The sequence below is a fragment of the Cyprinus carpio genome, chromosome B16 (genome assembly GCF_018340385.1).
Source record: "Cyprinus carpio isolate SPL01 chromosome B16, ASM1834038v1, whole genome shotgun sequence".
Lineage (NCBI taxonomy): Eukaryota > Metazoa > Chordata > Actinopteri > Cypriniformes > Cyprinidae > Cyprinus > Cyprinus carpio.
The window spans coordinates 21581523-21790499 of record NC_056612.1 but is presented as its reverse complement, the minus strand read 5'-3'; the positions used below and the strand labels follow the sequence as shown (position 1 = coordinate 21790499).

The window sequence follows — 208977 nt, the reverse complement described above, 5'->3', positions numbered from 1 at the left end:
GCAGAGCTGGCCAGAGGAAACCGTTGTGCATCCACATTCTTCTGTCGGGAGAGATGGAGTAAACAGTTTAGTCTCTAGTCTCGATTTTCAGAGGTGGCTGTATAGCGTGAGTACGAAAATGTATAAATATAATACGCTACAAGAAAAGATTTATGAGACCTCAAATATGTGCCTGTGGGGAAAAAAAAACAAGAATTCATAACAAGTACATATACGGTAAGTTTGCATTTACACCCACTTCATTGAGCATAGTAGCCTAAATATTAAAATTCATCATTAAAGATTATCATACGCAGTTTAGTTAATCATCAATTTAAAGTAAATAACAAATTAATTCACTAAAACTGTGCCACATTTTACGGAAAACAGACACACCAGACGCAATCCATGCTCTTAAAACATTTTATTATTGCCTATATTGTAATTTTTTTTTATTTATTTATTTTTCTTATAATAGGCTATGTAATATTTTGTAAGAATTACGTCTCAAAACATTGTAAGCTTCATTTATTTGATGAAAAATACAGTGGGCCTAATATTGTAAAATAACATTACAATTTGAAATGGCTGTTTTCTACAGCAGCCTAGTCAACATTTGAAGTGAATCAAAACCTTTCATCAAACATGTCCTATAACATAAAGCCAAAATGCTTTCTTATCTTGGTATAACTTTGATTACCCACCCCCCCCTTTTTATCCACTTCAAATGTTAACAGCTGTATTTTAATGTTTAAATGTAATTTATTGATGTCAAAGCTGAATTTTCAGCAGCTACTCCAGTTTTTAGTGTCATATGATTCTTCAGAAATCATATGCTCATTGTGTGATCAAAAACATTATATTATTAACAAATTACAATTGTGCTGCTTAATATTTCTGTGTAAACTGAGATACATTTTTCTGGATTCTTTCATTATAGAAAGTCAAAAAGTTAAATTTATTTATTTATTTTTACTATCAGGCGCATAGTTTAATGAATTTGATTTATTCATTCTTGATTCCCCCTGTTGTTTGCTTCTTTTATAAACATACAAAGCATCACGTTTTGTTTGAGTGCTACATACACCACCATAACAAAACCATCTTTTTAAATGTTGGGCCAGAGACACTTGTACCAAAGGTAGTGAAGGTCTCAGTGGTTCTTCTCCAGTTCAGTTGAAGTGGAGGGCTCTGGGCCATGTGCAGGTTGATGTCGTGCAGGCCAGGCTGACTGATAACTATCTGTTTGAAGACGTTCACCTTTTTTCAGGCACGTCTGGTAGTGAGCCACCATTGGGCTGCTTTTCATCATGCTCTTTGATGACTGGCGCCACCAGAGGGTACAGAGATCAAACAACAGATAAGAGATAGACACCGCAAGGGGAACACAGTGCACACGGCCCAAACACAACATACGATCACTCTTGCTTCAGAACAAACACATGTGGAAGGAGCAGGGACAATTATGTGCTGGACAGTTGGAGCACCAGTGCACCTCCATTGTATTGTTGATGATCCTTGTGCTGTAAAAGTACAAGTAAAACCCAGAAGCAGACTGTCAGATGGCTTATTTTATGGCCTTTGTGTTGTGACATAATTTTCATGCATTAAGCACATTTAACATAGTTGTTGTAGTCAAACCCATGGGGTAAACAGCATTAGGTCTGGTCCATGTCGCAGTGTATCCTAGCCAAAATTGTCCCTTATTGACATGTATCACTGAATTCAATGATGACCTGCTTTTTTGCATTATTGACACACTATTTTCCCATTTAATTCTATACAGTTGCTTTGACACAATCTGTATTGTTAAAAGCGCTATATAAATAAGGTGACTTGACATGTAAAATGACCTTTTATGTGGCATTTAGGGGTGAATTTACTGTATCTGCATTACCAGTGTGAAAATTAATGTAGGTAATGGTGCAACAGTCTCTAAGTGAAAGTGAAAGTCGTGACATTTGCCAAGTATGGTAACCCATACTCGGAATTGGTGCTCTGCATTTAACCCATCCAAGTGCGCACACACACAGCAGTAAGAAGTAAACACACAGTGAACACACACCCGGAGCAGTGGGCAGCTATATCCAGCGCCCGGGGAGCAACTATGGGTTCAGTGCCTTGCTCAAGGGCACTTCAGCCATGGGTATTGAGGGTGGAAGAGAGCGCTGTTCATTAACTCCCCCCCACCTACAACTCCTGCCAGCACAGAGACTCGAACCTGTGACCTTCGGGTTACAAATCCAACTCTCTAACCATTAGGCCACAGCTGCCCCCTAAGTGGATGCACAGAAAACACCAGAAAATCAGTGTCCTTCAGCATCTGAAATGACTGCTGAAATAATGAATAAAAGTCCTTAACCTGTCATGAAAATAATGTCACAGTGCAAAAGTTGTAAGATTCCAAAAACCAACTTTATATTTTTTCGCACAGAATTTAATATAGAAATTGTAGTAGTAGTAGTGATAAGAATTATTTATTCATTTTTTTTTTATGTGTAGTCAGTAGGATAACTTGTCATTTTAATCATAATTTACATAAATATAAATTTATACAAGCCAGTTTGAAAAGAGAATTAAATACAAATGGGAATTCTCATGTGTTTGTTTGTTTTATTTATTATTGTGAAATCTGTCATGTTTAACAGGATAATTTTAGCTCATAATTTACTTATATATGCATATATACAAGCCAGGTTGAAAGAATCAAACATAAATGACTATTTATTTAATAAAATCTGAATTTAATGTGTTAAATAGAATAACTATAACAATCAGTCCTCTAAAGGGCAATTTTAAAGGGGTCATCGGATGCCCATTTTGCACAAGTTGATATAATTCTATAGGGTCTTAATTAAAAGTCTATAACATACTTTGGTTAAAATCTCTCAATGGTACTGTCATAGTCAAAATGGTACTGTTCTAGTCCATGTTGCTTTAAAATGAGCTCTGCTGACCATACTTTAAAACTGGCTTACTAGTACCAAAGACAAAATCACTTTGCTCTGCGATTTGCACATTCATGTAGGTGGGCTTTTTATAATGCAAAGGATCATGGGGATGTGCATGGGTGGATTTTTATAATTATAGGATGGATGTGTACACACACTTCCAACACACATTTATGTTCAAACAACTTGAAAAGTGAATTTTGCATCTGTGTGCAGCTTTATTAAAAAAGTTGTAGATTTTTTAAAAATTAATCCAAAAAAAAAATGACTTGAACAGACTTGACTTGACTTGAACAGACTTGACTTGACTTGACTTGACTTGACTTCATGTGTTGTTTTATTCTTGAACAGACCTGAATTGATGAGTCTTGACTGACTTGAAGCAGGTTACAACATCAATACTTGATAGGAGAGATGGCAACATGAGGGATATTTATATCAAACAATACAGGTCACATAACAAGAACCAACCAAATGGAAAACAAGGCACATGACTAAAGCAACCAATCACAACATGACACACAGACAAGAGTAGCACATGACATGATCACATGAGGGGCAAGGACCACATGACAGCAACATGAAACAAGGCAAAATATCAAAATAAAAGACCAGAAAACCTAAACAAGAAACCAAACCCAAACCCCACACATTACAATAACTCATTCATTTATCTGATGATTTACATAATCAAGCCAGGTTAAAAGGAGAATCAAATACAAATTTAGATAAACCATCAAAACCAAACCAAAACAAGGCATGAATAGTTGGCACAGTTCAACACAGATCACCTGGTAGACAGGTAACAGGATTTTGTCTTCTTTTTTAATTTCTCACAACTAAATCCCAAATACTAAACTCATATTTCTGCCATCTGCGGCCTGCTCCACAGACATTGCTTTTTTACTAAACTCTTCCGTTACCAGACTAAACCACTAACTCAAACCCTTTGTTGTCAGAGATCTGAGGATTTGACTGTTTTACTCCAGTGAGTGATGTTCATGAGAAAAATCTGTGTATGGGAGCAATAGTTTTTGACGTTGTAGTGAAAACTGCCCTCTAGTGGTCATTGTTAAACAGTGTGGTAAGTGTATATAGGCCTATGTTTAATTCCAACAGTATTATTGCTGTAACACCATGGTGACAATACAGTAGTTTTTTATTTATATATGTGTGGTTAAAATTTTTCTATAATGTATTGTGACTACTTTATTCTGAGTTTTAATTGAGAAAATCCTTCTGTTCTTTGACCTCCTTAGTTGGAAAGAACAAGCTGTCTGTATTGGATTAAAAAGTTACTTAATTTACATCTGATTATGTCCTGTCTAGCTTTGACCACTAGAGAGAGCTGTTCCATAAAAAGAGGGACATGCAAACGTTAAATCTTTAGGAGCTTATATCTTTTAGGACATAATTGTCCTGTTTATTTATCTATTGTATTTACTTTTTTAAGTAGATAAAACAAACTTCTAACATGATATTCCCACAATGCCAAGCTTCTCTCTGATCACTGAAATAAAATATTTCCCACTGCAGTATTTACAGGCTTTACAGTCCTAAAATATGTTACATTTTAAAAACATATGTAACATTTTAAATACATTATCAAGTAATTAGTCACTTTCTGTAGTAGAGTCCAATTCCAGTTTGGTAGAAAGCCAAATTAAAGTGATCATTAGTAATTATGTGCCTGTGTGCTGAGCTCTGGGCCATCACTGTAAGTGTCTCGCTGTCTCTACGGATCTGTCTAACATCTTTTCCAGCACTTCCGTCCTCTAGTCCATTATAGTGTTACTGGAGAAGCCGATGAGAAATTGGAAAGCAGTCTTACAGCAGAAGGCCACCTAATGAAGACAAACAGAGCCTTTCCACACTGTTGGTATGCTATTTTGTGAGACGTGTCTGCAGATACAGAGATAGATCAATGCTTGTGAGTAGTGGCAGATTATGGAATATGTTGTGCCATTTTGTACAGTACAACACAATACTGCAGTCCGGCCACCAACATCTAATAGTGAGACAGGTTAAAAAAAAAAACTAAATAAGTCCATCTGAATGACTTTTTTTTTTATGAAGAATAGGTTTTGGAACAGTTTTTTTGTCCATACAAGGATAGTTAATTGGGTCCAATGTTGTTTGGACCTTAACATTCTTTAAATTACGTTTATGTTTCACAGAAGAAAGTAAGTCATACAGGTTTGGAATGACATGATGGTGAACAAACTAGCCCTCTAACCCCGTGATGCTGCTCATGGCGGTCAAAAATGACTTTATTCGTGACCCAGGTCCACAAAACCAGTCATAAGGGTCAATTTTTAAATTGAGGTTCATACATCTGAAAGTTGAAAAGCTGAAAGCTGAATAAATAAGCTTTCTGTTGATGTATGGTTTGTTAGGATAGGACAATATTTGGCCGAGATACAACTATTTGAAAATCTGGAATCTGAGGGTGCAAAAAAATTAATAAAAAATAAATAGATAGATAATCAAAATATTGAGAAAATTGCCTCTAAAGTTGTCCAGATTAAGTTCTTAGCAATGCATATTACTAATAAAAAAAAATTGATATATTTAAGGTAAAAAATTTACCAAATATCTTCATGGAACATGATCTTTATTTAATATCCTAATGATTTTTGGCATAAAAGAAAAATCGATCATTTTGACACATACAATTTATTGTTCGTTATCTTAGTTTGATAATGTTTTAATTTATACTAACTTATATTTATGGAATAGTTATGATCCATTTATTACCATGTTGACCACTTTTTGAGCATAGACCTGAAAATTAATTTTACAACTATAACTTTTGTAAGTCTTGAATGCACATAATTTGGACTCTTTTTAAAGTTGGAGAATTAGCTTATTATATTATCATTAAAATGGTGAAAGTGAAATTTAGTGAAGGCACTTAGCAGATTCTCAATAACATGAAAAAAGTGAATTGTATGAACATGAAAAATCATATTTTATTCTAAAACAGCATGGAAAATATGAAGTTCTCAGTGTTTTAAAAAAATGAAGTTTTAGTTAATATATATATATATATATATATATATATATATATATATATATATATATATATATATATATATATTATTATTTTTTTTTTTTTTTTTTTTTTTTTTTTTTTGGTGCAAACATTAGTACAAAACATTTCCACATTTCCAATGCAGTACAAGTGTGCCTATGTATTTCAGAACATAATGGCGAGTAAATGATAAATTATCCTAGAATTTAAAAAGAGCCCACAACCTCAGATTCCTCCTTCAGTGTATGTCCTACCTGTTTTATTGACAATTTGCAAGTATGATTTCTTACAGAAACGTCTGTCTTTAACAACCTGCACAATTTGAGATGTCATTTATGTCTGTAGCACAAACAGTGCACTGAATTTGAATACTTATGAATGAACCACTAATAAACAAGCAAATGAATGATTAATCAAAGTGAGTTGCAGGCATCAGTAGTTTATTCTGCCAATAGCTGCAGCTGCCTTCAGAGAAATAAAGGCCCGAAGCGTTGTGATCTTTGTGGGTCATTCACAATTAATGGAACAGCCCACTAAATGAACACACACGAGAATAGCAGTCTTTTTCTTCTGTCGAGCAGATACACACTCAGCCTCATTATCTGCCTCCATCCCAAACAACTGATATGAGTCACCAGAAGGTAAGTCACATCATGGAGGAACCATTTAATCACTTCTAACCTTCTCATACACAGTCTTTTTTTTTTTTTTTTTTTTAATCTTTTTTAATTTTTTTTGCATTAATTTTTGTATTGTTTCTAATAATGTGAAGATGAAACCACAGATGAAAATAAAAGAGAAAGAAACAAATGTTAGAAGTGGATGTTGGTGTCAGACTGCAGCAGGTAATTGCCTTGGCATTTAAATAAGAAGGGATCCTCTGGAATTACTGAAATGTTCCTGGTGCCGTTCATAATGGCACCAAAAGACCAGTTAAACAAGAGCACACCACAAAAATATCATGTTCTTAAACTGTCTTTATATTTTCCTTCCAGGAGAAATATGTAAACATCCCAAAACCAGGGTAAATTAGAAGCAAAAGAGTTCAGTGATAACCTTTAAACTATATTGAAAACAATGTGTCCAAATAAATTAAATGCAACCTAGTCTTATAACAGCAACAACTTCACTTATTCTTTTTTTAATGATATATTACTCCGTATTCAACATTTAGTATATATTTGCAGAGGACTGACAGTAAATGAAAGATTATTCAGATTGTTTGTAGTCAGGTGGTTGCTGTGCACTGGCATCATGGAAACTGTGGGTGTCAGCAGAGGTACATTGAGGCTGTTCCAAAACAGACTTACTTGAAAAACATTTGACACGTTTGAAAAAATGCATTTGGCAAATGTGATTTGTTTAAGCATGCTAAGCATCTATCCAAATAATTTTTCCACTGTAAATTTGCTTATGAAAAGGACATATAACAAGGACTCTATATTCAAATACTACAAGGCACAACTAATTTTTCCTTCCAGAGAGGAAACTTACTAACATCTGTTGGGTGTACAGTATAACCAAAGCCACATGTGCAAGGAAAAAAGAGAATTCCTTTTTTCCAGATGCTTTATGAAAAGACAAATATCAATTGGCTTAAATGCATCAACTGATTTTTCAATGCAGTGAAATTGACACGTGCTTAATGTTGGATGTTGTCATGTTTAAATAAACTAAAGGTTTAACTTTTGGTTTAGTGGTCAACACCACGACTGCAATGTCACATTAATGAATAACTTGAATATGCTTTCAAATCAGAGCAGTCCACTGACCGATGAAGGTTGCTTTTAAAAACCTTGTTATTCTTAAACAGGACCTTCAAGCTTAATGCTGAAGTACACTTGAAGTAAAGCAAAGTGAAGTTTTTTTTAACATTAAATCTGGTCTTGCTACACTGTAAAAGAAGATGTTCTGGAACTGATATATGCTGCTACTGTGCCTGTGATGTCTCATGCAGCAATTTCTGCATGCTGGTCTGCAAAAAACCTTGAAAAAAGCTGTATGATCTATACTGCATGTGGTTTTTGAAAATCTGTGTTTCAAGCAAACATAAACTTGCAGTGGTTGAGTCTAAAACTGGGATCATGTTTTAGGGGGATACAGGAGAATATGAGAGAACCTGATCAAGGCAAAGAATTCACTTTGTGAATTTCAGATCACCATCCTGTACAGTAATGTAGCAGTAAGCTTCCTATATTTCCTATATTTAAAAAAAAATGCATTTTGATTTATCATAGGATTTTTTTTTTTTTTATCTCCAAACCCTTTAAAGCATTAGGTATGCACTTAAATATTTATATGAATTAAACATCCCGTCTTCTCCTTAGGTTATAAAACTGGTTTAAAAGCTTGCAGGTGCTTGAGAATGTAATTATCCCTAAAAAACAATTTATTTAGCCATATTTTTTTTTTAATTATTTGTTTTCAGTGACTTTGGGAAAGATTGTAGCTGATGTGGCTTTTGTAAATTGTTAAGTCATTCAGATTTAATGACAGAGTTCGATTTAATTGTTTTCAGTGCAGCTTAACTCACTAAAATATCTTATGCAGTTTTGCTTATCACGTACAGTACATATGTCTTTGTTTTATGATGATTACATGTTCTTAAATATAAATACAGTTTAAGAAGATTTTTGTGGTGTGCTTAGGGTGTTCTTGTTTAGCTGGTCTTTTTGTGCCATGCTAAATCTTTTCACTGCTGCAGCTTCAGTTTGTTCAAGGATTATTGCGCAATGTTTGTTCATATTGTGTCAAACATGTTAAATATATATGCTTTATTTAGTCATCCTCATATCGTTTCAAACCCTTATAACTTTCATCCGTTAAACAAAAAAGTGGTCATTTTCTCTGATTGCATTGCATCTTTATTCTTATAATGAAAATCTCCGAAGGAACGGTGTGAGGGTGAGTAATTGGCATTTTTGAGTGAAACATGCGCCCTTTTCGACATCAAACGCAATAAATTTCAGGCATAAACATAATGTCCATCATGTCCATTATGTTTTGATTTTTTATTATCGATTCGCTTCACATCCGCATGAAAATTTCGTTTGCGTAGTGGCCTCTGTGAAGGCAGCATTTTTTCGATGCAAAATTCATTTATTTAATTGGTGTATCGCGTACGGCACCGCGACGGTTCTTCATACTGATTGGCTCAAACGAGTGTCGGTTATTGAAATCCAGAGTCACGATTGGCCAACCTCCTGTCAACGTTTTTCCGTTTATGTTTGTCAACGTTCGAGGCTTTGCGTGCTCTCATTGGCTGATCCACGGCTTCTGTCAGTGGTTTCCTTGCAGCGGATTGGCTGAAGTATGACCCGCCCTGTTCTACCTGTCTTGCTATGAGAGGCTGAAAGATTCTTCCTGCTGTATGGAGTAGAACCGCCCTATTCCCCCCCCACCCCTACAGTGGATCTCGTGTGCAAGCCGGTTAGCATGCAACTCAGACGCGGAATCTACTGCAAATAAATCCAGATTGTTCATACACAACGCCAAATACTTGCAGTTGGATCAAAGTCCTGGTTGCGCAGAAATATTGGCGCCGAGGAGGGAGCGGGTTGGTGGCAAGAGGGGTGCGTGGCGGTGGGAAGTGCTCTTCTAACCAAATTCTCCAGAACATGGCGGAGCACCACACCGCCTCCGACTGTAAGCACAAAGCCAGCTCCAACGCCGGAGGTTCGGTCTCGGGCAACGGACGGCACAGCTCCCCGGCTGGATGCGGCGGCAGCGGAGGAGGCCTGTCCGGGGGACTGACGCAGCCGGCGGGATGGCAGTCTTTGCTGTCGTTCACCATTCTCTTTCTGGCCTGGTTGGCAGGGTTCAGCTCGCGACTTTTCGCAGTTATTCGCTTCGAGAGCATCATTCACGAGTTTGACCCTTGGTGAGTATAAAGGCGGGAGGGTTTGTGGCGCATTTTTAATTTGACGTTTGGAGATGTAATGCACGAATGATCTCGCTGTGAATGGAGTGCCAGTGCATGATGCACAAAGCTCCTGCGTTCCTCCATTCATCTCAGTGTAATTGTCTCAGGAAGCGTTTCGTCTTTGTGCGGTACGTCCATGCTTGACAATTTTGACACGTAACCGCATGGCAGCTGCCCTCCTTTTTTTTTTTTTTTTTTAATATAATTTCAGATAAATAAAATAGTACTTGCGCTAGCAACGTGCTATTTTAATTTACCACTACTGTTTATTGTCAATCTGTTGAGGTATAATGAATATTACCGCAAGCTGTCGTAAAACTCCAAATGAGGAAATGAACTCTTTTAAGTTATTTGTTTATTTCAAGTTTTGGTTTATGGCAAGTCGTTTTAGCATTTATCTCTTAAAATGTCCTTCAATGTATTTTGTTACTGTTGCTTGTTGTTAATTACTAGTTGTAGGTTATTCAGTAGCTAACTAGCGTCATTAGTCCTAGTATATATGTATTCAGTTCATTCATTACATACTAGAGCCTACTAGTGCGACAAATAGTCACTGTCATAATTGTGAATTCTTAACTATTAATTGTTATACACAGTAGTACTATTGTCTAGTCAGTTAGTACTGGAAGAACAGGAACAAGTAACCAAGTACATGTTATTATGATAAGTAAGTTAAATGATAAAACTAAAATGGGTAAAGTTACTATTTAGAAATGAAAGGTTTATCTGAACCACACATTACTATAGTATCCACTGACAAATTTGCACTAACTAGCAGCAACTGTTTGGATAATGAATAGAAACAAAGGATTAATTACTGGTATATAACAAATGATATTTAGTTAAACTGAACAAAGATGTTTTCATTGTTTGGTCACATACATTGATATGGATCACTGTTACTGGTTAGTCACTATGTGGTACAATATGGCTCGCTGGTAATTCAGTTTTAGTAACTATTAGTTGAGTTTTAAGTGTTTAAATGGCTCTCCATGCAGTGTTCCCACCTCCTGATACTATTAATGTGTGCATATGTTATGTATTCATAAAATATCCCTATGTTTTATAACAATGCCAGGTTTGCAGATAAGTGTAATTCTCTTGATCCACAGAGCTGTCAAATGCAAGCTCATAACTTCTGCTTTAGAGCTAATGGTTTATTTTTATCACTAAAATGTTTAATTCATTCATGAATCATAGGTATGAATTAAACCCCTTGTGCAGCAATTACAGATTTCAGTTGAGACTCAACAGCATTCACTTCCCTTTTCTTTTATGTATAGCTTACTGTCAGTTATTTCCTCATGCTCTCTGTTAAGAGCTGTGAAGATGTACCTGTTTATGAAAGTCTGATATAAAGTCTCAAAGTGGTATATGAGCCTTTGCGAATTTAGGTCAACTTCTGATTTTATCATAATTGGAAACTTTATGGTCACGCATCTCACCGCAATGGATTCTTTTAAAACAATAATTGTATAGTCAGGCGTGTGTAAGATTTTGTTTCTGCAGTTATGCCGCGTCAAGCATATAGAGAGAATAACAGATAGACCATTCTTTCACGGTATGGCCCAAATTGCAGATTTTCAGTCATAACTGCTTATGTTGAGGGTCATGGTGCTTTGCATTCATTAGTCTGAACGGAAGATCAAAGACTGTTATCTGTGTGCTTAATCAAGCAAACTCTTAACCCACTTCCTAGGCTAAAACAAATGATATTCAACGGAAGAACATCTTCAGGCAAAGAAGGTGAAGATGCTAGAGTATAGATTTTTGGTTGTCTGCCAGTCACGGGTTTCTTTTAGGTTAAGCGGTAGACAAAGGTAAAACTTGGTCATTACTAGTGATGTAACTGAAAGACTGTTTTTGGTTACAGTTTAATTGTTTTCTTGGGCCAAAATCACTAACCGTTTTTTGAGTACTTTATTATTCTAGAGTAGAAATTTGTTTAAAAAAAAAAAATATGCTAAAATACTGAGAGATGGCTCAATGCTGAAGAACTTTACTATTAATTGTTTAATTTGTTTAATTACAGATTATAATGGTTTAAATACAGATACAGGTTCTGGTTAAATGAAAACTTGTGTTTTAGTATTTCTGTAAAAAATGAATTTCGGTGCATCACTACTCATGGAACACGCAAACTCTTATGTGCAATTAGATTTAAGAAATGAAAAAAGGTTGGTATGATTTTGGTTTCTTGATCTAGCAATCTCTGATCTGACTGACTGAATTGATGCAACTGTCTGGCGTTAGGGCACACAGGGCTGTTGTTTTCTTCTGTCGATCTTGAATGAAATGTGTTTTCGGCATTCATGGCTGATGCAACATGCACTTTTGAGCTTGATGTAATCACTTTATTGGCCAAAGTTTGCAAAATTTGTGTCTTTGAGATGTTTGAAAGATATTCAGAAATTGGTTTGAGACACCTAGTAGCACGTTAACTAGATCTCCATTAGCAGAACTGAAATTCCTCTGTGTGGTCTATTATTGTGGTCCCTGAACAGCGCACGAACGCAAAATAAACTATTTGGTTGCTTTGTGTTGCCCAGACAGCTTGTTTGTGTAGGAAGTAGGTTTTACAGTCTGCCTGATAGAGTTAGATACTGCAGTCCAGTAAGAACGCCTACTGGCAAACAACAGCACAGAGACTTGACAACCTCCAGCCATTTAATATCTATATGTGAGAACACCCCTTAAATCTGCACATGGCCATTGATATGCATGTTCAAGAATGCGCTCTCATTGGCTCTATGGAGTGGAGACATAAATGGACTGCACCACCTGCATGAGTAGATTTAATTAGCAAACGGGGCATTTCTGTTTGCTAATGGGCTTTCTGAATTTTATTGGGATGGTTCTTAAACCATTTCCATATAATGGCTCAGCCAACCGTGCTCGTGTCATTAGCCCATTTCCATTCAGAGCATTCATAAAACACACAGCAAACCCTGAAATGGCATGAACATTTATTTAGCATGATGCTACTTTGTTCCTTGTGATGCTGTTGCACACTTGGGCACGTCTGTTGGCATCTGTTAATGCTGAAGTGTTTTGTGTGCTTTTTTTAAACATTAAAATATATTCTCCTGTCCCTGCTTGTTTGAGCTACATAACACAGTAGAATTGGTTAAACCAACTGCATAAATTTGAGAAATCTGTTTGGCCAAACAATTTCCAAAAACGTGTGTGTTACATTTGTCTGTGTGTATTAAATACTTAATCTTTTTTTTGCTTGTCATCGGTCTGATTTTGATTTATAGATCGGTCTGTCTGTTGGTGCTGTTTATTTTGCTGTGAATAAGAGACTGTATTCTTGCGATTCGTAGCGTTTACCTTTTGTTTGCCTGCACGCATGCGACTGTCCTCTCAAGTGTGGCACTGACACCTCTCAGGCTATTGTGTGCTCTCTTTCAGTAATCTACTTTGACATGCAGGAGGAGTTTTTCTTTTTCGCTGGCAGGCGTGCATTGGCTCAGATTGATTTTCCAGCTCTGTTAGTCATATGAATGTTGAGAAGCTTTTAACTGAGTGTGAGTGCTCAAGTCACTTTGTAGAGGTTGGGATGCAGGTCCCTCTGGGTTATTGGTTTCCTGGGCTCAGTCTTGGATCCGAGCCCACTGACATTCAGCGGTCATTCAGCATGCAAAATATTTTGATAATGTATTCTAGGACTTCAACCTTAGAAAACTTGTAACATGCTGAAATAAACACCTACAGGCTTTTGAAATGTAATGTTACCTGCAGTTGCACCAGGTGATGGCGTTTTGTCTGAATGCTGGTTTCAAATACTGAAGGGAAGTTTATTCACCCTGTCCCTGTAAATAAAACCATTTAAAATGGTTTGGAGCCTGACCGAGCATCATAAGTGTTTGGAAATTGCAATAACTCTGAGAGAACCTTATTTTAAAATGCTTTGTTCAAACCTCTTTTTCTTCTCTGTTTCCAGCCAGCAGCTTCATTGATTTGAGAGCTCAAATGAGTAATTGTTTCATGTCCAGATAATTTCAGTGCAACACACACTTTGGTTCTCTGGGTGTCTCATTTAGATCCAGCACACTGCCCCGAGCCTGCTCTGTCCTTTCTCATTTTTGGAAGCTGGAGTGCTGCTTTTCCTGTTCTGCTTTTCTACTCTTAATTCCTCTAGTGTATTCTGTCTATCGTTTTTCTCTCTTACTTTGGCTTGTGCACTTCTTTCAACCTCTTAAGGCAAATAACAAAGCATGCTATTAAGGCTGGAATGAAAGTGGAAATGTGTCAAGCAATATGCTGTATATATCGTGGAAGGTGTACTTTTGCTTTTGTCAGTGGGTGGGAACCATTTACGTTATTTACATATAACAAAAGTTGGGGAGTAAAGTGAAAATACATAGCAAGACCTGAATAAGTCGAAGTGAAAATTAATGTGCTTATGGTGCCACAGACATATATATATTTATTAGTTATTTGAAAGCTTTGGTGTTATCAGCTTTTAAACATACATACTCATCCCTCTACATTGTGAGTAAATCACTCGCATATGAGTCTAAATCGTCACTCTGGGTGACTAAATCATGTACTAGCCAATGGCTAATAAATTCTCAGATTTTACTTGCCAGTGTGTGAGTTTGAGGCTACATGTAAACAATATTCTTTGTTGTATTTTCATGTCAAAATAACGACGTTGCTTTGGAATTCTTCTGCTTTTAAGAACTGCTGGGATTTCCGGTAGTGGGCGGAGCTAATGCACAAACAGCAATCTCATTGGCTGGCGCTCACCTATTATCGTCCCTGTTTTGATTTCAGCAAATCAGTTCAAGCGAACGCACAAAACCTGATTAGTATTAATGAATCCAGCAGCTCATTAATCCTTAGTAATCCTCAGTGCATTTTATTGTTCTTATTACTAGAACTCGTATCATGTTATCAGTATTTTTTAGTCCCCCCCCCCCCCAAATGTTTTTTTTGTTTACAGAAACACTGAATGACCAAAAAGCACCACCACCAGTCCAGTTAAAATGACTAATATGCAGTCAAACATGGTTATCAAGTTTATTTCTAATTAATAAAGTTCTATTATTAAATAATACTTGATTATTTTAATGCTTGACTGACTAATATTAAGAGTGTACTTTCAGATATTTAAAAAACTGCAATTTTACAAATATATATATATATATATATATATATATATATATATATATATATATATATATATATATATATATATGTATATGTATATGTATCAGTCTGGCGAGTAAACTAAAACTAGCCAATGGCGATTCAATTGCCAAGGTGTCCGTAGAGGGTTGCATATACACACACACTAGAGATGCACCGACTGCAATTTTCTTGGCCGATTTTGATTTCCGTTTTTTTTTTTTTTTTTAAGAACTATAATTGACAGCATATACAAACAAAAATTTTATTTTTCATAAAAAACACAAGTAAAAAGTCAGTGATAAAATACGAGCAAATAGAATAAATAGAGCTATGAAACTAAGTTTTTCAGGTTAAGTAAGTTTTTATTCAGGTAAGAAATACTACAGAAATTAATCAGATTAAATACAAATTAATGCTTACCATTAAAGTTATAAAATGTATTCAGTCAAGAGCAGAAAGTGATTTTCTTGGTCTTTTGTTCTTTGATTAACATGACAGACAGCAGCAGGAATATTGGACAGCGGTCCCTTTAAGAGTTTATCCACGGACCCAATATACCGTTACAAAACATGCGTTCTCTTTCTCAACTATTTAACGTTCCAAAACTGACAGTGTTTAACTACATACCTGCCAAGAAGGGCATTTTGACATAATTGTGTATGTATTTTAACGTTTTAGCACAGTTAGCCACTCATTTTGGTATTTGTGGCTCACAAGCTGTTTGAGACTGAGCACGGCTTGTGCGCTCCACTAATATAGATCAGTGGTGGTGTGCACACTTTTGGTGTAAGCACAAAACCTGTGGGAATGACTAAAATAATGAGCAGTACCAGCACTTTTAAACCGGAGCAAATGAGACCTGTTTGAGAGAGAATGGGTCGTCGGAGAGAAGAGAGCGAGAATGTGAGGCTGACGTTATTGCCTGTGCCGCTGGTAACAAAACGGATCGGCTCGAAATCTGAAAGAAGTGAGACTGATCCCGATTCTGATCCCTGGCCGATCGATCGGTGCATCGATGTGTGTGTGTGTATGTATATGTGTATATAAATATATATGTATATAAACATGTATGTATGTATTTGAAATAAAAAAAAATATTAGTTATAATGGTTATAATTTCTACATTTCTCAATTCATGTCTTATCTGCCTAATAAGCTATATTTAATAAATATTTATGAATATATATTTCAGCTGATTAGAAATAATAAATAGTTTGTTGACCTTATATAAATGAGTGGAGAGATTTCAGAGAATATTGCCAGGTAAAATATTGCCACACTGTGAAGCCGTTTTTTTTTTTTTTTTTTTTCTCTCATCTCTTGTGATATGAAATGAATCATACTGTGAAATGAGTTTGATCATATTGCCCACGTCTAACCCCTATGTTCTGTTTGCGCAACAGAAATAAGAGCTGCAACACAAAGCTCATATTTCTGTTTTACCTTTCCCCCATTTTCTTTGAATCCTGCCCTTATCTCCGTCTCCGCTCTCTCTATCCATATGGCATTATCCATCCACCCTTGTGTTAATTGAGCTTTCATCCTGTATCTCCCTGACCGGGGCTGCATTGTCTGGGACGGCCATTCTGATCTGAAGAAGCATTTGAGTGCCACTTATCTCTGAGCCGCCTGTGGAGTTGAGCCGCTCTCTTGTATATCTGAATGAGATTCTACTTTTATTAGAGAATATGAGGAGAATTATAATGTTTCAGGGACCACAGGGACCTTGTTGCCTCTGGCTGGCCTTGAATATAAGTCGACGTATTAATTAGTCTCTGAAAGGAGTAGAAGAGGCCAAGCACCGGTCATCTTTTTTTACTGTGCTTGGCGTAACCTGTTCAAGGCATTGTAAGATAATAGAGGAGGGGCGTCAAACTCATTTTCACTAAGGGCCACTTCAACATTATGGCTGCCATCAAAGGGCCGGTTGTAACTCCAAGACAAATGTTACTACTCCTTAACATTGTTAAATAACTGTCTCTTTATTTTATTATTACTTACTTAACTTACAAATATTGCATATGCATTTGCATAGATGTAAAAATGTATGTTATTGCTCTGTTATTTTAACAAATCCTTTTTAATTTATCATTTTAAGAAATCCAAATTACTCTAAATCAAAGTAAACAATAAAGACAAGTATCATCAAACACAAGTTATTACATAAACTTTGCTAAAAACTTTTGTGTTACATTTATGGCACAACAAATAATTGTGAGCTGCTAAGAACGTGTGACATATATGGCATGAGCACAGTCTCATGCAAATGCGTATCTATAGCACAATTTTCAGTTTACTTTTGACTTGCAATTTATATGCAGAAATTGGCTTTGGCGTGCATATGATAAGCACGTATTTGGTGTGCATATGATACAAAATCAATGCTTGTAGTAGAAAAAACTCCCCCACCCAAAAATAAATAAATACAAACTAAAGTACTAAAAAAGTACTTTTTTTTTTTTTTCATTTTCATAATTTGCAGTGAATATATATATATATATATATATATATATATATATATATATATATATATATATATATATATATATATATATATATATATATATATATATATATATATATATATATATATATATATATATATATATATATATATATATATTAGTGAAACAATAATCCATTTAAAAAAAATTCTAATCTATTAAATATTATATAAAATATTTAATTTCAGCAATTATGTTTTTACTATGTTTACAATGTGGGATTTCATGAATATACATATATGATATGGGTCCACCACTGCTAATAAATAATTCGGAATTTTATTTTTGTAAAGAATTTAATTTTTAATAAAATGCAAATCATCATGACTACCAAAAAAAGGATGCAGAAAAGAATGTTTTTGTTGGAGCTGGGGAAAATTTTGGCAGACCAAATATCAATCCGAACTACTTGGCCTGCAGGAACAAAATCTTTGTTGTTAAGCCCCGGTTTATTCTTAAAACTGGTATGTCTCCCACACTGAAATGGAAGTATGGTTTTAGTTTGTTGTTTGCTCCTGTAGCTTGACCAGTTGTGTCTGTAGCCTTCTCCCACTCAAGTTTTATTTATGCACTGTCATCTCTGCTTGAGGTCAAAGTGGAGCAGTTAACACGGTCCAATTGACTGATATACTGTGAAAACATGATTACAGGGGCAGGTCTTTTTTATTCCTTCATACTGTAGGAGTCTCTCACCTTTGCTTCTCCTGCTTAATGAAAACTGCATTTAGTCCATAAGGTTGCTTGCAATGTAATGTTCCACCCTGCCCATTGATATCTTATGATAACTCACAGCTGTACAAGGGGTAGAAAGCTGTTGGTTATGAAATGAAATTAGATCTATATTAAGGTCTCCTTCCAATTGTGTTGTCGTTTTCAGGTTTGGGGGGTAAAAAGCAACTATATTTCTATATTTTCATATATTTCAGGTCTTCTGAATGAGTATGAGTATGAAACGGACTGAAATGTATGTTATATGCATGCTAGTTTTCATTTGCAAATTCATTCAGTTGTTTTTGAGTCTTTTCTTTCCAAAGAATCAGTAGAATCGGTTCACAAATCTATATGAATCATTCCCGAGTCAGACTGGTTTGGCTTTTGAGTTCACTTTTTAAATTGCAGTCTTTTTTATACAAAGACATATAATATCAGAAGAAAGTAGGTCAGAACAACATGAAAATAAGTATATGATGAAAGATTGTCATTTTTAAACCAACTCTTCCTTTAATTTCTTGTGTATAACAAGGCCTCAGAAAACGTTGGTTGTAAGTAGAGCCCGACCGATATGGATTTTTGGGGGCCGATGCCGATATTAACTCGAAAAGAGCCGATTTATAAGCCGATATTTTGATTTTGAAAATAAACTGGATATTATACCCATTTCCTATAAACTACGCTTACACAACATTCAATAGTAAAATATCTGCCTGTTCTATGTATGTGGGCTGTATAAACCATTTTCCAGAAGGGATTATGTTAAAAAAAAGCCTTAGATTACAGTCTCAATGACTAAACAATTGCACATCAAAAGTATATATTTTTTAATGATCAAAAGAACACTGCATTAGAGGAATCTTTGCAGAAGTAGTCCCACACTTTGCTGCTACAGCGTTCACCTTTTTCAGCCATCTGTAGGGCAGAAAGAGAGACAGAGAAAGAATAAGCATGTGTATTAATAATATCACCATGTATCATTACTCATGTCATTATTAGAATTATAATAATAATAAACAGGGATCTCCTACATAGGCAAAAATGAGAAATATAGAGAAATATATATATATATAATTTTTTTTTTTTTTTTTTTTTTTTTTTTTTTTTGTCAAGCAATAGGTATTACCTATTACCTACTTATATTTAACTATATTATTACAACATATTCCTGTTATGTCTGTAAAGCTGCTTTGAAACAATCTGTAAAAAAAGAAGAAAAAAAAAGCGCTTGTTCAGCTCACATTTATTTACATGTCCCCTCTGGTTTAATCATTTCTGACGCACCTACTGTAGTTACTGTAACTACACAATATTTGCTCTCACAGACACATTCACAACGGACCCGTATATCTTCTCCTCTTCTCTTTGTGCAGTCTGAATCAAAACATCGTCATGCGCTGGCGAACGTAAAGTTAGCCTACTGTTACCGGAAGATTACGGAATCAATTCGAAGTTGAATGGTTAACGTTAGTGTCATGAACACACCGCTGTCAATTTTGAGAAGAACCACCTTCAAACAAGTTAATAGCAAGCATTTAAGGGGCCTGCTAAAAAGGAAGCTATGTTTGCGTTAGAATAACGTAACAGTTGTTGTTTTTTTCGAGGCACGCTGTACATAACTTCTAGTCATTGACTACACGCGCCCCCCTGCCACAGTTACGCGGTCATTATGTGGGAAACACTGCAGATATATTTAGAATAAGTTAAACGCTAACGTTATAGTTTGACCTCTTATTAACGTTCGCGCTCTTCCACTGATAAACATGGTATTAGCTTTGTGGCTAATCTAATATAGCAATGCATTAGCGGCTGTAAGTGATGTTACAGAATATTTAGAAGTGATAATGATAGGACCGTTAGCTAGAACTACCACACTGTTTTTATATACAGTGTATGAACTAAATCTACAATCATTTCACATGACGAACAACAGACTCACCATCAAAAGAGTACATCTCAGTGGCTCGGCTGATAGCTTTCTTCTGTAGTGGATTTCTGGCGCTGTTGTCAACTGGGGAGCTGCAGAGCTCCCTCTGGTGGGCAAACTATGCAACACTCATAACATGAGTGAAGCATGAGACTCTGTTTTTTTATGTTTCATCGGCCGTTATAAACGCCGATGCCGATTTAAATGCAATTAGCTCATATCGGCCGATAATATCGGCCGGCCGATATATCGGTCGGGCTCTAGTTGTAAGCCATTATAAATTTAACTCTGTTCATTGACATAAGAAAGACCTTGTTTATCTGTGCCAGATAATTATCGGTGAAAATTAAGCATAGATAGGGGATCATTAGCAATTTTCAGAGGACTGATACATAGAAATCTAGTTTAGGAAAAACATATCAGTCTCCGTTTCTGGTTAATGAATTGTAAGATTCAAAGTAGCACTGATTAACTAATTATTGCAGATGGAGGTTTTCTAATCTTTCATCACACAGTGATATGCTAAATATGAATCGCTGTGGTTTTTCGGCCCACTTGGGTAAAGTTATTTGCTCTGTGTGTGATACACAATGTGTCGCAGGCGTCTTTGTATGCCGAAACGGAATGGGTTTAATTAGGATGTGCTCACTTCACTGAGCTGCTTTGCATTCACAGCACAAGCTTTTCCCCTTGCAAATTACGGACCCTCAAAGTTATTCCAAGAGCGTTGCTTTGATGTGCTTGTGTCAGGCGGGACGAACTCCTTGTCCTCATCCGGAAAACCATCCGTATCGTTCCTCAAGGTTAATCAGTTCTTTTATGTTGGATTAAATCTCCAGGAAATGAACACAAAGGAAGTGAGATGTGAATTTGAAATTTGCTGTTGGTTTTCCTCCTCCCATCAGCGATTAAATAGATTAGAGGTTTTTCAGTATGAGGCTTCATCGATGCTTAAATCATTCAGACTGATTGCTTTGACCAGACGCGCTTGACGCGTGAATCGGGATTCTTAAATCTAGTCAGGCGTTTCATGGGTTTCTGAAGCCCAATTTCTTCTTTAAAAAGAACAGTCGCCCAGTCACTTACAGCTGACTGATCTGTTGATCCTGCCAGCTCGGTTATGAAATCCTTTTTATCCTTTGTTTTTCTGTCATAGAGTTCGGGTCAGTAGCAGATCCATTGACGCAAAAGGATGTACTTGAATTGCTAAATTTCAAAGTCTACATTCTCATTTGATGTATTCAGACCATTTCATGCGCTCTTTCTTGCAGAATAATATGGTAACACTTTACAGTAAAGTCTCCATAAATATGAGCAAAACAATTATTACAATATTGATCAGTCTTTGATAACAGTAGCTGACAGTAGGCTTAGGTCCGTTAAACAATACTAACAGTTGCAAATTTTGATTTTAATTTTTGATTTTAATAATATATTAGTGAATGTTGAAATTAATATTAATAAATGGTGTTAATTAATGTAGTTATCAAATGGAACCTGAAGTGCAAAGTGTTACCATGAATTCGTATTGGCTCCCTAATACACCAATCATTATTACTAACATTTTAAAACACCAGCAAGTCCAAATAATTAAATCAGATTGATTAACATCCAATCTGTACATTTATAATTCACTTGTAGCATTTACAGCAACTGACTTTAGATTTTAGTGTTCCCTTATTCATTTATTTTGACAAAATAATAGAGAATTTACATTTTAGTAATGAGCCTTGACATAAACACAATTACCAGTTTATTGAATTGGCCAGAGTTTAATGTTGGTGCAAAAAAAATCTCCTTTTGAAATGGAAGAGAATGTACAGTCAGTTTCTACCAAAATGAAAGACATTTGGATTCTCATCCTTGTCTTTTACGGTGTTGAGTATTCTGCAAAGCACCAGCACTCACTTTTACTCCCTGACATATTTAATGCACATGGAGACAGTGCATCTCATTTTATAAACCATAACTCTTTTCCATATATTATTCAGCCATCAGACCTCTTTCTGCTGAGTTGCTCTGCCTGAAGCAGTCTTGCTTAGACAGACCCATTTTAAATGAAGCAGATAAAAAGAGCAAACTTAGCTGAAGCCCCATCACTCCTCTATCAAACCTCCAACCTGGCCTGAACTTGCAATCTTCACTTTTTTACAGAAGGATCCATGGATTCACGGAGCACCTGTGTTGCTGAGGTTTGGTCTTTGCGACTGTCTTACACGGGCTGTATAAGGGTTTAAGTGCTGTACCAAAGTAATGTACTTTCTCCACTGGGGGCTGCTGACATGATTTTGTTGGTATTTTCTTGTTGATGGTATAGCCTTTGTTTTGCGTTTTGAGCTGAACTGGTTTTCTTGTGTTAGTGCTGGTATGGGCCGTGACATAAGCTTGTGGTGCGATTGAACCAGAATCTGATGTTAATGAGAGGTGTGTGTGTTGTTTATGCTGTACTGATTGAGGTCAGATGCATTGGCCTTTCGGCCACCTTTAGAGCACATTAAACATAAAAGCCTCTTTTTAATTCTTTGAAGGGTGGAAGACTGCCTCGTTAGATCACAGTAATTGGTTTTTTGAAGAGAAAAAAAGGTTAGTGAAGGAATAAAATCCCAAGGAACATCCTCAGACTGTTTACCTCTGAGGCTACTTCTATTTTTGTCTAGAAAGTAGGGATGTGCAAAACTGTATTTTAAAAATCCACTTGTCTGTGATTTGTCTGAACGTCTCGTTGACTAATAAGGGAGCCCTGTGTAATACGCTAGTTTCAGGTTCACCTGAACCAACATGTTGCTTGTATTCAAACAACACTAGGTGGTAAACAACAAAATGTAAAAGATCAAGCAGTTTTGCATAAATTGAGGAGGGGGTGTGAAAGGATCTCTACACCTCTGTCCTAATTTTTTTTTTTTCATATAGTTTACCACATTGTGTTATTAAACCAGTATTCAGTTTAGGGCTGTGCGATTAATTGAAATCGAATCACAATCGCGATTTGAGACGTTGCGATTTTGCTAATCACAAAGCCTGTGATGTGGACGCGATATTACTCTGTTCCAGAGCACATGCATTACTGAGTGGCAGTCTTACTAACCAACAGAGTGAGCACACCTCCATTCTCCCCAATCAGCTCTGCTCTAACCAACAGAATAAATGCCCACCATTTAAAAAAAAAAAAAAAAAAAAAAAAAAAAAAAAAGGAAAATGGGAGAGAGAGAGTGTGTGTGTGTGTGTGTGTGATTATGGCGTCTACAGGGTCAGATCTATAGTTAGGCAAATTAATACTAAAAAGAAATTATGTAATATGAGATTACTTCGGCTTCGAAATGACAGACACAAAACAAAAAATGTAACGATAATTTGCAAGAGCTGTGTCATAACACATATCCAGAGCTCCCTTATCGGTTCTGCTTTCAGTACTGGAGAATGTAAAGATATATTCTTTTACTGTGCTACAAACTATTGACGATATTAAGCTGAAGCTTGACTTTGCAAAATTAAAATCGTAAATCATATCGCAATCGCAATCTGTCAAAAAAAAAATACAAATTAGATATTTTCCCCATATTGCACAGCCCTAATTCAGTTAAACAAAATATTCATAAATACAACCTATACAAGTCTAAAAAAGAGAGAGAAACTCATGCTTACTGAAGATTAGTAAAAAGTCTGATCTTTTCAAAGTGATGGAATAAGAATAAGAAACTGATTACAATAGGACAAACTACAAGAAAATAAATAAAAATCGCTAGATACATTGTATTAGGGCTCTGCGAAATGACGATATATATTGGATAAGTCTGTCGTTTCATATTATGCTCTATCGTTTATTTTGTGGTGTCGCAAAATACATTGTTTACAGTAATACTTTTTCATAATTTGGATGACTGTGATCTTTACACGCCACCACGGGGCGTGAAGCGGAGAACGACCAGCCAGGACAAAACGAGGAGCTTGTTCCTAAACGGGGGACTACATCTGTAGCATGGACATGCATTTTTAAGCACTGCAGTTTTAAAACAACCGATTTTAAGCCATTAAACACAAACAACAAAGCTATTTGCATGCGCTGTCTCTGTTTCTGTGTGAGAGGAACGTGATTTTTTTTTTCTACTTTATTGGCTTTGAACGATTACATAAACACACTTGTATGCATCATAATCCCATCTTTGCAAGTATTCTCATAAACACAGTGATTTAGGTCTTAAGAGAGAATAAAAGGCTGAAAAAGAAAACGCATATGTAACAGTGTATTGGATCCGGACTTTGGTCTTAAAGGGGAAGCTGTCCAATATTCGCCCTGTCTACCACTCATATTAATCATAGCACATTGCTAGAAAATCTCTCATTTGCTTTTGACTAAATCACTTTTGTAACTTTTTAATAATAATAATGAAAAAAAAAAATATATATATTTATCTTCAGTGAGCCTGAGTTTTTTTTGTGTGTGTGTGTGTGTGTGTGTGTCTCTTTTTAGGCTTGAATAAGTTTGATATTGACATTAGTGACAAAGATTATGAAAATTCTATGGTATCAAAGATTTTAATATCATAAAAACCTTTTTAAAAGAAAAAACAACTATATTGTTATATATATCGTTATCGTGATATCAAATCACTCACATCGTGATATAAGATTTTGGTCATATTGCCCAGCCCTACTTTGTATATATGAATCAAAAACGCTGCATAGTCTTCACTGTGTAAATGAAATATGTATTTTTCCTATTAAAGTTACAAACGTGATTTAGTCAAGAGCAGTGAGAGATCTTCTGTGCTTTAGCCTGTTATTGTACTGGTTTATTTGGTGTAAATTGAGAATGAGATTTGATTAGAATTGCTTAAGTCTTTCCTCCGAGTTTGTCATCTTCATCTTTGCAACTCTTTCTTTTTTCATCAACCTTAACTTCCTATCGGCCTATCGAGTCCAAACTCCTTGTACACTCCATGCCTGCATCCTGATTAAATTGACAAAGGTGATGCAGGCATAATGTCAGCCATCAAATTTAATATGACAAGCTACACAGCCTGACAACTCACGGTAAATTATTACAATAATTTTCCACATCCTCAATCTCGGGGAAATGTGTTGCTGATATCCTACCTGCAAATCTCGAAGTCTGAAATGTCTGACTTTCGCACTCTGATATACACATGGTGTGATGGAGAGGAGTAATCGGACTTACAAGAAACCAATCCTTGGGTCCAGGCAGTCCTCAGTCTCATTATGATACTCTTAGTCACGGTGAAACATTCCAGATTTAATACGTTTCTCTTCCTTTTTGTCCCGTAATGCCTTATACCGGGTCTTAATGGGCACTTACTTGGAGAGCGATTTGCAGTGACGATGTGACTGGAAGTCATTTGTTTTCAATAATAGTTGGAGGTTTGAAGTTCACTGTTGGAGACAGTGATGCTCACTCAATTTGTTGCCTACTTTGGATACTTCAGTGAAGTAAAATTGCCCTGTCAACCTCCCACGGTATCAGCATCAGTCTGAACACTCCTTTATGATACAAGGTTGAGCTCTTTCAGGCTGTACAGAGTAGACAATTATTAGATTCCTCGGTTCATTCTTACCTATAGTTATTCCATTTTGGTTACATTTGCCCAGCAGCAAGATATTAACCTGACCCTGTCTTTACTGCAGTCTTTAATGAACTCTGAACTACTCCCGATACCTTTTAATTGCCTAAGGTAGTTCAACTTAATCCAAGTGCCTTAGTGCTTCTCAACTCTGGAACAAAGCCTCTCTGTGTACAAGAAACTCCATGGTTTAACAACTTTTATGTCAAGCAATCCCAGCCATGCTTTAAGCAGCAATTTCTCCCTTATCCTCAGCAGTGGCTGTTAATAAATGTTAGGTTGCTCCACGCCATTGAATGGGATCTTTTCAAAGCTCTACGTGTATGTCCACGCAGTGTGAAATTGAGTTTTATGAAGTCCGGGGTTCAGAGTTGGCGGGAACGTCGAGCAGAACACATGTCACGGAGGTTAAACTGCAGAATAAAGAAAGCCAGTTCACTGCGCTCATAAAGACATCTCAATGTATCCAGCTGATAATATTGTCATGAAATCTGATAGTCTTGCACATTGTCTGCTGAGATTACCCCACCTTAAAATGACACAGAATCAGTGTTGCCCCGGGTCATTTCCGGGTGACTTCCCTGTGATTATGTTTCCTGGCGATTGTTGGAGAAGAGTATGCGGTCACGGAAGCGTTAGGGTGTTTCTTCTACTTATGCACCAGGGGTTGATTTTTATTAAAACCTAATGGATTTTCTCTATGCCTTTATTCATAGTTTTTTTTCTGCATTTCAGTACCTTTTGTTTTATCCTTGTTGTATTATTGCATGTATTATATTGGTCATCTAAAAACATTTCTAAATTAAAGTGAAATTTATTTAATTATGGCTGTCCCACACTGTACTTTTTGCCAAGAAGACAACTGGGCCATTGAAGAGCATGCCTGAAATGATATGTGAGCCTTGTGTACATTACCTTTCAAAAGTTTGGGGTCGGTATGTTTTTTTTTTTTTTTTGGAAGAAATTAATACTCTTTTTCTGTAAGGATCCATTAAATTGATCAAAAGTGAAGAAAAAAAAACACACAAAAGATGTTTCTTTTTTCATCCACTTCATTTTCATTTCATTTCATTTTCAAGTTCATCAAAGAATCCTGAAAAATGTACCAGTTTCCACAAAAATATTAAGCAGAAATTGTACATTAAAATAAAAAAAATCTTTATTTTAAATTGTAATTTTCCACAGTATTTTTACATTTTCGATTAAATAAATGCAGTCATGTGAGTATAAGATGTTTCATTCAAAGACACACAAAATCTTAACCTCAAACTTGACACAAATTAAATCGAGTAAAATAACACTTGAGCTGAATATTTTGTGCATCACGTCCAGTCAATTATTTTAATAAATCAAACAAAAATATATACATTGTATTTGTGCAGAATTGACAAAATGCTGGCAATGAAATTAGCCTAAGCAAGATGACAAATTGTATTCCAAATGTGTTTAAAGTATAATTTGTCAGTTTAATTTCCACAACAAAATACCATTAAGCATAATAACATAACTTAGTTTTTGATTTGCTTCTTCTGCAATGGATTTAACTTTTGTTTGATGCACTGGATTTTAACTAGAAAAGTGTTTATTTTCAAAAGGGCCAAAATGCCCATAGTTGAAGAGAAAGCCATCAATTGAGTAAATATTAGACTTTTATCAGCGTATAACCAAAGTCTCTTTAATGCAAGTCTGTTTACTCGATGGGCATCCTCATAACAGCTTCCCCGAGCAGCTATTTGTGTAGGTAACAGGTATTAGAGTACATTTTCTCTCTGCTTGAATGGAAACAAAAATCTCCAGAAGTTTGCATTTCAATAAAATATCTCACATCTGCAATAATACCTGACAACAAGGGAATCATTTGCTTTTGCTGGTGTGTTCATGTTGTTTCCTTGCAGAAAGGACATTGCAGTGCTGAGTGAATGCCAAGGACCCGGTTCAGATATCAGATCATGATGGAGAGTTTGACCATGCTGTAAAGGTTCCCGAATCTTTAGCCTCTCTAGAGAGGGAAGAAAGGTCAGCGAGGCGGGAATGGAAGCTAGCAGGTTGTGGTGTCAGTTAGCAGCCGGGGTCACTGATGGGTGGTTTGTGTGCTTTAAAGGGGTCTTTAAATACGCATGATTCACAGTTCTGCCATTCCTCCTACTCAAGTGTCGGGTTGCCAGATTCTCCTGCGAACACTGAGCGTTTCTTGCCAGTGAGACAACTGTATTACAAAATAGTGAGGACATTAATCTGATGGCAGGCTGTGTGCTGACACCTGCCATGCATACAGAATCTAAATTAAATAAATCCAGAAGTCATGCTTTTCTATCCCACTGGACACAATCTACTTGCATTACAATAGCAGCAATCAGGAATCCACTGGAGCTGTAAACTTCCAATAAGAGAGGAGTATTTGATGGACCCCAGCCCAGGCCGATGCTATATTTTACGTGAATGAAACTGAGGCTGTGAGGGTTAGCCGTTGTTCGTTTTAATGGGTTGTTCTGTCATGAGGTCCTATATCACATCACAGTATATCACAATAGTTTTCTCTGAATAATTTTTTCATTATTTTTGGCTGATTGATTGACTAGCCTTCGATTGTCTCTTCCTCAGAGCCCAATTTTCATTTGCACAAATGAAGTATCCCTGATTATGTTCCATTGAATGTTCTCTCATTGAACATTTATTGCAATGCAGTATGTAGAAATTATATTTAAACATCCACCTGTTTTTTATTATATTATTTGTCATAGTTGTTAAAGTATCACATGATTATTCCGTGAATTATTCTGTTTTCCTTTTAACAAGGCTCTTCCTGCATATATTATTGAACTCATGCATTTTAGTGAGCTAGGCTTTGCTTAGTCCTGGGCTTTTTCTGTGCTTAAAAATAGAATGTTCAATTTCTCAATTTACTTTGTATTTGTGTTGTGTGTTGATTAAAAAAAAAAAAACCTCCCTCTGTGGTTAAGGGATGTTTTAAAAAGCTAGTTGTCTTATATTCTGGTGTTAGTAAAGAAAAGGTTCAGATTGAGTACTCTGGAGTTTGAAGAGATAGCAGGACACAGTTTGCTGAACTTGGGCTGATAAAGGCATTAGAGTGGATTACACAGTTTAATTGCAGCCATGTTTATAGTGCTTTTGTTTGAGGTTTTTGTTAATCGGGTGTACATCAAATTAATGCTTCCAAGTTGATAAAGACTGCCAGGAAATGTATTAGTTTGAGCATTGAAGTTTTAGTGTTTATAAAACACCCAAAGAACAAGTAGTGTTTTTGATAAAGAAATGTGTAGTAGTAATGATGTATGTACACATGTATAATATGTGACCCGTAAGTTTGAGCTACCGACAAAAAAAAGTGAAATGTCGAATTTCAAGTTTTTAAATATCTGCTCATTGTGACTCATTTTGCCAGCACAAGTCACCTATAAAAAAAACTAAAAATAGCAAGTTATTTGTTCTAAGTGTCCAAAATACAACTCTGTATCATTGAGTATTTATTTTATTTATTTATTCTTGTGGCAGAAAACTGGCTTAAAGGAAAATCTGCAGAAATCCTTGTTCAAGTATGCATGACTGATTAAACAGGTGTCTTTCTGTCTGTGTGCACTGAACACAGTGAATCAACAATTCTTGTCCTTGGAAATACTTGTCCTTCAAGATTAAATAACTAAAATTTATTTTTTCTATCTCATTAAATAATCTATATTTCTGTTGGTTGTTAACCGTTTAAGTGCTACCCCAGTGGATGTTCTTGTTGTGGGCTTTGTGCTTTGGCACCGGTGATGATTGGCAGTTAAGAATTTAATCTGTCATTTAGAAAGTGTCTTAACACATGCACCTCTTCTAGCCATCAAACACATTGTGACAGGACAATGTTCATAAAATACAGTTTTCCCCCATTAGAAGTGACAATATGTTCTATTCTGTTCTTTTTTGTCTACAGGTTCAACTACAGATCAACTCATCATCTCTCAACTAATGGCTTTTATGAGTTTCTCAACTGGTTTGATGAAAGGGCCTGGTACCCACTGGGCAGAATAGTGGGAGGGACGGTAAGTCTGCCTGTTGGGTTTTTTTTTGTTTTTGTTTTGTTTTGTAGCCTGGTAACACTTTGCAGTAAGGTCTCATTATGACCCATATTTATTTATTTATTTGTTCAAGTTATAGTTATGGGCTTTTTGTGCCTTTTGTTTTGAAAGTACAGCGGAGAGATGACAGGAAAGTATTGAGGTGGGGGTTGTTGGGGGGCGGGGGGATTGGGATCAGCAAAGGACCTCGAGGTGGGATCCGAACTCGGGTTGTTTTGAGCGCAGGTGCACAATACATTGATGCACTAACCACGAGGCATTCGGCGCCAATACCCATATATTTTCTAACAACATTTATTAATCTTTTTTAAAATAATTTGTTCAGTAGTTTCTTATCTTTTATTGTTTGAAACAAAAATAATATCTCAAACTGTTTGTTCATAGTGCATAAAATTTTATTTAAAGAATTTTTGAATTTAAGATTAATAAGTGCTGCAGGAGTATTTTTCAGTTCATTGTTAGTTAGTTAATGTAAATACCATATGTTATTGTAGTTTTACCATATTTTCTTTATTTCATTTTAAATTCTTGACTAACAAAAATGATTCATTTAAGCATTCATTTAAAATCAAGATAGATGCATGTGAATTGACAGAACTCTTAATTTAAGCGTTAAAAAAAACAAGTGAACTGTTATACCCCTTTCTGCCATCCACAAGTCTATCATTTAAAAACAATTATGCCGTTTCCTTTCACTTCCTAATCTAGAATGACTTCTATACAAATTTGTAGTTAAATGCATGAGGTCCACATTAGTGTTGCTGCATTCCCATGCTGAATGTTTGCATTTTATACCGTCGCTTGTGACTCAGCATCACAAACCGCATGAAATAATTTCAGCTTCTTCCAAACTTTGTGGTTAGCTCGGTTTCTTTGACAGCAGACTTCTCGCATCACAGCACTCTGACCTTGTTCCTCCAACCGTTAATGCTGCAGGATTGTTCACATATAGCATCAATGCAGAACTTTTCCAGTAACATTACATCTCTGTAAATTGCTAAATCTGTTTTGTCTGCATTTTGACAACGGTTCTTGTTAACCTATGACCTATATAAAAAAAAAATCAGTTCATTTCATGCCAAAGGCTGTTTATGTGCAAGCGCCTATGGATAGACAACCTCCAGATGATTTCTGCTTGAAAACAGCATCTTTCGTCCCTAAATAAGGCCACCCCCTTTAACACTCCCTGTCACTGAGAAGTGCAATGCTGCTGAACCTAATGAGCTCTTTCCCTGGCTGGAGAAAGTTTGGCTAGCGTTTGGCATCTGACAGCTCTGGTGTTGGAGCTGTAGGGGGGCTGCAGGAGGCAGAGAACAGCATCTGTTGTTGTGTACAGTTCAAGCAGTCGTTATACGGCCTTCAGAGCAGGCTGGTCTGTTCCCAGCACAGCCTGCAGACACCGCTCATCGCATGAGTGATGAAAGAGAGGGTGGGAATGTGGAGGTAAAGAACGGGGTGTTTCCTTTCTCTTTCTGCGGAACACAAAAAATATATATTTTGGCCATACAAGGAAAGTCAGTTGGGTCCAAAACATTTTTCAAAATATCATCTTTTAGGTTTAGCAAGCCATACAGGTTTAGAATGGAATAAAGATTAATCAAAAATTAAATACATTTGCTATAAATGTACACAAACTCAGATGTAGATCAGTTTGTTTCTTCAGAACAGATTTCGAGAAATTTTGCAAATTTAAATCACTTGATCACCAATGGATCCTCTGCAGTGAGTGGGTGCCATCAGAATGAGTTGATAAAATGAGCTGATTGACATCGCAGTAAACTGTAATCCACACAACTCCAGTCCATCATCATTAAAGCGTTTTCATTTTAAATCATTACCAAAATACAGCGAAAAAGCCCGTTCCCTGTTGTCCACTCACGTCAAAATCCACCAACGTATTTGTTTATAAATGTTGTGGATTTGTAAACGTTGCTTGATCAGTGCATATTTCTCTCCTGGTTCAGACAACTTTTTCCACTGGCAAAAGCAATATCATTGATAGAGGACACCAACAGTTTGAAGTTAAATCTTGATGGATTTGTCAGTGATGGATTTGTTGGAAAAACAAGCAGCTTTTCACTTCACAAGATGTTATTAATTAATGGACTGGAGTCGTGTGGATTATGATGTTTTCATCAGCTTCTTAGCTTGTTTTGATGGCACCCATTCACTGCAGAGGATCCATTGGTGATGTAATGCTAAATTTCTTCAAATCTATTCCGAAAAAAAAAAAAAAAAGAAACACATCTACTCCTTGGATAGCCTGATGGTGGGTTTTTTTTTGGGGTGAACTATTCCTTTAATACGATTGGTTACCAGGCGCCTAAGGGTGTGCCTGGGCTAAACTTCTCATTATCTCTATGTCTTGGGGCCAATCAAATATTTAGGAATGATTACACACTTTCTTACAGATCCTGATTTTATTAGTTCTTTCTTTTTCTCAAATTGCTGCAGGCAGACTTCCAGTTGATCAATTTTGCATTTGATTGCAACTAATAGCATCTCCCTTATCTCGTCTTTTGCAGGTGTATCCTGGTCTGATGGTGACGGCGGGCCTGATCCACTACATACTGAATCTGCTTCATGTGACGGTACACATACGTGATGTCTGCGTGTTTCTGGCCCCAGTTTTCAGTGGCCTGACTGCCGTTTCTACTTTCCTATTGACGAGGGAGCTGTGGAACCAGGGTGCCGGTCTGCTAGCGGCGTGTTTCATCGCCATCGTACCAGGCTATATATCACGCTCTGTGGCCGGCTCGTTTGACAACGAGGGCATCGCTATTTTTGCCTTGCAGTTCACCTACTACTTATGGGTGAGTTAATGTTTATTCATCTTCGTTCATCAAAACTAACAAATTTAATATGAAATGAATAATTATACAACTGTACAACTTTTGTCTTGTATACCAAGTCTTCTGAAGCCATCCGATGGCCATTTATTGTTATTTACTGTTAATCATGACATCTGTAGTGGCTGTAAAAATAAAGATCCAATTTAGTTATTGAATTATTTTGAGTCAGAAACATCTGAATCATTTGTTCATGAATCTGAGTACTATTCTATTATTTTGAGTAAGATCAATTAATCAGTTTATTTGAATTCGTCTGAATTATTAGTTAATCTAAGTGATCCGGTTCTCTGGTTCTGTTGGGTCTCATTCTTTCAGTTAATCACTTGATTCATATTACAAATTTGATCTGAATCATTTGTTCATGAATCTGTATATTCCAAGTTCTCTAGCTCAATTCTTTCTTACAGTGGTTCTCAAGGGAACAGCTTAGTGGAAGAGAAGATTATCAGTGAATAACTTGCCTGTTCATAACAGTTATCATTTGACTTCAAAGGACTTCGAATATAGCGCATGAGTCATGAGGACTAGTTTTATGATGCCCATTGAGAACTGTTCTAAAATGACTAAAAACCCATTTCAGCAAGTGTTGCGCTGTCCCACACTGTTGAAAAGATGAATTAACCTTGATAGGCATTTGTCACGTTTTTTCAGCTGAACGACAAGACAGCTGGAACGGATGCAGTGGCAGCATACTTTGTCTCTTTTGGCGCTGTGATTTTTAACCCATCTCTTCTCTCTGGAGCTCGCTGTCAGCTGAAACGCCAAGGACTTTGGTGTCAAGCCTGACTTAAAGATTGAATTTCCTTGGTCTCTTTCTTATCTCTGAGTGTTCATCGTCTTGGCTTTGTTTGAGGTGATGGTATCAGAGCCTTTGTTTGGGATTAGCGGAATTAACCTAAGTGCATCCTCTCCACACAGGTGAAATCAGTGAAAACTGGCTCGGTCTTCTGGACCATCGGCTGCTGCCTCTCGTACTTTTACATGGTGAGTTTTCATTGGATTTTTTTATGTTCGGGTTATGGCATTTCATTTCTACTAATGGTACCTGGTAATACCATAGTAAATAACCTGGACAGCTTTTCCTGCCACTGCCTATAGGGAATTACACAACTTTTCAAAAGTTTGTGTTTGGTAAGATATTTATTTTTTTGTAATAGAAGTCTCTTATGCTCACCAAGGCTATATTTAATGAGCAAAAATACAGTGAAATGTTTTACAATTTCAAATAGCTGTTTCCTATTTTGGTGTATTTTAAAATGTAGTTTATTCCTTTGATAGCATCACTAGGCCATTTTTAGGGGGGCTAAATGGCTACTCAGCCCCCTTAAATTTGGCGATTAACTCCATAATCTGTACACAAATTCGTGATCACCTCAGTCCCCTTTAAATTTCGTATGAAAACAGCGGCAGACTTCGATCGGCTCCTCCCCATCTTTCTTTTTCAATTTGCAGACCGCGGCGGCGCAGAGCAAGAAACAGAGCACATTGTTTGAGGTGTTTATCGATAGGTTGTTATAATATCTGCATCAAATATCTGCAGTTCTTTGTCATATATACAGTTTACAAAATATTATGGGGGAGCAATCAGTTCCCCATCTACTGTAGCCTAAGTTTTCGCGGCGTTCACCCCTCATCACACCACAACCATTTCCTCCAATGAAAATGAAGCACATATGAACACATGCTTTAAAACAACCACGTTGCCATTTTTATTTGAACAGTTATCATTCAATGTAATACAAATTCCAGTGCATGTGGAAAAGAGGTTTGCATGCTTGAGCTAAGAAAAGAGGGTTGTACTAATGCAAACAGTCAAATTTTGTTTGTACAGTAAACAGGTGTGTGTGTGTGAGAGAGAGATCATGAAGACTTGTATTTGGCGTATTTAGTTATGTGATACCTATCTATGCAGTACAGTGGAATACTGCAATTAGTTTAGTATACCACCCCTATTAGTCAAATATTTTTTTTATTATAATATGTAATATATTATACCCTCATTGGGGGCTGAGCCCCCTAAAATGAAAATCCGAGAATCGCCCCTGATTTTCATCAGCCATTACTCCAGTCTTTAGTGTCACATGATCCTTCACAAATCATTCTAATATGCTAATTTGGTTCTCAGAAGCATATCTCTTATAATAAATGTTGAAAACTGCTTACTATTTTTGTACACGCTTACTACTTTTCTCATGATTCTTTAGAGTTGAAAGTTGAAAAATAACATTTATTTGAAATGGCAATCTTTTGTAACTTTAGAAATATCTTTAAAGTATTAAGAAAATGTGCTTACCACAGACTTTTGAACAGCAATGCGTAATGTGACCAATGTAGTCTAATTTGGTATTAAGTGAGTTGTGAAATGATTATTTTTGCTGAATCTGTCAAAACGACTATCAAATGAGTTACAAACAAACTCATCCATCTGAAACGGCCCATTTACCTACTGAACCAATTGCACACTTTCAGAATTAACATTTGATTCACTCAATAAACCGTAAGTCATTACTTGGTCTTATCAAATGATTCATGAACTTTGTTTTAAGTAAGGTTCATGAGACGTAAAAAAGTGTAATTGCAATGAAATATTGTTGCGTAATATAAAGTTAAGGACCCGGAATCGTAAGCTGAACCAGAATCATTAAATTCTTATGATTTCCATCCATAGTGTTGGATGTTCTGGGGCTGGTTGCATGTCTCTCTTGCTCTTTTTCAACCCATTAATGTGATATGTAAAATAAATGAAAAAGCAAACAGCACCATGCATCCATCATGCCACCCTGGTGGGGGCCATGTGCCAGTCGGTTATGAATATCAGCTATTTCTGAAACTTGAGCTTCTTCCCCTGGAGGAAGGCAGCGCTCATTAATAATGGAAGCCTACAGCCCTCCCCAGCCCCCCATAGTCTCTGGCTTTCCAAATGTGTTTATAAACATAAATGACACCAGTGCAATCTGAGCCATCTGCTCCATTGAGACCTTGGGGTCCAGTACAGTCCGATGTGACGCTACCGAGGGCATGAGTTGAGAGATGCTCTCTTGAACGGGACGTCCTAAGTGACCTAGAAAAGTGCAGAGGTTCCAAAGGCTGAGTGTGCTAATGGAGTTTTCTGGTAAATGTGGTGTATCATAGGGCTGAGAGCCAGCAGAGACCTGGGCGATGTGATATAACTTGGTCACGACACACTGCGTTTCTTTACCTTTAGTGTGTGGTTCTTCAAAACAGTGGTATATTGTGTATATTGCATATGGGTTTTAAAGAAAGAAAGAAAGAAAGAAAGAGAGAGAGAGTTCCCAGCCATGCAACAGTGAGTTGGGCTGTTTACACACTGCCGTTTTACGATGTGTCAGATAACTATGCAAATCCATTAATATAAATGGGAATAGTGTGCTGTCAAGATGAGAGGGAAACATCCACAACTGTCCTACAGAACTGTTTGCTGTATTTCTGCTTTATTTACATTTAGAACGGCTCTTTCCATGGCATTAATGAGCTTATACAATCAGTCTTTCCTGTCAAATGCTCTGTCAAAGTGTCGTAGTGTGTAGGCGAACTAAAGCGGTTATAAGGACACAACACAGTCAAAATATATTATTTAAATATATAAACAGGCGAGCTAACAATTTATTAACCAGTGGCTAATGACAGATATTTAGTTACCTAGTGCAAAATTTAGTTGGTGCTGTTTTCTAAACTTGTGGTCATTTTGGGTTTTTCAGTTGAGTAGATACAGTTTCTGTCTTTTGACAGTTGTCCTGTTAAATATAGTTTTCATTTTATTAATTTTATAGTTTTGTTTAATATTGTCAATGTCACTCATTAATTTTAGTCAGTTATACACTGACCCTTTAATCTTGATGTAAAACTGACTAAAATTAATGGCATTGGCAATTTTACATTTTTGATCTGTTAATGTAATATGTATAATGTGTCATTTAATTCATTTTTAATCAATTTTACTCTGACTGAAATAACAAATTGTATTTAATGAAAGAAACATTTTAGTTGACAGTGTCACTTCGTAACAAACCAAGCTTAAACCAATGTATGTTTGCAAGGATTTTCTCTCCCACGTTTTATTATATCCTTCACAATATGGATAACTTCATATGCTAATGATGATTAATATACACAACAAACACGCAATACACCATGAACAACATTGTCTTTTTTGTAACCCGAATCCCTGAAATATAATAACCTTATAATTAATATATTGAAGTATTAGCTACTTCCCTAAAAATACTGATTCCTAATCTAAGAATCCTGATACAGTGTCATGTGGCAAAATATTTCACTATTTAGCTGTTTTTTTTTGTGTGTGTAACGTAACACGTGTCTTGTGTTGCAGGTGTCTGCGTGGGGAGGATATGTCTTCATCATCAACCTGATACCTCTCCATGTTTTCGTCCTGCTTCTTATGCAGCGCTTCAGCAGGAGGCTGTACATCGGTGAGTCACCTGTGTTGTGTGTATGTTTGTGTGAGCGTCTCTGCTTTTTGTATGAAGTACACACATCACCTCCCACACAATCACGCCACGTAGTGCTTGTTCTCCCGTACAATAATGAAGCGTGAGCCTGCTTTTTCCCACTTGCTTTTTGATTTGGACATACAGAGATGCTTGCGCAGCTGTGGTCGCTAAGTGCTCGACAGCACGAGTCTCTCTCTCTGCATTGACAGCAGCATTTAAAGTTGACGTTGAGGTTTAATGACACATTTTTCCCACCCACTTCACTCTTGCCTTTCACAACCAACCACATATGCAATGCTGATCTGAGGATGCATGTATCTTTATGACACAGAAAAAGCCTTTGAATCCAGATATGATGTTCTTAAATGCCAAAACAACATGCTAACTGTCAATTAGGACTTCTGATAGTACGAATAAGCTTTCTGCAAAGCGAAAAAAGACAACAGTTCTTTTCCTTCAAGAGCAAAGAGTAATTTTGTTCACTTTGATGGGTTACGCCATTTTTTTTTTTTAGGCGGATGAATAATTAAAGGTGCAGTGCTTTTGTGAGGCTTCTGAGTGAGCGCTTTGATAAAAGAATGGGGCCTTGTGCCACTGGGCTTATTTTGTTTAAATCTTTATTAGCCCCTCCCACTCTGCAGCAGCTGCCCTGTGCAAAATGCACTACTGATGAATGCTGGGTATTAGCTCAGTTCTGGAAAGTTCTTGCACTTGCCGCAGGTCCCACTACACATTTGCCATGGCCCGACTCCACATGGAGGATCACTGCCACCTCTCCTAATAGATCATAGTGATTAGATTAAGTAGCACTGCTCTCGGTTTATGGGGCCGGGGCTTGGACAGAGAACAGCAGTCATGTTCAGAGATGGATGGAGAATGGTGTAAAACCAGTGGGATCTGGTTATTGCGTTTCTGTTTCACCTTGCTGTCTCCTTCTAGAGTGACGTCTGCTTTGGTAGCCTCAGACATCATGCTAACAGTCTATTTAATGAATGTTTAATGTATGTCTTGACCACAAAATGGCAAGATCTATCTGGAAATCATCATGTCCGAGCTAATTGGCTAGTTAATACTTGCCTAAGTTGGTTTGCCAGCAGCCAATTTACTCCTAGTGTCGCCAGACCTTCAGACTGACGGCAGAATGTCTGGGAACCTTGGCCGCTTTGTATGGCTAAAGCCCGCCCAAAAGGCCATAGACTGATGGGTAAAGCAACAATCATGTTTTGTTTTGTGCCTCATCATGTTTGGGGACATGGAAATGTTGCCACAATAACAGACTGGTGTGTAAAACTCTTGGAAGTGTGTTAAAGATTCTATGCAGTGAACTTCATAGAATATTTCACATATTTTTGAAAATCCAACGTTTAGTTGATCCTGATAAGCACTCATCATCATAGTTGTAAACACGAATGCTTTTTTCTTTGATGAGGGTGTTTGGCATCACGGCATCTTTGTTTCCAGGCGGAACGTTAAAAAACGCAACACACACGTCTCCCGGAAATCGTGTATAGTTCAACCAATCTGATGACGACTTCAAAACTCCTGAAGTGTTTCCAATTTTGTGTGCCGTGTGCATCAGACAATCAGCCAGTGGTCCGTGGGCGTGACGTCTGAGGCTGAGACTATTTTTACTCCAGTCTTCAGTGCCACATGATCCTTCAGAAGTGATTCTGTTATGCTAAGTTGGTGCTCAAGAAACATTTCTTTAATATCTGTGTATAAAACAGTTATGCAGCTTTATATTTTCGTGGAATATTTTTCAGGATTCTTTAAATGGAAAGTTCAAAGCACGCAGTATCATTGCAATGGACATGTTTTATAACCATGTAAATGTCTGTACTCTCAGTTTAATGCATCTTTGCTTGAATCAAAGTGTTTCTTTTTGAAAAAGATTCTTTCTGACCCCCAGCTTTTGAAGGGTAGTGTAGTGTATTAGTAAGTTCTAAATTCTAGTTTATTTTTCTGAGGTAGTCTGTGCTCATTACATCAAAATAAAACCGTTTTGTCTACTGTTTTCTCATATATTTACTGTACAAACATTAATAGAGACCCAGACGTTAAGCTAATATAGCACGGTGGGCTTTCATTTAAAGGGATAGTTCACCCAAAAATTCTCTCATTAATTACTCCCCCTCATGTTGTTCCAAACCTGTAAGAACTTCGTTCATCTTTGGAACACAAATTATTATTTGTGATGGATGAATTTGTGATATTTTTGATGAATTCTGAGAGCTCTCTGACCCTCCAATAGACAGCAATGTAATAACCCCGATCAAGGTCCAGAAACGTAGTAAGAATATCGTTAATATACTCCATGTGACATCAGGGGTTCAACTTTAATTTTACGAAGCTACAAGATTACTTTTTGTGTGCAAAGAAAATAAAAACAAGGACTTTATTCAACAATTTGTCTCCTCTGCGTCACCCTGGTAGATTTTGGTGAATAAAGTCATTGTTTTTATTTTCCTTTGCGTAGAACCAAGAACCGTTGATTCTTGGCCAGAATAAGCTGTGATGTAGATTTTAGTCAGATACTATGGATATATTAGCTGCCTTCACACTGCAGGAATTAATGCACGTTTCAGAAACTTCAGAGGTAGTCCAACTTGTCAGAATAGTTCTGAAGTTTCTGAAACTCGCATAGTCGACATCCAGAGAGATTTGGAGTTGTCAAAATATTCTTTGTTCTTTCTATTGTCTCAGATTTGCATGCCTCCTTTCCATCCCTCATGTTGACAACATAAAACCAACAGTATCCAAAGAGTAACAAAAGCGCAGCTCCAATCCTGGCGTCTTCCATCGTTGTCCTTTGTTGTTGCTGCTATTGTGTGGTGCACAGAAATGACACAACTAGATTGCGTCACCACAGGGTTCCCATTGTAGGTGCCAATGCAAAAGGAAAAGTGTGTAGTTCCACTTCCAGGTAGTCAGTACCAGAACTGGATGTTCAGAAAGCCATTTTTGTGACTCCAGACCTTTCATATTTCGTCACTAGTTAAATCAACCCCTTTTAACTCTCTTAATTGCTGTTCTTTTTCCAATTCCTTTTGAGAGTTTCTTTTACAAAACTGTCCGGCAGCTGTCCACGGATGAGGAAATGCTATGTTTTTTTTGTATGTGTGTGTCTGGAGTCTTAGGTGTGTATTGTCTTATTAGAGCATCCCATTCTAGAGTGAAGATGGTCCGGTTTGACCCTTAATTGATGCTTTTCAAAGGCTGACAGCTCATACAGTTGCTCTCTCACAAGCGGCCTCGGTTTCCTCTGTTGCGCAGCTGTATCGCCATCTCTTATGTACAGGCACTCGCACCAGTGTGTTTTGGACCCCTCTTCTGACAGGCTGTCAGCACCTGTCTCTCAGGTAGGGGTCCACTTCATGGATCTGTCAGTCAAGTGTTGCACAGGTGACAGACTGTTACGGTTGTCATTCTTCTAGGCATGACTGCTCTCCGTCACTGGTGTGTCAGTGTTTTCTCTCCATTTTGTTTTATTGTTTAGTATTCGTCATTTTTGGCTAATAAGAAAAGACAGGTAAGAAACTCTGATATATGGTTTAGAAAAAGAGGAAAATACTGTATGTATATTGTGCACTAAAATAGCTTATTTATTGTGATATACAACCTTTTCCTTTTAAAGTAGGTATTTCTTGATCCAAAATAAGAGTGTGCATCTTCAAATACAATTTTTGTCGTGTTGTTTGACTCTTTTACTCAGCTGCTCTTGTATTGCTGGGACGGGAGCCCAGATTAGACAGCATTAGGGGACATCCGAGGCCCCTTGTCTCCCTACACAACCCCATTCTGCTTCAGGCAGACCCACATTCCACTGCTGCCATTGGACAAATATAAATCCAGAACAAGACTGGAGTAAACTCAATAGCTTCTTCTCAGATAGTACTCAAATTGTGGTGGTGCTTTAAAGAGACTTTTTTTTTTTTAATTCATTTACTTAGCAGACTCTTTTATCCACAGCAATTTGCAAATGGGGAGAAATGCACAGGCAATTAATCATAGGGAACTAACAATATTAAATGTGCCTCAATGCAGATTTTGAGAGAGTGCAAAGTGGTACAGAACAGTGGAAATATTGTTTTTTTTTTTATGATCATTTTATGAATAGTAAGTTTTAAAACACTGAATTTATGTAAATAGAACTCTGTTGAACCATTGTACATCTTTTACTGTTTCTTTGGACCAATTTAATGTACCCTTGGTTAAAATATACATTTTTTTGTGTACTTTTTTGATGTGTGACAGTCTGTCACCATTCACTGTAATTCCATGGAGGAAATTTTTCTTAAGAATTACTACTTTTGTGTTCCACTGAAGTCATACGGTGTTGAACGTAATTGTGGTGAGACAATATTGACAATTCTTTATTTTGGGTGAACCTTCCCTTTAAGTGCTCACAATGACAATCTAGGGACATTAAGTTTGATAGTTTTGGTAAGCATCTTTGCTTCAGATAAATCTTGATTTCTTTTTCTGTTTCCCTTTATCTCAGCCTACAGCACTTTTTATATAGTGGGGTTGGTGCTGTCCATGCAGATCCCGTTCGTTGGCTTCCAGCCCATCAGGACGAGTGAGCACATGGCTGCTGCAGGTAAGACTGGTTTGCCTCTGGTCTTCTTCAACTGTTGCTCTTTTACACTGATATCAGATCATCTCGCTCAACTCAAATCCATAAATTCATCCCACGAGAGCGATGATTTACATGTCATTAGATTAGCGCCAGGAATTCATGACCGTTGGGAAAGTGTCTGACAAAGTTGAGTATGTGGATTAATGGTGCATGTGTGTGTTTGCAGGTGTATTTGCACTGCTTCAGGCTTACGCCTTTCTGCAGTATCTGAAGGATAGACTGACCAGGCAGGAGTTCCAGACATTGTTCTTTCTGGGCGTTTCTCTGGCAGCGGGGGTGGTTTTTCTTACTGTCATTTACCTGACTTACACAGGTGAGTGCAAAAACACAACAATTAAATACATTTACAGTTTGATGAACATTTTTCTGGTTTTCTTGACCAGATTTTAACCAAACTATGACCACAAATGTGAAATGTTTTTTTTGTTTTTTTTTTGGTTTAAATAAGCCTTTGATTGAACTTTAGTAAGTCATAGTGGGATAAACTGTTCCACTTTTTACTAAAGTTGTCCTCTAGACAAGAACAAGTGAGAGAGGTAAAAATAAATATTATATGTCATGTTTGCTATTGTCTGAAATTAGAAGGCATCTATAACATGCAAACATTAAATTATGACTTAAAAAAAAAGTAAAGATGCATTTGCTGGGTCATTATTACAGTTTTTAAAAAAAGTGTTTTCTATTTTAATGTATGCTAAATGTAATGTATTCCTGTAATGACAAAGCTACATTTTTAGCAGACGTTATTCTAGTCTTCAGTGTCATATGATGCTTCAGAAATCATAATATGTTGATTTGGTGCTCAAGAAACATTTCTTATCAATGTTAAAAACGTTTATGTGCCTTAATATTTTTGTAGCAACTATAATTTTTTTTGAAAGGAAATATTGATGAATGCAAAATTAAAAAGGAAAATTTATTTGAAATAGAATATTATTGTAACATTGTCTTTACAGTTACTTTTGATCAAGTGTTGAATAAAAGTAACATTTAAATACAAAAAAAAAAAAAAAATTGCTTCGACAATGTCATTTACCTGCCATGTAGAAATCTTACTTTAACATGCATAAACGTTAGTAGCTTAACAAAATCACTTGTTTCATGTTCATCATTTGTATCAAATATGTGGTTACATGCTAAAAATGATGCATTGTTTGCTGGTTTAAGGGTTTGTCACAGCTTTAACCATTGACATTTTTACCCCACGCTGTATTGAAAGGTCACTGGAAGATGTATTATTTTTTTTTATATTGCATTATTTTACAAGATTGTCAGTAAATAGATTGCACCATAATAAATTGTCACACTGCGTGACTGATTTGCAGAATAAAAAGCTGTTTTTTTTCTCAACGTAATTTAAAAAAGCTTCATTGCTGTTTACTTGTCACGTAGAGGACACAACACTGATGAACTATAAAACGCTTTTTTATTTTTTATTTTGACATTCGAATAACAAATTCTTAAATTATATTTTGACCTTGAATAAATCAGCCAAACCAAACATCTTTCAGTAAGAAAGGAGAAAAAAGAAAAAACCCATCCACACCATCACATCCAATTCTCTGCCTTCTCACCTGAATACAGCGTGACTCCATGACCTCAGCCTCTTAACACCGCACCTCTGCCGGTATATATGGAGTCAGGGTGATTTGCTTGTATTCCCGTCGCACCCAGGGCTTTCATTAATCTTTCTGCTGCAGGGCCTCGTCTGCAGCAGGCCTCTGAGATCTCATTAAGCACTTCCCTCTGCTCGCCACACTGCTTTTCAAACCGAGCGCAGTCTCGCGGTGTAGATTAATTGAAAACGTTGCCGGCTATGTGTGTGGTATTAAGGTTCACTAGACGTAGTCCAAGCTCGTCAGCTCCTCAGAAGCTGCTTGAAAGTGCTCTTGAGTCAGTAATGGTCGGGTGGTTTGTGTGTGTGCGTTTGTGTTTAATCACTCTGTTGTGTTAATGTGCTTTCAGGGTACATTGCTCCTTGGAGTGGGCGTTTTTACTCTCTCTGGGACACAGGGTAAGTATGCTGTACAGTTTACATTGCATATACTTTTTTTTTGTTTTGTTTTGGTGTTCCATCGTATGAGTAAGTTGCTAATAGCTCATTAGCACACCCTTTTAAGCGGCTTAACAACAAAAGACCTGATTTTGTCGAGTGCTCTAGCATGTAGCATGATTTATGTCTGTAAGCAGCCTCTTGGATTGCTTGGATTATGTCTGAGAAGCTGCCTCCAGTTGATATTCATTCACACCGCCATTAAAACCCCACTTCTAGTTCATACACAAGTAGTGCCTGATATTATGACAAATTGTAATTGTTATTTGAAGTAATTTTATTGCTGTTTTATACAGAAGTAAAGCAAGACCTAAACAGCTGGCTTCACACTGGCTCTCTGAGCAGCATGAAAAACTACTAATTTTAAGAATAATATACACAGGAAGCTAACAATGCTCAAGGCATTCCAGTTTTGTCGCATCACTCATTTGCAGAGTATATTGTGTGTTACACCAAGTATGGTGAAAGCAACTGGTGCAACATTTAGCGCAAACTTTTCAGGACTTAGTTTTGTGCACTGTGAAACAAATAATACAGCTGTGGATCAAATACACTCAATAGGAGAGGTTGTTGTCACTGATGGGCCTTGTAACGTAATTTCGATTAATTATAAAAAATTTTGGCAGCCCTGCAGGTACTGGAGTGATTTTATGCTTCTACCTCTCAGCCGTTAACCCATTACTTTTTTGCCAGCTTCTTGTTCTTTGCCCTCAGTAAAACGTCACCCATCATAAATTCATAAATGTGTAACTCCTTCAATGCAGCAGCTCTGCAGGGAGACCCACAGTCCTGTCGAGCTCTCGCTGTGCACAGTCAGCCATCTGCACCACAGTCCGCAAAGATTCAGAAGGTCAGGTCGCCAGATAATGATCACAACACTGATAGTCGCCAAAATTGAGCACAGTAATGCAGCAAAATTGAGAGGGTGAACAGCAGAGCAACTTCACAACAAACGACCCCTTGTTCTGCACCCGTTTTAACACACCGAGCAGTTTACGCCTGTCCAGAGTCTTGACATTGTTTCACTTATTGGGTTCTGTTTTCTTTTTATAAAGCAAACTTTAGCCCTTAGGGAGTGAAACTTTATTATTTTTTTGCCATTGGAGATGCACTTTGCTGATATATAGTAGGCTTTATTCTTCAAAGTGTTGTTTTGATGTGGATTTTGTGGACGCTTTGCACTCTAAACTGACACAGTCTAACTGAACCCTTCTAAAAAATTTTAGACTGGTTTTTAAGTCAGTATGAAATCGAAATATACGATGGTTGACCGTCTTCATACTCTTTCATCAAAAGTGCATTCTTCCTCTGAAATGATTCATCTTTTTGTCTGACGTCACCTAGGCTGTGTCAGTTTAGTTCATGTCAACTGCTAGCCAAATAGCAAGAGGCATCGTATTAGCCAGTAGTTGTTGTTAGTGCAGCTTTCCGATATTTAATGCTGTAATTTAATGGAATAGTTCACCCAAAAATGAAAATTCTGTCATTAATTACTCAACCTCATGTCGTTCCAAATCCGTTTGTCTTCAGAACACAAATTAAGATATTTTTGATGAAATCCTAGAGCTTTCTGACCCTGCATAGACAGCAAAGCAACTGAAAAGTTTAAGACCCAGAAAGGTAGTAATGACATCATTAAAATAGTCCATGTGACATCAGTGGTTCAACCTTAATTTTATGATGCTACAAGAATGCTTTTTGTACGCAAAGATAACAAAAATAACTTTATTCAACAATTCGCTTCTGTGTCATTATTCGATGTCACATGGACTATTTTAATGATGTCCTTACTACCTTTCTGGGCCTTAAATGTGGTAGTTGCATTGCTCTCTGTGCAGGTTCAGAAAGCTCTCGGATTTCATCAAAAATATCTTAATTTGTCTTATGGGTTTGAAACGACATGAGGGTGAGTTTAATTTTTGGGTGAACTATCCCTTCAATGCTGGTTAGTTTTATTTGCAACATTTAACACAGTAAGTTAGTTAACAAAGCCCTCCCTGCCTCCTCTGCTCAGATACGCAAAGATCCACATCCCCATAATCGCCTCTGTGTCAGAGCACCAGCCCACCACCTGGGTCTCCTTCTTCTTTGACCTGCACATCCTCGTCTGCACCTTCCCAGCAGGCCTCTGGTTCTGCATCAAGAACATCAACGATGAGCGAGTCTTTGGTGAGCATGTCTAACGTCCTTGAAATTACCAGACGATGTGTCTGCATTCAGTTCAGTTCACTGTTTAAAGTTTTTGCAAAAATGGCTCAGAAATGTGAAGTCCTGAGAGAAATTCTAGCATCATTTGATTCCAAATGACACTTTATTTTATGATTTCATCTGTAATGCAATGCAATGACTTACATGTCCAAATATTTTTTTTTTTTTATGAATGGTAAATAGAATTACTTAACCAAGCTAATGTCTTTTTCATTTTCTTGTAATCATTTTAAGCCTTCGTTTATAAAAAATAATAAAAAATATATATCCATAGAATTGAAAATATATGAAGTGTTGTTGGGGTTTATTGTTGAAATGTCTCTTGCTTTTCTGTAAAAACTTAATTTTGTTCTTCCAGAAGTGCCACTAAACATCCTTGATCTTATTTCTGCCAGCAGGTTGTTTATTCTGAACAATTTCAATTTGTAGTGATTGTATCCTGTTTATGCCTGAGAACACTCACTGATGTTTTGATGTCTGTTATGAGTATTTTCATTTGTGGAGAACAGAATGCATTGAATTAGTCTCAGTCCCCAGAAGAGTTTGTTTTATTTTTAATTGCTGTCATGGCATTCCTGAGGTTTTTCACTAGAATAAACAAGGGAAACGTGAGCAGGCGACATGTTTCGACATGTTTAAAGGCCCAGTTCTGTGTTTTCCTTTTCTCTCTGGAGTCATTATCCAGTACAGAGCTATAAACACTACACTGCAGTTCATTAACATTCATTCTACACTGCAGTTCCACATTGTCTGCTGGAATCATAAATGTCTTCTCTGTTGCCCTCTAGTGGCTCTGTACGCCATCAGCGCGGTGTACTTTGCCGGTGTGATGGTGCGTCTGATGCTGACGCTCACCCCAGTGGTGTGCATGCTCTCAGCCATTGCCTTCTCCAGTGTGTTTGAGCACTACCTGGGTGATGACATGAAGCGTGAGAACCCGCCGGCTGAGGACAGCAGTGATGAAGACGACAAGAGGAATCAGGGGAACCTCTATGATAAGGTCAGTGAAGGGGCAAAGGTTAGTACACCTTGGTGGATAAATTTTGCATTTTAAGCCTGCCATATAGTAACACGTGCATGGTACCATTTAAATGCATTTTAATAATAATAATAATAATAATAAAGTTATTATTATTATTATTATTATTATTATTATTATTATTATTATTAAAAAGCAGAATTAGATATATTTAATGTTTAACTTGCAACATTTTTTTTTAGTTTTGGTTATCATCATTATTAAAGGGGTCATTGGATGCCCATTTTCCACAAGTTGATATGATTCTGTAGGATCTTAATGAAAAGTCTATAACATACTTTAGTTAAAATTGCTCAATGGTAGTATAAAACAACACCCTTTTTACCCTGTCAAAAACAGCTCTGTTTACAGCAAGCTGCTCTCTGAGAGACTCTTAACTTAAGATACATTCATTATGAAACTTGCTAATTAGCACATTATTAGGAAAGGTGATGTGCAAAGATTCATAAACAAAAACCTTCAGTTCTTCTGTAGGTGAAGCTGGATCATGAATGATTCGCGCGAACATAGATGCATTTAGGTAGATCAGATGTCGGGAGTAAATGACGACTGCTATGTTCATCATTACATCTAACAACAAAACACCTCAATCGCTTAGGAGACATTCTTGTCTGCTCCTGCTCTTGCGACGGCTCACTCAGGACGGGTCTGTGTCGAAAACCAAAGACTGATGCCACTGTCAGTCAACATTCATGGATGGGGCCTGTGCAAAACTATGTCATTCTGCCAAGAATCTGTGACGGCTTTTTTTTTTAACAGTTTGATCAGTAATTGACAGACCCTCTTTGAAGACCCTGTGTTGGTTTATAGGCAATATGTTGTTGTTACAGAAAACATGGGTAGCTTGTTTGTAGCTCATCTATATTCAGTCTGGTCTAATTGGTGTGTCCATGTTCATTTGCAGGCCGGCAAAGTCCGAAAGCATGTTTCGGAGCAGGACCGTCCAGAGGAGGGTTTGGGCCCCAACATCAAAAGCATTGTTACCATGTTAATGCTGATGCTCTTGATGATGTTTGCTGTGCACTGCACGTGGGTCACCAGCAACGCTTACTCCAGTCCTAGTGTAGTGCTGGCGTCATACAACCATGATGGGTGAGAGCACTTTCATGTCATGTATTTCTTGTTTAGAATAATTTTCATTTTAAAGAAGTTTTTCTTCATTCATATCTAATTACCTCCAGATCGCGCAACATTCTGGATGATTTCCGTGAAGCATATTACTGGCTCAGGCAGAATACAGATGAACATGCTCGAGTCATGTCCTGGTGGGACTATGGGTATCAGATCGCAGGCATGGCCAACCGCACCACGCTGGTGGACAACAACACGTGGAATAACAGCCACATAGCACTGGTGAGGACAGACAACTCCCTCGAATTTGCTGTTATGTAGAAATTGTGACTTTTTCTAAATCGTCAAGAATTGAACTGATTTGTTTTGGTGTCTTTAGCTCAGGAGTGCCATCTTGAGGACAATGAAAGATCATGTTCAGTGTTCTGTTTCCTCTGCAGGTTGGTAAAGCCATGTCCTCCAATGAGAGTGCAGCCTATGAGATTATGAAGTCCTTGGACGTGGATTACGTCCTGATCATTTTTGGGGGAGTGATTGGATATTCAGGCGACGACATTAACAAATTCCTGTGGATGGTGCGCATTGCCGAGGGAGAGCACCCTAAAGATATACGGGTCAGTGTCAAGTTATTGTGTTGCTGAATTTGTAATATGTTTTTTCAATGAAAATAACCATAGAAGTTGGCATCTTTTTTTGTGGCAGTCCTATAGAGGTAATGATGTTCTCTGACAGGATTTTAGCATTCTGATGGGGCTCTGTGCTTCAGTGTGCTGTTAGACTGTCACATTAACGCTGAGACATTGTGTGTCTTAATGAATCTTTCCTAATGCACCACCGCTACAGCAGTTAATGAAGCGCTTTGTGTAACATTCACCGTCTTGGACAGTTACTGTTGTTTGGCTTCAGGTCGCCAACAACGAGAAATATTCCTGTTATTATACATAATTTACATGCTTTTATTTTTGTGATGTCTTTTTTTTCCCCCCAAACTTTGCTTTTAATGAACAGAGATCATTTGATTGTGCCGATGTGTTCTGCTATTACATATGGCAGAGATGAGTCCTCAAACGGCCATCTTTTTGTTCTTCTGTAGGAAAGTGATTACTTCACACCGCAGGGGGAGTTTAGGGTGGATAAGGCCGGCTCTCCAACCCTGCTCAACTGCCTGATGTACAAGATGTCTTACTACCGCTTTGGGGAAATGCAAGTGAGTGTTGCTACCCTCTAAATCATTAGGTCTATACACAAGAGTGTTGTAATTGTGTTATGACAATGGTGGAAACGAGGGCTGATCTTTGAGCTATCGCTATCTCTGATAGTGTTGTAATGCAAATATAGACGAAACCTTGCTGCTTGCTTAATGCCAAAACACCGTCCCCAGCTGGATTTCCGCACACCTCCTGGATTTGACCGGACACGAAACGCAGAGATCGGCAACAAGGACATCCGTCTGAAGCACCTGGAGGAGGCGTTCACCTCCGAGCACTGGCTGGTGCGCATCTACAGGGTGAAGAAGCAGGAGAACCGACAGGCTCTGGACCACAAGCTCCGCAACATCGCAGCCAAGCAGAAGTACACCTCAAAAAAGGTTCTTCCCTCTAGATTCCATTAAAGCAGCTTTCTGAACATCTATGATGTGTCAGTCTAAACGTCAATCATTTTAAATGTGCTCTTGTTATGGTTCATTTAAAGAGATGTAGCTTAATTGGGGTATTTGTATTAAGACCATAGTAACCACCAGAGTGACCTGAAAATGTCAATTTTAAGGACTGTTGATAATTTTTTAATGTTACAAGAACAAAATGCATGTTTGAGGGCTACGATGTCCATGTAGCCTTTTTAATGATATAATAATACATATTTATATGATAATAAATATTGTTTAAAAATATGAATTTTATAATATTTATTATAATATATGAATATTCTATATTATAAATATGCAATTAGCGAATGTAAATTCATTTTTTAAATATTTTTGCTACAGTATTATTTTTTTACAAATATTACTTTGTATAGTGTGTGTGTATATATAGTGATAAATATATAAATATGAAGAGCGGGTAAAATGAGTATTGAACACGTCACCGTTTTTCTCGGTGAATATATTTCTAAAGGCACTGTTGACATGAAATTTTCACCAGATGTCGGTAACAACCCAATCCTTACAAAGAAAGCTAAACAAAATAAGTTCAGGAATTAACAGAACATTTTTATTGTTTTTATGAAAATATTCTTTATGAATGATAATAGCCAAATGACAACTAAAAACTAAATACTACAAGTATTTGAACAAAAGTTCCCTTTGTTTACTTGGATTAGTTAACATAAATCTCGATTTTCACCATAGTCTGTTTGAGATATAGTACTAAATTTTCTTTATGAATGTTGACTCCTCCGATATGTTGTTTCTAATATACTTGTTTCCTCTGGTTCACAGACAGCCAAGAGGAAGAGGGGATACATCAAAAACAAATTGGTTCTGAAAAAAGGCAAGAAACTGAGCAAGAAGTCTGTTTAGCTATTGAATGAAAACGTTAAGAATGGAAAAAGAGGAAAACAAAAGACAAGGACAAATGCAACTAGTAAGTAATCCACCAATCAAAAAGAAGAACAAACATGTTGTCTGGCGACGCCCACCTGAGAACGTTTGATTGGAGGCTTTTGGCGATTGCCATGATGACACGGAGGTTCCATGATGGGTTCGAGGATGAGGCGAGGACGGGGTTTTAATCTGACGACTCTGGACTTAGTTTTGTTCTTGCGTTCTCTTCTTTTGTTTTGTTTTGTTTTTTGTTTTCTTTTGTACTTGAATGTGCTGGTGAAGCGAGAGCGCTGCCTGTGTCTCAAACGGCACGCACTATTTTTGTGGTACAGTTTAATATAATCCAACCGAATGCTAAAACAACCAACAAATATGAATTTCATCAAGCTCAGTGAACCTTGGAGCACCAAAGAGATTTTTTTGTTTTGTCAGAGCCTGTAATAAATGGTTAACTTTTGATTAAAAAAAAAAAATGATTTAAAAATAAAAGATATGGAAAAATCTGTGGAATAGCCCCTAAAATGCTCTCTTGGTTTCAACGGTTATCTGACAAACCCGGTTTCCTACGTGACAGAATGCAGTGGCTTCTTTGTGGCTCTTTTTCTAAGATAGTCATCACAAAGGACCTGATTATTAATAATGTTTAACTATTGTGGTGATTTTGAATATAAATTCGGTTTTGTTTATCACATCATTTTGAATGTTTTTTTTTTCTCCGTTTTTCTATTGGTTGTAAGATTTTATGCAATAATTCTGAATTCAAATGAAGAAAATCCGCTTTTATTTCCTCTGTTGTTCATGTGTTTTGTCCAGAGGGGGTGTTGTGGTTTGGCATTTCCTGCGCACACATTTGCGAAAAACAGATGCTTATGGATGTTTTTCTTGGGCCAATTATAAATGGAATTTTTCTCCCCTTCCTAAACGACTGTCTGCCAGGACAAAGAGTGAATTGAATTAGTTGTAGGTTTATAAAATGCTGCATTACTAGCCTGAATGCACTTTGTCTTAGTTCACCTTAATGTGGATCCACTACTGAGTAGCATGCAGGTGGAGAGTGCGTATTTTTAGTGTGAATATTCCAATCTTTTTTTTTTAAGTTGAAAAGGGCACTTCCTGCAACATCCAGTGTTTTTTTTTCCTCGGTTCTTCTGGGATGCCATTTAAACGTCCTTCTTTGTTTGTTTTCTGCCTTTCTGGTTTTCATCCTTGCATATTGCTTTTGCTTCATCTGTTTTTGTAAAATATTTAGAAGGAAAATTTGATTGATTTTCCCCCTCTTCTCCATTACATATCCATATTATTCTACTCAGAGGGCTCTGCAGCTTAGGGGAAGGTATTTATTAAGAATGCGTTTGAAGCTGAGAAGAGGAAGCCTTTCATCCTGAAATGCAAAAACTGTATTTTTTTTTTTTCTTTTTTTTTTTTTTTTTTTTTTTATAGTTTGTATTTATTTAATTAATTGTAAAATATTAAAAAAGAGCGAGAAAGGCAAAGATGCTGTTTGTAAGAATGAGTTGATGCCGTTTGTGATTAAAAGACTCGATGAAAGAATCTGCCTTATCCATGCTTGCACTCTCATCCTTTTTTTTTTTTTTTTTTTTTTTTTTTTTTTTCCATTTTGTCCTGGAACATCTTTCTACTGTTTATAGAATGAGTAAAAACATCTCCGGCTGTAAGTCACCGGTGTTGCTCTACAGGTGTCCTCCAGGCGGCAGCCAGAGCACATTACATCGAGGAGCAGCTCAAGAATGTGACGTCTTTCAGAACGGCTCTGTTTCAGAAGTTTTTAAACAAATAAGTTTAGCTCTAAATGTCACGTGTCTAATCATTCTGGGAAAGTACATCACGACAACACTTTTGGAGCATACAGTCACAATTCCTTCACTATTCTGAAAAATGTATTTCTCCTCAAAAATAGTACTGGTTAAAGTATAGTCTAACAAAATGTGATTTTCATGTTTAGAATTTATTTAGTCAGAATACAATTACATTTTAATACGTTTTAATGCAGAAATATGGTTTTTACAACCACACAGTATAATTGCGGTCAAAAGGAGCAAATGATGGCATGTAAAAATGTTAAATTGGCTTTCATATACCTGAAATCTACTTTAATAATCTATTATGTGTGTGTGCTGATGGCCAGTGTTTTGATCAAAGCTCTGTGTTCACTGGTACGGAGACCAGTGCAGCTGTAATACACCATTTTCCGTCTCCATCAGACGCTCCAAGGCACTCATCTTCATTCAGTCGAGACACTTTGTGCCTATTACGGAAGTTACAAAAGGAGCAAGTTATGTAACTGGTTGTGGTTCAGCTGGTTTTAAAAATATTACTCACATTTGTCCTAGTTATGAAAATACTGAGGGGGAAGCTGATTAGTGATATCAGAATTTGTGGCTTTACTCTTACACTAACTGATTTAGATTTGCAAAATCAAGCCAGTTTAACTGACAACTGCTTTTTCCTACTTTAGATACATTGTAAATGGAATGCATTTCACTTTCTACTAAAGCTGTATACATTAAGCATTTTTCTTTAAGTCATAAATTATTTGTATTGTTAAGATGAATGATTATCTAACATAAAATGAACCATAGCTAGTTTTAAACATCGAATGTCTGTATACAACACTGGCCTCATTTAGTATATTTAACCACATGGTTACGTTCAACTATTGCTCAAGATTCAAATATGTTTCTTTATGGGAAATGTATGTTCCAGTAACCAACATTTGGTCTCAAACGAACTTGTCTTTTGAAAAAGCTCAATGTTGTCTACATGTGTGACCCTGTTAATTACTATATGATGTTTACGTGTATATTTGGACAAATGTATTTGAAAAATTACAAATAATTGAAACTAATTAGACAAAACCCAAAAATAGTCTAATCTCCTGATTTATTTCAAAACAGCTAGGATTAAATACAATGTGCATTTTTATTTTTATCGTGTATATGTGTGACCACGTGAGCCGAGTAACACCAACAGCATTTGATTCTGCAGAAATAGTTTTGGTTTCTCGGTTTAAAAAAAAAAAACATGGTGTTGTGTGGTTAAAAAATAAACCGTGTGAAAAGGTCAAACTCCTGAAGATCTACTTTTTAGAAACCAACTTGGATTTAATGAAAAGTGAAGTGTCTACACTGCATGCATATCACTGACCTTACTAAATCATCATGAGGGAAAAAAAACATTTGCACATGATTTTAAAATCTATTCCTTCCTTATATCCATTCTTTCTTCAGGAGGTTTAACTGAAGCACATTACTGTCCTCGTATGGTAAGATTGAGTCAGTCATTCAAACAAAATGGTAAGAACATGAGAGGTGAGCTCTATTGAACATGAATACATCACTGCTCACGAATACCCAGAATGCTGTTTGCATCAATATCTGCCTTTACGGTGTTCTAAAATAACAGTTCTATAACATTTATACTCTGATACAGATGCTACATCTCTCCTGCGTGAAAAAACACTTTACTCAGTATTGATTACCAGAATTAATATACAAATATAAAGATATTGCACAAGGTCACACAATTCAGGCCTCCACATCCAAATCTTCATTATCCAGAGGGGCTTTTGAGTTTTTTGTTTGTTTGTTTTTTTTTTTGCCACCCTCAAGTTCATTTTTTGTTTTTGGCACCTTGCATTCTCCATGAGAGGAGTTGAAATGGATCAATGTCTTTTCCTGCTGCTCGAGTCCCATTGGTCGGCCAGCCCCTTGCTCACATGGACGCTCCCATCCGCAGGGCTGACAGTCTGTGACAGACCCAAATCATGTGGCTCCAGCTTGACTTCATCACTTCGTCTTCCATAGAGGATTGTGGTACACCCATCCATCCCCCTGCAGCCAATTTAAGGACAGAAACAAATAATAGACATGCTAGATCTGATTCGAAAACCAATATCCTGCATGACGTTGAAGCTAATCATGAAAGACAGGACAGTGAAGGGAAATTAATAATATTTGGCCCTATTGTAAATACATTGACATGACGCATAATGTTACATAAAATGCTAAATTGAATATATATATATATATATATATATACACACACACACACACACACACACACAAACATACATATTAGTGCTGTCAAAATGATTAATCACATCCAAAATAAGTTTGTGTATAGATATTATATGTATATTATATATATTATATAAGTACACACACCTACATGTATATATTTAAGAAATATTTACATGTACTGTATATGACGTACTTTTCCAGAGCGATTAGTCACATGACATGTTGAAATATGTTACATATATTTCTTAAATATATACATGTGTATTTACTGTATATATACATATAAATATATGTATATATTATATATTTTATATACATATATTTTTAAAATAATATATTTACAATATAAAAATATTTCTTAATATTACTTTTTTTACTGTATTTATGATCATGTAGCCTTGATGAGTTTTAGACTTTAAACACGGAAATGTCTCGCAGCTCTAAATTTCTGAATGGTTGAACTTTTATTTTTATTAGGTTTGGTCCAATTTTAAGGCATCTCGTTAAAAACACACTTGACTGAGGTCTGGTGAACTGAAACCAGTCTAAATATAAAGGGGTTTTATTAGTAAATGTAGTTTTGTTCATCCCTAGGAAAATTAAAAATGGTATGATTATGCACAAATGAAGGTTTTGATACTGCAAGTCCTCATGAAGTATGCTATTTAGTGTAGGATTAGAAAGCCTCACCTCTTTAATGAAGTACTTGGGTTTCCAGGTGGTGCTGCTGGCCGTTCTCTGCTTCCCTTCTCTTCTCTGCTTCTCTTCCAACTGGTGTTTGTGTTCAGAGGCTGCATCGATGTCGCCGGCCTTCAGTGCCGCTGTCACACGCTGCCACAGCCTCCTGTCAATCAGTGTCACAAGACAGAGAAACGCTTGATTCACTGACCGTCACATAAATACTGCACACAGTCTGGAAAGAATCATGTTTAAAAGATGTCTGGCTGATATGATTTTTTCATGCTTGTACATGGTTGTGGAATAACACACCTCAGATAAAACTGACCCTAAATTGCACCTGAAAACTACTGCCATCATGGCAATAAATTCTAAATTACTTTTAGAAACACAAAATGTATTTTAAACATATTCTAAATGTTGCTTAGGATTTTTTTTTTTTTACATAAAACAATTATTTTAATAATTGTGTATGTTATAAAATGTACTTCAAAGAGCAAAAAATGTAATTTTTCAATTGTAATAATAATTTTGCCATTTGAAATTTTGGACAATATAAATATTTTGATGGAAAATGGCCAAGGGTGGACAAAAAAAAAAATAAAAGTATGATGAAATATATATATATATATATATATATATATATATATATATATATATATATATATATATATTATATATATATATATATATAATTTTTTTTTTTTTGCTAAATATTTTAAAATATATACAAGCAATATATATTTGCCGTTATGGGATATTTTGAAATATGTTTAAAACATATTGAAAATGTATTTTTTTGCAATATGGGCAATAACTTTACAAGTCATTCAAACGGTTGTTTCTTGAGCAGAATAAGCTGCAAAACTTTGCTGTTTAGTCAAGGGTGTTATGTCTAGCCGTATTGATCAGGATAAGAAAAGCAACCTCAGATGATGAATCAGCCAAATCTTTTATTAAATTAGACCCCCAAACCTTTTCGAGGATCAATAGATCCACACTTTTGGCATGCATACCACTGCTTGCTTGCACCTCTCTGCCGCTCTGTATCATCTTTTGATTGCATTACGCGTGTGAGGTAACACCAGGCTGAGAGCTACTCTGATGGCCTCGGTCCTGTCCAGCTGGATCTCTCCTCCACAAAAAGCCAATAAGCAGCATTAGAGATTATTAAGTGAAGCCTGCAGCTCGCTCAGGGCCAGAGCGGTGGATGAGGGTCATGAGTATTTTAGAAGAGCTCTAGAAGGGAAGAATGGTATTATCTGGGTCACTGAGCTCTGATCTTCTACCCTCATTATTTATTTCTATTGTCTGAGTGCCTCTTTTCCCTAAAAGGAAGGTTTCACTATGCTCCCATTTGAAGCATGATGAAAATAGACAGTAATGGACTTGTGTACAAGATGGATAAAACAGAGTAACTAAATAAATACACATTATTTATAGAAATGTATTTAGTCCATTTTATTGGGGAAGTCCCAATAAAGCACCGAACCCAACTGCTCCCCGGGCGCCAGAGCATAAATGGCTGCCCACTGCTCCGGGTGTGTGTTCACGGTGTGTGTGTGTTCACTGCTGTGTGTGCACTTTGGATGGGTTAAATGCAGAGCACGAATTCTGAGTATGGGTCACCATACTTGGCTTTATTCCACGTCACTTTGTATTCTTGGTCCATTTTGTACTTTGGCAAGTCTGACAATCAGACCATTTTGGCCTTTTTTGACACTACACCCGAATGGCCGCAACAAATTAATTATATATGTACAAATATATGTACAAATATATATATATATATATTATATATATATATATATATATATATATATATATATATATATATATATATATATATATATATATATTTGTACATTAAAACCCTACTAAATTAAATTCATGAAATACATTTTTCAGTTTATTAGTTCAGCTTATACGGTAAAATGGTAAATTGCCAAATTAAGGTATTTTCAATGGTTATGAACTTTACGTTTTTTTTGTTTGTTTGTTTTGTTTTTCACCTTTTAATAAATACAGCAAGAATTATGAAAATGAAAAGAAATTTGAAAATGCATAAAAAGGATTAAATATGTGGGTTGTCTTTGTCACACAGACATGACAACTCTTAAAATAAAATAAAATAAAATAAAATAAAATAAAATAAAATAAAATAAAATAAATTAAAATAAAATAAAGTAAAATAAAATAAAAGGCATAAAAATGATTAAATTTGTGAGTTGTCACACAGACCTGACTACTCTGATCTTATGGGATCACAAACAAAACAAAACAAAATTGAGTTGTTTAGCAAGTTTATAAATTGAGGAAATTTTAACAATATTTAGCAATATTTAAAATGAATTTAAACAATATTTAATGGTTATACACTTTTAAACAAAGGTTTAACGCTGCTACTCACATAATTGAAAAGTCTACTACTAATGAAAAGAAATATGAATATAAAATTGTAAAACAATGCTTATAGCAACTTCAAAGAAAAGATCCTTCATGTTAATTCTGGTTATCAGTTCTCTCATATTGTCATTACTGAAGCTAAATTCATGAACGGATCTCCTCACCTCGATTCATACTGGCCCTGTTTCTCCAGCGGCCGGATCTTCTTCTTAATGACTGGCAGTTTGGAGGTGTCAATCACTTTGGTCTCTCCGCTGCTGTAGGTGAACTCCAGCGTCCCGTTCCACTCCCCCTGAGCCTTGCAGACGATGGTGCCGGTGGGGTTGTGCTTCACCTCAGCCGTGACTCTGTTGGAGAATGACAAAAGAAAAACGGTTTGACCTGATCTCAAATAAAACAGGCTCTCAAAGACAAGTCTCTGCACTCTCACCTGTGGACCTTCCCTCCGTAGAAGGGTTTGGTGTGGAATGTGACGGTGGAAGAGTATCCGCTTTTGGCGCAGCAGATGGAAACTTTTCCGCCCAGCTCCACCCAGGGCACTGTGAGGATGGAGCGAGCGTAAGCAGACGGCAGCGTGAACACGTACTCCTCATCATGCTCCAAGAGATGTAACACTCCTAACATAAAACACAGGGCACAGGTCACACACTCACCAGGAACCGTAGATACAGTGCAGAACGGTTTCAGCTCATCTTCATATAAAAGATTGGCAGCAATACTGATCCACGTTGAAGGAGTTTACAAAGCTTTTGCGTGTTTGATGCAGAGGAGAAATAAAAAAATCATGCAAAGTATTATGCTAGATGTTTAGGTTATGATCAAGTTAAAACATGAACAGTGATTTTGCATTAATACAAAAACTGTGCTCTTAAATGTCAAAATCTATCACATTGTGTCCAAAATCTGTTTCAATTCTAAATCAGTCCCAACCAATCCTAAAGGAATCAAATGTCCTGTAAGAATTCTCAAAGAAATAATGAAATAAGATCCTAATAGATAAACTGAAATCACATATTTCAATGTATTAGTTCAGTTGATCCAGGATCTTTAGTTATTTTGTCAAAATTAACAAATAATTCAATATTCACTGCTTGGCAACTTGATGTTTTATGAACTTTGCAAAGGCTTAATTCTGCTACTTAATCCATATTATGAATAGGAAAACAACTGAAAAAGAAATATTAAAAGCTTGAAAAGTTGGATTCTTAGAGCAGTGGGATTATGGACAGTGATGTTATTGTTAACTAAGACTAAAAATATATATAACAAACATTTTGTTCATTTGAAATACAGCTGACATAAAAATATTAGATTAAAAAACATTTTTTTGCCTTGGCAACCAGCTAAATTAAAATGTTTAAGTTTAAGCACTTAAATTACTAAAACTAAAATTTAATAAACAAATGAATAAATAAATACATAGTATTTAAAAATAAAAATAGAAATGTAATAAAAAGAACATAAAATTACAAAAAAGTAAATAAATAATATAAAAGCTAATATAAATTATTAATAAATACTATAATAGTATACAAATAATGCTAAAAGCAATAAAAAAAATAAAAGCAAATGTAAACAAAAAAAATAATAATAATTGGAAATACAGAACTTTGAAATGAGCAAAATGGAAGCCACAACAAACTATAAAAAATACATAAAAAGTTAATTAGGAAAAACTGAAAAGTTGAAAATGTAAGCTGAAAATATGAAAGGTTCACAGTAATATTAAGAGCAATATATATATATATATATATATATATATATATATATATATATATATATATATATATATATATATATATATATACACATTGTTTACCTTTGAATGATGAAACAATTATGTTAATGCCAACACATTACGACCAATATAAAATCTGGATCCTAAAGCAAAACTACTTTTTTGAGCATATTAGAATTGGTTCCAAATTATATTAACAATTCATTAGCATGCATTTAGGACTGTTAGTTTTTTTTTTTTTTTTTTTTTAATGAAGTTCAAGTGTAATTACCACTATAATCCTTCTGTACAGCCCAGTGTCATGTGTTTTGACCTGTTCTGATTCATCAGTCAACAGGATGACAGATTTTTTTCTCAGTAATTTAACTATATCAGTTTCCTGGTGTACTTTGATTTTAATATACTATATTATGATGCAAGTCTCGAACTACAGTTGGAAGTTATTAATTAAAATGATGAATCGCGTCTAGCTGTGTAACTCGGGTAACATCTGAACAGCACGAGCATGTCCACAGCAGCTCTCTCAGTGGGCCTGGCCTCTTTTTATTCTGGTTACATAATGGACAGCTGTCTAGTGGCAAAATCTCTGTGGGCTTTCAGCCAGGTCTGACAACAGCACATCTGTTTCCAAGAGACAAGAGAGCTGAAGGGGGCGGGTGCAGTTCGGCTCCCTGTCTCTGGATCTCTGCTCCAGAAGGGTCAAGCGTGCTGCGGCCTGAAGCAGTGCTGCTGGAGCAGTTCCCCGTAAGAATGCTGATAGCAGAGCTTCTCTGAAGATCCCAGTAGAGGACAGTTGAATTCATCTGTGCTGACACATGAGGAAACTACATTTGATGGAGCCGACATGGCTGATTAGCATGTGGGACATTCACAGTGTTAAGGCTGTTCAAGCACTCTTAATACAGTCATGAAGCCTGGAATCCTTCTTGACTATGGGTTCCATCAGGAAATTCAAATGGGTTTTTAGAATAGTGAGCATTTTACTGTTTCATAAAAGAAAATTGTCATGCCAGAGTTATTATAGTTTAACCATTAAAAAAAAAAAAACGCTACTTATAAAAAAAATAAATTAATAACAGTTAAAAAAAATAAATAGATAGATAGATTCAGGAAGCAGAGATTCTGGAACAGCCTTTGCATCAGGGAGTGCGATGACAATGCCTTAAAATACTCCCTTTGTTGGCACCTCACCAGTTTTAGAATCAGAATGAAACATCAAGCAACTGAGTGAAGTGAAACATCAAGGGGAGAGTTTTTCAAACAGCAGTACGTTTCTGTTGTTATTCTCTGAGACAGATGGAGTTGTGATATAAGCACCAGTAAATATCACATGCCCTGAGGCCGACACTCATATAACGGTATGCTCTTTGGACACACATCTGAGAGGATGGAGGAAAAACAGTTCTGCCTGAATGAGCAAACCCTCAGGCTTTAATCAAACAGTAATGAACGAAACTCAACGATCCCAACAGACAAATGATTGCCATAAACACAACACAACTTTATGAATAAATAAATGCTTCTAAGAAACTATATTACTATATTAGCAGTTTTCCAGAAATGTTTTGTTTAGTATGCAAACCTGACTCATAGTAAGATCTTATGGATGAATCGCTACCACTTTGTTTATTTAAATGGGGAGTCATCTCATTTATCACCAGTAAAATATGGAGTGCCACAAGGATCTTTCCTAGGTCCTCTGCTATTTTCAATATACTTGTTGCCCCTTGGTAATATTATTAGAAAATACGGGATTAGTTTCCACTGTTATGCTGATGATACTCAACTATATATCTCAACGAAACCAGGTGAAATTTCTAAATTATCTAAGCTAACAGAGTGTGTTAAAAATGTAAAAGATTGGATGACCGATAATTTTCTCCTATTAAATTCAGATAAGACAGAGATGTTACTTATTGGACCAAAAAACAGTACACAGAATTTACAATTTGCAACTAGACGGATGTAATGTTACTTCCTCTATAGTCAAAAATCTGGGTGTTATTTAAGACAACAACTTGTCTTTTAAAATCATATTTCCCATGTTACAAAAACAGCATTCTTCCATCTTAGAAACATTGCCAAGCTACAAAACATGTTACCTGTTTCTGATGCAGAAAAGCTAATTCATGCATTCATGACCTCTAGACTGGACTATTGTAATGCACTGCTAGGTGGTTGTGCTGCATCTTCAATAAACAAGCTACAGGTAGTCCAAAATGCAGCGGCTAGAGTCCTTACCAGGTCAAGAAAATATGATCATATTACCCCAATTTTACAGTCTCTGCACTGGCTATCTTTTAAGTTCCATATCAGTTAAAAAATATTATAACTTACTTATAAGGCCCTTAAAGGGATACTGCACCCCAAAATGAACATTTTTGTCATTAATCACTTACCCCCATGTCGTTCCAAACCTGTAAAAGCTCAGTTCGTCTTCAGAACATAATTTAAGATATTTTGGATGAAAAGACTTGAGACTGTCCCATAGACTGCCATGTAAATAACATTGTCAAGGTCCATAAAAGGTATGAAAGTCGTTGTCAAAATACTCCATCTGCCATCAGACGTGCAATCTGGGTTATATGAAGCGACGGGAACACTTTTTGTAAGCAAAGAAAACAAAAGGATGCGCTGTTTCTAGTGTATTTAGCTTTGATTTGAAATAAAACAGCACATCCTTGTGGCACGGATGATACAGAAGAGCATACACAGCATACGGTGATATGGAGAGACACAGAGGAGACTGCTGACAAAGGAATTATTGAATTCAAAACTTGAATGATACAGACTAAAATGATCTAATCACATCATAAAGCGCAGTAGCATGAAACATATATATTAATTTGTATATTCATTCTTATAGTTTAAAGATTAATTTTATGTAAGCATTTGATAACAAAAATACACCTAACATAAAAATGTCAAATGAGCACAAATAATTAAATACGTAATATCCACTGATACCAATAAATCAAAAATTTATTGCTATCAGTCGATATGGTACCAGTGTACTGTGCATCCTTATGTAAAATATTTGTCACACCAATAGAGCATACTAAAATTGAAACTGGTGTTAAGAGAGATGCATCAAACTCACCTTCTCCAACCATTGACACTCCTATGGACATGCCCATGAATTTGCTTTTAGTCCAAACATGGGTGTTGACGCATATCTGCCGATCTTTGCACTCGCAGTAGAATCCAGAGACCGGGGGGTGGTGGGACACCTGCTCAGCCACAAAACGTAGCCGGTAAGATCCTAACCCTTCATTGGAGGCGGTCTGGGTGGAATGAGCAGCCGCAGGGGCTGGACTTGAGCTGGTAGTCCTGAGGGGCCGCACCTTATCTTGCGGTACGTCCCATGAGCATTGGAAGCTCTCTCCCAGAATGGGGTTGTAAGGCTTCTTGGCCACAGCACCTTTACGACCCTCGTGGAAAGCAGTCAAGTAGTATTCCACAAACCGGATCATGCGTTCCTCTGCTGTCGCTCCAGATGTGATGGCCAAAAACACATCTGGATGGGCCATGAAGTTGGCATACATCTCCAAAAGAGAGCGCTTCTCTAGGATGAACGTGGGCAACACCACCTGAGAACAAATAATATTGGCATACATTATCTGACCAATATATATAGCTGCTGATTTGAGGAAACTTGAGCAGCAAAGAACATATTATATTATATTTGTATCACACAACTTCTCTGTGTTTGCACATTCCAGACAGAATGTCACCATTTCTGTAGTTTAAACCCTCAAAAATCTTAAAAATCTCACTGATTAATTAGCATGAATGGGTGAATCACTGAATAATTCACTCAACCAATTTGTTTAAAAACACTGACTAGTTCACTACTATACTGAGCAATGACTCTGCTGAGGCTTTGTTCAGAGCTGTTTTTATTGTCGAAGCAAAACAGAAAGTAACTGGCAATATTGTACCTAATAATGTACCTAACTTCTTGTTTCTTCAATTTCTGTATTAAAGCAATATCACACTTGCAATCTGTTTTTCAATCAGCTGATTGGCCATGTGCCACTCAAATCCACATAGATAAAAAAAAAAACAAAACAACAGCAATCTTAGCTGTGTGATATTGCTTATATTATGGGTGGGCAATATACCAGTTGACAAAATTAACCGGTAGAAATTTGTCAACTGGTAGAGATTCCGAACTATCGTCTCTATCACAGTTACACATTCATGTAACATTGCTGTGCTACATGGTCAAGAAAACTTATCGTTTGCACATGTTTTTAAGCATTGTGATCTAAAAACAAATGATTTTAGGCCATTGAAACGCAATCATCAGTGAAAGAGAACTCATTTCGCTATATGTGCGTGCTGTCTGAGTCTATTTCTGAGCACTATCATTGATGTGCATACATGTTTTTTTCCACTTTATAGGCCTTGAATAGTTGAAAGTTGATATTGACACTGATGACTAGGATTATGACATTTCTATGGTATCAAAAATTTTGATATCATAAATACCTTATTTAAAGCAAAAATAACTATTTTGTGATATATATCGTTATCATGAAATAAAATTACTCGGATAGTGATAAGATTTTGGTCATATCGCCCACGCCTAGCTTATTTTACTTTATATTATTCAACTTTATGCAACGTGATCTGCTGTCAGTGTAAACACACATTAATATGTAATAACATAATAACTGTATGCTAGTCTCTGTATCACAGATTCTGACTCCATGGATCAATGCTCTGTCCATTCCCCCTGTGGCCTACAGTACACATCCACACACATCACTGAACTTCATCATCTGAGCTATCCAAATGACTGCTCAAATCCTGCTGAACTATAAACACAAGCCCAGAAGGAAATGTTCCTCTCAGAGAGACTAAACAAAGACGAGGTAGGTAGTAGAGAGAGAAACATATATCACAACACTGAAATATTCCTCAGGCTGATGAAGCGTAATTAGGACAATAATATCACGACACCTCTCGACACGCTTGAATTAGTCCATTCGATTCCTAATCACGAGGACGAATAGGAACATCGAATCAGATAACGTTTCTTGTTAACTGATTATGTAAGGTATAATTATGAAACTGAATTTGCCCTGAGCTATGATTATGTTAATAATATTCTTCTTCACGTAGCATGGCACATCCTCAATCTGTGTCCAAAGCTAGACAATGTCCATGCAAAACTTTAATACATAGAAAAAAGCATGAGATTGTCCGGTTGTTAACTAAATTCTAAATAAGGACATAACATACACCTCTATTTTGGTATATTGAGTTACAGATAAACATTAATCCACCCCTAAAACAAGGTTGTTGTTGTTTTTTACTTTTGTTTATGGCACACAATGTGGGTGTATGCCACAATGTTCTAATAATAAAAATCTAATAATAAAGATTTCAAAATTGTAAAAAGCTAGAAACCCATCCTTTGTTCCCTGAGATCAAGAGGATATAAATAGCCTTGAGTGGTTCCTGTTTGTATATGAAAAGGAAGAGCAAATGTAAACAAGTTGGGAATGGCCAAATTGTTTCACAACCATTTCAACATCATGATTAGTTTGGGTGGGACAGCAAGTGTGTGTGTGTGTGTGTGTGTGTGTGTGTGTGTGTGTGTGTGTGTGTGTGTGTGTGTGTGTGTGTGTGTGTGTGTGTGTGTGTGTGTGTGTGTGTGTGTGTGTGTGTGTGCGTGCGTGCATATACCCGTGTGAGGTCCATGCCCAGTTTGAGTTGAGACAGCAGATGGAGGATGATGCTCCTCTGGTCATCCAGGACTCCGAGGTCTTCCTCCTCATTATCTTCTGTGTCTGTGATCTCCTCGCTGGAGTCCACCGATTCTGAGCTGGAGTTCTGCAAACACAGACACAGGACAATTTCCAAATGTTACTGAACACAGATCATTTGTTATTTACTATTAAATATATTTTAAACCTAATTTCTATACACTACATACATGGCATGCTGTGAAAGCCCATATCCACCGCATAAGAAAAACAATCAAATAATGGTAAATCATAATTATTACATAGACAGTCTAAATGATAAGATCTTGAGTTCTAATTAACATAAAAAGTCTATGTATTCATTACGACTTTTTAAATCTAAACTATGTTATAAAAAGTCAAATTTATGAGATTAAAAAAACAAATATAAATAAATGACAAAAACGCAAGTCATAATCATTACTTTTTAGTCTCATAATTTTGACTTTTTTTATCTCATAATTGACTTATTATAATTGATTATTTTTTATGAAATTATTGAAATTTACCAAGACAATATTTTTTTATGGTAGAAATTAGGGCTGGACCAGAATATTCGATTATTCAAATATTTGTTCAGGTGGGTTGGCATTCGATTTTCAATTTTGAGATTCGAATATTCTTTGTTTTGTTTTTTTCTCGAACACCTGGCATCCCCCGCTAAACTGTTCTCATTTTGCCCCTGAATATGAATTGCCCATGAGTGAATGTCATGATTCAGTTCATCTGGAAGAGAAGACAAAAATGCCAAGACCTCAGCTGTGTGGGAGCACTTTAAATTGAGTGAGGATTTGAAACTGGCCTACCACAACAGCACATCAAGTTTGAAAAATCACCTGAGTTCTGTAAGTAGTACACCTATAGTATATTGTTGGTGTAAAAAAACGAACTGCTTTTATCTGCCATGTTAATCAGAAATTTTATAGACCAAACTAATTTTTTTAACCAGGCTGTAAAGTTGGGCATTTTAACATGGGGAGTCTATGGGACTGACTCCCTTTTGCAGCCAGCCTCAAGCGGCCAGTGGATGAATTGCAGTTTTAGTCACTTCCTTATTGGCTTCACGAGAGAGAGCGGGAGGTTGCCGCTTCTGGCTCGTGCTGTTCTGTAGTTTATTAAAAGTTCATTCATTCTGAACGTGCCGCGTGTCCATATTGCATCAAAATTAGACACAGCTCTCCAAGTTGTCGTGTTATGCCACACCGCAACAGCTAAAGTCTACACTGGATGGGACTGTTTTAAATCATTTGAAATTTGTGTCAGTATGTCATAAATAGAAGCAGCAGCAGTATACTGTTGGGAATTTCTCAGTCGTGCACGCCACATCCAGTGTAGACAGCATAATAGGTTCTATTGTATGCTGCACCGCTCGCATCAGGTGTAGACACTGTGTTAGAGAGAAGAATATGTTCAGTCCCCTCCCTCCGAAGCTTAGAATATTCGGTGTTGATTACTACCGAAGCTTCGAAGTTCAAAAAATGGTATTCGAACAAGCCCTAGTAGAAATTAGGGCTACACGATTATGACAACAATCATAATTGTCGATTATTCCCTTGAAATTGTAATTGCGATTATTAATTACGGTTATCACAATTTACATTGAATGATGTTTATACCATTGTTTGATGCAGCTGCATGCTGCATAAAGAAGCTGAAAACACTCTAAATGAAAAACTTTTAGTGCTTTTCTATAGTATTAAGTCTCAAACATCAACTATACATCGGATTGGTGTCGTCTTTTAATTATAAAAAAGTAAAAATATGAATGGTATTATAATATTATATTAAAACTAAAATTAAAATAATGGGAAAAACCCTTAAGATAACGTAGAAACAAACAAAAAAAAAAAACAGCATCTTAAGCATGCAGAATAACATAAGTGGACTTGTGGCATCCATAATTGTAATCGCGATTAGAAATTCTATTAATTGTGCAGCCCTATTAGAAATGTGCTTTCATACCATGCTGTCAGTCACCACTTGACATTTGTTTTTTGTATTGTTTAGTTGTTGTTTCAACACTCATTTAACCATAGAAATTCTATAGAAATTGCAACTAAAAAAAAGAGAGAACATGGTGGAGAATTTATTTATTTATTTATTATTTTAATTATTTAATTTATAATGTAAATGTGTTTGTTGCAAACTGTAAAAGTTGTCACTGTACTATAAGTTTTCAATATATTTAATGTCATTATATTTAATTTAAATAATTTTTGTATGTTAAAAAAATATATACATGTATAATATGTATGTGTATGTGTATATTATATCAAACTTTTTTTTTCTCTTAAAATGACAAATGGTCATTGGTTTCAAGGCAACTGTGTGTCCAGTCTTGGGTGGCTAATGTAGGTGGTACCTCCTGCAATCGCTCATGCAAAAACATTACATTGTTTCTAATGCATAATGTAAAGAAGTGGTCCAGAAGCGCCTGCCCCAAAGCATCATGGGAAGTGTATAAAAAGCCCCTTCCTCTAAGGGCTCTACATAGATAATGTTGACAGATGAGCAAAGCAGATCACATGATCCTCTCTCGTTGGATCACTCATTTTTCCTTTCCAAGGCACACGAATGTGAGTAAGTGAGGGGCAGCAGATGGGATCTAAATAGGTTACAATATGATTAGACTGTAAAGTAAAACAGTAGGGTTTTGTGAACAAGCCATAATCCCCGAGGTAACGCTTACAACTGGGCACAAACCATTGCCTGTGGCGTTATGACTCAATTTTATTAGATTCTCTTGCAAACCATTCATCATATTTCCCTTTCCTTCAGCGTTCTCTCTTAGCGGTAAAAAGGGAATATTGTGTTCCTGTAAAAAGTACAGGAGCTCATCGAGCCAGATGGGAAGTCCTCATTTCGAGCTTCAGCGATCCACCTGAATATTTCATAGAACAAGAGCAGAGCACTTTCTCTCTCCCTTTACGTCATCACAGATATGATTAAATAAACACATGCGAATGAGGTCACATGCAAGGTCACACATCCAGCGTGACCAAAAATCTATAACACAAATGCATCACCAATACTAAATACAATGTTCCATGCTGCCATCTTGTTCAATTAACTCTGGATACGGTACTCAGTAGTGTCCTTGTATGATTCACAAAGGACCATGTCAAGGACACTCGAAACAATTCATTTCTGTCCTACTTTCTCTGTGGACGCTAAGTTGGGTGGTTTTGTTTTGTTGGAGTGTTTGGTAGCTACAGTAACTACTAGCCAAAAGTTGCATGTTGAGATCGTTTATGCAAATTAAATCAGAGCTAATTAAATACACAGCGATTTTAGAAAAGCAGCGGAAAGAAGAGAGTAGAATATGAAAAAAGCAAGAAAAAGTACCTAGATTTTTCACCTAGAAAACAATGAGATTGACTAGAGAGAAAATAAAGACTTCTGTCAGAGAAAAACACTCTAGTAACCTCACTTTTCTCCTTTAAAGTTTCAGAAGAGATCTTAATGTGTCAAACTGTGTCTGCAATCAAAAGTCAGAGATTTCTCATCAAATTCTACCATAACCAAAGCTTTGTGATCCATATTAATTTTTCAGCTCTATACTGAGTTAAAATGGTCTCATTTTTGTTCCTTTTATTCCTCCTAAGGCAATTTTGAGGAACATCTGAGATGAAGTTGATACGTACATATCTATGAACACAACTTTGTCACCTAAGCTTCTAAAGAGCAACCTCTAAGCAATGGTGTTTTCCACTGCTAGTCTTGATATGCAAAAATACTGGCACGAAAACATGACCAACATGAGCCAATAAAAACATTACAACAATGAATGAAGTTTCCAACTTCCCTCAGTCCCAGCATTCCAGAGAGTCACCCCTGCCTCTCACCAACAGGATAAACATGCATCAAACTTACATTCATTTCAGGGCTGGTTCAGAAATATGCTCTTGGGTGTTCATCTCATAGTTTGACTGTGGTGGTATCCACAAAACTCTTTCTTTGACGATCTCTCACTAACTCTGACACTCTTATCTGGCTGCCCAGCTGTCCCTGAGCCGAGGAAGCGCTGCTCCCTCCCACTCTGCCAGCCTGTACACACACTCTCTCTCTCTCTTTCTCTCTCTCACTCGAATGCTGCCTCGACTCACCACAGTCTGCTTGCTTAAAGTACAGCTGAACTTCATGAGGTTTGTTTGCTCTGGTTCATGGAGGATGGTGTTGACATTATAGTAGACAGAAAGAGAGAGAGAGAGAGAGAGAGAGAGAGAGAGATCATGACCGGTGAAGAGATTAAATTGAGATCCTCCATATGACCTTCAATCTGTCAAACCACTCCCACTTTAAGTCACTTTTATAGTGCATTTACACCAATTCCACATCTGCCTCGTCCATATTATAATGCACTCAGAGCAAGCACACGATGCTGAAGAAAAGTGTAGTTAGCTGATCATGTTGGACAAATTTGGTTTCAGTCAGATTAAAGGCAAATTATTAAAATCAAAGGGCATGTAAATTTACTTGTCCAGTCACTCCCAGCTGACCAAGCATCCACTTTAGTTACTGCTCCAACACTAGTTAACACACCGGCACTAGTTAACACAAGTATAAAAACAAACCCTTGGTGCATTAGAGAAGTAATGCTTTCCATTTTAGGATTTCTCAAAGACACTTTTTTTTGGTTTTACATTTTTCAACGTTTTAAAGTAATAAAAGCACAAATATACAGCATTGTTCAAAATGTTTGGGGTCTGTGAGAATTTCATCATTTTAAAGCTGCATTTATTTTATTAAAAAAAAAATGCAGTAAAAACAGTAAAAATTTTGAAATATTTTTACAATTTAAATAAATATATATTTTTTTTTTTTAAATTTGAAAATGCTTTTTTTTCTTTTTTTTTAAAGATGTGTTTTTATAGGTGTTTTTTCTAGTGTTTTGTGTGTCACATGATCATTCAGAAATCATTCTAATAAGCTGATTTGCTGCTCAAGGAACATTTATTATTATTATTATTATTATTATTATTATTATTATTATTATTATTAATGTTAAAAACATATGTTATGCTGATTAATATTTCTGTTGAAACTGTTAATACACTTTTTTTTAGGATTCTTTGATGAAAACAAGGCTCAAAAGAACAGCATTTATTTGAAATAGAAATCTATTGTAGCATTATAAATATCTCTACTTTCACTTTTGAGCAATTTAATGCATCCTAGCAAAATAAAAATATTAATTTCTTTCAAATAGAAAAAAATTTTTTTTTTACTGAGCCCAAACTTTTGAACAGTAATGTATAAATGCAGTAAAGCAAGAAAAAAACTATCTGCCATGATGTTAGTACAGTTTGAGTTTGTGATGTGTTCAGGGGGAAGTTGTGGCCTAATGGTTAGAGAGTCGGACTCATAACCTAAATGTCGCGGGCTCGAGTCTCGTACCGGCAGAGATTGTAGGTGGGGGAGTGAACGTACAGCGCTCTCTCCCACCTTCAATACCACGACTGAGGTGCCCTTGAGCAAGGCACCGATCCCCCAACTGCTCCCCGGGCGCCGCAGCATAAATGGCTGCCCACTGCTCCGGGTGTGTGTTCACGGTGTGTGTTCACTGCTGTGTGTGTGCACTTTGGATGGGAAAAATGCAGAGCATTAATTCAGAGTATGGGTCACGTCACACCACTTTTTCACTTTTTTTTTCACTTTTTCCACTGTCACTGTTCAGTATCATTTCAGATGATGTGTTAATTCCTTGTGTGGTTCCATGACACGACCTGATCCACACATGACTCCACGGGAACCTCCTGAACCTAGTGTGTGCATGCATATGTGTGTGTGTGGTATTTCATTATGGAACACGAATGCTGCATATTGCACAGTATACAAAGTATGGTATACAGTAGTATGCTGTAGTCACCTGACCTCATTATACAAACTTAGAAAATGAAAAAAGGTCCACTGCATTTTTAATTAAATTTTCTTTTGAGAAAGAAAAAAAAAATATTGACTGACATCCCATCATCAATTTTCATTGGTTTTAACAGAAAAAAACTCATACTACTCATACAAAAAACTAAAACTACATAGGCTACTGCAGAAATAGTAAGAGTATAGTATGCTATTCAGAACACAGCCTCAGTGTGTGATGAGCAACAGAGGAGAGAAAATGAGAAAATCCCCTAGTCAGAGGATTAAGTGTGTACTATACACTTCACATTAGTCATTGGTATGATCTCAGATTATACTAGGAGGGATGAATGTATTCATTATTTATTTGATGTGTTATGTGAATTGTGTTTATATGTGAATTGTACTGTCATTGTTTTTTGTAAGCAAGACATAAGACTAAATTTCAGTCAAGGCTGAACAATAAAGTAACTAACTAACTCTGCTGTGTCTTGTGGTCACAAATACAGCTCAAAGTACAGCTCTGGCTCCAGGCTTTAGCTTAGCATACAGATGCTTTTTGTACACAACCCAATTAGCTCTATTATTCACTCTAGATGAAATACAGTGGGGTTCAAAGGAGTTGTGAGATATTTGTGAAAAGGCTTAGACTGCAGCTGGTAAAAGGCTGTAGTAGGAGACACTGTTAAACCTTCCTTTTTAGGACCGATCATACAAAAAATCAGCTGACTTTGGTCAGGTGACGACATCATGTTAGAGCTCCTGGGAAAACAGCATGAGCTGGTGGGAATACAGTGTTTAAAACAGCACAACCATCATGAATTAATAATCAGCGGCAGCACGTTGTCTTCAGGGACGTGGTTAACGGAAGTGCCCACGCACTGAGAACATAATGAAACCACGTTCCTGAGACAAAGAGCCTTTAATGAACTCTACCATATCAAACTATAATAGTCTGCAGAAACAAACAGATCGTAGGGGAGAATACAATGATAATGAATAACACAACCATTTGGATTCACCACTCCAATCTTATTAAAAAACAAAATAATAACAATAATAATAATAACAAGAACAATAAAAACTTAAGTAAAATGTACTCTTTTTTTGTAAGTAGGTTTCATAGGTTTGTAGTTTTTTTTTATCATTGTAATGTAAAATAATATAATAATTTAATTATAATATTATTTAATTATAATATAATAGAATAAATATTTTACATTACATAAATAAATTATTAAATTATTAATTATTTAAATAATATTTTAAAAAATATTAAATATAATAAAATATAAAATATTACAATATTATTTTACATTATATCAATAAAATATTATTAGTAGAAGTAATAGTAGAATCTTAAAAACTTACAGTAGAAACTACATTTACGTCATACAATTTAAGATATTATTATAAAATTATTTTATATTACATTGATATAATAATAACAACAACAACATTTTGCTTATTTACTGCCATAGTATAAGTAAACTTAATAATTAATAGTGATACATTACTGGCAAATAAAAGAAAAAATATTTTAAAAAAATGTACTCAGTTGAACTAATAAAGTCACATTTAGATGTTTTTTTTTTAAGAAACTGAACAATTCAATTTTAACTGCAGATTTTTTTTCTTCTATGTCTGTTTTCTCTTTTAGTTCAATGCTCGTCTATACAACAACACACAATGAATTAGTGAATCATAATCACTGGAATCAAAATCTGAACCAGAAATCAATAAATTCCTCATGATTCCCATGCAACCCCTGCCTTAGCTGTGGCCCAATATGACTGGTCAACTGACCGCTGTAAAATCTTTTCCATTTCAAAGCACACAAATCCAAACCCTCAGTGTTGTGCCTTTCGTCCCCAGCAGAGACGAGGACAGATGTTTGCCTTCTAGCCACACTAACACACACCAACACCCATCCACATACCGAATTGAATCTCGACAAGGATTTGCACCGATGCCTCTCCTGTCAAACATCTGGGATATGTATGCTTGATGGGCCATGTCTCATAGCTCAGGTTTGTTTTTCTGCTCCCTGCAGTTTTACTGCCTTATTTTCCTCTGACAGTGCAGAAGAGCGAGCTGTCAGACCATGAACAGACAGGAAAGAAACACTGAGATCTCTCTCTCTCCTTGAGACTGCTGACAGCCTCATTTCAATCCCAGTTGTCCAAAAATCCAATAAAAACATTGTTTTAAAAAAAGAACCATTAAATGCTTTGTGTACATTACACAAACTCCTTCCCGGACAGCTTTATACAGTCGTGACTGCTAGTCGTGACTGCTTTTCTCTGCAGTTCACTTGTAATCTTCAATCACTGCAATCCTTTCTGCTCTCTGCTTTCCTCTACTGGTGATTGTGATGAAGTACAACCATTCTAATGATGAAAACAATAGGCAATCTGCCACATCTTATTAAGTTTAATTTACATGAGAGCAAACACAATCTGCAGGTGCAAAGGTATGTGTTTGTCAATTAAGAGATTCAGTATCACATTCAGACAAATGCTTTGGCGTTTGGCCAGCGGTGATAAAGGAGAAGCCCTTTCGCTCCGAGATTTATAACCTCTCGAGCAGCACTGTTGTTTTACAGCATGTCTCACTGTTTCTGCATTCAGACAAGAAGAATCACTGGGACGGCTGCTGAATAAATCACTTGGCTAATCATTTGTTGTTTTCCCCCTATCCTTGAGCAATCCCCGTGAATTTTAAACTGTTACGGCTGAACCACCGGCCAGGCGTTTCTCATCGGGTGAGTAGCTACGCCATCGACCCTTGGCCCTGTCTGTCAAAATTACTTACAATATCCCAAACTCATGCAGAATAAGTAATGATGCATTCTGATGAGTCTGCTTCAATAACAAGATTGGAATTCTAAAATATTCATTTAAATAAATATTCCACTTGTTAGGTCAAGGTCAATGTATTATAAATGTTATACAGCAGTTAGTTCCGGGCAACTGCTCATAAAACAGAACTATAAAATATCAGAACATGTTTTATCTAAAATGAGTATTATGTCATAATTTGCTCTCATTTCAAATACAATGGGGAAATTTCATATAAGGGGAAGCTTCATATAAATCAGGAATGACCTAAAATAATTGCTTGAAACGAACCATAATGACAAATTTTCATTTTCTTCTTTTTCTAAATGTTGGCTAATGGTTATGCACATAACCTAATCTTCTTATTTGATTATTTAGTGTATACTTTCATTTTTTAAAATGATTTATAAGCTTTTATAATTATAAACTCACAAACCCCAGCTTGGGAAACCCTGATATACTGTGAGTAATCCATAAGAGGTGCATACTATAACACGTTCCATAAAAAAACTAAAATTTAATTTGCTATTCATTGATAACTTTCCCCTCCATTGGGTTGTTAACTATTACAGAGAGCTGAACCCAAGAATCGGATCAGTCTGATTTGTTAACAAATCATTCAGAACTGTTTTGTAAACTATATCAAACAATTCACTCAAAAGAGACTCAAATGAATGGTTCATTTGTAAATCACCACTTCTTACAGTGTCATTTTTTTTCAGTGAATAATGACTTAAAGAGACAGTTCACCCAAAAATAAAACTTTGGCAGCAGCTAATTGATGCTATTTACACTACATGCAAATAGCGATAGATTCTATTAATACTATGCAAAAACAGCAGTATTTTCTTTGCAATAAGTGTAAACAGTAGTTAGATGCTCTTTATACTTCTTAGTGCAAAGTGGCAGATATCAGATTAGTGTATAATATGGTTGAACCACTAATGTCACATTGACTATTTTATTGATGCCCTTACTGCCTTTTTGGGCTTTGAACATAGTAGTTGCACTGCTGTCTGCAGGGACAGAAAGCTCTTGGATTTCATCAAAAATATCTTAATTTGCATTCCGAATATGAACGAAGGTCTTATGGGTTTGAAGGGTGAGTAATTAATAAAATAATTTTTATTTAATGTATATTATTTACAATTAATATAGACTACTTCAATGCTACTTTAAGTATTTTCAAGCTCTTTCACATATTGAAAACAGCAACCAGGATTTTCTTCAAAAAGTCGCCTTTTGCGGATATAAGAAAGTCATACAGGTTTGGAACGACATGAGGGTGAGTAAATGATGACAAGGTTTTCATTTGTGGATGAACTATTCCTTTAATTCCCACAGCAGCTGAAGTGGCTTTTTGCAGCTGGCAATCAGATTACACAGCGCAAAACCTTCAGATAATTATGCATCTCCAGGGCTACAATACACACAGTGTGATAAAAAATCACCAGAGCACTCCTGCGTGATGCAACCACAATCTACTGTGCCACACAGAATCCATACAGCAACACACTGCACTCCCGAAAAAGGAGGAGCCTGGAGCCAGATCTCATATGCAGTATGATGGGATTGATTGATGGAGCTCATACAAACTCATTTCAGACCTCAGATTCATCAGCATATTCCTACGCTGGCACAGCTTCATGCCCAGATAATCCATGAGCCATGCAGTTGATGCTGATGTTGCGTCTGTTAAAAATTGCATTCGGTGCTGGAAGCTGAAGTACACATGTGCCATGCATTTGCTTTACACTTCAGCATCATGCCATCATCATCTTCTTAATTTTCAACAGTGCAAACGGAGCCATTTAAAGGTTTAATGGTATGAGTCACAAAGTTAAATTAATTAGATAGATTGATTATCGCGAGTATATAAGATTAAAAACATACAGTAGCACAAATTCTGTTGCATTCTGGGAGCATGTTCATCCTCATAGGGAGCCGATTTAATGACAAGCACACACAAAGCAACCGCAAAATGAATTAGCTCCCTTCAGGCATACGCACACACACAAATTAACGTGTATTTATACATACGCCACCGCGTGCGCGCAAACAAACAGTTGCACACGCTTACGTCCAAGAAACAGCAGCCCTGGCCTTTCTCCAGAGAAGCGCAGGCGGATAAAATGTTTCCAAGCGGGACGGCTGACTCACTCAGGGCTCCAGAGGGATTGTGGGTATCCTCAGTCACCTGCCACAGACGCTAAAACTAGAACACGTCCAATTAGTGCTCCTCTTCCACTCCTTCACTGCAGAAGCCTGGCAGGCGCACGCACAATAGTGCAGACGTGTATTTGAAACTTTTCAAAGATGTGTCTACTCTACGGGAGACTTTAAATGAGTCAGAGACCATTCTGATTTTTTTGCCTATTATCAGAAAAGCTGAACGGATCCCGGTGACAGATTTCACCCCTGAAAGATCATCTCCCTTTTAAAGTGATAAGTAGCGTGTCACAGAGCTGCCAGTTTCAAAATGATAATGATGGGTGTAATGATGACTATATTGCAGGGGTGTTTTCTTTGAGGAGGCGAGGGAGAAAGTGCCGCCTCAGAAATTTGGATGAGAAGTCGATTGAAAAAACAAAGTAAAATGAAATACAAGACCACATAGTGTCTAAAGTACCAGTTTTTCTAAAGTAATGCTGTCCAACAGTGACAGTAATAGATATATTTTCAGAATGTGTCATAGATATAAAACATAATATATCTGCATTTCTGAGTACCTCTGTGACCAAATAAAATGAAATGCAAGATCATATACGAGGACAAATAGTATATAAACTATGCAGTAACATTGTCCAACAGATCAAATTTCAGGCAGGGCATAGAATAGAATAGAATAGAATAGAATAGAATAGAATAGAATAGAATAGAATAGAATAGAATAGAATAGAATAGAATAGAACAATTAAATAAAAATACATTCAATTAAAAATTAAATTAAATTTTAAAAAGAACATTAAAATAAATAAAAGAAAATGAAAAGTAAAATAAATTAAATAAAATGTTATGAAAAAACATAATATATCTGCATTTATATAAACTATGTAGTAACATTGTCCAACAGTGACAGCAATGGATAAAATTTCAGGCAGGGAATAGAATAGAATAGAATAGAATAGAATAGAATAGAATAGAATAGAATAGAATAGAACAGAACAAAACAATTCAATAAAATAAATTCAATAAAAAAATAAATAATAAATAAAATGTCAAGTAAAATAAATTAAAATAAAATGTTATGAAAAAACATAATACATCTCCATTTCTGAATATCTCTGTGACAAAATAAAATGAAACCAGATAAACGAGACCAAATAAACTATGCGGTAACATTTTCCAACAGTGACAGCATTGGATCAAATTTCAGGCGAGGAATAGAATAGAATAGAATAGAATAGAATAGAATAGAATAGAATAGAATAGAATAACAAAAATACATTAAAAATAAAAGAAATAAAAATTTAATTAAATTAAACAAAATAAAAAAATAAATACATAAAACATTAAATAAAATGTAAAGTAAAATAAATTAAAATAAAATAAGATAGTACTGCTATCTACAGTGGCAACTGCTATATAAAATGTAAAAGATGTTAGGAAAAACATAATATGTGTGTTTGTGAGTACCTCCGTGTCTTTGAGCCGTTCTTTGTTCCTGTGAAGCGGAGAGTGGGGCTGATGTGTAGTTGCGGTGTTGTTACATGTTAATTCTCCAATCTTCACATGGCCTTCTGAGGTGGTTTTGGGCCTTGACCAATTAGAGACGTTATCTGCACACAGGATGACATCTGTTGTCATAAACCGCAATTAAAATGAATTCCAAAATTCACCATTAGAAAACTTCTGGAAATTGAGCTTCAAATTATGTTTGCTATAAATAAAACAATAATATTATATGTGATGTAACAAGAGGACACAGTTTGGCACACCGCACTAACACACATCACACATTTCAGAAGAGACAGACAGTGCCATATTCTTGCCTGTATTCGATCCCTGCATGTGGCTGTGGGTGATGTGTTGGGCCGCCTGGCACACGTTGTGCTGAAGGATACTCAGGCATTCTCCCAGACAGCTGAGTGTGGCTGCAGATGTGGCTTTGAGCAGGAGCAGGTCCTGGTCCAAGGAGGACAGCGGCCCGCGGCTCGGCAACGACTCGATGGAATTCACCAGGTTCTTTTGTTGGCCTTCTGCCTGGGACATGACCTAAAAAACCAGATCAACAGAAAGCCTTATCATCAATTCCATTTGGACTTCTAAAACATCTTAATTAAATAAATTTGAACAGCATGCATTTGTATTTAGAGCTACTTGAGTTGGGCTTTCTATTATCCACAGAACAGCCCTCCAGTAAATGAATCCTTGATTAGAATGCACTTAAAAACTGTACAGAGGTACAGAGACTTGCTACTGCTAATACATCCACAACATGCTGCTGTGACCATATAAGACATATTGCTGCTGCACATATAACATATATGAAAACCCCCATAGTTAGCATATATGGATCACCCCATAGCAGATCTATACAGGTGGAGCTGGGGAAGATGGAGGGTTTCTGAAGCGCGCTGCAACTGCTACAGCAAGGACTAGCCAAGTATTTAAATGTTAAGCAGCAAGCTCATTGGCTGCTGATACAAAAAGAACCAATCAGCTTTGCCATGTGAATAATGATGTCATTATGTCAGATTGAGTTATACCTATCGGACTGCACCATCTAGAGTTTCATGTTAGAACTTTGGATTTATGTAATATCTACACAGGCAGAACACACTGCCAGCTTGTACACAGCATTAAAGTAATGTAAAATCTAACATTATTATAAAAATGGACGGACGAAACTTTAATACTTTCATACGTCCATATACACATATATACTTACACATATATTATACAAGACTATTATGCAGCACAACTGTTCAGCATTGATAATAATAACAAAGTTGATGGTTTTAACCATCAAATCAACATATTAGAATAACTTCTGAAGGATCATGTGACACTGAATACTGGAGTAATGGACTGGAATAACTGAGCTTTGCCAACACAGGAAAAAAAAATTAATTTGTAAATATATTAACATAGCATGTATTGTTAACAATATAATAAATGGTTAATGTTGTAATATTATTTATTATGCACATATACACACACACAGAATTGTTTTTATCCATTGTCATGTGATGTGCTTAAAATGACAATAAAGTTGTCTTTGATTAAGTCACAAAGAAATAAAATAAAATAATACATATTGAGGTAAAGAAGAAATGAGAAGTGTAGTACAACAATCTAATCCAGGGGATTGTATTCCAGGTGTCTGATTTAAAGCAGACTGAGACACCTGTAATCCCCGTGGGGTTAGCTCAATCCTATCTTCCTCTCTGCACAAGTGTTCAAACAAACCACATGCTGTCAACTGCAAATCCCAGAGACATATGACATATTTGGGTGTATGTTGCCGAGTTTACCCTTATTAGGTGTTTATGAAACTCTAATGTGCATTAAATACAGGATGTTTTGTGATAGTGAAGCGAGTCGTGAGGGAAAGTTTGTAGCGTTTGCCACCTCCGTTTGAGTCTGTCATGAAGGTAAGGACCATGGGCTTTCGTGGTGGTGTGGATATTGAGCAGCTCTAATGAAAAGCAGACAGATAGCCGAAGACGAGCAGAAAGTTGCAGGATGTGACTCATCACTGTAGGTCGCTCAGTACGCACATATTTCTCTCTCTCTCCTCCCTCCATTCCAACACTTCAGTGATTGCAACACTATTACAGCACAGCTGTAGTTTTAATGGAGGAAACTTAAACTCTTAAAAGGAACATTAGTGTCTACTCAAGATATCTGCCTCTCTGAAACAGCTAAGATTTTACCTAAATATAATAATAAACACTCAGAAACAAATAAGATTATAGAAAAGATGAAAACTTTTCAAAAGTACGATTTTTTAAGATTTTATGCTCAAAAAGGCTGCATTTATTTGTTTGATATTTTTTTAGGAATATTTATTGTGAAATATTGTTGGTATTTTATGTAATTGTTTTCTGTTTTAATATATTTTTAAAAATAATTTATTCCTGTGAAGCAAAACTGAATTAGCCTTACTCTAACGGTGATTTGAAACATTTATTATTATTATCCATGTTGAAAACAGTTGTGCTGCTTAATATCTACAGTGTAAACCGGGACACACATTTCCTGGGATTCTCTGATAAATTGAAAGTTCAAAGGAACATTATTTATATTAAGATATCATTTGTAACATTGCAAGTCTTTACTGTAATTAAGGAAACTTTTGAACAGTAGTGTATAAAAATGAACCTTTTTAAGGCAATAATTAATTGAAAATATGAAACTTCTGCCATTATTACTCACTCTTGTAGTTGCAAAACCCATAGGTTGATTAAAATGTAACATAAAAAATGGTGAAATTTCAAAATCAAAAGAAAGTCATACAGGCTTAGAACAATCTAAAGGTGAATTAGTGACAATAACAGAATTGTTGTTTTCAGGTAAACTGTCTTTTTAAATGTGGTTTGAAGTGTTTGGTCCCACAGACACTGAGGTCATCTTTAAATAATTCACTGAAACAGGGATATCACTGCCAGCTCTCTCTGCGACAAGCAAACTACTTTTGGGATTTCTATAATAACTGTCCTGTCTGTCTGCTACAGCATGGCAAACTTTGAGTACAGAAGAGATTTTGGGGTTGCTCATAAGCCAGCTCTCATGAAAAATTGATCCGTCTCTTTATACTCTCTCCTTGATCCATTTCTCTTTTTAAGTGAGTATTAAAGGAAAGAGACAGGCATCACAGCTGTCACCTGCTCTCAGCACAGAATTCCCATGGACCCCTGCGCACAGGTTCAGTACCGATCAAGATTCAGGAGCTGAGAGATCACACACACTCAAAACTGTTGTATAATGCTGAGAGAAAAAGACTCAAATAGAATTAAAGTGATAGTTCACCCAAAAATTCCAAACCTGTGTGACTTTCTTTCTAACATGGAACACAAAAGGCGAACATATTAAAAATGTATGCAGTTGTTGTATATTTGCTCTGAGGTATACTTTGATATAGTAGATAATTTGTTTGGCGATACTGTATCGATACTCAAAAACACAATATCGATATATGTATATATATATATATATTTTTTTTTTTTTTTTTAAATCATACAAGATTCATGGCAGTTGTTTCGTTTTGTGTTTATATCCTGACAAAAATCATGCGATGTTTAAAATGTGCAATGCCAGTGTCAAATATTCAAAGAACACACCCATCTGCGGCACATTACGCCTCCACAGCCACCAAAACTGATCGTGGCCACTCTAGTCAATGCTTGTGTTTATAGCAGGTTTCAGAAATGCCTCTCCGCGCTGGATTGCTAAAGTAGGGTGACCATACATCCTCTTTTTCCAGAACATGTCCTCTTTTTGGACCTTGCATCCGGCCGGGATTTCTAAATTGCCCAAAATGTCCAGGATTCAGATTTTGCTTTCTACAATCACCATTCATTGTGTGCATTTTTTTATTTGAGCTCTGAAGAAGACTGTGTCCAGTCCCACCCACTCACACAAACATTCTAATATTGCATATAATTTTCGTGCATCAGGAGGCCGCTATCAATATACGGAGAATATAATGTCAATGAGCTCAGGATCTGTTGAGCAGCAAATCCTCCAGCATGATCTTATCAGCCATCTCTCCTCTCAACCTGTGATCAGTCAAATCTGACTCCTGCAGCTCGTGTTGGATGCAGGGATGTCAAATCCGCGTTTTATTTTCTTTGATGGAATTGGGCTACTTTTAAACTGTTGCCATGGCTTGATTTTCTCCCGTGGGTTAAAGGTTTGAAATGTTGCATAAATTACATTTGACTGAAATGCTTGTATTGAAACATTTTGCATTCTATCTATGATGTTTTGTGAAGGATGGCCACTGGTACGAGTAGCTGTGTTGATGATAAACATGCTTAACAGTGACTGTAAAATATGTATATTAGGTATGGAAATGACATATTTTGAGTTTTGATATTTGAGATTGCGCTACTTTGGGCATTACTTTTACACCCCAACCCTCCGCACCCACTGTCCTCTTTTTGGAAAACTAAAATATGGTCACCCTAGCTAAAGATGGGCGCCTAGTCTATTTTTGACAGACGCTGCGTCCAAGCCGTACATAATTAGATAATTGAGGATGTGTTTTAAATGACTAAAACAGCTACAAATTTTTTATCCTTAATGTTCATAACTAGACTTTGATATGATATAAGTTATGAAGCGCACTTTTACTTTTGGAGTTCCACCGCATTCACACACTGACACTCTCCACGCATGTGTGTGTGTGTGTGTTCACGTGTGCTCATGTTCTTCACATAGTTCTTCATGTTCTTCCTGCAAGCACTTTATTTTTCATTGATATTAAGCAGATGTAATTATTTATTCAGATCAAAATGTTATGACATTTTTAACTTAAATTGTGAACCTTTAAAGCAGGGTCTAAAAATATATGGTCTGTTTATAACAGCTTACATTTTATATATTTAATTTAAAGAATCCTGTAAGCACTTTATTTCCCCCCTTTACTCGTACTGCACAAAAAGTGATTCAGTGACGTTGAATGTTACAAGGACTAAATAATGCAAACGCAGATCCAACTCTGTTCTGGTTAAATAACTTTTTTTTTTAAGGTTTGCATATGTTGAAATGTTCTTAATGATTCCTAAATTCCTAAAATTATCCTATTCCTAACATAAGAAATATCCCAATATATCTCCTTGCTTACAATACCGCAATGTATCGCAACATATCGTATCGCAACCCCTGTACTATGATGCGTATCCTATCGCTAGATTCTTGCCAATACACAGCCCTAGTAACCAGTGTTTAGCACATTAATAATGCTAATGCAGGCCTTACCCATAATTCCATTCAAAGTATATAGTAATCCATTATTTAAGAGTAAGTAAGAGTATAATGGTTTGTCTTCTATACTCTTGAGGTTTTGACTATATTCTATATAAAGAAAGCAGAGATAATTCTAGCACACCTCTCACGGTGTATTACTCATAAAACAATATTGTAGAATGAACAGAAAATCAATTCCTTGTACTCCAGCTCTTTTTTTTCCTCCCCCTCTCTGGACCCTCCTTCATAAAATCTGTCTTTCTTGTCATGTCTTTTTCACTTTTCACCGTCAAAATGTTCATAGTCAGAAAGGTTACAGTTCTCTCAGTCACTATCCATCACTGTCACTTTTACACACATCTATTTTTTTTTTCTTCTCTCTCGCATGTGCTATTAAAGGACATGCAGCGTCACTGGAACTTAACTTAACTTTGGCTACAAAATAAATATATTTGGAAAGCACTAAGTTTGGGGTCTTTTAGTCTCATCAAATGCTCACCAATTCTGCATTTATTTGATCAAACATACATAAAAAGTAATTTGTGAAATATTTTAGAAATAAAATGTTAAATAAATGTATTAAAAAATAAATTGCTATTTCATTATATTCATCATTTTGATATGCTGATTTGGTGCTCAAATAACATTTCTTATTATTACGAATGTTGAAACTGTTGTACTGCTCTTTTTTTTCAGAACTATGATCTTTTTTTTAAAGATTCCTTGATAAATAGAACAGAACAACATTAATCTAGGACAGAAATCTTTTGTTATATTGTTATTTGTCTTTACTGTAACCTCTGATCAATTTTATGTATACTTGCTGAATAAAATTATAGATTTGAAAGGAAAGAAAGAAACTCCTTTTTTTTACCCCTAAATTTGTAGCATAATGTGCAGACAAATATTCAACTTTGTGCCTTAGGTATTCACTCTGGTAGCTTTGCTGAATCAAACCATCAATTAATTTACTTTACAGTATACAAAATGGAAGGTGTTGGCAAAAAAGAGGGTCAAATAAAAGTAAACAAGGCCGTATACGGTTTTCTTTCCATTAGATATACAAATTCTGTTATGCAAAAAAATAAATAAACAAAATGAAATCTGCCACAAATCTATAAAACATTTGATTCTAAATGGTCAATCACACCATTTTGCAGTCAAATCTTTTCAGAATACCTTCAGAATTATACAAGACCAAGTCCTGTCCACCTTCCAACAGACACATCCCTATAAAGATGATCATCTCTAATCTTCACTAATGATTTCTGTGTGAATGCAATTTCCACTCCTCCACACTTGTTGAGGGGAAACAGTGTGACTAATCGCACACCAAGCCTTGGATAAAAATAAACACAGCAGAATAATTAAAATGCCAGCAGTTCCGTGCAACTATAACGACAGTCATGGAGACTTTCAAAACCATCTCTATAGGTAATGTGTGTCATTTCTTTCAATATTACAATACTTTCTGCTATTCCTTCTTACGCTGCAGGCTGCACACTACCATTCAAAAGTTCGGGTCGCTAGATTAAATTTTTTCAGTTTTGAAAGAAATTAATACTTTTATTCAGCAAGGATGCATTAAATGAATCAAAAGTGACAATAAAGACCTCAACATTGTTACAAAAGTTTACCATTTCAAATAAATTCTGTTCTTTTAATCTTTTTTTAATCAAAACAAATACACACACACAAATATATATATATATATATATATATATATATAAGCATTAACATTTTTAGTGATGCTAGCAGCATTAAAAAGAATACTTTGAACATTAGAGACTCCAAGTTAATACTCCTACAGAATATGAAGTGCTGATGGAGGAAAAAAAAAAAAAACCTATAGCAAAACCTCAAAATATACAGAATTCCACCTGCTGAAAAAGGTATTAGAGATGAAAGCAAATGGTGTGAATATGAAAAAAGAGTCTCAGCTATCTCCAGTCGGCAAAGGAGAAGTTGTCTCTCTGTGTCTGGTTGTGTTTTCAAAAGCACAGGCGCTAGCCACATCTTTGACTGACAGCCCGGAGATTACCTTTTTTGAGCTTCATATCAGCAGGTGTAAATGGGCCTGGATGAGTTTAAATAGGTGTATGTGGGTGGGTTGGCTCCACGGCCAAGAAAGATGATTTAGTGGGGCTTGACTGAAGACAGATGAATGAGAGGTTGATTGAATGCCCCACAAAAAGCTACATATAAAGAGAACATCATTAAGTTTTTACACCCACTTTAGATAGTTACCTAAAAATGACAATGCTGTAGTATTTACTCATCCCTAAGAAAGTCATACGGGTTTACAATAACATGAAGGCGAGTAAATAATGACAGAGTTTAGAAGAACTGTCCTTTAAACACGCTTGCCAGCTTTACACCCAGTAAAATATTCTGCCTAACACGCTGGCAAGATATTCAGAGAGATTGCTAATAATAATTTTCACCTCACTGCTTAGATGCACACACATTTTGAAAGCACATTTTATGAATCTCAGCTGGTTTTCAATGACTTGCTGCATGTTTCCTTTGGACTGTCAGCGAAAGTGACAGTGCCGTCTAATTTGAGAACAAAAATATGGCCTAAGACCCAGAAAAAGCAGCTGGTTGTCAGGAAAATATCACACTAGGGTCATACAAACTGACGGTTTGAAACAAAGCAAAAGCAAGTTTCTTAGATAAGATTGAGTTTACGTCTATAGGATTATTTTGATTGTTTGATCATTCTCTGCAAAAACCTTCAGACTGGTTGCTTATAACAGCAGTTTGAGGTGCTGTACATTTTTTGTAGTTCAAGCAGTCAGAGTTGGAGTTTTTGGATTAGGGACTGGGACTTCAATTGTTAATGGAATTGGACATTTTGAACACAGAAATTTTTCAGCGTACAGACAAATCCTATGTTGTATAAAAGATAAAAATAAACAAAAATAAATTAACAACTTAAAATTAATATAAAAAGACAAATAATTGTCTCCCACTCAAACTCAATTGGTTAAAAACTAAAACTCGACTCAGACCCAACACTACAAGCAGTACTAGCCGAGCTACATGCAAAATTTTCAAGGAATCGTCCAACCAAAAATGAAATATTTGCTGAAAATGTACTCCTTCCAAGGTAAGTTTGTTTCTTTTTTGTGGATAGTTAGGATAGGACAATATTTGGCTGGCATACAACTATTTGAAAATCTGGAATCTGATGCAAAAAAATCTAAATCGCCTTTAAAGTTGCCCAATAAAGTTGCCCAAATGAAGATCTTAGCAATGAATATTACTAATCAAAAATTAAGTTTTGATATATTTACAGTAGGAAATGTACAAATTATATTCATGGAACAGGATCTTTACATAACATCCTAATGATTTTTGGCATAAAAGAAAAATTGATAATTTTGACTCATACAATGAATTTTTGGCTATTGCTACAAATATACCTGTGCAACTTATAATACGTTTTATATATATATTATTATTATTATTATTATTATTATTATTATTATTATTATTATTATTATTATTATTATTATATATATATTTAATTTTAATATTTTTCACACACACACACACACACACACACACACACACACACACACACACACACACACACACACACACACACACACACACACACACACACACACACACACACACACACACACACACACACACACAGTGCCCTCCATAAGTATTGAAACAGTAAAGACAACATTGCTTTCTCTGCTGTGGAGTCAATACATTTGCAAATATGATTAAAATATGAATATGCAACAAAACTGCAGAATGTCACATTTTATTATTAGGTCTTTCCACACATACATGTTTTAGCAAATAAAAAGGACAGCACTTTTAGAGTTCATCCCACTATTTGATGTGAGCATAAGTATTGGAACAGTTGAATTTAAGGGCAGATTAAAAAAATTAAAAGCTAATATTTAGTTGCAGATCCCTTGCATGCAATCAGAGCAGTGAGTCTGCAACCCATAGACATCACCTGACTCTTGGTCTTATGCTTTGAAATGCTTTTCCCCAGCCTTTAATGCAGCCAATTCCAACTGTTGCTTGTTTTGGGGAGTTTCTGTCTTTAGTCTCCTCTTCAGCTGGGTGAAATTAATGTTCAATCGGATTTAAATCTGGAGATTGATTTGGGCAATCTAAGACTTTACATTTCTTTTCCCTGATAAAGCCCTTGACTGAACTGGCAGGGTGTTTTGGGTCATTGTCCTGATCCAATATGAAGTGCTTTCTAATGAGTTTGGTGGCATTTTCTTGAATATTGGTAGCCAAGATGATTTTGTACCCTTCCAAATTCATTCTGCTACTGTCATTAACATTAAGTCATCATTAAAATTAAGTGCTCCTGTTCTAGAGACAGCCATGCATGCCCATGCCATGACACCACCTCCAGCAAGCTTTACAGATGAGGTTGTATGCTTAGAATCATTTGCAGTTCCCTTTTTTCTCCACACTTTTGCTTTCCAATCACTTAGATAAAGGTTAATCTTTGTCTCATCGGTCCATCAACTCAGTTCCAAAACTCTACTGGCTCACATTTGTGAAGAATCTTGCCTTTATATTTTTGGTGCTGATCAGAGGTTTGCATCTTGCTGTGTAGCTTCTGTAACTCTGTGTCAAATTCTCCTGCGGACTGTAGATTGACAGCATCACCCCAGCTTTCTGGAGGTTGTTGGTGATTTTACAGACATGTATTTTAGGGTTCATTTTCACAGCTTTTATGATTTGTCTGTCATCAACTACTGTTGTTTTTCTCAGCCGATTAGGTCATCGTTGGTTGCTGATGTCGCCGGTAGTTTCCAAACTCTTGATTTCTCCATGCCCTTTGTTTTTCCTTTAGTTCTAATTGACTTCCTCTTTTGTTTTAGCATCCAAATTGGTTGCTTTTCTTTCAGAGTCTGCTTCCTCATCTTCATCCTGGTTTGTGTGTGTCATCATTGAATGCAAGACTTAGAATAGAGAAGCAATGGATATAACTTATAAGACACATTCCCTGCTTTTAATATCTGAAGAATTAATGCAACAGGACACAGCTGAACACTTAGAAAGACCTGTGAGGCAACTGTTCCAATACTTATGCTCACATCAGATGGGGAGATGAAACTCTAAAAGTGCTGATCTTCTTAGCTGGTAAAACATCTTTGTGTTGAATCACCCAATAATAAAATGTGACATTCTGTAGTTTTGTCTCATATCCATCTTTTAATCATATTTACAGATTTCTTGACTCCACAGCAAACAGAACAATTTTGTCTTTACTGCTCCAATACTTATGGAGGGCACTGTGTATATATAAGTATACAAGCAGTACTAGCCGAGCTACATGCAAAATTTTCAAGGAATCGTCCAACCAAAAATGAAAAATTTGCTGAAAATTTAATCCATCCAAGGTAAGTTTGTTTCTTTATCAGAAAAGAAACAAAATTCCTCTGAAGTGATTGGGTGCCTACAGAATGAGAGTTCAAACATCTGACAAAAACATCACCATAATCACCTAATAATGCAAATGATGGAACTGAGTTGATTACTACTTGTGCATTATTGTGATGTTTTATCAGCTTTTATCAGTTTGAAACAAACACATCTACATCTTAAATGATCTTCGTAAGTAAATATTCATCAAATTTTCATTTTTAAGTGAACTATTCAAACTATTTTGACTATTATACTTTGGCATAAGGATTCATATATGAGCAATAGTAATAGTGATGCTAGGTTTGGCAGTCGTTTCATTCAGTACTTATATGTGAATGAGTGCAATTCGTGTAGTTTTGAGTCAAAACTGACAATTTCTAACATTCTCACTCCACTGTGAGGTAGAATTGCAACAATGTCAAAACAACGTGATGACACAAGCTTCCTGCTGAACAGCCACTTTCTGACGCTGACGCAGCACTCACAGGCCAGCCGAGGTTGAGACGCTCCATAAGGGAGTCAGCTCAACACTAGCAGTGCTGCTGACTACATATTGAACCGCTGTCAACCTTCAAAGCTTAAAACAAAAGACGTGTTCTCTGTGTAATAACTACTAACATGTGGCAATTCATAACTCTTTGGCAGAACAGACGGACAATATTTAATACTTAACCCTTTGATGCTTTTCATCTACTATAGTCGACAGACCTTTAACACAGTATCTAGCAAACTTGAATATAAAATTTTACTTTAATGAATGGAATATGGTTGCAGAAACTGGATTGATTTACTGTAAATATATTACCAAGGTAAAGATACATAGATAGGTTTTGTAGAAATAGCACAACTGATTTCTGACAGACCTGGAAACACAAGTAAAAATGAAATTTACAAACCAATGAGCAATGTTTTACATCATAACTGAAAAAAAATAAAAAATAAATAAATCTAAATATTGAGAAAATTGCCTTTAAAGTTGCCCAAATTAAGTTCTTAACAATGCATATTACTAATCAAAAATTAAGTTTTGATATATTTACGGTAGGAAATGTACAAATTATCTTCATGGAACAGGATCTTTACTTAACATCCTAATGATTTTTGGCATACATTTTTTTTTTTTTAATAATTTTGACTCATACAATGTAATGTTGGCTAATGCTACAAATATACCTGTGCTACTTATGACTGTTTTTGTGGTCCAGGGTCACATATAATATATTAAATCTAATATATAAAGCAAGTTTTATATATTATATATATATATATATATATATATTATATATATATATATATATATATATATATATATATATATATATATATATATATATATATATATAGAGAGAGAGAGAGAGAGAGAGAGAGAGAGAGAGAGAGAGAGAGAGAGAGAGAGAGAGAGAGAGAGAGAGTGTTAAATCAAATAAAAAACCCTGACAGACACTGCGAAACGTCAGTGTGTTTAATAACAGTGGCTAGCTGGCTCTGTCTGGCGCTGTCCGTACCTCTTTGACCTGGTGCAGTTCTGCAGGATGCTGACTGCAGGCCCGTTGGCTGGCGGTGGGAGACTTGTGGTGGGTGATGGTGATGACAGAGGCAGGCATCCCATGCTGGGGGGTCTGTCTTTGGGCGGAGATGGAGGAGCACTGTGGGATGGGGTGCGGGTGCAGGGAGAAGCTGCGGGTCCGGCCGGCGGAGGAGGAAGAGGAGGTGTTGCAGGAGGAGGAGGAGGTGCAGCCCTGAAAGAGATAGCAGCAATGGCAGCAGCAGGAGTAAGAGGGAGAGCAGGTGCCCACGCCTCGCTTCCCCATGGGAGCAGACACCAGCCCTGTGCCGCCCGCACGGTCTGCCTTCACGCAAAAGAGCATCATCAGCCTGACACCACCAAGACAGCAGCCACATACAGGCAGGGAGGGGGAGGGGAAGCAAGGGCAGTGCATGGTGGGAAAAAGTGCAATATGAGATGGCAGAGAGAGGAGGAGAGAGCTTCCTGTGGAGTACTGTTCTCCACAGCAGAGAGATAAAGGTTGTCACTCGTTTGAAATGCTTTCATCTCTAAAAGCTCTTCAGCACAACCTGAGAACTGTAATCTCATTCCATCACAGCTAATCAGAGACATCATTTGTCTGTGATTCACAAAAGCATTTAGTGCACTGCTGATGAAAAATGCACAAAAGCAAGTGTCTAATGCATGCTTTTACAAAAATCACAAGTCTAACTAGATTTATATAAGACTGCAAAACTTTCTTCCATAATTTCTGTGGAGTTTGGGGTGTTTTTCTTACCATGGTGTCTGGGGTGTCATAAAAGACTGGTTACTGGCTGAAGAGCAAAAAAGCTTTCTATATTATTTTCAGATCTGTCAGGTGTTCTAATAATTTTGGCCACAACTGTAGTTCAGGTCTATTCTTTAATGCACACTGAATTTTTTTTTTTTAAAGAAATGTATACTTTTATTCAGCATTAAATTTGAAAGTGACAGAAAAGACATTTATAAACAAACACACACACACAACAACAAAAAAATCCTAAAAAAAATGTATCAGTTTCCACAAAAATATTAAGCAGCACAACTTGTAAATTCTAATAAAATAATTAATAAAAACATAGAAATCAGTCTCAGAACAGCAACATTACCAAAGTCATGCTCTATATAAAAATGATTCAATGGACTCTTAGGCTTGAAGGAAGATCACACTCTTTGATATGACCCAAAATGAGACCACACTTTGAGGTTTTCTGTACATGTGACAATGAGTATTTTATTCAGGTCCGATGGAGCTCCCCCAACCTCACGCGATTGCATTCTCACAGTCTTACGGCAGTCCATTGTTCAGTCATATGAGATTTTAACACTGACTACCAGGTTACATAAGTCATAGATTACACAGACCCTTAGACCTCCTTATAGCAGGGATGTTCATAGAACAGCACATATCGGGGAAATCTGAATTAAAATTGAGATATTTAGAGAGAATATACATAAACATAAATGTATACAAAGCTATAATATATATAATGCTGACCAAGGTGACATTTATTTGATAAATACACTAAAATTGTAAAATAATATTACAATTTAAAGTTAAATGTTTTCTGTTTTAATATATTTTAAAATGTCATTTATTCTTGTGGTGAATTTTCAGCAGCCATTACTCTAGTCTTCAGTGTCATGTGATCCTTCAGAAATTATTCTTATTTACTGATTTGGTGTTTAAAAAATATTATTATTATTATTATTATTATTATTATTATTATTATTATTAATGGTGAAAACAGCTGCGTTGAAACAACTGACACATTTTTGTCTCAGTATTTTTGTTTAAACATGATCTCTTTTTTTCAGGATTCTTTGATGAATAGAAAAGAGGATAAAGAACAGCATTTATTTGAGAAGTAAATCTTTTGTAACATTGTAAATGTCTTTACTGTCACTTTCGTTCAGTTTAGTGCATCCTTGATGAATCAAAGTTTTAATTTCTTTTATTTTATTTTTTTTTAAGTAGAAACACTTTGAAACTGGACAAAATGGCATAATGGACCTTCACAAAAAAAAAAAAAAAAAAAATAATAATAATAATATTCTGCTAACACTGCAGCAGGCAATCAGTGCAGTGAATAAAAAAGAAAAGACAAAATAAGCACGCCAAGTGTAGAGAATACATGAAGCATCTGTTGCATGCATTATGGATTCAGTCTTTAAATGAATAAATATGGTAATGTAATATATTTGGCCTTAGGCCGATGATGAAGACCAGGCCCAGATTTGTGCGGTTTCAAATTACTTTGCTTATAATGGGATTAATCAAAGAGACTGCAAGGTTTTTCCCTTTTTTAAGAATGCATTAGCAGCTAACGCTGGCTTGTGTTATTAGACTGCCATTTGTTGGTCATATACTGAAAATGAATGCTAATAGAAGTCAAACAATGTTTTAGCCTCAAGGCTAAATTCATTTCCATTAAATCCATGCTCTCTAAATTGGTGGATAACGCCAGTCTCTCCCATTTGTAAACACTCATTTTCAGATCTGACTAAAGTTATCATTAGTCTGCCACTCAAGAGCACTGAAAATTACAATAAATAATTGGACACAACACCATCTGCCTAAAACAGTCTGCCAAATGCATATTACTGCATTTAAACATCCATTTGAATCTCTTTCAGGCAGCAAAACAAACATTATGCATCTTGAGGCATGATTTAATGACATGTCTTAATGGAGGTGAATGCTTAAAGTTTGACTCTGTAAAGGTTAAACAAAAAAATCATTGAGTGTTCAGAGTCAGGCGAAAGTGAGAAACAGTGTGTGACACGCAGTGTGTCTTTGACACATGATAAGTGAACTGACACACTGTTTTTCCAATCAGTATCAAACTATTGTTTATATAAACCATGCTATGGTGGATAAAAAAGAAACAAGACCACGCTTATAGTATATGATCATGTCAGGTGAGCTGTCACATGTATAGATCATATGCCTCCATACAGCTACTTATTTTATTGCTCAATGAGTTATAGTAGCCATAACTAAAACTGTGGATAACACTAGCAAGTCTGTACATATGTGCATGATTATAAGGTCAAAATAGGGATGGGCAATGTGAAATTAATGTAAAATCTTATATCATGGTATGAGTGATTTTATTTCGCAGTATAATATATATATATATATATATATATATATATATATATATATATATATATATATATATATATATATATAATATATATATATATATATATATATATATATATCTATACACAATATAGTTGTTTTTGATTTATTTAAATAAAGTATATAGAAAAAAGAAATTTTATAATGCTAGTGACCAGTTTCAAGATCACAAAAATATTACTAGCCTAAATAAAAAAAATAATAAAAAAACAAGCTCACTGAAGACAAGTAAACAGTCAGTGATTAAATAAGACTAAGAAACTAATTACAAGCACACACAAACAAAAACCTACAGTAGAACAAAACAATAAGAAATGCTAAACATTGTATAAAGATGTATAAAAACACTGTATATTCTTCCCAGTGTGAATTAAATATATTTTTTCTTCTTAATAAGTTACAAAAGTGATTTAGTGAAGAGCAGTGAGAGATTTTGTCTCTTTTGTTGTTTGAATGACGGCAGGAATATTAGACTGCTGTCACTTTAAGAGTTGCCCGGATCCAATATACTGTTACATGTGTTTTCTTTCTCAGCTGTTTGCTTTCCTAAAACTACTGTGTTTACAAGGATGATTGCAAAAATGAGCATTTTGACACATACAAGCATGCGTATAATGTGGCAAAAACTCTGACAGCACTCCTATGGTGAAGAATAGCAAAATGTGTTCTCTTTCATTTGCATTTCAATGGCTTAAAATCCCTTGTTTTTAAACCGCAATGCTTAAAAATGCACGTATATAGTAAGTTTTTGTGACCACGTAGCACAGTAATGCCACATGAGCATGTAACCGCGATAGAGACGATAGTAGAAAAACTTAAACTTAAAAACTAATTGAAGTGCTAAAATTACTAAAACTAAAATGAAAAAGTGGTTGCACTGTAAGTCAATAGTTTTTATTTGCCTGTTTTATCATCCAGACATCCACTAAGCTAAACTGTGTAGAAAAGTAATAGCACATCTCTACCAATTAAGCCAAATCAAGACTTACAGGTATAAACTTGCTATTGACCTCATTTGGAATGCCACCCGTTACAATAAGTCTTACATGCAGTGCAATGAACTTTATTCTCTACTGAAAAGAGACAGTAACAGAGAGAGAGTAACAGCATCACAAATCTCAAGATTACAGGGGCAGTTTGTCATCGAAGTAGTGTCTGGAGAGGTCAGAAGGAATGGAGGCCCAGTCAGTCAGTACACAGAATGTGAGAGACAGAGACAAAGACAGGAAGGATGACAAGAGAAGATGCACTTACAGAAAGGACAGTTAGAACATCATCAATGATAGAGTGAACAAAATCAAAAGAGGACAGCCTCAAGAGAAACATTTTACTTTCTAAAGCAAGAGGGAGTGAAAAAAGATTTAAAGGAAGGAAATGAGAGCACAGAGTGTGGAGTTAAATGTAACTGGGTTACCTTGGCACTGCCGTCTGAGTGGCGACGGGCGCAGAGCTGAAGCTGGGTCATCCACATCTGCTGCTCACGTGCATCACAAGCTAAAAGAAGACATGTGAACTATAAATGGCCACATCCATTCATGCTGCATCTACAGCTCATTTAATTCAATAAACACAACATAACATAACATAAAACGTCATCTGACTATGTTCATTCAAAATAATGAAGCTGTTTGTTTGTTTAATCCTTATAAATAGTCCTGCATATTAAAGGGATCACATTATGAGAAATGCATTTTACTTTAACTTTTTTTTTTTTTTGAAATGTTAACATTCTTTTATCCTTATGATCACAGGTTAGATGTCAATGAAACCATTCAATATGAAACCAAATGTTCCATATTTTATGGCTTTTGGTGAATAATGTCACATTCCAGCTCACAAATTTAAATTTGCCGGGATGACGTTTAATGTCCTGACAACCTGTAGTTCCATTTAGCAACCACATTTTCAAGCCCAAACACTTAAAATCATGAGTGGTATCATTGATGTAGACTTATTTCAGGCATTTAACTAAAAATCTATTCAAAACCCCAGACTTCAGCACAATGGAACTGTGAGTTTAAAACTCGTTTATAGGTTTTAGGACTCACTCCTGCAGCCCTCCATATGGATCAGTTTGATGTTGCTTTTATAATGCCTTTTTTTCCTGGAGCTTGACAGCTCATGGTCACCATATGGAAATTGTGGATATTCTTTAGAATTCTCCTTTTGTGTTACATGACAAAAAATACAGCATGTGTTTTGAAAGACATGAGGTTGAGTAAATTTTATTTTAAACATTTAAAACAAATTAATTCCCAGCTGATTAATCACAGTAAAATAAGACATGTTTTCTGAAATGTTATGTTTAAATATGGAAAATAGGTGTTTTCTAATTAAATAAACAGGAGTTTGCTTACATTTCCAGAACAAAAATCTGAACTCTGGATAAAGCCAGGTTTAATGTTCTTGTCATAAGAGACTTGTTTTTACAGCAGGGATTTTATAGAGGGGATCATTCCATAAATTAAATACAGTAAAATACTGTCAACAGCCAGAAAAAATCACCATGTAAGTGCTACTGAAGTGGAGATTTCTGGTGTTGTCCATGAAAAAAAAATAATAATAAATAATAATAAATAATAATTATTTTTTTTATAATAATTACTACAGAAACACACAGAGAAAGCAATAATAAAATAAACACTTTTATGTGTATTGTGTATGTTTTCTTTCCACTAGTCTGAAAGAAGTCACATTATGGAAGCAAAACAGCCCCAAATCTGTTCTGCACGGTCTTGTCTAAACAAGATCCAACAGGGTTTTTATGTATATGACCTATGAAAATCTAGTTTTAAGGTCATTAGGTATGGTATGGTTGCCCAGGTAGAACAAATGCAAGCTTTTTTATCACCACAAGACTGAAAAACTCAATTTGTGGCTTGTCTGTAACCTGGGGTAAGCCTGAGAATGTGTGAAATGAGAAAAATAGCACCTGAAGATTATCGTTTCAGAATCCTGGAACACTGGGAGCGGACGGGGCTTCGCCTGCGGCAATGCTGTCAAACTGCTGGGAATAACGCTGGAGGTGACAGCTCTTTTCCCAGAGAAATCCATCCTCTCACAACCTCTCCGAAATTGCCTTTGTTACAAATGGCCGATTTGGCTGTTGGCATTTTGCTTGTAAACTTCTGACACAGTCAAAATGAGTTCTCAGAGCCGCCTCGGACCAAAAGTGAATTTTGATGTAAAACCATCATAAAAGATTGTGGCATACACTGAATGCCAACCATGAAAAGACTCCTGCCGTACTTGAAACGATACGAGAGAAACAGAGAGAGGGGAAAGTATAGGGATCTAATCTGATGAGGAAGTTGCTGGCGAAAAAGAAAGAGTGAATGTGGACAACTAAATCACAGATAAAGGGGGATGCCTGAGGGAAAAAACATGTATCAAAGAGATGCTTCCTTAAGAGACGTTGCGCCAGAGATTGTGAGGAGACTCAAGTTAAAGGAGAATGGAGATCAAGGGATCAAATGGCCACGTTAAAAGCAAAAGCAAACGATTGAAACCCCGACGAGGGAAAGACGCTCACCCCGCAGTTTGAAGAAATCTCCATTTGCAGCACAGACTGTGAACATATAGGGAAACTCATCACTTGGGGCCACTGAGGAGCCGATGAGGGGCAGGGACCCTCGTGGCTTCTGGTTCTTACTGTGCTCGTTGATGAAATACTGAAGCTGGCCGAGCTCAGGGTCCAACACGAAATACCTGCATGATGAAAAAACAGAGAGGAGAAGAGTGTTACATTACAACAAACCTAGATTTTGACAGCGTGTGATGCCTGACGTGTTCTTATTGTTGTTTTGCATAGCTATGTGGTTGACAGGTGTTTCACCAGGGTGCTGCTATTTAGTTGCTAAAGTGTTCCGAGTGGTTTTATTATGCATTGCTATGTGGCTGCTATCCTGCTCTTGTTGGTTTCTAGTGTGTTGCTAGGCGGTCCCTAAAATGTTCTGATTGGCTGCATTGGATTTAGGGCCGCAACAAAAGATTATATTGATAATTGATTAATCTGATGATTATTAGAACAATTAATCAACTAATTGTATATTATTTAGATGATTAATCAGTAGGTTTTAATCAGTTATTCAGCTTTTGCAGTTAGTTCAAATATTGAGTTATAAATATTCTATTCCAGCTCCACACTGGAGAGCTGCTTTATAGCAGAAAATCAAGTTGTAATTCTAATTGTTTGTGGCAGTGAATATGTTTTTATTTTTAAATGATGTGTTTTTTTTTTTTTTTGTGTAGTTTTTTGTATATGTTTGTTTTTAAATAACGTGATGGACTTTACAGGAGTGCTGAATTGCAGAGATGGTCCAAACATCCACATCTCTATGATCATACGCTTTCTTAACTGCTGCTTTCCCACACTGTTATTTTTGTTGTTTATTTATTTAAAGATTTATTTTAGCTGTTTTTAGCTGTCTTTTTATTTTTGATAGGACAGTGTTTATACAGGAAGCAAAGTGTGGGGGGGGGGGGGGGGGTCAGCGAGCTAGGCCTTGAACTCGGGACGGCTGAAACACATTGGCACTATATGTTGGCACGCTGCTATTGGCGCCAATGTGTTTATTTTGTTATTGTGAAGAAAGCGCGCAGCACATACTGTATTTCTATATTCATCTAAATGCGCTCTCAGCAGTGTGGGGATGTTCGCTAACAGTAAAGAGCTGCTTGTGTATATCGAACTGAGAAATCAAAATTGTGTTCCACCTTGGTAAAAATCACATTTTGGGGCGATGTTTTGCTTTAACCCATGGCAGCAGTATAAAAGCAGCCCAGTTCCATTTAAAAAATGCAGACCTGGCAACACCATCTGCGCTGACAGACTAGTGGTTAGTACAATGACACATAGTGCAACTGCAATTCTGGCAACCCAAGTTCGAGTCCCGACTCATGGTCCTTTGTAAATCCCATTCCCAACTCTCCACTCCATGCTTTATTCTCTACTGTCCACTAAAAGCACAACCCCCACCCCCACCAAAAGAAAATAGTCTTGTGCTACAGTGCCACACTGGTCAAATTGCATTACTGCAGGCCCTTACACTAGGTCATATTAAATAAAGCGACTATTCGGTAACAAAAATATTTGTATTTTTGTTGATAATGTCAACTAATCATTATCTGTGTGGTTTTACTGTGTTGATATGGGGTTCCTACCATGCTCTTGTTGGTTGCCAGAGTGTAGCTATGAGTTCTTTCCATCCATTTTATTATATGCCAGGTGAAAACACAAACTCTTTTAATGTATTCATTTTTATTTATGCCTGTAACAGAAACGTGAGGGTTACAATATACTGTATGCCAAAGTTTACTACTTAAGGGGTTTGTTAAAAAGTATGAGCAATAGTACCAGTGATGCTTGCCTTAGAAAACACGACTACATACAGCTAGTACAACTGGCCAAAATCAAAAAAGCACAGAGTTTTACGGTGGCCATTATTACTGTCTCTCTCCTTTCCTTCCTCATTATTCGTGATGCATTACATGCCACGTCTGGTTCCCCACTGTCAGAGCCAACCAGAGAGATGCTTTATACAGGATCGTAACTCTGCAGGGAATGGATTGTAATCATGCGGTTTGGGTGCTATAACACAACAGTCACCCTCTCTTAGTAAAAAATGGATGTGCTGCCAATTTCACCTCCACAGTCTCTCTGATGGGGTCTCTGAAAGCTAGACGAAGACACATCATTATTTTAAAAAGCAGCTAAAAGTATGAAGATCAAAGAGGCAACAAATGCATTGCTTTTGATGGCGGAGGACAGACGATCACTGTGGACCTTTGGTGACCTTTGCTTACATAACCTCATCCCCCCGTATGATTCAATACAAAAAAAGACATTGTGTATATCCCCTCACCCTTAAAAAAAGAAACAGAATAAAAATGAGCATAATATTATAATAATTCAACATCATATTAAATATACTTTAATATAATAATCCTGACAAAATGATTAAATAAAAAAAAATCAATTGTTTCAATTATTTGTATATTTTATTAACATTTGTATTTTTTTAATAAATTATTTTTTTTTAAAAAGGGGACATAACCTCTTACTTGTGGTCAGATTTCATATATGCTGGTATGACACAATGTATAATACAATAAAACTGTAGTAAAGACTATTTCAATGTTATCTAAAAATGCATGGTATTTCAAAAAATATCCTGGCATATTAACTGTGCTAACATGTAACATATGTTCAGTGGTGAATTAATGAAACCTGTTATAGCCATTCTCTTAGCGGTTCTATTCAGTTAGTTATTCTCTCTGAGGTCCAATTCTCATCAGGTCAAAGTATTGAGTGGTGTGGAAACCTCTCTCTCTCAAACACACACCCACAAATCATTAAGCACTAAACTGTGACTAGTGCTGAGGTTAACGTGAGGGCTATTTCTGAGCCATTGCGGAGGCTGGTAACCCTCCGGTCCTGATGCTTTTTATATGCTTGGCCTGTTCCTCCATCGATCGCTGGACTAAGCAACAGAATGAGCACAACATTATGGATGCAAGGGATTTCCCATCACGGATGAGTCATAGTCTCTCCCAGATGAAAGAGCCTTAACTGTGGGCTGTGCTGCACTCAACACTGCAGCACACACAACCATGAAATCTGACAAAAACAAAAAACCTCCCGCTTTCAATGAAAGCCTCTTGCTTTGGAGTGTTTCTGCATAGCTCAGCTGGTAAAGAGCTCATTTCACATTTAGATTCCTGACTACAAATAGACCCTTTCATTATGGGAAGGTGCTTTAAAACAGAGGACAATATCATGAAATCATGACCTTTCAGATCACTGATGTTGGTTTCTGGATGCAGGAGACCTTCTTGATTATCTCAGACTAGATTTTGAGTTATTATGTAGAGAAATAACCTTCATACTAATGCAATTTTACTATACTATATAAATCTGCAATAAGCTTGTAGGATAAATCAAATCATAAGAGAATCTTACATAACACCAGAACTTAGATAACAGGTAGGCAAACTAAGGGGTGTGATCTCCATCTTCCATCTCAAAAGATTTCATCAGATTATACAAAATGCAACATTACTAATACTGACATGGACAGAGTCAAAAACATATTTTTTTAACTCCACACACACATACATATACATATACATATACATATACATATACATATACATATATACATACATACATATATATATATATATATATATATATATATATATATATATATATATATATATATATATAGTAACCACACACTTTGATTTTTCCATGCATGATGTCATAATGGATCGAAATATACTAATGTCATCATTTTATACTGCTGTCTCTGACAAAAACTTAATCAAACACGATCTGTAGGTGGGTGGATAAAGCTGCCCAGATGTTCAGCATCAACAGAGGGAGAAACCGAACGAATGTAAACATAATGCAACATATGATTTTATTCATGTATAGCGTCATAATGCACTGAAATTACCCGCGTTCTGTTTATTGCTGGAAGATGACGTGTCTTCACTCTTTGATCCAGATACTGAATGTCATGTAAATGATGGAATGATATGATCAGAAATGCCCAGCGTGTGAAAAATCTGGACTAGAAGTCTACCATGAAAAACATTTGTCCTCCCCTATGGGTTTAAAAGTTGTCAAGTGTGAGCAAGCGCCAGAAACTCTTTACCTGTTCTGCCAGCCTTGTAGTAAATTGGTGTATTTGTTCAAAACCCCCTCCAAGTGTCTCTTTTGGGTCTGAGACGGGTGAGTGTCCGAGACAGCTCCTGATCCGGGACTATACGAGCCGCTTCTTGCCTGTCTGTGTGCGGGATTCCCCAGATCCGCGGTCCACTTTCCTTTACTGCTTTCTGAATGCGACACGTTCAATGTTTTTTCCATGATTATTCCAAACTCTGGATCATAAAATGTGACGGTTCAAAATCCAAAGCAGTTTCAAAAGCAAAACAAAGATACTGCTGAAAATGATCATCGTATGGAGAGGATGTGACTGGAGATTACTTTCATTTATCTTTCGCTGGCTTGTCTTGGACTCTTTAATGGGCTTCTCCGGAATCAGTGTGTGGTCACTCCCCTCCCGCGCTCCACCGACAGGAATGCTGCCGCTACATCAGAAAGGCGCTCGTGAATGTGAAAATGATGGTTGAACGTAAATCCACGCCCCCTCATTATCATACGTACGGAAAAACAGCATTAATAATTAAAAAACACAGAAGTATATGAATTGAAGTAATAAATATATTAAATTAAAAATGAATAAAACAAATACAATTTATATACATAAATTAATAAAAATATAAAAAAATATATAAATTTGTCAATTTGCAAATATCAACTTATCATTACCTACATGTTTTTTTATTTATTTTATATTTTCTGTATTATGTTATGTGTTCTTTGAGAAGGAAATTACACTACTGTAATATTATTTTTTTTGTTTTTTACACAAATGTTTTTTAAATAACGTGTTTATATATATGTACATATCTATATATATATATATATATATATATATATATATATATATATATATATATATATATATATAATATATATATAATATATATATTGTCGCAGTTTTAAACTTTCAAAAATTCATGTTTTTATAATAGATTATGATTAAATCTGTGGGTCATTTGTAGAATTAAACCAAGTCTGCACATAAAAGGCATTTGAAAAGTGGCAAAAACAGAGAGAAGACGAGACAAAAAAGAAAGAAAGAACCCCATTATGCTGATTTTGTCCTCGATACGGTATTTCTTTAAAACTACGAGTATGCATTAATATAATTGTATAATGTAATGCGCTATTTTAAGGAATATTGTTCACAATGTATTCAGTTATAAGCTTTAATCTACCATAAGTAGAGTGAATAATTATTTTCACACCCAATGAATTGGGGTATACACATAAACACAAAAGCCTGTCTGTGTCACGGTTTTTCAGCGAAAAGTAAACTGTGGAACCAAAAGAAAAACTACAACTCCCAGAATCCCCAGCTATCGTTGATGACGCAGTCAAAAGTCGACCAACACGTTCCCTCCCACCGAGTAACTGCTTGACTTTATAGTATTATTACCTATATTGTTTACTTGAAACACTTATCCACTTGTGGAAATTAAAGGTGGTTATGGCTGCTCCGCTGAAAGTATGTATTGTTGGTTCAGGAAACTGGTGAGTATGAACGTGTAACGATTATATATGATCAATATGTGATTGGTAATGAGATTATTATACAGAACATATGGCGTGGACCAACTGTTATAGCTCAGACATGACTTGCTTAGACTGGAGCACAAGTCTAATTCCCTGTAAGAAACAGCAGTTACAGCGAGCTGATATTCAGATACATATGTTAAGCATTATTATTCTGGACAAAATCAAGTGATTAATGACTTAACTGCATTGATCTGAAGATCTGCATGCTGTATAACCCTGATTTTACTGCAGCTGGCAGAGCAGATTCTTGGAGTTGTAAACCTTGCTTGGAATGCCTGAGTGAACTGCTGTTTAACAACAGACTGGCATTTTGATTAAAGATACTGTTGTGTTTTTCTGTGTCAAGGGCTCTGCAATTGCAAGAATTATTGGCACCAATGCACAGAAACTCCAGCGCTTTGCCACCACAGTCAAGATGTGGGTTTATGAAGAAATGGTCAACGAGAAAAAGCTCTCTGAGATCATCAACACAGAACACGAGAATGTCAAGTACCTTCCAGGCTACAAACTCCCAGAGAATGTGGTAAGACAGTTCCCTGGTAGTTGTAAATAAATAGTAAATAGTACATAAGTTTCATTTGCATTTTTTTTTTGCTATTTAATAATGATTAAGATAATAATAGATATATCAGATCCATGTGTAAAATTAAATATTACACTTGAAATTGATATTAGTCTTTCTCATTTGCATGCTTGCCATCTGTGGCTATCATTTGAAACCAGATCATCTTTTGCATACCATTCTGCATAAATATAGTCTTGTTCAAACTTGCTAGGGTGTGGATTTAAGAATCAGATTTCTGGTGTTTCTCTTGTAGGTTGCGGTGCCGCAGCTTCAGGAAGCCGCAGAAGATGCTGACCTCCTGGTTTTCGTTGTTCCTCATCAGTTTATCCGGAAACTGTGCGATGAGATGGTGGGCTGTGTTTCGGATAAGGCTCGTGGAATTACATTAATCAAAGTAAGAATGCTCTGCATTGTACAGTATATAATTGTTATGCTTTTTGAAGAGGGTTTACAAAGGTAAGGTTTTGTCATTATTTAACTAAAGCCTGATGCGGATTTGACAGCAGCTTGAAAACAACTCGGTAACCTAGTTTTAAACTATGTGGGTGTCAAATAAGCAGTAACTGGTCTAAAAAATATTACTTTGCCTTATCAAATAAATGTTATTTTTAATGTGTTATGGAAGGGGAAAAAGTGTTTGTCTAAAGTGTAGTCTAGACACTTTTTCCCCTTCAGTAATATTATCAAATTAATTTTAAAGTAATATAAATTAATTTTAAGTTTGAAAACTAAGCCTTAAAGATATTTAGCCTATTTATTTATTTATTTAAAAAAAAAGGTTGCACTCAAATTAAGTTGGCTTAAAAAACTGAAGGGCTATAAATGAGCATGATGATTCTTCTCAAAATGCATTTTCATAATGAACCAATGAGTTACCACACAAACAGACAATAATTTTTTCCCATTGTGCAACGTCAATGAATGCCACAATATATTTTTTTTTTTATGTCAGACAAACAAAATGGAACAAAATGTCCATCAATGAAAAATCAAGTAATTGTCTAAATAATTAAATAATATTGCTGTATACCTTCTGTATTATACTCAGCAGTGTGCCAATAAAATGCTTCCCATGGCTGTTTTTGATTTAATATTCCAAGTTTTGGTCAAACTTTGTGTGTCCTCTTCCATGCAGACAGGATGTTCGGGAATGAACAATGCTGAGAAGTCCCTGACTTGATATCTTTTTAAAAGTGCACCATATGTGAAGTGACTCATGGGTAAAAAAATCCCTTTGGCCTGCTGGCAATCTCCTCATGTGCAATTTATCTCCTGGTGCCAGTTTGTCTCTTCTGTTACCGGCTGTGCCGCACAGCGATGCATCTCTGCAGTTATACCTCTCCAAATTTGATTTATCCTTCCCACTTCACTATTTGAAAAGTAGCCTAGTTTCTTACAGTGTTACCTGTTTAATTTTAAAAGATATGGTTTTTTTGTTCTCTTTTTTGGATTTCTACCCATTTCTTGTTTATGTATTTCACCTCCTTTATTATTTTTGTTCTGCTTTGGTGTTCCTCCTCATTTTTTGACTCATTAGGCAAGAAGGTCCAAACAGCTGTGCTCCAGAGTTATATCTACTGAGGGGGAAATAGTGTGATGCTACATTAAAAAAGCATTGGTGTTGATGGGCTCCTTTTTTATTTCTTTGTAGGGCATTGATGAAGGACCAGAAGGATTGAAGCTCATCTCTGATATCATTCGGGAAAAAATGGGCATTGATGTCAGTGTCCTAATGGGGGCCAACATTGCCAATGAAGTGGCAGCTGAGAAGTTCTGTGAGAGCACCATTGGTGAGTGAAGAGTGTTCTGTAGGTAGCATTGCATTCTAGCAACTAAACCACCAGAGGCAAACGCAACAGACATTTTCTTTGATCCACAGGCAGCAAGGTGTTGGAGAACGGCCTCTTGTTCAAAGAGCTCCTGCAGACGCCTAACTTCAGAATCACTGTGGTGGATGATGCTGACACAGTAGAGCTCTGTGGAGCCCTCAAGGTAAATATCAGTCTTGTCTCGTTGCTCATCCCCGGGGAAATATCTTGAATCTGGCACCTGAGATTCAGGGCTTCGGGGGCACGACTCAGACCTCTGTGTAAAGAAGAGCTTGCATGGCTGAATTTACAATTAGATGCTGTAAGGCTGCTGTCTTCCTCGTAAATACATTGTAAAAATCGTTGCTATATTGACAGGATTTGACAAATATTTAGGGTTATTTACAGCTTAAAGGTTTGGTTCACCTGAAACTAAAAATTCTGTTTTTGTTCACTCACCCTCACGTCGTTCTAAACCTGTGTGACTCTCTTTCTTCTGTGGAACACAAAAGACTTTGAGAAATATTACAGTGGTTTAATTTTTGTCGATACAATAGAAATCAATGGTAGCCCAAATTGCTTGGTTGCCAACATTCTTCGAAACATCTTTCTGCAGAAAAAAAGAAAAGAAAAACATCATACATGTTTGAAACGACATGAAAGTGAGTAAATGGTGAGAGAATTGTCATTGTTCCAAACCTATGTGTGTCACAATAGAAGAAATGCTGAATAAACAATGAACCAATAACTATTTTCATTATCATATAATGAAAGTGAATGTGAATTTGGGCTGTTGACCTCCAAAAAGACAGAAAAGCACCATTACAATATACAAAGTAGTCTATATGAGTCTAAATGACATTTTCAAATTTAGAAAACATTTTTAATTAATTGTAATACTAATACTATTTCACAATATTACTGTTTGTTACTTTTTTAAATAAAATAAATGCAGCCTTGGTGAGCATAAGAGACTTCTTTCAAAAGCACTTGAATGATAGTGTATCTTATACCAGAATGTGGGATTTGTGCTTTTGTCACTTGTATCATGTATATGGAAAGTGCCATATACATTGCACCATTCTGCCATTCTAATAACCCTTACTATCTTATTGCACTCTGTTTTAGAACATTGTTGCAGTGGGTGCAGGCTTCTGTGATGGTCTGCAGTGTGGAGACAACACTAAAGCAGCTGTCATTCGTCTGGGATTGATGGAGATGATCGCTTTTGCCAAACTCTTCAGCAAAGACGGTTCTGTATCCTCCGCCACATTCCTCGAGAGCTGCGGCGTGGCTGACCTCATCACCACCTGCTACGGAGGAAGAAACCGGCGCGTGGCAGAGGCTTTTGCCAGGACAGGGAAGGTAAAAAGAAAACCAATCTATTTTAGCCTTTCATCACTTGCCTGATGGCGTGTAATGTACGTTTTATGGATTGAAGGAAGACGCTGAGCATAAAGGCACATTTGCTGATGCAGAAAAGATCAATACAGATCTCTTTTTCTTTCAGAGCATCGAGGAACTGGAGAAGGAGATGTTAAATGGACAAAAGCTTCAGGGACCATTGACTTCTGCTGAGGTCTATCATATCCTCAAACAGAAGGGCCTGGTGGATAAGTATGTGTAAACGTTTTTTTTTTTTTGTTTGTCAGTGCTTATAACTAACAGCCATAATCATATATTATTATATATGTACAATAGCCTTTGTCAGTTGACATGCTCCTGAAATGATGCTCATGTAGGTGGCACAGGTTTAAGTCCCAATTCCACTCACCTCCAAACAATTATGGCACTTTATCTATTAAATAAAAACTGAAGATCTGAAACTGTAATTGTTTTTTTTTTTTTTTAATAATCTTCTTTTTAATGCATACGTTTATCCCCTGTGGCTGTCATTATGCATTAAAAAGATATCTTTGTATTTGGTCAAATAACTTGGATTTGCTTAAGGAGTGTAAAGATTATTTGTACCATAAATATGGAACAAATTATAGTGTCCAATAAATTTTTTAAGTTATAAAAACACAAATCCAACATTTTAGTATCAGATACACTACCATTCAAAAGTTTGGGGTCGGTAAGACTTTTTAAATGTTTTTTTTTTTTTAAACAGAAATTAAATACATTTTTAAAATGTGCCAGAATTTTTATCAATTAAATAGATTTTCAAAATTATAACATGATTTTAATTATTGGTTAATCCTATGCTTAGTAATGCTAATGTTATGTTAATTGTATAAATGTTTTCTCAGGTAAAAAAAAAAAAAAAAAAAGATCTAGCATTCACTACCATTCAATAGTTTAGGGTTAGTAATTTTTTAAAGGGGAAGAAGAAGATGATGATATTAATACTTTTATTTAGCAAGGACATAGTGAACTGATTAAAAGTGAAAAAGCTATTTAAATGTTACAACAGATTTCTGTGTAAGATAAATGCTGTTTGTTTGAACTTTCTATTCATCAGTGAATCCTAAAAGAAAATGTATCACAGTATCTACAAAATTATTTAGCAGAGCAACTGTTTTCAACATTGATAATTAGAAAGCACCAAATCAACATATTAAAATGATTTCTGAAGTGTCATGTGACACTGAAGACTGGAGTAATGGCTGCTGAAAATTCAGATTTGCCACAGGACCTTGCCTGAAAAATCAATAGGACACTAATTGGTATCCTATTTATGGAAAGTGCTGGATACATTGCACAATTCTTAACATAGCAGACAGTGTCTTGTTCAGAGTGACTTTTCTACTGCGGTGTCAGTCCACCTGGAGCATCCTGGGGGCTAAATGACTTGCTGTAGGGCAGGACATAATTGGTGACATCTCAAATCTACATTATTCTCCAGGTTCCCCCTGTTCACGGCTGTTTATCAGATCTGTTTCGAGGACAAACCAGTTCAGGACATGATCACCTGCCTGCAGAGCCACCCCGAGCACCTGTAAGAGTACCACAGCGTCCCCCTTCTCCACCACCATCCCCTGTGGTCTGTTAGGTGGTCCTACCTCCAACATTTCTCATTTTCTTCAATTTTTTTTTTTTTTTACTTAATATACTAATTCAATGTTCTATTTTAAAGTTCTCTTTTTGTCCCAGGTCCATTTCTACTCTAATGGTTAGGCTTGAACTCAGGGGTTTGTTTCCAACCTAGCAGGTTTGTCGTTATTATACATGACAACGTACTCAAAGAGATTTTTCAGAAAAGCCATGCGTTGTTATCTGTTCTGTTTGAGCCTTTTTTTCTCTCTGTCTGACTGCCCTCATGTGGATGGCCCACAATATCACCTCACTGACAGACGAGATGAAATGCCTCTTTTAAATGACGATCGAGATCTCATTATAGAGGCTCACTACATGTCCATATTGAGAGCAACACGACACGACTAGAACCGTTACAATCTTTAAGATTCTGTAGAACCAGCATAATACCAGTTTTTGACACTTTTATACATCGTTTAACACAAGGACAAAGCTGGGATTAAACCACTTTTATTATTTCAGTTCTTAATTGCTTAGTTTCATACTGATAAGTGTTAAAACTGCCATTTACACTGAACTTTTTAAGGGCATGGTAGATGAAGTAAAACTAGATTTCTGTGAAGATGCCTTTTAACTCCTCACTGGTCAGGAACAGTGCTCACAGATCAACGAATACTTGAATGGAATTTTTTTTGTTTTGTTTTAAAGGACAATATATTCTATAAAGGGGGATCGAATCAGTCCCCTCAGTTTCCCAGCAACCCTCTTTTAAGACTAAGTGCTTTCAAAACATAAAAACTTGTTATAGAATGACATAGTTGTCTTTTTATCATGTTACAGTAAAAATAATAGTGTTGCATATTTAAGCTTCAAGAATGCATTGAAACCCCCAATCATTCAAGCCCTAAATAGTAACCGTTTTAGCATCCTGATCAACTACCATATCTACAGTTCCTGTTGTAATAACTCACATTTCTATGAAGATTAGCGGTAAAATACTAATTAAATCTTTAGTTGTACTATGAAAAAAAATGAAGGAATGGTTTAGTAAGATCTGTGGTTTTCTAATGAGGGAGTGTATTACGGGAGCAGTTAGTGTTTAAATCCATAATGGCCTTCTTTTTAGCACTATTCTGTGCTTGCAGATCTGTTAGGTCATACCTAACTCAAGACTAGCTCTTAGCATGTATCTGTTACAGTGTGTCCTATTATTCCGGTGTTGTTTTTATTCTTTTCAGTTTTTATGTAAGACTTTAATTCATCCAAGTATTCAGCTGTGGAAATGTTGCAGTGTACTGAGTCTAACACTCCAGTGGATTAACTGTATATGTATTCATGTTGATATATGAAACCGTCCTGGTTTTTTTTTCCTTTGAGAATGTGACCGTTTTTGCAAGTTGTGTGTTCTAACAAATCTCAACAAGGCTGAACGTTGAAACAAATGCTGCTTTGGAAAGTAACCAATAAAATAATCTCTGTGCTAAATATTTGTTTGATTAAGTATTTATATTGGTTTAAATGTGAAGCAACATTACATTTTGATAAAGAACCCTATTTACATTTTTAATGACATTCTTTCCTGAACAGACACATGATTTATATTCAAAACACTTTTTCAAAATTTCAGTTGCAGCACAAGATAAATGGTGGTAAAAACATTTTATTCCAGAATGCGTGCTTTTTCTTTCCTCAAAATGTATTTAATAATAAAATACAACCCCAAATGTCCCAGAATCAGGGATTTTGAGTGTCAACAGTTTGCGAAACAAAAACCTAAAACAAAAAAAGGAAACTGAACAGCTCCTTTATAGAAGCCATATCTGTACATCCTGTTGGATCTCATAGGGATTTCTATAAAACATTTAAGAGCATCTTTGAAATCATATCTGCATTTCTAATTGACCCAGATGTTTTTGTTTCTCTTTCGATCCCTCATCACCATTGTCTCTCAAAAGTGTCATTAATGACAATTATGATAATGCGAAATGAATCATATATTGTTACTTCCTACCCTCTGTTGAAGATGCTCCAGACACTCATAATGATTCATGTTTTATAAAATTATATCATAACAAAAAAGCTGCATGGATTTGAACAATCTCACAAACATCTATTTTACACACACGCACAAAGACATATATATTTTTTAAAAGAGCAGATTGGTCTTTGCAAGAAGCAGTCCAAGACAATCTGACTCAAATAGATGCTTGTATCCCTGTCAAACTAGTCTTCCTCATCATCATCACCACTAAAAGACAGCAGGCTGTTGTTCTTCACCTTCACACCAGCTTTTGACTCTTTCTTCTCTCCATCCTCATTTTTCTTCTTCTTGCTAGAGCTAGCAGTAATGCCTTCGAATTTATCAGAGGAGCGTTTGACAGGCTTCTTAAAGATGATCTTCCCATCCGATGGAGGCTGTTCATCTAAAGAAAATGAAGCATTTACTTTAATGAATGACTTTGTACTTGCCGAACACCAGAACATTAGGGATGACTCGAGTGATTTTTTTTTTTACTTTCTCCGTCATAAAATCTACCTGCCATCCTTTGGTACAAGAAAAAATTATATGTGTCAAAACTGATCAGATTTAGAAATAGTATTACATTTAAAAAGTCAGATATAATCATATGTTAAATATTATATATTTATAATATTAAATAGGGATACAAACACTGGTTCAATCTATCAATGTAGTCTTTACTACAGTTAGTCTACAATAGAAAGACTCTTATTTAATAACTTCAGAGAACAGCCACTAAGCAGTTTAAATATTCAAAATGAGTGCATTTCACAGCAAGACCAGAACGTTTGCATGATTATCATCTTTTCATTGCTACGCAAATATTACCAAGTCCCTCACCAACCACATTCAGAGCAACAGTCACCAAATGCGCAGGACCAAAATATTTGATTAACTAAATAAAAATTAAGATTAAATACCAAAATTAAGCTTTTCATTATATATTATTTTTAACATCTTTTAATATGAATACTGTACCAATATTTATAGTATTAGATTTATGAAAGAACTAGTAATAAGTTATGAAATGTTTAAATAATAAACATTGCATTTTTTATTTATGGAATGTTAAATGTGCACCTTTAATTATTCTTTTATGTCATTTCATTGAGATAATTATTGCATTTTGAGTTTTTGGGTCCACCATGGGTCAGTGATGAGAAGCTCAGAACTGCATGAAAGATATGGTTTGATCGCTATTTTTGGAATCTGTGCATTACCTTTGTTTGAATCATTCGTATCATCTTTGATTTTCATAACCTCTTCAGCACTCAGATCTCCCTTTTTCAAGACCACGACCTGCGGCATCTCGTCCTCGCGATCACTGTCACCACTGTCCTCATCCAACTGCGGCATCTGCTGCTTCTGCAACAACAAAAGCAACAACATTTATATGGTATTCCACTTCCTACAACACAAATGAATGCAATAAACGTTTCGTATGAAAACCTAGTGAGCTACCTACATTTGCATACAGACAACATTGTGTAGACATGCGTTCAGGCAGCACTGTTTTCTCGCGGAGGCACGACTAACGTTAATGTAACTAAAACACTTACTTTAGTCTCCACTGTCGGCCCTTCTTTAAAACCAACATCGTTCTTGAATTTCTTCAGAAAAGAAGGCTCGGCTGGCTTCACCCATGATACATTACCCTTTTTACTCATTGTGTTTCAGTTCAAATCAGTCTGATTAATCGTAAATGCGCTTACAAACACTAAACACTCAAGAAGCAGGCGCGTGAAGTTTGCGTTCATCCAACCTCATCAATACGCGTCTGTAAGCGACCAATCAGCGGCGCTTTCTCTGTTTCCTACATTCCTAGAACTATTTGTCATTACAATTTATTTCCTCAAGAGGCGCTCGGTGGCTCAGAATTATTTACAGTTTATGCAGAAAGCCGAAATCTCCTCTGAGCTACGCTGTGTTTTTACATAACACTCATAACGCCTACAAATTCTTCAGCAGCGAAAATAATTTCCGCCCAAAAAACATTAAAACGCAATTAAACTGAAAATACATGATACGCCGCAAGCTAAAGTCCCGCCCATTTAATGACTACGTGTTTTCAACGCTGGCTGCCTCTTTTTACCTGTGTGATTTATTTCTGTGATGCACAGTAGGAAGTTTCATTATCATTTTATGTATTAAAATGCAAACTATGGGGGTAAAATAATACTGTTATCACAGTCGAGTCTGAGTGACTCAGTCGGACCGAGCTGGGATTATGTTGCCTGGCGTGTTTTATGCCTTAATCGCGGGGTTTCTGGCAGCTTTAGCATCATCTTCGGCTAAGTTGTCCCTGGGTGCTGTTTATCTGAAAGATGTGTGTGAAACAGGGCTGAAGATCTGGACAGATGGACAGGAGAACACTGATGGAGTTGATAGCACAGCTTGTGACTGGGTAAGAAGTGTTCTATATATGCATCTATGTTTAAATGAAGGTAATAATGTTATTGTAATGAACATGCTGTCGTTGATTACAGTTACATATCCCCCTTCGGCTGCTTTGTGGTGGTCTTCTGTTCACCTGCAATGCTGTGATGTGGACCTTCTTCGCCAAAGCACTCAGACACTCGTCTTCCTCTGCTCGGGCCACTGTGACCACCACTGCCTCAAATTTTATCTCCTCTGTGAGTTTTCCCTCCTCAAACCTTCAAATTCATTTGAGAAAGCAGTTATTCAATGATTTAATACTGTCTTTTTCCCAGGCTTTTCTTGGACATGTGATCTTTGGTGAAACTCATGCCACGCTGTGGTGGGTTGGTATCATTTTGACCCTGACAGGGCTTTACGTCTTGCATGGATCAACTCCTCAGGCTCCACAGGAAAATGTGGATAAGAAATATGATTGACAGAAGAATACAGGGAGCAACAATTCCTTATCCAATGCTTGAAGTGAAATCAGTCAAGTGAAAGGCTGTAAGAAAACCACTAAGAGCTAATAAGAATTATGCACAGTTGTATGAAAGAATTATCTATGCTAAATTTCTATATTTTTTTCTGTCGTAGGATTGCTTTTGTAGTTAATTTATTTTGATGCATCAGTGAAAATAATGTGGAAAAATTGCACCATGCAAAGCCTTGAAATGTGTATGACTTTGAGCCTATAGTCATGCAGTGGACTTGCTCTATATCTTGCCTCAATCATGTATGGTAACTTACAAGTTTATAATAAATCAGTTTATACTCTTGTTTATCACTATGACCTGAAATATGTTTATGACGTATACTTTGCTGGATATTTGACCAAATGCAGCTGTGGATCTCAAATGAAATTTTGTTTCACCTCTCAACTTTCTCTGAAACATTATTTTTAAATTCCAAGTCTTCCAAAGTAAAACTTGATCAATCACTCCAGTCAGAATAATGTAGTCAAAGGGGTGCACACACTGATATGTGTTTAAATGTTTTCGGTTATTAAATGACTATTGTGTGTCAAACCACTGACCTGGACTCTATTTTAAAGGGAAACTCAACCACAAAAGCAGCATCTATTGAGCACAGCAGGATATTATCATGTATTCTACTCAGAAATCACATGTGAAAGTTGACCTGGCACTACGTGGGGGTATAATAGCCCACCTGCAACCATACATTTCTGTTCAAACAACAATGGACTTGTAAAAACTGCACATTTTATTCAAATTTATTTGAAGAAGCTTAAATCGAAAGTGTGCAGCCATGGGAAACATCAGGTAATGGAAAAAATACAGAACGTAACAAAAAAACAATAATGTAGCCAGTAATGGGAAAATGCACAGGTATAGAATTTTTTTTTTATATATATATATATATATATATATATATATATATATATATATATATATATACAGTATATATATATATATATATAAAGGCCATAAATACAATAAAAAGAAAGAACAATGCCATAGAACAACAAAATTGTAAAATATCAGTAAAATCCTGGGATGATACAGTATGTTTTACATGCATTTTTGCTAATTATGTAAAGGCTCGAAGGGTCTACTAAGCACCATGTTTTTATATCATCAGATTCTGCACCTGAATTTGTATATTCATTGGTTTGCAGCCATTTTATAGTGTTTCAATGCCAGGAGATAAAAAAATATAATCTTGCAATACAGTAAGGCATTTCATACATATACACTATTTACCTGTGATGATGCATCTTTATAGTGTCCTATAGGAAAGAATTAACTTACAGTTACTTAAAACAGTATTATTAATATCCTAGGTCTTATAAAACATATAGATACGCAAAACAAAAAGACGTCACTGCTCCAGGAACAGCTGGCATAATAAAGTATGTTATGTGACACTGTCAGGAACTCAGTCTTTCTATGCACAGTATAAGTTTCTCTTTAGAAGAGCTAGCTGTATTTTTGGCTTAAAATACTGCTTTAAGGCACTTTGGTACAGTATGTAAATGTTTTTTTCCATAGGTTAAAAAAACGAGTCCATATTCAAATGTCCACTAGTCTCTTTGCAAGTCCAAGGCAGAAACTGTGACATTTGAGCCTTTGGGTTTTGGATCTAATGAGGCTCCAAAGGAATCTCAATCACATCTTCCTCAATGATTTCACCCTGTGGGAACATGGGAACAGGATCCAAAGTATCTTTCTGGCATGAGAGATCTGTGAACGGGCTCAACCAGGCCATAGAAAGAGGACCTCCGAACACTGACTTCATAGCTTCCAAGGATGGAGCCTTCTCCCATGTAGGGTCTTCACGCTTCAACTTTTCAATGCCCTGAAAAAAAGAAAACAACAACGCTGTGATTCTCGAAAGAGATATGAAATAATAGACTCCATAAATAGATGGAAAACAATATTCATATTAGCAAAACATAAACAAAAACAAACTTAAGTTCCACTGATTGAACTGAAAAGGAAAGCAAATGGTTACCATGCCTGCATGTTTAATCTTTAATATGAAATAACCAGATTGGAAGAAATGGTTTGACTTTCACTTTATGGCACAAATGAAAAACACATGGAGCATGCAGCATGCCTTCACATTACAAACGAGGTATCTAAAGGAAAAGAAAAACAGATCATCTTAAATAGCATGCATTGTGTCGAATGAACAAATGTGTAGCAATCAAAGCTTACCTCCATCTCACACCATTGAAACAGGGACATCAGTCTAATTTAATACTTACGGAGCCCTGCACATGGCATGCAGGAAAAAAAAAATAGTAGGCTAAATTATAAATTGTGAAAATTGTGTGCACGATTTGATAATTCGTTCCTTCGATTTGCTAAGTTGTCCATACGATTTATAAATCGAGAACAAATTAGTAAATTGTGCACACAATTTAGCAAATCAAGAGAACAAATTAATAAATTGAGTGAACGAAATATTAATCGTGTGCACGTTTCAGTACCTCGAGGGAACGAATTAGTAAAACGTGCGCATGATTTATTTATTTTTTCTTCCATGTCATGTGCGGGGCTCCGTAAATATGAAATAAAATTAGTTGCTTTTTCATTCATTTTATTTCCCCAAAAAACAAAGATTTGATATTTCTGAGCAAGGGAACTACTCATTAAACAACACAAAAGAATAAAAAAGGAGAAAACTGATTAGTGTCAAAGACAGACAGGAAATGGACAGGAAGACAAAGACCAAGCAAATTTGGAAAAATTTGGTCCTCTTGGGAGATTGCAACACAGTGATTTTGCAATGTGACTGGCATTTTAGCTGCTGATTTTCATGTCATTAGACTGGATTCACATACAGGAAATGTACTGTCAGACACTGACACACTGTCCCATAAAGCACTAATGACACACTGTTCAGGTTTTTAATTATGTACCATTTGTCAGAGAAGAACAGAATGATTGTCTGTTTCATACACACCTAAAAGTGCAAGCACATATCATCTGTTCATCATAACAAAAATGTATATTAATAAAATGTAAAATGCAATTAATCAAAACAATGGCAACAACGGTAAATCTAACGTTTTCAAAAACATTAGAAAAAATTTTTTTTTTAGGCCTGTTCCTTTCTTAAACATTTCTGCAAACCAAGTTTATGGAAACATACCAAGTAAATCAGCTCTAAAAAAAAAAAAAGTACAGAGTGTACAGTATATTGAGTATAGGAAGTAAATCTGATAGGACAGCTGAGTAACATCAGTACTGTTATCACTCGAAATCTTATGTGTAACAGCAAATGTATCTCAAAACACATTCTTTACATTTATAAAGTAATTATAATTTAAATGGAATTATTTTCAATGTTAAGAATCAAGGGTGTAGAAATGAGGTGACTATGCAATGATTATGTAATTTAATAATAGATAAACTCTGTTTTACAATACTTGTGAGTGTAAAAAAAAATTGTGTATCACTTTATTGATATTTTTCAATAATGTCTCTTTAGTTACATTTCTGTTTATTATCATTTTCAAAAATAATCAAACCAATTTATGATCAAATGTCAAAACTGCATCATTTAATATAGAATCACTAGAATCCAAGCTTTGTCAGAACATATTTACACCCGTTTATATACTTTTTATATTTTGTACACAGCCAGTGTCAATAATGTTAAGGCCTGTTTACACCAAGAATGATAAATATAAGGATAACTATAACTATATGTCCTTAATAGCAGTGTTTATAACAGCAGGGCTGTCACTATTTTTAATAATTCATGAGCTTGAAAATTTGTTTAAAATTCCAATGATATTGTTCCTCAATGTCATTATTGTTATAAAGAATGATTTATAGTTATCATTACAGTTATAATCCTTGGTAAAAACTGCCCTTAAAAGTTTTTTTTTTTTTTTTTTTTTTTGTCAGCATAATAAACCATTTTATTGAATGGTTGTCAGTGCTCTTATACTGTAGCTAGGTATTTAAAAAAAACAGATTGTTTAAAAGTACCTTCAGAAAGTGGGTTATCATTCTGGTAAGATTACAATAGTGATTATATTAGCATAAATTGGCTTCTATTATCTGGGCAACATTCATCTTCATTTGGGTGTAGCTAGACAGAGATGCTTGAGATTATGACATGATAAAGCATCCACTTTCTGTTCTGAATGAAAATAAATAGAAGCAAGTATAACTGGATATGCAATGATTTGTTCCCTGAAAGATGAAGGTGATTTAGTCTCACTGGTAAATGCTCCGTTTGAGTCGAGATTACAAATTAAAAGATGCTGTTAATAAGGGCAGTCCAAGTGCACTCGAGTCTCTAGCGTAAAGCTTCTTGAGCTCAGACCACATACTGGTAGGGGTCAGCTTTCCCGTGGTCGGGTGTGGAAAATGGGCTAAACCATGCTATCGAGAAGGGGTGTCCGAATACCGCCTTCATGTTCATCCATTTTGTTTTTTTAGCCCATCTTCTCTCTTCCTTTTTCAACTGCTCTATGCCCTAAAAACAAGAGATAACCGAAACTTCAGAGTGTGTGAATATTACAAAACAGCAGAGGAAAAGAACAACTGACCCATTCCATAAAACAAAGAACTTCATCCAAATGTTTATTATGATTTTCACAGTGAACAGTCATGCTCATAATACAATACTAGCATTCTCCTTAGTCCATGCAGTGCAGTATACACTGCATACTGCCCACTTATTTATAAAAAGATTGTGGAGTATAATGTATTATATAATGGTATGTATCTCAAAACAGTAATGTGATAAAATGGTACTGTAACTGTTATTTAACAGATAACTTTTTTAGGATTTTTAATCCAGGTGTATGTAAAAATGTCTTGACTCTCAATATTCCAATCAAATAAGGATTCAAAAAAGAGTTGATAATAATTCAGGTTTATTCCTCATATTGGAAGAATATGTAAAACTGAGAGCATTTTATCTATTTGGATGATGTGTTGCCTCCAATATTCATCTTATTTTCATAAAAAAAAAAAAAAAAAAAAAAAAAAAAAAATATATATATATATATATATATATATATATATATATATATATATATATATATATATATATATATATATATATATATATATATATATATATATATATATATATATATATATATATATATAATATATATATATATATATATATATATATAAATTAAATTAAAACACATTAAAACAATTAATAATAATAATAATAATAATAATATGTATATAACTTTTACATTTAACAAATTTAAATTTGCATACACACAATATACACTACCTTCAAAAGTTTGGGGTCAGTAAGATTTTATTATGTTCTTGAAAGAAGACTCTTATACAGTAAATACAGTAATATAGTGAAATATTACTACAACTTATAAACTGTTTTCTGTTTTAATATATAAAAGTGTACTTTATTCCTGTGACTGTTACTCCAATCTTCAGTGTCACATGATCTTTTAGAAATCATTCTAATATACAGATTCCGTCCTCACAAAGCATTTCTTCTTATTATCTATTGAGCTGCTTAATATTTCTGAGGAAACTTATTTTTCAGGATTCTCTGATGAATAACAAGGCTGTATCTATAGAACAGGAATATGTGTGAATTGTGTTTCCAGGTCAGCTGTTAAATGTTCACAAGACCATGTCTTATGCAATAAGTTGACCAAAGCACTGGATAGTTTGGACTCATGTGTCAAGTGTCACCAATTTACAGCATATTTTAATTATAACTTACGGTAAAGGTAGGGTATGTGGCAAAAAAAAAAAAAAACAGAATAGATGTATGCTACTATTATTTAATACACAGTGACCTAGTTATACTTGTTGCATATGTGTTACATTTCACTACAAGCACGATGGCATTTTTGGTAAACTGTCCACATGCATTAACCTAAAAATAACAATATCAGACCACAAGCACTACCTCCACCACATTCGCCCACTGCTGAAAGGAAGCGATCTCTTACCGTCTCATCTGTGCAGATGGAATGGATTTGGGTGCCAAACATCACAGAGGTGAAGATGAGGAAGAGGAGGCCCTCAAAGCACAGGAGGATGAGGAGGATGACAGTGGCTGGAGGGGAGAAGGTACTGCACTCTGGGGTCAGGAGGGAAGAGGGAACACACACAGCTATACAATAAACCAACACAACTATAAAATCCAAGTTCTTTTTGTCTATGTTTAATTATTTGTAACAAAGAAAAATAAAAAATAGAGTGAATATCTGGCAACAAATCTGTATGTGTATGTGCAAACTGGGACACAATAGGCTTGTAAAGCGTTGAAACACATCATCAAGTGGGTTGAGAGGTTTGATCATTTCACCAAGCTTGGTTAGCAATATACCAGTGACCTGTTTGAAAACGCCATTGGTAGCACTGGTTTTGTTGTTATTTTTGGATTGACATTTATATGCTACTGTTCAAATGTTTGGGGTCAGAAAGATTTGTTTCATATTTATGAAAGAAGACTAATAATCAGCAAGATTGCATTTATTTGATTAAAAATACAATCGAATAGTTGAAGGGAGCTATTGACTTCTATTGTATGGAACAAAATACTATGGAAGTCAATGGCTACCATCAACTGTTTGATTATAAGCATTACTCAAAATATCTTCTTTTGTGTTCAAAAGAAGAAATAAACTCATACAGGTTTGGGACAACTTGGGGGTAAGTAAAAGCATTTTAATTTTGGGGTGACCAAACTATAAACCTGTTTACTAGCCCCTAACTTTTGAATGGTTGTGATTATGAAATTCATTCCAACACAGGCTTTTCTCTTCTAAATAACCTGCACTTTGAGTATATTTGCCAGCAGCAAACACAGGTTGAAAAACGTATGCAAAGCTGAATAAAACTGTTATCACTAGAGCTTTGGTAGGGAGATAAGAATGTCCTCCAATAGCAACAATGTGTGTTTGAATCTGCTTCTCCTTCTTCATTACCTGTCCACTTTTGTACTAATAAAAAGGACATTATATTACATTTACATAATACTGTTTGTCCATCATAAAAAAAGGTGGTCTACTTTTATGACACTTTTATGGTGCTTTGTTAGTTTGTAATCAAATGGAAAAAAACAACCAGTGTATTCAATGTACTGGAAAGAAATACACATTTGAAAGAAGGCTAAAATTACAGTTTACATTTTCGGGTTGCTTTAAGAAGTACTTATCTGTATTTGCAAAGGCTGGAATGCTTTTTCCAGTAGATAACTTTCTAAATTGCATGCCTGCCATCTGACCCTTACATCTATGGTCAGTGGGGTCAAGTTATCAATCTTGCTTTGCTAACAATAAGTTGCTTTTCTTACTTACTTGTCCAGTCATCTTCAAAGCAGTAGAGAAAGTGAAAGACCACCATGACCAAGGCATGCAAAGAGATCAGGGAAATGTACATCTGAAAAACACACCAGCACCAACATTAGATGTTTGTTACTGTTGGTTTCAAATAGCCATAATGAAATAAAACATACAATTAAATCCCTAGTGAAAACATCACAATCAATTTAATATTAATTATACTTTCAAATTCAGAAGGAATTAATTGATTGGACTTTTATTAGCAAGTCCAGAACTAGTTTCATTAAAATGAAATGCTTACAACATGTGGCTAACACAACAGTGTCTGTGGTATTTTTAGAAGTGCGCATGATGAGCCGTTTTAATACTTACTGTGAAAAGCACAAAGTACTTCTGGTTACTTTCCCCGACACAATTGTTTACCCAAGGGCAATGATGATCCATCTTCCGTATACAACGCTTACAAACACTAAAGTGAGTTTGAAAAGAAAGGGTTGAAGTAAAGAAAGAGATGAAAAAGTCTCCTTAACACTTCCAAACAACTGAAAGACTAACTTAAACAATGTGCTTGAAGATAAGGCTTTCATAAATATTCAGCTTCATTTACAGGGGTTGGGGAAAATAATGTGAACACTTATTATTACAGGGGTTAATATCATTTGTGTAGGCTACAATGAAAACATTGCTATTATCTTTTATTTATCCTTTCTGTTGTCATATGCATATCAGTGTTGTACAAATTGTGTTCAGTTCAAGCCGTGGGTGAAATGGTACCCAAATCATAAGAACATGTTTAGCAGGAGCTTCTGTAAGTTTACCAGACCAATTGTTTGGTGTTTTATAGTGTTGTTTGGTTTTCCAGACTTTATGATCAAGACTGCATACATAAAGTATGGGAAGACTTTATAACGAAGAAGAATAATGGGCGGAACCTGAAAGTGAATAATAGAGACTGTCAAACAACACAGAACAACTGCCGCAAAGTGACAGCAAACCTCAATAGACTACAGAGAACTTCACAAAACCAGCATCCATGAAAGAGCTGCAACTGCTAAAACTTTAATCACAGACACAAATGGCAAAATCAGAAAAAAATAATAATAATAAAAAAAAAAAAATAATAATAATAAAAAAAAAATAAAAAAAAATAGCAAAACCTGGACAGCTGGAACACCCTGGCCAGCTTAATCACCCAACTTGAATATTATCAAACCCCTGTGGGAAGTTTTGGAGATGCAGAGTCCCTCCTTCAACATCTCTGAAACAACTGGCAGATGATGACAATCCATTGGAGACTATTTAGAAGTTGAATTAATCTATTCTAAGAAGGTTGGAAGTTGTACTGAAGGCAAATGGTGGTAAAACACCATAATAATGAAATATTGCCTATTTCTAAGGTGTTCACATTATTTTGTGCAAGCCCTGTATATACATACATATTAACTCAGAACATGACTATGTTGTAAGGAATGTGCTGTGCAAATGGTAATAATTAAAAAGAACAGAATAGAAAGCATCTAAAATGATCTCAATGCAGAAAAAACATGGACGGTAATATAACCATGATGAATAGTGCTGCTACAGTTACACATCTACGTCTCCATAAGCTCCTGTCTCACCTGCAGTGGTGAGCTCTGTCCGGCTTAATACTGCAGCACTTGGGACATTTGTAAACCACCTGGCCTGGCTTCAGCTGCAAGCTCTCGATGTACTCCTTTGTGGCGTTGCCCTTTGGCACGGCTCCCTAAGAAAGCATCAGGCAACTTCAGCAACATTTTAATAGCAGTATGGGAAGCATTTATGACACCTTGCTGAAGATTTAGGGAAGAGTGGGGAAAAAAAAAATAACATTACTTTTCTTAAATTGCAAGCATGCTACAGTGATGACACTTATGCCCAATATTTAACTTTTTCTTTTTTGATACCTACTGAATTCAAATTAATGTCTATTTTATATCTATGCTGTTGGATTATAGTTAACATTAATGGTGTTGCTAGTAGCTAAAATACAAGATTTTATTGTATCTTGTGAAGATCTTGGCTGTGATCTCAGGGAGCAATTATAACACTTTAAAATCATTATAATGAATGAATGACTTAATATTGAACTAATATTATTGCTGTTATTAGTAGCAGCAGTAGTAGTAGTAGTATATGTGCATATATACATACACACACATATATATATATATGTGTGTGTGTGTGTGTGTGTGTGTATATATATATATATATATATATATATAGTATAATAAGTAAGCATTACATACATTTCCTCTCATATACTGGTAGAAACCCTTCATAATGTGGGAAATCTTCTCCCCTGCCCAACAGACACCATGAAAGCATTGATTATTGCAGGTAAAAACCCACCGGGTCAGTGCACATGGCTCTGAAATGAGATGCCACGGCAAGGAAGGCCAGGCTGTTGAAGAGTGTGCCATTCACCAGGCTGTAGGTGAGGTTCTTCGATGGAATCAGCATGACGAACAGCACGACGAACACAGCAAAGAAGACGAGAAGCCAGGTGATGATCGCACAAACGATGCCGCAGGCATCTTTGATGAACCACATGCTATTCTGTCGCTCATGACAGGGAGGAAGACACTGTACAGGCTGCAGCCCACTGGCCTGCCTCTCGACGTCCCTGAAACGTGGCACTGAACTTCTCATCCTACCACAGAGATGCCATCCTGTCAGAAATGATGGAAAAGAGACAAGGATGGATAAAACTACCTCATTACATCACAAAAGTTAGTGCAAAGTCTATTTCGAGTTCACATAAAACCATGGCAAGCAGAACAAAGTATAGATTTACTGTAGTATTTAATCAGTGGTTCTCAACCAAGGAGTTTTAAAAATTCCAAAGAGAAAGATTGTCATTTTTATTTAAGAACCAGAATTCTTATGGTCTTTGAAAACCTGGATATACATGGGAATTTTAAAAAGGTTACTTCTAGACCTGGAAAAGTCAGGGAAATTCATAAAATTCTAAAAGGTCATGGTCATTTTTAGTTATGTCAACATATAAATTCATTTGTGAGTACAAAAGATATTGAATTGTATCTAGAAAATAAAATTATACTTAAAACCCTGTAATTAAAAAAAGTAGACTAGACAAAAGTCATTTAAATAAATAGGTGTAAAAGTGTAAACTGTGGGGGACTTGGAGTGAAAAATGTTGAGAACCACTGGTTTAGGAGACGCAGAAGGTCATATTTAGTGAACGCAGCAGTATGGAAGCTGCGGTCTGACAGATACAGACACTTGAGCAGAACCAACAGTGTCACTAGAGGCCACACTGTAGTTTCACTGGAATTTTTTTTTTTTTTTTTTTTTTTTTTTTTTCGCTTTATGGCCCACAAATCAATACTACATCCAACTTTTATGCCTACTGATGGCATTCCTGTCTACTTGGGTCCATAATGAGACAGTCATGCATTGTTCAAGAGTGCCAGACATTATTTAGCAGTAACATTACGCGTTTCAAAATATATAAACAATTATTTACTTCACCAAACAGCCCAAAATCTGGTTTGTAAAGTCAAAGCAGCAGAAATAGGACATAATATCACAATAGCGTGAATTACGCCTTGACTGTGCCAAGATATCATCAATAACACATACAACATCCGAGCGCACCGTTTATCATATTATTACATCTCATGAAATAGTAAGTGTATGGCATAACAGTTCATAATAACATGATTTTGAATGAATAACAATGAATTCAATAAGCCAGATTTGTGACCATGGCGATACTACTCACATATTTGGCGACACTGATGGTGCTCCTCGCGTTTGCTCGCCCACTCAAGGCAGAGAAGATCCACAAATGCATGGATCACGCTAACAGGGGGACATCTTTGAGATTAGTGTTTTAACAAAAATTGTGGTTTACCCGATTATTGCATGGGGGCTGGTGAAATGCTGCATTTTTGTGCGGAGCCAGCTCCTCCCTTCACTGGAGAAACTGATAACCACACCTCCCTCTCACTAGAGGCGCAACCGGATCACGATCCGAATTAGAAACTACTTTTAGAAAACGAATCGTTGGATTGCTAGGCGTTGCTTGGGAGACTTAAACTTGAGGTCTTTTATTTGGGGGAGCTTGGAGGCTCAGACAGCCCAATATCCCATTGAGGCGCATTCAAATCTCAGGTTGTTTTAATACTATTGGTTATACTTTGTAGCATTAAAAGTGTAATCATTTAAATATTTTACTTCAAAAGAATTCGAATCTGGTACAAAAATGAATGTCATTGCGAAAGCGTCTTGCAAAATGCCTTTTAAATATAGCCCTTCTTAGTAATCACAAACGACTGTGATTGGTTCGTCCTCTTAGCGCAGAGAAAAGTAAACAGGTACCTCGTGATATCGTTGTCTACCTGGCACTTGTGAGCGATGAGAAACTTTGAAAAGATAGCTTTAAAATATAAATAAAAAAAAACATTTCAGATTTAATGCATTAATTATTTATAATTGATGGTTATATTTGTGTGTTAGCCTATACATTTTTATGATAGATAGATAGATAGATAGATAGATAGATAGATAGATAGATAGATAGATAGATAGATAGATAGATAGATAGATAGATATTATTAATAATAATATTACAAAAATAGTTAACATATATAGTCTTTACAAACATATATGAACATCATTTTGTTTCTCTTAAACAAAAAAAAATGTACATTTCAAAATTTGTTAATTAAAACCTTGTCATATAATTGTATCTCCTTTCATTTTATGACCTAGTATTGGCTGCACTCTCTGTTACTGAAATCAATGTGTGCAAGATTCATTATATTTAGATTTAGGTATTTTTATAGTACATTTTAGAACGGACTTTTATTGTGTGGTATGGCGGAAAACGTAAAGCGTCCCTTAAAATGTGCGCAAAAGAGCCCAAAATGTGGGTTGCCAAGTTGCAAATGACCATTCAAATTAAAACAAACAAAATATGTTGTTTGACAAAACCGTACGGATTATTTTATTTAATTTATTTCAAATTGGAAATGTATTTTATATTTTTATTTTATTTATCTGAAGGAACAGCTCCTACAAAATAACAATGGTTAATGATTCGTGTTGTATATCACTGGGGCACAAATACAGGACCACTACGAACAGGTTTTTTTTTTTCTTGTCCATAAACACACATTGTGTATTTAGGTCTTTTCCTGACACCAAAAAATATTTACACGTTTTAACCCAGGAAAATTATTTTATGCGGACAACCTGGCAACCCACAGACTCCAGTTCCCTGTTGGTGTGCGGCTGTACAATGAAGGTACGATGGCTGCTTGCATCAGAGTAATATGTAAGAGAATGACCACATTGACAGTCGCTATTCATGATGGCTCTGCTTTCCTGAACGCTTTCTTTGCCAAAACACACTAATCTCCCTGTTTCGTCCCATCTGTAAAGGCCAAGTGTTGTATTTGCCTCAGTCTGCTAGCCCCGTGCTATGATTCTATGCACATCAACTCTCTTTAATTGACCTGACCGGTGAGTTACTAAGATTGATATTTGCCGTTTCATAACGCATATACGCATACAAGCTCTCTGAATGTAAACTAAAGCGAAGTAACCTCATTATGCAACATATATGTTTAGTTAGCTAGCTTTGCTTGTAGCTAACATTAGCAGCTGCTATGGTACTACATTTGCTTCCTTGGTTGTTGCTGGTAACGTTAAAGGTCAATATGGCAAATTGGGTGACGCAAAAAAGCATTATATAAATCTATGGATCATATTAAAACTCAAAACAGAACATTATAGAATTTAGCGAACAGTTAGTGTCCAAGGACTTTGCATGGATTCTTACAGTGCCTAATCTTCATGTCTGAATTGCTGACATTGCTTGTTTTAATTCTTTGAGGTTTGATGTGTTTCTGTTTTGAATGTGTGAATTAATGCACACACTTTTCCCCTGTATTCTTTGTCTCTATTTAGATATCACTCATAACATGGCCATCACACAGTTTCGCCTTTTTAAAATATGCACCTGTTTGGCATCTATTCTCTCATTCTTGAAAAGACTGATTTGTAGGTGAGTATAAATCTCTTGTTCAGTTGCACGCATATTCATCTTGCAGATTGTCAGTCTGAAGCCTGTTGACATTGGAGGATCCAGAGATGAATGCATGTCCCTTGCAGATGTGATGCTGTGGTAATGAGTTTCCTATGCTGCGCTGTGTTTTGACTGTTGTTGTTTGTTAATGTAGGACTGGAAGGTCACGCAAGCTGAGCGGGGATCAGATCACACTCCCGACCACAGTTGATTATTCCTCTGCAGCAAAACAGGTTAAAAAATGCATCATGTTGGAGACTGTGTCATGAATATTTACAATAATTATTGCTTAAGAAATGGGTCATAAGAAAAATATTTTGCAAGGAGAACATAACATTTTTTAGGGCAAATTCATACAATACATTTTCAAAATATATATATATTGTCACAAAACATTATATTTTAAATAAATTCTGTTCTTTTGAACTTACTATTGATCAAAGAACACTGTAAAAAATGTATCACAGTTTCCACCAAAATAATAAAAAAATTATGAAAAAATATATTTTTAAGAGTCCTGGCTGCGGAAAATTCAGCTTTGCCATGGAATAAATTTAAGTACAGTTTAAATTGTATTAAAATATAAAACGGTTAACAATATTTCACTATATATATATATATATATATATATATATATATATATATATATATTACTATATTATTGATCAAATAAATACTTTGGGTAGAAAGTGTAAGACACTTCTTTTAAAAAAAATATTACAAAATTGTCTAGAAAATAATGTCCTGGCCTTAATAGTGGCAAAAAATGTTTATTATGTTATGTTTTTATTTTAGGAGAAAATTATGTTTAAGAATAGATATGAACAAAATACCATTATAGCATCAGAAGCCGCATTTTTCACAATTTCATAGTGTATGTAAATGAAGCATTCCTCTCAGTATAATGAAAGAGCTTTTTGAAACCGACCATGTCCGAATGGTTAAATCGTCATGGAGGTCCTTCACAAAAAGAAGCCACACATTTCTATGCATCAATGAGAATAACAAAAATAAAACACACTTTGACTTAGAAATAAACTGGACAGATGACTATTACTACTATTGGCACTTGATGAAATGAGTGAATGTTTGTTGTATAATTCAATTCAGCCAGAGATTGAGGATTGGAGCTCATGGGACGAGGATGGTCCAACAAGTATTAAAATTGAAGGTGACAACGGGATAGTTCCACCTCCACAGAACGAAGCTGAAGAAGAAGAGCCAGACTACTTCAAAGACATGGCTCCCACCATCAGGAAAACACAAAAAGTAGGTTGGTTATTAGGAGGGGTTACATCTGCTGCTGGTTCATTGTTATTTATTTATTTTCTTCTCTCCTAGTTTTTATTTTATTCTGTCCTATAGTTTTATATTTTATGTTTTTACATCCTAGCAACTCTCCTTCTCTTGCTTTCTCTCTTAAAAACAAGAAAAACACAACATTTTTTAACAATTTATTTCTTTAGTTAGGGCAAGAGGAAATTCAATTCTATTGAAATAAGAGACTTTATAGTTTCATGTGAAAAATTCAAGAAAGTCTTTTGGTTTTGAGAATAACAGCTTTCCCCTTGTGATGAAAAAAGGGCCAAATATTGTTGAAGCACTAGTGCAGACCTTCTCAATCCCATTTTTGTGTTATTTGCAATATCATTCAAGAGTCAGTAAAATCTTTTATTTAGCAAGGCTGCAATAAATTGATATTAAAGACATTTAATTAATCAAAGGAGGCTTAAAAAATGTCTCACAGTTTTCAACATTAATAAAAAAGAAAAAAATCATTGCCATTTGTGCTCTTTTTCCAGATTGTCTTGAAGAAAAGGGAGCCTCTGAATTTCTCTATGCCTGACAGCTCCTCAGGTTTCTCCAGCCGACTAGCCGCCACTCAGGACATGTCCTTCATCCAGCCCTCTGTGAGTTATACAGTGTAACAGTGATAATCACACAGTTGCGATTGTGAGGCCAGTCAACACTTTAGATCATCAACAACAACAACAAAAAAAGATTTATTGGGGGTCCTCCAGTTGATATGATGATCAGTAAACACAATGTCTCTGTGTGCTGCAGGCGGAGCTGGGGGACCTGGACACCTGGCAGGAGGACAACAATGCCTGGGAGGATGAGGCAGATGCAGCCTGGGAGACAGAGGAAGTGCTGAGGTAAGCTTCCTTACCAGCTGACTATGATGTGGTCCAGTGCAACATAAAAATGTTTCTGCAGACCTGCCAACCTGTACACATTTTGTGTAGCGGTTACGCATTTTGACATTTCCCACTCTAAACTATGCCAAAACCTGGTGAAGCCTCTGTCCATGCACAACACTCAAAACAAGCAGAAAAAGATGAAGAGTTCAACCAATCAGCTTTTTTCTGGATTTTGCATTTAAATAATTTCCGTGCGTTTTATTATTTTCTATACTGTAATAAAGGCTATGCCGATTAGCAGTGGATTATAAATATACATAATTATTACGAGGTAGTTTTGAGAACACAGATAAACTATACATTTGTCTTCTCAGTCAAGTGTTTGTTGTCTTAATGTTCTTTTTGTATGTCATTATGCAAAGCATTTCTATCTTCTTTCATTCAGTTACAGCAATAGCTGGATGCTTTTGTCCATACTAGGAATTTCCTGAAGCGTCATCAGTTCTATCCATTTCTGCACGAGGGTGCCTAGGCATTAGTTATGGATGAAGCTGGATGTCTTTGTCCATATTAGGTATTTCCTGGAACATAAGGAGTTCTTTTGTATTCTCTCAATTTTAAGAAGACATATGATAATCCACGTTTTTCTGCAGTGTACAGAAGTGTACTGGATTTTTTTTTTTAAATAGCATTTAAGAATTACAGAAAAGAACTCTGATGTGCCAAACCATCAGAACCTAAGTGAAAACTGTAGTTAAAAAACTGAGGTATTTATTGAACCGTGGGCTAACTGTATTGTTGCATCCCTACTGTTTAGTTTACTCTAAAATACTGTATAACAGGAATATCATAAGCTTTACATTATGATGATGATGTAATGTGTATATGTCAGAGGTTTAAATTCTGTAGAAATCAGCTGAGCAGATTCTGTGATGGTCTGGTAGTAACCGAACTCAAAATATTTTGATATTTTGAAAAAAGTTTACTGATTTTGTCCACTAGGTGTCAGTGTACAAGCACAGCTGTTTTCAACCTCCACTGCAATGTGCCAGATCTTGATTAAAGGGATAGAAATTCTGTCATCATTTACTCACCCTTATGTCAAGCCAAAGCGGTGTGCATTTCTTTCTTCTGTGGTACATAAAAGAAAATATTATGAAGAATCTTATGAACAGTTTCAGTTAATATATATATATAAAAAAATACTATGGAAGTACTGAGCTGTTTGGTTTCTTGTCACTCCAGGTTTGGATAAGAAGTTGAATAATTGATGACAGAATTGTCATTTTTGAGAGTGCTATTTTACTTTGATCTAACGTATATCACATCATATTTGAAAGGGTATGTTTTTTGAGTGTATTTACTGACCGCATACAATAAAGCAGATTATTGATTTTCAAAACAATTATCTCTTTAAACCTATAAATGCAATGAAATTGATCTTTCTTTGTCTATTGTGAATACAGGCAGCAGAAGCTGGTTGAGAGAGAGAGACGTGCAATGGAGCAACAAAGGAAGAAAATGGAAAAAGAGGCACAGAGAATGATGAAAAAAGAGCAGAAGATTGCTGTCAAGCTTTCATAACATTAATACAGAACACCGGACACTTAAAGCAACAGCCAAACAACTGCTCATATTACATTTTACCTGGTTTTGTCCTGCCCGCCACACTACTGTCCATATGTTTTTTTTTTTTAGTCAGTCATCTTTGTTGGGTTTTTTTTTTTTTTTTTGTTTGTTCTTGTTTTTTTTTTTTTTTGTTTTGTTGACAGCACAAAGAATCATCCCTTTTGTTTATTTTTGAGTGTTTGTGACTGTTCTTACCGTGCAGTCGATGAAAGGAAAAACTAAATGTTTTTTTTTTCTTTCAGTATTTACACTTGAATGACTTTGTCAAGAAAAAAATTTAGATAAGGAATTCCATTCATTTTTGGTTTTGCTTTTTTGTCTCCCTTTTTTTGTCTTTTTCTTCATCAAAGTCTTGTGTCTGTGCTTTAAACACTGGACCTCTCCAGAAATAGGTGATATCTCAATATTTCAAAAGAATCAATTTTATGCAACCTTGAGTTTTTGTTCTCCACATTCTATTTAGCCATCTGTCTAATCTATTGCAATTCTGTTTACCTGGTAATCATGGGCTTAATTGTGAATAATCCTTATATTTTGATCTTGATTTTTCTAAAGACAACAATTTTAGTCATCTGGGTAATTGTCAGTGGGAATGGAGAGCAGATTTATTCAGTATGTACTGAGGCTCGAAGAGAGCGCTTTTAAGAGATGTGGGTTGGTCGTCATGGAAACGCTGAAATTTTTAAAATATCCAAATTGGCAACCAAACCATCTTTTATCTTTAGTAAGACTGTGTTACTGAGAAGAGCACTGACTAAGAGAAAAGCTTTCACTGTTTATTTGAAAGCAGTTTGTCCAGGGGAACCTCTTGTATTTAGCTATTAAAGAATTTATTATTTCTTGAAAATGTAGAAATTTATCATGTTTATTGATAGAATGAGGAGGAGGAGGATGGTGGTGCTGAAATTAATTTCTGCATGCTATGATGATTATTAAGGAACATGAAGCCATGAAAGACACAGGTACAGATAACCATTAAAAAAAAATGAATAAAATTACACCTTTTGCTATGATTTATGTTTCCCATTCATGCATGCTCATGCCTTTTTAAGTTGTTTTTACATTTTTTTTTTATTACTTAGCTGTAATAAACATTTTGGTTGTCTGTTCAATTGTTTATCTTTATTCAGAGGCTTTCAGAATCTTCTACTGTCATTTCTTCACCAGAAAACATGCTCATCGTGCCGTGGTAAAGATGACGTCTTTGGGTCTCTGAACATAATCAGCAATACTAGACTTTATTTGATCTGTTTGTACTCAGACTGTTAAAATGTTCAATCAGCATCATAAAGCTGAATACGTGTGCTATCATTTGTGATATTCAAGGTCAGATGCATTGTCCGAACCGGTGGAATATTCCAGCTCTGAGAATGTGATGTCATAATCCCCATCTGCCTCAGCAACGCCCCCCAGGCCGACCAACCCTCCCACAGCCTGACCCACTTAGACTGAGAGAGGAAAATAAACTCTGACTGAATTATACATTACATGCTGTCTTCTGCAGCTTTGCGCATCTTCATCCCAACCTCCTCGTTTGTCTCTGTAATCATCAAGATTTGTGGACTGTGTTTATTAAATAAAATGTATATAAGCACTGTTTAAAGATTTAATGGGGATTAGGGAGCATCTCAGCAAAATCATATTAAAACATTTACAATACATACTCTGGAACAGAGTAAATTGCTACAGTAACTGTAGTGTCCAACTGGGCTAACAGCACAAAAAAGCAAGCATTTGCTCAGTCTTGCCATTTCATGCGTGCAGGGTTGCATGTTATGCAATAGTCGAGTCCCATCTGGTAGCAGAAGTACTGTGTGTTTCTCAAGTGGCCCAGGGGTCCATGCTTGCTGTGTAATGGTTGCTTTAGTCTCAGCTTCTGAATATAGCAGCACTGATGTTCATATACTCCATATATTTTGTATTATATAAAATGTTTTTTGGGTTCTTGTGCATGTGTGTGTGTGTGTGATTGGGTACCCAGCAGGTCCATTAAAGAAGCATTAATGCACTTCCACTGTCTATGATAGGATTTCTCTAAAAACATATTAAAGTTTAAACAACTTTGTTTTATCAGTTACAGGCACTTTTATGTCTCGGGGGTGATTTTTATTAGGCCTAAATACAACAACTTTATTTATTTATTTCAGCAGGGTGGGTTAGGCTGTCGTTCTTATATGGTAAGTGTTCACATAAGGCTCCAGCATTAGTCATCCTCAGGTAATACTGCCAACTACTACCAGCTTTTCATGAATAAAATGAAATAATGACACGTTTTCCGTCACTATTTGACATTTCCCCCCTCAACAGCTGATACTGTTTACAACACAAGGTGGTTTTGTGACTGTCCAAAGCACATGAATGAGACTCTGGGTGTCCGTGTCATCTATCTGTAATATGCCAACACCTAAATGTCATTTCACACTGAACCACAACACAGGGTTAACCCCACTTCTGAATTATTGGTGAGAAAAATGCCACTGCCTGGGATTAAACGCGGGATTTAGAAAGAAGATAACCAGTGTGAAAAGCCCTCAAAATGTGTGCCATTTCCACGAAGGAAGTAATGTCAAATTTTGCAAAAAATGTGACATTTATTTTTAATAAAAATTATTAATATTTAGTTTTTAATTTTTATTTTACTAATACTTACAATGTAATTTCCATAACAAAATGTAAAATGTTAAACAATGGTGTAAATGACACTACAGGTACACTTGAAAACTATTTCCTGACTTGGAAAAAAAAAAGAGTCTACTGCTTCATAAACAAGTAGCTGTTCAAAGAAACTTAATCTTGTGGAGAGCAAAGAATTAAATTGTATTAATCTAGGATTAAAGTTTAAGGCTCACTTTACTGACTTAACTCGCTTTGCTTGGCACATCACAGCAGCATTAAACCTTTTCGTAAAACAACATACTCTAATACTCTACTTCTATTGGTAGCTGAAAGCATTATCAAATTATCCAAAATGTTTAAAAGGCAGGATTGCAGAAATGGTAAAGGATTTGTATCACTTTGTAAATATCATTCATTCAAAGTCTTTAGAGCTTTTTGTGGACACTGATTTAGAGTGGGACTAAAAAAATTATACAATACCTATACAATAAATACAATAAAAAAAATTATACAATACAATACCTAACACACAATAAAAGTCTGAGCTTTGAGGGGTTTTCCATGCTTTAATAATAAATATAATGATATACATCTGATATAAACAAAAATATTGCACATAGCTCAGGCACATAACAAGTGTTCGCTGTACTGTTGCAAGTGCTGCCTTTCAGGAAATTGTTAGTTTACGGAGCAACATGTAAAAGCTCTAACTCCAGGGAGAGAAATACAGTTTCACAAAACACTGAACACATTAAAGCTTTGGCAGAAGGTTTTAGTTCTGTTGGAACACAAGTGACATTTTAACTACAACAAAAACAACAGTCAACTGACAGTCAACCCCTATTGTCACTCTAAATGACTCTTTTATAAAAAGCAGGGAATAGCAGTCAGCAAAGAACTAGACTTAAGCAACAGAATCACCCACCCATATGATCAGATTATGCAAAAATATTTATATATACACAAATATAAGGGCAATAAACAACAAAAAAAAAAAAAAAAAAAAAAAAAAAAAAAAAAAAAAAAAAGACAAAACAAGTCCCTTTGCAGCCCCTTAATTTCATCCTTTGTACCTCAAAAATACACAGTGCAAGGTAGGAATGTTGCAACTAAACGGAAAAGAAGTGTATGCATGTAATCACAGGTGTACAAAAACAAAATTTCTACTTGAAGATGACGCTAAAGTGCTCTTGCTGTAACTGTGGGTGAGGGCCACTAAGTGTCTGGCCCGTGAGAGACATGGCGGAGTGAGTGCAATCCCACAATGCAACAGCCTCGAATTAAAGCTGCAATGTTGTACACAGGAGCCCCTCCAACCAAACCGTGCTGCGAGTAAAGCCATGCCACGGTGGGCAGAACAGGTGCTGCCACAGCAACCAGATCGACCAAGAAGTTGTTACTCCAGTGGCTTTTTCCCACCACTGCCATGCTAGAGGTGTTCTTGGGATTCTTCAGGTCGAAATTCAGCTCTTCCATGAACTGGGGACTCATTTTGGGCTCAGAAAACCCCAGACCAGAATCATTTACTGTGTTTTGGGCAGTGTTGGTGCAAATGGGGCCAACATCTTTGACTTCATCTTGTGCTTCAGGCAAGTCCTCAACCTTTTTGGGAACTTGTGCTGAAGGTGATTCCTGGGATTGTTGGGGTGAAGAAATAAGGAGACCAGGGAAGCCGCCACCTTGGAGCTTTAGCAGCTGGAAGAGGAGGGCTTGGAGATCAGTGGTGTAGATCATCTGATCAGTCTGGACACCTTTATCTTCTGCACTAAAGGGGCTGCTTGAGATATGCTCCTCTGGGTTCTTTTCTGAGACATTCTGCTCCAAGGTGGACAGCCCTGGTTGGGGAATGATCTCGGTGCCACCATCCTGGCTGGAATCAACTGCAGTGGACATGAGAACCTTCTCGAGAATTTCAGCTCTGTTGGCCATCTCATCATTGGCCAGCAGCTCACTATCAGCCATCTCCTCCACTGCTTGTTCTTCACCATGTAGCTCCATCTCTAACTTGACTGCAGTGGATCTTTCTGGAGACTCAAAGATAAAGTCCAGCGTGGGCTCATCTTGTAAGTTGCAGCCATTCTGTGCCAACTCCATGCTGTGGAGCAAGGACTCCAGCTTTCGGTTTTGGATGTTTATGTCAATGAAATACTTCTGGATGCCCTTGTCCTTCTCCATGAGGCTGTTCTTCATGGTTTCCACCACTTGACGCAGCTGCTTGATCTCTTTGCGTGCTTCTTTGAGAGCTAGCTGAGCTTCCACACGGTGACATTCCTCCTCTATCCAGTCCTCCCGCATACGCCCCAATTGGGACTTCAGCTCCTCATTCTCAGCCTCCCTGAAACCCATCAGTGTGGAAAATGTACCATGTGATATCAGTTTGCAAATTGTGTCAGAGCTCTTGAGGGAACTGCAATTCAGTAATGCATTAGAGCAAGTATTTCAAAGCAGACTCTTACCGGTCACAAACTGTGGTCTGCGAGTCTCTGAGTTTTGTCTTGAGGTGTCGTATGGCTACCTCTTTCTGCTGTAGAGGGGTGAGGTACTGCTCTGGATTGGGAGGCTTGATGCCATGATTGTCTCCGCAGGAATGGTAGCGTACAGGAGTGGTTCTTCTGAAAGTTAAAAGCAAGCTTTTTTTTACATTTGATGAAGCATGCTAATATGAAAGCTATAACAAGAGCTGAAGTAATGAACTTTACGGCCTGTTGTGTTAAGTTAATAGTTGTGTTAAGTTTCCATCACTCTGTTTTTATGTACATTTTAAAGTATTGCATCAGAAACGAGTGAAGGAAATGCAAAAAAAAAAAAAAAAATTTCTCTTATTTTGCAAAGGTGGTTTTTGACTTGTGAGATAAAGGGTTAATGCAAATAATGGGAGATGGAAACATTTTGCGAATAAATTCCTCCATGTGCATCAACAGTCACATGACCTTGTGCAATGGGACTGTATCTAAATGCAAAAAGCTTTACTAATATGAAAAATGAAAAACCTATTACACAAGTCTTACACCATAACTGCCCTTTATTTGGTCCATTAAATTTGGTTTAGGCCAATGGTGGGACGTAACCCAAATATAGACTGCAGGTCTGTTTTAATAGCGTCATGGTCAGTGAGGTAAAAAACAAAAAAACAAAACCAAAAGCAAATAATAAAACGCAACCTACCATGCAAAAGGAGAGCAGGGTAATTATTAATTTAACATTAATATCTAAAGAACATAATGAACTAAAGTACAAAAAAAGACAAAAAGAAAAAAAAAGTTACAAATATATTAATGTACATAAAGAATGAAAAATAAATTATGAAAGTAACATCAAAAAATGGCCCTGTTACCAGGCAGTAAAACTAGAAGCACAATATCCTAGCAACCTGCTATGTTGCTTTGAAGTCAAATTTGCATCTGCGCCAGAGATGGAACAAATGGAAGAACAAACAAGGACCCTGGAGAAGCTCAGAAAGGCATTACAAAGCACACGTTCTGTGCTTAGATTAAAAAAATCTAATGGGCTAATGGGGGTGGGTTATATATAAAAAAGGAAACTACATGTACAATGCAATCAACCAAATCAGCCAAATTCACTCCTTTTGACCATGTCAACAAGAATACCAACTAGTTTCCTTACCCTCTATCACATAAAAGGCAGAACTAAAACCCCAGAAACCACACATCATGCTATTAAGCCAAACTACACAGCTTAAATATCTTCAAACATACTGACTGTGTGCACATGAAATATTAATGCCCCTCAACCCGCTCTACAAAAAAAAGTAGCACTGAAAAACACTTTACTCCTGTCAGCCAGCCAACGGCTTTGCTGTATGCGTGGGCAAAATGAGAGCAGACAATTTTGTCAAAATCCCCTCAAAGCCTGGCACAGCCAAACCATGACCAATCTAATCCTTTATTCTGTGAAGAGGTTGAGGACACGATAACACTCTCTGTACTGCGCCTGAGCCCTGCATAAAATATATTGCATCTACCATGTTCTCAACTTCTTTCCATCTGTTTGCTTCTGCCTCTTTTCCCATACCTTCTGGTAGAGCTGGAGATGCTAATGCTGTTGGTAGTGGAGGGGGCTTTGGGGGGCGTCCTGTATGGGGCATAAAGCTCTGCATCGCGAGGGGCAGTAGGACTTCCTGCAGGTTTGAACACTGGCAGGCTTCTGATGTGGGGCCCACTGCTAAGGGAGATAAGAGCAAGATTGGACACGACAGTACCATGATAGGCAAGACACGCAGGCTATATTTGGGATAACAACCAACCATGCAAGTCATTCTTTTAGCATGCATGGAATTATCTTTTTACCTACTACTGTAGATTTAACAAAATGTGCACTGTGCTTTGAACAGTTTTTAGTGTTATGTTTTGTAAATGTTTATATAACTGTATGCCATTAATCTCATAATAAGATCAAGTGACAACAATGTTGCATGCTGTATCAAACCACTTTACACACTTTATTAAAAAAAAATGACAAAGGGGTAGTTGATTGTGATTTCACTTTTTTAACGTTAGTAAGTGTGTAATGTGGCTGTTTGAGCATAAATATCTGCAAAGTTAAATGCAAACGAACATGTCATCTTGATGTAATTTAAAATTCTGGCAGTTTAATGCCTACAAAAACGGCTTGTAGAGACTACAACGAGCTGCTTCCCGGGTTCGTTGCGTCACAAACCCAGATAAATCCCGCTGAATTAAAGCTTTAATCAGGATAAAACCATATATTAAAAGCTAACAGAAGCAGTAGCACTTACAAATAACAGCGTATCTAAAAGTATGAGACAACAACAAACATAAAACATACCATTAAGAGCCGTGCTTGCACAGGTTCTGCGCGATCCTCGTTACTAATATTCTCTGGGTCTCAATCAGGCTCAATTTGATAAGCAATTTATAAAACGGATAGTTCCGGTCCTTGATTCTGATTGGTTGAGCCACGTTTGGTTGGCAACCACTTTATTGCAACCACAACTGTTAACTGAGTAACTACATTGTTTGGTGGAAGAATACTGTTTTTATTAATATCTTTACAATTTATTTGCTCTGTTTTATTTTGTGAAACCTTACTACATATATGGAATAACCATTTTATAAAAGCAATAAGCCCAGTGAAGCCGTGGTTTACAGTGAATTCATAACAGCTACTGGGGTTTTAGGCACTCTGCTTCACGTCATGCCTAACAATGCCTCTTAGCTGTTATAAATTCACTGTAAACTACGGCTTTTTGGGGCTTATTGCTTTAATAGACGAAGCCATTGTTTACAATACAACCGCAAACGCTGAGGCAAGAGGCAGGACGTTTAGACGCGGACTAGAGACGGTTTAGCCAATCACCACACACTGAACAGCTAACCAATCTGAGCCCGTTGCGTATTTCTGAATAAGAGGCTTCATAAAAACAGGAAATGATCAGCACATTTATAGGAGAAGGGACAGAGCAGTGTGGAATAAAGGTAAATTATGTGAAAAATAATGCTTTTTTTTTTTAACTAAGCATTAACACATGTTAGACTGCACCCCAGCCTAGAAAAATCAAGCCTAGAAAAAACAAAAACAGGTAACCACCCCTTTGAAAAAAAAAAAAAAAAAAAAAAAAGTATTAGCCATCTTGGATTAGGCTTCAGAAACAAAACAAAAAAATAAAGCATAAAAACCATACCTGCGAGAAGATGATTTCTTCCCTGCAGAGTTGCTGGGCAGAGTTTCATGTGTCTTGTAGCTTCCAGTGCTGCTAGATATGCTGAAATCTGTCTCGCTGCCTACAGTGCATAAAAATTGGGATCAAAAGTCTAAAGTTTCCTCTAAAAAGACTATAACATCAGCAAAACTGATCCATTCAAGGGTATCTAAAAAGACTGTGGAAGTAAAGACTTCAAACCCGCCAAATGCACAACCCAAGCACGTTTCCAATTAGCATACTTCCAGTAGCCAGATCAAAGAGGCCTGTCAGAGGATAGGGTTACAGACTTCTGTGATGAACATAGTTTGACTCCATAATGGAAGAAGTAAGGCTTGGGAAGTCAGGGGCTGAATCTTTCAGTGACAGAGGAATCCTTCCCCTTCGGTTTCTCTCAGCACTTTTATGTAAGCTTGAATATCACCTTACCTGCAGCCATTAACTTTTCTAGTTAGCGTTAGCATTTAGAGCCTGCTGGCAGATGGCATATCCAGAAAGCCATTCAAAAGTATCAATGTTATAATATCTTGCAGCATGTTAATTGCTAAATTATCATTATATTTGAAATTGTAAATTTTTTTATTTTTATTCGGAGGGCTTTTAAAAACATGATATATTCTTATACTAATTTATTCTTGCTAATCTTAAGGCTAAAGAGACATAATACTGATTACCTAGTTCCTGGAAGTACCATTGAAGTAAGTGGGAAAGCAAATAGATAACCTTCTGAGCTACATTAGACATACTCGTATCAGATCAAGACATATTTCAGACAACAGAATATTTTGGGGAAGAAAAAAAAATCTAAAAATCTAGTCTAAAAATAATCAAAATAAAACCTATTAAGCAATGCATTCAAAATGAAGTAACTGAAAGACAGAGATATGCTTAAGAGGGGGTAAGATAATTCGGGACTCTTTTTTTACTAAAGGTTTTTCTAACAATATACACACCTGAGAAGCATCTCCTTCCTTTTGACAAAACCATGATAAAGTGCGTACTTTTTCAAACGTGCCTCTATCTAACTATCTAACCAAACAAATGTGACTAACTTGCTTACAATTACAAAACTGTGTAAGTTGCTCAGTACAAATCAAGCTCAAATGCTGTGAATTCTCACAGGCGGTGGGAGGAGCCAACTTCTTTAAGTTGCACTGATTGGCCATTTACAAGCCAACCAATCACTGGCCTCTATGAGGAAGTGTAATCAAGCACATGGCACCTGCTACTTCCTGGATTGTGTTGTGTTTTTTCTGTTTTCAAAAAAGACTTCAGAGAAACCCATTCCAGCAGAATCCCAAGAACATTTAAATGGATTAAACAGGCAGGTGTGACCATGATATAAATTAATTACTCATCATGCCCTTGTTTCAAAACAGAAGTTTGGAGAACTGTATGTGTTTCTGTGTCTGAACCTGCAATCCAGTGTACATGCACACTTGCACACAAGCTGATAAAGATCCCATGTGCAAACTGTCCTTTAATGTTGTGGTTGTTTATGTAACTAACCAAACATTAGATTACTAAACCAAGCAGTTCTTTACTTTTTCGAATGCAAAAACATGCAGTTCTGTAAACATTGACTATTTGACATGTTCTCATAGTCATTATCAAAAATCATATAAATATTTTTATTTCCTTTTCAATTATTCAGACTGATTAATGTGTTTCTGAGCATCGGAAAGGCAATATACAATTAATAAGAATTTATTATTGCTATTATTTTACAAATAAACCTTCATAATCTAAAGAAAATAATGTAAAAATGTAAATAGAATATAATAAGGTTGCAATAATTGCAGAAATAAAATTACCTTTATTCATGATTGGTGAACATTGTTGCTTCTCTCGCTTGTGCTTCTGTGTGGGTGTGCTCCACTCGGCCACTACGTTCATCCGAACTCTCTTCACCTTGACCTTGCGCTCTCCCAGAGCGGGTGAACTCAGTGGGCTGTTGTCAGAGCCTGAGGGGGTCTTGGTTGGCGATGCACATTGACTGCTTGGGCATCCAGTATCATCTGAGAAGGCAGAACCAAGTGGAAATGACATAACACCCCATTTAAAATTATACTAGTGTGATTTTCCTTATCAGAGAGGCCATATGAATAAGGCCAACAACACATAAAAGCCATCAGAGAAGTCATGATAACCTTGTGTCCTACCTGAGGACAGGCTGTTGGGACTGATGGTTCTTTTTGAGTGCTGCGAGCTAATGTCAAAATCCTTGCTCTCCTCTTCTGACAATGGCATGTTGGATGCTGATGACTCCTTTGCTTTAGTACGTAAAGGGTGGAGGACAAATCGAGGGATACGGCTACGCATGCTTCCCTTTTCCTTTACCTGCAGGAAATGGAAAATCGGTAACTGGGAACATGGAATGGTGCTACGACTACCTACAGAAAAAACAAACAGTCCGCATCTGAGGTGAGCTGTTTAAAGCTGGTATTAAGCTGTATTATGCTTGGGTTCTTAAAGTAAAATTTTTGTATCCAAGATAAGTCTTGCTTACATGCAATTAGTCTTACTGTAAGTAAAAACGTGTTTAGACAGAAATAATTTAAAGATAGTTCAGCACCTCGTATGTCTGAAAAGGTCCCATTCTTCTTAAATAGGGAATACTTCAAATAAAACTGTAAAAAAAGAAAACAGGTATGACAAACAAACCAGAACAAAGAAAGATCATAGTGTAAAAATGAATGAGGACATGACGCAAGATGCCAGGCTGGTTTAACCTAGTTTATGAATGGTTCTGTAAATAGACTAGAGTGCAGGCTACAATACTTATATCTCAGTATATAATATATAATTATATAAACAGTTAGTTGGTAAGTATACTTATATACCTGGCTACAATACTTACATACTTAAATACTAAATATAAGTTTTTACAAAGAATTTTCATTAAATCTTGTTTTCTACCCAGTTGTCTTTTATGGACAATTTAGAAATATAGTGCCTTATCATACTTGAGTTTCAGCCACCCACTAAATATAAATTTATTTTCTAGTTTGGTTGTTGAAGGTTATTACGGAGGAATTCTTCTATCTGCCTTATTTTGCAACTCTGAAGTAAGCTATTTTCTTTAATTATTTAATTTTTATGGTTTGTTATGGGTTACATTACTTTTGCGTTACTTTCACGTTACTTTTTAATATATGAGCAGGGCTTGATTGTTTTTAATATAAGAAATTCTATTTATAGCAAATGTAAAAGCCCTTTCACACCAAAAAGTGTAATGAATAAACCTCAGGCTGAAGGAAAAGTAAATTCACGTCTGTAGCGTAACCACGTCTGACACAGGAGAAGAAGGTTCAACACTCTTCAGCAATAAAAAAAAAAACAATGAGACACAATTGTTAGTTTATCTAAAGTCATTTTTGATTATTAGTATGGTTGAACTGGATCATTAAAGGTCAGCAGCAAAGACACTGTTAATAAAATGGGAATAGATACATTTGTGTTATTTAATATATTTAGTTATTGCAGGTTTTGCGTCATATTCTGAGTTTGCATTTCACTGTTTTGTTTAATTTTGATGAATACTAAATCTGTTTTGTTTTTTGTTTTTTTGTGAGTGGGATGAATTAATCCACATTCACATTTAGTCTAGAACTACAGTAACATCATGTTCACACAGCGCACACAATGCCTCCATACTTCCGATTTCTCCCAGTATGGGAACAGGAGGCTTGTCAGTCAAAAAATGGGAATACAAAGTAACTGGCGTTACTTTTTTGAAAAAGTAACTCAGATATTTTCTTGTAAATTAAAAAGTAATGCGTTACTTTACTAGTTACTTGAAAAAAGTAATCTGATTACGTAACTCGCGTTGTAATGCATTACCCCCAACACTGTTCACTAGTATTTAGAATTAAACTGCAGGAACACTTATTCTAAATTAAACTGATCCAAAGCTATTATTTAACATAATACTTCTGATGAACAGTGAATTTACCAAGTGTTATGTAAAAGGCTTTAGGAAGTAATATGGTCAATTTAATCCTTGTCTAGGTACAGAGATGATAAAAACCCATCTTTCTGAATAGATTATTTAACTGCTTTGGGTGTTCCAGATCTGCTCATAACTAACAGACCAAAGCCCAACGGCTGAATAATTTAATATCATGTATCACGCTTAATTGACTATGACGTCATTGGTCCATTTCCTGTTATTAGTGGTGTATGTTTGTGGTTGTGTGTGCCTTGTTTTTCAGCATCTCTTTGAAGTTGGTTATATAAGGGTTGGTTGCTTTCATTGCGGATGACGTAACTGACCCCTTGGGTTGATGCATGTTGCATAGCTGGGTTCTTGTCTCTCTCCGTTTTGTGTCCGGAATGCCATGTGTCATTACAAAAGAAGTCAAAGGACAACCTTTATGTTGGTTGCCCATTCCTTTTGGATATGGAAAATGTGTTATTGTTTTATTTTTTTATTTTTTTTGAGTGTCTTATGTCACCACATCCTTTTAAATTATTAAAGTATTATGTTGTTTTGGATTTTTGTGCTTTGTTTAAAGAAAAAAAAAGAATTGATTTAATTGTTTTGTCAGATTTAGTGCAATATTGGTGGTAGAAAGGGAACTGAAGTAAAAGTTCCCTTTTACTTATTTAAAATTGGGGGGTCAGTATGTTTTTTGTTTTAAAGAAATTAATACTCTTATTTATCAAGGATGCATTAAATTGGTCAAAAATGACAGTAAAGACATTTATAATATTACAAAAGATTTCCCGTTCAAATAAATGTTGTTTTGAATTGCTATTTATCAGAATCCTGAAAAATACAATATAAAAATATTAGGCAGCACAACCATTTTAACTGTGATAATAATAAGAAATGTTTCTTGAGCAGCAACTCATTAGAATGATTTATGAAGGATCATTTGACACTGAAGACTTGACTGAAAATTCAGCTTTGCCTTCAAAGAAATAAATTACATTTTAAAATATATTTAAACAGAATACAGTTATTTTAATTGTAAAAATATTTAACAGTTTTTCTGTATTTTTGAAAAAATAAATGCAGCCTCAGTGAACATTTTCAAAAACATTTAAAAATCTTACAGACTCCAAACTTTTGAACGGTGCTTTTTTCTACTTTGTCAAGAAGCTGTTAAATTATTGACTGTCAAATTATCACTCTAGACTGTTTCCTCTCTGAGCCCAAGTCAGAGCCTTAGCAACAGAACCTAGCAACAAAGACTTATCAACACAGAGGAACATTGCCTTTACAGAAGCCAGATAGTGGTCAGTGACATGAGTCAGCCATTCAGTCCTTGATTGATGCCTTGTGTCAGGGCAAGAGGCTTAGTGTTTTACCTCATGTCAGCCTAATAGAAAAGCTGAGACTAGTTTCAGCCTGACACAGTTAGAAGTTACTGATGCAATTTCTCTTAAATCACCTTATCCATCCTATATGCAAATGGCATGTCCGGCTTGAGGTGATAAAGCTGGAGTGCAGTCTGAGCTAGAGGTTATATACTTGTTGACTCATAACACTTTATGTAACATACTGCTCATATTTAATTAAGAAGAATGCTTTCATGCATAAAACATGACACAAAAAATCAGCTTCATCCCACTTTCAGAATAAAAGGTACAGAGTTGTCGCTGGGGCAAGAATTTATTCAACTAGGTCTATCTCTGAAATGTCAAATGACGCTTCTGCCCCACCTAAACAACGACTAAAAAAAAAAACGAAAGAAAAAATATATATAAACTGCATTACTAATCGAAAATATACATTTCATTTTTTAAAACTGTTTCTTAAAATTAAACATTAGTCTTACACAATGCGTGAACAGCAATGCGTAATTCAAGTTTAGAGCGAACATGTTGAATAGAGGCTATACAAAGAACATGTCGTAGGCTATTCTTTTTTATTTTTTTATTTCTTATTTTTTTTTAAACTAGCCTTTATCTACTAATATTAGAATGTATAACATTATTTCCATTAATATATGTGTGTTAGTAAAACCCGTTATGGTAAACAACAGTGTGACGCAGTAAGTAAATACACTTGCCTCGTGCTGGGCTGGATGGATTCCTGTCAGAGAGTGAGTGAGAGCGAAGGATGGGCTGCTCCCTTCAAAACAACACAATGCGCTCTCTCTCGGTCCTCAGCCCTTGTTTTGATCTGATGCGATGGACTCTCAACCTCAGTCTGCGAGAGAAGCCAGATTAATCCACACAACACATCGCAGTGCATCAGTGTGTGTGTTCAAGCAGAAGAGGCTGAGGACATTGACATCGCCAGGACGACGTGAATCTGACTAATGTTCCAAGTGTGTTATGTAACGAGCAGAAAGAATTAACCCTTACGTGTTCAAATGAGATTTAACAGGTTGGATTTATTGATTTGGTTTACTGCCATATGATTTTATCAAAAGTGACTTATGCAGTAGTCAACATTTGAAGTGGATCAAAGAAGTTAATCAAAGTTGTCCTAAGACAACAGGTATTGTTTTGGTTTTAGGACATCTTTGATGAAAGGTTTTGATCCACTTCAAACGTTGACTATATTGTTTTTTGTGTGCGGTTGATGGATGGGGTTTGACCTTAAAAAAGGTTCTTTATTGGCATAGATGGTCCCATGAAGAAACTTTAACATTCATGGAACCTTTCCATTGAACAAAAGGTTCTTTATAGTGGAAAAAAGGCTCTTAGATTATAATGTTCTTCACACTAAAAAAAAAAACACTTTTAAGATTTGTTCACTGAAAAGTTCTTTAAGGAACCCAGGATGGTTCTTCAATTGTTTTTCAAGTAGGCTTAATCTTTATTCATCCAGTCTTCAAACTAACATTTGAAATGTAGAATTCAAGTATGATCAATTGTTCTAGTGAAAACAAATCCAGGTTTGTTTTAGGATGAATCCCAGGCTGACCTGCTGAAAAGTGGCAAAACTCTCACGTTGACCATGGCTGGGAGACCATATAAGATAAGAAAACCAACATAGTGTGGCTTGAGAGGTTTATTTGCAGCAAGGTTCATACTTGAGCAGCTCTGCTGACAGTAAAGACTGAGTGCAGCGAGTGGAGGAGTCAGCTCTCCATGGTGCTGAAGTCAACTTACCAAACGAGCGTCAAGTCATTCTCCAGAGAGGGTTCTCCGTGTTAACTCAAAAACGATTCAGTATAACAGTATAACATCCTAATTGTATCTGTTTAATACAAAAAGATATATTATTTTATTAAATCTCATTTAGTTTAATGACGTTTTAAATTGATCAAAAAATTAAAGTGCAAGTTCTACCAAATAGATGTGACCGACTGATTATAAATGCATACAATAGTATATCTTCTGAAGGGCGTGCAGTTATAATAATATGGTGTTTCACTGCCCTCTGCTGGTAGATAATAGAACAACGTTACGTTTTACTGTTAAAATTTGTAAAACGTTATGTTGGAGAACTGATGCATTTGTAGAAATTGTCTATCCTAGAGTAAAACATTACGTTGTGAGAAAGTAGTTTATTGTACAAATCTGTAGAAGGTTATGTATTTACAGTACTAGCCTAATTGTGTTGCAGGGATAACAATGAAGCTATGTAATAAGCTGCCATGCTGAATTAAAGATGTTTTTTCATGTGATGTACCATTTATTAATGACATTATTTGTTGGCTAAAACAATGCTACCAGTTACATTCTCAGATCAACTTTAGAGCACTTTCAAAAACCACAATGGTGCCAAAAACAGCCAGAAACCTTGGAGTTATGATTGATGATCAGCTGACTTTCTCAGACCACACTGCTAAAACTGCCCGGTCCTGCAGATTTGCTTTATTCTGTTTATTCTTTTGGAAAACATGCTTCACAACTCCTTGTTCAAGCTCTTGTTCTGTCCAGGCTGGACTATTACAATGCTCTCTTAGCAGGTCTTCCAGCCAGTTCTATCAAACCTTTACAATTAATCCAGAACGCGCAGCAAGATTAATTTTTAATGAGCCAAAAAGAATGCACCTCACAACTCTGTTTATCATTTTGCACTGGCTACCAATAGCTGCTCACATAAAATTCAAGACATTAATGTTTGCCTACAAAACCACAACTGGCTCTGCACCCCCTTACCCAAATTCATTACTTCAGACTTATGTGCCCTTTAGAAGCTTGTATTCTGCAATTTAACATCGCTTTTTTGTGCCATCCCAAAGAGGCACAAAATCACTTTCACTGACTTCTTCATTAACTGTTCCCTCCTTGTAGCTGAGTCCTTAGCCATCTTCAAGAATTGGCTAAAAACACATCTCTTCCATCTTTATTTGACCCTCTAATTCTAGCACTCTCTATTCTAATTCTATTCTTAAAAAAAAATAAACCTTGTCCCTTTTAGACTGGCACTTTATTCATTTACTGCTTGTTTTCTTTAAAAAAGAACAACTAATCTTTTTGTATTCTATCTGTTTTATTTTTACTTATTATACAATTAACAAATAAGAAAAGGCCTCTAAAACTAGCTTGCTCTGTTCTTTTTCCATTCTAGCTGTTTTCTTTTTATTTATTATATGATTAAAAAAAACTTTCTACTTGTACTGTGTTAAGATAACTGAGACTTGTTATAGCACTTGCATATCATTGCTTTTTTGTTGATTTTAATTGCTTCCATTGTCCTTATTTGTAAGTCGCTTTGGATAAAGGCATATGACTGACTAAATGTAAATGTAAAGTGCTGTACATAAAAGTTACAAAATTAATCACATACATGAAGGCAAAGGTCTAGGAGCCGCCTCCAGGGGGAAAAACCCTCACGTTTACGTTTCAGGCGTGGTCTCAAAGAATTCCCATGTTTCATGAATTTCTTGAGTTTAGTTTTTCACAATCATCTGTTTAATGACAGATTGTGTCAATATGCAAATATAGAGAACATGATTTATATTCATCGAGTATAAAGCGCGACAACTAGCCCAGTCGCCCTGTAAATTCAGGGACACTTTTTTGCCAATTCAGGTAAATTGGGACACATTTTGCCGATGAGATGACTGGGGGAAAATATCCCAATTAACTTGAATTCACACTAGTATGTGTCTGACAGTCATTGGAGTGCATTGGAGTTTGTTGCGTTACATTTGAAAATGTTATGAGCTTTAAATAATATAATCGACCTAAATCGACTAATTGAACATGGATTTTGTTGGGTTGTGTTATTTTGATCGTTTGTGTGACGTAGCCATTTTTCAATACGCAACGCTATTGATGACCGCAAGGAGGCAGTGTAGCGCAAGATAACGGGACAGGTGAAGCTGGAGAATTAACCAAGTGTCTGCAGCCAACTTTGTGAGGATAAAAGTGAGACTTTTTACATGACAGTTACAATTATGTCTTTCAGCTTTAGGAATCAAACATATACATTGACAGGACTGCTTGGGAATTAATTTGAACATAAATTCAATATAACTGTATTCCATTGAAGATGGATTGAAGAAACACATGTTCAAGTTATTTGGTTAGTTATTGTGGGCTTACACTTTACAACAATAAATTCTCACCTAGCCTGTTCTTTCCTTTACAAATAAGTTCTTCATTTCGACCATTCATTATAATGCTACTTTTGTTTTCTACGGGACTGGTGCAGTTCTTCACGAGACGATGTGCCCTGCAGTGAGGTGCTTGTAGCCAGTGCAATAGATCTGTGAATATTTTTGTTGACCTGTTAACCTCTGTCAACATGTTAGTCTACTTGGAAGGCCTGACATCCTGTTGTGTTGCCTGGTGCAGAGACAGAGACAAGACTCCCTCAGTGACTTATTTCAGGACAGACTCCTGAGACTGAGCAATTCGTTTTTGGACAAATATGGACAATTTTTTTTTTCTAAATTAAACTTTTATATAACTTCTTTGATAATATCTAAAACCATACAGGTCATTGCTTTATCTTTAACCCCCCCCCCCTATTATATATTTTATGGGATGCGTGTCTATCTATCTATCTATCTATCTATGGAGAGCGAGTATGTGTGTTAAATGTATTATTCTTCTATAAATATTTTTGTATAAATGATAGCTACTGTGTTTTCTTATCCTTATTCTTTATAATATGCTTTTGCTATTATGCATGCTATTAGCATCATCATAATTAATAATAATAATAATAATAATAACAACAATAATAATAAATCCATTACTACTACTTGTGATGTTTTTTTTTTTAATAAATCTTATATAGCATATATTATAATGACGTAAAAAACACAGCTTAGGAGGTGTATAGAGAGTCTGGAGAAGTTCTCCAATAAATCCAGGAGCGTCTGTGGAGTGGGCGTGACTCGTGAGAGAGTGTGTCTGCAGCCTGGCGCTCTTGAGCGTACAGCGCACTTCACTTGAGACACGCAACACAGATCTCGCGCAGTCCGCGCTCGTGAAACAAACACAAACCAAAAAAAAAAAAAAAAACCCGGCTTCACTGGGAGACACGGCTCGCCTTTACTTTTTTGGGGTCAGTAACACCATGGATGCCTTGCGAGCAGTCGCCTTTTACACGCTCTTCATTTTCCTCTGGAGTTTACCGTGTTGCCAGTCAGCTGCGCTTATATCGCAGAAAAGGAGCAAGGGTGCCAGGAGCGCGTATGATGGGCAAAGGTCACCCAAATTTCTTAAAGAGATTTTCGCATCCTCTCCGGGTGCGGGTCGTCGGGATGATTTAAAGGACCCGGTTGTGCCTCACGATTACATGATCTCTATATACAGGACTTACTCCGCCGCTGAAAAACTGGGGCTCAATGCGAGTTTTTTCCGCTCTTCAAAGTCTGCAAACACCATAACGAGTTTTGTAGACAGGGGAAAAGGTTTGTTTTGTTTTCTTACATGCATTATCTCTCTGAATTATGCACTATGCATTTTCAATATTTAGTAATGAACCATTCTTTTACTTTGAAATCTTTATTGTGAAAATGTAATACAGGAAAGAAAAAATTATGTAGGCTATATGCTTTAACTCAGACTTGAGCAACGACTTTCTGTTAGTAAAAAAAAAAAGTTTTTTTTTTTTTTTTTTTTTTTTTTTTTTTAGACCTAGATTGTCCTTGGAGGGAAAAATAACTTAAATTGGATGAATCATTTTCGAGGGTTTGTTCATGTGCTAAGGGTTTGGTGATCACTCGTCCTGCTTGGGCCACAATTTAATAGTCAGCACGACCTCATATTTCGGCTAGTATAAAGTTATATTAGTTTTACATTGACCCTAAGGTAACATGCCAATAAAGCACTAATTGGTGCGTTTTCTAAATGAAGGCAATAAATCTTTCCCTTAACATCCTCGCGTGCAAGCAGTCCGTGCTGTTCTCACGAACCTCATGCGAGGAAAAAAAAACATGATATATTATTCAATTTGCTTCTTCTTCTTGTTCTTCTTCTTTTTTTAAGGAAATATATTATTTGTACAATACAAATAGGCTACAGTCTTTTTTGCTTTCAAACGTTTAAGTCTTTTATTTCGTTTTTTTAGAGTATAGTTTTAGTTGCATTTTCTATTTAACAATGTTATGCGTATAAGTTGCAGTGAAATTGGATTTCTTTGCAACAAATAATTGTGTGAACACTGTGGGGAGGAAAACGAACGCAAAAACATGCAACAAAAAGAGGAAAGGCGGCGCAAACAGTGCACTTTTCCTCTGCAGACAAACGTGTTCGCAGAAAGAACAGAAGCGCCAACCGATATGATGAAAAAAGCTTCACTTTCCTCACTGATTTTGATTTGATGTGTCACTGGCTATGACCCTTCACTGGACCCTCTGAGGGTTGCTTTGCATCAAACCGCTGATTGGAGTATTTGAACTGGGTGATCTAATTGAGTGTCCATGTCATAACATATCAAACACTGTCTATTCTCCCGTAATGAACTAGTTCAGCCAGTGGAACATCACCAGAAGAGAAGAGCAAAAACTGGACAGGACCTTACATGTGTTTAGGTTTGGACAATTGTTGCTTTTTGGGAATTTTGCTGGCTTTATAGCCTTCAAATTGTGGAGAGTTTAGTGCATTACGCGGGGTAACAGATCAAAACGTTTTTATACGCATCTTAAATTGCTGTAGCAATCGGTCTGTAACATTTACCATCAACACTTAATGCAAAAATCAAACCGTTCCAGTTGCCAGGCTGCACTACAGTGTCTTGGCTATATGCACCATGCGCGTCATTCGCTGCTGAATGTCATCAAGAATCATTTCCACTCAAGCGCCGTTCAATTATGATAAGGCAGTAATCTTTTTGTGTAACAGGAAGGAATTTCCTCCAAAACAGATAAGACATTTCCCCAAATTTTAGATCGTTATGGTTGCAAGATCAGACAAGAACAAACGGAATGTATGTGAATTATTTTTTTTGGTTGTTGTTAGTTAATTATTAAGAAGATGGTGCCCCGGTAGCCACACCAAGAGAGTCTCTCTCTCTCTCTCTCTCTCTCTCTCTCTCTCTCTCTCTCTCTCTCTCTCTCTCTCTCTCTCGTCTTACAGAATCGAATTATTGGAGAAGAATGTTGATTGATTAAAAGCGAGCGATTGTGTGGCTGGAGTGATTTATGAATTTCTGTTAGTGGCCTTCACTTGTCTCGGTGATCTTGTTTAGGCCGTCGCGTAAACTCTTCCAACTCTTGCTGCACGGAGTTGTATTTTATATGTAGGATAATCACTTTTGATCGGGGATATTGTTTTTGGCAGAAGGGAGGAAATATAAGCGGGGTGCATTTTAATGGGGTGGGAGGGAATTCAGAACTGTTAATTATTTGGTGACCTTGTATTCGATTTGTTTGAGGTCTTATAAAAATTCTAATGTGGACCATACGTGCACAGGAACGAAAACAAACATTTAATTTGAATCATTTGACAATTATGTTCACGCATGGACAAAGAAAGTCAAAATAATATTCTTTTTCGTTTTATTTGTAGTAAATATGAATGAAAACTCCAAATTAAGTGCCGTTTTTTAAGATTTGATTTCGTTTTAACTGCAGTGCAGTTATTTTGTATTTAAGCATTAAAAAGCAATCGGCTCTCGAACAGCCATATTAAAATTAGTCTGGTGTTATTCAAAATTATGCACGTATTTATCTGGGATTTTGTTCAGGCTAAATGATATCTGTGCCCCAGGCGTAGTTGGAGCGATAATAGTCTAATAGTTCAACTGAAATTCTTACATACACAAGCTCACATGAATTCAGATAAATGCTTCTCGTTCGGTCTGTCAGAGAGATAAAAGGCGGTGATAAAGTGCGACTAGGCCTCTGGATTCCTGAAGGGGAAAGAATGCATTAATTGTGCATTGTTCAACACGTACAGTATGTCGCTTTGTGTCTGGCGCACTCTTTCCCCCCCACTCTCCCTCTTTCTCTCTCTTCCTCGCTATGGCTACCAGATCTCTCTTATATGAGTAGTCACCTGTATACATACTTGTGACAAATTATTTTGCAAACAGTTAAATTACAAAAACGCATAAAGGACTATACGTACCCACGTGGCGTAAATGATCCAAATAGAACCAAAATGCTTTAGATCCACACGAGAACATTTTTTACGTTCTAAAAGTAGGCTATCTTTTTTCTTTTTTCTTTCTTCTTCTTCTTTTTTTTTTAATTCTAGTGTTTTAGAAAATTATATAGCCTACCAGTGCTTTTATAGACCCCTAAAACCAATTCTAATCTTCAGGATCTATAATGTTCCATTAAGAATTTTTAATTCCCCCCAAAAACATATCCATCAAAAATATTTCTTGATAAATAGAGGGTTCTTTACTGAACATGAGGTGTAGAATATTGATGAACTTTTAGTTTTAAGAGTCTAGAAACCACACATCTTTGCTGCACTGACCAAGCAAAAATGATTTCTCTGAAAATATTTGTCAACGATTATCTTGTTAATTTGTGGGCTACAACTGTTTCAGCTTCTTGTCTAATTTTAGAGGGATATTCTTTTAGACTTGATTTTGAGTGAGTCCCACTTTCCAACTTAAAAACTAAAATAAAGCCTGATCTCTGAGAATGTGAGCCAACAGTGTGACTATTCAACCATGCATCTTCCTTTAATTTTTATTTAGTCTACAAGCTGCATTCTAATATGATTAAATATTTTTCAATGTTGTACATGCGTGTTACTAAACTTCAGTGAAACATTTTAGAAAAAGAAAAATGGTAAAATCTTTATCAAAAGATGCTGCTGCATCTTCATCATGTTTATTTCTCCTTGTTGTTTGTTTTAGCTAACTACTCTTTTATACCTAATTTTGCGTGTATTTTCCATCTTAAAGACTAAGAGAGAGTCTAAAATAAGGGTTTAGGTTTTACCTAGCCCCTTTATGAGAATGTGAGTCACTCTAAGTGAATCTGACTGCAATTATTTCTCTTTATCTTGCAGACGATCTCACGCTCTCTCCTTTGCGAAGACAAACGTATCTGTTTGATGTCTCAACTCTCTCAGACAAAGAGGAGCTGGTCGGTGCTGAATTAAGGATATTTCGAAAACCGCCCGGGGATGGCCAGCCGTCCCCATCAGGCCTCTACACTCTTCATTTACTCTCGTGTCGATCAGAGAGGCCGTTGGTTTCCAGATCCCTTGATCTTCAGGATTCCCGAAAAGCAGAATGGGAGGTTCTGGACGTATGGGGAATTTTTAAAAGCAGGCATCAAGGGAATCAGCTTTGTCTCCAGCTCAAGGTTACGCATGGCATATCTGACACAGAAATTGACCTAAAGCAGCTGGGTTTCCACCGGCACGGCCGAACGCAGCAAGAAAAGGCCATATTGGTGGTCTACGCGCGGTCTAGGAAAAGAGAAAACCTGTTTAATGAGATGAAAGAGAAGATCGAGTCTCGCGGAGACGATGAGGAGGAGAGCGCGCTGCAGTTCAAAGCGCGGCGCAGACGGAGAACTGCGCTTAATAATCGCCATGGGAAACGGCATGGCAAAAAGTCCAAATCGAGATGCAGCAAAAAGGCGCTGCATGTCAATTTCAAAGAGCTGGGATGGGACGACTGGATCATCGCTCCGCTGGATTACGAAGCCTACCACTGCGAGGGCGTGTGTGACTTCCCATTGAGGTCGCACCTGGAGCCGACCAACCACGCCATCATTCAGACGCTCATGAACTCCATGGACCCCAACAGCACGCCGCCGAGCTGTTGCGTCCCCACAAAACTCAGCCCCATCAGTATACTTTACATAGACTCCGGCAACAACGTCGTGTACAAACAATACGAGGACATGGTGGTAGAACAGTGTGGCTGTAGGTAGCGATTTACACAAGAGGGTTTGGCACCAAGGCATAAAAAAACTTGAACGATGCGTAAAGACGCGCTTGAGCCGCCCAATCTGCGCATTCTCACCTATGCAAAAGGGATTCTTCATCACAGACATTTTTGACGATTTAAACGATCTCCACCGGCCACTGTTCACGGTTGTGCCAAGAGCGCATGTACAGTTTCTCTAGGCTTGAAACAAAATTGTGTTTTAGGAGGTTCATCGTCATTTTTCTTTACACATGCTGGGTTTCTTTTTGTAATTACGTATCCAAAAAACCCTAAATATTTCTTTAACGAGTTGTCTCGGACGAGGCAGGTAGAAAAAACGCCAGATTTCGTGCGTAACCGTCTGGACAGGATTCACTGAGGATTGTGTTACACCATTATCTCTGTGGACTCAGAAGAATGTGGAGACGGGCACCTGTTCAAACTCATCTGTTAGTTATATGGATAAGATACCGTGTGGTATATGGATAATAATGAATGAGCAAAACGCAATGCCCTGGAAACGCTTTTTTACGACCACCAGTGCGTAATTTTCAGGCATTTTGAGCTTTTGGGGGCAAAGGTGAATGTACCCAAAAATAAATAAGACATAAAGCGATTCTGTTTCATCCCTAAAGAGAGAAAGAAAGAGACTGACCGACTGATGCTTTTTTGAGGAGCATCGCGTAACTTCTAGAGTAAATGTTTTTTGAAGTGCCTCGACCTTTCCACAAAAAATCCACAAAAAGTCGTTTTGTACTTTCTGAGAAGACAAAAAATGGAAATCCATCAACGTTTGCATCTTTACAAAATGCACTTCCGCAACTGTCCAAGTAGTCTGGAAGAGCGTTTTTCCTATCAACTGACAAGGAAAAAAAGAGACTCGAACGCGAGATTATATTTAAATGCACATTAGCTTTGAATGCACTGTTGTTCATTTTATGAGCTGTAAATATTTGTAAAGTAAAACCTAAAGTGCAACGTATGAAGAAATGTAAAACCACATTTCTTTGTTAATGTACATTTATAAATGCACTCAAATCGCTATAATTTCTATTCTATAATTATTTTATTATTTGTGATGTACAGAGTTTCATGATAATCGTGTATTTCTTACGCTGATAAAACAAATTTAATTTAAAATGTATTCATTATTGCCGAGGGTGGAAATACCATTATCGATGTCTACCTCATAATTGCATAGAATCTACGTTCTGAGGTGCATTCAGCTAGAGTTGAAGGTTTTTCCCAAATATATATAAATATATATATATATATATATACAGTATATCAATGGATAATCATCCACACTATTACTGTACTAATAAAACAATAAAATAAATGCACTTTGTGTGTTGCCACTGACTCCTAAGATCCATTTAAATCTTTTGACTTTAAAACCTCTGAAATGTTTGAATTATATATAAATCATAGTATTTAACTAGATGTCAAATAACCTACGGATTATATATAAAAATGTAATCTGTAAAATCTATCAATCAAGGGTCATATATATATATATATATATATATATATATATATATATATATATATATATATATATATATATATATATATATATATATATATAATGGATCTGTTTTAATAGATAATAATCCACACTATTAATGGAAAAAACTGTCCCCAGATACTTTTTTTGTTTTTAAATCATTAAAATTGTTATATATCAATGAAATGTATATCAATGAAATGTCATGCTGGGGTGCGTTTCCCAAAACCATAGTTGCTAACCTGTTAGCAACTTAGTTGGTTGGCAATGGGAAATTGCATTGCAACAAACAAAGTTGCTATAACTTAGTTAGCAACTATGGTTTTGGGAAACGCAACCCTGGTCGACAAAAAAAACAGACTTGGTTAAAATTTTTTAATCTAATCTGTAAAATCCAGCATGTCAAATTTCCCCAATATTTTATGTACATATACAAATACTGATTCTTATTTTCTCCCAAATGCAGTTTTTGGTAAAAAGCATATTGTATGGCATAAACTACACTGGAAGTCCTTACTTCCACATCATATGATATCAATCTCCCAAACCTTTTAAAAGAGAAAGTAATTTTATCAGTGAGGTTAAATAATTGTCCCGGGAAACAGGAGATGATGACCTCATAGAAGCCACTGCAGCAGCTGTTGAAAACCATGTTTCAACTTAAAAAAAAAAAAATCCTATATGCTTTTTGTTTTCCTGTTAACTGCATTTTGGCTTCCATCATTTTGAATGATACATCACTCTTAGTTTTTAACTACACAAATTAAACATGGTATCAGTGTCCTGCATAAAAACCTAATGCTTTATAGATTAGATTAAACAATTTGAATTAGGTAACACACAAGTGCCATTCTTTTAGGCCTGTGCAAATGATTTAGCCCCCCCCCCCCATTTAAATGTCATACAGAGTTAAAATGTTTCAGTGCTGTGTGAAGTCTAACATTTCTTTTTTTTCACTCAGCAGCTTCTTTTCATGTGTCCATCTTTTGTTTCCATTCTACTGACAGATCCTCTCCTGAGATAATCCAGCTCTTCACCTGATCTGTTTCACATTTTTATTAGCTCTCAGACGGTTTTAAAACCCCATGGGATTTCTGTGGCCTTTTTTTTACAGTGCATTATTAGCAGAGTTTTTATCCTCGCATACGTTTCTGCTCTAATAATCAGGCCCGTGTAATGGTGCTAATATGTCATAGAGTAATGCCTCTCACAGTCACCTTTCAGTGTTTGAATAGTGTTGAAACATGTGGACCACAGAGATTTAAGGAAATGCATCCCCAGCGTGGATAAGAGTGTATGAGCAATAAGGCTGTTTTCCAATGAATTAGCCCTCCACAGGTCAAGTTTTCTTAACACTGTAATGTTTCCCAATCTTCAGATGAAAAGGTTGAAGGGAGGGATTGCTTCCATATAGGCATCGGCCTTGGCCTGGAAGCAATTAGGAAATTGCTTTGAAATGCTATATGTTGTCCAGACTCTGTTACAGTATCATGTCACTCTACATGTGTTTGTTCAAGGAGGGCAAAAAGATGCTAATGTGCTCTTTAGCTGTCTCAGCGAATGACACTTACAATGATAATGTCTTTCAGAATGAGGATGGAGACAGCATGCACTGTGTCAGGTGGGATCTCATCACTTATTACAGGTCCTATTAAATCTGTCTAAACAGATGGAAACACACAAGAACTCATTCTGCAAGATTTATCATCTTCCCGGCGACACTTCACATTAGGTTCATTAACATTAGTTTATTCATTAGGTAGCATGATTTTGAACAGCATTTATTTATTTAAGATTATAATATAGTGCATACAAAATATATGTTTCTTTTTTTGAAATTATGTATATGACGCAATCTATAATGCGTCCTTGCTGAATATGAAAAGTATGTATTTAAACCAAAATACAGCGAGTAAAATAAATATTGAACACGTCACCATTTTTCTCAGTAAATATATTTCTAAAGGTACTGTTGACAAGAAATTTTCACCAGATGTCCATGACAACCCAAGTAATCCACACATACAAAGAAAACTAAACAAATAAGTTCAGAAATTAAGTTCTGTGTAATAAAATGGATTGACACAGGGAAAAAGTATTGAATGCATGAAGAAAGGGAGGTGCAAAAAGGCATGTAAAGCCAAGAAACCAGTTGAAAATTAAGGTTTCTACTCACTAAAACGTTATAGTGGACCGCATGAATTTAAAGTTGTGTTGAAAGACACACATGGGATAAGTTTACTTTGGATAAAATAATGGGGATTGCCTTGCTAGATTTGACAGGCTTCATGTCAGCCTGACCACATTTGGATCCTCATTTGAGGTTTTCCGGCACTTTCGAGCATGAAACTGATCAGAATCTGTTTCTTAATCCTTATAGAACATCAGTGAACTTTTAGAGGATAGAAACGGAGACCGATTGCAGACCCGAGACCATCACTTATTTGATTATGATTTATGAAATAATGGCTGGGTTCATAGAAAGAGTAGATGGAGATCGGAATGCAGGAGATACAGAGGGTGTTTAGTGAAATGGAATGCAGAGTTTACCATTCCGGGTTCCTCAGTGCATTCCTGGACTCAGTGCTGTGTTAAGTAAATGGCTCTTCCTGGTCATTGGAGAGCTATCTTCTACTGTCGGGAATGCCTCTTGAGACATCACTGTTTATTTGAATGTTATGTCTAATGTGTGTGTGTGTGTGTGTGTGTTTTCTTTCATAAAATCGTACAGTGAAATGCTTGGCAGACGGACAGATACCTTTCAGTGCAGTTTTGGGAATGTTCTTCATAAATAGTCTTGACACATCACATCTGTGCATGGTGCTATCAGACAGGATTTCGACTGTGGAGGCCTGTGGTAATGCTTAATCTTGAAGATATACAATTTTGATTCTTTCTTGATTCTGGGAAGCTCTTATAGTCTTACAAATCATTTAATAATAATGGATTGATCAAATAGACATTAAGAAAGCATTATTCAAAAATGGGACAAATTATATTTGCTTAGCTGACAGCATTTGAGGTGTATTGTTGGTTACCTCAAATATGTATTTAAATGTTTCCCTTATTTTCTTTCAAGCAAAATCTGGTTTACAGCGACACTTGCAAGAGAAGTAAATGGGGCCAGTTCATAACCATTAATAGTTTCAATAGTATAGCCAGAAAATGTAAACTTGCAAAATGTGTGTTAGCATGATTTTAGTATGAGAAAATCGCTTACAATTTCTGTGTAAAGTTATATGCAGTTTTACAACTTTGTCACCAATACAGTGCAGTGCCATAAACCCTAAAATGACTGTAAATAATTTAAAACAACTTGACTGCTAAAGTTTAAAAAGAACTGTAACTCAAATAACGCATACATTTTAAGAGAAGAATTTAAAAGAGATTTTATAAAATCATAAGCATCACATTTTTGCTCCATTTACTTCCATTGGAAGTAAACCTTCAAAAAAGAAAATAAAAATAAATAATAATAACAATAATAATAATCACTGTAACCTTGATTTTTACATTTTCAAAGAAATAAGAGATTTTACCTCAAATGCTGTAAATTTAAATATGTCAGAAATTCACATTTAAATGCACATTTCAATTTTTTGTTTTGTTTTGTTTTTAATGATTCAAATTGAAGGTTTAAAGTAAAGCCAGGACATGTGTCAGGAGCCTGCTCATAAAACTGAATGGGCAGAGAGACAGATCAAAAGACAGTAAAGAGGAGTGTGTGTTTGAGGAGACAGAAGGACTGCAGCGAACACAGATGGGAAGATGGAGGGTGGATGAGAGCTTGCTTGAAGGGTGGCAGATGCCTTGACTGACCCCCAGTGTAGCCCTGCATTCATCCGCTGGACACCACACAAAGACAAAAGGCCGACCCAAACAGTACATACACTTGCCCATGCCTCAGGGTCAAAGGTCAGATTATCTTTCATCTAATTTTGTAGCTCTGTTCTCTTTGAAAATGTTTTTGGGTTTTATATGAATAGAGGCCAAAGCAATTAGTGGCTGTTGGTTTGCAGAAAAACACATGACAGAGCCAGACAGATGAAAAAAAAAGGTGTGTTCTTCTAATGGGGCATCTGACTGAGAGTTTTTAAGAAATGAACAATGTCCGACATCAACAATTAAGATAAGGTAAGCATTTTCACCTCTCTTTTGTGTGTGTGTGTGTGTGTGTGTGTGTGTGTGTGTGTGTGGGCGTGTGTATCCTAACAATACACAACTATGAACAGTTATATTTCCCCCCTGCTGTTTGGTGATCCTGTCAGAACAGACTTGGGGCCCATTAGGTTTGCAAAATGCTGAACTAAGATACTTGTGTTGTTCCAAACCTATATAAAGTTCTTTTTATGTAGAACACACAAGAGAAAATTCTGAATATTGTTATTTTGAATTGAAGTTTTTTTTTAAAAAACTAAATAAAAAATGCTAAATAAATTAGCAGCTATCGATTTGCTTGAAAACACATGACAGAGAAGGAGAGATGAAAAAAAAGAGAGACAGAGAGATTTGAATCCAAATCAACAATGTCCAACATCAAAAATAAAAGATAATACGATTAACTATATATACACAATTATATTTTTCCACCTTGCTGTCTTGTGATTCTATTAGGACAGACTTTAAGCCTGTTATTAGGTTTACGAACCACTGAACTAAATGAATGTTGCTCAAAACCTGTATAACGTTCTTTTTTTAAATGTGGAACACACAAATGGGAATTCTGAATACTGTTATTCCCAATAAGGAAATTTTGCTTTTTACAAGGAAAAGCTTTTATATCAATAGAAGCTAAAGAAATTAGCTGCTATCAATTTGCTGAAAAACACATGACAGAGAAGGCGCAATGAAAAATGATGGTGTTCCTAACAGAAATTTAAACCTAAATTAACAATGTCCAACATCAAAAATAAAAGATTATACAATAACTATACATCACTATATTACTGTCTTGTGATTCTATTAAAATAGACTTTGAACCTGTTATTGGTTTTATGAACTAAATGATCCTCACGTTGTTCCAAACCTGTATAATGTACTTTTTTTATGTGGAACACACACATGGGAATTCCGAATAATGTTATTCTGAATAAGGTTTATATCAATAGAGGCCAAAGCAATTAGCAGCTGATGATTTGCCAGAAAACACAAGACAGAGAAGGACAGATGCTAAAAAAAGGTGGAGTTCCTCTAATGGGGCATCTGTTGAGTTTCCCCTGACATGTTTTTGAGTAACACCTGGGTTTAGCTTACCTGCTAATCGCATTACAACACAGGCCGGGGGCCATTTTGAAAACTGAGTCGGTGCTTTTATTTAGTTAACGGCAGCAAAACATTTCAAATCTAATAGTAGCGTGTGGAGATTGGTTGTTCTAGTTTAAGAAAGGGAGAATATGCAAATATTTGCAGGGTGTCTGCAATGATAAACGTCTCACACACTTGTTTGACAAGATACTTTATTTTTCTGGAAACTATTTAGGCGTTGTCACACTCGCGGCTCAATTGAGTGTTTAGAGACAATGGTCTGGTTTTGGTTACTGTCGTTAAGTGTGTGTGCGTCTTGTCTTGGGGTTTGGTTAGAGTGTGTGCTAAGAGCAGGGTAAATTTGCACAGCCGATCAGACAATAGCAGTGTTTAGTGGCAGGGCAGGGACGCGACCTCTTTGCCACCCTCCATCTGGTTGCGCTGCTGGCTGTATGCCTTGACTGCTACTCCTAAAATGCGACTTAAAGTTCGGGTGAGCCGGAGAACTACGAGCCTGCTTGATTTCATAAAAACAAGCTTGCGCCGCCGTGAACAATGGAGCGTTTGGAGTTATACTGTAAAGTGATCCACTGAGAAAAACAAACACGGGGCATGAGCAGTGAGCTAGCAAGAACAGACCCTCCACGAACAGGGCAGGCTGGGGGATTGAACTCGGGTTCTTGATTGGTAAGTCGGCCTGATGGACACCTCCGGGCTCTGTAGATGGTGCCTGGGGTGTCTCAAAAGGTCACAGCCCCTGCTGGCTCGCACCATCCATTAGTCATGAGGCTTTGCAGCTTACCTGTCTAGCGTTTCAGCTCAGCACAATACAGTTAACCTCAATTGCGCTTGATTAGGAGGTGTGGAGAGCAGCCGGCTGGGAGCGAATAGCCTTTCTAAAAAAGATGAGATATCAATTATGCACCTCCAGGATGATGTCCGGGTCTCATCGACTTTTGGGACGTCAAGCTGAACATTCTCTGAGCCTTACTAAAGAAAAGGGTTCAGCGTTGTCCCGAAACCAACCGCCCCCCACTCGGTAATTACCCCATTACGTGTTAGTGGTGGATGGAACTGTTACAGATGTTTTATGGCGGGGAGCCCTTTTCATTTTGTCTCCCTGATGAGGGACAGATTTATGGTGTAATTCGACGATGCCATTCAAGAGTGCAATTCTGAAAGCACACATGCACCCTCCCCCCTCGCACACAAACACACACATAAACAACAAACAGATGAGTTGTTCCGGATGTGTTTCGTTTTTGTAGGCTCCCGTCTGGGAGACAGTCAGCCGGCGTGCATTCATGATGTGGTCTGACACTCTCGGCAGCGAGCGTACCACATGCACTTAATTTGGACTTGGAGAACGAACTGGGATTCCAGAAAGGAGTTTTTCAGCAGAAATCTCTAGCTGTGTGTGTGTATGATCAGATACTTTTTGCTGCTTTTTCAGAATCATGGGATTTTTCTTAATGGACATGGCCTGTAAGGGGTAGAGAAGGGAGGAGGTGGTTATCAGCTGAAGTGGTTTCTTCTCTAGCCTATTTGAAGTTTAGCAGACGATGGAAAGACCACATTTGTGACTGATAGGTTTTCAAGTAGTATGCTGTTGTTGTCTTCAAAAGCAATGGATGATTCTGTGGCTCCTTGTGGCTCTCTTCATTGTGTTCATCAAAATATGTTCAGCAAAAGTTGTTGCTGAAAGACTCAAAAGCTTGGAATGATGACTTGCAATTAAATATTTCGAGCTCATTGCAGTAGTGCATACCAGACTTTATAACTTGTACTCAACATAAAATTTAGTTGACAGTGTGATCAAATTATAAAAAACAAAACATCCGCCAAGACATTTACACATTTTGAAAACATTTTGCTTCGAGAATAGGATAGATTTAGGATACTTTTTTCTTTTCTTTTTTCTTTCTTTTTTCTTTTGAAAATATTCTCATTACCATACTTTTCTCATTGGTGGTTATTGTTACATTCTTATTTCTGATGCACTCTGCTGTAGCAGCTCTAAAAATACAATAGTTAACAGTCATTATTGAGGTAAAATCAGTTCAGTGTTGAAAATAATAATAAACATAAGAATATTTATTAATAATTTCTTATCTTTAATTTCTTAAAATGAACAATGTTTTCCTTATTTTAATTTTTGGGGAAAAAGACCTGCACTTGTTCTTTGATTCACCCATATATAACTTATGTTGACAGGTAAATTAATATTAAATATTTATAATTTCTAATATTAATATTGTATAATTATTTAATTAACTTAACTTTAAAATTAACTTTGCAAATCCTATAAACAGGTGAGTTTTCTTCTTATTCTACTTTTATTTCTTATTCTATTTATTTATTTATTTTGAGCAGGAGAGTTTCTCTTTGTGATTGATGAAGCATTACTCTTCCAGCTAAGGGTGAGAGATGTCAGGTACAAGTCTTTAACCAACAAGGTCAGAGGAGGAACAGTTGACATTAATCATTTACCAGCGTGATACAATGGGGACCTGAGAGACTAGATAGCCCAGTGCAGCCAGGACTCTGTGAGCCAAACACATGCTCATCGAGTCCTAGATAAAACACAGGCTGACAACAGCACATATCAGTCAAAACAGATGCTGATTGGGTCACAATTTCTTGAAGTCATTTGCAACTAATAATTTAATTCATTACTGCTTAGGATGAATACCATTTTTTTTTGTATTTTTCAGTAATTGATTTATCTGAAATGCATCGCTAGGATCCAAAATGCCAGGAGTTTTTGCCCATTTTCCTCTTAAAATCTTAGTGTGCCATGATCCCCTTCATGTCTAAGCAGATGTAACTTCATCTTCCTCATGCTTTTGTCTTTTTTTTCTGTCTCACATCACCTAAGAATGAGAGTGAGTGAGCGCGAGAGCGTCTCTCCAGCGTGATATTTCTGTTTGCAGAAGTCTGACCTTTTTCTGAACTGTTTTTAAGTGAAAGGCACTTTCAGCTGTGGAATCAGATGGCAGTAACCATATGCTGCTCAACTGATACAAAGGTGGAAAGGGTGGGAGGCTAGAGAGTCAGCATGCTGTGGTGAAAAGGAAAGTGTCATGCCACTTCTCTTTGTGGCGGTAAGGGGTCTGTAGGTGCATGTGTGTGTGTTAGTGTTTGACTGGACGTGCTGAGATACACACAGACGGTCTGCTTTGCCGTTGAGATGGTGCTTTTACATGGATGAGTGCCGTGAGCAAACAGAATTCTTTCCTTTGTGGACCACTTTGTATGAGAGTGTGTTTGCATGGGTCAAATGAGTGTTCAATAGTGCATGTAAGTGGGTGGGTCTGAATTTGGCTGACGCTGAATCTCCTGGTTCGGGTGTAATAAACTCCTCTTGACGCTTGGGTTCAGTGAAGTTGGGAGACAGACTCTCCCTCTTCTTGATCCTGTTCCTCCCTGGGCCACTGACAGGAGGGCCGCTGATTGGTTCAGAGAATGACAGAGATAGAGAACTATGGCCAGCTGTGAGTGGTCAAATGCCACTAACACACTGCTCTCAACTGGCTATAATTCATCACCTAGATTTTACAAAATGTCAGCAAAAATGTCCTTTAAGTCAACATGAATTTTTGTTTGCAATCCATTTGACTGTTATTTGATGTTATTCTGAGTGAAGCTGGATATTCATTGAGAATAAGTGGAGGGAAGGACTTGATTTTATCCAATGGGAATCGATTGAATGATAACATTAGACGTTACATTCCAGAATATAGCCGTGCAAGTTTATTAAACACTAGGCGTAGTTGTCTATTATTACCATTTTTCAAATGTCCATGTGACCTAAGTGACAGAAAAGGAAGAGTGGGTTATTATGTTTGATTAAAGATTATGGAGATAAACATTTTTTTCAATAAGTCATTCACTAAGAGCATAAAGGTGCATTAAGAAAGTAAAAAGGACACTTGACTTTATAATCAAGCATTGAAATGTATTAATACAGTGATAGAGAGAGCTAAACCCAAATCCACAACAAAATACAAGGAGAAATTACTGAAAGATACTCATGTCATTCCAAACCTATTCAATGTTCTTTTTTTTATGTGGAACACACAAGGTGAAATTTTGAATAATGTTATGCAGAATAAACACAGCTATTTCCATACAATGAATGCTCTAAAAAAAGCACTATTTTAGTAGCATAAAAATGCACTGTATTCCAAGCACATTTTAACTTGGTGTATGAAGACACATTGTGCCAGTTTTGACATCACAAAAATAATCATAGGCCAAATGATCGGTTGGTTAAAAAACTTTTTTTTTTTTTTTTTCAGAACCACCAAAAACCCAGGGCCATAGCTTACTTGTATAACCCTTTAGCTTTAACTACATTCAAAGGTATGGGGTCAGTGTGATTTTTTACATTTTATTATTATTATTATTTTTTAAAGAAATTTAATACTTTTATTCAGCTGTGAGAAGTGAGAGTAAAGGCATTAATAATGTTACAAAATATTTATATTTTAAATAAATGATGTTGGTTTGGACTTTCTATTCATCAAAGAATCCTGACCAAAAATGTATCACCGTTTCACACAAAAACTTTAAGCAGCATTAAAAACTGAAGAACTGTTTTTAACACTGATAATAACAAGAAATGACTGCTGAAAATTCAGCTTTGCTATCATAGGAATAAATTACATTTTAAAATATATCACAAAAGAAAACAGTACTTTTAAATTTTAATATTATTTCGCATAATTACTGTTTTTACTGTATTTTTTTTATAAAAATGAATGCAGTCTTGATGGGCATAAGAGATGTCTTTCAAAAGCATAAAAAAATTATTCATGGTAGTGTATGTTTTCTGGCCCTGCTTTGGGTCATTCTCTGATTGTTTATGAGAGAAGAAAGGCTTTTATTTGAAATCATATTATCGTACTTTACTGCATTATGATTTCAATTATGCTTAAATTTGTAATGGCAAATGTGACCCTTAGAGTTTGCCCCCTTCATAAGTATCTCTTCGAGATTCAATACACACACACACGCTATCATAATCGGCAATATGGGGAGGGAAAGGAGGGGGATGAGAGGAAGAGGAAGGATGTTAGTTACAGGAGCAACATTAATTCATTCCTCCAGCTCCTCTTTGAAGAGACCAGGCAGCTATGACAGGCTAAACACTTCCAGAGATGTCACATTTCCAGCCAGTCTTAAAGAGCTCGAGCCTGCACTCTTCCTTTCATGTTTGATTCTGTTTTCAAGATTCTATGATAAACAGACGAGGACGGGCTGGGGGCAGGAGAGAGAGTCAGAGAGACAGAGGGCGACAGGGAGGAGGGCAAGTCTATGCTGTCAGGGGAACCAGATGCCTTTGCAAATTGGCTCTTTGTCTGTTTCATAAGGGTTTGGAAACGCAAATCCAAATTAAGACCTGGAATTTGCCTTCAGCCTTCTAGGATTGCAGGGATAGTGCACTGAATCCAATTAATTTACGTTTTCAGGTCACCAGATCATGCCTTCAGATGTACAGTGGTCAGGTTAAACTATTCTTCACATACTGCCAGCTCTGCAGGAAACTCAAATCCATTCCGGTCACAAAGATGAATTTGTTGTTTCTGGTTATAGAAGAGACATTAAGTGGCGAGTCAGCGCTCTACAAAACTTGTTTATTGTACAAAATAATAGCAAAAAATGTCTTTGACGTCAATGTCAGTTGCAGTTAACAAACCAATTTACTTTATTTTGATGTGTTTTCCGAGTGAAACAAGATATTTAAACAGAAAAAAATGTAAGGCGGGGCTTGATTTTGTCCATCAAGAGTTGATTGGATGGTAAAAAAAGGGGCCGTTACTTAAAAGAGTTGAGCCAGATTAAATGCTAAGTGTGACCCTAACAAAAATGACTTTCATGGTATTATTGTAAAGTGATTCTATCAGACGGTAATATGTTGTCCCATGGTATTTTTGCCATAGAACATATGGTGTGCTTAGAAGTACCATGTGATATTTTGGGCATGTACCATGGTGCTATCGTGGTATTTTTGGAATTCTATGTGCACTATCATTTAAAAGTTTGTGGTCAGTAAGATTTGTTTGGTAAGACTTTAGTATAGGGCCTGATTCTCACTATTAACTTATTAGCATGCCTATTATTAACATATTGGCTGTTTATTAGTCCTTATAAAGCACATATACTGCATGACCATATTCTTCATCCCTAATCCTCCTACCAGTACCTAAACTTAACAACTACCTTACTAACTATTAATAAGCAGCAAATTTGGAGTTTATTTAGTGTTTTTTATGTCTTTTTAGCAATGACGCTTTCAGTTGATCATATGTGATACTAAAGACTTTTATAATGTTACAAAGATTTCCTTTTCAAGTAAATGTTGTACTTTTTAACTCTTTAACAATCTGGACACACTGTATTACAGTTTTTGCAAGATTATTAAGCAGCACAACTGTTTTTGACATTTTATTTTAACACAAATGTTTCTTGAGCACCTTTAGTATTGGATTGGAAAGTCAGCATATTAGAATGATTTCTGAAGGATCATGTGACTCTGAAGACTGAAGAGTACTTAAGATGAAAATTCAGCTTTGCCATCACAAGAATACATTACATTTTAAAATATATTAAAATGGGAAACACTTATTTAAAAATTTTAACAATCTTTCACAATATTAATTCTAACTGTATTTTTTAATCAAATAAATGCAGCCTTTGGGTAGCATAAGAGGCTTTTTTCAAAAACATTTAATAAAATCTTACCAACCCCAAATTATTAATAGTAGTGTATATACCATATGAATTTTAGTACCATAGTATTTACATGTTGATGGTTCATGGTATGGTAGTATTATAGTATTTTGTTTAAATTGAGTGTCCTGTTTTTGTACATCAGTTTGTAACCTCTTAGTAACTGATACTAAGTCCCTTTGAATAGAAGCATATCCAAAATTTATATTAATGTAATTCTACTTATCAATTATTCCAGTCTCTTCCTCATCTATCAACAGAGTGGCAGAAACACCATTAGATGTTTAGCAAAGGTGTTTTGAGAAACTAAGTTTAGGGTCACTGCATATCTGAGCAGTTAAAGGACTGAGATGGACGGGAAATGTGCTGCATGGCATTGTGCTCAGATTTAAGAGTAAATGTGAGCCAGAGAAAATCATGTGGTGAGTTTAACCACATCCTTTTGACATCTCAAACCCACCCCCTCCTCTCTTGCTCCCTCTTTCTGAGGTCTATGGAGTATTCTGTGTCCTAACACAGTGTTGGGGGCCAATAAAAGCCTTTGGGGAAACAGAGCATTTCCAGCCAAACTCCGGAAAAGAGGCAGTAAAGGGAATGCTAACCCAGGCAAAGAAAGAGAGAGAAGAGAAAAAAATGGAGCACCCATAAAAATACCAGAACAGTAGTGAAACATCTTTTCATTATGCTTAATAAAACCCCTAAACAAGCCCTCAATAATGGGTAAGGTTTCATAACAAGGGACTGGCTAAACGTCTATGAATCTTGTTAAAAGATATTGGTTAGAGAGAGACTGCGTAGGGGCCGCCGAGCCGTTACATGGTCTGTTACGGTGATGGGTCACTCGATAAATCTGCCTTGTGGTTCTTTCAACAGGGCGGATGGAGCACATGTTCATTGTGATGCTTTGGAAAGCATGTGGAAGGTAGCTTCACATGGACTTCAAGGTATCTTCTCGGATGAGCTGAGAGAGAGAAACCCTGGTTTGAGCTCAGTGAGGTAGGTCTGGATGCTGGCAGAGGTGATTGAGTTCCCACAGGCTGGTGGTGGAGGGTTTTTGGCAAAGATCGGGGGGCTCCTGGTGGGTTTGGTATGAGGAGGGGGCATTCCAGAGTTCCAGCCAGGCTGATCAGTGATTGCTTCTCCTCCTCTCCGCTCCAAGGCAATGCACTAGTCCCTAGCAGCAGGATGCCCTCCTGACTGGCATGTCTCATTAACTGAAGTGAGTGGTGAGAAAATGAGAGAATGACCCAAGGAAGTCACTTTACATACTGAACACTCCTAATAAAAGTCTGCATAATACGTTTCTTCAGGCATAGTCAATGCTGTAATCAAACTAGATGCAAATATACAAACAAATGTTGACTTAAAGGTCGAGAAAGGACGTGTAAAAAGAGATGAGCATCTCTGACTGAATGAGTAATGTGCAGCCAAAGAGGAAAATGAACTCGAAAGCAGCTCACTGGCTCCATCAAATGGCTGCTGATCTGAATGACGTGCCCTTGGGCCAATTGCAATGCTTAGTGCAATAGCCATTAGCCAGGTTAGCTGTGGAACACCACTGACCTCTGGAAGCTGGGATGCATCTTAAGAATATATGGTAGGGTGTTCAGTGTCCTTTTAGGGATTTAACTGAATGATTGCAGAGCTTTATTTTATTTTATTTTATTTTATTTTATTTTATTTTATTTTATTTCCCAGAAGATATTTAATTGCTCAGAATATTGGTCTTTCATTGCTCATGTGACTGAATGTGGTGTTCAGTGTCTTTTGGGGAAGATTTTTAAGATTTTTTAAAATTATATATTACTTAAATTCTTTATTTAATTTTAGTGACAATTCATGCATTGAAATCATATTACATAAAAGCTACATTTCAGCTGAAGCCATTAGATTACAGCCCTGAATAATATTTACTTTGTTATAACAAAAATACAAATGTGCACATTAAAAAACAACAACAACAACAACAACAAAAGAAACAATATGTATAAATTATGCATTATACATGAAAGCATTGAGTGTGTTTGCCTTCCCAGAAGATATTTTATTGCTAAAAAAGTTGCTCCTTAATTGCTTATGACACTTATTGTGGTGTTTGATGTATTTTAGGAAGTTAGTTTATTTTATTTTATTTTATTTTATTTTATTTTATTTTATTTTACAGAGACAATTCACAATTTATCAATTGTAAAATTTCAGCTGTAGTCCTAAGGCTGCAGTATAGCTCTGGATAACATTCACTTAAAAAGTTATGATTTATAAAAATACTAATCTACACGTGATTAAATAAAATGTCTAAAAATTGGAAAAATTATACGTTACCCACATAAGCATTAAGTGTGTTTTGCTTTCCCAGAAAATATTTTATTGCTAAAAAAGTCATTTCATTGCTCATGAGATTTAATATGGTTCTCAGTTATGTTTCACTGCTACTCCACTACATTCAGTGGTTTACCGTTATAATCTGCATACAAAACAGTAATACAGAATTGTATAAATCTGTGCTTTTCAGCAAACTCCCACAAATCACCAGGTTTAAAACACCTTTTTTTATTAAGACCATTGTGTATCCAAAGAGACATCGGCAGAACAGAGAGTTCACATTAAAACACTGAATAATAGCAATCCTGAAACAGACAAACAAAAGCTTTCCAGCACACAGAACTGTGTCAATAAAAGCCTGGATTTACAGACATGTCAATTTTATGAGTTGGCAGTCGCAGGACCAACACTCTTCTCTTACTGTGCGCTGGTCACATAAAATGGCTCAAATGTTTATGTAGCCTGTGGCAAAATTCTGCTCTTGCTTACAACAGTGCCGGCATGACAAGATGTTTCCGGATGAAGTTATGTGTTTGATAAAATTGTAGTTTTACATCCCATACGAAGGAAAAATGTCAAATTAGAGCCTTTTTTTCTAGACTGCAGTCTAGAAGTTGTAATTTCAAATGTGTTTCCTGTATTTGAGTGTTTGAGACCTGTTCTCAAATTTACAATCAGAAGTCAGAGATTTAAATATGAACTTAAACATTATTCATGAAATGCCTCCAAGACCAAACTTAAGCTAAAGAAATGTACACTTAAACCAGCAAACCCCCCTCTGAAATCAGCCAACAGAGCAGTCTCTCCAAATTGGGACCTGCAAATTAGTTTGGTATATTTTTGGTGTGCTTTAGATATATATTAACAATCAGTTGAATTTGTTTCTATTTTATCTAAGGATTTGTATGAGAAACATTTAACACAAAGTTGATACTTAAACGTTGCTGAGAGCCACATAAAGTCTCATGAGCAATGAAATAACAATGTTTTAAGCAATAAAATTTTCCTTTGGGAAGGCAAACCTGTAACTTCTAAAGCACTTGGTGCTTACTCTGGTGATATGTTTTTTCTCTGACTAGGAAAAAAGTTAACTTTCCAGTATTTAAAAGCATTACGCACAGCATTGCTGTAAACAGCGTTTTTGAACAGAAAGAGCTCTGGGTATTTACATGGAACAGGATGGTGGCAATCTGCTTTAAGTGATGTCATGTTGCCGGGGATGGGGTCTCCCACCCCTGCTCAGCGGGGAGATTTTACAAGGGACACTATGATCTCACATACTGCCCTAGGATCAGTGGTCGGCCTGTGGGGGAGTTCTGCAGTGCGGTGTGTGTTTCTCTGTCAAGCACAAGTCTAAGTAAATAAACAGTGGAACATTAAAAGCCTGGCCCATTCACCTCTGCACCGCTGCATTAGATTGTGCAAACATACATTCATCCACAGTTAGTGCTGACACTGTGCTCTGGAGTTTGCTGATGATCCTCTTCTGCAGTCTCGACTTTGCTTTGCTCTTTTGATGTAAAAAAATCTGAAGATTAAAATGAAAATTCTTTCATCATTTATTCACCCTCATGTCATTCTAAACCTGTATGATTTTTTCCCCCTCTGTGCAAGACAAAGGTGAATTTTTAAAGGAACACTATCATCACCATAAAAGTGATCCACACTACCTATGCACTATGTTCTGAGGCTGGGTCCGAAATCGCATACTCTCTGAGTAGGTGCTTCTTTTGAATAGGTAATTACTTAATGACCATTAAAAAAAGTATTTTCTATATGGTGTGAATGTGTATTTGAATGTAATCTGGACGTACTACATTCAACAACATGTTGTCGTCACTTCACTATCATTCACAAATCCTCTCCAGTGGCTAGTAAAGTGTCCGCTGGATGCACACTTCAGAATCTCACAGGAAATAGTAAGTCATCCGAATACTTTTTTCCTACTGTTATTTGAATACTGTAAATTACTGTTTTTCATCTACTATGCAGTAGGGAAGCATGTGATTTTGGATGCAACCCAAGCTTTCTGATGCTTCAAAGCCATGAACTTTGCGAATAAACCATGTAAATTAATCTTTTCATCATTTGATCCAGTTCAAAACCTGGACTAAATGGTTCTTTCAAATATCAGGATGTGAATGTTTTTTGTTGTTGTTGTTGTTGTTGTTGTTGTCATAATCAATCAATTGCACAAATCTATTAAATTACTTAAACAGACTTAAAATGTAGCACAAATAAAAAATTACAAAGAATAATTAATTTAGATTTACTGTTCAAAATAATGTATTTTGGTTGCTTCTGCAATAGTACATTATAGTTTTGACTTGAATAAAACCAGTTTAGATGTTACCATGTTTAGGTTAACATTTTTTATTATACTGGTGTGTGGAGATTCTAAGAAATGCACATGGTGATAGAGATTCTGAGAAGTCCACGTATTTAAATTAAACCCAAGTGTTGTTGAGAGATTCTGAGAAGTCACATACTCAAAATGTGTTCTATTCATAATGATAAGTTTCATTTCAAAAGTTAAAGAATTAATATTTCATGTGTAAGGATCTGTCTCATATATATATATATATATATATATATATATATATATATAATATATATATATATATATATATATATATATATATATTATATATATATATATATATATATATTAACAGGTTTCTTTTTTTTATATTCAAAAAATGTTTTGGTAACTTTATGGTATATTTCATATGTAATTTCACAGTATTTCTAACTGCGTAGTCAGCTGAGTCTGTCTTGCATATGAAGTTGAACTGCACGTATTGTTCTTTTGTATCAATATTTCTTAGAATTATCAGTATGATACTTTGAATCTAAGAAGTCCAAAATAGAGACATTGACTAGACTATTTTTAAAGGTCAGGTGTTATTAGTGATAGCCAGATGATGACTTATGTCTAGAACAACAGTATATAAGATAGACTCTGCAAAATAGAGTAGGGTTTTTTTGACTTTCTGAGACTCTGGTCTCTCTATCTTTTTCAGCTCACTTCCTCTTCTTTGGCTTCACTCGACCACACTCTTAGACTCAGACTTAGAACTCTTACAGGTTTTTATTCAAATTCAGATACCTTGAAATTCAGACACTTTGATACTCTGATACTTTGATATTTTAATATTTTAATACTTAATATTTTGGTACTTTTGATTCGAACAGAATAATTGTTTGTTTTAATTACAATTTTATTAATGTTTTGATTAATAATGGTTGGGTTCAATCCATCATAAATGGATTGTTATTAAAAATGTACTAACATTGGATTTACATTTTCTATATTTGAAGGTTATTATTATTATCCAGAACTTTATTTCCAAGTTATGATTTGTGGTTTCTGTTCTCTATATTCTTTTTAATAAATTTACATATTATTACACCTTGACCGTCTGAATTGGATTAAATTTTGCATCATATACTTTTAAACTTTTATGGTGCTTTTACTTTTTAAAGTCCCCATTGACCTCATGCAAAAAAAAAAAAAAAAAAAAAAAAAAACTATTAGCACATTAATAAAATCCTTTTGGTTTAATCCTCTTTTTAAAGTGTGTGTAAAAAAAAAAAAAAAAAAAAAAAAAAAAAAAACACATTCCAAATTCTTTTGTTTTCCATAGAAGTAAGTTAGTTGTTTGAGTTCGACATGACGGTGAGTAAAAAAAGGCTTTACATTTAAGTTATCTTCCTTTAAGTTATTTAAGTTATCTTACAAGTTATCTTCATATGTGTGTGTTCATATGAGCCTATGAGAGAAAGAGCAAGAGAGTTAAGTGTGCTCACCGTATTTGCTCTGTATTTACTATCTGTGAGCCGTTCGTTTCCCTAAATCACCTTGGCAACATTTCCATGGTTTAGTAAACCAAACAATCCCGTTTCCAGGTAGATCCACCAGCATTAGTGGATGGAAAGCTCTCGGCTCTCTAAAGAGATTGCGAATTAGAAACCGTACCTGTGTGTGCAGTGACCACATCATTAAAAGTAGATGCTGAACATGCCCTTACATATTTGTGAGGGTGCAAGCATGTGTTTGTGTGTGTGCATATGACCTGCATTACCCCCCAGCTCCCCAAACCCTGGTTACAGTCTTTCGTGTTTTTGACTCATGATTTGCGCCCCAAGGCAGACAGCAGGGGTTCCATTCTTAGCTTCCTGTAAAAAATACCTCCCTACTCCACGTCCTAATTAATCTGAAGGGCATGCCCAAGATCCCTATAAAATCATACGAGACTATACCAATTTCCTGGTAGCTTGTGCTCTACATGTGCTTCTTGTTCATGAGTATAAATTTCCTTTCCCGTGACTCTACAAAGATTTATGCCTCCTCTTGTTTAATCTTTTATGTATGTATTTATTTATGCAAAGTAAAGTTTTCCCCCAGTGAGATTAAAGTGTTGTATTGCACTCTAGTGAAGAATTCTGTAGATAACAAGCGTGAAGATGATCCAAGTTTGTTAAAAACATCAAAAAATGTGGCTGTTGCTGTTTTAGCATATTATATGGTTAGCCAGGTTGTGTGTCTGTTTTAGGGTATGTGTAGAAAATGAGGGATTATGGAGTGTGTGTGTGTGTGTGTTTGTTTGAGAGTGAGCATATATGCATATTGAGTTACACGAGGCCTAAAACAGTCATGGTCTGACATGTAAAGCAACATACATTGATTTCTGCAAGTGCTCCACCTCCAGACAAAACGACAAAGCCAGTGAAAGAAACGTCTGTGTGAAACACCGCAGAGCTACGCTGCACATGCTAGAGTTGTGTGTCATGATTACAAAAGCCCAGCATGCACTCCCAAACCAATGGATGAAAAAATTAATACAATCTTGGAGTATTGCTCAAGTAATCAAAATGCACAGATTCTAAAACAAACCAGATTTTATTCTCAGTCTGAAAGCTTTTTTTTTTTAAATGTATAATAATAATTATGGAAATATAATAATATTCTATATAAATATAAATATAATTACGCCAATCGTCAGTGTCACATGATCCTTCAGAAATCATTTTAATACACTGATTTTGGTGATCAAGAAACATTTCTTATTACAGTTGAAAATGGTTGTGCTGCTTAATACTATATTAAATATAACTATTATACTAGAAATTAACTATTATACTAGAAATTATATATATATATATATATATATATATATATATAAAAATATAAAAAATACAAAAAATAAATAATACAAAAATAATAACAACTTAATTTGATCTTCACTTCTTGAAAGTATGTTGATGGCAATATTGAAAGTTTTAATTTATGCAGTAATTCATTACTTTAGAAAAGGAAATGTATGCTATAAATGGGAAATTGCATAATCTGGGCACACGATCTCAAGTATTTTTCATAACGCATTATTACAAATAAAATCTACATCTCGAGAGAGAGAAGACATTTATGTAACTTTCAGCAGAATGTAAATATTTCTACATAAATGTACACTGAGGAAATTGGAAAAATATTCACAAATGGCACCATTTTGTAGAATGCCTCATAAATGTTTTGTCAGCTAACCTAAAAAACTAAACATAAATAATTTTTATAGTTAAAAGGGTCCAGTTAGACAGAATTGGCTGCTTTGAAGCTGTACATTTTCACTTTATACAGTGCAGCCTGCTTCTGGTAAACATGTTGAAAGGTGGTAGAACTGAATCTCAGCTGGTTTAGTTTTTAAGTGTTTGGGTATGCTTTATAAGTGATTGAATAAAGGTGCAACGGTAAGATATGAAGGTGGCCTAAGTGCTGCTAAAACAAGAAACACTTCCCTTCCTCTGCCCCACAGCATGTGACACAGACCAGATCCCGTTCCCGAGAATGTGTGTGTGTGTATGTGTGCATGCTTAACTTGTTGTGAACTAGCATGGGCTGTTGCCTCTTATCTGTGCTGTCCCTCAGAGGAGATTCAATCCATCATGCCTAGACTACAAACTCATTTATTGATTTATGTACATGTTTCAAATTCAAGCCCAATCTTTAGCATTTACTCAGAAAGTAACTCTGTATAAGTTACACACAAACTGCAAGCTCAACACCTTGAGGTGGGTTTTGTACACTAGAAGGTTTTTATTGGCCTCAGACCAAGAAGCAGGAAAAGAAAGAACCTTGGCCAGGCCCTAGCAACAGACTACAGGCCTGAGGAAACGACTGTCTTTGGTAAAGGCGAGAGCTTTGTGCTGACTGATGGATGATGGAGGTGACAGTGTATTGATAAGCAACGGTTTTGGCCGCAGCAGCGAAAACGCAGAGAGAGAACAATGTATGTGGTCAAAGGGAGGAAATTGGGATGTGCCGTCGTAAAGTCGCTCGGTGGAAAAAGAGCGTTGCATTCTCACATCAGTTCTGTGCTGAGAGAGATAGCAAATAGTAAAACTTTCCAAAGAAAAATATTTTTAGAACTTTATTTCTCATAATTTTAACTTTACATCTTAATTGAGACTTAATATCTCACAATGTGACTTTATTTCTCACTGTTATGATTTCATTAACTTTTTAGACTTTTGTATTTCACCGTAAATTATTTCTTTACTATTTATTTTTCATAGTTGTGGCTTGTTATATCTCACAATATGACTATAATGCGCAATTAAGAATTGCAGTTGCAATTCTGAGCTGTAATTTTATTTCATAGAATTGCTACTGTATGTTTCACAATGTGATTTTCATATTTTAATTTCACAATTGCCTGTTTTATTATTTTTTTTTTATTCTGAGGCAGAATTTGACATACATAAATTAAATTTATTTTCAGTACACAGTTACTCTGCTAGCCATTCATAAATCTTACATTATTACATTTTACATTTTACATGTATTTTAAAATTTAAAATAGCTTTGCTGATGGTTTTAACTTTTTAAATAGACCTTTTGATTTGAGATTATAAAAACAGCAGAAAAAAACAGAAGGACTTGGAGTTTCGTTCCATGTCATTTTTTTTGGCACATAATAATTGTATATTATGAATATGAGTGATGATATTTCTTAATAATAATAATTTTTATTATTATTATTTAAAATGTAATTAATTGAATGCACATTATGTTTAAATGTAATGTTTAAAAATGTAAATTAATTTCCTGAACAATTGACATGCATGTGCTTTCTTACAGCAAAGCAGTCAAAAAAAAAAAAAAAAATATATATATATATATATATATATATATATACATCATTCCATATTTAACAGTCACATTTACATTCACAGGAAGCACCCGCTAATTAAGCATTTGTTCAAACAGGCAGTGTGTGACTGCTGATGTGAGCAAGACAGCTATGGGAAACCCTCCTGTTACTCATAGGTGTGCTGTGTTCCATGCAATCTAGTCACTGGAGTTTTAAGTAAGCCTTTATTCAGTCAAAGGTTAGATATTTCTGAGGGCACTAATCAGACCGTGTTCTCCAATTCCTCCCCGTCCGTTTCTTCCTCTCACCTAGCAGCTGCATTCTGTAAGTCTAGCCTTGCACTGTAACGCTGTATCCCTTTCATCTCATGTCCTCATTAGCATTGCAAAGACTTGTGCGCAGTTAAGGTTGCTCACGGAGAAAGGGCTGGCCAGGCAAGGAGGGAATACTCATATAACAGTCCAATAAATATCAGGTCTGCGTTTATTGGTTCTGAAGCATATTTGCTATTTGTTGGGAACAGTAAACCAAGGAAGGGTCCTGGCGAAGTGCTGGGGTGGTGCTCCTTTTTGGGTCAGTGAGAACACTGAGGAAATCCACCATGACATTAACAGGCTGCTATAGGAAGTGTTGTTGGATTAAACTAACGTAGCGCTGGCCGGGCGGCTGGAAAGGCGGGGATTGGGAAATCATGGAGGCTGGGGCGAGGGTTTGATCTTGGAGTTTGTGGCGAATATTGGCTTGGGTGCCTATGATGCAGATTTTGTGAATTTGGAGGGCCCCGACCACAAGGGTCTCTGTTAGCGAGAGGTGACTCATAGGTGTGGCCTGGTTCCTGTTCCTCTTTGCGGCACAATTATGCCCCAGGCACAGGGCGTGTCATCGAGTGGAGACGACCGAGTGTAAGGGTGAATCACTGATGGCCGAGTGCCGAATGTCTGGTAGTCTTCCTTGCTTGCTTTCTTTCTAAGCTTGAGTTTTTGAAATTGTATTGTATTTGTAGAACTTGGGGCACCATGCACCCAGTGTCCAGTGCCACCTATGATGACAAACATCTTCACCCAAAGTTACAGCACTGAGACTAGTGAATTTATTTTCTGTGATATTACTTACTGCCTAGCCCATTGCTTCTCAGGACTCCTTGTTTCATTTAGTTTAAATCATGACAAAAATCTCTTTAGTTCAGAAATTTCAGAAGTTCATAAAACATATTCAGAATTGATTTCTTTATTATGAGTATCACGTTAGCAAATAACATGACACTCTAAAAACATACTAATAAAAATACATAGCATACACAAGTATTGGGTAAAATATTCACTTTTTTAATTGTTGTTTTTGGTATCAAAAGAATCGTAAGCATGTTTATAATTACTTTTTTCTCAGATTTGTCCACAATCTTGATGTTTTTTTAAACGTTTTTCTGAGCTCTTTGCGATGCATTGTAAAATGATCTTCCCTGCGAGGATACATGCGATATTGACTTGCTTAATGTGTTGCCTAAATGAAGAATCTGTTACTCAACATACTTATTTGTAATAGCTTTCATATCTCACTAAATTTTGGATCACAGCTATTGTCGCTTGTCTTACAGACATAGTCATGACAGAAAACCTAAAGTCTTTTCTCCTGCTTATAGCGTTGCAGTGTTCCCCTGCTTTCTTTCAAAGGCAAACAAATGGAAATAGCCGGATATGGAATTGGAATGGGAATAATCATCATATGTTACACTGACAGATGCAATAATTATATAACTATGGCTGTTTGATTAATACCTCGTTCTTGCGTAACTGCTTATGTGGCCCAAATACCATTTTGCTTCCATAAAGGCCTTTTTCAGAATCTTTGCCTTTCTAAAAAAAAGTCCAGAGCCTGGTTGCGATAAACCCTTAAGCTGAGAAAACCCTTTGTTTTAATAGTAAGAGAAACACAATAGAAGATATTTTTCATACTGTTTCAATTATTTTTGTGCTTAAAATCAGTCAATAGGGTCAAAAACTGAAAGTCACATTTTCATTTTTGGTTAAACTATCCCTTTATGGAGTTTGTTGCAATCAGTTGAAGTTCTTTGTCTTTTACTTGGGTCACAAAAAGCCGGGAATGTTCCGGAAGGAGCTCACGGAAGCGAGGCTATCAGCCCACATGCCCCTCCGCAGCCTGCTCCCACCCGGCCAGCCTGCCGCCCAACATCCAAGGTGATGATTACAGTTTGATAAAGCCCACGAGGGTCCTGCGCTCAGGCGAGAGAGCCCAGAGGGAGAGAGCGTGGGGGCCTGTAGGCTTGAGTAGCCGCCCCCTCATAGCTGTCTCTCATCACGCCATTGACCCCCCAGGAAGCTTTAGATGCCAGAAGCGGTTTCATAATTCTCTTATCCCGACGAATCTGGGAGATAAGCTAGGAGGAGTTGAAAGTGTAAACGGAGCACCACGGACCTGGAATCCTATTGCAGGCTCATTCTTTACCAGCCCGCCAGCATCGTTTACAGCCGGCATCCTGCATAGACATAAAAGTATGGCTACAGGTCTGTGTTTTTTAGTTTGTGTGTGTGTGGAGGGCCTCTGTCCTTTCGGCCGTCCCTACAGCCCTCATCAGGACCCTACAGCCCGCCTTGCTCAGATAGTCGGAAATTTGATTGATTTGTGAAAAAAGAAAGAATGAAGAAAAGAGGGAGCGAAAGGCTTTGGTCACATCCTGTGACCGGTGCTGATTTCCTTTGCCTGAATGCAGCCCTGGAGTATATCTCGGGCTCAGTGTCACATTTGTATATGTTTCCAAAGATCACTAAGAAAAGTGAGTGGTGTGGGGGGTGACGGGCGCAGACCTGTGCGAGTTTAGAGCGCGGCCCATTTTCTGACATAAATCTGTGTCATGGAGAACGGATGTAGCTACTGGGGAATGGGTTAATTGATCCAAAGATCACATGAATTGTACAATGGTTTAAAACCAAGGGTTTCTTAACCAGGGCTCTGTTAATATACTACGGGGGACCCATAGAGAAGATAGGCTATATAAAACATAAGGAATTTTGGTAACACTTTACTTAAAGCCTCCATGCATAATGCATTATAAAAGTAGTTTTAATGCATTCATTATGCCTTGTAATGCATTGTACACAGTTAATACATTATAAAACATATCAATTCATTGCTATACTATGCATTTTAAATTTGGTTCTAATTATTTATAACAAGATATAATGTATTACAACGTACATTATGAATAATTATAATGAATTATACCCTTTAATAAACCTTTATAATGCATTATACATTAAGGCTTTAAGTAAAGTGTTACTGGAATTTTCTTGTCAAAGGTGTGTAGCTGTTTGAAAATATTTTCATGGAAATCTAGCTTTGTTTAGGGGGTCCCTGTGTTGGCTGGATGTCTGGATAAGGGGTTTCTCAGTTTGTACAGGTTGAAAACCCCTCAACTTAAACCAGCCTAGATTGGTTTGTTGGTCTTAGATGGTTCAAGCTGCCCAAGTCAGTGTTTAGCTGGGCATCCAACTGATATCCCAGGCTGATCAGTTGAAAAGTGTCCCAAATCTCCTCCAAAACCAGCAAACTGGCTAGTCTTACAGTGTTAGGAGGTTAGATAAGACCAACGAGGGCTGGTTTTAAGTTAGCATGAAATGAAAATTCACTCTATCTGTTTTCTAAATTCATGTTATAGGTCTTATTGTGAATGATACACGGAACCAAGAACCTGCCTGAATTTTTTACACTTGGATGTATGCCACAGTCAGAAGAAAAGATTTGTCACTACTTCCTTTTCATCATAACTTTAGGGATTTTTTTTTCCTGCAGTGTTAAACAGTACTGCAGCCCTTTGTCCCCAATATAATGATCTCTTCCTCAAAATTCCCACTTCTCACTCACTCCTCCCTCCTTGGCCTGATGTAAATGTGTTCTCATAACATCGCAAAGTCCGTTTGCATATGATGCTAAAGGGTAATAGGTGGTTTCTTATGTGGTAATTAGTATTTAGAGATGTAATTTTAGATGTTCTAACCTTACAGCCTGTAATTAGCCTTTATACCACCTGAGGTAATGTGACTCACCTTTTTAAAAGCCGCTGATGTGTTTGATGAGTCGGAAGTAGATAGAATCATCCATCGTTGCATGAGAATTTCACCTTTATCTGCTGTGAAAAAACCCCTTGTTTGACACACAGACTCGTGATGTTTTATTGTTTACGGCAGCGCAAATGATTCTGGCGTTTCTCAATTGTTCAGTTGCCCTTCCCCGAAACTGCTCTTGTACTCCGCCGTGTTTTAGCAGGCCTTGATTATAGAGTGCCACAGCATTTCTTGGATATCACAGTAATACAGTAATGGCTTGGCATGAGAGGAGTCTCCCTTTAATTATGCTTTTCCAATTTTGCAAGGGCCGTATCTTTTCTCCTCTTCTCTTTTTCTATTCTTTCAGAGCTGTCGCTGTCTCTTCCCTTTCATCTCGGTTCCCACCTGATTGTGGGCTGGAGTGAATTTGAGGGTACGGTGTGCTGCAATGCTAAATAACATGCTTGGAGACTAAGCCTCTTACACGCTACACTTTTTATGTAATAAAACTTAAAACCCGTCGTCTCATTTCTCGCAGGCAATGTCTATCTGGCCATCCTATGATTCATTTAGGACATGTCAAAGCAGACACCTTTCTTGACTTGAGGATTATCGCAAACAAATCCGGTATGGTATATCCTCTCTAAAGTGATAAGTGATTTATTGGGTTTCTCACAATCAATTGTATTATATTGCTTGTTCTTTTTATGTGAGTTCAGTAGTTTTTTGGTGAGTAATTAAGATGGTTATTGGGATGATTTTGAGGTTATCTAGGCCTGTCTTGTGTAACTAGTTTTGGTTGTTAATGACTGGTATGCTTGTCATTTGACTGTTATCTTCAGCTAGGTGGTGCATCCAAGTCCACAAGAAAAAATGGGTTTCGTTAAGTAGTGCTCAGCCTTGTCTCAGATGTTTCTCCTCAAATTTCTTAAAAAAAAAAAAAGTCTCATTGCTGTCTGGGAGAATTTGGAAACTGAAGAGATCTCATTTCTGATTTTACTAGCCTATAGGAGATCTCCAGCCCACATTGAGCCCTTGGTTGTTGAGCCAGTAGAGGAGGAGCAAGACTTGGAGGACTCCACTCTCACTTAGGGGCTGTCTGATGGAAACTAGCCTGCTCTGAAAACCTCTAACGCTGTGATGATATGAGTTTTGTTTGGATAATAAACTTGGAGGACTTTCAGTTAAAGAAATACAGTGTTGCTTGAACATCTGTTAGGATGACAATCAATTTGGCCAGTCCTCCTCTCTCTAAAAGCTTGGGCTTGTCTTTCAGAATGTATGTTCATTTTGTTATCATAAGTGATTGATTTTAATTAATCCCTTCTTTTATGTGCAAAATCATTCTCAGTTAGTAAAAGCCATTTGAATACCACATGCTTTACAAATACAATTAGGCCTAAACCCTGACGTTGAGCATTCGTCATTCACTTCCACGTTCAACCACAGTCTGAAGCAATCTGTAGATTATCTTCTTTGTTATAGAGCGAGTTATGCACATACCTTTGAGACACGAGTGCATATGGAGCACAGCAGCCCTGTTAGGTCATCTGCGTGACACTGGGCGGGTGAGGGTCTGCTCTTGATCACATGTTCATCTTCATAAGCTCATCTGCTCATTAAAGCGCTTTAGCGGCAGTGTTCAGAACCGATAAATCAGTGGTGTAATATAGGGGCATGTTAGCACAGATAGTAGCCTTCTCAGTTTCCTCCCTCAGGAGAGAACCGGCCCGGTCCTCAGGTCTTAGTTCAAATCAAAAAAGCTGTTGTGAAAGGGGGCCCTCAGACCTCAGTTAGAAGTAATGCACGCTGATCAAAGGACAGCTGGCTACAAGATTGGTTTATCCGGCCGGGATCAATTTTTCATCTGGGATATGGTGATGTATTTGCGAATATGTGCAAGGGAGTGAACAGACGTGTACCGCCGTGGCAGGTGTGTTGAAGTGTGTGCACCGAGGTGGGGTGGAGGGCACTTTTTCATTATGAACCTGCACATCTGTGTGTGTGTTTTTGTGCGTATGAGCTTGCATGTGTTTAAGTGAGCTAGCGAGATGTGGACCGGGGGCCGGTTCGGGGTGAGGCCTTTTTGTTATTGCTCAGTGGATGGTTCCTGCTAGTACTGAGGCTTCTTGTGTTTGCTTTGGGGAGTGCTTCCATATGCACGGCCCCACCGAGACATCTGGCTGAGTGAGAAGGAGATCAGCTACATTAGGACGCCTATCCCTGGCCTCTTTGCTGTCATGGAACATCTCCAAAAAAGAGCTGCACCTGCCTTCTCGATCGCTGTTGTTGTGTCTCGCACATGCACGGTTTTTACGGTTTAGTTTCCACTGGGAATTTCTAGCACAAAGGGTTTTTAGCATTTGCGCATTGGTGGGGAAAATCTGTTCCATCACGTTAAGAGTAGTTATTAACACTTCCCCAGACTGGGGGGAACGTTCCCCGCAGGATGGAAAGGGTCTTTTAATAACCTCTTCCCACTCCACATAGGGCTCTCTGGGGGAAAAACAGATTTAAACAATTATCAGGCTACTGTACGAGCCCAGCGCCCAGAGAACAGCCCTAAATTACAGTGCTTAAACTGTCCAAATGTATGCTGCACTACCTCAAGGAAAGAACATGTTATGCATGACATAAATAATTGATATCAGTTCTGCTCTGACAGCACTGTTCTACTTTTGTCCCTTGTTCTTTCAGCTGCTTTCCTGGATTCTTCCAGATCTAAGAAGAACAATGAAACCATTCTGAGTTGGAGTCAAATGCTAGAAGCGCTGGAGAATTTTGAACTTTCCGCAGAGGAGACTTATTGTAAGTCACTTTCTTTTGGGGGGCCGTTCTCAGGGTTTGTACTTGGGGGTTTGGAGAGGTTAGCAGGTTAAAGGGGGCCGAGGCTGCACTGACGGACAAGAGCAAATTGATTGCATGTGGGAGAGGAAGCCTTTCTATTAAAGGTATTTATTTTAAAGATGTATGGCCGTGCCTGAGCCGAAGCACTTGCTTATTGTAAGAAGTCACTTCCAATCACATCCCAGTGCGGGGCCTGCGGTGCGTGCCACAGAGCCATTGTCACCCTATCGCCGGGTTCGAGGCCCACTCACGCCAACTATTTTGGCCCCTGACTTCTCCTCTCTTCCCCTCAATTCTTCAGGCCACGACTTTAGGGAGGAATTCGTGCTGTTGGTAACCTGTGTTTCACACCTGGTGCTCAGTGTGGGTGGGGTCACAGTTCAGGCTCCTCTGAGTTTAATTTACTTCAGGTGTTTTGGTGCCTGTACCAGGCCTCCACTGCCCTGTATCCTAGCCAAAGGATAGTAGCCAAGTAGCCAAAGCACTTGGCTCCAGCACTGAAAACTTTCAAAGGGTTTGTGAGAGGAAGGAGCAATTCTGAATTGAATATTAATTTATCATAAACATTATTCGCAATTTTATCTTAGCTTGTGGTATTTTGAGGAACTGTGAAAAGCAATTTTTGGCTGCTTGCCACATAAGGCTTTCACTCAAGGCGTACAGCAGAAGAAGCTTTCAGCAAAGAGACACATGTAGAGACTATAGAGAATGCCTAATGACTACCAGACAAAAATGGTCCAAATAAAGTTGAAACTAAGGTTAAATCAGTTTGAAATGTGACTTTGTGAAATGTTTGTTGGCTAGATTTGCATTACTCTTCAGCTCCAAATTAAGGACTGATTGGTGTGTTTTTAACTATGCTGTACAAGCTTGCACTTTTCAGGAAGTGTGCACCAAATATGTACAATGCAATTTATTTCAATTTCATCATTTTAAATAAAACTTCAAATAATTAGTCGCACTTTGCTCTAGGTTCTTGGCTAATGTCATGAAAAAAAGTTTTCTGCTCTTAATATTAACAATGTACCTTATTTTTGTCTTGTTTTATTTTACTTTTTCCTCACTTTTTAACATTGGTATTGTCGTATTTTCTATGGAGCAGCTGTGTCTATATTTTTAGTGAAAGATTATAAATTGAACAAGTCATCTTGTCATGTTTACATTTCATCCCAGTATAAGCAGCCTGTCCTTTAAATCAGCACATTTTGTCAAGCTCCTCAATATTTCTAAACTCAGAGCTAAAATGAATGTTGAAATTGTCTCTGATTTAATCAGCCGTATGTGCTCGGGGCTGCAAAACATTCATCTTCGTTTCACTTTTTGATTTATTCTTGCATCAGTCTTTAAAAGCTGTTTTTGTGAAAGTTTTCCCTGGAATGTCAGACTCTGTCAAAAGACAGACAACATCCCAGACCACGCAACACAAACATTAGTGAAATACATACTCATCACTGGTAGCAATTCATGCGTTGGGTGTGTTATGATATTGTGGAAGCAGAGGGAGAGAGGAAGATGAATCATTGACCTTGGAGATTAGAGCCCTGTTATCTCATGTCTAATTGCTGATTGATCTGATAGGCTGTGTCTGGATTCAGGGGCTTTTTTTTTCCCATGGAGAATAAACCATACTGTTTAAAGTTGTGTCAAACATCACGCTCGCCAGAGGTCAGAGGGCAACCATATTGTGGCAGGACAGTGGCTCGGTGGTTAGCACTGTTGTCTCACAGCAAGAAGGTCCTTGGTTCGAGCCCCAGCATGGAGTTTGCATGTTCTCGTGGGTTTATGCTGGGTGCTCTGGTTTCCTCCCACTGCCAAAGATATGCAGGTTAGGTTAATTGATGGATGTGTATGGATTGACTTGTGTATGGATTAACTGGTTCTCACCAAGAATATAGCCATAGATGCTGGATTGGCGTAAAGAAACAAACAAACCCGTTGGTGAGACTTGTGCCTGCCTTGAACTGGAATGCCAGGAATGAGCTCGCTAGGTGTGTGTTCATGAGGGAGAACCGTTGTCTGCTAATCTTCCTTTCGTTTTGTCCAGTCTTTCTTTCTTTCTTTCTGAAAGAAGAGTATACTCTCACCCAGCTCACTCAACACCCTGCACTTTCCATCTTAAAAGATAAGTTCACTTCCAGAATAAAAATTTCCTGATAGTTTACTCACCCCCATGTCATGTCAAAAGATTGGAAACCCCTGCTCTACAAGATCCCAGCTGAGGAATAATGGTCTTATCTAGTAAAACGAATTAACCAAATGGCTAATTAACCAAATGGCTCTTCTTGCACTAGCTCCGCGAAAAGTATGCACATCTTTACGTATTATATTATCACGTTGGAAAAATCACACACGGTTAGTTCTTCGTCTGTATTCTTCGGTTTAAAAAAGGTAGAGTACTCCATCTCATTTTCTCCTCCATCTTCAAAATCATCTGACATCATTGTTTTACCTGTTTTTGTAAAGGCCGTTTAAGTCTTTATGCACGTTCGCTTTGTAAACACTGGGTTGGTACTACCACCTAAGTCACGTGTGACCTTTCTAATGTGATTATGCAATGTGTGAGGTCGAGCTAGTGCAAGATGAGCATTTGTGGTTAAAAAGTATATTTCGCAAAGTAAGACCCTTATTCCTCGGATGGGATCATGTAGAGCCATTTGAAGCGCATTGCAACTGCAATTTGGAACATCAACCCCTTGGTCGCTGAAGAAAAAAAAAAGAAAGACATTTTGGATGACATTAGGGTGAGTAAATTATCAGGAAATGTTTTATTCTGGAAATGAACTTCTCCTTTGAACTAAATTGAGGTTAAATCCCGTGTAATATTGTCTTCTCTGCGCATTTTCAGACAGATGTACAAGGTTGCTATTGGATTTTTTAGCACTTGTAATTATAGGGAAAGTGAGATATTTAGGCTATAGAGTTACATAACAAGGAGAATGGGATCAGGAAAATTTGTATGTATGAATGTATTTATTTATTTATCTTCAGCCTTAAAGATTTAAGTATTTTTTTAAACTCTACATTAACCCATTCAAATTAGTTAATGATAATATGATGAACAGGGATATATTGACTTATATTTAGTAAGTAAATAAATAAATAAATGTTTCATTTTTAAAATAAATGTTTTTAGACAACAAACATAATTAAATATTAAATCTTAAACATTGCCTGAGAAAGAATCAAACTCAAATTGCTACATGAGCACCACCACTAGGCCACAGTTCCGACTTGAGGAACACGTCTGTCAGGTAGATCATCTTGTATGTTTTGTTTTCCCAGCACTATTTGGTGTGGAAGACTCTGGATTTGTAGATTTCTGGTTACTAAGCAATAACATGGCAGATACACGCATAAACACAGAGCCATATTCCCAATGTATCTGCCCTTTCAATATGTGCATGACTGCAGAAAGAAAAAGGCCCCAGGTTTGAGACAGAAAGAGAGAGAGGGAATAAGAGTATAATGTGTGTGTGTGTTTGTGTGTGTGCGTTTTTAAAACTCAAAGCAGTCCCCTTGTCATGGATATGATGTATATCAGTATCACTGTTGGTAAATGGCCATTGGTATTCAGCCCATGAAACTGGAGATCAGGTGTGTGGCACACAGTTAGGATGTTAGTGCCCGTACACACACACACACACACACACACACAGAGCTTTTATCGATGGACTACGCTTAACACGGCACCATTGTATGTTCAGCCTTGCGTCATTTGAAATATGTGTTACTTATTGGACTTATTTTGTTATTCATACACTTTAATGAATTAATGAACAAATTTACAAATAAATTATCATTAATCCAAAGCCTCCTGCCCGGGTGCAAAGACTTATGGGAAAAGGAAGCGTCTCGATCGACCGCCAGAACAACAGCTCATGCATGCAGGTGTGAAGTGACAGTTTTATAAGTCAAAGAAATGTCTGTGTGTGTGTGTGTGTGTGTGTGTGTTTGCATTAGGGGGTGCATTTGTGCCCAGATGCAAAGCTCAGTAAAAATTCCTTCACATCCACATAGACAAACGCACATACACATCCTACTATGTTTGATCAGTTTATGGCAGACCTTTGGCACAGTGTTAACTGTGACAGATTAATGTAGGAGAACCTGCCAGTGGCTCTCTGCCGGAGATGAGTTTGTGTGTGTGTGTGTGTGAACACATTGACACATGTGGTAAATCCATAGTCTCTCTTTTTCCATACTCTACTGACAAATCCAATTATAAGACAAATTATTTTGTCTGGATGTGTTTGTTTTTGTTTGCTGGAAATTGGCCCAGACTGAGTTCGTTTTATGTTCGTTGTGTATACTTGCGGTGGTCTTTCCGTAAGCGCTTTATTGTTGCTATATGCTGAAGCTGTTTCTCGAATCAGCGGGAGATGGCTTTATTTCGAGCATTAATCAAAAGGGCTGCTCGCTAAAATGTCACCATTAGTTTGTTTGCATAGAGAAAGATTTGTGTCTCTCTCACTTAAGTCTGTAGTCTATATAGTCTGAATAGACTTTTAAAAGACATATTTTGCACTATACGTTCATAACTAATGTTGGCTTGTCTAAATAAAACCACTACATCTTCTTTGTTGGCCAGTCTTGTCTAAAAGATCCCCCATTGTTCTACATGACAGATGGCTACTTTATCACATTAAGCTACAATGACACTCAAAAGCAAGTATTTTTACAACCTGCAAGCATCAGTGACCAAATTCAAAAGAATGCTCAATGCTGCTGTTGACCTGATTATCGGCCAGTGGACGTGTCTTCGCCAGGCAGCCGGACCTTTTAAACTCAGCAAGGTGCCAGAGAGAGAAGTTAATGAGCTTTAAGCTGCAATGCTATGCTACGCTCGCTCGCTCTCTCTCCCTCTAACTTTCATGTTGTAGGTTATTCTGCATTTCCCAGTGCTCAGCTCACCACATGATCGGCCAGCTCAGTGTTTTTACACCTGTTAAATCTACTGAGATGTTGAAAGGCTTTTAAAAGGGCGGCTGTTTTTCAGGGAAAGGGCTTTTCGTGAGCGTGAGATGAAAAAAGACAAGGTTTTTCTTGTCTGACTACTTGTTTTGGTCATTTCATAATCTGCAGTTATTTTGTCTTTTTTTTTCACAGATATAAATAATGTTATGTCAGTGGTTCTCAAATAGTTTTGCTAGCTATGTGTGATTAAAAATCAATGAAAAATTATTTTAGCTCCTCTCAGAAAATCTAGAATTGATCACACTAAATTGGCATTAAATATATAAATAAATGTAATAAAAACTATTTGATATTTAATTACTATTTAATAGATTTAATAAATAGACCTACAACTTTTATAGTTTTTAAGGTTTTGAATAAGAATGGTCTAATTTGAATTTTTATATTTTCCATTTTCATGGTCATTTTATGTAATTATATTTAATATTGTAATTTGCTTTTGTCATTTTTTTTTTAATTTTTGTTTTAGTTATTTTAGTACATCAAGTTAAGCTAAATTAAATTAAGAAATAATGTCTTGACAAGTAACTGAAATAAGTTACATTTTCATTAATATTAATAAGTTTCATGACATATTATTTTATTTTACTTTTTCAGCTAACAGAAATGTTTTAAAGAGGTTTTAGTTTTAGTTTCAGATAATTTCATTTAACTCTAATAACCCTGCTTTATTTGATTAATTGCAAATAATTGCAGTCAGTTTGATTCATTCATTCGCAGTAGAGCATTGTGCTTGCAACTTCGAGGTCATGGGTTCGATTTCCAAGGAATGCATGAACTTATAAAATGTTTTGCTTAAATATATGTAAGTTAGGATAAAAGCATGTGTAAATTTTAAATGACATATTTATTTAAATTTATATTTTTATTTGATTGACAGTCCTAATAGCTATCATTAAAAATGTTTTGGCCATATGTGGGGGTAAAGGAATGGTCACAGGAAATGAGGTAATAGTGATTGTACAGCTAGTCAAACTGTCTGAAACTCAGTGTGTGCGCTTGTAAATGTGTGTGTGCTGTGTTGACCTGAGGGTAGCCACATGAACCCTGGAGAGGAAGAGGAAAGGAGAGAGAGAACGGTGCAGAAAAAGGCGGGATTTGGCTGAAGTACGTTCTAATCTTGTGCTCAGCCAAGCAATCTCATGATGCAGAGGGCTTAGCCATGGCAGTGAAAGCAATCTAATGGCCAATGAGTAATCAACACTATTGCCTGTCCTGACTAATATAGTGAAACGGGTCAGGAAGAGGTATAGAGACAAAACAGTTACCCCAGTCTGCACACCCACATAGACCAGAGCTCTTACACAAAAGCACACTTATGAGTTTATTTAGCTTACATTTATTTTGAACATTTTGAAATGTTAATGCTGTGTCCTGCTGAACTTGTTTATGTTAGTATCATTAGGTATATGGGTAGTTAACAAATAAAAATTGGACTGTGTCCTATGCTGTGACATAGAAAAAAACAAACAAACAAAAAATAAATAAATAAAAAAAACCTAAACATAAAAATAACATGAGGAAAAAAGTTTCTTCATTCTTAGTTACAAATAGCATGAACAAAGTTTATCTTCAATGTTATAGGTTATTATTATTATTATTATTATTATACATTTCTCCTCACACCATAGGACATATTGATATGTTAACTACCCATATATGTGTATACATACATATATATATATATATATATATATATATATATATATATATATATATATATATATATATATATATATATATATATATATATATATATATATATATAATTTTTTTAATAAATTAAGGGAAGGAATCATTAAATTGAACAAAAGTGACAGATTTTCATATTGTTACAAAACAAAAATTCAATTACATTTTCATTTGATCTGAATAGAATGCTGAAACAAATGTAGTACTGTTTCACCAAAAATATTAAGCAGCACAACGGTTTTCAACATTGATAATAAAATTAATAATAATAAATGTTTCTTGAGCACCAAATTAGCACAATAGAATGATTTTTAAAATTGATCTTTGCCATCCCAGGAATAAATTACCTTTTAAAATATAATAAAATAGAAAATATTTATGATAAATAGTAAAAATATTTTTCACAATATTATTATTTACTGTATTTTTAAGTGCAATGCAAAATGAAATTGTCTTCAGTGTATCTGTGTTTATACATATACATTTTAATTGCAAATTTATTATATTAAACATATTATATAATATAAATATTTTGAGAATATATTTATTCATGTTTATATAAATGTATGACTGTATAAAATGTATGACTGTTTCACTAAAAATATTAAGCAGCACAACTGTTTTCAAAATTGATGATGATAATAATAATAATAATAATAATAATAATAATAATAATAATAATAATAATAATAATAATAATAATAATTGTTTAATGAGCACCACATTAGCATTTTAGAATAATTTCAGAAGGATCATTTGACACTGAAAACGGAATAAATAACATTTTAAAGTACAATAAATTAGAAAATATTATTTTTGGTAGTAATAATATTTCACAACATTGCTATTTTTACTGTATTTTTAAGCGCAATGCAAAATGAAATTGTCTTCAGTGTATCTGTGTTTATACATATACATTTTCAATTTGGAATTATATATTTATATAAATGCATGACTGATGACTGTGTGTGTGTGTGTGTGTGTGTGTGTGTGTGTGTATGTGTATGTGTGTGTGTATTTATATATATTATATATATATATATATATATATATATATATATATATATAGTTTTAATTTAGTTTATATATCACAGTATACACACACACACACACACATTTTTTTTTTTTTTTTTTTGGTTTTAATTTTTTTTATTGATTAACTGTGCCACTACATGTCAATTTTCTCAGAATATTAGACTGTAAGTCAGATGTGGTTAGTCTAATAAGTTAACATCTATTTGCAGATTTAATTATTGTCAGTAGGATGTCTCTTGGGGGACCATCAAAATAAAGTGTTAGCAGATATTAAGCAGACACTCTGATAATACTTTAATGACTGGTAGTTGTAGTTGCAAAGTTACTAGTCATCAGAATGTCTGTATCGAAATAAAGTGCTACCTGAAGTTTCTGAGTTGCAAAATGTGTAATATCTTGAAGCACATTCTTATAGAGTTAATGATAGTAAGTTGATGCCTGTGCAGTTGGGCAGGCATTCGACCAGCTCTGTGGCAGGAAGCAGCTCTGGCAAATCAAATGGAGGAAAAAACAAGGAAAAGTACTCATTTGATAGGATTTATGGAAACGCATAAAATGGCATTTATTTTGCTGGCAGGGCATTGTGGCGAGGGAGCTGTGAAACCATGCTTCACCCCCGCTTTAATTTAAGAACCCGTCCCACCTCTGCTCGGAGGATGGTTTGATCCACCTGCCAGAGATGGGACTCGGCCAAAAGAAAGGATCACAGACAGATGGGGAGGGTGTATAGTGGATTGTCAGTTCACAGAATTAAAAAGCAACAGTGAATACAGTCAGGTGTACCTGAATGGTTTTCGAAAAAGCCATTATTGTGTGTAAAAGAAATTTGGGATTAATCTACTTTATGCATGTAAGACTGAAACTTAACAACTTGATTTTATATTTATTAAAGAAAATGTGAGTAGTGCAAAACTCTTGATGGTTGCTTGCTTACTCAAATCAAACAAGCCCAACCGCAAGTCTATTTTATGATATTTTTTGTCATCATTCTCGCCTTAGCAAGCACTGCTAATTAAATTCAAATTACTCACCAGCTATTATTAAAATATAGTCTTACTTTAAATCCATTTTACAGTAATTACCGCTTCTGTGAAAGCTTGTGATTGCAACTGACTAGCTGTGGTATTGTAACTCAACCTTGAATGATGAATATGGTTTCCATTTTACAGCACTGCTCAGCTGGAAAAAATTATTTAAATACTTTTATTAGCCAATATCTCGTCATGCAAATGTTTATCCATCTTTTTGAGTCTACTAAATGTTTTGCTGTGGTCACTGGGAGTATTTTTATGCCTCCCCGACACTCTGTGGTTTGGAGTGCGCATAATGACGGGAACTGTGTTTGTGTAACAGGTTCTTTTTGATACCAAGGAAAAAGTTTCCAGAAATCGTAAAGAATTACAATTTTGGTCGTTTCTTAATAGCACAGCCATTTTGGGTGGGCGGTTTCGATGTTGCACTGGGCTCCGGTGTGTTATTCTATGCTGTTCATTGACTTTTTCCCAAATTAGTTTTGACGATTTTTGGCCAGAACGCCGCTCTCCCAGTTGATCTCTCTCTGTGAATGCCGTGACAGGAGCCATCTCTCAAAGAAAAGAATGGCAGTGAGAGCGGAAGCCGGCTAACCTCTGTCAAAAGCACCATCCATCACTCGGCTGTTTAACCTAGGCCACACTGAAAGAGGGCCCAATTACTCCACCTAATGAATGAAATAAATATGTCCTCACATTAGGGCCCATTATGATCTCTCTCACTCTCTCCTGTTTCCCTGCGTTCGCCCGCAGAGGGGAGACTGGAATGGTGCTCGGAGGCCAAACTCCATAGCTCAAAGCAAGCAGCCCAGAAGTGGCCTACTTCTATGGTAAGATGCGAGATGTGATCCGTCCATCATATTTTCATTTTATGAAACCCATAGGGTCTAATATTAAAGTTATTTAGACTATTATTGCCTCTGTGGCCTAGTGATTTGCGTATATTCTCCGGTACAATTGTCACGAACCGCACACAGACAGGTAGATCCAATTGCAGTATGTTTATTGAGGCAATCCAAAAATCATAAACTTAGCCAGGCAAAGGTCAACATCCAGGTAATCCGTCCAAAACAAGAAACATAGACAACATCCAGAAACACGAAAAACCAGGGAACCAGGAAAACGCAGGGTGACATTCAACAAGGACTCCGTAACAATGACAGAAACAACCAGGGTATTTAAAGACAGGTGCAAACAAGCTAAGTGGTGACAGCTGAATACAATGAACAGTGATGAGCAGCTCAGGCTAGTGGGAAATGAAGTTCTGACGAAGGTGACAATAAGGGGAAGTGAGACCTCTAGTGGCCACCCAGGGAGACACAGAACAGACACCGTGACACTACCCCCCCTCTAAGGAGCAGCTTCCAGATGCTCCTCAGAACACAATAAACACAAAACAAAGAGACCAGGAGGGAGGTGGACTGGTGGAGGCAGAACAGGGGGAGGGATGGCGGGCCAGGCCCGTGTAGGGGAACTGGGACCGGCAGCGATGGCTCCGCTGGTAGCCCAGGTGGCTTGGTCAGATCAGGGGGCCACGGTGGACCCGAAAGTTCAGGGGACCACGAGGGACCAGGCAGTTCAGGTGGCCACGGTGGACCCGAAAGTTCAGGGGACCACGAGGGACCAGGCAGTTCAGGTGGCCACGGTGGACCCGAAAGTTCAGGGAACCACGAGGGACCAGGCAGTTCAGGTGGCCACGGTGGACCCGAAAGTTCAGGGGACCACGAGGGGCCAGGCAGTTCAGGTGTCCACGGTGGATCAGTCCATTCTCATTGTGCAGATGGCCAGGGAGGAATTCGCCATTTGAGTGGCCCGAACGGAACCTGCCAATCGGGGAGCCAGTAAGGAGCAGGCTGTGGCGATGGCCCGGTCACGGCATTGGGAACGGCATCAGGAACGACCTCAGACAAGGGCACCGCCTCGGGAACGGCCTTGGACACGGGTATCGCCTCCGGAGCCATCTTGGGCCCCGCATCGGCCTCCGGAACAGCATCGGCCACCGCCTCTGGAATGGCCTCAGGAACGGCATCGGACCAGGACACCGCCTCGGGAACGGCCTCAGGAACGGCCTCAGGAACGGCCTCAGGAACGGCATTGGACAAGGCCCCCGCCTCGGGAACGGCCTTGGACAAGGACACCGCCTCGGGAACGACCTCTGCATCGGGCACCACCTCAGGAACGACCTCGGCCTGCGCATCGGGCACCGCCTCGGTCTCTGGAAGCAACTCGGGCACCACCTCGGTCTCTGGAACAACATCGGGCACCGCCTCGACCTGCGGAACGGCCTCGGGCACCGCCTCGGGAACGACCTCGGCCTGTGCCTCGTGCACCGCCTCGGGAACGACCTCTGTATCGGGCACCACCTCAGGAACGACCTCGGCCTGCGCATCAGCCACCGCCTCGGGAACGACCTCGGCCTGCGCATCGGGCACCGCCTCGGGAACGACCTCTGCATCGGGCACCACCTCAGGAACGACCTCGGCCTGCGCATCAGCCACCGCCTCGGGAACGACCTCGGCCTGCGCATCGGGCACCGCCTCGGTCTCTGGAAGCAACTCGGGCACCACCTCGGTCTCTGGAACAACATCGGGCACCGCCTCGACCTCGGGAACAACATCGGGCACCGCCTCGACCTCCGGAACAGCCTCGGTCTCGGGCATTACATCGGGAACCGTCTCTGGCACCGTCTCTGGCACCGCATCGGGCACCGCCTCGGCATCGGGCATTGCATCGGGGACCGCCTCGGCATCGGGGACCGCCTCGGGCACCGCCTCGGCATCGGGCACTGCCTCGGGCATCGGGCACGGCATCGGGCACCACCTCGGCATCGGGCACCGCCTCGGCCTCGTGCACCGCCTCGGCCTCGTGCATCGCATCGGGAACCGCCTCTGCCTCGGCCACCGCCTCGGCCTCGGGCATCGCATCGGGAACCGCCTCTGCCACCGCCTCGGCCATCGCATCGGGAAACCGCCTCTGCATCGGACATTGCCTCGGGAACCACCTCGGCCACCGCATCAGGCACCGCCTCGGCATCGGGCACCGCCTCGGGCACCGCCTCGGCATCGGGCACCGCCTCGGCAACGGGCACCGCCTCGGCAACGGGCACCGCCTCGGCAACGGACATTGCATCGAGAACCACCTCGGCCACCGCATCAGGCACCGCCTCGGGCACCGCCTCGGCATCGGGCACTGCCTCGGCAACGGGCACCGCCTCAGCATCGGACATTGCATCGGGAACCGCCTCGGCCACCGCATCAGGCACCGCCTCGGGCACCGCCTCGGCATCGGGCACCGTCTCGGCATCGGACACAGCCTCGGGCACCGTCTCGGCATCGGGGACCGCCTCGGGCACCGCCTCGGCATCGGGCACAGCCTCGGGCACCGCCTCGGCCTCCAGAACCACCTCGAGCCCCGCCTCGGGAACCTCGGGCACGTCCACCTGGACGGCAGCGGCCCAGCGGAACGTCCTCCTGGACGGCAGCGGCCCGCTCGGAACGTCCTCCTGGACGGCAGCAGCCCGGCTCCCGCCTCCTGGACGGAACGAACGTCCTCCTGGACGGCCGCTCGGGAACGTCCCTCCTGGACGGCAGCGCCCGCTCGGGAACGTCCTCCTGGACGGCAGCGTCTCCTCCCCCGCCTCTCGGGAACGTCCTGACTGGACAGGGCAGTCGGCCCGCTCGGGAACGTCCTCCGGGCTTTGCTGGGAACGGCGACCGCCTGTGTTGCTCCCTGCGGCCATCTATGCTGTGGCGTGGGGCCGGTGGCTCCGCTGACGGAATTGGCGACTCAGGCGTTGAGTCAACGGGAAACATCTTGTCTGCCAACACAGGTGTAGATTCGACCATCCTGTGCAGTGGTGCTGGGCTGGGGCTGGGCCATCTTGTGCTGTGGTGCGGGGCTGGCGGCCATCTTGTGCTGTGGTGCTGGGCTGGCGGCCATCTTGTGCTGTGGTGCTGGGCTGGCGGCCATCTTGGCCATTGGCGCTGGCTCAGCGGCCATGATGTGAACACTCCCGGGAAACTCTGGGATCTGGCACATCCTGGAAAAATAACTTAATACTGTCTCCGCGGCCATCTTGTGCTGTGGCGCTGGGCTGGCGGCCATCTTGTGCTGTGGCGCTGGGCTGGCGGCCATCTTGTGCTGTGGCGCTGGGCTGGCGGCCATCTTGTGCTGTGGCGCTGGGCTGGCGGCCATCTTGTGCTGCGGCGCTGGATCAGCCGATGTATCCCACCGAGCACGATGGTGCAGGTAATTAGTAAAACCCCAAAAGTCCAGGATCTCCAGCCCATCATCTCCCATTGAGGCAAAGGATCATCTAGGCAATTGTTAAATAAGTCTTTCAGTGCTGCATCATTATAAACCTAGCCGACCGCCATGGTCCAAAACAATTGCGCCAGGCCACCCACCTCACTCCCCCTTTGACGAAGGGTGGTTAAGTTCCGGAATCTCCCCCTCCGTTCCTCCATGGTGGCTGGGGAACAGATTCGAAATCCCACACCGCTGGGATCTAGGCATGACGGAGTCCTTCTGTCACGAACCGCACACAGACAGGTAGATCCAATTGCAGTATGTTTATTGAGGCAATCCAAAAATCATAAACTTAGCCAGGCAAAGGTCAACATCCAGGTAATCCGTCCAAAACAAGAAACATAGACAACATCCAGAAACACGAAAAACTAGGGAACCAGGGAAAACGCAGGGTGACATTCAACAAGGACTCCGTAACAATGACAGAAACAACCAGGGTATTTAAAAGACAGGTGCAAACAAGGTAAGTGGTGACAGCTGAATACAATGAACAGTGATGAGCAGCTCAGGCTAGTGGGAAATGAAGTTTCTGACGAAGGTGAAAATAAGGGGAAGTCGAGACCTCTAGTGGCCACCCAGGGAGACACAGAACAGACACCGTGACAACAATGAGTGTTGTGGTGCTCAAGTGGGAGATGTGAGTTCGAATCCAATTAGCGATATGTTCTGAGCCAATTCTTCCCACTTCTTCTATCGCTCTGAATCAAAAGAACGGTGAAAAGAGTGAAAACCTCCACCTGCTGCATGCTGGCGTGGCCGGTACCGGCTCTGTTGACGGAAGACTCAGGGCGTTGAGGTCAACCATCTTGTCTGCCAACACAGTTGTAGATTCGACCATCCTGTGCAGTGGTGCTGGGCTGGAGGCCATCTTGTGCTGTGGTGCGGGGCTGGCGGCCATCTTGTGTCGCTGTGGCGCTGGGCTGGCGGCCATCTTGTGCTGTGGCGCTGGGCTGGCGGCCATCTTGGCCCATTGGCGCTGGCTCAGCGGCCATGATGTGAAACCACTCCCGGAAACTCTGGGATCTGGCACATCCTGGAAAAATAACTTAAACTGTCTCCGCGGGCCATCTTGGGCTGTGACGCTGCTGGCGGGCGCCATCTTGTGCTGTGTGGTGCGGGGCTGGTGGCGGACATCTTGTGCTGTGGCGCTGGGCTGGCGGCCATCTTGTGCTGTGGCGCTGGGCTGGCGGCCATCTTGGGCCTTGGCGCTGGCTCAGCGGCCGTGATGTGAACACTCCTGGGAAACTCTGGGATCTGGCACATCCTGGAAAAAAATAACTTAATACTGTCTCCGCGGCCATCTTGTGCTGTGGCGCTGGGCTGGCGGCCATCTTGTGCTGTGGCGCTGGGCTGGCGGCCATCTTGTGCTGTGGCGCTGGGCTGGCGGCCATCTTGTGCTGTGGCGCTGGGCTGGCGGCCATCTTGTGCTGTGGCGCTGGGATCAGCCGATGTATCCCACCGAGCACGATGGTGCAGGGTAATTAGTAAAAACCCCAAAAGTCCAGGATCTCCAGCCCCATCATCTCCCATTGAGGCAAAGGATCAATCTAGGCAATTGTTAAATAAGTCTTTCAGTGCTGCATCATTATAACCTAGCCCGACCGCCATGGTCCAAAACAATTGCGCCAGGCCACCCACCTCACTCCCCCTTTGACGAAGGGGTGGTTAAGTTCCGGAATCTCCCCCTCCGTTCCTCCATGGTGGCTGGGGAACAGATTCGAAACCCCACACCGCTGGATCTAGGCATGACGGAGTCCTTCTGTCACGAACCGCACACAGACAGGTAGATCCAATTGCAGTATGTTTATTGAGGCAATCCAAAAATCATAAATTAGCCAGGCAAAGATCAACATCCAGGTAATCCGTCCAAAACAAGAAACATAGACAACATCCAGAAACACGAAAAAACCAGGGAACCAGGAAAACGCAGGGTGACATTCAACAAGGACTCCGTAACAATGGCAGAAAACAACCAGGGTATTTAAAGACAGGTGCAAACAAGGTAAGTGGTGACAGCTGAATACAATGAACAGTGATGAGCAGCTCAGGCTAGTGGGAAATGAAGTTCTGACGAAGGTGACAATAAGGGGAAGTGAGACCTCTAGTGGCCACCCAGGGAGACACAGAACAGACACCGTGACAACAATGAGTTGTGGTGCTCAAGTGGGAGATGTGAGTTCGAATCCAATTAGCGATATGTTCTGATCCAATTTTTCCCACTTTCTTCTATCGCTCTGAATCAAAAGAACGGTGAAAAGAGTGAAAACCTCCACATCAACTTACTTTCCCCCCTATGAGGCCTTAAATTGTGCTCACACTTGGCAGGGTTGGTTTGAATACAATGAACTCCAGTTTCTCTGTTAGTGCGGTTCATTGGCGTAAGTGTGAATGCTGGCATTCGAACCTTGGTATGCACCAAAAAGGGGCTTCCAAGCAAACTCTGGTGGTGTTCAACTGAAATGTGAATGCAATACAGACCAAAATTTTGTTTTCCATCATAGGAGCTATATGTTGCTTCGGAAACACCATCTTCTTGTAGCAGATCTTTGTTTATATGTGCAATATAAACAATATGTGAATTCCTGGCGATGTTTTGATATTTTAGAAGCTCTTTGTGAGTTCTCAACTGGTAAAAATATTTCTATCATGACAACTCTCTGATTTTTGCATGGTAATGGATATGACAATGTTAGTGTATTTGGCCTTGGTGGAGTAGATCTGCTACTCTGCTGAAATGCTGCTGCTGTTGGTTATTGCTGTTGTTGATTATTGCTGCTGGTGCAAAGCAAGTACAGGAACTTGCTACTGCCAGTACATACGGCGACATGGTGCTGTGAGTATTTAAGAAATACTGCTGTTGCACAAATAACATATATAATAAACCGTGGCAGATCTGTACAGGTGGAGCTTGGGAAGGTGGAGGGTTTCAGAGGAACTCTGAAAACATGCTGCGAAATGCTCTAGTGAATGTTAGCCGGCCATTTAAATGTAGAGCAGCAAGTTCATTGGATGCGTATCCAACATGAATCAATCTTTTTTTGCCAAGTAGTTTAACGCTTTGAATATCAGCAGTTTGTGGTAAGGACCCTTCAACCTGCACCATCCAGAGTTTCATGACTGAACTTGGAATATGTACATGCATATATTAAGTGCATTTAGCGCAGCACACAGCATAGTTTTAGACAAACATCAAAAAGCTGTCTAATCAGGTTGTGATTATATCCTTTTGCCTTCTGTATTTTATCTTTGGGTTCAGTTTTAAAAATGACAGTGTGAATGCTAAGCCAATCAGGAATAAATATATCTCTGGTCCTGACCAAGAGGGCCAAACTACAAATGTGGACACACCCTTAGACATCTCAGACAATGTATGAACATCCATACCTGGTAATATTTTGACTTATTTTTGCAGTATCGTATGCCTGTGTGCTCAGATGACCTCTTTGAACCACCTGCAGTCTCATCCTCGACCCCTCCTGGATTCCAGGTGTTCCGAGTTTACAGACATTTTCTGTCCTTTAAAGCACAATAAAGAATTAGAGTGGGCTGAGTTAAAGTGCTGGGATGGGGTGGAGGGGTAACCCTCTGTTTATTAGAAAGCAAATAGAGGGCCAGCAGCTTTATGATGTGGAAGGTCATTGTTGGTTAATAAATGGCCACATGAGTGCAGGCAGGTGCTGTGTTAACACCTCCTCTCAACGCTCCACCATTCATCAGCCCGGTGTTAATGAAGGTTGGAGCATTAATAGGTGGGTGGCAGAGAAAGGCAGTTAATCAGTGCAAGTCCTGGTCCTGTTTGAAGTGGCAGGCTATGGTGATGGTGGGGTGGGGGTGTTTGGGGCATGGGATGATGGCCTCTAGGGGGAATTCAGGGGTCGAGGCAAGTCGGTCTTTGTGTGGGATAGTTTGGTTGCCGGGAATCTGAGGGCCATCTTGGTTTGGATTTTTCTTGAGGTGTTGAGTTATCTTTGTTTATTCAAGATTAAACCATTTTGATGCGGTCACAAACCCTAAGCCAGGGTGTAACCATATATTTAAGATTGGGGAGACCAAATGTAAAAGCTTATGAACTGCTGTTGAAAAGCATATCATTTGACCACTATTCTTAATACTGGGTTGAATATTTCCACCTCAACGTTTATGGTGGTTATGGCCATTATTCAGATCTGTTATCAAATATGTTTTGGTAGTCAGTTCTAATAACATCAGTAATAGAAGTAAGCAGGTCTAATTCTATTTCCAAACTCAGTCAGTTCACCAGTACTCCAGAAAGAGTGTTTTGTTATTTATTTATTTTTTATTTCCTAAAAATAGTGACAATGAAAACTTTATCCTTTGCATTTCTTATCGAAGTAATTCAGGCCTGCATCGCAATGTTTTGGGGCAAGATTTTCAAGGGCTTTTTGTGTGTATGTTTACTATATTTAAATTAAATTAAATTTAATTTGACCGGAAACTCAAATTTGTGTAGCTTGTATTAGCACAATTGCTGATTGGAAGTTTACTTAGACAGAAGGAAGTAACTATTTCGGGCCATGCACGATCCTGTCAACCTAGTTATTCCTCTCTGTCGATCTCAGTCATCCTCTTTTTGGCTGTTTTCTCATTTTTCTTTTTATTTTATTTGGTGGTGTGATGTGATTTGATTTTTTGTTTTGTTTTTTGTTTGTTGTGTGCTCTTGGTGCATAAAGAAGATCTCTCTCTTGGTCTCAAACCCAAAGAGATATTCTTTATAAAAGTTAAGACTCATTCACGGCCTCCTAAAACGGCTTGTTTAAACATGGCCCCACATGTCTACTTCATGATGTGGGAAATTTGCTAGGTGACATATTGAGCTATTGAGGGAGTAGAGAGTAATGAACACTGTGTAGGGACCATGTCAATGGGAACACAGTTCATGCGCAGAGCTCACTTCTAACAAGCTGATTATCTGAATTAGGTGTGTTAACAAAGAGAGACATGCAAAATATGCAGAGCTGGGGGGCGCCAGGACTGGAATTGAGAACCACTGGAGAGTATGCCTTGTTGTTTGTCGTTTCTCCAATCACAAATGCAGACATGGTTTTATATTTATGCAGCACGATGCAACGCAACACATAAAAACACAGTATAAGTCATTATAATCCGTAATTATGTCCCCACTGGATGCAACAAATGGCTTATTTGTAATGGGTTTTTATTGTTTTTGTCTTGTTGCCGGTGTTCTGACTGGGACACGCATCACAATATGGCAAGGTGCATAACATTTCCGTCACACGCTTGAGGCATTCAGCCAATCACAAAGCACTGGATAGCTGGCCAATCAGAGCACACCTCGCTTTTCAGAACGATAAACTTTGTAAAAAATGACGCGTTTCAGAAAGGTGGGGCATAGAGGAGAAAAAATAATGTACAGTATGTGGAAAATAATGTGTTTTTTGAACCTTAAACCACATGAACACATTTCATTTCATCAAATACACAAAATAATGTTCTTTTTAGAAACATCATATGACCCCATTCATTTCTTGTTTGATGGGAATACTGACTACATCACATTTATCTCCTTGACAATAAAGCTCAATATGTCACCTAGCAAGACCTATTGAACTAAATAAGGCAATAGATAATCTCAGCTGTGCAGTCATCTGGTCAGCTTTGGTTCAGAGCCCCTGTGGCTGATCTGTTCTGTGCGTGAATTGCAATGCTGTGGATTCCTATAACCAAAATCTGAGTCAATACTTGTATCTCAAACTTCTCAGATGCTATACACCCCAAGATGTGTGTGTATACGTGTGTGTGCGCGTCTGTATCTGCATGCATGTGTGTTTGGGGGGTGGCTGTGAGGTTTCGGGGGGGGGGGGGGGGGGTGGCTGGAGCTTAGCAAGACAATGTACTTTGTGAGGAACAATTAAAAAAAAGGCCAGGTCAGGAGAGAAGGTGGGGGTGGTGGCTGAACTGATTTCCACGCTTAGTGGAGTTACAAGTGGCCTAGCAGGCTCTTTCTTCTGCCTGAGGAGTTTGATGCATATCACCGAGCTCCTCTTTCGTCCTCAAAGCAAACGCTTCAGTGCTGAACTCGTACCGGTTTAACGAATCAGAACAGCATGGAGATTGCACAGGTTCACAAGGCTTGAGGTACACAAAGCAGCCCTCAGTACCTCAGAAACGCTACTAAACAAGAATCAAAAGTGACGATAACAACTTTGTCCTTTGTAATTCTTGAAGAAGTAATTCAGGCCTGGACTGCAAGGTTTTAGGGCAGGATTCTCAAGGGTTTTTGTGTGTGCATTTGATTGACTAGCTGAACCTAAAATGATGTTTCAATGCACTTCTTTTTTTAAATATGCTATATTGTGGAACTTTAATAAGCACATTATGATACAAGATGTTGTCCGTTAAAATGCAAGGCCTGCAAGGGGTTCATAAAGTCTGAGAAACAAAACATATTATTAAGGTTAACATGCACTTAAAATATTACTGAAATGTGAAATTGTTATATTCACTTTCAATTTCTGTGTTTTTTTTTTTAATTGTGATTTAACAGCATGAGAAATGCTTATAGTGTTGTGAAAAAAATATGTAGATATTGTGTATTTTATTTTGTAATACCATTCAAAAGTTTGAAGTCCATGAATTTTATTTTTTAATTAAGAACTTAATACTGAATTTATTCAGCAAGGATGCATTGATTGTGGAAAAGTGATTGTAAAGAAATGTATATTTCAAATGAGTTCTGTTTCAAATAAATGCTATATTGTGAACTTTCTATTCCTCAAAGAATTCTATAAACAATGTGTCTTGGTTTCCACAAAACTAGTAAGCAGCTCAACACAACTTGTTTTTTTTTAAAAATTGTTAATACTAAGAAATAATTTAGCTCCAAATCAGCATATTAGAATGATTTCTGAGGGATCATGTTATGCCATCACAGGTATAATGTTTTTTTTTATTCATTAACATATTGAACACAACATATTAAACACATTGACTTAACATATTAAATTACAAAATATTTATTTTAAATATTGTATTATTATTTAAAAATCATTTTTTAAAAATTAATAATTTTAGAAAAGACATTCCTTGCAAGAGGAGCATCATATTTGGGGGTCCTTGGCATCAAAAGGTTTGAAAACCCCTGCATTAGAGGACATTGTGGGATCGAGTTGAGAGGTGAGTTAGGTGGGTGGAGAAAGGCTATATAATGGTTAACTGAAAGGAACCATTCTTTTATTCAGCAATTAACCCCATCTGGGTAAATAATACGGTGTTGTGGAATGGATATATATCTCCTACGCACAGCGCTCACAACCTGAGAGCACTTCAAAAAGCCCCGCAATACAAAATGATGACAAGATGCACCATCCACCGCCTTTCATGAAGTATATTACATAGAGAATAGTGTGTCATTGTACAGTAGAGAGAGTAAAGAGAGAGAGAAAGAGAGAGAAAGGGATTGTGAGGTCTTGAGCTCCTGTGATAGTACAGATAACATGTCTGGATGCACTTATCAGCCCAGAAACCTGATCTTATTATTTTAAATTCTGAGACTCAGGCACTTATAAACGGACATGGAAAGAGAAAACGAGAAAAAGGGGAGAGAAAAAAGACCTCTAAGTGTGACAGTTATTTTGTGGGGGTTGGAGACTGGCGGGGGGGGGACTGGCGGGGGTGTTTAGTTGTTCTGGGAGCTTCATTGCATTGTGGCCCGTCTCTCTCTCTTTCTCTGACTCACTCACTCATATGCTCGAAATGCAGATATGTTCATCCTGCTTTCTCATGACCCAGGCCCCCCTTAGGACACACATCCCAGCTATCAGTCGCTGACTTAGAGGAGCTGTAATTACTGTCCATCAAGCACTCCTTGGCTTCACAGTGGAATGGTGGAGAATCTGATATGGCAAATGTGAGAGTCGTCGAACGAGGGGTTGGTGGCAGAGAGGGGCCCGGGGCCCAATAAAGAGCGGACCTGATCTCCCCACTGCGACAGGCTCATCAGCCTCCAGCTAAACAGCTCTGGGGGTCTTTTTTCCCATCGGCTGACCAACTGACCCTTCCGCCTGCCCCGGCAAAGGGCTTAAATCCTGGGGATAGAAAGCAGAAACGCCCACTTTTAACTTTGTAATACTGAAAATGTTTTTTTTTTTTTTTTTAATAAAAAGTCTAAAGAATGTTGACTATTTGGTGTCCTCTTCAAGGTGAAAAGAAGTCAACATTGCTGACCCCAGGGCCCTCCGAATGCTTCGATCGACACTATTAGATGGGAAACTTGGGTTTGATTTGGAGAAAGCATCGCACCCGGGGCAAGTGTCTTCTCAGACCTTCCCAACTCAAGTAAACAGGGCTTTATCTCTGTCTTTGCCATCCATCACTTTTACTCCTTTACTAATGAATGTAGCTTCACTTTTATGTTCCCCATTTGCAGGCCATTATACAGCCTTAATTATGCAACTCTGCAGTGCTCAGAAATATATATATATACTGTATAATGTAATAAAGGAACTGGCTTTTGTTTGTTAAAAGTGAAGAGGGTGGAAAGTTAGATTGAGGATGCATAAATGTCCTATAAATTGAGGGAAAAAATAAGCACCTACAGTACAATATTCCTTAATAATCTTTTTACTTTTAGATGCAAAGACGCAGCACCTGGAGAAGTGGTAAAAGTGACAACATCTACTCAGTCCACGGGAGTGAAATTTTTTTAAATTCACCCAATATATTTACTTAACTAAAATATTGGAATTACAGGAAACTAACAAGCATGATTTCCATCTCAGAAATATTTGCTTTAATATTTTATCCAATATATTAACACAGACATTACAGTTTCTGGATATATATGAAATGTACTGCATATCAGAAATGGCCTGGGTGCTTTTCAGAGAATATTTGGGGCTTTTTTCTTTCTGGAAAATAAGTTTGTTTCACAAGCTAAACCCATGTTATATATTTTTCACAACAAATGTACCCCATTTGAACTGACCAAGATAATACAAAAGCAGCAGCTAAAAAATTAAATTGTGTTAGGCCAATGTAAATGCATGAGTGATGTAAACAGTTTAATAATAATTAGTTTTTCTGCGAAAAAAAAAATCTTCACACCAGGCCCGTATGGTTGGAGTAAACAACCCACACAGAGATGTCAGGAGAATCACTGTGTAAATTTTCAGCTGCAAGTCTCCACATTTCTGCCTGTCAGCACACTGCAGTCCGTAATTGCACATTCTGTTTATTTCCATTTTGTTGTAACACATTCCTTAAAAACAAACATCCTTGGAGGGGAAAAAATGTACAAGTACCAATGATTTGTGCAATATTTCTTCTAAATTGCAAAAGCAGCGGGCCAGCACGAGCTTTTGCAAAATTACTTTTCTTCAGCGTAAGCCATAAAAATGCCAAAGCGAATAAACATCCTCTGGTGGATTTAAAAGAAATGTTTAAAAGTTCAATAATATTACACTACTATGATCTACACTGTCTGAAGCCAATGTTTGTTATTTAATCTGCGATTAGATCCAGGCAAAATGGCTCGCCTTCATAAATTCCACGCCAGTTTGCCCTTCTGTGAAGATATTACACAAAATACCTTGACTGCAATATGCTTTAATAATTGGTTACATTTCCATCTCTGGTTTGTATCAGACTTGGCCGTCCTGGGGCTCTCAGTAAAGCGCAGTCTTTCGGCCAATGGCACTCGAGCGTTTCGAATGGTGGAGATGTCATGTCCCGTAGTATAGTTTATTGTATAATCACGGAAGGCCTTCGAGAGCCAGCCATGGTCAATGGACCCTAGCGACATGGCCAATAGAGTGCCCAACAAACTGTGTCATCTAAACCCCCACCATTAAAAACAAACACTCTTGTTGCTTTTCTGCCACGACCGAGATGGTGGGGAGGGTGAGAGTGTACGCAGCCGAGCTCGGAGCGCAGAGGTCAAGTGAAATGTGCTCTTATCCACAGCTCTATTTATTTCTTCTACAATCTGCCTCTTAAAAGACATGAACTGTCTGACCGAAACCAGGGGGGAAACAAGCGTTCAACGTTTTCCATTTCTTTTTCTTGCACTCTGGGATCAGAGATTGCAATTCTGCTCCTGTGAAGACCTTAATTTGGGATTTCTTGTTCAGACTTGTTACACATGTCCCGAAGTTGTGTTTGATGTCGACTGTGCTATTAGCGGGACTGAGATCATTGAAGATTTGCTTCAGAAAGTGGAGTACTGATAGAGTCTTTCCGCTGTTCCTGGCTCTTAATTCACTGTTTTGATACGGTTAATTTCCTGGATATTGTTATAGATAATCCATCTCCGTCTAGTTAAAGACATGCGTGTGTCTGCAAGTCTGTGTTACTTTAAGCATTTAGTTTGTGGTCTTGTTTTGAAGTTCATCATTTTCAGACCACTGAACCGTCGGCAGATCATCTTTGCTGTGAATAATGAAGTGACAGCCCAGTCAGTCACACAGCACTTTCAACAGGAGTCCCTACTAGTTGCCTTCGTGTTAACACAGCCCCTATTAATCATTAAAGAAACCAATTCACACCACTGGTGTATGAAGCTCACTCATCCACAACCCATTAGAAACCACAGGCAGAGAAAACCAGCTCTCCTGTCCCACGCTTTAATGAAAGTCCAGTTTCCCTTGCCTAAAGGTAACTTGGTGAGTTGATGGTATCTGCCCGAACAATTACACTGTCACAATCAAAGGAAACAGACTTTAAATACTCTGTCAAGTCCCATCGGGAGCTAATAACCGCTCATTTCTCTCCCAGCGTGTCAGCAGGGCCCTGAATCCTCCCTTTGTTCTCTAGATCACCTGCCTCTAAATAGGTAGCTTGTCCTCGCACTTCAAGTGCTTAGATGTCAGAGGCGAAACCCCCATGCCCTGAGGGTGAAGAGGGCTCAGGGGTGATATCCACTCTGCTGAACATAGTGAATCTTCTCGCTATAGACTCCCGCTGCTCAGGTTGTTGGGGTTTCTATTTCTTTGGCACCATTGCATTGAGAACATGACAAGAATATGCTAACAGACATTAAGTTGCAGTGTGACTAACTGAAAGAAGCAATGCTACATACTGAAAGAGATAGTTCACCCCAAAATCAAATTCTGTCATCATTTACTCACCCTCATGTCATTTTGAACCCATGAGATGTTGGTTAATTTTCAAAACACAAATGTTTAGTAAAACCTGAGGGGTTTCTGTCCCTCCAGTAACCCAAATTTTGTAAAGGTATCATAAAATTAATGATATGAATCATCATATGAATCAAGCAGTTTAATCCAATTCTTAAAGGTACAACGTCTTTATATGCTGATCAGACTTCAGTGAGGAAGAGTAAAAGATGACAATCATTTTTGTGTGAACTATCTCTTTGACTAACTTCTAAGGTGCAGTCACATTTACCACTGTTTGGCAAATTTTCACAGGAGAAATCCAGTCATCATATAGGAATAAATGTGACTGGGAATTTTGAGTTAGAGTTGAAGATTTCTTTATGCACAATTTGCAACAGGTTTAAGTTGTTCACTTCAATTTGCCATGCTGACCAACAGAAAACTGCTTGTTTTTTTGTTTTGTTTTTTAAAGTGACTTCTGCTTAAGAAGTCACACATTGCTACAATATTGACAGTGGATGTTTTTGGCAGCAAAATTTAGCCAAAATGTCGCTAATGTGACTGCAGCAGCAGCTTTGCTGTTTTCAAAATAGTTAACTTGTCCAATACCTTTTAAGTAGCAGTGTAGCATGAAACATGCTAAACTGTCACAATTAGACAAGCAAACATGCTATTTCATTGGGAAATCTGATTCATTTTAGTGAATTGCTTTATTAATTATCTGAATTATTTGAATCACTGTGGCCTTTTACTTCTTTTTTTTTTTTTTTTGCTAAATATTTTGTTGTGCTGTTCTTCAATATGCTTTCCACCACTTTTTAGTTATTGTTTTAGCTAGGTTTTGTGTTTAAAGTCTTTTAGTTGTATTAAGCATTAATGGATTTATTAATTATAAGCATTATAAGTTAATGCTATCATGCTAACTTTAATAGCCTTTTTTGAGAAAAATTCTCTGATAATTGTGAAAATAAATTCTAGTATGAATTACACAATTTCCCTATAAATAGTTTTAATGTACTTTTATGTACTATTGTACACGTATGCTTCAATATGCTATTAACTTGTATTGTAGCTATCTACTTTTAAGTGTAGCTTGATTGTAGTTTATATTAGCTTGTAGCTAGCTTTTCCAATATCGTTCAATTGTTTGTTAAAGATAACAGCTCTTATTTTCTCACTGTCAAGACTGTTATTTATGTGTTTCCTTATGCTTTGTGTTTCTAAAGAGTCTGTATGAGTAACTATAAGTCTGTAAACAGGTGGCACTGCTTGATGGGAATCTGTCTAATTTATAGCTCTATTATGCGTTTTTGGAAGATATAGTGTTCCCAACCTGATTTAATGTTCACAGATCACCCTCCCAAATGTTTTGGATCAATTAACAGGCTAAAAGCAACAAGGGGAAGACACGGAGAAGAAAAGATATCCTGGAGTCTCTTTTTTCCCCCTCAAGTTTAATGATTTGCCTGTAGCCTGGACATTTGGCATGCGTGGAATGTTTGTCTCCACATCCAGACCCATTGTGTCGGAGGAAGAGAAAACGAGAGGAAAAAATCTACGTGCCTATCTCAGGATGGGTGTTTGTCCATTTTGAAGCTGATCAATGAATGAAAGAAGATTATTGTTTCAAAGTGTCCAGAAGGTCCTGCATGAAGCCAAAGCAGCAGCTGGTTTCACTTTACCTGCTTTATCGATGTACAGAACCCCACCGTAATAGGAACAATTTCTAAAAGTTATTTTTCTTTCAGTAAATGCCTGTTTCTCTTGTGCTCTCTCTCATTCTGTCCCTGGGACACCCCATTCATTCATTTTTTATTAAACTTCAG

The 208977-nt window shown here is 37.0% G+C and overlaps 9 protein-coding genes across 19 annotated transcripts; 5 read left to right on the top strand and 4 right to left on the bottom strand.

Annotated features, from left to right (window-relative positions):
• The first annotated feature begins 9352 nt into the window (after positions 1-9352).
• Positions 9353-52008, top strand: LOC109106616 (dolichyl-diphosphooligosaccharide--protein glycosyltransferase subunit STT3B). The gene is made up of 16 exons (XM_042741483.1): positions 9353-9844; positions 29678-29786; positions 32348-32635; positions 33593-33658; positions 37026-37125; positions 41648-41746; positions 41952-42098; positions 43751-43799; positions 45853-46007; positions 46835-47046; positions 47990-48177; positions 48267-48438; positions 48597-48770; positions 49250-49363; positions 49538-49744; positions 50597-52008. Exons 1-16 carry the CDS (start codon positions 9582-9584, stop codon positions 50675-50677), a joined length of 2424 nt encoding a protein of 807 aa, XP_042597417.1. The 5' UTR covers positions 9353-9581; the 3' UTR covers positions 50678-52008.
• Positions 52009-52648: 640 nt separating this feature from the next.
• On the bottom strand, positions 52649-101148 carry LOC109066019 (oxysterol-binding protein-related protein 10-like). 2 transcript variants are annotated; one of them, XM_042741481.1, is made up of 13 exons: positions 101025-101143; positions 100693-100918; positions 96564-96739; positions 94446-94525; positions 89861-90094; positions 78011-78233; positions 77655-77797; positions 65261-65407; positions 62664-63153; positions 58256-58442; positions 57990-58172; positions 55432-55585; positions 52649-54552 (listed from the first exon to the last, which is right to left on the bottom strand). In XM_042741481.1, exons 2-13 carry the CDS (start codon positions 100902-100904, stop codon positions 54508-54510), a joined length of 2274 nt encoding a protein of 757 aa, XP_042597415.1. In that variant the 5' UTR covers positions 100905-100918; positions 101025-101143; the 3' UTR covers positions 52649-54507. The 2 variants fall into 2 exon arrangements, with proteins under 2 accessions (XP_042597415.1, XP_042597416.1); XM_042741482.1 differs by lacking the exon at positions 89861-90094 and having other exon boundaries at positions 100693-101148.
• An 879-nt stretch (positions 101149-102027) lies between these two features.
• LOC109066018 (glycerol-3-phosphate dehydrogenase 1-like protein) lies at positions 102028-109081 on the top strand. Its single transcript, XM_042741478.1, has 8 exons — positions 102028-102197; positions 102588-102765; positions 103061-103201; positions 104459-104597; positions 104687-104799; positions 105744-105980; positions 106126-106232; positions 107464-109081. The coding sequence occupies exons 1-8, from the start codon at positions 102154-102156 to the stop codon at positions 107558-107560; spliced, it is 1056 nt and encodes a 351-aa protein (XP_042597412.1). The 5' UTR covers positions 102028-102153; the 3' UTR covers positions 107561-109081.
• Positions 109082-109238: 157 nt separating this feature from the next.
• kiaa1143 (KIAA1143 ortholog) lies at positions 109239-111411 on the bottom strand. 2 transcript variants are annotated; one of them, XM_019083072.2, is made up of 3 exons: positions 111174-111411; positions 110835-110979; positions 109239-110017 (listed from the first exon to the last, which is right to left on the bottom strand). In XM_019083072.2, the coding sequence occupies exons 1-3, from the start codon at positions 111279-111281 to the stop codon at positions 109818-109820; spliced, it is 453 nt and encodes a 150-aa protein (XP_018938617.1). In that variant the 5' UTR covers positions 111282-111411; the 3' UTR covers positions 109239-109817. The 2 variants fall into 2 exon arrangements, with proteins under 2 accessions (XP_018938617.1, XP_042597414.1); XM_042741480.1 differs by having other exon boundaries at positions 111080-111220.
• A 223-nt stretch (positions 111412-111634) lies between these two features.
• tmem42a (transmembrane protein 42a) lies at positions 111635-113466 on the top strand. The gene is made up of 3 exons (XM_019083071.2): positions 111635-112018; positions 112101-112247; positions 112326-113466. The coding sequence occupies exons 1-3, from the start codon at positions 111842-111844 to the stop codon at positions 112467-112469; spliced, it is 468 nt and encodes a 155-aa protein (XP_018938616.1). The 5' UTR covers positions 111635-111841; the 3' UTR covers positions 112470-113466.
• A 210-nt stretch (positions 113467-113676) lies between these two features.
• On the bottom strand, positions 113677-123812 carry LOC109066068 (palmitoyltransferase ZDHHC3-A-like). 3 transcript variants are annotated; one of them, XM_019083069.2, is made up of 7 exons: positions 123564-123812; positions 122168-122487; positions 121417-121541; positions 120170-120266; positions 119813-119894; positions 118460-118590; positions 113677-114348 (listed from the first exon to the last, which is right to left on the bottom strand). In XM_019083069.2, exons 2-7 carry the CDS (start codon positions 122465-122467, stop codon positions 114133-114135), a joined length of 951 nt encoding a protein of 316 aa, XP_018938614.1. In that variant the 5' UTR covers positions 122468-122487; positions 123564-123812; the 3' UTR covers positions 113677-114132. The 3 variants fall into 3 exon arrangements, with proteins under 3 accessions (XP_018938614.1, XP_042597413.1, XP_018938615.2); XM_042741479.1 differs by having other exon boundaries at positions 123696-123805; XM_019083070.2 differs by lacking the exon at positions 113677-114348 and adding an exon at positions 115075-116988 and having other exon boundaries at positions 123564-123807.
• Positions 123813-125018: 1206 nt separating this feature from the next.
• On the top strand, positions 125019-129708 carry LOC109066067 (receptor-binding cancer antigen expressed on SiSo cells-like). Of its 3 annotated transcripts, none has more exons than XM_019083066.2 (8): positions 125019-125120; positions 125228-125308; positions 125756-125852; positions 126028-126106; positions 126984-127142; positions 127676-127783; positions 127938-128029; positions 129481-129708. In XM_019083066.2, the coding sequence occupies exons 3-8, from the start codon at positions 125770-125772 to the stop codon at positions 129596-129598; spliced, it is 639 nt and encodes a 212-aa protein (XP_018938611.1). In that variant the 5' UTR covers positions 125019-125120; positions 125228-125308; positions 125756-125769; the 3' UTR covers positions 129599-129708. The 3 variants fall into 3 exon arrangements, with proteins under 3 accessions (XP_018938611.1, XP_018938612.1, XP_018938610.1); XM_019083067.2 differs by having other exon boundaries at positions 125021-125090; XM_019083065.2 differs by having other exon boundaries at positions 125051-125308.
• A 3097-nt stretch (positions 129709-132805) lies between these two features.
• On the bottom strand, positions 132806-144220 carry LOC109066066 (syntabulin-like). Of its 5 annotated transcripts, none has more exons than XM_019083060.2 (8): positions 143960-144220; positions 140515-140569; positions 140102-140279; positions 139754-139957; positions 137922-138021; positions 136292-136441; positions 134716-134871; positions 132806-134594 (listed from the first exon to the last, which is right to left on the bottom strand). In XM_019083060.2, the coding sequence occupies exons 2-8, from the start codon at positions 140536-140538 to the stop codon at positions 133475-133477; spliced, it is 1932 nt and encodes a 643-aa protein (XP_018938605.1). In that variant the 5' UTR covers positions 140539-140569; positions 143960-144220; the 3' UTR covers positions 132806-133474. The 5 variants fall into 5 exon arrangements, with proteins under 5 accessions (XP_018938605.1, XP_042597408.1, XP_042597409.1 ...); XM_042741474.1 differs by having other exon boundaries at positions 134716-134868; XM_042741475.1 differs by having other exon boundaries at positions 136292-136438.
• A 3998-nt stretch (positions 144221-148218) lies between these two features.
• On the top strand, positions 148219-154421 carry gdf6a (growth differentiation factor 6a). The gene is made up of 2 exons (XM_019077606.2): positions 148219-148717; positions 152277-154421. Exons 1-2 carry the CDS (start codon positions 148381-148383, stop codon positions 153149-153151), a joined length of 1212 nt encoding a protein of 403 aa, XP_018933151.2. The 5' UTR covers positions 148219-148380; the 3' UTR covers positions 153152-154421.
• Positions 154422-208977: the final 54556 nt, after the last annotated feature.

Coding starts and splice junctions, on each gene's coding strand:
- LOC109106616 (XM_042741483.1), top strand. CDS start 9,582: ATGGCGGAGCACCACACCGCCTCCGACTGTAAGCACAAAGCCAGCTCC. Junction 33,659..37,025: donor GCCTCTCGTACTTTTACATG/GTGAGTTTTCAT, acceptor CTTGTGTTGCAG/GTGTCTGCGTGGGGAGGATA. Junction 48,771..49,249: donor AGCACCCTAAAGATATACGG/GTCAGTGTCAAG, acceptor GTTCTTCTGTAG/GAAAGTGATTACTTCACACC.
- LOC109066019 (XM_042741481.1), bottom strand. CDS start 100,904: ATGGAAAAAACATTGAACGTGTCGCATTCAGAAAGCAGTAAAGGAAAG. Junction 96,740..100,692: donor CTACAAGGCTGGCAGAACAG/GTAAAGAGTTTC, acceptor TTCATCATGCAG/GTATTTCGTGTTGGACCCTG. Junction 78,234..89,860: donor AACTGCACCAGGTCAAAGAG/GTACGGACAGCG, acceptor CTGGTTTTTTAG/GTCATGTCCCAGGCAGAAGG.
- LOC109066018 (XM_042741478.1), top strand. CDS start 102,154: ATGGCTGCTCCGCTGAAAGTATGTATTGTTGGTTCAGGAAACTG. Junction 102,766..103,060: donor ACAAACTCCCAGAGAATGTG/GTAAGACAGTTC, acceptor TTTCTCTTGTAG/GTTGCGGTGCCGCAGCTTCA. Junction 104,598..104,686: donor GTTCTGTGAGAGCACCATTG/GTGAGTGAAGAG, acceptor TTTGATCCACAG/GCAGCAAGGTGTTGGAGAAC.
- kiaa1143 (XM_019083072.2), bottom strand. CDS start 111,281: ATGAGTAAAAAGGGTAATGTATCATGGGTGAAGCCAGCCGAGCCTTCT. Junction 110,980..111,173: donor GGCCGACAGTGGAGACTAAA/GTAAGTGTTTTA, acceptor TTGTTGTTGCAG/AAGCAGCAGATGCCGCAGTT. Junction 110,018..110,834: donor TACGAATGATTCAAACAAAG/GTAATGCACAGA, acceptor CATTTTCTTTAG/ATGAACAGCCTCCATCGGAT.
- tmem42a (XM_019083071.2), top strand. CDS start 111,842: ATGTTGCCTGGCGTGTTTTATGCCTTAATCGCGGGGTTTCTGGCAGCT. Junction 112,019..112,100: donor ATAGCACAGCTTGTGACTGG/GTAAGAAGTGTT, acceptor CGTTGATTACAG/TTACATATCCCCCTTCGGCT. Junction 112,248..112,325: donor CCTCAAATTTTATCTCCTCT/GTGAGTTTTCCC, acceptor TCTTTTTCCCAG/GCTTTTCTTGGACATGTGAT.
- LOC109066068 (XM_019083069.2), bottom strand. CDS start 122,467: ATGAGAAGTTCAGTGCCACGTTTCAGGGACGTCGAGAGGCAGGCCAGT. Junction 119,895..120,169: donor AGTACTTTGTGCTTTTCACA/GTAAGTATTAAA, acceptor TGTGTTTTTCAG/ATGTACATTTCCCTGATCTC. Junction 114,349..118,459: donor CCATCTGCACAGATGAGACG/GTAAGAGATCGC, acceptor TCTTTTTTTCAG/GGCATTGAAAAGTTGAAGCG.
- LOC109066067 (XM_019083066.2), top strand. CDS start 125,770: ATGGCCATCACACAGTTTCGCCTTTTTAAAATATGCACCTGTTTGGCA. Junction 125,853..126,027: donor TTGAAAAGACTGATTTGTAG/GTGAGTATAAAT, acceptor TTGTTAATGTAG/GACTGGAAGGTCACGCAAGC. Junction 126,107..126,983: donor ATTCCTCTGCAGCAAAACAG/GTTAAAAAATGC, acceptor AATTCAATTCAG/CCAGAGATTGAGGATTGGAG.
- LOC109066066 (XM_019083060.2), bottom strand. CDS start 140,538: ATGGGACCTTTTCAGACATACGAG. Junction 134,872..136,291: donor ATCTCCAGCTCTACCAGAAG/GTATGGGAAAAG, acceptor TTTAACTTTCAG/AAGAACCACTCCTGTACGCT. Junction 134,595..134,715: donor CAGACCACAGTTTGTGACCG/GTAAGAGTCTGC, acceptor GATGGGTTTCAG/GGAGGCTGAGAATGAGGAGC.
- gdf6a (XM_019077606.2), top strand. CDS start 148,381: ATGGATGCCTTGCGAGCAGTCGCCTTTTACACGCTCTTCATTTTCCTC. Junction 148,718..152,276: donor TTTTGTAGACAGGGGAAAAG/GTTTGTTTTGTT, acceptor TTTATCTTGCAG/ACGATCTCACGCTCTCTCCT.